Source organism: Zootoca vivipara, chromosome 1 (assembly GCF_965207765.1).
Source record: "Zootoca vivipara chromosome 1, rZooViv2.hap1.1, whole genome shotgun sequence".
In the NCBI taxonomy this organism is placed as follows: Eukaryota; Metazoa; Chordata; class Lepidosauria; order Squamata; family Lacertidae; genus Zootoca; species Zootoca vivipara.
In genome coordinates, this window is record NC_142582.1 from 92,839,457 (window position 1) to 93,127,814 (window position 288,358).

Consider the following 288,358-nt stretch of genomic DNA (forward strand, 5'->3'; position numbering starts at 1 on the left):
TGGCTCAAGTAAGCGCGTCCAAATTGAATGGGGAATGTAGAACTGGATCTTTCAGTGTACAATAAGCGATCTTGCTTGATGGGCTGATAGGGAACTATAACCGGGCCTCAATCCTAAAAACACCAGTCCCACCCATGAGGCGAGGTGCTGCAACCGCCTCAGGCATAGAGGCAGGCAGGCAGATTCCTCCCTTGTTTCTGGTCTAGATCTTCACTCACCCCTTCACTGGCGGGAGGAAGGATGCCATTTTGTGGTTTGCCAAAATGTCTTGGGTTGGCCCTGCCACTTACAAGCTAGACCAGTGTTTCTCAACCTTTTTTGGGCCACGGCACACTTGTTCTATGAAAAAAAATCCCGCGGCACACCAACTCTGTGCCGCCCTATATTTAGTTTAGTTTGGAGGGGAGACGTAAAGCATGCCACTGAAGAACTGCTGCGCGGTAGCTAGGCGGACCCACCAGGCGCAGAGCCTGCGGAGCGAGCGGGGACACGTTAGATCCCAGACGGGCGCGCAGCTGCCGCCGCCGCCTCCCTCCCAACCGCCCCAGGCAGCCGCCGCCGCTCTGGCCCAGCGAAGGGAAGCCCTGCGCAGCCTTCCCCGCCTGTCTCCTCCTCCCCAGGCGGTGGCGGCGGCGCCCTCTCTGGCCTCCGGCTGGATGCCGACTCTAAATTTTGCCGCGACGAGAAGGGCGATTTGCATTGTCACGTGCCTGGCGGCCGCCAATAATCAACACTGACCCACCGGAAAGGAAGCCGGCCGGGTCACGACGCGGGCGCTCGCCTCGCGTCATGACCCGGCCGGCTTCCTTTCCGGCGGGTCAGCGACGTGACAATGCAAATCGCCCTTCTCGTCGCAGCACACCAGCCAGCGTCTCGCGGCACAGTAGTGTGCCGCGGAACACCGGTTGAGAAACGCTGAGCTAGACAGTTCTCTCAGCTTTAGCTCTGGGTGTTCTGCAAATTACAGTACACTGGGGAGAATAAGCATTGTATAAAGGGTGGTACATTCACGCCAGCCCTGCTTAGGAAAGACCTTCCCCACTAGAAATGAGACTGCTTAGCTTTTTGTTCTGGCAGGTTGTGAATGCTTCTTTTTTGAAACAGTTTGAACTGTACAGAAAATGTAGACCAAAACCCTCATCAAAACTCAGATCACACTTGTCTCCACAGACCGAATCTTGCACTTCCTTGTTTCACCATTATGCAAAAATAATCTCAAAAAGAAACCCTCTGGGTTTTCAGAAGGGATTTGTCACCCATCACCATAAATAACGTGTAGGAATCATATACTGGTATATTCACATGGGATCTGTACTTCAGATTCTCCATTTTTGCTCCAAGGTGGCGCTGTGAATTGTTTGCTCTCCCTTTTTTCCTGGTGTGATCAGTGGGTACAGCTATGATCTGAGTAATTTTCGGGGGGGGGGCACTATAAAAATCCTGAAGTCCCATGTTGGGGCTCCATGATAGCACCCTAAAAGCTTAGTTTCCTAATGGTGTAGATACTGTGACTATACTTTAGGGGGAATTGCCTGTAGGAAGCTACCCAGAGACCTGAACAAGTTTTAAGATACGGTACAGTATTGGTTGCTGCACCATAACAGGTGTTTGCTATATGGGACAATTTTCTGTTGTCTCCTAACCATAGAATCATAGAACTGTCAAGTTGAAAGGGACTACGAGGGTCATCTAGTCTGAGCCCTGCAATGCAGGAATGTTTTTGCCCAATGTGGGGCTCAAACCCACAACCATGAGATTAAGAGTCTCATGCTCTGCCAACTGAGTCAGTACTACTGTAATTTAGGTTTATTATGTTTGGATAACATAGCACATCAAAAGGTGTGTCATGTTATGCATTCATATTTTGTGTATGGGTGATAACCAACATTCATAATCTTGAGTTGGATCCATCCTTTCAATTAACTTGCTCTTTTAGGTGGGATCAAGGTAAACTGAAATTACTATTAGGGAAGCTTCACATTTACAATTATGTACTTTTAATATATAGATTAATACTAACACATATAACAATAATGGCTTGAGTGTTGTTTTTCTGACAAGATATGCCAGGAAATGAATAGCTGCAGTACAGTAATTCCATATTGATCGAGACTTTTTACAGTGCTTTATGTATTCTTTTTTTTGTAGACAAATGAGAATTTGCATCCACCGTAACATGAGAATCAACCTTTAGTCCCTTTAGTTAAGAACATGTTAAATGAGTCTTCAGGTTTCTAAACTCTACAGCTACTGAACCTAAGGAGAACCCATCAAGTTGAGTTTATATGAGTTAAGAATACACATTACCTGGCCTGTATTTCATCTCTATTCCCCTGTTATTTCTAATTTTATTTGAAGTTTTAAAATCTGTTCTGTCTTAACATATTCTGAGTGAAAGACAGGCAACTCTTATTTATTCCCACCATCAAACTGATAAATAGCTGAGCCACAGATGTAAGGGCAATAGGACCACACTCTCCTGGCCTAAGAGAAAGCAGGAAATTCCAGTTGATATATATTGCTTATAAAACATTCTAAATGCCTGAAGGTTGAAAATTCAAAGCCATTTATAACTTGAGTAATGAAAACAAGAGGTGAGATCCAAAGTTGCATGAGCAAACATCTGCTTATGTAGCTGGGTTTCTCTTTGCTCTCCGAAATCTTTTGAAGGTTGCAGGAGCCTGCAGAGCAGGTTTTTTGTTTCGTTTGCTTTTGTTTTGAGCAGGGAAGAAAGGCAAGTCCTGTTGTGCTAGCAGGTGTATGTTGTGCAGGACTGGATATAACCCAATCTCTTAAAAACTAAATTAGTATATGAGAAAATAAAGTCTTGCAGCTGTAGCATTCTACAGGCACCTTGTGTTATTTAAAACCTCCATTCAGTCACAGAACACAGTATGTTGAAGGATTTTATTCATGGATAGTTGATGAATATAATAGATCTGACAAGGCACACCTGTGGATTACCGCTATAGCCAAAGGAAGATTGCTTATTTTCAAATAAGCACATTTCAAACAATAAATCTAACAACTTGGTGTTACTTTCATTTTCCTTCTCTTTATAAAATTCCTATGTTTGCATTGTGATCAAAAATCATAAAGTGTTTGTAAGCAATCACCCTTTAATCTTGTTCCCATCTTTATAATTTGTCTGAAGGAATAGATTTTCTTCTGCAGTTTTTTTTTTAAATGTAAAATAGTGTGCAATTCTGAAGGATCATTGAATTGTATCGGATTTAAGTAAACTAGATTAACTTGCACTCAATACTTATAGAAATGCTGGCATATAGCAGGGGTCAGGAGCATTTGAACACTGATTTTTACAGAGAGTATTTTTCTGCATCTTGGAAGCCAACACTGCACAGTTAAAAATGGTTGTCGAAGTTCATTGATAATCAGTGCAACAGAATTGTTTACTAACAGCAAAGACAATCCAGCATAAAAGATCATCATATTCATTGCTTTTGAGCCCTCAGTTCTGTATTGTGCTGCTTACATCAAAATTCACTTTCATAATGTTACTTGATCCTTGTGTATGGTTAAAATAAAACTTTCAAAATATAATCTGAAGTAATAAAGGTACACATGTGCTAAGAATTTTCCTAAAACCATTAGTGTTCCCACATAATTTGTAGGGACAAAGTACTACTCAAATCTGGACTTTGACATGCATGTTGGAGACAAAAGGTCCAGTTGGCATAATTGGTATGAAAAGCCTTCCACTATAAGCTGTGCAACAAAAATTATGCATTTCAAACATTCACTGAAAAACAATAAAAGCACAAGGAAGAAATTTGAGTCATTTAAGTGTAATGCAAATCAAAACAGTCTACATAAACAAAGCTGGTGGCAGGGGGTGGGCAGCAGAGAGGCAATAAACTTTTTCCAGTTAAGAAATAGCTTGCTATGAAATAGTTTCATTCAGGTACCCAGTTACTATGTTTTCAGAACTGCAAGTTACTCTCTTGGCAGGCATCCCACATCTGTGGACAAATTCATAACATTTGACACACTTGCAAAATGAAGCTCCAAAGCCTTAAGTCTGAAAACAAAACCATTGGCCTTGCATTATTATGAAGAGTGGCAGACATCTATATTTAAACAAAACCAAGGACAGAAGAAAACAGTTTGTTAACCAGACAAACTGAATAGAGAATACAAATACTACCAAGTCAGATTTTTGTTGTCATAGTTCATAAAATAGTAGAAGATTATAGTAACATGGGAAGAAATAATTTATAACCAGAAAGCAAAGTGAAGTGTGAGGAAAAGGCCATTTCAAGGTTCCATTCCAAGCTGCACTGCAGCCACGTTCCTTTGTTCTGATGCAGAAGGAATGTTCACATTGATGGAACAAACTGAGGGGGGTTTGGAGATGTACCTCACACGCACCAGCAGGATTGCTCAGGAGAGGGTAAAACAAGCTATATTCCTTAAATATTAGGACAACAAGGAATGGGCCTTGATCCATCAGTGAAGAAATCGAATGCTCATTTTTTGCTCTACATCCACCTTCTCCAAAACCTGCAAAACAGTAGAATTGTTAACCATTTGCTACAGGAATCAAATTCTATCACAACATTTAGACTTTAGTCTTATTTAGGAAGGCATTCTAGTCAGCTTTCATACTGCATGTCCTCTTGTGCTGCAGAACTAATTTTTGTAGATCTTGACCTAGAGGTCATCAGTAATACATTTTATGGGAAATGTACTTGGCAACACTTGCATTTGGAGTTTATTTAATTGCATTTATGGAATTCAAGATGATCGCTAGGCAGTCTTAGCTTAATTTCAAGAACGGCTCCTGTATCATGTACCCACAGACCATGCCTTGGAACAGCATGCAATACTGTCACACACGAAAAAAACTAACTACCGTGTTTCTCCTAAAATAAGACACGTCTTATATTTATTTTTCCTCCAAAAAAACACACCATGACTTATTTTCGGTGGATGTCTTATTTTTTTCGAGCAGGAGCGGGGTGTACAGTTTTGCTAAGCAACGGTAGAGATATCGCAAGGAGTTTGCTGCCTTAATTAGTTAGCTAGCGTATGCATAGTCAATAAGGCACTCAGGAGGCCAGGCATTTCTATTTGAATCACAATGTGCAGAGTCGAAGAAAAAAAGGGCTATCAGAAAGAGCCAAGCACTTATAATTTCTTATAGTTCGGAATATGCAGAGTCAAAAATTAATCCTCAAGAAAAAAGACAGTCCGAAAGGCAATCCAAGCGCCAAGCCTCGATACTTTCTTACGATCCCGAATGTGCAGAGTTATAAAGTTATAAGAAAGTGGTAACAAAGAATCATCCGGTTATACTTTCCTCAGTTCCTCGGTCCTTCTTGCGCTCTCCATCAGTTTTCTTCTCTCTCTCTCTTTCCCCCCCCCACCCCCTTTGCTCTTCGTTAATTCCCTCTGGAGCTCAAACCGCTGGCAACGCCCGGATTTCAGGCTTCCTTGCCGGGTGGAGGGAGAGCTGCTCTCGGCGTCCATGGTACCGCTCCTCCAACTTCAAACGTCGGTTTCCCGGGAACCGTCCGACACCACAGCTCTTTCCCTCAGAGTTTGGGGAAACCCCCCCCCCAGAAACTTTTTAGGAGGTCAGCAAGCCTCTAGACCTCCTTTCCCCACCTCTGCAAGTGTGCGCCCCGTAGAGCTCTCGGAGCAAGAGGCGGCTGCACGGGAGCCGCTTCGGGGAGCACAGCGCAGCGCGAAGAGCCTACCGTAGTGAGAGGCAGCTGCGGCTGCAGGTGAAGCCCGGGATCTGCGTGGGCGACTGGGGGCGAACGCCCTGAGCGCTGCGGCGGTGGCGAAGAGGCGCCCGATCAGCCCGCTTCTCAGCTGATCGGGCGCCTCTTCGCTACCGCCGCAGCGCTCAGGGCGCTCGTCCCCAGTCGCCCACGCAGATCCCGGGCTTCACCTGCAGCCGCAGCTGCCTCTCACCAGGCTCTTCGCGCTGCACTGTGCTCCCCGAAGTGGCAGCGCGAAGAGCCTGGTGAGAGGCAGCTGCGGCTGCAGGTGAAGCCCGGGATCTGCGTGGGCGACGGGACGAGCGCCCTGTGCGCTGCGGCGGTAGCGAAGAGGCGCCCGATCAGCTGAGAAGCGGGCTGATCGGGCGCCTCTTCTCCACCGCCGCAGCGCTCAGGGCATTCGCCCCCAGTCGCCCACGCAGATCCCGGGCTTCACCTGCAGCCGCAGCTGCCTCTCACTAGGCTCTTCACGCTGCGCTGCGCTCCTCGAAGCGGCTCCCACCCCCGGCTTATTTTCGGGGGATGTCTTATATTTATTCTAGTAATTAAAAGCCTGACATGGCTTATTTTTTAGGACCGTCTTATTTTAGGAGAAACACGGTAATGTTAGAAAAACTAACATGTCTAACAAGAATCATTTAAGCAAATAAGATAAATTGCAATTGCTATGAAGCTGAAGAGCACACCTCTGCCAATTTATGTTCAGATATGGGAAATAGCAAAATAACTGAAGAAATTGTGCACATAAGCCTCCTATTTATTTGATTGCACATCTGATTCGGAAATCCTAGCACTTAATCAGGGTTGCCATAATAAACATTGTTTCCTGACCTTAACAAACTCTGCAAAGGAGATTGCACTGTCACCATCTTGATCAGCCTCCTGGATTGTTCTGTCAGCAATGCTGCCCAACTGTTCATCCGAGATGTTTACGCCAACCATCATCCGCAAAACCTGCGGTATGCAGAAACCCCAAAAGAATGTAATGTTAGTGTTTGTTTAACAAAGAATATACTGTGTGCTAAGGCGGCACCAGACAAGTAAGGCTATTATTTTCAGTCAACCAAGTGAAGTTCCAGGACCAGCCTGATCAGGCAGCTGGTTTTAAATATCACAAAACAGCAGCAATTTTTTAATTATTATATTATTGCTCCCAAGGAGAGGTGCTTGGGAGATTTCCTGCTTCAGATGCCAAAATACCTTAGCTGTCCTTGGCTGCTAGGTACTATACACCTTGACTTGTGGCACAGACCACCATTTACTGCACTGCCTCAAATAAAATATATTGAGGCACTTTAAGGAAGCTCTAGAAGTAGGGAGGATCAGTCCAGGTTCATACAACTCTCATCTCAAGAATTATCTCATACCAGCAAGTTAACAATTTTCAGAAAGTTATCCGCTTTTTTCTCTGAGCCACTCTTTTAGAGTAAAAATTTGCTCACACCACACCAATTTTTTATTGATAAGAAATACACTGGAAAGCAAAAAGAAACAACCCCTAGCAGTGCTTGGTTTATAACATAGAACACAACTATTTATATAATATGGTTATGGGACATCCAGAAAGTATAAAGCAATACAGTAAGCCATTGTTACACAAACCAAGTATGGTTTGAAATACTCAAATAATGCCCACCTTGCTCCTCAGTTTGTCAAATAAAAAAGCCACACTACGAGCTTAGCTTTATGTGTAAACCAGTATTTGTGGGCTAGTTCTCTCTAGAACAACCAGAAGAGCTTCATGATAAGCCCTAAGAGTTTTTTTGTAACTATGGCATACCATGGTGTGCAAACCTTTAAGTACCTTCCTCCAGTGCTACAAGATACTTCACAGGTTATTTCTGGGCTGTTCTGGGTTTCAGCATTTGTAGCAGTGTTTGGAGTTCACAGAATACCTTTCCTCACCACCAAGAGCACAGCTTTATAGGATTGGGGCTGGCTGCTGGTTTTGAACCAGAGTATATTTTTCATTGTTATAGCTAGTGGCAAGGATAGTTTAACTTCATGACATACATTGGGTGAGGAATGTTTGGCCTGTGTGCCAATTTGAGCCACCAAGCTGTTTTTCCAAAACCACACCCATTTGCCCATGAGCTGACATCACTACTGAACAGGGTTTGCAGACAAGAGGAGATTAAAGATTTGAGCAATATCTGTGTGAGTGTGGGGATTTAAAATGGAGGGAAGAGATTCTCAAGTCTTTTCTTTCTTCTGCTGCTACTATAGTTATATTTATATAATGCCTATGTATTATAATAATTTAGTATTATCATTCAACCAGACCTAACCTTAAAGGCTAAATAAGACAGTCATCCGAAAAATTTGCATTAATTTATGGGCTGCAAAAGCTAAACCTACCTGAAGCAGCTCCTCTCGAGAAATCTTGTCATCTTTATCTAGATCATATAGCCGAAAAGCAACTAGAGGAAATAAATAAATTCAAGGTTATTTATTTATATACTGGGTAGTTTAAAAAATCAAAACACTTAACATAATATCCTCTTCTACATAGCTCATTCCATAGAGCATGAGACCCTTCATCTCAGGGTCATGGGTTTGAGCTCTACACTGGGAAAAAGATTTCTGCACTGCAGGGGATTGGACTCTATGACCCTCACAGTACCTTACAACTCTACAATTCTATGAAGAACAAAAACCAAAAACCAATAACCCCTTCCCATAAACACATTAAAAAGCCACAGATTGTTGAATCAGTCATGTTGCTTAGGAACTGCCATAAATGGCAGAATGCCGATTAAAAATACAAAAGAAATGAAAAAGTAAAACTGTCACATTTTGATAGGGAATTTCTGGATAAGGGGAAAAAAATGATACACAGGGGAATCCCTGCTTACACAAGGGTTCTGCTCTGGGACACATGCAAGTATGTTCCAGCCTGCTCCACCCCCTTTGGGTGCCAAAAAAGGCATGTGTGTGTCAGCAGTCGCACGCATGCAGATCATGTGCAAATGGGGAGGTGCCTGTACTGAAAATATTGGGTTTTTTTCCTTTCTTTCCCACTGCTGCCATATATCAAACCACTGTGGACCCAGAGCAATGTGTACGCCCATGCTACAAACACTCTTCCCTTATCCTTCATTGTCATTGACTATTGGCAACCCCAAAGATGCCCACCAATCAGTTAAAGCTTGACTGTTCCTTGAGGTGATCATTTTTAAGAAAAGAAGAGTAACTGTGCTACATCTGACCAAAGGCCTATCTTAGGAGTATAGAGCATAGCTGCCAAGTCTCCCGTTTACCCCAGGAAACCCCCCCGTTTTAAAAACCGTTTCCCGCTGTCATCCCGAATGGCGAAATTGTTGGGTTTTTAGTGTCTACATGTGATTCTGCAGCTGCTCACATTGAGCAATTAAGAGTTGGCTTACAGCCAAGAAAAGTAGGTCAAGACAAACTCTCTCTAATCTGCCTGGAGATAGCCTTAATAACAACCTGGTGATTAGTTGAGGGGCCAATAAAGGCAGGCACAATCATGACTCTCTGTGTGGGTTGATAGAAGGTTGGAGAAGGTTGTATAGAGAGACTAGTGAGAGGAAAGGATTTGTACTGTTTATTGTTTTTACAAAGATTCAAGTTTGTATATAGTCTGGAGACTGCTGTAAATAAAGTTGTATATAGTGGCAGGGAGTTCCTGTGGGTAAATGCCAGGATCTGTCCAGGTCTTCTTAGGCCCCTATGCCTGGGCAGGACGTCTGGAACACCTTCAGCATACACCCGGGAATCATGGACTCATAACTGGGCTTTATGAGCACCAAATCAGCAGTGAACAGCAGAAGCATTTGTAGAGGTTTCAAAACATTCCTCATTTATTTCTATTAACTACTGCATATTTACAGATCTGGCTTTGTGAGTGTTACAGCCTCTCACTTAGCCATCTTGTCTACAGAAGATATTAAACTGCACACAGCACACAGCAGAGAGCAGAGTCAGGAATGAAAAACAACAAAGTAACAATTCCTAACTGTTCCCTCCCAACAGCAGATATCACCAGATTTTCAGAATGGGAGGGGTGAAAATGCTCACAACCTCCCCCTTTTCATTCTGACCATTATGAAAATCTAGCACAAAAGCAATTTCTTTACATATATACCAAGTTGTTCCTTATTAACAGCTTTAGTCAAAGCATCAGCAGGTATTTCTTTCCCTGGCATATATGAGACTTTTACAACTCCTTTCTGAATGCATTCTCTGGCACGGTGCAATTTGATTAGCAAATGTTTTGTTCTTTGCTTGCACCCTTCTGAATGGATTAGTTCTATGCAGGCTTTGTTGTCCTGATAAACTTGAACTGGACAACAAATTTTTACTCTCATATCCTCACATAGTTGCAACAACCACTCTACATTCATGAGGGAAAAATTTAAAGCGTTGAGTTCTGCTTCACATGAACTCATGCTTATTGTTGCCTGTTTCTTACAAGACCAATCAAATAGGCACTGATTGTACAAATAACACACACCTGAGGTGCTCTTGCCATCAGTTGTATCACTACCAAAACTGGCATCGGCATAGATCTCAAGACCTCCAGATTTTTGGCTAGTAAGCTTCAACCTGTAATGCATAGTGCCTTTTAAATACCTAACTATGCGTTTCAGTGCCTTCCAGTCTTGCACTGTAGGTTGATTTACATATCTGCTGAGCAAATTTACGCTAACAGCAATGTCTGGTCTTGTGCACCTTGCTATAAAACTAAGTTTACCCAAAACACTTCTGAACAATGTAGTGTCAGGAAAAACATTAGCATTAGTATCATGTTGGTACCCTGTGACCATGGGGGTGTCTACAGAATTGGCATCTGTCAGATTTAATTTTTCAATCACATCATTGATCTTACGTGATTGATGCAGCAAAACATCACCTTGCTTATTTCTCTCTACTTCCAGTGAGAGATAATTGCTGACTTCCCCTAGGTCTTTCATATCAAAATGCTTTTGCAGTTTTGCAAGAGTGGTTTTGTAAATATTTGCATCCTTCCAGAAAAACAAAATATCATCCACAAAACAAATGCAGTACAATTTGTGCTGGTTAGATTCTTTAACAAAAACACAAGAATCAGCCTTTCCTTGCTGGAAACCTAAGGAAAACAGCACTTCTGTCAGCTTAGTGTGCCAGCATCGAGCACTTTGTTTTAGACCATACAGGGATTTTTTTAATTTACACACCATTCCCTTTTTTATCTGCACTCCGTCTGGCGGTGACATGTAAATACTCTCATTGAGAATTCCGTACAAAAACGCAGTATTTACGTCGTGATGAGATATGGTCATGCCCTCTTCTGCAGCAATTTTCATCAACAGCCTAACTGTCTCAAATTTGACTGTCGGTGAATATGTCTCATGATAGTCCTGATCAGGAACTTGAGAAAAACCACGTGCAACTAATCTGGCTTTATATCTGACCACTTTACCAGTCTGATCAGTCTTGGTTTTGTAAATCCACCTGCTGTCTACAAGTTTCATGCCTGGTTCTACTGGAACCAATTCCCACGTGTCATTTTGCTTTAGGGAATTCAATTCAGCTTTCATGGCATTAAGCCAAGGTTCGGCATCTTTTTCAGGTAAATTTTGAACCTCTTTGTAGTTAGTTGGTTCAAAAACTGAGTTTGGATTGCTAGTGGCAGCCATATCTGAAATAGCAGCTTTAGCAAATTCTTTAGAAAATCGTTTAGGTGCTTGTCCCTTGGTAGTTCTCTCAGATCTACGCAATACTCTGGGATCCTCTGGGTCTGGTTCCTCCTCCTTGGGAGAATGGTGACCTGTATCTGGCAAAGATTCTACCTCTAGATCAGTGTCAGACCCATCTGATTTCTTAAAAGAGGTCTTTTCATTCTGATCATCTGTATCAGTGTCAGAATCTGTGCTACCATCAGCATCAATTACAGGTTTTGCCTCTTTGTTAATTGGTTTCACCACCTCATCATCTGAAATGGGATGACATTGAAAAATGCCAACTTTGTCCCATTTTGGATTACAATCCATGCTTCTGGTCAGCCTAATTGTGTTTGTGTCTGTCATCAGCACACGATAGGAACCTTTTTCATAACCTAGAAAAATGCCATGTTGACCAGATTTGCTCAGTTTGTCACCTTGCAGAGTGTGCACCCAAACTTCAGAACCGAAAATTTTTAAATGTTTTACAAACGGTTTCCTTTTGAACAGCATTTCGTATGGGGTGCAATCAATGGCTGATTGATATCTGCGGTTGTAAATATAGGTGAAACACGATAGAGCTTCAGCCCAAAAGGGGTTGGGTAGGCCTGAATCATGCAACAGAGTTTTAATTCCTTGTTGCAAGGTCTGGTTTACTCTTTCACATAAACCATTCTGCCATGGAGATCTGGGCGTGGCAGTCATGTGCTCTATGCCCTGTTCTGCAGTAAAGTTTTCAAACTGTTCTGAACAAAATTCTCCACCCCTGTCAGTGAAAAGACAACGTACATGCTCATCGTGAACATTCCTGAGCCATGCACAAAATTTTTGAAACTTAGAGAAGGCTTCAGACTTCTTTTGTAACATATAGACCCAAACATATCTAGAATAGGCATCTATCAGAACCAAAAAATAACATGAGTTTCCTCTAGAGAGCGCTAGAGGTCCAACCAAGTCTGCATGCACAATCTCATAAGGTTTCTTAACCTCCCTCCCAGATTTTGTACCTTTGGGAGCTTGCTTAATTTTGTTCTCTGCACATGAGACACATTTCATATGATAAGGACACTTTTGAACTTTCATGCCCTCAACCATATTTTGCATTTTACCTACTGCCTGGAAATGCAAATGACCAAACAAACGATGATAATCATGAATACAATGGTTATGCAATTTCTCATTCTTATCTACTGATATATTACAGCACGCCTTTTCAGTTTCTTTAGTTGCTCCAGCAGCTGTACCTGTAACAAAAGGCAATACATATAAACCATCAACACACTTAGCATAAAGAATGAGTTTGTTGTCTCGAAGAATTTCACACCGAGAGTTTGCAAACACCACTTTAAATCCTTGAGCGTCTAGCTGAGAAACACTCAAGAGATTATCCTGCAAATGAGGAGCATACATAACATTTTTAACTGTTGCATTAAGGCTCTGCAAAGAAACCGTTCCCTGAGCCAAACTTTTAATAGTCGTTCCATCCGCTTGATGAATTGCTCCTCCCTGTTTCTCAAGATGAAGAAAGAGATTTTTATCATTGGCCACGTGCCTTGTGGCTCCTGAGTCGACAACAAAAACAGAACGTGTGAGTTGATTAGAACTGCGTGAAATCAAAGCCTTTGATGCAGCTGGCCCTTGGGGTTTTCGGCCTCCTCCCCCTTTGCCTTTGAAGTTGCCCTTCTTCTTTGAAGAGTTTTTACACTGATTTTTAAAATGGCCGACCTCTCCGCAAGAAAAACAGCGGCGCATTTTAAGAGCTTTTGCAACACTTTCACTTTCCCCTGTTGAAGGCTTGTAGGCATTTCCAACAGCCTTGTCCCTGCTTTCTCTAGCAGTCTGTCTGCGATCCCACTCATTCAAGAGCACGCTAGACACATAATCTTCTGTTAGACGGTCATTGGGCAAAGACGACAATTGAGCAGCTACAGCATCATAAGATTCATCCAAACTGTTTATGATAAGCATTGCAAAAACAGCTTCTGAAATATTTAAGTCTCGCTGGACAAGATCCTGTCTGAGACGTTTTAATTGGGCTAGATGGCTGGGCAAATCACCATCTTTCTGCAATTCCAGCCTACACAGCTTTTTAAAGAAAAGCACACTGGATCCTGCATTTTGTCTTAGATGCATATCTCGAAGTTTATTCCAAACAGCCCGTGCAGTCTGCTGGTTCTCCAAGTTGACCAACAACTGGTCCTGGACACTCAGAATAATTGTCCCCCTGGCTCTCATGTCTGCCTCATGCCACGCTGGCCATCCATCATCATCCTCATTAGGGGGGTCATCTTCTATAATATGGTAAAGCTTTTCCCTTTGTAAAAGTGCTTTCATTTTGACCTGCCATGTAGGATAGGTCTCTGGTGTAAGGAGAGGAAAAGATAGAGACATCTGGCCAGAATGTGCAGAAGCCATGCCTGTGTTTAGTTAACAGCAAGACACTTCCCTTCATGCACCCCAAATACTCTTGACTCTCTCAGCAACTTCTCTCCCCACTCAGCACAATTAACAGGCAAACTGGAAAAGCGTCTCTGCTGTCTTCCTGGCAGCCAGCAACATACCTTTCTGTAAATCAAACAGCAGCTTGAAAAACAGCTTCAGCTCACAGCTCAACTCCGATGTGCAGCATCAGATGGAAATGGATCAGAAACATCCAATTATCCAACCATCAATAGCCATCTGCAACCACCAGTCTGCTACCAGCAACCATCCGCCTGCTACCATATGTGGGTAAATGCCAGGATCTGTCCAGGTCTTCTTAGGCCCCTATGCCTGGGCAGGACGTCTGGAACACCTTCAGCATACACCCGGGAATCATGGACTCATAACTGGGCTTTATGAGCACCAAATCAGCAGTGAACAGCAGAAGCATTTGTAGAGGTTTCAAAACATTCCTCATTTATTTCTATTAACTACTGCATATTTACAGATCTGGCTTTGTGAGTGTTACAGCCTCTCACTTAGCCATCTTGTCTACAGAAGATATTAAACTGCACACAGCACACAGCAGAGAGCAGAGTCAGGAATGAAAAACAACAAAGTAACAATTCCTAACTGTTCCCTCCCAACAGCAGATATCACCAGATTTTCAGAATGGGAGGGGTGAAAATGCTCACAGTTCCTGCGTCCATTCTACTTGCCAACGCTTTGCAGCCAAGAAGCTTCCTGTGTATCTGTGCATACTCTACTGTGTCCAACTGGTTTTAGTTCACAATTTACATCAGGTTCAGCCTTGCTGGCCTTCAACAGAAATATCCCTGGATTTCTTCCGGTGCCGCTCTGCCCATGTCTGGGCACCGGAAATCGGGCAGCGCCGGCACCAGAAGTTGCTTCTACACATGTCTGGGCATGCGTAGAAGCGACTTCCGGTGCCGGCGCTGCTGATCCCGTATTTTTCCAACCGGGACTTGGCAGCTATGGTATAGAGGGAACATAAAAAGCATAATGGACTCATCTCACTTCAAAGTGTTGGTGCTGACCTTTAAATCCCTAAACGGCCTCAGTCCTGTATACCTGAAGGAGCGTCTCCACCCCCATCATTCTGCTCAGACACTGAGGTCCAGTGCCGAGGGCCTTCTGGCGGTTCCCTCGCTGCGAGAAGCCAAGTTACAGGGAACCAGGCAGAGGGCCTTCTCGGTAGTGGCACCCGCCCTGTGGAACGCCCTCCCACCAGATGTCAAAGAGAAAAACAACTACCAGACTTTTAGGAGATATCTGAAGGCAGCCCTGTTTAGGGAAGCTTTTAATGTTTAATACAGTGGTACCTCGGTTTACAAACACAATTGGTTCCAGAAGTCTGTACTTAACCTGAAGTGTACTTAACCTGAAGCGAACTTTTCCATTGAAAGTAATGGAAAGTGGATTAATCCGTTCCAGACAGTCTGTGGAGTACTTAAACTGAAGCGTACTTAACCCGAGTTATGAGTGTAATTGGTTCCGGAAGTCTGTACTTAACCTGAAGCGAACTTTCCCATTTAAAGTAATGGAAAGTGGATTAATCCGTTCCAGACAGGTCCGTGGAGTACTTAAACTGAAAATACTCAAACCGAGCGTACTTAAACCGAGGTATGACTGTAGATCATTGTATTTTAATGTCTTGTTGGAAGCCGCCCAGAGTGGCTGGGGAAACCCAGCCAGATGGGTGGGGTAAAAAATTTATTATTATTATTATTATTATTATTATTACTGGAGAAGACATTTTCAGGTTCACACTAAATGCCCAAGAAAGGAAATTTTGCTGCCCAAAAAGAGTTATGCTTAAAATCTTGGGTTTTTCTTTTTCTTTGACCAGTTACTGATACATAAAGGTAAAGGTGCTCCTGACCATTAGGTCCAGTCGCAGACGACTCTGGGGCTGCACGCTCATCTTGCTGTATAGGCCAAGGGAGCTGGCATTTGTCCGCAGACAGCTTCCGTATCATGTGGCCAGCATGACTAAGCCACTTCTGGTGAACCAGAGCAGTGCACAGAAACACCATTTACCTTCCCACCAGAGCGATACCTATTTACTGTATCTACATGCACTTTTTGGTGTGCTTTCAAACTGCTAGGTTGGCATGAGCGGTGACTGATCAACGGGAGCTCACCCCGTCACAGGGATTCGAACTACCAACCTTCCGATCGGCAAGCCCTAGGGCCAGGCATCCCCAAACTCGGCCCTCCAGATGTTTTGGGACTACAACTCCGATCATCCCTGACCACTGGTCCTGTTAGCTAGGGATGATGGGAGTTGTAGTCCCAAAACATCTGGAGGGCCGAGTTTGGGGATGCCTGCCCTAGGCTCTGTGGTTTAGACCACAGCGCCACCCACGTCCCATTACTGATACATGCTAGCACATTAAACAGATTTCTTTTTCCTATCAGGCAGTAATTTATAGAATGCTTATATAGAATGTCCTATATTTACCAGGAGTCACAGAAAGTCAGCCTGCTTCTACAGTTTTACCAATAATTTTTGTTGAGTATCTTATGTAAATCTAAGAATATTATAAAGTAAAATGTGGGGTCATAGAAGATATAAATATGATAATGATTAATTTAAAGTAGTACCATCAATGTGCACAGCATTTTACAAATACCTGTACAATTATTTCAGTACCATGTTCTTGGGCTTGGTTATAGGCTTTGTTACATTAGGACAGAAATAACTGGTTGTGCCCAACACTGTAGCATCACTCACACAACAGACTTTCAGGCACGCAATGGAATTTCCTGTTCCTCTCCTGTCCCTGTGCACCCTCAAAAACAGTTTGGGGGGGTATTGAGGAACCATCCAAAGTAGATTTTGGGAGTGTGCAGAAGGAGGAAAGAAAATGGAAATTCCGCTGGATGGCTGGGCTACAACTCCCATCAGCCACAGCCAGTAAAAGTGACAAAAATCCACTTTCACTTGAATAACTTTCTACTCTTACTTCCATAAGATTTGTATCCAGATTTAAACTAAGTTAAAAAGAAGAGGGACAGATTCCAAGCTGCAGGATTACAAAGAATAATACAAAGCAGTACAATTAGCCTGAATAGATGTCCAATTAAAAATGTCTTACAGTACAACTTGTTGCTCCGACTATTAAGTGGTTCTGGCCCATTCTGGTCTTTGCTTTTCTCATTATCCTCAATGGGTCGGAAGTGTGCCAAAGTCCTCATGAATCCACGAAAATTCACCTGGTCTTCTCTATACAAGAGAAGATACACACATTTTGCAAATCCATCAAGCAATATACTTCAAACAAGAATATCCAAACAAATTTACCAGAGTTTGGAGAATGCAGTTTCATATTTTGCTGTTATTTTTCTATAATTGTTCCATGTACACTGTTCTGTTCTCTCTTCTCAGCTGTTATTTTATTTTGCTGTTTAACTGAACATTATTGAACTACCATCTCAAAACTGTAACTTAAACTATAAAAATTAGTCAACCTTCAACAATTACCAACCATCCCAGATCCTTAGATTAGCAGGGGAGGTGCTTCTTACTATTTTTGCTGGCCGTTGTTGGCAGCTGTACATTGACATGGGATAGAATTCTCTCTGTTGTGGCTCCTCAACTGAGAAGATCTCTCCTCCTGGAGGCATGGATGGGCCCTACTACAGTATTGGGCTTCTGGCACCAGGTACTCACTCACCTGTTCACACAGTCATTTGGAGATATGCCGCTATTCAAAGTCTCAGTGCAATTTGCTGCTCCAAACTTAACTGTTTTTTCTTTCTGAAAAATTGGCTGTTGTTGTACCCTTGGGGCTCTGAGCTCCTTTGCTGAGCATCAGCTGAAATATGTTCTCCCTACCTCTTGTTGATATAGGGGAGAAAGGTTGGTGGAACTTCTTTGTTACTGAGCAGAGGTTTGTTACTGAGCTTGCCTCCACCCAACCAGCAGGGGGAAGGAGCCTGGCAATTACAACTGGCCAAAAATTTCAGACCCCTGGTTAGAGCATCAACTGAAAGGTAGTCAAGGTTTTACTTCTCAGCTAGTGAAGGGAATTTGGGAAGTGAAGTACAGATTTTTGGTGCCATTTGATAAATGTGGCAGAATATAAATGGAAGTAAAGTGTGTAACAAATACCCAATATTAATAAAGCTTTACTTTGAATAGTTAGTAACTGATGCTCCAGTCCCCAATATTGTATCTGAAGTCCAGGAGATTGTTTTATGGTATCAAGAATAGAATATAAGAATCCACATCTTAAATTAGTCCTAGGAGCACTTCACACCAAGCAACTTATTAAGAAGAAACACTGTGCAACTTACCCTTCTGGAAAAAAGGCATTGATAATCCGGTCCCCCAGTGGGTTGATGGCAAGTTCTGGAATGCGTTGGAAATCTTCACGGCTACAATTTCAATGAAATCTACATCAATCCTTTAATAGAGTAAGATCTCTGTAAACCAATGTTTAACATTCATTTTTTTATAATAGGGCTGATTGAAATTTATGGTTCATATATCACACAACAGCTATGAGGGGTTATTAAAGTTGTTTTTTAAAGTAAAGATCCAGTATGTTAAGCTCATTAATTGGCATTAATTGATCATGAAAATAGTAAACCTCAGATGAAGAAAATGAGTTTTGGGCTGCATACTTTTGTATTTTCAGTTCATAACAGCTATCACTAATAGTAAAATCCCAATTGTGTAATATTAATGTACAGCTATATAGATTTTTTTTAAAGGAAAAGGACCCCTGGACAGTTAAGTCCAGTCAAAGGCAACTATTGGGTGTGGCGCTCATCTCGCTTCAGGCTGAGGAAACTGTCCCATTTGTTCACAGACAGCTTTCCAGGTCATGTGGCCAGCATGACTAAACCATTTCTGGTGCAACAGAACACTGTGATGGAAGCAAAAGCACACAGAAACATTGTTTACCTTCCCGTCGCAGCGGTACATATTTATCTACTTGCACTAGCGTGCTTTCGAAATGCTAGGTTGGCAGAAGCTGGAACAGAACAACTGAATGATACTTTGCACATAATTTGCAACTGTCTTCAGCTTTGTTTGCTCTCCCTCCTCCATAGCTGTCAAGTTTTCCCTTTTCTCCCGAGGAAACCTATTCAGCATAAGGGAATTTACCTTTAAAAAAGGGAGAACTTGACAGCTATGCCCCCCTAAGAGCCAGTGTGGTGTAGTGGTTAAGAGCGGTAGACTCGTAATCTGGGGGACCGGGTTCACGTCTCCGCTCCTCCACATGCAGCTGCTTGGGCTAGTCATACTTCTTTTAAGTCTCTCAGCTCCACCCACCTCACAGGGTGTTTGTTGTGGGGGAGGAGGGGAAAGGAGACTGTTAGCCCCTTTGAGACTCCTTCGGGTAGTGATAAAGCAGGATATCAAATCCAAACTCTTCTCCTCCCAATAAGAAATGACCATAAGCCCTCACACAAACCAGCTTCACCTGTATCTTTCCACTTAGAGGTGAGCTAATTACCGGTATGCAAAGCCTAGAGCAGGCATCCCCAAAATTCGGCCCTCCAGATGTTTTGGACTACAATTCCCATCATCCCTGACCACTGGTCCTGTTAGCTAGGGATCATGGGAGTTGTAGGCCAAAACATCTGGAGGGCCGCAGTTTGGGGATGCCTGGCCTAGAGGGACACCCCACAACTAGACAATCAAAGAGGCAAAGTAAACAAATAACTGGTAAGCTCATTTTTTTCCCTTCACCAGTAAAAAAAAAAAGAGGGGGGGAGTTTTTTTCCCTGGTGGTGTTTATGTTGTTGGTTCTCCCTAAATAGCTTTCCTCCATATTAAAAAGGGTGTTGTTTTTTAATTTAAAGGAAACTTTTTTTTTTGCTTGCTTGCCTTCTCTTACTTCCCTTTGATTAAAATGGAGAGATTGGAAGGATGAGGGCTTTTGGGGAGAATGGAAGGGAGAAGATTTAGCTGGCTGTCTTATGCTGAACTGGGAAATTGGGTACTGTATGAGAATGATGGGGAGGGTGCTTTTCAGTAAGTAGTGAAAGCAAATGTGTGTCTATTCACAAGCAAGCCCTACTGGATTCAATGGGGCTTACTCCAAGGAAAGTAGAAGTTACTTTAGTTGAACTCAGTGGGACTTATGCATGCAGAGATTCAACTTAGACCTTTGAGTGGGGAAGCAGATGCCATGGGGAGGTACGGAGGGACCCTCTGCTGCTGCAGGGAAGCACAGCACACCCTCCACTGCTGCAAGGAGGTATGGTGATGTCTTTTGCCCCTGCGGGGACGCCCAGTAAGGCTCTCCGCCACCACAGATATATATATCAAGATATCATGGTATTTAGCTGATGATATTACCATGATGTTGAAAACCAGCTATCACCCAGCCCTACTCACCACCGCTGAGTGGATTTGAACCACCAACCTTCCAATTGACAAGCCCAAGAGGCTCAGTAGTTTAGACCAGTTTTCCCAATTTTGGGGTCTCCAGCTGTTTTTAGACTACAGTTCCCATCATCTCTAGCAAGCAAGACCAGTGGTCAGGGATTATGGGAATTGTAGTCCAAAAACAGCTGGAGTCCCAAGGTTGGGAAACACTGGTTTAGACCACAGCATCACCCACATCCTTGTACACTACAGCTATATATACGGTAACTATCCTGAAAGAAGGCTGCCACTCAGTACTGTGTTATGTATATCAAAATGTGTATCAGTTTAATTCCTGAGGCAGGTAACCAGGGCAAGCAATAGTTAACTTATTTTGTTTCGGTAATTTATCTCACCAGCTTAACCTTGGCTGTTGAATGTCAGTCAGAAGAGGAACATTTTACAGCTGTTCTGAAAGTACTCAGGCTTACTCTGATATCTAGGTGAAGGTTCATCTCCTCTCAAGGACGTGGGAAGCAGCGAGCAAGAATGACTTTCTATGTATCTTTGTTTGGATTTGGCAAATAGATGACACTGTCAAAGCATTGCTCTTAGTTAATCTTAACTGTCATGATGATATAAAAGTGTATGGTTTATTTACGATCACCCTTCTCCCAAGTTTACATCACAAGTTTATCTAGCAACGAAGAACACAGCCTATGCACTACTATGGGACTTGCTTCTCAGTCAACATGCACTGGATACTCTATCCTACTTATGATTTCTCAGTACTGTATCTACAGTATGCAACAATAAAATAAATATATCCATTTGTACTTCCTTGCTGGATATATTCAGCATCTAATAGGAGTTTAAACTACTTAGATTCATTATTTAGCCATGATAGTGTTCTTTAGGCAATCATATTCATAGTTGTTGTTTAGTCGTTTAGGCATGTCCGACTCTTCGTGACCCCATGGACCAGAGCACGCCAGGCACTTCTGTCTTCCACTGCCTCCCGCTGCTTGGTCAGACTAATGTTGGTAGCTTCGAGAACACTGTCCAACCATCTCATCCTCTGTCGTCCCCTTCTCCTTGTGCCCTCAATCTTTCCCAACTTCAGGGTCTTTTCCAGGGAGTCTTCTCTTCTCATGAGGTAGCCAAAGTATTGGAGCCTCAGCTTCACGATCTGTCCTTCCAGTGAGCACTCAGGGCTGATTTCCTTCAGAATGCATAGGTTTGATCTTCTTGCAGTCCATGGGACTCTCAAAAGTCTCCTCCAGCACCATAATTCAAAAGCCTCAATTCTTCGGCGATCAGCCTTCTTTATTGTCCAGCTCTCACTTCCATACATCACTACTGGGAAAACCATAGCTTTAACTATACGGACCTTTGTTGGCAAGGTGATGTCTCTGCTTTTTAAGATGCTGTCTAGGTTTGTCATTGCTTTTCTCCCAAGAAGCAGGCGTCTTTTAATTTCGTGACTGCTGTCAGCATCTGCAGTGATCATGGAACCCAAGAAAGGAAAATCTCTCACTGCCTCCATTTCTTCCCCTTCTATTTGCCAGGAGGTGATGGGATCAGTGACCATGATCTTAGTTTTGTTGATGTTGAGCTTCATAGTACCTGGACAGTATATTCATAGTATATATTCATAGTACCTGGACAGTATTTATTGTTTGGAAGTATTATATATATATTATTTTGCTTGAGTCAACCTACTTGATGTGATGCCCTTCATATTTACCCTTTGATTCACTATGATCTGCCCATGGTACACTTTTGTACTCCATGGTTCAAAAACTATAATCAAGGGTTGCTGAAATAGTGGGTTGAATTAACAGCAATAAATTTCCTATATTTACCACTTTGTCCCAAAGCTTGCAGTGTAGAAAGAGAGATCACTAGAATCCCCATTTGAGAATGCCAACACCACGAATGGCCTCTTGAATGTGGCAAAAGCCTCTTAGGTATTTTTTGCCCATAAAACTCAAAGGAGAAACCCCTCAACAACACAATATATGCAGAATCTGGTGTGTTCATCCTACAGTAGGCTTGAATCAATCTGACTCCAGCTACAGCCTTGATTTCATGGAATACTAACCTCTTAAGCATCATCTTCCATGTACATCTAGGCACTGTCAAATGGCTCTTTCACCTTATATTTCAATAAAATAAATTCTATTTCCCAGCTCACATAAGAATTGTTCTTTCTTTATTCAGCCATAGTTGCCAGTTCCAATTTGCAACAGGGAATTATTAGCTAAGGAAAATAACTCTTCCAAAGCAGATGCATTGTCCCTTGGGAAGAATGGAGTAGCCAGTCCACTGTCTACACCACTGTTCATTCAGGAGTGACCCAGTGGGCAAATTCAATGCTAATGGCTCTCGAGGCCTTTCTAAAATCTGTAAAGTCTTGTTTACAGACAGCCTCAGAGGATAGTAAAAAGCAATGGGGCAGAGAGTATCATCTCTGCTTCTGCCCCAGAACACCACTATGCATTAGCATATCCCCCAAATTGTTTCCACCTATACATAAGTTAGAGAATATACAAATTCACTATGCCAGTGGCTCCCAATTAGTGGTTTGCAGACCTCACCTCAGGGGACCATGTATCCCACCCAAGGGGTCCACTGCACTATTTACATAACAGAAACTACCATAGGGATATGAAAATATTCAAAAGCATGGAGTCCATGGCTTAGCTTTAAAAAAAAACATGTTTCTGCAGTACAGTATTTAGCTAACTGGGAACTTCTGTACTTCAGAAAATTTAAGCCTTTGAGGCTGGGTTTTTTGTTTAGTTTTTAAAAGAATCAAGTAAGGTGATTCTGTCTGCAGTTGATAATTAGAGCCAAGCAGGTCTAATGACTTTGAGCCAAACCAGATGTGACCCAGGAAATCTGAATAAGATTTTTCACTTCTCTCTCATATTAAAGGCAACTGTGCGTGCAAAATAATTTGGATAGGGACTGGGGTGCTGGGGGAAGTGTTGTTATTAAATAATAATAATTTTAGCTTCTGTCATTTTCTTGTTTTAAACACCACTCAACTTTAAACTGTTATTTGCCCAGAAGGAGGGAAACAGCAATTTCCAATGAAACATTTAAACTGGAGTGGGGGGAAAGTTAACTTGCCCCCCACCCCAAGTAATCCACCTCCCCTTGGGTTCAAACAGATATATGTGACAGATATATGAAAAGCAGCAAATCTCCTGTTACATGTAGGTGTCAGACTCTCCAGTGTTCTAAAACGTATCCTCCCTGTTTGTAAAGATTCAGCTTCTGAAATCTGAATGCAAGGCATCAGCTTCTAATTTCTATATTTTATGGCTTAGCTTAAGGTTAAACATTAACCAACTGTAACTATTGCATTTAAAATCTATTACTGTTATTGCTACCATCCATTTTGCTTATGAAGGGGACGTTATCCAAGTAAGAACACTAACTGGAAAACACTACACACATCATAAAAGTAAATGAATACTGAAAAGCAAGCTGTGCTTTTCTTTTTTTAGCAAAACCCACTTCACCTGGCTTAGACTGGAACTTACAGGAAATGTTTTCTTCGTTGTTCACATGCCATAGAAACATTATCCAACAGGATCTACCCATGAATTAATGTATTTTTGAAGCCTACTTGCATGCTTTCATTGTGCTTATTCTGAATCTTAGAAATCCAAACATCTTCTACTCAGTAAGCCGCTCTGCCAAACCATATACTTTACACATATTGCAGCATATTTATAGAGTGGGGCATGCCTTCAACTACCCTTCCACTTTCTGTAATGTCTGAACAGAGAGAATGTACCACAGAACTAGCTCGTGTCTATACTACTGCTTCATTTTTATTTCAGTTTGACTCTTCAATCTTACTTTACAGTACCATCAATACTAGATCAAAGATTTCATCATAAGAGAAAGTGACAAAAAGTTTATGAAGTAATGAGTTATCTTGCCTTGCTCAGTTGACATTAAAGTATACAGTTAATACTGTTATCAGCATTGCAATCTATTTACAAAGGGATTTTTTTAAAATACTAAAAGTTATTGTTTCTAGACTTTTCTGTACAGTACTTCCATCTTCAACAGCAAACTACGTAAGTTGCTCCCAAGATTGTACCTACTTCCAAATCCTCCTCACTTCATAATCCTCTCGTTTAGGGCAAGAGATTAATTAACTCCAATTACAGGAGCCATATATTTTGTTGGATTTAAGGGAGGATTTGTCAGCATGCTGGCGTGAGAACTGGGTCTGGTCAGTGCCTAATGTGTAATTGCCCGAGAAGCACATATACACTGCCTTTGTTTCCATGATAGCAGAAAGACAGGATATAAATGTAAGAAATAGTGGGTTTCAGTTTAAAAAGAACACTTTGATTTGACATTAATATCTACATCAATATGGTAGGGGTATTAGAATGGCTTTTTAGCCATTTGAAGCATCCATAAGTTTGAGAAATAGCAGTCTGCCCTGAAATCAGTCAGGGATTCAAAGCCACACTGTAATTTGAACTTTTCTTCCTACAACCACTCCCTAAATAAGCCAACACACTAGAAAATTTGCACATCTATACTTAACATGAATTTTTGATCTTTTCTCTTGCTTAAACTGTTTTGGCTCAAAATATAGGGAAGACAACTTGGCAGGAGGTAACATAAATTATCTACCCTGTATTCTGAGCTAAAACGGTTTAAGTAAAACTCAAGAGTACTGTAGCACCTTAAATATTAGAAGACTTATTATTAAGGCATGATGAAGTGGGCTTTTGTCCATAAACACTTGTACTGTTAAGCCTTTATGGTACCACGATTCCTTCTTGTTTTTATATGCTGTGTAGGCCAGATATGTGTTTCTTACAATTTTGGAAAATGATTGATGGAGGGTGGGGAAAGGAATAAATGTTCCTTCATATGGAAGAGGGGGATTATTGGTTTATTTCTGTTCTTATTTTCATCATGTATTTTGTTTTTTATATTGTAATTTTATGTTGTGAACCGCCCAGAGATCTACGGGTATAGGGTGGTATACAAATCTACGGGTATAGGGTGGTATACAAATTTTAACCACAATAACTGCTTTGCTGTTCTCAATTCTGCTCCTCAGCACCTTTTAAATGGTGCCACCTTGAAAGCTTTGCTGAAATGCAGGGAAATGTTTAAGGAAGTGCTATACTTCTACTGTGAACTTTTATATATGCAGCTCATTGCTCATCTTCACTAATATTACCCAATTATGTATATGATGACAATTATGACACGGCTTGGTGTTCTAAATTTGACTATGTGTTACTGGCCCCACTCTTTTGTTCCTTAAACCACAGCTTCAGCCATGCATTTTGGAGGACGGGGGTTGAAGATGGGACCCTTGTACAAAGGCTCCTCACACAATTTAGAACCCAGGGTTTGGGATTGCAAAGGGGAATGTCTATGTACGTAGTAGATCTTCCTCCCAACATATACAGGGCAGGGGGCTGAACTGGCAGGTAATGCAACAGTGAGAGCTGGGCCAGTAAGTGCAGTCCCATTGTCCCTCACATGATTGCAACTGCATGAAGCATAAAACCTGAACAGCGATTATGGGTTGTACCTAATACACTCAAACAATAGGAATTCTCTGGTTCCTCCTTCCCCCACTGCATCCCAATGTGTGTCCCAAATAGCCTTCTGGGGATCAGAGGACACTCAGGAAATGCATGGAATGGGGGGAAGAGGGCTGCAGCTGGAGGGGGTAAATCAACGGAAACTGGGCAGAGGCAGTGAGCAAGTCAATATACAGTAAGGCACTAAGCAAAAGCAGCAAGTCAGTACAACAAAGTTTGCTAAAGAATACCTACCTAAGAGTGCCATTCTCTCCTTTGTCTAGGCTGGTAAACCGACTGTAGAGACGAGTAATCTGACTGTGGGAAACTGAAGCAAAAGTAAATTAATACTTACAATTGAACAGCAACATTTTAAAATCAATTAATCCACACTACTCAATCCAGAGTAAGAGTAATTTCATTACATTTTAGTGGTCAGAACATTTGATTTTGCTGGATGTTTACATTTTAAAATGACCTCCATTCAGAATTTAAGTCCTATTACCCCTCTATTGCTAAAATATTTCACTCCTTTATTAGTAAAGCCAGAGCTTTTTTTTCAGCTTGAACTCGCTGCAATTTAGTTCTGGCACCTCTCAGGTGGGTGCCATTGCCATTCTAAGACAACGAGGGAGCCATTCATGGTGAGTTTCCGACACCTCGTTCTAGCAAAATAGCACTAGGTAACACATTTCACTAAACAGATATGTCTTAATAGGTATGACATAGGTAAGTTTCTTATAGTCTTGCAAGGAAGTCCACAAAACATTTCCAAGGTTGTCTGCCTATTGATGTCTAGTGGCCTATAGCTAACGAATACAGCAGGCTTGCCGGTGAGGAACTGATTTATTTTCCTCTCCCATCAGACCACCACATTTTCTTGTTAGTTGTAGATGAAAGTGCTTCACCTTTTCTGTGACCTGCACAGAAACCATGTGGACAATCTGTCCTTCCTTCACCAGGTCACCAGGATAGATTCCATACACTAGTTTGTAACCAATTCCTTGTCACCTATGGCAACCAGGCAAAGGCCAACTACAAGGCTGAAGTACTAACTAGTCCACTGACTTGGCTAAGAGGGAAGCCTGTTCTTAGTCTCACTTTAAATTCAAACAAAATAAAAAATAATCCTTCAGTAGCACCTTAAAGACCAACTAAATTTTTATAATGGTATGAGCTTTCGTGTGCATGCACACTTCATCAGATAAGTTCTAGAGCCCCAGGCTACCTCAGCCTCTGGATAATCTACTTTCCTTTCCAGCTGAAAGTAGTTTAAAGTTTAAACCACTCAGCTGCCAACCCTGCAAAAAACTCCATTAAAGCAATTCCAAATGGTTTTAAAGCATGCTAAACTGATGAAGGAACAACCTTGTTAATCCCATAGAACACGAATCAACTTGATCACTTTAAAAAAAGCTGTTCCCCAGGGCTCTTATAAAAGAATAAAAACACAGTATTCTAAACAATTTTCTGATCTATCATACTGGTTTCAGTGACTAGCTTTACCTAGCAAACAAAATTGTAGATGCCAGGTTTCAATGAAAATATGGCACATCTCCTCCCTACCAATAACCTTTTAAGTTGCCAAGGTAGAGCTCCCTGGCTACAAAGCTCTCCCTGAAATACGGTAGCTATTTTTAATTTTGATGAGTAAATTTGCAGGGTCCATTTGCATTATTCCCCAGCAAACTATAACTTTAAAACAAGAGTGTGTCTGAAACTTTAAGCAGCTAAGGTTGCAAGACTAGATTTGTCTTTATCTCTTTATATTAACTAAGGAAACATCTGAAAAAGTGTTATGAAATGCAAACATTCCAGGCAGAAAGTTTAAAAAATTTTCAGACACCTGCAATTATTGATACACATAATCTGGATATTGTTCTTGTCTGACTAACAATCACCACCATGTAATTTACATTTCAAAGTCCAAGTGCAGTGGCCCATTTGCCAAATAGCTGAAAGAACCATTTTAATATTACACATGATGTTCATAGTTTTGTCATACATGTTTTTTGTAATTATATGCAAAGCCACATATTTTTATTTTGAGTAGTTTGCAATAAGACTCTTCTTTATAAGTTAACTGACACAGGGCTTTGTGACACACAGTATGTACCGGTATGCCACATTTAATTAAATGTTTGACAACAAGTTGGGGTTTCTGACACTGAGATTGCAAAAACTCTTATTACAAAAACTGATGGTGTAATTAATATGAGTGGGCTCTAACTGGTGGCCTTGCACTCAGGCTTTTGATTCAGTGAACATCTCTGTTAATGGAAGAGGAAGGAATCTCAAAGTGGGCTTTCTCAGACAGTCACCCAATTTTCTACCCTTTTCAAAAGGGTCCCCAAACTATGGAACCAATTTTTGAGGACACTGGGGGCTGCAGCAAACAACGAGCTTTCTTCCATTACAGCAAAGGCATTCAATTGATCAAATACCTATCCATGAGCACAAAGGTACCAACTGGATTGACCCCATGAATTTGACAATTATGATAAACAGCTACTTGATCTGTTTCATAACTAAGCATTGAGACAGTAGTGGGATTATTAACTGAAAAATGTACTTCACCAAAAAAAACACCATTTTTTTGCATAAATTATATGCAATGAGATTGCCATCTCTAATTTCTCTTTCCAAAGCAATAGCTGTGCTAGTCTCTTGCAATGAAGACTGTTGTGGTACCTTAAGGACTTGTAGCATAAGCTTCCATGGACTTTTCCATTAGATGCTGTATCTGCTAAAGTAGACTGTAGTTCATACAATTGCTTGTGCATAATGAATTTGTTAGCAATGTTTTTTTGTAATGAATCTTGCTTACATTGAAAAATAGAATCACTGAATGAAGCAGAAGATAGAAACTCATATACACACTAAAGTTTCTGATTTATAATGTATTTATGTGTAGCCTTGCCAAGACCATAACTCATCTGCAATCTTCATGAAGTGTGATCTCAACTACAGCAAGGGCCTAATCTCAGAAAAATAATAATGTTATTGTTCACATATTAAATTCAGCCAATGCCAAAAGCTTGACTTTGAAAAGCACACAATTAACATAATACACTTTGATGTAGTCTCTGCAGTCATGTATCTCAACAAGTACATGAAAAATGTCCCATCTGTAGCTGGCATTAGGAACTGCAGGTGTTAAGGATGAATGACTCCCAAACAGCACCTCACATAACTGCCCTTTCATTAACATAAGCATATGATAGACATAAGCCAGGCGTCTGCAAGGTTATCCGGCCATGGGCCGGATTGTTCCCATGACGTTGTCTGTGGGCCAGACAGACGCAGCAAGATGCCAGAAATGGCGCCTGCGCATGTCTGCAGCACTGGAAATCGCTTCTACGGCTGCACATCTGCCGGAAATTGTGCCTGCGCAGAAGCAATTTTCGGCATCCGGGCATGCGCAGACACAATTTCCGGCAGTAATCCACAGATAGAATCACAGAGTTGGAAGAGACCACAAGAGCCATCCAGTCCAACCCCCTGCCAAACAGGAAACAGATCACCTGGCACTACCAGGAATTGCATGTTGGAAATTTAGAGAATGGAATGTCCTGACTGAATTTCTGTACTTTCACGTTTCCTATTTTCTCAAGCGAACTAACTACATGCTATGTACTAGGAATCAAATATCTGTAGATGGATATATTGACATTTGCTACTAGTCAAAACAGTAGATGGGATTCTCTAATACAAAACTGGGGTAGGAAAAGTACTAATTAGGCATCTTTAACCCAGGTGGAGCTGTGGTTAAACCACTGAGCCTAGGGCTTGCTGATCAGAAGGTCGGCGGTTCGAATCCCTGTGATGGGGTGAGCTCCCATTGTTCGGTCCCAGCTCCTGCCAACCTAGCAGTTCGAAAGCACGTCAAAGTGCAAGTAAATAAATACAGTGGGAAGGTAAACGGCGTTTCCATGTGCTGCTCTGGTTTGCCAGAAGCGGCTTTGTCATGCTGGCCACATGACCTGGAAGCTATACGCCGGCTCCCTCGGCCAATAATGCGAGATGAGCGTGCAACCCCAGAGTCGGTCACGACTGGACCTAATGGTCAGGGGTCCCTTTACCTTTACCTAGCCTGTAGCTATAACCAGGGATTCCCAAACTATGGCCCAGGGGCCGGATACGGCCCGAAGGGGTCATTTATCTGCCCCATGGCAACCCCCGCCTCCCGCTGCCACTACCCACTCTTACCGGCGCGGCTACCCACTTCCGGGCTGCAGGAGCACCGGAAATAGCTTGCGTACATGCGCACACACTAATTTCGGCACACTTCCGGGTTGGAGGAGGCCCATGTGCATGCGCACAAGCTATTTCCAGTGTTCCTGCGATCTGGAAGTGCGCCAGAAATAACGTGCACTTGTGTATGGCCGCGCGCTCCAGCCCGCCGTGCGATTGGCACTGCAGGCACCAGCCCAAAGTGCGGTTAAGTTTGGTGACCCCTGCTATAACCCTATAGCACATTTGTTTTCTATTGTATTTTTGCCCACTAGATAACGTTTTGTTTGGCTATGGGAGATGTAATTACTACTCATGGAGCCATCAAGAGGCCTTAGGCAAGTTTCTATCTGAGCCTCAGAAAACTAGCTGTAAAATGAGAATTCCAACGATAACATGTGGGTGTTCATCTTTGTAATAAGATAAAGGCTGTACTGTAATATGTTTTACACCAAAAGTGCCCTAAATAAAGTTGTGTTAAAGACTATCAGAACTGCTTACACAATTGCTTCAGGGTGTCTCATGGAAAGGAATTTGTAAATGAAATAAAAAATGTTAACTAGTCCTTTGAATGCTCCAGTGCATGTCAAGAGGAAATGCATTATCAATCTATACATAAATAATGTGTCACCAATGTGCATGGCACTTAGATTCACAGAACTGCAGGAGGGGCACCTTCAACACTTTGAAAAAAATCTAGAATGCAGCAAGCAACACTTTTGATACAGGTTGGAGCATTCACAATCACAACACAAAAAGGCTTAATTTAAGCTAGCACTTGTTCTGAATCCTTACCTTAGGAACAAGTGTAGCACTTGTAATTAAGAGGGCCTGTGTAGAATTATTTTCCCTTATCTACTCTACCATATTCAGCCACAACTCACATGGAAAGAGCTCCTAAAAAGGGCTTTATACTCACCATAATTATATGGGGCTAATTAAGCAGAACAATAATTTTAAAAATCACTAAGGCAGGATAAAAATGCTCATCCAACCCACTGTCAGGTTGAGCATTTGACTTTAAAACAGCACATAGCAAACTGATGTTGCAACCATTTCGAAAGTTCAGATGTTGCCGATTCATCAAGAGGAGGGCAACCCACAGTAGTAAAGACGTCAAAAAAAAAAACCTCTCTTCTCTTACAGAAGGCTACCACACACACAAGGTATCAGATACTTCCGTCGGAATAGTATCGACGCCTACGTGCCAAGTTTATCCGGTCGGTAACTATAGGCTGCGCCTCACGCAGCATACCTTGTACCAGAACAGTGAAGAATTTGGCAGCCAGGCAACTTGAAGAAGACGACACGCCTTTCGGAACATGACCTCTCTCGTCACGCGGCAAAAGAAGATGACCAGAGGCAACAGAATGTGGGGCTCCTGTGCTTTTAAGAGGTGCGCAGGAGGAGGAATGTCAGCAGGTGCCACTTCCCACGCCCGAGTCCTGTGACAGGATAAGCGGCACCTGCCGAAGTTCCTTTCCTTTCCCACACAGCTCCCAGGCTGCGGGAAACCCCGACTCGGGCCAATCCACAGGCTCCTCAGGCCAATCCACTTGTCACCCAATGCCGCCGAAAAGGCTCCCAGGGATATCGGCGGGGAATGGCGGCTGACAAGTAACGACGCCTCTCCCTCAGCCCGGACACCTTCGGCCCTGGAAGGTGAAAAACCGCAGGTGGCTCGCCCGCCCGCCCGGCGTTACGAGACCGTGAATGGTTTTCAGCCGCAGAAAGCAAGGCCAGCCCAGCGCCCCCGCCGGTCTCCAGCTACTTCTCTCGGTACTCACAGCCTGTCTCCTTCTTGATCTCCTCTATCTCCTCGTCCCGAAGCAGCGTGGAAGCCCGGGAACCCATCGCGGCAGGCAGCCTCACGACCGTCGGACAACTGCCTCGACGAAGCACCAGAGAGACTGCTCTTGGCCTAAGGCCGGCGGTCCTCCGTGTGGCGAGTCGGCCAGCCAATCAGCCGCGCAGACGCTGCGCCAGCGACCGAGATTGCGAGTGACACAGAAGGGCGAGAGCGCCGCCCCTTCTCTTATCGCCGCCGTGCTCTCCTCCCCCGTACCGCCCTCGGCAGTTCGAGGGGGACCACGATAGCCCCGCCTTCCCCGCGGCACGCCTGCGCAGAGCGACCCTCCGACCTTCTCGGTTGCCCTGATCGGTCTGATTCTGACGTCACCGCGGGCGGTTTCTAATCGTTCACTGGGGGAAAAAATAGTAACTCCAGTCCACAACGGCGGTTATATCTACCTTGTATTTGATGAACTTGGCATAGGCATTTAAAAAAATATTACACCATTCTATGCTGGTTAGCCTAAAGTGTTGAAAGGTAGCGCGTTCCCGGCCCCCAAAAATTATTGTTTACTTTCCAGTCTGGCGAGGCGCAAAGGGCTGTGGGAATTGTAGTTTGTGGCGCTTACGTCCTCCTAGTGGTTGCGCAGGTCTCCCGGTCTTCGTGCTAGTCATGCATTCATTCCTATGTGAAGTCCAGGAAGTCCTCGTGAGTGGAGGAGCTGTGAAATAATTTTACCTTGCTGGTTTTCAAAATGGCCTCAGAACTTGCGAGAGGAAACTGACCCTCAGCTGTTGTGTATTTTTATTTTAATTTATTTTATTATTCATTAAATTCGTATACCTCCCTATACCCATAGATCTCAGGGCGGTTCCCAACAATGTATAGCTTAAGCTCTTAACTTTTTCCTCTGTTAACAGTGTTTTATTTCAGGGAAATGTACAAGAGTTCTCAGACAAAACGTAATAAACAGTGGCTATTCTAATCTTGGGAGTGTTGATAGTCAACAACGACCATTGCCAAAATTGTTAATCTTCTGACTGAAGGGGCAATCCTTTCACATCAGTTCTTCTATGAGGTGCACCTACTTTTTATAGGATCAAAGGCAGAGGAAGCAACCTGCTACACCATGGCTCACTTCTAAGGCAGCTTTTTGTAAATAAGACCACAAAAAGCTCCTCGGCTGCAAGAGTATTTAAAAGCTTGCTGGAAGCCTGCAGAGGGGAAAAGGGAGAATTCTGGTTATCTTGCAAACTGTCTGCTATGTTTGTGTGGTGGATGCAGAGTAGCGAGTTCCTATAATCTTGCAGTTTTCTTGGTTTCTATGTTGGGTGTGGTGCGACAGAGCGCTTCATGGCTTCTCTGCCAGCCTGATCACTTGCATTTGGCTGCCAAGGCTGTGGTCCTATCCCCACTTGTTTGGGAATAAGTTCCTATTTAACTCTATAGGGTTTACTGTTGAATAGACATATAGGATTGCAATCTTATCAATATGTAGAAAGCAATTCTTATTGAATTTAGTAGGCCTCATTTTTGAGTAAATCTGCTTGGGATTGTTCTGAAGTTGTGCTGAATACGGCCAAGAATCTCACATACATCTTAATGCCTTGGTATTTATATTGTTGGATTATTTTATCTTTCATGCTGTTTTATTGTAGCTTGCCCTGGAAGGGTGGGCTAAAAGCACATTTTAGTAAACATATTTATATTGAATTCATCAGAAAAACCTAGATCGGCATGGCTCACTCTTCCACCTTAATTCTAGTTACAGGTAGGTAGCCGTGTTGGTCTGGCGTAGTCAAAACAAAATAAAAAATTAGTTTCTTCCAGTAGCACCTTAGAGACCAACTAAGTTTGTCATTGGTATGAGCTAAGCTCATACCAATGACAAACTTAGTTGGTCTCTAAGGTGCTACCGGTACTGGAAGGGGAAAAATTATTTTGTTTCTTCCACCTTAATTTCTTTAAACCTGCAGTTTTCTAGATTTTGGACAAGCTAATGTGTCTTCCTCCCACTTCCTTTTCATACCTTATTGTGATAAAGTTTCAAGAACTGTGACACTCAAGAGCTGGTTTATAATCCTTGTGGCACTCGTTTGTCTTAAATTTATTTTTAGAATTAAAATCTAATATAGATGTCATTTTATCCCTTGGTGCTATGCGTATTGATAAAATAAATTGAGTGGAAATGAGTGCCTAAACCATATTTCAAGTTCAGCAAAATGTAAATTTAAGGAGCTGTAAAAACTATGTATGCATTTTATATGTAAGCAGCATGTCAGTAATTTCCTCAGTTTGCTTGTATCTTCCTCCCTTTGAATTCTTCCTTCAAATTCTATAATAGACCAATTGCTGGTATCAAAGTGGCAGAGATTTGCCAGACCCCAAAATGGAAAACAGTGTCTCTGTATTCAGAAGTAGGGTGTGTCATTACTTACAAAACAGGTTTTAATGGAATAACAAACTTTTCAGATACATTCTTCAAAGTCACAAATTCCTTGCAGGCCTACCTGGGGGCTTGAGTGACTGATAATGCTTCTCTGTGTTTTTGCCTTAGGTTGCAAAAAATAAGCAAAACTTTAATTACATATGCACAAAACTGTAGTGGTAGTGGTGGGAACTGATCTCAGGATAATAAAAAGTGATGTGATAAGCATTTGATTCTTTTAAATGGGCAGACTTGCTAGTTCCCACACATTAAAACGCTGCAGCTGTGCATAAATACCTCTTTCCATTTTAACAATAGGCTGTAGTTTTGTTTGGCAAAAGCAGGGGTCAGCAAGGTTTACCTCGCCTGGGCCGGTTCACTCCAGCGGAGATCCCTCCGTGAGCTGGATCGCTTGTGCCCGCGATTTCCAGCGTCTACGCATGTGCAGACGTGATTTCCGGCGCCACGGAAGTGAGTTGCTGTGCAGGTTTAGCACAGCGGGCAAGGACTCGCCAAGTGGGCGGCTCAGTTCGGGGGCGGCTCGCGAGCCAGTTAAATGACCCCGTGGGCCGCTTGTGGCCCATGGGCCTTAGGTTGCTGAGCCCTGGGCAAACATTTTCAAATAGTTTCTCCCTTTAAAATTATATTTAATGGTGGCTTCAAGCTGTATGTAGGATAAATCTTAACATGTTTTACTCTCCAATATCAAGGGATGACACATAGGATTGGCCAGTGCCAAGGTGAAGTGTATTAAATACTGTAACAGCATTTACATGAAATCACCTTAATCCACCTTTAGAGCAGGTGTATTAAGGATACAAATTTGCTCTATTTTAGTTTGCTCAAATTGTTTCCATAGCCCACTAAAGGTGCTAGCTGATTGCAGTTTCCAGTATGTAGAATTGCATGCTGAACTGTTACTACTACAAATTGCAAATATCCAAAACAGCTGGATTTTATGACTAGCAGAACTAACCATGTCTACTTATAAGTAGGTCCTATTAACAACGTCAGTGGGGTCTACTTCCAAGTAAGTGGGTTTAGGATTGCAGCCTTAATGTTTTCTTTCTGATCACACTGGAATAGTCTTGAATTGTTTGACTTTTCCTGCAACATTAGCCACTTGTTTGACAAGCCTTTTTACATTTAATTTTTACTGTGCAACCTGTGCTCTGCAATGTCACTTTGCAGGAAATTTCTCAGCCTGGATTTTTATGATACCCTGTTCCGTGGGAAACCTATTACTGTATTTTTCTGTGTATAACACTCCCCCATGTATAAGACTTGTTTTTGGGGACTCAAAATTAAGAAAATGGGGGAGATTGCCCCTGTGTATAAGACTATAAACCCTTTTTATATGTGTATAAACCCTTTTTAACATTATTTTTTTAGTAAAAAACATATTCTAGTTTTATACACGGAAAAGTATGGTAATTGAAATATTTTTCTTGCTGCAGTTCTTGCTTCCCTTACAGTTTATCTTTAGTGTCCCTGTTAACTGTAGAATAATTTTTATAATAGTACTAATGATAACTTAACAGAAAGCTTTTCTGTTTAATTTCTTATTTAGACTGAGCACCAGATTCCTTGAAGGATAAAAAACATAATGGATCCTAGCAGCGATTACCACTTCCTTCATGACATCCTGAGGAAAACTGTGAAAATCACACTGAAATGTGGCACATTCCAAGGGGTGCTGCAACATGTGGATTCCAGCCGAAGCATCTTTCTGAACAGAGGTTCTACATTTGTTTTGAACTAAATAATTTCTATTGAAAACTGTTTTTTTCAAATATTATTAGGGGAGATCCTTGAATTTTCTAGAAGCAGTGCATTAGAAGTGTATGTTGGTCACTCTAATGGTTATCAAATGATTCATTATAAAGCCTCTGAATAGCTGTCACACAATGAGTTATTATACACAAAATTTACAAAAATCTTTAGCATCGGTATATCCCTGTTTCTCAGAACTTTTAAAAACTGATCATTTTCCTTACATCAGACTATGGGCATCTCTCCACTCTTCATCCTGACATTTCCAAAATTTAGATCTGGCCCGCAGGCCTCCAGTTGGTCATCCCTTTTCAACATAGCCATCTGTTGATGTTAGTGTTTGGGTGTAATAGTCAAAATAAATTTCTGCATTGAATATCCTTGGAATGCTTACCTACACAATTTGAAATGTTAAAAGCAAAAGGGTTACAAGGGGTGCTGAATATAATTGCTTCTGTGTTCCAGGACTGCATGAAATACTAGCCCATGCAGCTCTTGCTGTTCTTCCTTAGGTTATCTAGGTGATGGTTATCTAAGGTATGTGGATGTTTGATGTTACATGCATATGGAAAAATCCAAATAAAAGAACAAGTATATTGGTAATATTTCACTGATGGTAGTTCCCTATAAAAAGGTAAAGGACCTCAGATGGTTAAGTCCAGTCAAAGACGACTGGGGTACGGCGCTCATCTCGCTTCAGGCTGGGGGAGCTGGCGTTTGTCCACAGTCAGCTTTCCGGGTCATGTGGCCAGCATGACTAAACCGCTTCTGCCGCAACGGAACACTGATGAGTGCCAGAGTGCACAGAAATGCTGTTTACCTTCCCGTTGCAGCAGTACCTATATATCTACTTGCACTAGTGTGTTTTCAAACTGCTAGGTTGGCAGAAGCTGGGACATGAGCAGATTCAAACCGCCGACCTTCCAATCAGCAAGCTCAAGATGCTCAGTGGTTTAGATCACAGCACCACCCACGTCCCACAGTTACCCTATATGATCATGTAAAATGCAGCATAATCCTTTTATAATTTACTCAGAGGTAAGCCCCATTGAGGTAATTTGACATATGACCAAATAAGGGTGCATGGGATCACAGCCTAATTTCATAAATAGCCCAAATTCCAAGTATCTCTAGAACCAGGGAAGCTACTGGATTACTCAGTGCTTGAGGTGTGTTCCTGGCAGACAGACTAGCAGAACAGCATTCCTCTCTTCTGCCTTCAGTGGTATTTGCTGTCATTTCCTATTACTGCAAATATTTGATCCTGGATGAGGAGGTAGGTTGGATTCTTAGTTGCTGGTACCCAAGCACCATGGTTTAGGGGATTTAGCTTCCTAAATCAACACCCATCTGGAAATGTCAGATAGAAAGCTGTGTTGTTTTTCTGCAACAGGCTAACACAGAGATCAGTTATAGAAGACATTGGAAACTTCTCAGTGAAAAGCATTCCTGACAACCTAAGTTTAATAATGGTGCCTTTCTAGTACTCTAGTTGCACCAATCAGCAAAAAAATGTTTTTAGCAGAAGATTATCAACATTCCATAACTGCAAATAATTCCATTGTCTTCCCTGGACCCAGATGGCACTGTTGTCTAACCACTGAGCTTCTTGGGCTTGCCGATCAGTGCAAATAGATAAATAGGTACTGCTGCAGTGGGAAGGTAAACGGCGTTTCCATGCGCTCTGGTTTCTGTCACGGTGTTCCCTTGCACCAGAAGCGGTTTAGTCCTGCTGGCCACATGACCCGGAAAGCTGTCTGTGGACAAAGGCCGGCTCACCACTGAAATGCTTTTGGCAGTAGCTACCCACTTTTCTCAAAACCTGTTTTCTAGCATGGCACATGAATCTATTATGTGGCATCTCAAGGAGATTGATTAGATTCCCAGAGTTGTTTACTTAATGCTAAATATACAGTGTAATAACAAGATTTCATTTACTGTACTGAAAATTCCTTCGCAGCTGTCTGCAAGCTAGGCTTTTTAAAGTTGCCCTACTAAATTCATTGGAAGAACACTGGAATGCAAATGCTTTTAAGATTTATTTACTTGGATGAAATGCAGGTGTTTGTTCAACTTTTATCACATGCAAGAGAATTTCAACAGTGTTGGCATATAAGGCATCAAACATATCCATATTTTATACAACCAAAAAAGGCTAATCTCAGCTGTGCTGTATAAATTTCTCAATAGCTGGCATCCTTTGATGAATTCCAAAGTAATACCTTAAGCAACTGATAGGGTAGAATCATCTCTCACAGTTACATGTGCAGACATCTGCTGCATTTTCTGTACCAGTTAGAGCAGAACATTATGTTTTTTGGCATGAATTTGTTCATTTGTTTAACAAAATCTATATACCACCTGATTGTAAGAAAACCTAAGTGGTTTCTAGCATTTTATTATGCTAAAAAGGATAAATATAAGAATTTGATTCTTCACATAGCAGTCTGGATTGCTCATATTCACTTTTTCAAGGACCAAACAACTTTTTATTTTCTAGATTTCTATCCTGCCTCGTTCCTGAACTTACAAAACAGCTAAAACTAGTAAAAAGGAAAAAGAAATAAAAAGGAAATAAAACAAAAATATAGATTAGCCAAGAAGATTAAGTTGAACAGGACAGAAAGAACCAAAATAATAACTAAACTAAATGCCATTAAAATAGGATAGGCCTTGCCAGGTGCCTAAAAGATAGTAAGATGATTGGCAAACATTATTTAGGAGGGAGTTCCATAATTTAGGAGGCACCACAGAAAAGGCTGTTTTCTGGTTGTCGCCCACAAACCTTAGACAGTGAAGACGGTCTAAGAACAGCTTCCAAAGAAGGCCTTGTCCTGACAAAAATGTAGGTTGCTCTGGAAGAATCACTTAATCACATTCTTGTGTATTGAAATAAGTATGAAGACTCTGGCTCATTTGGTGTGTAGGTTGCAATCTTAAGCCCTGAAGCTGCAAGCACCTACATAGGGTGTTAGGCCACACTGATTTCATTGATGATAATAATTTTATTATTTATATGCTGCCCATCTGACTGGGTTGCCCCAACCATTCTGGGTGGCTCCCAAGTAAGTTTTGAAAACGCAATAAAACATGAAACATTAAAAAACTTCCCTATACAGGGCTGCCTTCAGATGTCTTCTAAAAGTCAGATAGTTGTTTACTTCCTTGACATCTGACGGGAGGGTATTCCACAGGGCAGGCGCCGCCTGGTTCCCTGTAACTTCACTTCTCATAGTGAGGGAACCTGGAGACCTGAGGTTCTGCTCCCTTGGTTTAGTTCCTTCAGTTGTTTTTAATGTGTCTTTATTTTATTATGATTTATGTGGAATACATTTTAATTCATACTCTTCTCTGAGATCCTTTGGAATGAAGGGCAGGCTAAAAATAATATAAATATACATACAGTACTTGGCTTTTAAACTGCACCATTTTAAACAGGACAGTAAAGAATTATCGTAAAGCAGATTAGCTCAGTATAGTGCTACAAAGCACTTTAAGAAAATAGGATTGATGCACAAAATTTTAAAAATCCTCAATGTACTGTATATTAGCTATACTAAAAGTATGGTGCCGATCTAATTATGAAGAAGCAAACTGTACAGTGAGCAAACTGTTCAAAAGTTACAAGAAAGCTTGACAGTTGAATGATTTTCACAGAATTCCACTCTGTTTTGTTCGCCAGTGATGTTGTTTTATATCTCATGATTCTTAATAATAGTTATAATCATCATTATTTATTATTTATACCCTGTCCATCCGGCTGGGTTTCCCCAGCCACTCTGGGTGGCTCCCAACAGATTTAAAAACAGAATGAAACATCAAATATTAAAAACTTTCCTAAATCCTTTTGGCTTTGGTTAAAGGGCATGACACTTACCTTGCTGTATTTTGTTTACTTCAGTTAAGAACTTGGAAAGTGGCAGATATGTACCAGGAGTAAAGATGTTCTTTGGCCATGAAATTGTCGATGGTGAGAATATATATTTAGTTATACTCAGAAATTCTTTGTTGGGTTTAATGCCAGGGCCGTCTTAAGCGGGTCAGGTGCCGTGGTGCACAGATCGCTCCGGCGCCCCCGCCCCTTCCCGCGACTGGTGGGCGGGCGCAATGTGCAGCGTGGTTTCCGCGCGGCTTCGTCGCGCAGCGCCCCCCTGCTGACCCGGCGCCCCACGCCACCCAGCCTACCCCTAGAGCCGGCCCTGTTTAATGCCATCAGAGTTCTTTTCATCCCACCCCTTTTCAAATGAGGTTCCGTACTCAATGATGCCTATTCATGAGCGTAGCCAGGATTTTTGTTGGGGGGGGGGAGGGCAGGACTTTTGTGGGGAGGGCAAAACCAATGTGATTGGTCAGTTAGTTAAGTATTTCTATTGTTTTACTTGATCTGCCCCCCCCCGACTATGCTCATGTGCCTACATCCAGTTCAGTGAAACTGATAAATATATGTGCAATTTTTATTACAGTGAGTAATACCACAGGATTCATAAAATGCTCTGGAAAAGCTGTAATAAAGTTCTGTTGGTCACATTTCGACACATTACACAAGTTAATTCCAACATTATGATCTGAAGCTTTGATGGCAGTACATAGTGGAATGATTTAAGCATCAAATAATGGATATTTCATGTTTGCGATCACTGTAATTAGAATCATCACCATCAGTATATTTGTATGTCTCTTTGCTATGGTAGAACCATGTTCATAGTGGCTGACAGCAGCTCATAACACACAGAATAAAATATAACAACATTTCAAGATAATGCATTAACACTTAGAAAACACAACACAGTTTAAACAAAGAGCCACAGTACTATTAATAGGACAAACAAACGTATCATGTTAATAAACACTGAAACAATGCCTAACATTAAAATACAAAGCATCCAAACAGCAGCAAAAACAATACCCCCAGCAGGCAGTGGGGAAAACAAGTGGAAAAACGCTTCCTTGTTGGTTCCAGCAGACACTCCTCTGTAGCAATGAATTGGCGGCTGCTAAGGTATTAAGTTGTAAATTAGGAAATAGCTTGCTCAGAGCTTGCCTGTTCCAAACTGCTCTCAAACCTCTCTCCTTGGAGTAAGCCCCCTTGAACAGAATGGGATTTACTTTTGGGTAAACTGGATTATACAGTAAGTCTTCTGTTTGCAATATGGTTATAATAATAATGACTTGCCCTACACAGTTATTGATAGAATTATTACAGCCAAAGCTCAGTGAAAGCATTTAGTAAAAGCTCTGAAAACTAAATGGAGGAAGGGTTGACATGAAAGCATTTGAATGTCATATTGTAAACCTGTAGAACAGACATTTTCAGAAGCTTTTGCCCTGCTCTCTTTGAAATGTATACCAATTTAAGCCTTACCTCAAAGCCTCTGTTTTAAAAGGACACTTTTATTCCTGTTACCCTTGCAACCTTGCCCGCCCTTGCCTGCTGCTGAATGTCTCACCTTTTGTCATGGGAATGATTCTGCTCTATTTAATAATGGCTGCACTCAGCCTGCCTTACCAGGTTGTTTTGGCCCTCTTAGCATAGGCTAAGTCTAGGAATTTCCATGTTTGGCACAGTTTAGTCAAACCTTCATTAATTCTAAATTTTGCTAATACTACCAAAATCTAAAATGTATGCATGGAAGTTGTAATTACCATTTAGGGACATACTAGAAATCCTTCATAAAATTTTCAAACTTGCCCCTTCATTGGTAAGATTAAAACCAAATTTGGAGTATGGGAGGAAAACTTATGTAGCGTTGTATTAAACGAATGGGCTGCCCAGCAGAGTCTTAGGGGCTGCATATTCTGCAGCCTTTCTCAATTCAGTGAGCCCTGTTTCCTTTCTCTCCCACTGGCCCCTTCCCTGTTTTGTTCTCAAATCCTTGTGCACTTCCCATTCTACCTTCTCAAGGACCTTGTTTTCAGATCCTGAATAGGCAGCCTGTTGTGGAGAGCATAATAGTAGTGTAATACTAGCTGCTTTTGTCAATAGAGCCAAAGTGGTTTTTGGAGAGATTCTGTAGAATAGGCGAGTGTAACTTCTATTTCCTATTTCCATGACATGTTTGCATTTAATTTAACCCTCTTAGGAGTCATGCTATCCATACTGTCCTGTAGAATGAGTGCCTCTTTTCCAGCACATTCCTATCCTGGTAGCTTCCTTTCTTCTTGGGAGTCATGATTGCATTCTTCATTTGCCAGTAGAGTTTTTGGCCTATCTTCAGCTTTCTAGGTATTGTGTAGTTCCTCATTGAATGCAAAATCTGTAATTGGAGCTGTATATTCATGTTTTAGTGGAATTAATTGATGACTCGGAACAACATGCTGCAGAAGGAAAGACAGCTCCTACCAGGTACATATAAAGAGTTTTATCATCAAGGATCACTGGTGAACTTGGATATTAGGATAAGTTAGGTGGAAAATCTTATATGTATACTGATTCAGTAAACGAAAGCAGTTCAGAAGCCTACTACGTGCAAGATGGCTGTACAGTAATCCATTGTCCCATAACCTTTTACAGGATAGCCAGTGAACTTTGCACATTGCCTCTGTAGTTCATAATTTAAAATAACCTCTGTTTCTGAGTCCAGCTTCTCATTATTACCCTTCCTCCACAACTGAAATAACAACACTATTTTGTAGGGTTTTTTTTGGGGGGGGGTGAGGAGTGGCATGGTCCTATGTCATCGAAACAAAATAAAAAAAATTCTTCCAGCAGCACCTTAGAGACCAACTAAGTTTGTCATAGGTATGAGCTTTCGTGTGCATGCACACTTCTTCAGATACACTCTGCTGCTGGAAGGAATTTTTATATTTTGTTTCGACTACGTCAGACCAACACGGCTACCTACCTGTAACTGGTCCTATGTCATGTAATTTTTTTTAAAAAAAACTTGAGCTAAATTTCAGGGAATCTCCATTCAGAGGTATCGGTAAACAAACATTACTTCCGGAAACCACTACAAGCAAGCATTTCCAGTTGGATTGAGATCTTATCTCTAATTCTGCTTGCTTGCATTCTGCCATTTTTCTGCTGAGGATCTTCCCTTCCTTGCTTCTAGGGTAACCCAGAGTAGCCTCTCCTGACCTGAAGCCTATGGGTGTAGGCAGTTGCCCCCCATCAAGTAATTAAATAAAAATTCTTAACTAAAAGTAGACTTTGACAGATTTTTCTGAGCATTTTTCAAAAGAAAGTAATTTAAAATGACTGTTGTTGAGACATTTCATTCCAAATTTTGCTAGACAGCACCAGATAGAGGATGATGACATGTGGGTGCATTGCCCCCACTAACATAAATCCTGGTTATGCCCATGCTGAAGCCCCATTGCCTAAATTAAATTAACCAAGAGCTTTATCAGTTGTCAGTTCTTTTGCAAGATGTGAATGTTTGCATAGGAAGTCCTTGCTGCATGTAGAATAAAATGCCAAGAGTTTTTATGTTTACATTAGTTAAAATGTAAGACGTATTCTATCCATGATTTTACCGTAATTGATCATGACAATTGATCAGGGCACCCTTAATAATGTGTTGCACAGGGAAGCTCCATCTACCCAAGTGTATGCAGCGGACAATGGAGAACCACGGAAGCAGAACACACAGAATCCTGATTCTCTTTCTCAGGACACTCATCAGCTCAACCTGGGTAACTTCAGGTACAACTTTTCAGGTAGCTACCAGAAATTCAGCCTAATATCCAAGCAGCAAGTCACATATCCCATAATTTTTATGCCATCAACTTGGGGCTCTATTTGTTTGTTTGTTTGTTTACATGCTACCCATACTTCATCATAGGGTTCCATGGCAGATTACAGCAGTAAAAACAAGTAGGGTCCTTTGTTGTTGTTTAGTCGTGTTCGACTCTTCGTGACCCCATGGACCATAGCACGCCAGGCACTCCTGTCTTGCACTGCCTCCTGCAATTTGGTCAAACTCATGTTGGTAGCTTCGAGAACACTGTCCAACCATCTTATCCTCTGCCATCCCCTTCTCCTTGTGCCCTCAGTCTTTCCCAACATCAGGGTCTTTTCCAGGGAGTCTTCTCATGAGGTGGCCAAGTATTGGAGCCTCACGATCTGTCCTACCAGTGAGCACTCAGGGCTGATTTCCTTAAGAATTGATAGGTTTGATCTTCTTGCAGTCCATGGGACTCTCAAGAGTCTCCTCCAGCACTAAAACATAAAATATTAAAAGCCCAGGGTAAAGAGGTGTGTCTTCAACCTTCTCTGAAAGTTGTACAATGAAGGTGCCATATGCAGCTCTGTGGGTAGGAAGTTCCATAGCTTAGGGGCTGCCACAGAAAGTGATCTCTTCCAGGCATACCTCTACCCGTCTGCTTGCCCAGGCACTTTTTCAACCATTACTATAGCCTAAGCCACGTGGAAGGTTAATCAGCCCTTGAGTGTATTCAGCAAGCAATTCAGCCCAGAAATCCAGTTCAATACTGTAGTTTATTTATAGCTGTAGATAAGATAATGGGCAAAATGGAGTATTTGTGGTTAGTGCTGTAATTGCTTGGGTGGAAGAGAATTCCTAGGACTCTAGATTCAACTGGAAATTATATGGAATGTAAAAATAATATGGTCGCTGTAATACAGAAAGCCGAGCTTTTATTTCCTAGCCTTCAAATGCTAGGAAACTGTATCACTTTATATCGTTCTGTTCATGTCATTGAGCAGTAAGAAAAAAGGCCTTTTAATTACAGTTGTGTCTTGACAAAAGAGAATCCAGAAACAACCTGCTTTCTAAGAGATTTATGTGTAACTTGCTGTTAACAAGCATTATAACCAGATGTTTTGAAGAAAGGGTTGCTGGGTTAATCAGTTTCTTTATTTTATCTGTTTTCTAAGTATTGTTTCATGGCTCATCACAGCTTACCTTTTTTGTAAAGGACAAAGCATAGTGTATTTTTGAATACATATTTTACAAACATATACTGTGGGCATAGGCAAGAGAAAATGTTTAGTATGGTATCTTTTTAACTGCAGATCAAGACAAAGGGGAGGACATAGACTATGTTGTTGTTGATCAATTTCAGAAGCAATTTGGTTCTGCAGTGAGTATAATACTGTTACTTTTACTTAAGGGTGCTTGTTTTGTTTTAGGGGTTGTGGGGGTTGTCGTCTGTCGCTGTTGGACACAATGGATATAAAATCCTGGAAAGGAGAATTCACATTTGAGCACACTTTGTAAAAGGTCATGTTGATATTTAGGCCATGGGCCTACTGCACTGCATAATATTATCATCAGCCTATATCTACTACATTGCATAGATATTTTTTTTAAAAAAACCCAGTGTATTTTGATAAGTAACAATGATACAATCAGTGCATCACAGTACACAAAAACAAAGGAAAAGCAGAAATAACAAAAAGAAACAACTGAATTTAATCTTTCAACATACATTGCACAGATATAAATAGGGTTAATAGTCAGTCCCTTGTTCTGGGAAATTGTAGTTTGCCCAAGGATTTCTAATGCAATACCCAACTACTTTCCCCAAGGTTCATTGAAAATTCTGACCAATCACTAAGTGGTATAAATCTAATATAAATCTAAATGTTTAGAATGCATCATTTGTTAAATTTGTTTCAAATTTTTCCACTAAATGATACAGCAGTCAGCAACAGTAAAATCCAAAATAATAATCAAATCAGAAAAGAGGTATGTAAAACATAAATCAGTTAGAACAACAGCCGGTTGAACAAATTGCAGTATTTACAGTGATTAGCTCAGTTTGTTAGAACATGGTGCTGATAATGCCAAGGTTGCAGGTTCAATCCCCATAAAGGGCAGCTGCATATTCATGCATTTCAAGGGATTGGACTAGATGATTCTCAAGGTCACTTCCAACTCTGATTCTTTGAGAAAGTCAGACTGTGCTTGAATAAAAGCATCTTTGCCTGTCTGGCCAGAAGAAGGTCATCCAAGAAGGGGCTCGGAGATTCTTCTCTGACAAGGAGTTTCAGAATTTCTCTCCTTTCTTGATCTCCTACATGCTTCAGATGTTGAGAGGAAAAAGGGGAGCCCCTCCTGAGAATCTTGAAACACAGGCCGGCTCATATGATGGAATGCAGTATTTCTGATAATCAGACACAAAGTTGTGTTGGACTTTGTATGTTATAACCAACACTGAATTAATGCCTGGAAGTTTCACCAATAGCCATTGAAATTATTGCAACAGGTTTCCTGTAACTTGTCCTGGTCAATAGTATGGCTACAGTGTTTTGATATATGCCTTGAATGACCCATGCTGGTTGGCACTTAGAATGTGAGGTGCTTGAATATTTCAGTATAAGCTGTTGGAAAATCTGGCCTTAAATCAAAAGTACAACTGTTAATCACTTGTTCAGGCTTGTTGTTGTTGGCAGCTCTTGTGTGTGTGGTGTCAAAAATCTAAAATTTTATTACCAATTCTAAATTGAGTTTAATAATTTTTAGTGGATTACTTTAATTGTATAATTTGCCCATAGATGAAAGAACAGTATCTTAACATGTCACCTTGGGGTAACCACAGTACAAAGGGTATATTGTTACAAGAGAAAATAATCTAGTAAACACCATCTAGGTGGGAAACTTTTGTTAGGCTATACAATGTCTTATACCTAAAACTTCGTATTTAATGGTACTGTCTGAATAAACGCTAGTAATGCTCAAGGAATGGAAACCCTGGGTTATTTTTATCTTTACATTACCCTTTGCTGATTATCCCTTGTTTCTCACTACCTCTGATGTATGCTGGGTGTGAATTTTATGTTTGTCACAAATGAGGCATCATGTTTTCTTACCTGTCTTCTTCACTCTCCTTTACCTAGTAGTTTCTCCCCTTCTCACTAGATGGTGCACATCAAAAAGCAAAATGTTTGTAGTGTAGCAGCAGAGGGTGTCAATTTGTGTCGCCATGGAAAACTCTCTTGGCTGCAGGTAAGAAGGAATATTTTATAAGCACTTAACATTGCTATTTGGAACCCTTTGGCCAAAACTTTTGATTTTGTGTTTCTTTGATTTTTGTGTTAAGAGGAACAAAGAATATGCTACATCTGGGGTCTTCAGTATAATCCCCCTTTTTCTTTATTGAGTTGCTATGCTGCCCACAAATATATTACTGAGGCCCTCTAGAGTCCTTTGGCACCTTCTAAGGCTAAGCAATTCAGAAGAACAAACCCTCTAAGTAGATTTGCTTCCCCTACCGCTTGAAGGCAGGAATGCATTCTGGAAGGAAGTATTTAGGCTTTCTTTCCTTGAAGTGTCAGTTATGTTCTTGCTTTCACTCAGAGCAGATCTTATGTCTTCTATTTGTCTTCTCTGTGTCTCAAGTGTGTGTGTGTGTGTGTGTGTGTGTGTGTGTGTGTGTGTATGTGTGAGATATATATATATATATATATATATATATATATATATATATATATATATATATATATATATATTCTGTTAGGACACTTAAGATTTGTATTTTGAAAATATTTTGTTGCTAATATTTAAGTAAAACAGGTACGCATAATTTTTGTTTTCTGTCCTGTATATTTATTATAGATTGCAACAAAGAGCAAGGTTTTCTTGTTTGACGTTTTCCTTCTGGGAACTCGAGTGTTCAATAACGGACTCCAAATGATACTGGAAGATCAGAATATTTTGAAAGTAAGTATTTGTCTAGCACAGGGAATCAGAACCTATGCAAGGGCGTACCCACCACGGGGCAAGTTAGGGCAGCTGCCCTACTCTAGAAGCAGGGCTGGTGGGCAGAGGCGGAGCACAGCCCGGCGGAGCGCGAGTTCACCATTCCCGCCGCACCGCACCCTCCCTCCAGCTCCCCGGCGCGCCCTCAGGCAAGGCCAAGTGCGGCGGGGAACCAGGGAGTGCGGCGCGGTGGGCGGGAACGCTGAACTCGCGCTCCGCTGGGCTGGGCTCCGCCTCCGCCCACCAGCCCTGCTTCTAGGGAGGGGCACAGCTCGGCGGAGCACGAGTTCGCCATTCCCGCCCGCCGCACTGCGCCCTCCCTCCAGCTCCCCGCCGCGCCCTCTGGCAAGGCCAAGTGCGGCGGGGAACCAGAGAGCGAAGCGCGGTGGGCGGGAACGCTGAACTCGCGCTCCGCTGGGCTGGGCTCCGCCTCCGCCCACCAGCCCTGCTTCTAGGGAGGGGCACAGCCCGGCGGAGCGCGAGTTCGCCGTTCCCGCCCACTTTGTGGCCCTTTCCCTTCCGTGCCTTGGCCCCTCCCCTTGCCCCCCCCTAGTTTTGATCCTGGGTACGCCCATGAACCTATGTAGAGAAAATGTGAAATAACGTAAACATGGCAGCATCAAATTGCATTTATTTATATATTACTTTTATCTCACCAATTACTACAGTATCTCTTCTTTATTTTCATTAGGTTATTCATGACTGCCGGTGGCTTTCAGATTGTCTTTCTCACCAGTATGGAGTTATGCTCTCCAATGTCTTTGATACACAGGTAGCTTGTTAGTTACTTGTTCTCTAACTAGATTTTTCAACACACTTCCCAGTGCTGCGTATTTATTGTTTTTATTACTTGTTTTTACATTTTATATCTCTCCTTTCCTCCAAGGAGCTAAAGTTGGCATATGTGCTTCTTCTCTCCCTCTCCCTCCCCTCCATTTTATTCTCCTCTGAGATGCAAATTGTTATATGATACTGAGTTTTTAATTACATTTTATTGTTTTATGGTGTAAATTCTCATCTTTTCAAAAACAAGTAAGTATAGCTGCGATCCTAACCCCACTCACCTAGGACTAGGCCCCATTAAATTCAGTAGGACTTATTTCTGAGTAGACATGGTAAAGAAATAAGTGGTTGGGACAGAAGAGCCCTGGGTTCAATTCCCCGCTCCTCCACATGCAGCTGCTGGGTGACCTTGGGCTAGTTACACTTCTCTGAAGTCTCTTAGCCTCACTCACCTCACAGAGTGTTTGTTGTGGGGGAGGAAGGGAAAGGAGATTGTTAGCCGCTTTGAGACTCCTTAGGGTAGTGATAAAGCGGGATATCAAATCCGAACTCCTCCTCCTCCTCCTTCATCTTCATAAAGAAATATTTTACTTCAAGGATCTGTGTCTACAATTTCATGTGTACAATATTTCACAGAATCCAGAAGAAAACTGAATTTGATAGATATCTGAAGTCTGCTTGATTAATTATATACTGCTATATCATAAGAAATATCAAAGCGGTTTACAATAATACATATATGTAATAAAAACATGTAAAAAAATCAGCAATCAGTTAGCTACAGTATTATAGAAAGATGCTTTCTTAGTTGCCTGCATAAGCCTGACAGCAAAGAAAAGTTTTCTGCAGGCATTTAAAGGTTGAAACAAAAGACCCCTGCTGAATCTTCATTGGCACAGCATTTCACACGACTGGGCCAATGACATTAAAGGCTCAGGTTCTTTTTCCTGCCAGATGAACCTCGCCAACAACCCCCCTGGAGAAAGCCTCAGTGACCAATCTTGAATATATGGGTTTAGGCAGTCGATGTTCTGTAGAGTTACCGTAGTATGCTGTTAGCCAGTAAAGTGTGGGCATGAAATACTGATCCCTCTGCTTCCTTTCATAGGTTGCTGATGTCTTGCAGTTCTCAGGGGAAACAGGTGGCTTCCTTCCTCACCGTATCAGCTCTCTACAAGATTGCTTAATGCGATATTTGGGGATGCCCTACAGATGCATCTCTTTCATGGAACAAAGGCAGCGTGTGATTGAGGTAAGTGGGATGGAGCCAATTTTCCTTTTCTGGAAAATCTGTTCCGGTGTAGCCGGAATATATGTTATTAGCTATGGTTATCGTCCTTTAGAAGCTACTTTAATTGCAGCTATGCAAACCTTGTCAAAGAGAGGCTATACTCCGTATTTGTTCATTAGTTTGGTTGCCGGCACAGGACAAGGTACTGCAAACAGTAGAGTAGTAGAGTCATAAAATCGTAGAGTTGGAAGGGTCTCTCAGGGTCATCTAGTCCAACCCTCTACAGTGCAGGAATCTCAACTAAAGAATACAGTGGTACCTCTACTTACGAATAACTCTACTTACGAATGTTTCTACTTATGAATGGAGCTCCGTCCGCCATCTTGGATGCAGTTTAGATTGGATTTTTTCTACTTACAAATTTTTAGATAGGGTTGCTTCGACTTACGAATTTTTTCTCCCAATGCATTCCTATGGGATTCGACTTACAATTTTTTTCTACTTACAAATGTGCGTTCGGAATGCATTAAATTCGTAAGTAGAGGTACCACTGTACCTGACAAATGGCCATCCAACCTCTGCTTTAAAACCTCCAAGGAAGGAGAGTTCACTTTCAGAGGGAGTCCATTCCACTGTCAGACAGCTCTTAATGTCAGAAAGTTATTGATGTTTACTTGGAGTCTCCTTTCTTGTAACTTCATAGAATCACTGGGTCCAGGGGGTATTCACTGGTGAGTTCTTAAAATAATGCAAATGTGAAATTGTTGTTCTTATAAAAAGAAAAAGTAACTTGCCCCCAGTATCAGTACTACCATAGAGGCCTGGAAAATGGCCAACGGTACATCTGCTATTAAAAAGGAATCTGGGAAATTACATGCCAGATAGTTTAACATCTTTTCCAAGTAAATTGGTGGAAGCCATTCCTAAAGAAAAGGTAACAACTGCACAAGACTCTTGCTTAAGTAGAATTAACACAGTTTCTGCAAAGATAAATCTTTCTGCTCAGCAAACTTAAAAGCCATGGATTAAGAGTTCTCTTATGGACCCACTAGCTCAGGCGTCAGCAAACTTCTTCAGCAGGTGGCTGGTCCACTATCCCTCAGACCTTGTGGGGGGCCAGACTACATTTTGAAAAAAAAACAAATGAACAAATTCCTATGCCCCACAAATAACCCAGAGATGCAACCCACATTCTACTCATATAAAAGCACCAGGCAGGCCCCACAAATAACCCAGATGCATTTTAAATAAAAGGACACATTCTACTCATGTAAAAACACACTGATTCCCGGACCATCCATGGGCCGGATTTAGAAGGTCATTGGGCCTTAGTTGCCTACTCATGCACTAGCTGGTTAAAGGACAGGAAGCAGAGAATACAAATACCGGTAAATTTATTGTTCTCATAATGGAGAGATGTGAGAAGTGGGGTTCCCAAGGGTCGGTATTGTGACCTCTGCATGCTATCCAACTAAGTCATGCTTGGAGTAGTCAGTGGGTTTAAGCAACTTAAGATCCCTTTGTTTTTAGGAGGGATAAAAGCCCATTTTTCTACATAGGGCAGGAGATGGTTCTGAAAACACTTGGAATGCAAAGGAAGGGACATGTTATCAAGGAGTCCAGAAGCAAGTACTTCTCTATAAACATGTTCTTGGGAGGAAAGGGGGTACAGGGCAAGCCTAGGGAAATCTCAGGGGTGGAAGGAAGATGGTCTGAGAAGGGACTATTATAGAAAGACAGGTAAAGGATAGAACAGGTAAAGGATAGAAGCAACAGAGAAACAAGAAACCAAAGTTTAACATCTGGAATATCTGGAATACTGTGTCCAGTTCTGGGCACCACAGTTCAAGAAGGATACTGACAAGCTGGAACGTGTCCAGAGGAGGACAACCAAAATGATCAAAGGCCTGGAAACAATGGCTTATGAGGAACGGCTTAGGGAGCTGGGTATGTTTAGCCTGGAGAAGAGAAGGTTAAGGGGTGATATGATAGCCATGTTCAAATATATAAAAGGATGTCATATAGAAGAGGGTGAAAGGTTATTTTCTGCTACTCCAGAGAAGCAGACACGGAGCAATGGATTCAAGCTACAAGAAAGAAGATTCCACCTAAACATTAGGAAGAACTTTCTGACAGTAAGAGCTGTTTGACAGTGGAATTTGGTGCCAAGGAGTGTGGTAGAGTCTCCTTCTTTGGAAGGTCTTTAAGCAGAGGCTTGACAGCCATCTGTCAGGAATGCTTTGATGGCATTTCCTGCTTGGCAGGGGGTTGGACTGGATGGCCCTTGTGGTCTCTTCCAACCCTATGATTCTATGATTCAAAGTTCACAGATGGCTAATAGAGGCTTGGTATGAAAGAGGCAAGATTCTATCAGGTGCAGAATACTAGGTACCAGTATTTGTGTGTTCTTACCTGGGAATTCGTCTTACTGAATTCATTAGGGATTACATCTGAGTAAACTTGCATAGTCTTTTTTTAAAAATCTGATATTGCTAATATGAATCATGTTTGTTTAGTGTGGTTATAATACTTAGCATTTATATAGTATATATGTCCAATCTGCAATGGGTAATTATGTAAAGTATTCTCATACAGGAGATGGAGGGTTGCAGCTGAGAGTAAACCTAAAGTCAGGTGGCGAGTTCATAGGAGAGGCAAAATTCAACCCAGTGCTTCCTGATGCACAGCCAAAGTCCATTTTGGGAGCCTAATCCGGCCCCTGCAGCAGTTTATCTCCTGGGGTAAAATCCTAAAAAAAGTTCAACAACACTGGTCGGCCCCTCATACATGTTCATCAAATCCGGCCCTCTTTGAAAAAAGTTTGGGCACCCCTGAGAAAGTCTAAGCCAATAAGCTACACCAGCAATTGCATTTCAAACTCCAGTTTGGGAAGTGTTAGTATCATTATTTTTCATTTTACATTTGGGGTATGTAGGAAAACCCTGAGATATGGTTTGTGAGACCCCTTCCACCTGCATTGCTGAAAGTGTTAGCTCTGGAGGCAGCATACCTCCTCCCTCTCCGCATGTTGCTACTCGATGAAATCATGTCTGACTTAACAACTTTGGTGGATGGATATCTAAATGCCTTTCGGGAAGGATCTGCAGATCCATTGGGGAGCACAGAGGTAAGTGAAACTTCAATAACTTTCAATTTCCTTCTTGCTGCCAGTCTCGTTTTTAGACTTCAGAGCTGCGCATTACTGAGCTTTGATGTTTGTTTGTTTGTTTGTTTGAATCCTGTTCTGCTTTTATTTTCCAGGAGATTCCAAAGCAATTCACATTATAAATCACAAAAATTAATTGGAATTAATTGTTTGTAACACCATCATAACTAAATGCAACAGGAACCAGCACTAGTCAGGGAAAGCCTGAGTGAAGAGTGTTTAGTTCAGGGGTCGGCAAAGTTTTTGTGGCTTGGGCCAGTTCATGGTCCCACAGACACCACGGTGGGCCGGAGTGTGTGTGCGCGCAAGTACACATGCGCAAACACTATTTCCGGCACAGAGGAGGCATGCGCAGCTTCCCATTGGCTGCAGGAGCTTCCTGCAGCCAATGGGAAGCCAGCCAGTGTCGCGGAAAGCGGTCCCCACTCTGCTCTGCGCTGGTGCATGGGAGCAGGCGGCAGGAGTCCCCGAGCAGGCGGCGGGGGTCCATGAGCCGGTTAAACGACCCCCATGGGCTGCTTGTAGCCCATGGGCCTTAGGTTGCCGACCCCTGGTTTAGTTGATGCTAGTGAAACCACCCATCATTGGTGTCTGTCTAGCCTCAGTGGGAAGAGCAATCCAAACCCAGTCCAATAACCTCAGCATTGTCTACACCGGGGGTGGCCAACTCTCAGGAGACTGTGATCTACTTTCAGAATTAAAAACTGGCAGTGATCAAAAAGATCGCTATGGATGAAAATAGCAGCACAGAGAAAGCTCCGTCTTCCCTTCCAGAGACCAAACAGCAATTGGGGGGGGGGGGGGACAGGGCAGGAGTCAGTTTTAGCAACGCTAAGGAAAGGGAGCCCAGAGATCGACCACGATCTACCAAAACCTCGTGGGGATCTACCAGTAGATCGCAATCGATATGAACAAATTCCTATGCCCCACAAATCACCCAGAGATGCATTTTAAATAAAAGGACACATTCTACTCATGTAAAAACGCACCAATTCCCGGACCATCTGCGGGCCGGATTGAGAAGGCGATTGGGCCACATCCGGCCCACGGGTCTTAGGTTGCCTACTCATGGTCTACACTGACTGGCAGTGGCTTTCCAGGCTTTCAAGCAGGAATCTTTTCCAGCCTTACCTGGAGATGCCAGGAATTGAAGATGTGGCTTTTTGCATGCAAAGCGAATGCTCTTATCAGCCAGGCACACCTCTTTCAATTGCGTTTGATTGTATTCTATCTCCTGCCAGTCCTCTTCATATGGAAAATGGGTATTTAAAGGGCTTACCTGAGGAATGTGACCACAAAGAGCTAAAAATAAGAGTGAAATGCTAACGCACACACACATCCAAGAGTGTTAGGGTTAGGAGGATGCAGTGTTTGTGTCAGCCGAGAGGCGCATCATTGGCGATGGTAGGGATTTATCACAGCAGAGGCATCAGTAAGTGCCTGCCAGTGTTAGGTAGCAGATAGCCATTTAAATGGGTTGCTTCAGGGTGGGGATTTCAGGCCCCTCATTGGCATGGATCTAACACAGCCGGAGTAGAATACTGCACCTCCTCACCTTTTGCCTTGGCCAGCATGAACTGGGGTTTCAGGTGTGCCAGTGGATCTGCTGCCCCCTAGCCAGAGTTTGGATTGCTCCACCTTTCTTTTTCACCCTCTGTTTTGTTTTGTGTGCAAAAAATAAGCAGGAGATGGTTTGGTATTAACAAAACATCTGTCTAAATTGCTAATCCGGACATGGTTACAGTAAATAATTAGTTCATGCATGGGGGGGGGGAGGATAAATTTTAATTGTTGCTTTTCTTTCTTCATTTACCATTTCCCTCACTTAAGAGTTATTAGACAGAATGCTCCAAATGGCTTTTTATTTAGTGAGTGCTCGTCAGCCATAGTATATTGTATTGAGCCTTTCAGTGTTTTAGCTCTATCTGTAGATTTAACTATTCTTGAAAGAAACAGTAATAAAAAGTATACTGTACTACAGTTCTGATCTACATGCATGTGACTTTTAATTAGATCTCTTGTATGGAGCTACCACAAGAGCTTAGACAACTGGCAGATTTTTATAAGGAGCGAAGAAAAAGGGCAATGCAGAACTTCCAGCTGAATGAGGAAGGTCTCCTCGTCAGAAAGCAAACGGAAACTATGGGAAGAAAGGTAGCAAAGGCGAAAGAAAACCAGAGCGATAGTACTGGCTTAATTCTTTCTAGTAGGGCAGTATCCCCTAAAACTGCCAGTCCTGTCCATCTCTTGGGTCAAGATGATCAGGACAATTCTGAAAAAGAAGACTGGCAGGCACATCATTGTAATAATCAATGGGCAACAGTTGGTGCGAGTAATGTTGAATCTGAAGTAGAAGCAAGACGCCCTGTTTGCTGTAAAGCAGTATTGGGAGCATCTGAGGTGAAAGGGAGAAACCCGTCTCCAGTGTTCAAACCACAAAGAAAGGTAGATTTGACTTTAGAAGAGGAAATAAAGGAATTGTTGACAGAATGCAAGAATGAAGACAACAAATCTGCTGTTTCTGCCCTTCCACCTCCAAAAGCAAACAATTCTAGGATCCCATTTCAAGATGTAAAGCAATCTAGCCAAACCCCGTCTAATCCTGCCATGAGTAGAAATCCCTTTTCTCAAACAACTCGTGATTACTGTCTCTAGGTTCCCACAAGACAGAAGAATGGGGGGAAGTGATTTGGTGGTTCACTTTGTCTTGCCTTCAGATTTCAATTGTCAGCTGCCAGCCCCAAGCCCTGGAGGCAAGGAGCAGAAATTGTTTCCTTTTCACATTCTTTATTGGCAACCAACCATATTGGAAGACTTCCACTAATGGAGCAAATTCTGGAGGTGGCTGGACACAATACCCTTCATGTTGTATGGGAGTTTCCTACTCCTATAAACACAATCGATGTTGCTGGTGTTAATTCTACCACTGTAGTCTTGAGTCCAGTATTTTTTTCCAGATTATTCCAAAGAACCATTGATTTTCATTATATTTGAATGTTCCAGTTATCCAACTAAACCTGAAGTTAATGTATGTGCTTCCTGTATTGTTAACTTCATGACAAAGGGGGAAGGAGTCCCCAACCCTAGAAACACAAATTATCTGCAGAATCATTAGCTGTTCCCCACTGCTCCCCAATACAGCATTTGCAGCAATATCTTTGGAACAGGTTTTCCATTCTGGATCGCAAAATTCTCCCTAGAGCAATATAGGTTATTTATTGCGCCAAGTACCCATAGCTCAATCCTAACCATGTTTACTCCGAAGTGCAATTATCAGTTGGACATGTGATGCAGTACTGAATAACTCTGTTTTATGTTTCAAAAGGTAGACTTCCTTTTTGTGAGGAAAACAATTACATGGTAAAAGGCCTTTAGTTGAGCAGCATTACAGCGGCAGAACTGTAAGGACAGGATCCTAAGCATGCTTATTTGAAAATAAGTATGAGTTGTTCATTTTCAAAATAGAAGGGCAAAGTTGTATATTCTTTGTTAGAATTTGAACAGATGTTTCTTAAAATGCAAGTGTGTACGTTTCAGATATAAACCTAATATGCTGGGTTTTTTTGGTAGATGGTTTTTCCAAGAAAACGCTTCACAAGGCAGTTGGAATGTTTTTCTCTAAAATAAAAGTCATGATTCTTCTTTGTGGTCTTTTTGCATTCACGTATATAGATCCTGTACCTGCACAGAACATCATCTTTTAGAGCTTCAAAATGGAATCCAGCAGTCATCCTTCAAACAGGTGGCCCCTGCACTGTATACAGGCCTTGAGGAATAGGCAAACAACTTACCACCACCCCATTCACTTTCATGCACTGCAGAATTAATGTTTCTGAGCTTTTGGGAGTTTCCTCAACATTTTTTATTCTAATTTGCTGGACGTACCTGTTAAGTTATATATACTAAGTTTTTTTCCCTCGCCCGATGGATTTGGACACTGCAGCCTAGATTCCCCTTTTAGCTGCCTGAAAATACAATTCCTCAGATATAAGTAGAATAACAACTTAAAAGGAGCCCTACTGCATCAGACCAATTTAGTCTACCATCTATTTAGTCTACCATCCTATTTTTCCACATACTTACTGGTCTATTTCTCCACTGTTGCGAGCAAAAGGCTTCTTCCATTCACAGGTGGCTGGTGTCTACTAGACTTGGTGGGGCGATTAAGAAGTCAAAGGTGCATGGCCAAGTTCTCCCCCCTCCATTATATTGTGGACACTTTAGGAATTGCTGTTCTATAGATAGCACCTATGGTAAATTGAAAAAATAGCCTAGTTTTAAGAAGGGTTTCCTGCTCTCCCACTTATGGGAGGGAAAGTTCTGTGGTCTCCACCTGTTCCAAATAAACACTGGACACTTGAACACTGCAATTGTATTAATACCTGGCACCTGAGTGTCTTATTATGGCTCAGACTAGATTACTCGGAACTAAGCCCCACTGAATTCCATGTGGATCACTCCCTGGGAAGTAGGAACAGGATTGCAGCCTGGTTAGTCTTAAAAGGTGTCACACAGGACTGTTAACAAGGAAAGAAAAGGATTCCACAACTTTCCAGACCTGAGAAAAGATTATGGCCCTGGCTCACAGTGTATTCATTTCTAAATCTTTCCCCCGAGAATGCTGAATAAAGTGCAGATATATTACATGGACTAGTCACTAGGACGTGCGTTAAAATCGCCACTCAGCCATAAAACTTATTGTAACCTTTGACCAGTCTCTCAATCTAACCGGCTATTCTTTGGTACTTGGTATTCAGAAGTAGCTTATACCGGTAGTCATCACAACTAGGCATAGCCAGATCCATGGATGATGAGGTTAATCTGCCCTTTCAAGTTGGTGTCTGTCTTGTGGTAAGAGTTCCAGTTGTAAATATGGACCATGAAAAAACTTATCTAAAATGCATCCTTAGGTTTTAGAGATATAAGTCGGAACGTCCTGGCCAGATATATATACATTAACACATACAGTGTTACATAGAATTTATATCCTTTTTCCAAGACAAAAAACAAAAACATTGCAAGAACAAAATATACAGCACCATTTTCGTTGAAAGGCAGTTACAAAAATAGCTCAATATTTTCCACAGTGACAAACCTTTTAATGCTTAAGTGGTAAGACAAGAAATGTGCGGGGTGGGGTGGGGAGGTGAACTGAAAGAGAAATTGATACCAGGTACAGTACTATCAAATTAATGCACGGGGCCTTTGATTAAAGGGATCCAGTTCTCCATCTTATTTCATTCACTGTAAGAGATTTATTTGCCGTCTTTCAGGCTTTAATAAAAAACAGCCGTGGCAAAAGCATGCTGCAGAAACCGCGTGGAGACGAATTGCGAACAGGGATAATTGGATTACTGGCTTTGAAAATACTCCTTTCAATCAAAAGGCTCTCAGTTGATCGCAGGCCTACCAAGGTCTGCACAGCCCCACCCCTAAACACAGGAGCAAGGTTAGCCTAACGCTACGTCACTTCCAAGGAGCTCCCGTTGGAATCTTACCCTCGCGAACCTTTAGCTGGAGTCTCGCGCGAGAATTGCTAACTCACGCCAGTATCTTCGGCCGAAAGCGTTCGGCAATTTCCGTCACCGCCAGACTCAACCAATCGAACGATGAACAAATCGATGCTACAGGGGTCCTTGTGGGTTCTATGTGGGGGGAAGAGCACGGGATGTGGGCTCGGGGACAGTGTGGCGGTTGCGGCGAAGCACGCCGCCGAGTATTTCTAGGTGGGGGCTCCGAGGGCCAGCTAGGGGTGCCGAGTTCGATTGTTCTGGCCTGGCCATGGCGCCTCTCCTCCCCCCCGCCATGGCTCCCCGTGTCCCTGCTCCTCTCCTCTCAGTGAGCGAAAGTGGCCGCCGCCGCCGTCCCAGCGCCCGCAGCCGCCGCCTCCTCAGCAGCAATAGCGCGGCCGCCATCTTGGCGAGGCAGAAGCCGAGAGGCACCGCGGCAGGGCACAGGCAGCGCCAGCGCAGCGCGGGGCGAGAGGCCGGCGCGAGAGAGCGGGGCGGGCAACTCGCAAGCCACCCCCGGCCCAAGCCGGGCCACGCACCAGGTAAGACGCCGTGGCTCCCGGGCCGAGGCAGGTGGCAGCGCCAGAGGGACCCGCTAGGCCAGGTTCCGGCTTCCCCCCCGAACCCAACCCCTCCTTCCCGCTCCCTCCGCAGCGGTCCCGGCAGCCGGGCCTTCTCTTAAAGCGACAGGCCCTGCCGCTCCTCTGGGGCGGAGGGAGGGAGGGAGAGCAAGCACACGCGCGCCCCCCACTGCGGAGGGGGCGGGACCCCGGCAACCTCCCCTCGCCCGCGAAACGCTCGCACGGAATGAAGGAAGTCGCCCTTGGCGGGGCCTGTGCCACCCTTCGGCAGCGTGCGGCGCCGGGGTGAGGGTGTGTCGGTCGCACCCAGCCCACGTGCGCACCCCGCGCTTTGCATGAAGACGGCGGACGAGGAAACGGGAGCTCAGCGTATGGGCTTGACAGCCCCGCCTTAAGCAGCGTCCCGGTTTAGCCTATAGGATTGCCAACCGCACTGCTTTCCATGCGGTCTGTAAACCATTGGAATGCGCGGTTCAACTCTTTATTCGGTTTTATTTTGGTGTGGTTTGTGGGGTTCAGGATTGTGCTTCCAGATTCCAAGACCCCAGCATACTTGAGCGTCAAGCGTAAAACAGAAATAAAAGTGCATTATCAGTTTCGCAATTTTAATCTGAAAATTACTGTTCGCATGGATTATGTAGAATGCGTGCTTAGAAGCTGTAAATGACTTACTGGTCACATGGTGTGATTTGGTAGTTTGATCTGGGATGCATATCTGTAGTGCATCCTGATCACACTCCAAAATGTTTGGCTGCTGGGCTGTCCTTGGTAACTGGAAATTAAAGGCTGGCAATCATGGAGGGCTGTTGGTTACTATTGTGCTGTACCATGTTAACTGGAAGGTCTGGCTAGCTTGTAGCATAACATGATGACTATCACTTCCTTTGCCCCCTGGTTGCAAGCACACTACTGTATTATCTTTCACAAGTCAGTATGCCTGTGCTCCATACAGACTACTAATATGAGTGAGTGTTTCTGTTATTTAAAAAACTTCAGTACACATCTTAATCTTGACTTCTATGCCATCTCCTGCAAGGTTTATTGGGTAGAAGTAGTGTTTTGACAGAGGAGAGGTAAATACCAGTACTGTACAAACCTTGGTTGTTGAATGGATCCGTTTTTGAACGTTTCGGCTCCCAAACGCCAAAAACCTGGAAGTAAATGCTCCAGTTTTCTATTGTCTTTTGGAAGACAAACGTCCGACGTGACTTCTGCTTGAGTGCACGTCTCAATCAGAAGTTGTGCCTCGGTTGCTGAACATTTCAGAAGCTGAACAGGCTTCCGGAACCAATAACATTCGACAACCAAGGTTTGACTGTACTTATTAGTGTACTAAGGACTTTGATGGTCTACTTGTAATTAGACCATCACAGTGTATCATTTCCAAATTTTGGATATACGGTAAATTGGTTCCTCTACTGAGCAGCTAAATTGGTTCCTCTACTGCAGGGCAAGCTAATCTGCAGCTCTTTAGATGTTGTTGAACTGCAACTCCCATCATCCTCGGCCATCATGGCCAATGGTCAAGGATATCTGGAGGGCCATTCATAAGTTAGCCACCTCTGCTCTGCTGTATCAAAACCAACATGGGTCTGCTTTGATCGGAGCTTGATTGTTTTTCTTCATGCTTTTTAGTGCTTCGGGATTAGAAATGTTATGTTGTTAACATCTTAATTATAGAAGCCAAAAGCAGTCGTTCAACTAGAGTATCTTGTATTGCTACTTGAAAAATTAGAATGAGAAAGAACGTGGCATAGGTTAAAACTTAACGCTGCTAAACATTTACATAGTACTTCAGGTTTGCAAAGTATACATTTTCCTTCAAAACAGTTCTGTAGTTCAGTGTTTCCCAAACTTGGGTCTCCAGCTGCTTTTGGACTACGATTCCCATCATCCTTGACCATTGGTCTTGCTGGCTAGGGATGATGGGAGTTGTAGTCCAAAAACAGCTGGAGACCCAAGTTTGGGAAACACTGCTGTAGTTGGTTGCTAGTACATATTACCATTTCACAGATGAGTAATGGAAATGTATGACCAGATCCTACCTATCTTTTAACTGAAAGTAAACCCCACCAAGTTTAATGAAGTCAACGCCAAAGTAAGTGTTCATAGCAGTATAACCTCAGTATAGTTTTATCCATTCACATAGTCTTTGAAAAAGGCGGAACTTGAACCTCCTTCCCAAATCCAAATCAATAGATTTCCTAGCAATTATTTTCTACTCTGTTGTTTGGCAACCATGAATATGTTGTTCTTTGACTTTAGATAGCCACAGATTCCAATCAAAATGAAACTCAACTTTAAAAGATTTTAGTTTTTCTGTTTACTTTTTCTTTAAATTTTGCATCAGTTTCAGTAAAGTACATAAGAATATTAAATTAGGATTTATTTATTTCCATAATCTGGTGGTAAAAATGCTTTCGCTTTAGTGGAACCCAGCACAGTGAACCTAAGACAATTCTGTTCCAATTAAGCACAGAAGCAACTGACCCAGCGAAGCAAAACCACAAATGTCATGTACTGGCTGCGAAGCGACCTATGCACTAGTTTTGTATAAGGGTCAATGGTCTGTGTGACAGAGATGTGTATATCGCTAGTGTGTCACCCCTTGGCTGTGTTTTCTACCACACAACAGCAAAGTTTACTACATACAATGGTACTTACAACAAACACTTGTAGATTTGTTACAAAGCAGCTCTTCCCTCAGAATTAAAGTAGTTTTTCACCTATAAAAATGTGTTAAGCTGCTGAAAGATCATCCATTATCAGTTTGCTCATTTCTTTCTGTGGTAGGTAGGTTTTTACCTATGTTAAGTATATTCTTGTCCGGACTCCTATGTTGATTTCAATCTTCGTTGTTATATAGTAATTCTTTAACTATTCTTGAATAAGGCTTTTCTACAAACTTACTAAGTTAATAATGCCTTTATTGGGCTAGAGCCTGAACACTTTTTCAAGAACATGTTGTCCATTTGAGATTACTGAACCTGTGACATACAGGCGTTTTAGTATTGCAGATCTCTCCAAAAGTACTAGATTCCAAATAGTGTTTTTGGAGAAGTCTTGTACATACAAATATCTGATTAGAAGCTTGTGCAGATTTTAGATGTGGCATAATCCACAACCCAGAACTGATGGTTATATGGGTTTGTGAGGGATCACGTGCTCTGTTGTTTTCTCTTCATCTGCCATTATGTGAGAATGCAATAAAAGTCACAGTTTGACTAACAGCAGAATCCAATGGTACTGCTATGTCAATGCCACTGACGTTAATGTAGTAGTAGCTTAATGCAGTTGGGTATCCCTTATACTCCTACGGTAGCAGCAAAGTAAACAGCAAAATTATGCCACTTTAAAGAAGAACATAACAACACTGACGGGCTCCCCCACAGCATCCCTGGCAACACTGCTTACACCCACAAATCACAGTGTCATGTGTTAATGATATCTGCACACTGCACAGTAGCCAGCATTGGCAGAAACCAACCCATTTACTGTGGTGGTGGTGGTGGACACACATCTCTGCTGCCACCCTGCCTCACACACCAATCTGGCAGTCACAAAGACATACCCTTAGTATGCCCTTAGTACCGTAGTAGTTCACACTCCCATCCTGCAGCCAGCATAGTTCAGCAGTTGTCACCAGTACCTATGCACTCCAGGGCTTCCTGAAGTTTGTGTACTCTTATATCACAAGCATGGGCAGCCTACAAATAGTCACACTTTCATCAGGCAAGGACATAGGGGGACACAGGAAATGTTGCCTGGGCTTTTGGCCCTTTATTTGAAGGGTGCCATTCTGGCTTTATTTAGTGGGCCAGGATTTGTTAGATCTCCCTTCCAATTTTATAGGTGCATTTTGAGTTTTTTGGTTCTTATTTTTTTTAATGTAAGTTGCCTTGGGTCACTGTGAAGTTTAAAAAAATAATAGTAAGTATGGACGTTGCAAGTTGCGACACCCAAGCATATATTTAGCTCATTTGGAAGACACTATTTGATGTATTCACTCAACTTCTACACCTGCCCTGAAGTTTGACAATCCTAGGATGGTTACATACAAATGACTATAAAATCATTGCATATAAGATATAAACAATCAGCTGAAAGTTAATGAAAACATTAATATATAGCCAGCAATCACAACATAACCTCTGAATCTTAGCTCACCCAAACCCAAATCTTTGGGTTTCCCAGGAGAAGAATTCAACGCCCAGTAGGCTATGATAAATGGAATGATACCAAGAGGGAGCAGCTAGCCAGTGGACAAACAGGCAAGCACGGTAGCAGCAACAAACTCCTGGGGAGCAACCTTATGAGCTCCCTGGTAGGCCAGTGGGAAAGATCATAAAAATGGGAAATAAGGGATTGCATTTCAACTCCTAGCCTAGGGATTTATTAAACTCACCACAAGGCAAAACACACATTTTGCCTACCTAGCTAAGGAGCCAGTAGTCTTGGAAGCAAAAAAAGGTAGAGATAGCACGCTGCCACATTTCACACTCAGTAGAGCAGCTCCCTAAATCAAACATGAACTGGAGAAAAACCTAGGATGGAACCTTTGTCATCCGACAGCCCTGGCAGATATGAACTAGGACTAGGGAGGATTTATTTAAAGCTTTTGCTCTGCAGGCCAAGTTGTTTTGCATACATGAGGTCCCAGGTTTGAACCCGTACACAGACTCCCTGTGGGAGGAACCTGTCAACACAGGCACACCTGAGATTGTGTGGGATTCACACTGTCTGTGTTGGGTGCCTTTGGTAGCCAAGCCAGAAATTGTGGCTTCTATGTTCCTGTCTATTCTGACTTGGCTGTTGTGTGGCCAAGGAAGCCCCCATTCCTACGAAAAAAGAGTGATGGGAAGCCTGCCAATCTACGCAATGCACAGCTGAGGTGTTCCAGAGCAGAAAAGGCAAGTCCTACATGGGTAAGAGGTTACAGGTATATTGACTACACAGCTGTTAACCAGCACCACTTTTCCTTCTGTTGTGGGATCTCACCATTAAAGCTGTTGAAATTATCAACAAATGTGGAGGCGCTTTCTTTGCTTGCCCTTATAGGAACAGCAGAGACAAAGTGCTAAAGTGAGTTTTAAAAGCAAGCTGAATAGAGTTGCCAACCACCTATTCTAGCACTGAATAGCGGAATAACACCTGCACCTATCACTGTATCTCCATGCTAAGTTTGGTTGCACATAATTTGTCTGTCAAACAAAAGTGAACTTATAGGAGCCCTGCTAGATGAAAAGGTGGCAACCCCATGTAAGAACAACTGGATGTGCAAATATTTGCTGCTGGTTGCTCTGCAAGATTTGCTTATTGTCTGTTCTGTATGGGAGTGGACAGGATACAGAACAATAATCCGCAGTTGCATAATAGTACCTTTTCCTAAGTGCTCATTATAGGTAGATAAGCTAGCTATTGAGAGAGAGAACCATCATTTAGTTGCTCTCTTTCCTGCTGGGGTGCCCCTAATTAGTTTTATTTTTTTATTTTTTATATAAATGGGTTATAAGAGCCTTCCGAGACCCAGAGCCCTCCAGATGTTGCTGGACTGCAACTCTCACTATCCCTGGCCTGAGCATTGCCCATAGTGTCTGGATCTGGTGGACGTTTTTAATATAGTTTAATATTGCATAGTGTGTTCCTGCAGAAGGGTTGATATTTGAAATGTGCTGGGCTCAAAACACTATCTCTATTAAAAAGAATTTATTACACTACTCCAGGGGTCCCCAAACTAATAAGACCCGGGGACCGACTGTGGCCCAATTGCCTTCTAAATCCAGCCCACGGACGGTCCGGGAATCAGCATGTTTTTACATGAGTAGAATGTGTCCTTTTATTTAAGATGCATCTTTGAGTTATTTGTGGGGCATAGGAATTCGTTCATATTTTTTAAACCAAAATATAGTCCGGTCCCCCCACATGGTCTGAGGGACAGTGGACCGGCCCCCTGCTGAAAAAGTTTGCTGACCCCTGCACTACTCTATTCAGAGTATATATTTGGAGAGTACAGAAATATAATAAAATAATACAAAAGCAGTTTTAAAATATAAAAATCAACATGAATTTTAAAATGGCAGAAATGAAATAGACCCAATTTGGGAAGGCTTGGGAGAAAAGTAAAGTTTCTCACAAATGTTGAGAACATAGCAGTGTTGATTGAGGATTGCTTCCCTTCTAAGAATACTAACTAGAGAACTGGTGACACAATATTAAAACCATGTGCTGGAGTCACAGCATGGTTTACCACAGGGCCATGTGGCACCATCAACAGGTCTTCATCCACAGATCTAAGTGACTGGAGTGGAATGGAGGGGAAGAAACATCTTCCCAGCTACTGTTTATCAGGCTCTCTTGGTTCCCCTGATATCTCCATTAGAAGAGTCAGCTATTAGGGAAAGATAATGTCAGTCATACAGTATTCACCCTTTGCAAGGAGTTGTGGTGGAACTTGTTATTGTGCAGGTCATGTGCCAGAGCACAGATTCTGGAAAGGAAAAAAAGGAATCATGAATGTTTAGTTAGAAGTAGTTCGAGCAGAGCGCCTCTAGTTCACCAGCAAAGTGAACTTTTGCATTTCCTTGTCTGGTAAGCGCCTGCTTACTTGCATTTGGGAATTCCTAGCTGATAGATCTCCTTTCTGCACAGCAAATCCTTACCTCGCAGCTCCTAAGTATAATACAGTGGTACCTTGCTTCTCAGGGACCCAGGTGGTGCTGTGGGTTAAACCACAGAATCTAGGGCTTGCTGATCAGAAGGTCGGCCGTTCGAATCCCTGCAACGGGGTGAGCTCCTGTTGCTCGGTCCCAGCTACTGCCCACCTAGCAGTTCGAAAGCACATCAAAGTGCAAGTAGATAAATAGGGACCGCTCCGGTGGGAAGGTAAACGGTGTTTCCATTCCCAGGTGCATTCTCTGGTTCGCCAGAAGCGGCTTTGTCATGCTGGCCACATGACCCAGAAGCTGTCTGCGGACAAACGCGGGCTCCCTCGGCCTATAGAGCGAGATGAGCGCCGCAACCCCAGAGTCGGACACGACTGGACCTGATGGTCAGGGGCCCCTTTACCTTTACCTTGGTTCTCAAACTTAATCTGTTCCGGGAGTCCGTTCAACTCCTGAAACCATTTGAAAAACAAGGCGCAGCAGGAGCTTCCTGCACTCAAGTGGAAAATGCGTCGGATGTTTGGCTTCCGAAAAACATTCACAAACCAGAACACTTACTTCCAGGTTTGCGGTGTTTGGGAGCCGATTTGTTTGACAACTAAACCTTTCGGGAACCAAGGTACCACCGTACACTAAACCTTTCCAGTCATTATAGGGTTTTGAGCTGGTGGACACAGACCAGAACCAGGCACTCTTGGAGGAAACTGATTTTCTAGATCCATTTCAGTCAGGGTTTAGGCCCAGTTTTGGCACAGAAACTGTTTTGGTCACCTTGTGTGACGACCTCTGTCAAAAGAAAGACGGAAAATATTTTCCTGTTAATTCTCCTTGACCTCTCAGTGGCTTTTGATACAATCAACCATGGTATCCTTGTGGAGTGACTCTTGTGTTTGGGGCGGGGGGGTTGGCACCACTTTGCAGTGGTTCCAGTCCTACTTTGGTGGTCGTTTCCAGAGGGTGATGTTTGGGGAGTGCTCTGCAGCTCCATGGAGCCTTCAATGTGGGGTTCCACAGGGTTGATTTTCTCCCTCTATAATGTTTAATGTCTATATGAAACTGCTGAGTGGGTTCACCCAGAGTTTTGGAATACACTGTTGGCAATATGCAGATGAAACACAGCTCTGTTTCTCCTTTACATCTGCATGTGTGGCATTGGATGTGCTGGGTTGTTATCTTCTCTCAAGAATGGACGGGATGAGAGCAAAAAACTGAAGCTCAATCCAGGTACAACTGAGGCACTCTTAGTGGGCGATTCCCTAGACTGGATGGATGAGAGGTTGCTTGCTCCTGATTGGGTTACACTCCCTCTGAAGGAGCAGGTACGTAGCTTGGGGGTCCTCCTGGATTCTTTGCTGTTGCTTGAGGCTCAGGTGGCCTCAATGGCACGGAGTGCCTTCATCAGCTTTGGCTAATGGCCCAGCTGCTCCCCTATCTGAACAGAGATACCGTAGCCTAACAACTTCTGTCGTCTATGCTCTGGTAACCTTTAGGTAAAATAAAAACTGTTCAGTTTTATTTGGATAATGCAGATGCATATTGTTTTTATGTAAACCACTTAGAGACTTTTATTACATTAAACTGCAGAAAGAGTTAATTAATAAATAATAAAGTAATATTGAAACTTGTGTTTACTTTTGCGATTATATATTCTGTGAGTGGTGAAGTCAGCAGTATGCAATTTCTGAACGTCAGTGTTAATGTCATAAATAAGTTGTGACATCTGTATTGTGTTATCTGCTGGCAAATGCAAGAAGAACTAGCATAAGTCCTGTTAAATAAATAAATATCACGAGAACTGTTGAGAGATGTGAGCTTGTATGCTGCATTATGCAACAGTTATAGTGGCTTACCATGGTCTTGGAACACTAGATGTTGGTGTATAGCAAGCCAATTCACATTTTCCTACATTATTCCTGTATCACTTGTGCTATTGTGTATCCCTGTCAATGAACTACTTATATAAAGAGTTCTTATATCACGTCAGATAGATGTTTTTTTCAAGTCAGTGGAACACTTTCCTCGTTGACTTGTTTGCGATGGACCCCTCTGTGGGATTCTCCGGCATTGTTCTAGAGTGTTAGTTCACACAATGTGTTGGCTTGGTCTCTTTGGCCTCACAGTTGCCTCATATGAACTGAGTTTATAAACTAGAATACGCCTATCTCTTTCCTGCAGCTGTACATTGCAGGGGAAGATCAACAGGGTTGTTACTGATCTTCTCCTTGACAGACCCTTCCAAGAAGCCTCTGGGTTCCCAAAGATGCTATTAGAAAACCACCAATATTCCTCAGTTTCAGGCCAGGTCTTTCTCATCTCTTTGCCAGGGGGCTAGATGCAAGGCCAAATAAACAATTTATTTTTTGCAACCTGAATTATAATCCCTGCTGATAAAATTTGATAAGACTTAAGTGAAACCATTTGAGCATTTTTTATCACATGATGTTTAATTTTGTTCTGTTACCTAGTTGGACAGTCATGGGAACAAACTTTGAAAAAGTAATTCCCCAAATGAAATATACCACAATGACTATTGGTATAGAATTTAAATAGGACATGAGCATCCTGATCTTCCAGAGCAACCTGATTGACAGGCATTACAGGTCAACCCAATATAAGCCGCAATTAAAAAAAAATCCCCGTCTCTTCCCCACAAAAAGAAATAGGATCCTGTGAATTTATTACTTTATATATATATATTGTAAACCACCCTGTCATTCTTGGATGAAGGGCAGTATAGAAATTTAATTCACAACAACAACAACAACAACAACATTTTTTAAAAGCAAGAACTTCAAATAGATGTGATGATGCTAAATAGTTACATTCTGTTTTGGAACAGCTGTGCGTTAGGAGGCAACTTTGCATGAGGAGAGGCTTGTTCTATGGCCTCAGAGCTGGGTGCAAGAGAGGATGGCAACTGCACAGAGCTGGCAACGCCCCTCTATTTGCGATATCTGGAGAAAGCTCTGCGGTTGGATCATTTTTTACGTCAGACTTCCGCTATCTTCAACAGGAATGTATCCAGGTATTAAAGTTTTACCTTACTTCGAATTGGGAACACATAGAAAAGAGGCATGTTATTGTTTTCATCTTAAGTGTGTGGGATGCTTTGAACCCTGGCTTGAATTCTGACTTTATTTTATGGAAAGGAGCTTTCCTCCCTCTGCATCCCCCAATTCTCCCTCCCCCCCAAAAAAATCAGTTCCTAAGGGACTCTTGGGAATAGTGTGGGGTATAATGAAGGGGGTCAAACAGCAGCTGCAGATTTTAATCAGCAAAACTGGGTGGGGATTAACATTCCTCATCCGGTTTGGCCCTTAAACTGTAGTAGAGAATGACAGTAGGTGGGTTTTTTAAAAATACATGCCACCAAATTTATAATTAGTTTTCACATATGAGTAGTTTATGTAGAATTTCTGAAAATTTTGAAGCAAAAGGTTTCCTTTTGGGAGGAAAAGGAAATATTGTGCAAAACTGAGACATGCTTAACTTCCTTATAAAACCTGAACTTCCTATAATACTTTAAGAGCATGAAATGTATCATGTTTAATTTAGTTAGAATTTAAAATTGTACTCTTTTTTCATATGTGAAATTATAAATGGCTTAAAATATATCCAGTGTTGGGGATGGAGCAAAATGAGCATTTGCTGAGATGGAGCATGGTTGTTTATTTATACATCACTTGTCCTTTTTGCTGCGATAACTATTATTTTAAACTTTATTGTAGTGATGAAAGTGAAGATGGATTGGATGACAATCCTCTGCTTCCTCAGCCTGGGGGTCCCTTGATACAAGTTAAAGAAGAACCTACAAGCTCCTTGCTTGGGGAGTCATCTGGAGCAGGAAGTTCTGGAATGTTAAACACACATTCACTCAACGGAGTGTTGCAATCTGGTAAATGTGCTTTACAATTAATTTAAGTTTGCATTGGGTGAGTAACCTAGCCTTTGACAGTAGACGTGTGTTTGGGGAAAGGACCAATATGCTTGCCAAATGCAGAATTTAACTATCCACTTTCAAATGAATGAAGGCTAGTAGCCTTTGTTATCACTGCATATGTATTTTTTTTGTACTTAAGGCAGGGATAAATGCTTTCTCCAGCTAAATCTGTTGACTCATGTGAATAATACCATTTTTTAATCTTACTGTGTTGTTTCAACAGAGCCAAAAGCAGAAAAAGGGAATCTATACAACTTTTCCAAATTGAAGAAAAGCAGAAAGTGGCTAAAGGTGGGAGTTTTATTATTCTGAAATCCAAATGTGTTTACATTGATACTTCTGTTGCATTATTTTATGACGTAGTTGCAGAAATAAGAAAGCTTTCTAATAACAGTGCTATCAAAGCACTTCACCATCTGTTAAAACTTCTTGGTTTCATGGAATTGAGAGGAATTAATTTTGTTAATCCTACATTATTTGTGCAGTTGCTTGCTTAGAATTGTAGCAGTATTTACCTGGTCAGTTGCCCTAGAGTGATGACAAAGGCATCAAAAGAATCTGTGAATGAGTTGGGCAGCATAGCTGCCAGGTTTTCCCTTTTCTCGCAAGGAAGCCTATTCAGCATAATGGAATTTCCCTTAAAAAAAGGGAGAACTTGGCAGCTATGTTGGGCAGGGCGGAGATGGGGAATCCTGACATGGGAGTTTCAAAATCTTTTCGCGCACTGAAAGTGTATACTATTTTTTCTTATTATTATAATAAAAGTTTCTTAGGTATTCAAGCAGGTGAGGTAGTGGGAAGATATGTTAGGAAATATTAAGGTCAAAACCGTATACAAACATACACAAATAACCTAGTTACGAACACAATTGTCAATTATATAAACAGGCGTCAGCGGCTGCTGTAACAAGTCATTCAAGAATTTATAAAGACAGTGTAAAATAACATAAATAGCACAACCACGTGTTGCAAAGTATCAAAAAGGACTTAGTCCAACATAAATGCAATGTCCACAGTCATAAGTAATATATCATAGTTCATATAGAGTATCCATATGGAGATAAATCAAAATAGATGTAAATACTTGAGTTCCACAGAATAAGGTGTTCACCAACGTCTAGGTAGGTGGCAACAATGCGTCCGAATGAAGGTCGGGCGTGGCATAGGAATATCCACAGGTGAAGACAAGGTTCCTAGGTTATATATCTTGTTTCGCCACAGTTGGCTTCTTCAGTAAGCTTGTAGCTATGTATCATAAAGGAATATCAAGTCATTCTTTTACCACCCAAAAAACCAGTAATAATCTTCTCCATATAAGTCCATACCTTTCAAGGACGTAAGGTGTAACACCAAATAATGCTCCTATTGTCAGAAAAAGCTCAAGTACATATAAAGGTCTGACTACAGATGATAACAGGTGTAATCAATCAAAGGTAATACTTATAGACCCTTTAAGAGACAGCCTGATAGACAAGACAACGCTCGATGAAGTTAAACAATTATAAACACACACAGGGGGATTACAAAAAACAGTTGTAGTCTATGTCAGCATTTAAACCATTGGGATGTAAAGTATTAAACAGGAAGATGAACTTCATTTCTTGCTCAATAGTCTCTGTTTGGCTAACTCCAGGGGTCCAGAATAGACCCATATCACAAAGAAAGTTAAATCTTGATTAGAGGAGCCCGCATGGACATCTAATGATATATACCACTCGTGAGGAACTCTGTGGAACTCAAGTATTTACATCTATTTTGATTTATCTCCATATGGATACCCTATGTTGTTGTTTAGTCATTTAGTCGTGTCCGACTCTTCGTGACCCCATGGACCATAGCACGCCAGGCACTCCTGTCTTGCACTGCCTCCCGCAGTTTGGTCAAACTCATGTTGGTAGCTTCGAGAACACTGTCCAACCATCTTGTCCTCTGTCGTCCCCTTCTCCTAGTGCCCTCAATCTTTCCCAACATCAGGGTCTTTTCCAAGGATTCTTCTCTTCTCATGAGGTGGCCAAAGTATTGGAGCCTCAGCTTCACGATCTGTCCTTCCAGGGTGCACTCAGGGCTGATTTCCTTAAGAATGGATAGGTTTGATCTTCTTGCAGTCCATGGGACTCTCAAGAGTCTCCTCCAGCACCATAATTCAAAAGCATCAATTCTTCGGCGATCAGCCTTCTTTATGGTCCAGCTCTCACTTCCATACATCACTACTGGGAAAACCATAGCTTTAACTATACGGACCTTTGTCGGCAAGGTGATGTCTCTGCTTTTTAAGATGCTGTCTAGGTTTGTCATTGCTTTTCTCCCAAGAAGCAGGCGTCTTTTAATTTCGTGACTGCTGTCACCATCTGCAGTGATCAAGGAGCCCAAGAAAGTAAAATCTCTCACTGCCTCCATTTCTTCCCCTTCTATTTGCCAGGAGGTGATGGGACCAGTGGCCATGATCTTGGTTTTTTTGATGTTGAGCTTCAGACCATATTTTGCGCTCTCCTCTTTCACCCTCATTAAAAGTTAGTTCATATGAACTATGATATATGAACTCCGACTTATGTCTGTGGACATTGCATTTATTTTGGACTAAGTCCTTTTTGATACTTTGCAACACGTGGTTGTGCTATTTATGTTATTTTACATTGTCTTTATAAATTCTTGAATGACTTGTCGGTTACGCCTATTTACATAATAGGAAATATTAAGGGGCTTAGGATGGTCTGTAGACTGTTACTCATTTTTTTCACAACCTAACAGTCATAAACAGGCAGACATTTTAAAGGAATTATTGTACACTAATCTGGTCATCTTGATTTCTCTTACTGACCTAAAATCCTCTTGATTTTGGCAGAGCATTCTCCTGAGTGATGACTCCAGTGACAGTGAGTCAGCAACTGATGAGGATGGGGAAGAAGAGGATGAATTTACTCTATCTAGGGAAGAACTTCATAATATGCTGCGACTGCACAAGTACAAGAAACTGCACCGAAGTAAATACAGCAAGGATAAAGAGGTAAAATTCTAGAGCATAATTTGTCCTTTGCCAACAATTTTGGAGAGTGGCTTTGCTAACCTGTGCCCTTCAGTACAAAAACCAGGCTTTTCATCCTGTCAGTCTTTGGTTTTAGAGCAGTGAAAAGATTGCTGGCTTGCAAAGACGCGTGGAGTCATTATTTTGCTCATCCCAGCTTCTTAGTGTGACATACAAAAGAGCACAGCTTTCTTTTTCATACTGCGAATTTTCCAGCTCAGCTGTGTTCCTTAAAACATTTCATAAGTAAAATACATATTTATAACAATTGAAGTCTGCTTCAGTTACAGCAGTACCAGTATTACAGCGCAGGTTTGCTCTCCACATATGATCCTTACTATGAGCAACAGCGCCATCTCATAGGACCCAAGAAAAAGAAGTTCAAAGAGGAAAAAAAATTAAAAGGTAGGCATTGTATTGATTTACTTTAAGATTTTATAGGGATAGACTTCCTTTCCTACTGGGCATCTAAACTTTTGTTTTTTCTTTCCGTCATCCTCCCCCAGTGTATTATACTATACTTATTTCGCAGACTTGCATTCACATTCTAGCTAATTATCCAGGTCTATGTAACATCTTGATGCATCTTTGCCAAATTTTTGTCACAGCTCAATTTGACTTCCTCATTGTGTTTATCTTCTTTAATGTTTGTGAATAGAATTTCATCTGAGAGAGGAAAAGTTAATTTTGTTCTCACAAGATATTTCTGTATAAAAATGAAGTGAGGATTGTTCAGCCTCAGTAATTAAGCCTTCACGTGATTTCACTACAGACCTGCAGAGCAGTGAAGAATTAGCAGGTGTTATACATAGGATCAAGAGCAGGTTTCAAAGCAGTCCTCTTGCTATCTGTTATTGGAAGGAATAGCACAAAAAATCATGAATGAATAATAGTGGCCTCAGTTTGTTAACGGGTAGACTAATCATGTGGCCTTCTGTTCTCATGAAGCTAAGTTGAAAAAGGTGAAAAAAAAGAAGAGACGGGATGAAGAACTCTCGTCAGAGGAGTCTCCACGGCGCCATCGCCACCAGACCAAAGTTTTTGCCAAGTTCTCTCATGATACCCCTCCACCAGGGTCCAAGAAAAAGCATTTATCCATTGAACAGTTGAATGCTCGCAGGCGCAAAGTATGGCTGAGCATTGCTAAAAAGGAGCTGCCAAAGGTGAGCTTTGTCAGTAAAAAAGAGTGAAATAAATACATTTGGCTGGCAGAGAGTCTGCAAATGCAGGAATGCAGAATAAGGTGAGGTAGAAGGCCAGGCTAATATTTTATTATTGGTCAATTGCAGGGTTGGCAATATTGGTTTATAGCCGTCTGCTTTTAGGGTGTTTTTACTTTTTATAATTACTTTTCTGGTTTTGATTTAAATAAGCAACCTTTTGCTTACCTAGAAAGAAGCAGTAAACCAATATGAAAAAAGAGTGAAAGAGAGGGACGTATTCAAGTTCATAGGAGCGCATGTAAAATCGAATCTCTTTGATGCGATATAACTATGAGTTGATGTAGAGAAGAAATAATTGTCTGTGTTGTGGACTGGTTTCTGGGAATGGGCTAGAACCTCAGAAATAATGACCTTACATACAGCTGTCTCCTGTTAAGGCTTCAAGGCCAGTGTCACAAGGTAATTGGGTGGAAAAGGTGAACGCCCATGGCCTATGTTCCCATAAAACCTGGATTGGTGGGAGCTCTCGGCAGCCAGCCAAGCCGATGTCAGCGTCTATTTGGGCTTTTGACAGCAACTTGTTCCATTGCCCAGCCTACTGAGATTTCAGTGTAAGGGTTTGTTAATTAGCTGGATAAGTTAGTGTTTGTTGTTTTCTTACCTTCTGAGTTATTTTAATCGTGTGTAATTATTTGGAGTTTTTCTCTCTTGTAGAGTTTTGTTTTAGTAAAGTCTGTGTATGATTTTATGAAATTTGGTCCGGTCTGACTTCCTAAACCCTTTAATTTCGACCACGCTTTTTGGAGCAAGGGCCATCCACCACATATGTAGTTAAAAGAAAGAGAGTAACAAGTGTAGAGTGAAACTTAGTCATTTTACCATAGGAGGAAAAATTGTTTTCAGGAATTAAAGGCAAACGACATACTTCCTTGGTGATATTGATCATAGCTTTTCAAGAGGGGGAATGTTTATTTGTGTTTTATTTAGCTGTAGCATGCCCCATAGCTTGATCATTTTTATGATAGTCAGCTGTCTATATAAGTCACACTTTAATATTGTAATTCAGATATATTTGGAAACAGTAAAATTACTTTTTAGGAATGTGACCAAGCAATGATTTCCTTAACTCTTTCTTCTTTATAGGCATACAAACAAAAAGTTTCTGCCCGAAACCTGTTTTTAAGCAACAGTCGAAAGGTAAGATGCACCATACATTATTTTAATGCTAAGACAAGATGGAAACTTGCTTTATGTGAAACCTTTCAATCTACATTATTCTGTTTGTGTATTATAGGAGTTTATATGCCATCATTCAAATAAATTACCGGGGGCTTACAATACTAAATCAGAAATGCAACTCAAATCATTAGAAACAAAAAACCCCTAAAGACCAAAAGAAGCAGATAAAGCAATTGAAGGAAAGATGTTGGAAAAATTAAAAAGGGGTTGTCTGGCCCCAAAATGCCATCAACGTATGTACTAGGCAAGCCTCCTTGAGAGCATTCCACAGTTTTGTGCCATTACTGAAAAAAACAAAACCCTTTCCCCCGTAACCACCTGTTGCACCTCAGATCACAAGGGAACCCAGAAAAAGACATCTCGATTGTCTGGAGACAGGCAATATTTCTGATATACTGGTTCCAAGCTGTAAAAAAGCTTTATAGGTCAAAGCTAGCACTTTGAATTTGGCCTATAAGCTAACCTGGTGCCAGTGAAGTTGATGAAGCACAGGCATAATATGACTCTGATGCTCAGTCTCAGTTTGCTATCTTGTAGCAGTATTTTGAATTAGCTGCCATTTCCAAGCAGTCTTCAAATTCCATCTTTCCTATCTTTCCCTTGGTAGCTGGCTCACCAATGTATGAGAGAGGTGCGCCGAGCAGCTATCCAAGCCCAAAAGAACTGCAAGGAGACACTACCGAGGGCACGCCGCCTTACGAAGGAGATGCTTCTTTACTGGAAGAAATACGAGAAGGTGGAGAAAGAACACCGCAAAAGAGCAGAGAAGGAGGCACTGGAGCAGCGCAAACTGGATGAGGAGATGAGAGAGGTGAGACTATATCACAGATAGATGAACATTTAGGCAGCAGAACCGAAATATCAACTGCAGTCATTGCAGTGCTCTGTATGTCAAGAGAATGAAACACACAGCAGACTAGTTTTTATTTCTTTTTATGATTGTGATCTAACTGCTTTTGTTTAATTCCCAGCTAAAAAATATGCCATGCTCCTCTTAGTGTTATTTTTAGATTACCTGTGGCTGCCCAGGTGTTCTTGAACTCCATCTCAGCCAAAAGCAACTGGCGGGCGAACCTTTCCTCACCCTTGACCTGGGGGAAATACTTTTAATGTTTCTGGATGCATTGGTGCAGGTCTGAGTGATACTTTTTAAGTGCATCTGATAAGCCAGGTGTCCTTTGGCCTGCATAACACAATTTTCTGTGCTAGGCTGCTGGTACTTATAATACTGGTTTTCCTTTAGTTGAGAAATAAGATCTCTTTACATGCCCTGAAGAGCAATCTTTTCCTGTGTCAAAATGCTAGCCACTAAAGAAAGGCCTGGTTGTGTTTCTCTTCTTCTGAAAATGACTTTTGTTTTTGTCGCTAAGATCTATTTTCTGTTTTAATTTTGTATAATCCAGCCAAGGCCTACTTTACCATACGGTGCCTTTTCATAAGATTTCATCTCAAGGTTAGCAAGAAAGAACAAATGTTTTTGCAGTGGTAGGGTGATTGTCATCACTTTGATATTAAAATGGTACAAGGATATAATTAAGTCTTCAATATGTTTACAGTCATCAAAATTACGTGTATTGTTTTAACTTCTTTTGAGGTTACTTTTGTATACGTCCAGCCGAAGTGAGCACTTTTGTGATTTTCTGTGTCCTTCTGTAACTTATTTTAGGCTAAACGGCAGCAGAGAAAACTTAACTTCCTGATTACACAGACTGAGCTGTATGCCCACTTCATGAGCCGCAAACGTGATATAGGACACGATGGAATCCAGGAGGAAATCTTGAGGAAACTTGAAGACAGTTCTATCCAGAGGCAGATTGATATTGGTGGAGGAGTCGTAGTCAACATTACCCAGGAGGATTATGGTAAGGAGTTGAACTGAACTCTGGCATGATTTAGGTGAATCATGCAAGTCATTGCTGCATTGCAGGCTTTTGGATATGTGTGTGTTTGGCCTATCTATGAAGCCTTGAGATTAATCCATGTGGACTTTTTCGTTTTCCAAATTTGGTGGTATTTTCAGATAGTAACTACTACAAGGCTCAGGCCCTGAAGAATGCCGAAGATGCCTATCGGATTCATCAGGCCCAGGTAAGAACAAAGGAGAAAAGTGCCTGGAACGGGAACGGGGCCCTTAAGCTTGCCTTATATATTACTAGGTTTAGTCTGTGCACCATAAATCTGTTAATTTGGAATTCTGTGTCTATTGAAACTATGACAAAGCTGGCTTCTGCTGATTTTAAAGCATGAGCAAGGGAAAGGGAAATCTTACTACAATGAGTTTGTTAACCCTGATTCTACTCATGTAGAAACTACTGAGGTTGGTCCACTGGTAATGGTGTTCCACTAAGTTTTCATGGGGTTATAACCTCTCCCCCCCCCACTTCTCCTTGTTTAGACACGGTCATTTGATGAAGATGCTAAAGAGAGTCGAGCAGCAGCCCTTCGGGCTGCCAACAGGTCTGGCAGCGGCTTTGGAGAAAGTTACAGCCTTGCCAACCCATCTATCCGGGCAGGAGAGGACATTCCACAGCCTACCATTTTCAATGGTAAACTGAAAGGCTACCAGCTGAAAGGCATGAACTGGCTGGCCAACCTTTATGAGCAGGTATGCTATTGTTACTTGAAGCTAGTTCTTTGAGACGAGTTCCTTCTTGGTATAGCTCCAAGGAAAGGGATGCATTGCAAATAGATGAACTGGGCTCATAGTCTTGTAATTAAAAAATCCTTTATAAGGACAACTCAAGATATAGTATCAGGGATAGCCTGACAGATTATCATATATTATGGAACTTTCAAATGGCATCTGATGTTTAGGGAGGATAGTGGGCTTCAGTAATTTACTGATTTTCTAGCTAGCCTTGGGCATTTTAGTCTGTCTTGCTCAGACTAGATTTGTAAAGTGGCTGTAACTCTTGCAGGGCATCAATGGAATCCTGGCAGACGAAATGGGGTTGGGTAAAACAGTGCAGAGTATTGCCTTGTTAGCACATCTGGCTGAGGTAGGTGGATTCTTTGTCTTTTACAACCCCTGTACTTAATATGTGGTTTAAATGGACCTTAACTTATACATTTCTGCATTGACATTTATTTTCAGTCCATACATCCCCCAAATTGACCTGCTTTGCTATTCTTAAGTGCCTTTCCAGGACTTATATAGCTGCATGTTTTCTGTGTTCCCTGGTATTAGTCAGCCCCCTCCCGATCTATAGCCCTACTGCTCCATTATCTTAACTGAGCTTTGTATATATTTTTCTACATAATTTCCTTATACCCTATATATTTTTTTATACACAATATTTCATATTAATGTTGTTTCGGATATTGCTTCATTCAGTTAAGTTTTCTTTCCTCTTCCAGAGAGAGAACATCTGGGGACCCTTTTTAATTATTTCACCGGCTTCCACCCTAAACAACTGGCATCAGGAGTTTGCCAGATTTGTTCCTAGGTTTAAGGTAACAAGCATTCTTGAAATGATTCCACAAAGTTACTGTATATTCCTGCGTATAAAACTACTTTTTAACCCAGGAAAATCTTCTCAAAAGTCGGGGGTCGTCTTATACGCTGGGTCGTATTTCTTATATGGCAAGTATATCCCAAACAGTATTTTAACTGGAAAAGTTGGGGGTCGTCTTATACGCCCAGTCGTCTTATACGCCGGAATATACGCTGAGACTGAAAATTGAGAGGGTGTAAGAAGCATGTTAGGGACCCAGGTGGCACTGTGGGTTAAACCACAGAGCCTAGGGCTTGCCGATCAGAAGGCTGGCAGTTCGAATCCCTGTGACGGGGTGAACTTCCGTTGCTCGGTCCCAGCTCCTGCCAACCTAGCAGTTTGAAAGCATGTCAAAGTGCAAGTAGATAAATAGGTACCGCTCCGGCGGGAAGGTAAACAGCGTTTCCATGAGCTGCTCTGGTTCGCCAGAAGTGGCTTAGTCATGCTGGCCACATGACCTGGAAGCTGTACGCCGGCTTCCTCGGCCAATCATGCAAGATGAGCGCGCAACCCCAGAGTCGGTCACGACTGGACCTAATGGTCAGGGGTTCCTTTACCTTTACTTTTAAGAAGTATGTCGGCAGGGGGTTGGACTGGATGGCCCTTGTGGTCTCTTCCAACTCTATGATTCTATGATTCATTCTCTCCCCTCTTCTCCCTGGCCTTTTTAGCTGTAATTTCCTAATTGTTTTCTAAATTTCTGGTGAATAACCCTTTTTTGGGTCTTTGTACCCTGAGAAGATTGTCCCATCACTCCAGTGCCTAGCCCACAAGTCCTCCTAGATGTTTTATTGTGTTTTCAATATTCTGTTGGGAGCCGCCCAGAGTGGCTGGGGAAACCCAGCCAGATAGGTGGGGTATAAATAATATAAATAATTTATTATTATTATTATTATTATTATTATTATTATTAGAACTAATCTAAAGCTGTTTCACACTATACATGGCAGTTGGCTTTACCACCATTTTTCGTGGTAAGCATGTAAATGTGGAGGGAAGAGAACATGTCCCTAAGCAAGCTGCAGACAACAGCCAGAGGAGTGCAACTCCTTAGTATGTGTACAATGTCTGTTTGGGGACTGTATGTCTTTACTTCACACTTTACATATGTATCACAAAAAACCCCACAATTTTCAATTGTCACATAAAGTGAAAAGCGCCCTAGGGAAACTACTGTATACATAAAGGTAAAGGGGCCCCTGACCATCAGGTCCAGTCGTGTCCGACTCTGGGGTTGCGGCGCTCATCTCGCTCTATAGGCCGAGGGAGCCGGCGTTTATCCGCAGACAGCTTCTGGGTCATGTGGCCAGCATGACAAAGCTGCTTCTGGCGAACCAGAGCAGCGCACGGAATCGCCGTTTACCTTCCCACCGGAGCGGTCCCTATTTATCTACTTTTACTTTGATGTGCTTTCGAACTGCTAGGTGGGCAGGAGCTGGGACCGAGCAACGGGAGCTTACCCCATTGCAGAGATTTGAACCACCAACCTTCTGATCAGCAAGCCCTGGACTCTGTGGTTTAACACACAGCGCCACCTGGGTCCCATACCGTACACATGCATACTCATACCGTATACATACATACTCATAATTTATTTTATGCTGTTCCTATCTTTATCAGCAGATGGCAGCGTAGCATTAAATGTATTATGTTTGAAAGAGAAATTGATGCTGCCTTCGTGAAAAATAATGCTTTATTGGATTTTTTTTTTTTGAGGGAGGGGTGTTTTGCTTAGGGCAGAAATATGAAATAGTTTCATTTCTCTTCGGGTTTGCTTGACATTTGTGTGTACGTCCTAGGTGCTACCTTACTGGGGAAATCCCCACGACCGAAAAGTGATCAGGAAATTCTGGAGTCAGGTACGTCTTAACTTATTTTTAAAGCCTTTTTGGTTCTTGTTCATTTACAATAGACTGTGAAGATATATCCCCAAAGGACAAATGATAAACTTATCCATTATGCTGTTCCCATTTTCAGTTTTAGTTTAATACAGTATTCATCTTCCCTACAATACCTACCTCTGTATTTCTTCTAAATCGCATATTGTACAGCCTTCCTTCTTCCATGGTCCTTTAAGTCCCAGTTCTCACTATTCCACATTATATATCCTATATGTCTCTTGCCCAACTGCAGCATCTATGCTTACTCTTCCCTTTCCTTGTGTGCTTCTGTTCTGAACTTTTTCCCTTCCCTGCTCCAACTTTTGAGCTCTTCTTATGAAAGAATCTGCTATTACTTTGGCCCTGACTCTTAGAACAATGTAAGTGGAAGTCTGTCAAACCTGCGGCCCTCCAGATGTTTTGGACTACAATTCCCATCTTCCCCAACCACTGGTCCTGCTAGCTAGGGATCATGGGAGTAGTAGGCCAAAACATCTGGAGGGCCGCAGGTTTGACATGCCTGGACTATAGCAAGCAGATTGCTTCCTGAGTGGTAGAACCACATGTCGTGGTGTAAATCATTATGATACAGGACCTTCCAGTTAGGAAATTGGAGGTTTACTTTTAAGGGAGAGTACCAACAGTGCTCTTAATGTAGTGTGTGGATTCTTCCCCCCCCCCCATTAACTCAGGCATTAAATATGGAAAATGTGGGGAATGTAATGTGTGAGTTCCTGAATACAGATATTTTACATTAGTATCACTGACGAGTAAACTCAGTTTATATAACTAAAATATGTTTTCATAATTGCAGAAGACTTTGTATACTCAGGATGCTCCTTTCCATGTCGTGATCACCAGTTATCAGCTTGTAGTCCAAGATGTGAAGTATTTTCAACGGGTTAAGTGGCAATACATGGTGCTAGATGAGGCACAGGCACTGAAAAGTAGCTCTAGGTAAGAAGAAGAAAAAATTAAACTTAAGTCCTTTTGGCCAGTGATAGAAAAGGAAGCACGGGTGTAACAGATTTATACTATCTTAAAATGCTTAATATTGCACTTCTTTTCTTATATATGTTTCCATCTCTGATCAAGCTGCCATGACCTAGTTTGGATATACAATGTTGTGATAGCTTAGAGGGTTATTTTTTTAAAACAACAACAGCAACAATAATCAAGTGGTGTATAAATTTTGATACGTAAATCAAGGTGCCCATACTTTATCATCCCAGATTCAGGAATCTGGGCAGTTTGTGACTGGAAAATTCACTTTTTCAACTGGATGCAATAATGTTTTCCCAAAATCTTTCTTAATGAGTTATTGAATTGAAATTGATCAGTAGCACCCACCTCCTTGAAATTCTTGGGGTTGTGTTAACTTACTTGAATGGAAAGCTGTCCTTTTCCTGTGAGAAACCTGGCAGCGTCCCAAGGCAGTAGTTACATCAGGAATCCATGGTACCTGCAGGACCTTGGAGAGCTCTCAAAATATTGCTGAAGCAGCCATAGAAGACGCTGTCCCTGCAAGCACTACCGTGTTTCTCCGAAAATAAGCCATACCCTGAAAATAAGCCATAGTGATAGGCAGTTTAACCTTGTAGGTTAAACTGTACCATACTTAATTAAAAAAATAAGACATCCCCTGAAAATAAGCCACTGTGTTGTTGTTTTTTGAGGAAAAATAAATATAAGACGGTGTCTTATTTTTGGAGAAACACGGTAGATCCAACTGAAGACTATAAACTTTGACTGAACCTGTAATGAAGTAAGCCTGGCTCCCTTAGAGGAGAAGTTTCTTGCCTCCTTCGGGACTGGAGAGGCAGGCTACAGTGAGAGAGACTTCTCCTCTGAATCTTAGGATAGTAATAGGGCTGTGTCCTCCAGCCAAGAAGGTGCTTGAGGAGGTGGTGATTCTTCCCACAGGGACAAGGCCAGAGCCTAGTTCTCCTATGAGTCCTCTGTAGCACATTGTACAATCCCTGGGTGTTATTATTATTATTATTATATTTATTTCATTAATTCAGTCCCAACCTGCCTTCCAAAGGAGCCCAGGTTGGGAAACACATAGCTAACAAAAAACATATCTAAAGATGGTTAAAAACATTATCTCAGCCAATGATTTCAACGTTGCCAGGGACATTATCTTTTTGCCATTAAATGCCTAGGTAAGCAGGATTGTTTTTAAATTCCTTCTGAAAGTCAGTAATGAGGGAGACAGGGGAAGCATTCCATAAATGGGGAACCACCGAGCCGAGTTGTAGCCTCGCCTGCCTCTCATAAAGTCTGATATGGTTGCATTGGGGAAGGCAATCTGTTAGGTACTTGGGTCCCAAGCCACAAAGTGATTTGTATGCTAGTACTAACACTTCAAATTGTGCCTGGTGGTTCACTGGCAGCCAATGCAGTGCTTTCAGAAGCATCTATGCCTGGTCCCATAGGCTGCCTCGCCAGCCAGCCAGCAGCCACATTCTTTACTAGCTGCAGCTTCTGCACCATCTTCAATGGCAGCACCACTACAGACTGCGGGTCACGACTGAAGCTAGTGGTCAGATGTATTTATGGCTCAGTAACGTTTGACATAGGGACCCAGGTGGCGCTGTGGTTAAACCACTGAGCCTAGGGCTTGCTAATCAGAAGGTCAGCAGTTCGAATCCCTGTGACGGGGTGAGCTCCCGTTGCTTGGTCCCAGCTCCTGCCAACCTAGCAGTTTGAACGCACGTCAAAATGCAAGTAGATAAATAGGAACCGCTACAGCGGGAAGGTAAACGGCGTTTCCATGTGCTGCTCTGGTTTGCCAGAAGCGGCTTTGTCACGCTGGCCACATGACCTGGAAGCTATACGCCGGCTCCCTCGGCCAATAATGTGAGATGAGCGCGCAACCCTAGAGTCGGACACGACTGGACCTAATGGTCAGGGGTCCCTTTACCTTTACCTAACGTTTGACATAATTGTTTATATCACAACATATGGTTTACATTATGTTGCATCTCTAGAATAACTTCAGGAAAGAAATGGAATGTAGGGACTTAACATGATAGGAAAATCATATGTAGTCCTTTCTCTTTCCTAGAAGATACCTTATGCATTCATGTTCTTTCTGAAAATATAAAGTGGTAACTTCCTTTATTGCCACTTTTTATCATAGCTAAATTCTATTAATTAAAATAACATTGGTATTTCAGCGTTCGTTGGAAAATTCTGCTTCAGTTCCAGTGCCGAAATAGACTCTTGCTGACTGGGACACCCATCCAAAACACCATGGCTGAGGTATGCACCACTCCCTCCAGTTCACACTATTCTAGATTAATTTATAAACAAAGATATGCTCATCAGTATCTAAACAAGCAATATATTTGCTTCAGGAGAATACTCCACACAGGCTGAAGTTTAATTTGTTGCTTGGGCTGCAACAGTTCTATTGTTTTCTGTTTAAAAGCTAGCTTCTCCTTTTTGGCAGTGGGAACTTTTCTAATAGAAACCCACATATGTGTGCTCATATCGTTCCCATGTTCCTGGACACGTACCATAACAGTAACCAGGGATCAAATGAATGGAAGTATTATATCCCATTCATTGGACTGAAAAGTGTTAAAGATGCATGATAGACCAATTAATTGGTTTTTCAAAGAATCAATGAATGATTCTGTGTTTTCACAATTTCTTATAGACTTTGAAAATCTGCATAAGCTGACTGACTAGGATAATGAAGTTGCTTAAATTTTGATTGGTGCTGCACAGATTACATATATTGATAGTTTAACTGTTCAGCAGAAACCCCTTGAATAGCTGTGTAAATGGCCCCTGCTTCAGCTTGTGGTACACTCACTGGTCACAGATGGTATTTTTTATCCTTACAGTTCTAGAAGATGCAAAATCTTAGTTGTTACACTGCTGGGTTAGTTGCACATGGCCTGCTCTCTCCCTTCCTTATTCTTCAGGGTCCCAGAAGGGGGCACCCACTATGAATGAGGCAGCAAAGGATGCTATTACTGAAGTGCAAATAGGCACCCAGTCACCCTTTATACATCTACTGAAAATTTACTATGAAGGGTGGGAGAATTGGCAGGAAAGCTTCATTCTGCATTTGAATCACAGTCAGGGCACTTCCTTTACGCATCTGGAAGATGGTTGTTCTTGCTTCTTTATTTACAGCACCCTGTTCTCGTTTCCCAGCAGAGAAGCTTGCTAGTGACCCAGACGTGTGTGACTCTGAGACTCCTTTCATAGAAAACAGAATTATTTTAGTGCAATCTGCGTAGTTGCACTCTTGCTGACCTCTCTTTCTGAAGTTCACTCTGTGCCCATAGCTTTAGCCTAGTGGTTGGGTTTGGAACTAGAAAAGGGAAAGACCTGTTTCACCCTACTATCAGATGTGGAGAGGGGCTTCTCTGTCATAGTTATTGAAAGGTTTCCTTTTAAGTGGCGACAGAGTTACTGGCAAGACTCTATAGTATACTTACTTGGTGGGCTAGCTTCTCGTATTTACTTTTGCTCTTATGTTGCAGCTCTGGGCTTTGCTTCATTTCATTATGCCAACACTGTTTGACTCGCACGAGGAATTCAATGAGTGGTTTTCTAAAGATATCGAAAGCCATGCAGAGAACAAATCGGCCATTGATGAGAGTGAGTATTGTGCAGGAATCTGTCTTTTCTGCATGAGAATTCTGCAGCTTGAGCAGAACTGCCCACAGTGACCAAAATGAATTGTGAACTGTTCCTTAATTGCTTTTTAACTCTACATTCAGATAGACTTAATATGTGTTGCTAAGGATTGTTTTTGTGGAAGCTGAGATAAGACTACAGATGAGTTTTTGGCAAGAGCAGCAGTAGCAGTTTTTCACATAGGGAAGGAGAATACTGCAGTGTCTGAGATTTGGGATAGTGAAATACTTCCTAGGTCAACATAAAGATAAACTTGAGTATTCAATCCTACACGATCTAGTGATGGACACCAAATTGGCTACCTTTTAAAGGGGATTATACACATTTATGGAGGATAAGGTTCTTTGCAACTACTAGTTATGACAACTTCATGTTATTTTCAAAACTTAAATTGTCAGTGCTCATTAGTAGTTTCCAGACATAGACTGCATCACTTCAGTTTTATGAGCTGGTCACTGCTGGCCCAACTGTTAAATTTGGCTAAATTCCAACCAAAATAGTAGAACCTAGTTTTGTCATGAATTCTACTCAATATCGATCCACAGCAGAATTCTAATGTAAATTCATACCTTGGATCCCAAATGCCCTGGAACTCGGATGTTTTGGCTCCCGAATGCCGTAAACCCGTAAGTGATTGTTCCGGTTTGCGAATGTTCTTTTGGAACCCGAACGTCCAACAGGGCTTCTGGTGGCTGCAGGAGCTTCCTGCAGCCAATCAGAAGCCGCAATTTGGTTTTTGAACATTTTGGAAGTCAAACGGACTTCTGGAACAGATTCTGTTTGACTTCCAAGGTACGACTGTATACAGTGGACGCTCGGGTTGCGAATGTGATCCGTCCAGGAGGCACGTTCGCAGCCCGCAGCGTTTGCAACCCGCAGCGCTGTATATGCGCACGCGCAGGTCACGGTTCAGTGCTTCTGAGCATGCGCTGAAACCCAGAAGTAACACGTTCTGGGACTTCCAGGTTCAGCACGGTGCACAACCTGAAAAACTCGCAACCTGAAGCAGCCGTAACCCGAGGTATGACTGTAGTTGGCAGAGTAAAAACTTAAATACATTGCAGGATTCGCCAAAAATAGACCAGAGGCAATTAATATTTCACCCAGCAGAGCTTTACTGCTACTGAAGGCAAATGAGCATAATGGTCACAAATCCAATACATTCAGGATTGGCACTGTTCATAAGAAGCCCAGTTGCAGTAGACTTCACTGAAACTTACAATAACCTATAATAAGTCTAAACCTTAACATTAAGCATGCTTTGTGCAGAACACCACACCAGAAGGAAAGAGATAGAAAAGAGAGAGACCCAGGCTCCTTCTGGCCCATAGTCAGCATGACCTTGACAAAAAGAGATAACATGACCAGTTTAAGCCAGCTGTAGTCAGCTTCTCTGAAGGAATAGCCCAAACATCATGAACCTTTTGCTTGTTTGTTTCACACAGAGAAGCTTCCAGAACCTTCTTGAATGAATTAGAATAGGAAAGATCTCTACACATCAGATCAATACTTTCTGTACTAAGAAATGCAAACTGACAAGTTTTTAATTGTAGGTTGTTGTTTCTTTCTCATCAAATTTCAGATCAGCTTTCTCGCTTGCACATGATCCTGAAGCCTTTCATGTTGAGGAGAATCAAAAAAGATGTGGAAAACGAGCTGTCAGATAAGGTGCCAAACAGAATCAAATTCTGTTTTCCCTCATGTTTGTTGTTGCCATTTTTTAAAGGCTTTAGTTATATCTTGCTTTACAGTTTTCGTGTTCTCCCTTAAATCAGAATTCAAAAGGCCTCTCCCTTTCCAGTAGTTATTGAACTTCTACCAGCACAGTCAAATGGTATTGTCATCTTCTCTCAAAACTTGTACATTCATATAAAATATGACCATAAAAATCCTTAAAGCTGAACAGTCTTTACAAAGCAAAGTCAGTTAATGAACAGATGCTGTATTGTCAGCTTGTGTATCCAAACCATTTTGTCAATTATCAGAATGCACTTATTTGCAGATCCAAGACCTTGGCTGCATCACTTCAGTTTTATAAACTGGTCACTGCTAGCATAGTTATGAGATACGATTTAATGAAAATGAAAGTAGTGAAACCTAGTTTTTTATTGTCGATGTAGTAATTGTATGAGTAGATTTTGATTTTGATTTGCAATGAGCAGCAGTTCAGTGCAACAATCAAATGTTGCAAAATCAGACTTAAAAGTCCAAAGAAGACTTTGCATTATCATACCAAGAGCATCTAGGCTGATGCTCTGTCATGCAGCTACGGTTAACATTTTTCAGTCCACAAAATTATGCCTATTCCATAACATTGACTATTATGCATCATGATATCTCACAAATAACATTTGCTGGCTTAGTTTCCATTCCCCGCCTCTCTGTTTCATTTCCCTACTTCTGGATTTCAGTTTTGAAAGATTAGCTGCCACCTCATCCATGCTGTTCCTTCCCAGGGAAAATTTAGCAAGCCCTATCTCTACACTCTCTGTCTTGTGCACTCTTTAAAAATATTTTTTATCAAGGAAAGCCTTTTAATTTTAATCAGGTTGTGCTGGCTCTGCTATTGGCTTCTCTCAATAACAGTTTAATATGCTTCAATCTCTTTCTCTCTTTCTCTCTAAGATTGAGATCCTTATGTATTGCCAGCAAACCAGCCGGCAAAAACTACTGTACCAGGCTTTGAAGAACAAAATTTCTATTGATGACCTTTTGCAGTCCTCCATGGGTACAACCCAGCAAGCACAGAACACTACCAGTAGCCTCATGAATCTAGTCATGCAGTTTCGGAAGGTGAGATTTGTGAATACTGTCATGCTAATATGGTTGTCTGATGATCACTTCAGCAAAAATGACCAGATACCTACATTACATTCAAGTACAGCACTGAACAAGTTGCAGTCAGTCTTTAGTTGTGGCTGTATGCTGCAGCTAATAGGTCACAGCTGAAGTTCTAGCCATTTCACGCAATACAAATTAATTTGTGCTGAGAAGAGTGAATCCTTTGGAAAGAAAGCAGGATGGGCAACCGAGAACGCAGTTATATTGCCTAGATTTCACATGTGCCTAGCCTAAAATGATTTACTTTTTAAATTACGATGTTCAAACCACTTTTAATCAATGATTTACTTTTTAAATTACAATGTTCAAACCACTTTTAATCAATGATTTACTTTTTAAATTGCTATGTTCAAACCACTTTTAATCAAGTAGTCCTATTAAGGACGTGCTTCGCAATTTGTCCAGGTTTTTTCCAGCTATTAAGGAGAATTAATACACAGGTTTTTCCCTCTGCAGTTTCTGACAACTTAAATTTCCTTTATAGGTCTGCAATCATCCAGAACTCTTTGAACGACAAGAAACTTGGTCTCCATTTCACATTTCAGTAAAGCCATACCAGATTTCAAAGTTTCTCTACCGTCATGGGCAAATCAGGGTGTTTAACCACTCACGGGACAGGTAAGCAATGTTGGCAGACCTGCCAAGAGGGAAGATACAGGTGAACCTGCTATACCGGACCCAGAGCCAGCAGGGGATCCAGATTCTAACCTTTCATTTTTTGTTTCCTTTTTCAAAAGCAAGTCTGAAGACCCTGTAGAACGAGAGATACAAAGCAAAATATGTAGGGACCATTCTAACCAATGGCTTTGTGAAAAATCAGCCACTCACAGCTATGGTTAATGGGATGTAGAGAAATAATAAGTCACAAATGCACCAAGGAAGACTAAAAAATGACTTCAAAACAAACAAGGAAGTCCTTTCTCTGGGCAACAGGGAAGAGGTTTCTTGGTACTTTTTGAAGCCATTTTGGGATCTTCTCTGGTAGAGTGATTGTAGCCTAGAGAAAACAATTGTGAACTCATGGATTTTAGCTGTTGTGAATGAATAGAAGCTTAATCTCTCTCACAGCATTGTTAGGCAAAAACAATGTTCTGAGCTCCATAGAGGAAGGGTAGCATACAAAAGAAACAAAACTTTGAACTGGAGTTAATTAATATATGTTTAAATTGTCCCATTTTTATTCTTCTGTCAATTTATAGGTGGTTGCAGTTTTTACTTTCTCCTTTTGCTCCAGACCACATCCAGCAGTCTCTCTTCCATAGGAGAGGTAGGTTGAAAAATATAAGGGTGAAGTTAGCTCATTTCATTATGTGAAGGAAGGCATTTTATTGGCACTAGGATTAGAATTCTTATTTTAATTGAAGTTCCAAGGAAGGCAGTGCCTTCTAGATGGATTATTCCATTGCTGAACTGTTTTGCACTTCAATGTTCTTAAAAAGAACCTTCTACTCATTCTTCTGATGATTTAATCAAGCACCTACCCATCTGGCCAAATACTGAACCGGATGAAATTTTAGACTTAATCTCCAAACTAAAAACTGGTAAAGCCCCCGGGCCCGATCTGGTCCCAGCGGAGGCCATAAAAATGCCACTGGTCTCATACCAAAAACGTGGAAGGATGCCATCATAGTACCAATCTATAAAAAAGGTTCCCCAGACGATCCGGGGAACTACAGAAATATCAGTCTTTCGTCAATTATTGGGAAAATATATGCACGTTTTCTTTTAACCAGACTTGTTCAATGGTCCGATGAAAACCAGCTGATTGGCCCTGAACAAGCTGGATTTAGACCAAATCATTCAACTACGGACCATGCAATAGTTCTGTATCATTTAGCTCGGAAATATTCATTCCCAACGCGAGGCCAGCTTTGTGCGGCCTTCATAGATCTAAAGGCCGCGTTTGATAGTATACCTAGAAGGTTATTATGGGAAAAACTGGCACGCTGGGGCATAGATGGAAGGCTACTGTGGCTGATGATTCAACTCCATGAAGGGTCGGCTGCCAGGGTGAGGATCACTCCTGCTGGTGACCTTACAAATCCTGTATCTATCAATAGAGGAGTCAGACAGGGGTGTATTTTAGCCCCTTTCCTGTTTAATTTATTTATCAGTGACATGAGGGCACCCTTAGCCGAATCCCAACTAGTCATCCACGCCCCCCGCCTGGCAAATTATAGATGTCCATTGCTGTTATACGCGGATGATGCCGTGATTCTCTCTTTCTCGAGAGTCGGACTTAGGAGGGCCCTTAAAATTTTTGCTTCATATTGTAAATCAAATTTCCTTACTATAAATCAAGCCAAATCAAAGGTTCTAATTTTTTCAAGAAGTCGGAAAACCTATAAGTGGGAACTGGAGGGGAAACCCATTGAACAGGTTCACAAATTTCAATATCTGGGTGTCTACTTCCAGTACAACATGGGCTGGAAGGCACATATCGCATATACCCTAAATAAGGCCAAAGCTCTTTCGTTCGCACTGTTGCGCTTTTTCTTTTCTGACGGAGCTCTTCATGTCCCATCAGCCTTAAAGGTATATAATGCTAAAGTGATCGCGACAATGGCCTATGCTGCCCCGTTATGGGGGGCCTCTGTAAACCTGATGTCCTTGGAGATAGTCCAAAATCAATTTCTGAGACGTCTATTAAAACTGCCCCAGTGTGTGAGCAATTCAGCCATTCGCTTAGAATTAAAAATCCCTTCTCTAGAAAACGCCCTATGGAGGCGTATTTTTTGTTATTGGTTGTCCTTGCGACACAGACTTTCAAAACTCTATCTTATCCAATGTCTCTGGCGAGACAAATTCGCTAGCCCATGGGCAGAGAAGATACATACAAAAATCGTGTCCTATGGACTGTCTCCATCGGACCTATTGAAACTAGATCTCGCCTCGGCCAAAAGAACACTTACGCAAAAACTAGATGAGTTTGATCTCCAACAAAATGTCATAATGGGAAGTGGTACATGCTCACCGCTGAATCTTGGTATACGGCTTACACCGCAGATTCCATCTTATTTGTCATCTTTATCTGTTGCGGCCCACAGATTTGCTTTTACTAAAGCAAGATTTAACGTTTTTCCATCCAACGTTATGGGCAATAGGTTTACTAAAGGACAAATTTCAGCATTATGTGCATGTGATAACAAAACTATAGAATCTCTCCATCATATATTATTCTGTTGTCCCTTGCACACAGACTCCCGGACCAGATTTCTACTTCCCTTAATAACAGAAAGTTTGACTGAGAACTTGGAGTCTCAGTTAACATATCTGCTACAAGACAGCGACCCTAGCAGAACACTGCTAGTAGCAAGATATTTGGTTACAGTTCTCTCATACAAAAGGAAAAATGGTTTACTTCATGATTACTGAAAATCTGTTCTATTACCCGATTTATAGCGGAAACTTGTCGAAACAAACGTACTGTTCCATCTATTTTATCCAAGGAATTATTGCAAATTATATCTGTTTATATGTATTGAATTTTTAAGTCCTTTTTAAACTTTATTTACTCTTGCTTTATTTTATCCTGTCTTGCCCAGTGTTTTTGTACATTGTGTTCCATAAGATTATATTGTGGGCCTTTGGCCGTAATAAAGATTTCATTCATTCAATGTTCTTAATGTTTAATCCAAATTTCCTTTCTGTAGATGAAATCTTTATCACCTTCTCCTCAATAAATGAACAATTGTTCATCTTTGAACTCGCCTTAGAATTATAGAGTTGGAAGGTACCCCCCAAGGGGCTTCTAGTCTGACCCCCTGCAGTCTTCTTAAATCTATTGGTATATACCATCACTGCTTCCCCCATTGTTTCATAAGAGCTTTTCCTTCTATTGGTTTATCTTGCAAATACTTCATTTTTCAGAGCTTAGTTTTTTAAATTCTTCTCATTTAACGAGATTGAGCTTAAACTAGCCTGTTCAGAACTGAACATAGTACAGTGGTACCTTGGAAGTCGAATGGAATCCGTTCCGAAAGTCCGTTTGACTTCCAAAACATTCGGAAACCAAGGCGCAGCTTCTGATTGGCTGCAGGAAGCTCACTTCCGGGTTTGTGGCATTCGGGAGCCAAAACGTTCGACTCACAAGGCGTTCGGGAGCCAAGGTACGACTGTACTTCAAAATAGAACATATTAGCACCCGGTAAAATGGTAGTTTTAATTCTTATTATTAACTACCTTTTGTAGCTCGGTACTAAGAAGATGGAATCTGCATTTTTCAGCACTGTATTGTGTCTATTGTTTCCTGTAGCAGATGCTTATTCTCAGCTGTGTCACTTTTATAGGTGCTGAAGAAGAGAGTTGTTTCTCTTTCCTACGGTTTATTGATGTTTCCCCAGCAGAGATTGCTAACCTCATGCATCAGGGACATCTAGCCAGGTGAGCAATTCTGTTTGAATCTTAAAACAATGACCAGGAGGGAGGGATGTGTGTTTTTATTTAAAAAATCACTTGTATATAAATAGGCTGTAAAAATGGGTTCATGCATCTGTCATTGCAAAATGTTAACAGCTGATAGTTATATATATTCCATGCTGGAATACTGGACAATGACAAAACCTATAATCGGCCGTTAAAAATGGTCATAGTGACGACAACAACAACAGATTCATTGCTGTTGTTATATAAAATGTGTACACTTTGTAGTCTGTTAAGCCAGGGGCCCCCTGGCTGCAAGGGGGGAGGGAACAAACCCGTCTCCAGCCCTAACCAGCTCCACTTCCATGGCCAGAAGAGGGGTGGCGGTGAGCTTCCCTTCCCTGGAAGCAGCCGGGCTGCCTGCATCTGCACCCGCGTCCTCGTAAGGAGCAATATCTGTGAGACACAATAAAATGAGGTATGCCTGTATTTATGTTCTTGTTCGCAGAGGTATGAATAAGAATGTCTACTGTGATTTCTTTCAGATGGTTAGCTCTTTTCCTGTCTCTGAAAGCTGCCTACAGGCTCCACCACTTTCGTTTCTGGAGGGAACCAGAAGAAGATGACCAGCATAAGACTCAGCGTCTGAAGAATAAAGATTTCCTGCTGGATGTCGATTTCCCCCTCTCCTCCCCCAACTTGCACAGCTGCACTTTGCTGCAGGTAAGCAATAATTTCAGCTGTATGCAAGTCAAACTGCTTGAGTTAAATGAAATTGTAAAGAAAGAAAGATGATATCATGGAGTGGAATAATGTGGTCAGGGTTGTATATACTCTGTGCTATTTAGTTACTTAATCAAATTATTTACATCCTACCCAATATTGAAGCTTCTCGGTGTGGAAAAATTAGAACCATTGAAAGCGGTAAGACGCATCAGTGTTAAACCTGCAGCAGCAAATAATAGTATTAAGTATCTAAAAATATTTTTATGCTGGAAAAGCATTTCCAGCCCACCCACACATAACCTGTGTTAACCATTTGGCATTAATGATTACAATAAAATAAGATTCTGCACCAGGCAATCCTTTTGTTCAAATTATTCTATGTACTTAGTGTTTGAATCGTTAAACTACTGACTGGTGCTCCTTTTACAACAAAGATTGGCAATAGTTAGTGGCTGCATTCAGATGCAGTGCTAAACGTGGGATTTAATATTACTATAGTGGACCTCAGACTTTTGTGCTCTTCCCTTCTTTCTCCCCCTCCAATGAGGGACTGCAAGAAGGAGATCTAAAGCTTTTGTTTTATATTAACTGCAGTTTATTGTTCTAACCTAACCCTAAACTATGGTTAGTTGAAGCAAGCTAGCTTCAAAAGTTATGGTTCGAAATGGGCCTGTTTCAACTAACTGTAGTTAAGATGGACCACAGTTTGTCCGAGTTGGAATGACATGACAGTTAATCTTAAGCAGAAACAAAAGCTTATTTCTCCTCATGACTCCACCAAAGACTTGGGGAGAGTGTGAGCCCAAGGTTTAGCATTACATTACAAGGAGGACATTGTGTGACTTGTTTTTCATCTAAATTTAGTGACTAGAGTGAATAATGCATAAAGGAAACTTGAACAGGTTTCCAGTGTACTTCAGGTACTGTTAGCTTGACCAGGATGAGTGAGAGAACCTTTAATTACAAAGAGTTGATCACTGCAGTTTAAAAAAAACTTTTACATATATATTTGCATAGAAGCAAAATAAAAAAATTCCTTCAGTAGCACCTTAAAGACCAACTAAGTTTTTATTTTGGTATGAGCTTTCGTGTGCATGCACACTTTGTCAGATACACTGAAACAGTTGATGCAACTGTTGCTTCCATATGCACCCTGCAGGCATTATGCCTCTGAATACAGGTGGGCAGAGTGCAGTTGTGTTTGTAGCTGGATTGTAGCTTGCAGGACTACAAAAGGTGTCTAGTTAGCTTCTGGACTAGAGGACCGTTGACCTGATTCAGCAGGCTCGTCTTACGTTCCCACACCCACCAGCAATCTCACATATTCCCATGGGCAATCATATGAAAACCAGATTGCATGAGAGCTACAGGTTCTTAGTGTCTGTGTTTTACATGTGTGTATACAGTAATACCTCTGCGAATGTCCGCCTCGTCTAGCATCCATTCCGGCGAACATCCGTAACAAACCTGGAAGTACCGGAATGGGTTACCTCCAGGTTTGCCGCTCACGCATGCGCTTTGCCCTGCATCCTTTTCGGCTAGCACCCGGGGCTCCGGAACGGATCCCAGCCGCAAAACGAGCTATGACCGTATATAGGTAACTTGCAACTTACATGCATTTAACTTGTATGCAATCCACTTTACACACTTAGCAAAAATTAAAAAGGGGGCGGACATGACTTTGCACCATCAAATGCAACTATATGCGATTTTGGCTTTAGGTGCTGTCCCCAGAACATAACCCCAGCGTTAGTTGAGTCTTGCCTGTATACACAAAAAAATATTTCTCCTAGTACTTAGGCTAAGGATTAGAACTTTCAGAACTAAACGCTGAGGACAGGATATGTGAACTGATCTCTTTTCTAGTAGAAATCATTCCTTAGTAGTATTGCATGTTGTAATTCTGCCCAATGTAATTGTTCATTAGTTGTAAAAGCTGAAGAAAAAATTAATCAGTCGTGGTAGTGGCCTCAGAATGTCTTCTCAGGAAAAAAGGTCCATATTTCAAATTAAATATTTGGGAATTGTTCATTTGTATCCTTTATGATATTAGGATACAACTGCTATGAAAAAAACTCTTCAAAAACTTCGCAAAACATTTTTAATTTCATCAATTTTTAGAACCTTGTGTTCACGGGCCACTGTAAAGCAGTAATTGGCTACTCTGATTACATCATCCATCAACGATCAGCTACCTCATGGAAACAGTGTTGTCAAATCACAGAGCTGCCGTCCTTCCTGTCTGTAGTGAGCCCAAGGGTAAGTTGTTTTTTTAAAAAAGTCCTTTCTACCCTCTTCTGAATACGTTTTCCAGTTCTCAGATATTTCCAGAGAGCACTTAGTTTGTGTCTTATTGTATTTGTATTTCGTTAACAGTGATTCTTGTTTTGCTTAACTGTAGGAACTCAAGTCCACTGGAAATACCACATTTGATGAAGGGAATGGGATTACATCTGCCTTGTCTGATGTGTATATGTTGGACATCATGTTTGTATGGCTGATCCATGCAGTCTGTACACTCAAATTTTGTAATGTACAGATTGCACTGGTCAAGCCTAAGCATATAGATTGCAATGCAACACACAGGTGTCTCTTGGAGCAAAATGGGCAGATGCAATCCTTTCCCATCAACAGTAACATTCTTCACAGGGCTTCAGTAGCAATTAAGACCTCTCTCCCCGCCCCGCCCCCAAGGGTGAACCAATGTGTATTGAGCTATAGTAAAGAAAATAAAGTAATGAGCACAGTATTATGTGATAGCTGCTCAACACTGAGGCAGAGATCCTGTCTTAGACCCTGCTAGCCTTTCCTGATCTCGGTCCCCTCTCCCCCCCTACTTTTTGTTTTTAAAGGTAACTTAATTACTGAATTGCTGACCTGTGTTTACATTTCTTAGGCAGTAAGCTACTGAGAAACTCAAACGTATTTAAGAGTCCATAGGAATTTAGCTTATACAGGATTGCAGAGGAAATGACTTGTTGCTGCAGAATTGGCCCTTCAGGATACCAGATTTCTAGTGCTCAGCACTTCATACAAACTCCATAAAATATAAATTATTATTATTTTTTGGGGGGAGGGATCACATCCGAATAAAATGGCGGAGGGGAGCATGTCTTGCATATTCACTTTTCTTTTTATGAGTCAATAAACTTGGAGAGTGTTTGGCTTCTTGCAAGCACTGTTTGTTAACATAATACGAAAGGCCATAATAAACTAGATGTGACTCCACAAATACAGCTAACCATCTGCTACCAGAAAACCCTCCGCACCATGAATGTGTTTGAGGATTGTCTAGCGAGATACCTGCCACCAGTGAAGGCATCTGCTTGACCTTAACTTGCACTCCTCAGCATAATGTCTGCTAATTACTTGAAAGCAAGAGCAGAGCAATAAATACTGCAGTGTATAGTGAAGCAATAATCATATAAAAGCAGGCAAGGAGCATAAAAGCCTTATCACAAAAGCCACCCAAATGTTCCATTCCATTCCTGATCTGTACTTGTTTTTAGTAATAACACATATTTTGTGCATTGTCTGAATAAGATATGGATAGCTTCATGCTGACATATGAGGAATGAAATATACGAACCACCTTACTGAACTCTTCACCACATGCCTTCCAAGGTTAAGCCTATTGAGCATTAATTGTAGCAAAGGTTCTCAAACTGGTCTGCAAACTCCTTTCTGATGGAGGGGGGAGTTTAGGAACTACTGTCAGCAGTTTTTCTACAGCACTGATTACTATCATCAATGGCTGCAAATCTGGGAGTGCAAAATATGATCCTAAATTCTGCCGCAACATAAAATTAGGCTCTGAGTTTTTATATGCTTCCCATCATCTCTTTTATGATTCTTCAATAATACCATGAGAGTTCTCTATACAAAATGACTTATTTTACTATCCTCATGATCCTGGGATATATGTCGTTAGCCTAATTCTGAAATAGTTTTGTGGTAAAGGTAAAGGACCCCGACAGTTAAGTCCAGTCGCAGACGACTCTGGGGTTCTGGTGCTCATCTCGCTTTAGAGGCCGAGGGAGCCGGCTTTTGTCTGCAGACAGTTTTCTGAGTCATGTGGCCAGCATGATTAAGCCGCTTCTGAAACCAGAGCAACGCATGGAAACACTGTTTACCTTCCCGCCAGAGCAGTACCTATTTATCTACTTGCACTTTTTGGCGTGCTTTCGAACTGCTAGGTTGGCAGGAGCTGGGACCGAGCAACGGGAGCTAACCCTATTGCGGGGATTTGAACTGCCGACCTTCTGATCGGCAAGCCCAAGAGGCTCAGTGGTTTAGACCACAGTGCCACCCGCATCCCTAGTTTTGTGTTACATGCACACAAATAAAAGACCTTCCCTTCTAGTATTCTGGCATGGCTGCAAGAAGATCAGAATTATCTGCTAACTAAAGTTCCTTTAACATCTGAACTAGCCAGGATAATAAACCATGGCTTAATCCTGGCTTGTTTGAACAAACCAGAATTTCAAAATAAGAGTCTCCCCGAATTCTGACATAATTAGGAACTCTGGTTAGTTTAAAGTTGGAAACAGATGCTTCTTATCTCCTCCTTGTGTCTGTGTTACAGGAGGTGCCTGTTACCATGTGGGAAAGTTTGTGCAGCCCTATATCAGCCATGATATTTTATGCTTCACTTCTGTTGTATCTAATGGGTAATAAAAAGGAAAATATAAGATGGAAACATTTCCATGTAAAGCAGTGCACATAATTTCCCCCCTCTTTAGTGAATTAGTCAGTCGGAGAAAGATGATCTTGACTCAGTGTATTAAACCTTGCTCTTTTCATTTCCCATCTCTTGTCTGAAGATGGCAGTGTAGTCTTGCATATCGTGCTGGAAAAAGTGCTGAGTGCTTTGCGTTTCCATTGATGCTGTGGCTTTTCATAGCTGGCAACTAGTTAGTTAACTCCCCCAAAATAAGTTACTGTAGTTGCATTCAGTTTCTTTGATAAAAGCTACCTTTTAACTTGCTGCCCCTTTCCACAGTGGCTGAGAAACGTTTGACCCTGCAGACTTGCTGAACTACAATTCCCATCAGTTTTAGCAAGCATGGGCAGTGGCCAAGGTCATAGGAGTTGTAGTTCAGCAACATCTGGGAGGCAACTGTTCCCCACACTTGCTCTACAAGCATGAGTCAATCTGTATGTTTTAACTAAGCAACCCCCCCCCCCAAATCTCTATCCGTGTGCTCCATAAGCCACTTTGGGTGATTTTTCATTGTCTCAGCTATGTTGCATTGTACATATTGCCACACCATTTCCCTTCAAAATTGTATACAATACATGATTCACATGATTTGATGCTTTGTGTGTGTGCCTTAGGCTAGTTTTCACCGTCTCCCACACCCCACATTCTCTGTTTTTATATGTTCTGCTTTTAAAGATATCACAGTTTGATGCTTCTGTTTTTTAATAGAAAGGAGGAGTTGAGATCTAGATGGACAATTTATTTTTATTTCTCCTAAAAGAACAACTGTGATCAATTATTCTTAGTACTGTACCCCAATATCTTTGATAACATGCTTGTAGACATATGAGATAAATGACAGACCTAATAGTGCTCCTTTATCTTTTACTGTTAATAACATTGGCTTAGATCCTAACTGAGACTCAGCTCACAGGAGTATACCATAAACAGAGTTCTGTTAATGCTCCCACCAGTGGAAACTGGTGGTGGTATTTTTGTCAGTCTCCCCACATCCCTTGAAAATCTGTTGCAAAGGGTTGATGAATCCTCCAACCAGCAGATAAGATGGTGCAAGGGACTGCATGTGAAAAGGTAGATGGCAAAAAAATATCTGCCATATATACAAGATATTTTTTTCATTGTCATTGCATTTTGATGAATAATTCTCTAGATGATAGATGTTCCGGAACAGCTACTGTGCAGATACATAACCAGAGCTTGTAACTTATGATTATGGCTTATACAGCTGTCCCTGTCTTTCTCACTGAGTCTAGTATCTACCTTGTTGTTGATTTGGCATTCACTGCTTAGCTGTGAAAATGTATTTGAGAGCACGTACTTGCTGTACAGGATGGCACCATGGACTTGCATTTTAGCCTGTTGAGGAGAGATAACAGAGTACTATAGCTTTTTACAAAAGGCAACCTTGTCTGCTGGAACAGACTCCTTATCTTGAGACTATTCAGCTATTCAGCCATTGAAGAAACAGCTGTTTGGCTAACATTCTACTCCATCCAGATAGCAGCAAAGATTAAAAATGATGGAGATGGTCCAAGATAGCTACTTTGGTATAAAGATTAGATTCCTGTGTTGGCAACACTGTTTGGCTGGGTAATTTATATTGAAGCTGACAGTAGGGAAGGTGGCATGCAAAGGAAGATAAACTGAAGACCTCAGTGTTCTAAATAACGGAAATGGAATTTTGCATTTGGATAGCTCAGAACTGCTTCCAGGCTGATCGTTGAGTTTAAAGAAAGTGCTGCGTTAAAAAAAACCTGACTTTTACAATTCAAGCACACATACTGTGATGCTAATGGACGGGCCTTGTGCAACATGTCTACACTCAGATGCCTTAAAGGTCCAATGCCATTTGCACATCTAGTGTAAAAGAGTAGCCTCACTAGCACTGCTGTTGATTCCCAGAAACACAAGTTCAATCTAGTTTCAAGAAGAGATCATTTCTTCTTTGCAAAAGGAATAGGAAAGAGGATTTTTGAAGGCAGCTGTTTGCTTACGGCTGACACTACCAGATGTATGAAGGCCTTGCAGAGATGCCAGATAGAAGGCACACTTGACACTAAATGAGCATTCCATAATTACCATGTCTCTTGCCAAGTGTCTTTTTTTAAAAAATAATAATTTTTATTAAGTTTTCCAAATAAACAAAAAACAACAAAAATAATAATAATTACATCCCATCTTATATTCACCCATCTCAGTTCATTTTCGTCTGCCACTCCTCAATCGTCGGTATCTCCTGTAATTTCCATTTTGGGGCTAATAAAGTCCTCACCGCAGTTGTAGCATACATAAATAGTCTCTGATCTCCCTTTGCTATTTCCTCTCCCATTAATCCCAATAAAAAAGCTTCAGGTTTTTTGGGAAAGGTGTACTTAAACATCTTTTTCAACTCATTGTATATCATTTCCCAAAATCTTTTTACTTTCTCGCATGTCCACCACATGATAATATTCACCATCTTTATCTTTACACTTCCAGCATGTTTCAAACTCATCCTATACATTTTAGCTAAATTTACTGGCGTTAAGTACCATCTGTACATCATTTTCATTACATTTTCTTTCAAAGCGGTACATGCAGTAAATTTCAATGTTTCATTTCATAATTTCAACCACACATCATATTCATTGTTATACCCAAAATCCCTTGGCCATCTTATCATCACATCTTTTGTCATTTCATCTTTTGTAAACCATTCTAATAAAAAGTTGTACATTTTTGATAACAGTTTCACTCTGCCTTCCAACAATTCTATTTGAAATTTGGACCTTTTATCTTCACACCCTACTTTTTAATCTTTTGACAGTCTCTTGCCAAGTGTCAAGGACCTGAGGAACTGGTCTCGTCTGTTGTGCTATTAAAAATAGACAAATGGAAGGCTGCTGTAGTAAAGAAACTTAGTTGGTCTCGACGTGGGTGGCGCTGTGGGTTTAACGACAGAGCCTAGGGCTTGCTGATTAGAAGGTTGGCAGTTCGTGGGAAGGGGAGAGAAAATTTGAAAGGGAAGTTGCCTCAAACTTTCTTTAATTTAGTAAAAAATATAGATATGAAAGACGCCTGGAGATTTAAGAACGAAATAGAAGAAGAATATACGTATTTCTCAGATTCTAAAAATATGGCAAGTAGATTCGATGCCATCTGGTTGTCAACAGAAATGTTAGGTAGAATACAGGAAATTAAAATACAACCGAGAACACTATCAGATCATAACTCCATTCTCCTACATTTAAGAGCAGAATGGAAGATAGGAATGAGAAGATGGAGACTAAATGAAACATTGTTATATGACGAACAAGTTGTAGAAGGAGCAAAAGAAACACTGAGAGAATTTTTTGAGCGAAACAACAAAGAAGAAACAGATAATAAGATCATATGGGACACTAGTAAAGCGGTGATTAGGGGATATTTTATTAAACAAAATGCAATATTGAAAAATAAAAGAGAGAAGGAGAAGAATAAAATATTGGAAGAACTAGAGAAAAAGGAGAAAGAACTGAATAAACACCCTAACAATGGGAAATTAAAGAAAGAAATTGGCTTACTAAAACCAGAATATAAAATTAAGATAGAACAAGAAATGGAATGGAGACTTAGAGCATGGAGACAGAATAGTTTCGAGTTCGCAAATAAGCCTAGTAAATACCTAGCATGGCAGATAAAGAAGAGGAGAAATGAGAAAATGATAAACAGACTAAGAGAGGGAGAAAAAGTGATAGATAATCCCCAGATGATAATGAAGAGATTTGTAAAATACTATGGGGATTTATATAAGAAAAATGAGGAAAAGAAGGAGGAAATAAATAACTACTTAGAGAAACACCAGTTGAAAATAAACATAGAGGAAAAAGCCAAGGAAATAGAGAGACCAATCACAATACAGGAGATAAAAGAAGTAATGAAAAAAAGTAAAGTAGGGAAATATCCAGGCCCAGACGGGCTCCCTGTTGAATATTATAAGAAATTGGAAAACATACTCCTGAATCCGTTAAAAGATATAATGAATCAAACTTTAGAAAAAATCCCCGAAACATGGAAAGAAGCGTACATCACACTCCTTCCTAAAGGAGAAGCAGATCTAGAATCAATGGCAAATTATAGGCCTATATCCCTATTGAATAACGATTAAAAGATATTCGCAGGAGTAATAGCACAAAGACTGAAGAATATACTTAAAGGCATAATTCACCCAGACCAGGCAGGATTCTTCCCAGGGAGGCAGATATTCAATAACACCAGGAATATAATTGACATACTAGAGTATTTGGAATTTAAAATAGATAAAGAAGCAGCTCTGTTAATGTTAGGCGCGGAAAAGGCGTTTGACAACGTCTCCTGGGGCTTCCTCAAAAAACAACTAAGTGTAATTGGGTTACAAGAAAAGATGCAGAGAGCAATAGAAGCAGTATATCAACAACAAAAAGCGAGACTGATAATAAATGGAGGGGTGACCAATAGTTTTCTGATAGAAAAAGGGACCAGACAAGGATGCCCTCTATCTCCCCTGCTATATATCTTGGTGCTAGAGGTTTTACTAAACAGAATTCGGAATGAGAATAAAATAAAAGGAATAACAGTGGGGAAGAGAGAATATAAAGTCCACGCATTCGCGGATGATATAGTGGTGACGGCGCAAGACCCTAAGGAAAGTATACCAACAGTTATAGAAATTATAAATGAATATGGGAAGGTGGCAGGATTGAAAATAAACTACAAAAAAACAACATTGCTAACAAAAAATATGGATAGAAAAGAAAGGGAAGAACTGAAACAGCGGACAGGTCTGGAGTTAAAAAAGAAAGTTAAATACTTAGGTATTTGGATATCAGCAAGAAGTATAAAACTATACGAAGATAATTATAAAAAAGTATGGAAGGGAATCAAGACAGAAATGGAGCAGTGGAACAAACTACACCTTTCCCTCTGGGGTAGAATTTCTGTCGTTAAAATGAATGTTCTCCCGAAATTGATGTACCTGTTTCAGGCGATACCAATTCTGTGAGGAATAAAGTGTTTTGCTGAGTGGAAAAAAGACTTAACAAAGTTTATATGGAATAATAAAAGACCAAGAATTAAATATCAGCTACTAACAGACAGAAGAGGGGGGGGGGGTTTCCCTTCCCAATTTAGAATTGTACCATGCAGCAGCCGGACTAGTTTGGATCAAAGAGTGGATAACTTTGGAAAAGCCGGAGATCTTAGACCTAGAGGGAGTAGGAAATAGATTTGGTTGGCACTCTTACCTGCTCCATGAAAAAGTCAAAAACCACAAGGGATTCTTAAATCATCTAATAAGAAAATCCTTGTATTTGATTTGGGCAAAATACAAGGGCATTTTGGAACCCAAGATTCCCTTGTGGGCGTCACCAATAAATGCTGTCACAGTTAAGAAACTGAATATGGAAGAAAAAGTTACCACCTACCATGAGATATTGGAAAATGTGCAAAATGAATTGAGATTAAAAAAATATGAAGAGATTAAGGAAAAATTTTCGACTTGGCTGCAATACTTTCAGGTGAATCAGAGGTTCTTAGAGGATAAAAAATTGGGAATTGCAAAGGAAAAGTCTAAATTTGAGAAGGAATTAATAGAAAATGACAAAAAGCTCATTGCTCGAATGTACGATCTGTTACTAGAATGGGAGCTCAAGGAGGAGCAAACTAAACCATCTATGATTAAATGGGCCCAGGACTTGGGACACAATGTCTATATGGAACAATGGGAAAGGCTGTGGCAGAAAGATTTGAAATTTACCGCCTGTTACAATCTGCGGGAGAATATTCTCAAAATGATGTACAGGTGGTACCAAACACCAGACAAAATATCAAGGATGTATAAAAATAAATCACCAAAATGTTGGAGGTGCGAGAAGGAGATAGGGACCCAAATGCACATGTGGTGGAAATGCCCAGAAATAAATAAGTTTTGGAATAATATCTATGAAGAGTTAAAGAAAATGTTGAAGTGTAAGATCATAAAGAAACCAGAACTGTTTTTGTTGAATATAATACCAGAGGACATCAAAGATGCAAGTAGAATATTACTCATGTATGGTATTGTAGCTGCGAGGGTCCTTATCGCTAGAAAATGGAAAAATAAAGATGTACCAAATATAACAGATTGGCAAATCCTAATGAAGGAATATTCACAGCTTGCTAAAACCACTGGGAGAATTAGAGGTCAAACAAAGCAAAAAGTAAAAAAGGAGTGGAGGATCTTTGAAGATTATATAAATTCAACCAAATAGCCAAATCCCGATAGCAGAACAGAATTGAACCATGTCAAAATTTAAAAGGATAAGGAAATGTTGATATGAAACTTAAGTGTGAATTTAAATGGGTGTATATAACTTACACAGGATATGATTGGAAGAACGCTGTTCTTTTTCTTCTTTTTTCTTTTCTTTTTCTTTTTCTTCCTATATAATCCCTGTTTTCGTTTCAATCCTTTTTCTTTTTTCTTTCCTTTTATTTCCTTTACACTTGACATCCCTGTTTTCTTTTTTTCTCTCTCAAATGTGGAATTTTTTATATGTAAAAGGGAGATGTACCAATTTCCTTTCTGTGTTTTTGTAAATCCTTTGTGTTTCTGTAAATTTGTATGGCTTTTAACAATTGAAATAAATAAAAAGTATTTTTTTAAAAAAAGAAGAAGAAGAAGGTTGGCAGTTCGAATCCCCGTGACAGGGTGTTGTTGTTCGGTACCTGTTCCTGCCAATCTAGCAGTTCGAAAGCGTGTCAAAGTGCAAGTAGGTAAATAGGTACCGCTCCGGTGGGAAGGTAAACGGCGTTTCCGTGTGCTGCTCTGGTTCACCAGAAGCAGCTTAGTCATGCTGGCCACATGACCCGGAAGCTGTACGCCGGCTCCCTCGGCCAGTAAAGCAAGATGAGCGCCGCAACCCCAGAGCTGTCCGCAACTAGACCTAATGGTCGGGGGTCCCTTTACCTTTAAGGCGCTACTGGACTGTTTGTTTGTTTGTTTGTTTCGTAGTAAAGTGCAGTTTAATTTCAAAACAGCTAATTCATTTTTTCTGATTCTATTCCATTACTGATTCAGTTCAGATAGTATTTACATAAAGTGTTTTGCTGCATGCTAAATCACTGAAATTCATGCTGACAGATGGTTTTACTCTATAAACAGGCTAGAGCAGGCATAGGCAACCTTGGCTCTCCAGATGTTTTGGAACTACAACTTGCATGATCCCTAGCTAACAGGGCCAGGGATCATGGGAGTTGTAGTTCCAAAGCATCTGGAGAGCCAAGGTTGCCTATGCCTGGGCTAGAGTAACTCAATATCTCAAATACAAAGTCATCTCCCTCTCCTTCATCAAGCCTTGTGTTTCCTTCTCCTTTACTACACTTTGCTTTGCTAGCTAACCTTTCCCTCCTTTTCCTTCTCAAGTCCATTCCTATATCCTTTGAACTTTGATAGATTTGAATCCCTGTGGGCAGGAACCACATAACTTCTGAATTTTGTCTATCTAATTGGGTGCTAAGGTTTCAGAAATGTTAAATTGAAGCAGTAGTTTCCCTAAGAAGTGAAAATATTATCAGGCTCTCTAGGCCGACATCTACCACTGTTACAAGTCATCTTGAAAGATGAGAGGGATCGAGTAGTTTTGTAACCATTTTTGAATCAGTACTATATAGCTAAAGGAACTTCATTTATTACTGATATTTAATCTCAGCCAATGTTTTCACAATTTCCCCTGTATAATTATACCCTTTTAATTCCCAGGTAACAGCTGTGCCACGGGATTTCTACTGCAATGATCGGAGTGCAGAATATGAGCGCAGAGCACTTAAAGACGGAGGAAGCCTTGAAGCAAAGCAATGTGTATTGCACGGAGCACCTGAACTAGCAGCTGGCTGGCTAAAACGGTGCTCTCAGTTCTTTCCGGAATTTCCAGGGGGATTATTAGGGGTCAGACCTCAAAACGGCTGGTCTTTCATCAGGATACCAGGTAGGCAACAGCTCTATAACTGCATAGTTTAATGACAAAGTGGATTATATTACTTTGCTTATCTACATATGCTAGTATGTTCTACCCATTCATTAAATGACAACAAACTGGGAAATAATTCATACTTCCTTTTGAGGAATCTTCCTGCAATAAACTTATAGGAAAGTTGGGTGTGTGAGAGAATGATCAGTGGTTACCTAATTGAGCATATTTGATTGCTTTCTTGTGCTGACATAGGCAGGGGGTGGACTAGATGACCCTCAGGGTCCCTTTCAACTCTGGTTCTGTTATTCTTGTCTCTGCATCATTCTGGATATCTGGACCAAATACGCCAGTCTGCAACTCACTACTGTCTGGCGTTTTCAAACTGAACTTCTTCCTTTACCTTTTTCATCCACTCCCATATATCCCAGCTGTCCCTATTTTTTGGTTCCTGTCCTTGATAAATTGCTGCACCTGTTGCATTTCTGCGTTTTTGTCCTTTAGGGTTGTGCTGTTAATATTACATTAGTGTGAATTGCTGGAGTTCTTCTTGGTGGAGAGTAGTGATGTTAAATTCTCGAGGATAATCTTTTGGAGAATATTCTCCAGAATATTCTAGATTAGTGAGAATATTAGAGAATTTTTCATTTAAAATAGGAGAATATTCATTTTCATGCATTGAAAATGATATAATTAGTTAATATGCATGTTTATTCATGGGTGAACTGTTTTGGTGATTAAAGCACAGGTTGATAATCAAAACTATATGCATACATATAAAAAAGAAGCCATTAACATTAAATATATTATCATTATATGATAATACATTTCAGTATGTCAATCTCTGATAAATGGCACTGCAAAAACCAGTTACCGGCACTAAATAAAAATATAGAAACGTCAACTGTATACACTTATATACACTTAAAGTACCTAGGCCTATACAATTATGTGTAACAGCATGTGATTTAAAGTGTATAAAGCATTAAAGCTACTTTCTGTAAAAAAAAAAAAAAATCACACTGTTTGGCCAAGGGTATAGAATTGCTAAGAATAAGGTCACACCAAAATAGAAAAAAGGGCTATTACATATAGTTGAAATACATACGAATTCAAATGTTCATCAAATTAAATAAAGAGCATTTTAAAATGTGTGTGTGTGTACACATGTTTTCTGTAGCTCACATTTCAGAGCTGCCAATGGTGAATGACACAATGCCCAGTAATCTAACTGGATCAAGAAAATAATTATTCATTACTTGCACTGGCAATATCACAGCTTGACTTATTATTTACTGGATTTTTTAAATGTGGGTTGTAAAACTGGTTCTTACATTAGAATTTACAGTTTGTGGAGAATATTCTCTGGAGATTTTTTTAGCATAGAATATTCTCATTCTCTGGAGAATATTCTGACCTCACATCACTAGTGGGGAGTTTATATTGTCTTCCGTGCACATGCATGGAAATGCACACATGTGAACACTAAAATGCGAATCAGTACACAGCCTGACTTTTATTTATTTATTTTGGTATTTATAGTCTTCCTTTCTATGCCAAAGCCATATTCAAAGCAGCATATAGAATTAGAAAAAAATAGTAACAAAAGCAAGCTAAAATGCAATCCTAAAAACAACAGCAAAAATTCTCTAGAAGCAATTAAAAACACTATGGTTCTAATTACACCCCAGAAAATGCCCACCACATACATACATACATACATACATATATATATATATATACGTGTGTGTGTGTGTGTGTGTGTGTGTGTGTGTGTGTGTGTGTATAACACAAACCCGTGGGATCTTGCCTAAAAGTAAGCATGGAAGGGGCCAGCTGAGCCTTTTTGGGACATCATTTCATTATTTAGGCACCATATCTGAAAAGGTCCTCTTTCTCTCGCCAGTTCTCCCCCCCCCCCACCCAAATGGTACAAAACCAGTGAGGAGACTAATTTACAGTCGTACCTTGGTTGTCGAATGGAATTCGTTCTGGAAGTCCATTCGACTTCCAAAAATGTTCGACAACCAAGACACAGCTTCCAATTGGCTGCAGGAGCTTCCTGCACCCAATCAAAAGCCATGCCAGCCGTTTGAATTCCAAAGAACATTTGCAAACCAGAATACTCACTTCCAGGTTTGCGTTGTTTGGGAGCCACAACGTTCCAGTTGCAAGGCATTCGGGATCCAAGGTACCACTGTACTTTGAACGTTGACCCATCAATTTATTGTCACATGAATTTTTGGCCTCTGATCTTGCAGCCGTCGGCTTCATGCATTTTAATTGCAAGTTTGCCTGTTTTACAACCTTTATCTGAGGTGTCCAAGCAAAAACTTTCCTAACACCCCTATTAATGTGGAATATGTTGAAATATTTATAGTACTTCCAGAGTTATTCACTGGGGAATTTTTTTCCATGGGAATGTAAGAACACCAAGGCCTGTCGCTCTTTTGTCTTTAATTGATGTGAGTTGCTTTGCCAAGACTACCGTGTTTCCCCTTTTTTAAGACGTAGTCAGAAAGTAAGACATGGCAGGGTTTTTTTAGAAGTAGGAGAAATAAGACGTACCCTGAAAGTAAGCCATAGTGCCGCCATTGTCCCCATCGCCAGCAAAGCAGCTACCGGTAGAGGCGTGGGGGGGAGGGAGACGCCTCTTGCCGGAGTTCTGCCCCGCCTGCTCCTGACTCGCGGGGAGAACAAAAGGGAGAGGCGAGGAAAAAAAGACGCCACTTCCTGTTCCTGCCGGGAGCAGCAAACCAGCGAGAGGCGCGGGAGAAAAAGGCGCCTCTTGCCGGAGTTCTGCAGCCTGCTTCTAGCGTGCAGGGAGCCAGAGAGCGAGAGGTGGGGAAAAAAAAAAGACTCCTCTTGCCCGAGCCCTGCCGCCACCGGGACTCAGAGGAAACTTGCCGACAAAGACGACTGAAGGAGCGAGAAGCACTGTCGCGTGCAAGGAGATAAATATAGGAGATAAAAACTGTAAGGAACCCCTGTTGAGAACTTGGCGCTTTTGAAGCTTCTCTCCTTCTTTCCCTCCTCCCGTTTTTTTAAGGTAGCATTGCCCCAAGGATCGCTTTGCTCCTGCTCCTCCTTGCCCAGCTGATTTGTGGCTGAAGGAGGGGTGATTCCTTAAAAATCTGCCGAGGAAACGATCCTTATGGAGGACAGGGAAGTTTTTTTCCCTCTCCCTCCTTGCGTTTATCAAGGCAGCTTTGCCTGAAGGCAGATTTCCTCCTGCTTATCCCTGCCCAGCCACTGGTGTTTGTGGCTGAAGGAGGGGTGATTCCTTAAAAATCTGCCGAGGAAACGATCCTTATGGAGGACAGGGAAGTTTTTTTCCCTCTCCCTCCTTGCGTTTATCAAGGCAGCTTTGCCTGAAGGCAGATTTCCTCCTGCTTATCCCTGCCCAGCCACTGGTGTTTGTGGCTGAAGGAGGGGTGATTCCTTAAAAATCTGCCGAGGAAACGATCCTTATGGAGGACAGAGAAGTTTTTTTCCCTCTCCCTCCTTGCGTTTATCAAGGCAGCTTTGCCTGAAGGCAGATTTCCTCCTGCTTATCCCTGCCCAGCCACTGGTGTTTGTGGCTGAAGGAGGGGTGATTCCTTAAAAATCTGCCGAGGAAACGATCCTTATGGAGGACAGAGAAGTTTTTTTCCCTCTCCCTCCTTGCGTTTATCAAGGCAGCTTTGCCTGAAGGCAGATTTCCTCCTGCTTATCCCTGCCCAGCCACTGGTGTTTGTGGCTGAAGGAGGGGTGATTCCTTAAAAATCTGCCGAGGAAACAGATCTTTATGGAGGAGGACAGGGAAGCTTCTCTCCTCCCCTCCCTCTTCCATTTATTTTAAAAAACAACCAAGGGCTTTTCCATATGACCTGTTTGTTGGCATTCAAACTCAAAGCTTTTAGTCTTTATCATCCAGACTTCATTGAGCAAGCATTCATTCCAACTTGCTTGTGGAGGGTGTTTGCAGGTTTTTCCATTGACAATTTGTTCATCCCACAGTTCTCAGTGGATTTCAAGTTTCCAAACAACACAAAGTTCCAATAAAAACAACAAAGTGGTTTTGTTGCACTAGGACAACTCAGCTCTTTAATCCACTTTAATTGTGCCAAACTTAAAATTGCAATATGCTCTTGAGTCCCCTGTCCTGAGGTGCCAAAATTTAATCTTTTTAGCCATTTCTGGACACCTAAAAGCAGCCATTTAACATTTTTCTCTATCCCCCCATAACCAGCCAGAAACAACCCCCAGACAATATGGCTGCAAAAAGAAGGAGCTATACAGTTGAGTACAAGAAAGGAATTGTGGAGGACTCCCAGGGCAAGAATCTTACAGCTTTCTGCAAGGAGAAGAATTTGGATATCCGAATGGTCCAAAAATGGCGGGCAGAATACGATAACCTCAGTCTACAGGTGGTCATAGGAAATGCTAAGAAGCGTAAGTGTGGTGCAGGTCGGCAACCTTCAGTTCCTGAGCTGGAAGACATGATCAGTGAGTGGATCGCTGAAAGGAGAGCAAAGGCTTTGGTTGTGCGCAGGGCTGATATTCAAGCATTTGCCCTAGCAATGGCATCACAATTTGAAGTATCCCCTGAATTCAAAGCATCACAACACTGGCTGGATGGCTTCCTTCAGCGATATGAACTGTCTCTCAGAAAATCAACAACACTGTTTAGGTTGGAAGATGCTGAAGTTGTTAAGCGAGCACTTGCATTCAAGTCCTTTGTTGATGGCATCGACTTTTCTAAATACCAACTTTGCAACATGATTGCTATGGATGAAACTGCAGTGTTTATGGGCCAAGGAGCCCAAACAACAATTGAACAGAGGGGTGCCTCCTCAATCTACGTTCCCTCCACTGGTCATGAAAGTTCTCGAGTTACCTGTATTTTGGCAATTCGTCTGGATGGAAAGAAAGCCACACCTGTTATCATCGCTAAGGGCAAGAAAGATAAGATTGAACGTGTTTCTGGCATTTATGTTCTGGAATCCGAAAAAGCCTGGTGCACACAAGCAGTTATAAGGAGGTGGCTTGATTTAATGCTGCCACTTGTTACGCGAGGTGGTCAAAGAGGTCTGCTAGTCTGGGATTCAGCCAGCACTCACCGCGCTAAAGACATGAAGAAGTTCCTTGCAGAGAGAAGAATAGATCAAATAATGATTCCTGCAGGAATGACTGCCTATCTGCAGACTCTTGATATTGCAATAAACAAGCCATTCAAAGACCATTTGCGTATGGAAATCAACGACTACATTGAAAATAGAATGACAAGAAATCAGCGTGGAAACTTTGTGAAACCTAACCTGCAAGAGGTCGTGAATTGGGTGAAGAATTCATGGGATAAAATCACTGAAAGTGTTGTTGCCAATGCACTCCGAGCAGGTTACCTGGATAAGAGGTGCTCATTTACTGAGAGCTCTATCGCTCAACATGAAAGATTGGGGCCAATGGTTCTAAAGGAACTGGAATTGCAAGAAATGAAGGATGGAATTCCGGGTTTGGAGTGTTATGATGATGTTCCAGAAGAAGACGACTTAACTATAATTGAATAAATGTTGATTGTTGTATGCTCCAGAAGAAGATGACTTAATTTTAATTGAATAAATGTAGATTGCTGTACCGTACCATACTGATGCAATAAAAATAAGACATCCCACTGAAAGTAAGCCACCCTGTGTTTTTTTGAGGGAAAAAAGTTATAAGACGGTGTCTTAAAAAAGGGGAAACACGGTATAATTGTCTGAAAAACAGAATAAAAATACAGTAAATAATAGATGAGATGAAGCTTGTTTGAGCAAGTGAATTAAACTCAAGGAGCAATTCGATACAAAGTAGGTTTTCAGGCTACAAAGTTACAGTGAACAGCAAAACAGCTGCTACTTCAGTTAACTCTGCCCTCCTCTCTCAGACTGTTGTAGTTGCGATCACTGTGGGAATCTCTGGAGGCCTTTCCTGTTCTTTGAAAGAGAAATGATCTTAGATTAAATGGCAGGAAGTGTCTGAGTCCTTTTTGCATTGATAAAAAGCACCAACTTTGCGGGCTGTTTACTGTGAGTGCTAGCTGGCTCTGCACTGACCCCTTTATGCCCTGCAGCCTTCTAGAGGAGGGAGGCACTTTCTGGAAACTATGATTTGGGCCTACTTACTCTTATTTATTTATTTTCGGGACCCAGGTGGCGCTGTGGTTAAACCACTGAGCCTAGGGCTTGCTGATCAGAAGGTCGGCGGTTCGAATCCCTGTGACGGGGTGAGCTCCCGTTGCTCGGTCCCAGCTCCTGCCAACCTAGCAGTTTGAAAGCACATCAAAATGCAAATAGATAAATAGGAACCGCTACAGCGGGAAGGTAAACGGTGTTTCCATGTGCTGCTCTGGTTTGCCAGAAGCGGCTTTGTCATGCTGGCCACATGACCTGGAAGCTATACGCCGGCTCCCTCGGCCAATAATGCGAGATGAGCGCGCAACCCCAGAGTCTGTCACGACTGGACCTAATGGTCAGGGGCCCCTTTACCTTACTCTTATTTTTACATCAGCAGAGGTGCATTTTCTAATTCACTAGAGGGAACTAAGATTAAGTCAGGCTCCAAAGGTGGCGGGGAGGGGACTCTATAATTGGGGTTCTGTTAAGCTGTCATTTTGATCATACATGTTTCTTCCCCAGACAGTAACATCATAGCATCTTCTCATTCCCCAGCCAAGTCCAGATAAGTCTGATTAAAAGTAATAATTCTTTTAAATGAAAGGAAGCCCATTTGATTTATAACCTGACAGCACAATTTTGTGCCAGAAATAGACCGATTTTCCCATCTAACTCTTATGTGTGTTAGATTTTTATACAATGGTGTTGCATAACTGACAGCAAGGCTGCATCCTCCTGTGCCCCCTTGAACCCCAAATTCTGCTCAGAAGCCCCCCCAGTCATCTGGAGCAGATTGGGGAGGGGAAGCTGCAGGAAAATCACTAAAAACTGCTTCCTTCCACATTCTGAGTGATACCATTCAATACAACTCATTGACCCAAATGTGAAAATCTTATCTTCAGAGTAGGATCGGACCTTGGGTGTTATTTAATAAATGATTGTTTTGTTCTGTTTATTTCTGCTAGAGATGGTAAAGGAGCATAGTGCAGTCAAATATTGTTTATTCATGGTACAGTATTTTTTTCAACATTAGGTGGCAGGATTTATTCAAAGTTCAAAAATAATTTACCAGTAACTAGTGCTGGTGAAATGTGATATTAAATAAAAACACAAGAATTAAAAATACTTGTGTTTTGTTGTTTTTAAACTCCTTTTTTCCTGTTACTTGGTTCCTGATGAACTTGGGTGGGTCACCTGTTGTAAAGTAGTTTAAAAGACTGTTAAGTAACTAATTTATCCATTCTGATTTCATACATTCTATTGGGAAGTGGTAGTGGAACGAGTTTCCTCTTTGTGATTGGTTGATTTCTTGACTACCCTTCACCATAAGATCTCATGGTGGGTTACAATCACCATCTGCCAGCATCATCATTACCTGTTTTAGGTGCCAGGCAAAATAATTCTTATTCGCCGCAGGCCTTTGGATCTCAATTGTAATGCAGGGGCATTTTGCATTAGGGGCTATAGCACTTAGGGAGAAATAAGCCTTTCCCCTGCTGCAACCCCACCCAAAAATAATGCCCCCACATTGTTCTTGGTGTTCTTGTTTTTATTTTGATTATGTAATTTGTGTTTTCATATTGTGATTTTATCCTGTGAACAACCCTGAGGCTGAGTATAGGGCGGTATACAAGTTAGTTAAATAAATAAATATTTCCCCCCTTCCTTTCCTTTAGACAAAGAGAGTCTGATCACAGACAGTGGAAAACTTTATGCCCTTGATGTTTTGTTGACAAGATTGAAATCTCAAGGACACAGAGTCCTTATCTACTCTCAGATGACACGGATGATTGACTTGTTGGAGGTAGGATTCATTTACCCTGCATGAAGGAGAAACTGAAGCTAATGACTAAGGAAATGTAGTTTTTGACATGAATACTATCTTTTTAAGGAAAGGAGAGGCTGCATGGATTGCATGCTTTTGTAAGTGCAGCAGCATGTTGGACCCAGGATATACATTTACACAGAATCGTGCCTACTTTCCCCCACTCTCTTCTCTGTCCCCAAGTTATGTAAGATCTGGCCCATTGCAGTCATGCCATTCTGTGTTGCTGTCCAAGTGAAGTCCTAGATGCTTAGCTGCACCAGCGTAACCCTGTCACTTTCAGACTGACCAAGTGGACCACTTACAGAATCATAGTGCAGTAGAACTATTGGACCAGGCTCTAAATCAATTGCTTGGTTGCTCTTGGTTTTGAATAATTAGTATTGGGTGGTGTATATATATTTTCTATTGTTGTAAAGTCCCTGTCATATGCAATGGTCCAAAGGAAGGAAGAGATGAAGTTACTTATTCTATCTGTTGCCTCAGTAACCAGCACACTCTACCCAGGACCAATTTCATTATTTTCAAGGATTAGTACTTCTAGTGTCATGCTGACAGTGTCAGCTGAGCGGGCTTAATGGGAGGATATTCAAGAGGTTTTAATATAACTATCCCTCTAGGATTAGCAGTATCTTTTTTACTTTTAAAAAAGCTACAAAGATAAAAAAGAGTCTACAACCTGTTTGCAGTCAACTATCTGAAAGACTTTCTTGCAAAAACTCTTGAATCTTCCACTGTAATTATTATGCTGTTAACATCTCAAGTACCATAGTTATCATCAAATATCTATGTTTTATTATTCTAACTGTTTTGGTCTATATTAGCAAGAAGAGCTACCATAATTCATTAAGCCTTAGCTCAATTCTTCCTCCTTAATCCATGCAAACATACTTAACCTATTTGAGGCAGATTCTAATATACAACCCCTTTCCTCAGTGGAAGCCCAGTATGCACTCTGGTGGGAGATGAACTCTACTGAGGTCATAATATCCTTCCAGGAACTAAGCATTGATTGCAGTTCAATATTTTCTTTTTTGATTTCTAAATAGGAACTAGGGGTTTTTATCCTTATTTTTTGTTTGTGGTTGCAACATTTTCTCATGCACTAGGCCTGAAAAGAATATTCTTAATATTTCATATATATTTTTTAATAATTCAAAAAGATAGACTGCAAGAACACTACTCCATGCTCAATGGAGGGACGCAGGTGGCGCTGTGGTCTAAACCACTGAGCCACTTGGGCTTACCGATCAGAAGGTCGGTGGTTCGAATCCCCGCGACGGGGTGAACTCCCGTTGCTTGGTCCCAGCTCCTGCCAACCTAGCAGTTCGAAAGCATGCCAAAAAGTGCAAGTAGATAAATAGGTACCGCTCCGGTGGGAAGGTAATATAAAACACAAAACCTATTCCCTTACTCAGTCTGCTCTTGGCAGGCTATCCTCATTTTTGAAGATATTTTTATGGATGGGGAAAAACAAGAACTACAGTACTGGATACAGTGCAGCAAACAAGCTACAGTTTAGCTAAACAAACATGCTTTGGTTTTATCTTCAAATGAGACCACTGAGTCACCCAACTCCTTTGATCCCAGTGAAAAAAATTAAAAACATTATTCAATTGTATTACACCTTTCCATCAATGAAGTTAAGGTGGTGCACCTGTTTCTCCCCCTTCCTGTTTATTCGTGCAACAATCCCATGAAAGTTGGTTAGTCTGAGAGACTGTGACTAGCTGTAGATCACACAGTGAGCTTGATGGCTGAGTAGAGATATGAACCCTGATATTTGCAGTTAACAATAACAGCATTATGACCTTGAGCTATACCAAGGTTTTCCCCCAGAAACAAGTCTATTGTCAGTTTCATATACACTTCCTGAAAATAAATTCAGCACCAAAAATATTCAACTTTGTGTATTGTATGTTTTGTAAACCAAGAAAATGTGCATATATTCTTCTGAACATAGAAAGATGCAAAGAACTATGTGCTCCAGTGCTCCTTAGTCCCCCTCAGGCTTCTTTCATTGCTTTGCTTATATGTGTGTGTGAGAGAGAGAGGGAGAGGGAGAGAGAGAATAAAGTACATGCATACATTAAAATCAAATTTAATTTAGAGATTAATTCAAGTACAGAAGAATGTGTAAAAGGAGTGAGATGAGCTTGTGCATTAATACAAAAATCTACCGTCGTGGATATAATTTTGAGCACATTGAAGTACAAATAAAACTTAAAGTGGCCTGAAACTGTTTATGGATTTTAGATTATAACAATGGCCATGGAGGTCAGAAATAGTTAAGCAAGTACTTGGTGCGAACAAAGGACTTAACATCGCTTGGTAATTTGCCCAGTAAATGAATATTAACTGAATGGTGAGCAATGAAGTACCTACCCTGTTTCTCATATTTTAAGACATACCCATAAAATAAGCCATAGCAGGATTTTTAAGCATTCAAGGAATATAAGCCATACCCCGAAAATAAGACATAGTGATAGGCGCAGCAGCAATGCTGGCCGCGGCAGGAGAAGGAGGAAAAAAATAAGACATCCCTTGAAAATAAGCCATAGTGTGTTTTTTTGAGGAAAAAATAAATATAAGACATGTCTTATAATATGAGAAACACGGTACATGACACAGGCTTCTTGAGCATCTCAGTCTTTTTTTAATAATCAGGTTTTAATTCAACAGGCTCAGGATTAGTATGTTTTTAGCTGCACTGCATGGTACAAACAGTTTATTTTGCTTTTAAAATTACATTAGTAGCCTTCTGGCATACAGTACTGTATTAGAAGCTCGCACAATATTACATGGCACTATGATGTTCAAAACAACTATAATAGTTTGTTCTGTTGAAAATCTAGATTTAAAATATTGATATTTTGTTCTGGGTTTCTTGTAGGAGTACATGGTTTACAGGAAGCATACATATATGCGGTTAGATGGGTCTTCAAAAATCTCTGAAAGAAGAGATATGGTAGCTGACTTTCAGAACAGGTATGTTTTTCCCTTTGCTTTTTCTGTTGAATTATAGCGATGGGGTTCTGTTAAGTAGTTTCCAAATCACTAGGTACGCAGGCTCCTCCGTCCTCCGATGGAATATGGTTAGTGTTGGGACCCCTCCATTCTCCTGTAGGAATATGCTTATGCTATACATCAGCCACAAGGGGTGATGGAAAGGAAGAGCCAGCTAACCATTGTAAGTGAAACTCCACAGTCAACCCATTGGATCCCAGCTTATGAAAAACTGTATTTACACTGTTGTTCTTCAGCATCTAAACTATGGGTGGGATGCAACTACTGGCTTCTGGCAGCTGAAGCCCAAACCAAGGGCTTCTTGCCCAATGAGTTTTCACCCCTCACTCCCCCAAAATTGGATCATGTGGGGTTGGGAGCACCCCCTAGAACAGCACCCAAGGGGAGGAGAGCATGGATTGTTCCGTCTGGCACTTGCAATGAATTCCTCCCAAGAGGGTCCAAAGAGTCACCCTTAGTATTTCACTTAAACACTAGGGCTGTGTTCTTCATTTCCTTAGTAACACATTTCAAGTGAGTACCAATGGTACCTTTTCCTGACGTTTCCTAACCTTGCAGTTTCTATGGTTTTGCAAGTTTCTTTTACACATTGTAAACAGCCACTTCCGGAAATCTAGTGGAGTCTAATGAAAGTTTGATGCTCGTTTCCATGTTGTTTCAAACAAACAAACAAACAAAATCAATTTGCTACCCCCATTAACTTGGAAAATCATGGGAGTTTTGTGTTGTAATTAAATGTGATGAAATTTGTGGTGGTTTTCTAGCATGGAGTTCTTTCCCATCATTAAAGATTTTGCCAGATCAAAAATCCACAGTTCTACAGTGCAACAAGTCCTGTAGCATAAAAGCAATATTAGAAATCAAGGCAGATACACTAGTATTATACAGTAATAATAAACTGTTGGGTGAAGTGACTCTGTCTTGGATTGCAAAAGTCAAAACCCTCCTGGTAATAGTAATGATTGTCATAAGTAATGTTTATGTAGCAACACAACTGCAATGGTTGCTTTTGTTCTTTCTATCTCTGTAGGAATGATATCTTTGTGTTCCTGTTAAGCACAAGAGCTGGTGGCTTAGGCATTAACCTTACAGCTGCTGATACGGTGAGTAAACAGCTTGCTTTGAAAATGTTTTCTTAACACTATGGGCTATTCCAGGATGGTTTGTACTCAGCAGAAAGGAGGAAGCACTAAAACAGGATATTTGATATGTCAAAAAAGCATAAAGCTTTTATAGTCTGATTAATTAACAGAGCTTGGATATTCCTGGTAGTACAGAATTATTTGATATAATATAAAGTTTCACTACCTTTGCTTTCCTAAATCTGAATACGATGGCTGCTTCTTGCATTGTGTTTTTTCCAGTATGAAGATAATTATAGTGTAGCAAAATAAAATAAAACAACCACATATAATTCATGAAGTGTTATGACTGGCCAATAATCTAAACCTGGAAAAACAAATAATTTGCACCCCATTTCAGATGTGATTTGTGCACATGCTTTTTTCCTGCATGAAGTTGATCTCCATGTTAGTAATAGTAATGTGTAAAGCAGCCTTTAAATAATTATACAGAACTGAACTTGTATCTGGGTTGACCCGCCAAAAATCACTAAGATGTTTATCATTCTGAAGGCAAAGCAGTTTACTATCATTTTAAAGTGCTGTACCAACTTTGGGTGGTGACCATAGAATCAGTTTTGTATTGTAACCTTTTCTCCTCAAAAAAAATGCCCTGACAGGTAATTTTCTACGATAGTGATTGGAATCCAACAGTAGATCAGCAGGCCATGGATCGAGCTCACAGGCTGGGTCAGACCAAGCAGGTCACTGTGTACCGGTTGATTTGCAAAGGCACCATAGAGGAACGCATCTTGCAGAGGGCCAAGGAGAAAAGTGAGGTAAGGGTAACAAAATATGGAATAATGTGGTGTAGAAGGGATAGCAAGGAAATTGAGCTTTGATTGCTGAGAAATCAGACATTAATCTCCGGCAAAGATAATACCACCTAATGGGAAATGATTACCTTTATATGTCTGTAATGAAATGTAGCACTTGGCAGTAATGGGTAAATTGTGCATAGCACCAAAGTTCTTACCACTTTAGGGTGCACAACATACCTTCTTGTGCCATGGAGTGCCTCTTGGGATTAGAATTACAAAATGACGTTGCCATTTTTAAACAACTTTCAAAGTTCAGACTTAAAAATATATATTTTGCCCACATTCAGTCTAATAGATAAAGGGCCCCCACTTTCTCTTGATTGTCTCTGGCATTAAGTAATCTGAGAAGAAAATTTCTGATGCATTCTTTCTTTTCCATAGATTCAAAGGATGGTGATTTCAGGTGGCAATTTCAAACCCGACACCTTGAAACCCAAGGAGGTGGTTAGTCTGCTTCTGGATGATGAAGAACTTGAGAAAAAATGTATGTGCAAGTCCATACTCCTACCTCTGTCATATACTTCACCAGCTCCCACTGTGTACATGTGTTTTTGTTTGCTGATTTATTTGTATCAATAACTGTAAAATGAGGTAGATGAAGAAGCCAAGTGCTTACGTCCCATTGAAATAAGTGCAAACAGAAAGTCATGTCTTGATCGTTTCCCATTTATTTCAGTGGGAACTAAGCACAACTATTTAATCTGGATCCACCCCTACATAGATGCATTCAGTATCATATTATTCAGTATCATATTATAAACGCAGTTTTGAGACATTCAACTCCATTTTTGCTGTAGAGCGCTGTTTTACTTCATTCACACATGCCATGCTATAAAGTTCTCCCAGAGGAGTTTTAAACTACTGTGGGAAATCCCAAGTTTGAAACTTGTTTTCCTCCTTTCTTGAAACTGCATGCCACCTTTGGCATGTATGAAGAAGGAAGGATTTAGTTAAGATTCCTGCACTGCAAGGGGTTGGACTAGATAACCCGCAGGGTCCCTTCCATCTCTATAATTCTGTGATGGAAGAAGAGACAGCACCCACTGGGTGGGTGTGATGTGATATGATGTTGCTGTGGCTGCTAGTACGTGTTCTGATAAAATCAACAAAGAGCCACAGAATACAGCAAGGAACAGTCAAAAAGAGAAGCCAGCATAGGAGCATGATTGTGAGATTCCTAAGCTTTTAGTTTTGTTTTCCTTTCAGTGAAGTTGACAACTGTGAGAGAGACCATTGCAATTTAAGCTTGAAATTAAAACATGGTTTCCCACTGCAAACTGTGTATAAATAGTCTAGGGCCATTTCCAGCAAGGTAGTTCCATTAGCGCAGAGACTTCTGGCTGTGCAGCAGAACTTCCTTTCCCTCTCCTCTGCTTACGCACCCTCCTAATGATGTGTCCAATGAAGGTGAGTGGAAGGGGAAGTTCCATTGTACAATCAGAAATAGTTGTGCTAACGGAACTACTTGGTTGGATACCATTCTTGGATTTGGGTCTGATAGACTTTTTTGAGGGAACGGAGAATGGAACCATAAGAATGGATGAAGTTAACATTGTTGGGACTAAAGGAGGTTAAAGGACCAACAGAGGCCAATTCCAAATGCGTTCAACTAGGCTCTTGTGTTTTGCAAGAATTTTACAGTTCTTCTGGTAAATAATGGTTCCTGACTTTATTTTTTAACTGGTAGTGCGCCAGCGTCAGGAGGAGAAGCGGCAGCAGGAGGAGACAAATCGTGTGAAAGAGCGTAAACGAAAGAGGGAAAAATATGCTGAAAAGGTATTTCAAATAACACTCCTGTTATTTTGTTACATTGTTGCTTTAAATATGTTTTTTTTTAATTACCTTCAGGAGCAGTAAGGCCACCCTGTCCCACCCAGGTTAATTTTAGTGCCTTCCTGATCAAGGAGGTTCAATCTTCCTGGGATAGCAAGTGATGCAAATTCTCCAATGGATGTGTCTCTGGTTTTAAGATTGTTGTTCTTCTGTCTTTTGCTTTGTATTTGCTTTTCCACATATAGGGTTAATTCAGATTTAAAGTGGGAATCTAGTCATTCTAATTTGATTGTAGCTCCCTTCTGAAGAGAATGAAAATTCTCAGTAAATATAATTTTTGCTGTCTGAAATGAATTTTCCTGAAATAATAATACTCAAGAGTACAGCCACCTTTGGATAGCAATGTTTCTAATCTGGCATTGAAAATGTTGCTGTTCTCAAATAGTTTAGTTACTTAAATTTTCATTATTTATACAGTTCTAATATGCACATTTTTGCAAACAGTTGTTCCTAATATAATGCATTTTGTATGTTCTTTTCACTAATATATGCATTTTATGCACACTTCACTAAAACACACATTTTTGTTAATTTTTTTGGTTGGAGAACTGCATTGCAAAGTTCAGTAAAGAGCCTGCTTTTAGCCACTTTTCCATGTTTTCCAGCCCTTTTGATGGTTGTTTCCTTAATTTGATTGCAGAAGAAAAAGGAAGACGAGTTAGACGGGAGAAAAAGGAAAGAAGGCATGAATCTGGTGATCCCGTTTGTTCCATCTGCAGATAATTCCAACCTCTCAGCTGACGGGGATGAGTCATTTGTTAGTGTCGACTCTGCCATGCCCAGCCCTTTCAGCGAGGTAGGAATTTCTTTACCAACACCATTGGGCTGCTTCATATGGGCTTCATCATTATGAGATGATCACAGTGTACACCAGCTGTGGATGGAGATAGCTGTACAACACTTTCCCAATCTTTAGAAACTTCTAGGTTAGCTTTGAATATATGGGCACAGCAGACATCAAATTGTCATTTGCCATTCTGACCATTTATGTGACATCTATTTTAAAGTATCTTGCACTGACTTCTTGTACATTTCCAGGCTCAGTTCAAAGTTCTGGCTTTAATTTTAAATGTCTTGGGACCATGATCCCGTTTGAGCCAACTCAAAGTTTAAGATCCACATCACAGGGCTGCTTCTGAGTGCTCACACTCAATAAGAATAGGTGAATGGCAGATGGAAAGAGGTTCTTCCCGGTGATGGGTCCCATTTGTGATAGGTGAGGGAGGCAGCAACACATTTTGTAGAAGACAAAGTAGGACCCTTTCATTCTCCAAGGCTTCTAGCAGTTGTTATAGTCTTGCATTTTTTAGTTCTATAGCACACTGATTTCAGCATGCAGGCTTAATCCAAAAGCATAGCTTAAAGGGTATACTGTATAACTTATGATAACAGGATGTAATGTGAACTTACAGACTTTTATTTTTATATGATCTAGATTTCCATCAACAGTGAGTTGCACATGGAATCCATCCCACCTGACGAGAGCAGCAATGACATGCTGGTGATTGTGGATGATCCAGCATCTTCAGCGCCTCAGTCAAGAGCTACTAACTCTCCTGCTTCCATCACAGGCTCAGTGTCTGACAACATGAATGGTTAGTATTGTCTTTAAACATGGCGCACAAGGAGCACAATGTGAGCTCTGTATATGGCCGTGCTTCTGAGCACTGCATTTGCTTACGGGCAGGACTGGAGTTTGTCTAGCAAATAATATCTCCTTCAGATTTGTTAGCTCAGGTGAAATCTGATGTGCTTGATCATTCACCGCTTAATTCTTTTGATTCTAAATAAGCTTCATAAGTTGGAGTAAGGACAAAAGTATGAAGTTGGCTCCTGTTTCAAATCTCAACTCGGGTGTAAATTTAATTGGATGGGTTTGGGCAACTCCTGTCTCTTTCAGCCCCATCTGCCTTACAGTTTAGGAGGATGATAATACTGACATATACCCATATCAACAGTGCCGAGCTTTTTTTATTATTGTATTTGAGAGGTTTCTTGCTTAGAGGTACATGTAGTAGAAAAATAAATTTTGAAACACCTTCAACTGCTCTGCCTTCCCTTTTAGTGCTTGACTGCAGGAGGCATTGAAAAGAAAAGTGACCAGAAGGGAAATAGGGATCTCAATCCTTCTCCCTGACTCATTTGGCTGAGTTGGGGTCTTCACCATTGCAGAATGCAGGCAAATTGCAGTTCTCTTAATTCCATTCTGTCCAAGTCTGAATAGTTACAAATGTTTCCTAAAATTACTGGTTTGAAAGGGGGGCTCTATTAATTACCGTATTTACGCGAATCTAATGCTCACCTTTTTTGGCCAAATTACGTTGCGAAAATTAAGGTGCTCATTAGATTCAGTGGCACATTTACATTTGCCAGCAAATACTGTTTTTGGTTTCAAGGTTCTGAAAATTGAGGTGCGCATTAGATTTGATGCCGCATTAGACTCGAGTAAATACGGTAGCTATCAGCAGTGCAAGTGCTAAGTAATGGGTGGAGTTGCTGCAGTTCCACAAAGCTGACTAATGTTACTGGTTTATGGGATCAGGCCATCAGCTTTACAGGTTAGAACTGTGGTTCCCAATTGGTGGTCTATGAACCCCAAGAGGTCTTTGTAACCCACCCAGGGTGTCCATGGCAAAAACTACCATAGAGATATCAAAATTTACAAAGGTAGGGGGTCCACAGTACAGTGGTACCTCGGTTTGCGACCACAATTGGTTCCGAGGAGCTGGTCGCTCCCCAAGTTGGTCGCTCCCCGAGGAATGTTTCTGCGCGTGCGCAAAGCACCGATAGAGCGCTTCTGCTCACATACACGCTGCACAGATTGCTTCTGCGCATCTGAGCACTGCAGAACCCGGATGTAAACACTTCTGGGTCCGTGGTGGTCGGAAACTTTTCCAGTAAAAATATAGAGTTTGGGATATACTCGCCATATAAGAAATATGACCCGGTATATAAGACGACCCCCAACTTTTGAGAAGATTTTCCTGGGTTAAAAAGTAGTCTTATTTGCAGGAATATACAGTATACGGTCACCATTTGTTACACGTCGCTAAATGTTATTTCTTTGTCGGTTTTGTTAAGGAATTTCAATGCAGGATATGCCCATCACAGGACGATGTCAGTCAGGTAGAAGCCGAGGCCGTCCCAAAGGCGCAAATGGTGGGTCAAAAAGCACAGGGAAAGGCCGGAGCCGGAAATCCACAGCCGGAAGTGCAGCTGCCATGGCAGGTGCCAAAGCAGGAGCAGCCGCCGCCTCCGCAGCCGCATATGCAGCATTTGGGTACAACGTGTCTAAAGGTAGGAGGCTGTGTGGGGCATGGAACACCCTTTATGCTTTGACACCAGGCCTTTAGCCGTCCTTAAGGAATCTGTAGGATATCTAAGTCTCCACTTGAATTCCAGAAATAAACAGTAGATTGCAAGAACTCGGGCCAGGAGGAAGATGAATTTCAAGTAAGTCATCAAAAGGTTTTATTTATGTAATGATGAATTCAAAAAGGAATCAATCCCAGTATAATAGTGAGGCAAATAAACATAAATTCCAGTGAAAAAATCCCAGGACAAGGCCCTGTTTTGACAATTCTTCATCAGCAATGTTTTAATGGTCAGAGTGTACCAAGTATGTCAAATAAAAACCTTTTGAAGACTTACTTGAAATTCATCTTCCTCCTGGCCCGAGTTCTTGCAATTTACTGTTTATTTCTGGAATTCACCAAGAACTCCAATTTCTACAGTAATTCCACTTGAAATTCAGGCATGTTGAAGTTCCAGCGCATATGATGGTATAAAAGTTCATTTCTAGTCCATGAAAGATAAGCAGTTAGGTAGAACTGTTGTCGGCTCAAGTCCACATTTTTGCTCCTATCACTATGTTTATTCAGTGGTACCTCTAGTTACGAACTTAATTCGTTCCAGAGGTTCGTTCTTAACCTGAACCTGTTCTTAACTAGAGGCGTGCTTCGGCTAATGGGGCCTCTTGCTGCCACTGCACCCCCGACACACAGTTTCCATTCTCATCTTGGGGCAAAGTTCTCAACTCTTTGTAACTCAAGGTACCACTGTAATTAAAAGGTTCACTCATTTTCTGGGGACTAATTAGCCTAATAAGTCACTTTATCACAATTATCACCAATTATGATTGGTCAGATTAAGCCTTGGTACTAAATACTCGTGCAAAAAATAGAATGTTTTCCTTTTCTTTGACAGCTTTCTTTCCACTGTAATGAATGGGCTCAGATTTTGATACTCACTGCCTTGGGTATCCTTGGGGTAAAAGGGCAAGATACTTTTTTTCTTTTTTCTTTGCTAAAGTTGTCAGTAAATCTCTTGGTTAATATCAATCCTGCAGTTTTCATTCTGTATGCAGTTAAAAAGCTATAGTCTGGGTGTGGCCCATTGAGGAAGAATTTTGCTTTTTGTCGCTAGGTATGTCTTCAGGCAGCCCTCTTCAGACTCCGCTCACCCGACCTGCTGGACTTTCAGACTTTGGACAGTCAAGCGCTACTTCCCCCTTGAGTAAAGGAAACAGCATTTGTGGAACCTCCAAACCCTTAAACCTGACAGGTTCCTTGGCACCAGAAACCTCAATCCGAAAACAAAACAAAGGAGCCCACACTTCAGGTGGGCGATAGTAATTCTGAAACCCTGGAACCTGTGTGTCTCCATATCGGCTTCCTAAACAGCCCACCCATGCCTACCAGCAAAAGGGTTTACAGAGGATGCCTTGTTTCCATCCCACATGTGGGCTTGAGGAGAAGACAACTGCACTACTGGGGCAAGAGGTATTCTGCGTGCACTTCCGTGTGTAGCCCACATTTGTTGTCTTTGCAGATTTGGGATGAGGAGGGACAGAGACTTGGGATGCTTGAGCTTAACTTTTCCATTAGGCTTTTTTCTGGCATCCTACAAATCATGCAGGGAAAGGATCCGGCTTCCACACGAGACTGGCTGCGAGATCTCCTCCCCCTTCATTTGTACCCACACCAGCGCCCTTTCCCCCCCTCGTCTTTCAGGTATCATACGGAATTCAACTCCATTCTTATAAGAAGGAGATCAGCAACTAAACTTGGGGGGGGGGGTGCCCCGCAGATTCAGAGGAGCTTTCTGGCTGGTGCACCCTTTTTAAGGGAGCTGTGGAGAAACATCTTGGTGGTTCTAATGAATGGTGGATGCAATGAAGAAAAGACTCTAGGGGAAAGGAGAGGGGAGTTTTGCACTGTGTCCTAGAAAGGGTCTTTTGTCAGTATCATGCTTCTGAACTACTAGAGTACTGCTTGGTTGGCTAAACGACAATAGGACAGATTAGAGCTTTTGAGAATGATGTTGCTGCCTCTGCCTCACAGAGCAGAAGGAAGTTTCAAATTGCCAATTAGCATTGCAAAACCCAGGCTCAGATACATTTCCTTTCATAGCTCTGGGTTTTCAGTACAATTTCTTGGATTTGGCTTATGTGGGACTCTTCAATGTTTTAGATTATAAAGCCATTTTGTGGGCGATTACAAGAAGAAATTTGAGTAGTGGGGAATTGTCCCTGGTTTTCATCTCATTGTGCCATAGAAGAGTTTTTTTAAAAAACATGTTTTAGGTACCACTGTTGGCCATACCACAAAGGATGTGCATTGGGGAATGCTTCCATTCTCCCGTTCCATACAGCCCCCAGCTAAAACGATGTCTTTCATTCCAAGCCATCCATTCACTGTGTTCCTTTTTCTTAGCAAGGCTCATTTGTCAGCAGTGTCCACACCCAGCAGGTTTGGATTGCTCCACTGTGATGAATCCAGAACTAGCAAAGCTCTGTGAAGCTAGTGAAAGTTGTTAGAGAGCAGCAACGCCATTAAGTGCAACTCTTTGTTGTGGAATTCTATTCTGAATGCACAAGAACCACCTGCTTTTGGCATGATATATATACGTATAAATATATATCTTCTGTCTGCATTGCACTGAGATGAAGGAGGGAGGCAGTTCTTCTGCCTTCACATTTACATTAAATGGGTTTTCTTTCTGGGCATTTTCATCTTTCGAGGGAGAACCAGGTTACGAGGTGAAGATCTTAGCTAAGGCAGCAAAGGATTTTTCAGTCTCATGCACCTTGCCTGGTGTCCCACAGTGTAGAGCAAGTGCTTCCTGTTGACTCTGCCTTTAATTTGCACACCTGAAAATAGCAGAAATAAGTTCAGTTAAATTGTGTTTGTTTATTTTAAAAAAACCAGATTTGGAGGGAATAATTGGGTGGGGAGGGGATATTTAAGTTAAATCATGAAGATTTTACCCCACCCCGCTCAGATTCACATGTGTATATACAGTGTTTAGAGGGAATCAGAAAATGCCAAGCCTTTTTTTCCTCTTTGAATGTGCTGTCTATTTTTATAACTGAACTTGTACATATGTATACAAAGAGACACATCTTTCTTTTACTAACTGGAGAAATGAATCTTAAATAAAATGGAGTGAGATAATTTTATGTAAATTCAGTCTCTGTGGCTTATTATTCCATGATGAAGTTTGGTGAAACAAGGTATGTGCTGAAGTGCTTCATTTTCTAATTATTTTACACCTGCCTATGTCTAAGGAATAACTACATGCAGCAGGATACACAGACTGTGCACAGGGGATTGCAGAAGACTCCTTGCCATTACAGTCTTGGAGCCATCTGACTGATAAATCAGTGGCTAAAATACAAGTGATTTTCATTTCTCACCCTGTCCTTGCATCCAGTATGAGGTTTCCCCCTTTCTGATAGCGCTGCAGTGTCCATCAGGGGTGGGGTGGGGGTACAGATGTTAGCAAATGTCATACTGTTCTGTATGGTGGTGGGAATTTTTGTTACATGAATAGCACTGCACATTGTAGGTGTGGTAGATTAAATACCTCCCCTGCATCCTCTTCTCCCACCTTGCTTAAATACCAAACTGGGCCCACAGTATCATGGTATATTTCCTGCATAATTTGCAAGCCTGGCAGCTGACAGTGATTTGTGAGGAGATCAACATGATCCCATGCTATGAAAAGCAAAAGGATCCATAATGTTTGAACTTTTCTTTCTGTGCTAAGGGAAACAGTAACACACAAGTGTGGTTGTTTTATATTGATTATTGGTAAGTATAAGTTCAGTTGTGTAGTCTCATTTTTATTTTTTAGCAAAATAAGGAGTCATTATTTCATGCACCAAAAATATTGATTAGTTCCCTCTTTGCCAGGTTTGTCATTCCTTTGGTGTGTAGGTTTACCCTGATTCCTTCCTGGTGATTAACTGTCAGTTTGCTGCTTCCCACAAGCTAGACATTTGCTAGATAAAAAGGCTTATCAGAAGATAGTTGGGTCTTTTAAAATACTTTGCACAGAGTTTTGCAGGTGGCACCAAACAGCAGTGCCTGTAAACCTCTTTCGGATGACCCAAAATGCCTTTGCGATGCAGTTGGCCAGAAGTTTCCTACCCCTGATTTACACCAACAAAGAGCGGGGCTAGCAAAGTGCTAAGAAGATCTTTACAAAACATTACACCCTTTCTGTTTTTTCTTCACCACCTTCTCTTCTTATATCAAACTTTCTAAAAACTATTTGTTTTGCCTGTGTGTTTATGTATACTTCTAAAACTCACATAAGCTGTACTGGTCATCATATGAGGCAGAGCTTTTAATACTCTTTTGTGAATCTTGCTTCGCTTTGGATATATTTAAAGTAAAAAGAAACATTTTGAGGAGCTCAGCTTTCTAAAAAAGTTGAGTGCAGCATTTGGGGGGGGATGAATCATGAGAATTAGACATAACAAAAAAAATAAGCTGCATGAATGCTAAAATGATCTGGGGAGAGGGGCAACAGCCGTCAGCCATCATACCTTTTTATCATGGGGGTATGAACGAAGGGAAGCAAACTAGCCCAGAAAGATGAGGCAACTACTGTGCCAAAGGAGTATCTCTAAACTTTTCTGTCAGGATTAGAAATGGGGAAATATTTAGCTATTTCCTGTTTTATAAGATTACTAGCTGACCTGGCCACGCGTTGCTGTGGTTCTTTCCTGTGACACCCCACCACCCTGTCCCAATCCATGACGTATCCTGCCCCTCCTCCCTCCACCCCGGCTCATCCCTGTGTTTCGGTAGGATACCCTTCCCTCTGTTGTCCCTGGGGAGTGTTGGCCCCTCCCCCCTGTATCTCCATACCTTGGCCTCCACCATTCGAAAAGGAACTGTCAGCTTCTAGGTTCTATTTCCCAGCATGCACTTTTGTCTGAGCCTTCTGTTGTCCCTGGGGAGTGTTGGCCCCTCCCCCATGTATCTCCATACCTTGGCCCCCACCCTTGGAGAAGGAACTTTCAGTTTCTGGGTTCCATTTCCCAGTATTTACTTTTGTCTGAGCCCTCTGTTGTCCCCTCCCTCCTGTATCTCCATACATTGGCCCCTGCACATGCATCATGAACATTTCTATATATTTAGATTAAGGATCGGGGGTGATGATGCGCCCTGGGACCCAGAGAACTACAGTACTTTAAAAATCCCGACCGGGGGGGGGGGTCAAATAGCGAAGCCCCACAGCCCCGTAGCAACAGACAGGCCCAGACAGAAGGAGGGGTGGTCATATGGGCCACTTGGTGTGGGCCTCCAAATCCAAAGGGGGCCTCGGTCAGCATATTCACAATCAGTAAAATGAAAAGTAACAAAAGGGTTAAAAACAGGGCCACATTATCTACCTGGCCCGGGCCTCTGTCTGGCCCTGCAAGGGCCTGGCAACAGAAGGCACGTTCTGTAGCACCCGAGTTGTTCAGTTCCATAAAAAACCCAGGAAGTGGCAAGGGGAAGGTAGGGGATTGTAAATGGGGGGGGGGGATTGAGCACTGCAAATATCTGAGGACTTAAACTGGGGAGAGAAAGTGCATGGTTGTTTTTTTAAATAAAAAAAAGACGCAGAGGCTTGCAATCAGTCGTAGTATATAAAGCCCTTACTTAAAATGGCCGCCGGAGCCTTGCATGTGACACAACGGAGCCTTGCATGTGACACAATGATGAACGACTGCCTAATGCTGCCAGGCGTTTATTAATGCAGCCGCCAGGAGAGGCTTTGGGCTTGGGCTTTGGGGGTGGAATGGCTGTTTTGGTGGTTGTTGGACAGTTGCTCCCCCCACCCTCACCCCGCCCATGACCTATTTGGGCTCCTCCTCCCCCCACCCAGGGCTCCATTCGGGATAGTATTTAAAGGGCTCCATTCAGGATAGTATTTAAAGGGCTGTAGAGCTGAGGCCTAGTCTGTAAAATGGAGCTGAGGTCTAGTCTTTAGGCTGTAAAGTAGAGGCAAGGCCTTGGCTTGGGCTAGTATTTAAATGTGACCCGAGGCCTCCACCCTGCCTCCCCATTTCTTGGCCCTGGCCTGACACTGTGGGTTGTCTGGTAATGGCCGCCTTGGTGGTTTCAGTTGCTTGGTTGATGACATCATTATTTTGTGGGTGTGGTGTAGACTCCATGGGGAGGGAGGGGATGTAGGAGGAGGAGCTGAGGGAATAACGCTCATTTCCAAATTATACTCTCTTTGAGGGCGCTGTTTTACTTTGTGGAAGTACTTGTGGAAGTACTTACTTTTCATTTCCAAATTATACTCTCTTTGAGGGCGCTGTTTTACTTTGTGGAAAACCAGGTTTATACCTGCCCAGGTGCGGAATTTGAGGGATTTTCTTTTCCAACAACGCTCGGGGAGTGGCCTGGATCGTTGTGTCAAAATTTCAGGACGATCGGTCAAGCGGTTACGGAGAAAAGTTCAGCCGACACTTTCAAGATTTTTACATTTATATATATATATATATATATATATATATATATATATATATATATATTGTTGATTCCTCAAGTGTAGCTAAAGAACTGTGTTTTCTTCAACATGGACAGTTGCTAACCATAGCTGCCAAGTTTTCCCTTTTCTCGCGAGGAAGCCTATTCGGCATAAGGGAAAATCCCTTTTAAAAAGGGATAACTTGGCAGCTATGTTGCTAACTGGATTGATTTATTCCGATTCTGAGTTTAAATCCCTGCAACATAGCTTTCTTGTTGTTATCTCGGTTTTTGCCCCCCTCCAGTTCTCCATAGGGCTTTAGTATGTGTGTGAATGGCCCATAAGGTAGGATTGCCAGACCTTCTGAATAGACTAGGGAAGCACCCCCACCCACCCTTAGTCAGGAACTCTTTCTGCAAATCTGAGGACATATTAGCTACATATCTGCTTTTAAGTGAGGGGAAGGGGCACATAAATTGCAATTGTGGGAGGTGGGTCAGTCTAGATCAGAAGCTTAGCCCTGAGGGTTGGAGGAATTCTCTTTCCCAGCTCAGATTAGGGGCATCATCTCTGCAATTTGCATGCAGGAGAAGAGCTCAGCTGAAGGGAAGGTTTTTATCAATTGTAAATTGCAGGTGGGTGGGGTCCCAATACAAAGCAGGACCACAGTGGGGCTGTAGGATTAAAGTCACCTGCCCCTACACTTGAGTTGCATTCATAGATGATCATGGACTGACTGGCAAGTCATGGGGCGGGAGAGGAACACACTCAAAGGCACAGATCTATAGTTAGTATAATGTAGTTTCGCCCTGATTCTTCACATGTACATGAAAGCCCCTCATTAGATTTTTCAGCCTCTGCTTCATGCAACTTGAGTTGCATTCATAGATGATCATGGACTGACTGGCAAGTCATGGGGCGGGAGAGGAACACACTCAAAGGCACAGATCTATAGTTAGTATAATGTAGTTTCGCCCTGATTCTTCACATGTACATGAAAGCCCCTCATTAGATTTTTCAGCCTCTGCTTCAGCTCCTTCAGAATCCTAGATCCTTTTCACTTGTTGCTTTCCTAGTAAGCTATTCAAGGGTTTAAAGCTCATTATCTCTCTGCTAAATGCTGAATAAGATCTTTAAGTGGATTTCACTTGAGAGTCTCTTAATCTCTTAGCCTTAACTTCACTTGACACCAGCTGAGCTACCCATGCTGTGTTTAATACTGTCTCTGACTTTTGCTTACTTTCTCATGTGACATATTTCAAGGGATGCCCCCTCCTTGACTTCAGTAACTTCTTCAGTAACAACTGTTGTCCCAAAACCTATACTCCTATTCTCTCCAAAGGATAGCCATGGCTATAGTACTACTTGGAACTTCTCTATTTTTCTGCTTCCGCATCCATAATTATTCCTTTTGTACTTCATTTTACACCATGGATTAGGGTCCTGTGGCCCTTCAGATGTTTTTGGGGTTAGGGTTAGGGTTAGGGTCCCAGCTGGGGCTGTTTGGGGTTGGAGCTGTTGGAGATTCACAAACTGCCCATCCCTGTTTTATTTTCCAGCTCTAACTGCCTATGTTAAAACTGAGAACAGCGGCTGCACGGGTATTTTAGTGGGTGGGGAGACTAAGCACTTTTTGTTGATAGTCATTTTTATGGACATTCCCACAACCTTCCAGAGCAAAGGTTGCAGGAGGCATGGGGGACCATAGTGGGAAGGAGCCAAGCCAAAAAAAATTCTCCCATCCCATTCCACTGATTGGAAATTTACAATGTAAGAGATTGGTACTTAATGTACCTGCGAGAATGAATCATTTCTTAATCTCTCTTGTCTCAGCCTTCTCTTCCTCCTTCCCCCGAAAGCATTATTCAAGGAATGCACCTCGCTAACAAAGCCACAGCTGTTAGAAAGTTATGTGCGTATATGACAAGCCACTTGCTTTGAGCTATTGTGATTAAAATGCTTTTGTAATACGAATGTTATGCTTAGACATTCCAAGATGCTGCAAAGGCTCTTGATAAATAAGAGGCAAACAGGATACTGTGGGCAAATATCCTGCTTCTTTACACTGCGAACAACCTATATTAGATTGCTTATAGCAGCAATGCTCAGAATTTGCCAGTCTCCCTAAGTCAAGGTGGGGGATGGGGACATTTTGTATCACTGCAAATAGAATCAAGATAGCAAAGGGCAGGTTGTCTGGTGCCAATGGCTTTTGATATTGGAAGTACTATCAGTCAAATTTTTCTCAATGGAGAGTGCTGATTCTGTTTGCTCTAGGATGCAAACAAGAAGGATGTTTGCTATACGATGCTATAGTTTGCAAAGAAAGCAAAAAAAAAAAATGCTTGAAAAAGAGGGGCTACCTTGAGCACATTCAACACAAACCCAGAAAGTGAAACCAAACTCAGTGTAATATGCTCAGAGGGTCTCACCCCAGTGAGCAACCTGCAATAGCTCAGTCCATAGAGCATGAAACTCTTAATCTCAGGATTATGGGTTCGAGCCCATGTTTGATAAAAAGATTTCTGCATCGCAGGAGGTTGGACTAGATCACCTTTGTGGTCTTCCATCTCTACAGCTCTATGATATAGTAGTATGAATTCTTCAGCTGAAGTTTCCAAACCATGTTTAGAGGCAGCCCTGTGTATAATGTGTTGCAGTAGTCTAAACTAGAGGTTACCAGAGTATTAGCAACAGAATTTAGGCTATCCCTGTCCAGATAGAGGTGCAGCTGTTTAACTGTTTTTAACTGTATTTTTAACTGTATTTTCCTGCATATAAGACTACTTTTTAACCCAGGAAAATCTTCTCAAAAGTCGGGGGTCGTCTTAAACGCCAGGTCGTATTTCTTATACGGCGAGTATATCCCAAACGCTATATTTTAACTGAAAAATTGGGGGGTCATCTTATACGCCGGAAAATACGGTACTGTTTTTTCTATGTTTTTAGCCTTGAGTTCGGTCAGGGAAAATGTAGGGGTAGAAATGAATGAATGAATATTTAAACTGATACAGCTTTCCTCCTAGAAACTCTGTAATTTCCAGTTCTTTTTATACGGCTGATATCCTTGCACTCAATTTACATTTAGACTGCAAACATTTCTTTTGCTTTAATGCATTTTGTCTGGTGTTTGCTTTCTACAGCAGTGCACGTCACAGACAGTGCCATGTATTTAACAAAACACTGAAAAGCTCTTAGCAACTCCCCAGTCCCAGTGTACCAACAGCTTGATGGCCTCCATGCCTGCGGTGGAGCTTCATGACAAACGTATCTCTGCAGTGCTCTGAAATGCAAGTATGTGTTTGAAGTGTCCAAATAGGACTGTGAAAACCCAGGTTCAACTCTCCACTTAGCCATGAAGCTCACTGCGCAACCGTGGTCTTGTCACTCAGCCACACCTGCTTCACGGAGTTGTAGTGCAGGTAGAAGTGGTTGGGGGGAGAATGAGGCCTACCACCCTGAGCGCCACAGAAAAGCTGTGGGATAGAACTGCAATGAATACAATGTTGAAACATAATCAGGGGTCGGCAAACTCTTTCAGCGAGGGGGCCGGTCCACTGTCCCTCAGACCTTGTGGGGGGCCGGACTATATATTTTTTGGGGGGGGGGGGATGAACAAATTCCTATGCCCCACGAATAACCCAGAGATGTATTTTAAATAAAAGGGCACATTCTACTCATGTAAAAACATGCTGATTTCTGGACCGTCCACAGGCCGGATCTAGAAGGCGATTGGGCCAGATCCGGCCCCCAGGCCTTAGTTTGCCTACCCATGCTCTACATGGTTCCAGAAAGCAGCCATCACCCTTCTGCCATATCTGGCACCTCTGGGGAGAATCTCCCGTCCTTCCATTGCATTTCCTCAAATTGTGCAAATATATTTTAGTATAAGTGCCTTGATGTCCGTTCTATGTGCAATGCTGAGAACTGAAGATTTTTAGCAAAATTTGCATCCTCCCTTTGGTTGTGAGAACCCTGTGAATTCTATGGTTTTCCAGTACATCAGAGCTTTCCAACTGTGTGTCGGCTGCAGTGTGTAGGTGTTATCATGTGGACGCTCCGCATGCTCCTGGGACTAGAAAGGGGTTAGTTTCACCTCCAGTTTGCTAGTAAAACTGAATTACTGTGTCGCAAAATGATGATGCATGTCTAAAAAGTGTGTCACCAACATGAAAAGTTTGGAAAGCTCTGCAGTGCGTTAACCTTAAATGAACCTCCATTGACCTATGTGGATTTTTATAGGTAACAAGGAACTCATGAAACACCTTTGAAACTGTTATAACAACTTTCAGGTCTCACGCAGTTCTGCAGAAGCATAGTGAATTACAGTAGAAATTGGAGTTCTTGGGAAAGTCCAGAAATAAACGATATATTACAAGAACTCAGGCCAAAAGAAGATGGATTTCAAATAAATCTTCACAAGGTTTTATTGATGTGATGCAAAGTTTAAATGGGAATCAATCCCAATGTTGAAGGCAAATAAAGGTAAATTCCAGTAAAAATCAGGACAAGGCCCTGTTTCGACTATTCTTCGTCAGCAAAGATTCACAGCTCAAAGTGTACAGGTCAAAGCATATTTGGTCACTTTGACCTGTGAATCTTTGACCTGTGATTGCCAGAAGTCTTATTGAACACATTTGGCTTTACTACAGAGGACAGGGCTGCATGTCGCTTCCTTACCTTACCCCCCAGAATAATGGTTGTGCAAGAAGAGTGACAAAGTCTGATTCCAGAGGAACTCATCTGACCCCAAGGATAAGTGCCCCTACAGTTGTTAAGGAAGCATCTTTGTGGGAAGATTCCATGCCAATTAAGGTGATTTTCAAGTTTGCATAGATGTGTAGGAAGCCTAGGAGAGTTGAACTTGAGCAGCAAACGCTTGAATTTGGGAGTCTCTGGCAGCCATTCTAACGAAAGAAGATCTCCCTGGGCCAAGTAAGAGCTGGTCAGCAATTGCAATGATTGTTCCCCACATAAAGAGGAGGCGCATTTTGCGCAGTCGCACGCAGCCCCCTGGGATCCCTAAAGGCAGCCCTGGAAGTTTGGAAGCCGGCACTACCTACCTGGCCTGGATACTGGTGTTCTCCGCCCACTCTGTTAGCCGTCCAATCCAGCTCAGGGAGGCGGGCCGGGGGTATTGGCCAGGTAGGAACAGGTAACCTTACCTTGCACACGGTGGAAGGTGTAAATGGGGCAAAAGGGGGGGCATTGACCAAACGCATAGGCCGTCATTGCCCTCCCCCTCCAGCGGCTGCGATCAAGGGGGGCGGGCTATCTGCTTGAACATATGTTATCCAGAGTTAGCCCAACCCCCACACATGCTGGACAACCCTGAAAATTACCCCACCCCCGGCTGGGGGCTGGGAGGGATATACGCCCCCAAAGCCTGTGCCAAGGTCTCCCTACATCTGAATTCTTAATAAAGATGTGGCCAAATTTAATCCCATCAAAACGTTGTCTTGTGTCATTATTCCACTCGGGGGCTGCCGGGGTTTGGGGGGAGACTCCGCCTGACTGCGCAATGAGATCACAGCAGCTTTACAATTTCTCCAGGCATAGCAGGGAAAGCAGGAGTGAGCAATGTTCAAGCATTAGGGGTGAGTTGAAGGTTTACTAGCTGCTGACCCCTATTTGGGCGGGTTCAAAGTCGAGGCTGGGATTTTGGTGAAGGCATCTAATTTTCCTTCTAACCTATTGATGGAAGCTGATAGTGCCATCCTTTCATCGGCTAACTGCAGACAGAATTCCTGCAAAGTCCTCAACTCCACTGATTGTACTATATCACATAGAGATTTAAGATGTGAGTCAGAGGAGGGAGGGAGGCCATCTGGGCTGGGGATTATATCCAACGGCGATTTGCCTCCTGGTGAATAGGTGTTTGAAATCGTTGGAGGATGATGTGGACAGTCTACCTCAGGCATCCCCAAACTGTGGCCCTCCAGATGTTTTGGCCCACTCCCACGATACCTAGCTAGCAGGACCAATGGGCAGGGAAGATGGGAATTGTAGTCCAAAACATCTGGAGGGCCGAAGTTTGGGGATGCCTGGTCTACCTGCTAAGAGGTGTTGAGAGAATTATTTGAAGTCGTTGCAGGATCATGCAGGCAGTCTGACTGCTTGGAGGAAACAGGTGAGGGAGGCATGAGATTGCAGAAAAACTCCTCCAGTGATGAAATAGAAGGCTCTATAATCTTAAGAGGAGAGTTCAGCCCAGTGGGTCCTGCATTACTGGGAAATGGCTTCCATAGAATTCTGACTAGAATGACTGGGAGCTGTCCATCTTGATGTGGACTCTGAAAATCCTTCAAAATCTTTGAAGGATGGGAAAGATTGCTGACAATCTGATGGATCTGAAAATTTATTCTTGGACTTGAGTAATGTTTGATCTCAGATAAGCTGTGTGCAAATGGAAAAGGTTGCTACTTTTCTTGGATAGATTTCTAAAAAAACAATGCTAATTATTTAGTAAGTTTTATTAAAACATAGGGATTATTTTGGAGTTAAAGTTGGTGTTATTGGGGTGTAAGTCAGTGGCATATGTGTACAAATAGACATCCACTGGTGAATCTCAGGTCTCTCTTACCATTTGAGCCCATTTTCTACTACCGGTAGTGGACCTGAGCAGACATAATACTGCATTTATTTCTTAAACAGACAAAGACCACTGTTGATATTGGCTGTTGCTTGTGCAAAGAAGTAAGTTCTCTCCCTGTTGTCTTTACCTTATCAGCCTCTGTGGCGATCAGTTTAAAAATTAGCCAGGCTGTAGAGGGTTAACCCTGTTAGAACCCTAAGAACCCAAGGGGGAGGGCTCTGGGGGATTATAAAAACCCCAACCCTGGAGTCAGTTGTTGTTGTTGTTGTTGAAGGGAGTTGTTGGTTGAAGTCAGTCAGGTTAGAGTTGGTGTGAAGAGAAGAGCTGGTTAATATTGAGGTGGTTATTAAACAGGGAGATAGACAGGATACAGTGTGATGAGAATAGTGATTGATAATATTAGTTATTGTTAGAGGTAATAGGCCGGTAACTGAGATTTAGAGGTATTAGGCCGGTATAGGAAGAATCTGTTATTTGAAACCGTTTAAGCTTGTACCGTAACCATCACGCATAAGAACATTCAAATAAACTATCTTGTTTTGTTTTAAGATATCCTGGTCTGAGGTGTGTGAGTGACTGAATGTATTGTTTGTCGTAGGCACATCACCAATAGACCGTTAAACGTCCGGGGGTGATGTGCAGGTCTGAGTGACCGCGACATAAACTGGCGGCAGAGCGGTGGGATAGATAGAACAATAGATAGATTGATCAATATAAGTGAGGCATACACTGGTGGCAGCATCGTGTTTCGAATCCAACACCCACACGCCTATTTGTTTGAGAGACTGACAATTTTGAGTTTTCTGACAAGAAGTGTCAGGATTTAAGAAAGATTGAAAGTGGAAGAAATTAAGTAAGAGCCTACAATCCAGTGAGAAAGGAAGGGCATACACCTGGAAGGGGAGAGGGTTAATTCTGAGAGAAATTAACTGGCCCTAGGGTGTAGTGCAGGAGTTCCTAATTGCTGAGAGATTGTAGAGGAGACGGACTTACTTTAATTTCAAAACTATTTTGGCTGAGAGGGTTTTATTTGGAGAGGTTGATAAAGTACGCTGGAAAAGGTTAAGAGGGAACCTTAGGCGTGACTTTACACCTAATTTTGGAAAACCCAGCCGGAAGAAATAGTTTTAAAGAGACAATATTTTATTTCAACCAACTTTATTAAACAACCAACATATAATAAAAAAATGCCACTGAAGAAAAGTAAACCAGCTATTAGCGAAACTTCTGTTGAAAGAACTCAGGAGGAAAATGGGTCTTTACAAATTGAAGAGTCTAGAGCGGAAACAGTTAGTGAAACCCCATCTGAGGGAAGGGTTCCTCAAATGTCTGAGGAATTTGAGAAATGGAAATTAGAGAAAGAATATAGTTTGAAACTAGAATTAGAAAAGTTACAAGCTGAGAAGGAATATCAGTTGAAAGAAAAAGAAATAGAACTGAGAGAGAAAGAAATTATGCTAACAATTGAGAGGGAAAGAGAGAGAGAGGAAAGGGAATATCAATTGGAATTGAGAAAATTAGAATTAACAGCGCAGGAGAACCAGAACAACAGTAATAATACACAAACTACTAGTAAGGTAGATTTGAAGCGTTTTCCAGAATATAAAGAAAAAGACAGTGCTGAGGCATTCCTCATTTCCTTTGAAAGGGCATGTGAAGATTTTAACATTAAAGAGGAGGAGAAAATGTCCATCTTGAGAGCTAGAATAAGTGGGGCTCTAACTGATATTTATTCACAAATGCCATTGGAACAGTCCAAAGATTTTAGTTCTTTTAAACAACTTGTTTTTTCGAGGTTTGGGATTACCTCAGAACGTTAAGACAACAGTTTAGGAGTGTCAGTAAATTGCGAGAGGAGACTTTTGCCCAGCTGGGGGCTAAGTTAACAAATTATTTAAACAAATGGTTGGAACAAGAGGGTGCAGATTCTGTGGAGAAAATTACGGAAGTTATTGCCTTAGAGCAGTTTTATGACACCATAAATACACATTTAAAATATCTCATAAAAGAAAAGAGGCCTGCAACAGTATTAGAAGCTGCTAGATTGGGAGATGAGATTAATGAAATAAGAGATCACGCCTATGATGGTCCAAGAAAAAATGAAAAACATTGGGGAGAGTTAAATAAAAATAAAAAACAGACTCCACCAACAAAATTTACCTCACAAGGGGAAAATAAAAACTTCCCCTCAGGCCCCAGTACCTCAACTAAGACATCCACCATATCGGGGGTAGCTGAGGAAAAACGTATGAAATTTGGTGGGGGTGAAAAGCCTGATATCATTTGTTGGAGTTGTGGAAAAAAAGGTCACAGGCAAGCCTTTTGCAGAAATGAGCCAGGAAAACATAAGTTATATAATAGCGGGTCTCCCAAGCAGACATATTGTGTCAGAGCCTTGGAGTCGACCTCTGCTAATGCTGAAGTTGCCACGACGACGCAAAACACGGATAGGCCGCAACCAGGGGAGACAGTACCTTTAGCTAGAGTGATGGAATGTTACCTTATTCAGCGAGATGAGAATTTATTAAATCGAACAGGGGAAGAAATATGGATTGAGGGTAGAAACTTTATAGCTCTGAAGGATTCGTGCTCGCAAGTGACTATATTGCTTTCTGAGCTTGTTCATAAAAAAGCTTATATCCCAGGAAAAACAATCACACTGAAGGGAATCTCTTCAACTCCTGTAACCTTGCCAGTCGCTTCGGTACAGCTAAGATTTAAGAATTGGTCAGGTCAATGGCAAGTGGCTGTGTCACCAGAAATCCCAGCAGCAGCATTAATTGGTTGGGATCTTATAGACCATGTACAGAGTGCACTGGTAATCACTAGAGCACAAGAACAGCAACATTTAGTCAGCACTGACTTATCTGATGAAACAGTTACTGAGGAAAATTCTGAAACAGTTTTAATTCCTTTGGTTTCTAGTCAACCTTCTAAGTTTGCTGAGAGCCAAAAGGCTGATACAAGTTTACAGTCTTGTTTTGAGGCAGCTGCAAATAATAAAGAAATATCCCCTGAGAGCCCTGAACGTTTTGAGGTGAAAAGAGGATTGTTATACAGGGAAGTGCTTTTAAAACCAGAGAGAGGAGGGGATGAGCTTCACCAACAGCTAGTGGTGCCCCAAGAATATAGGGGGAAAATAATGCAGCATGCTCATGGAAGTGTGTTTGGGGGACATATGGGTATAACCCGCACCAAAAAGAGGGTAGCCCAAAATTTTTATTGGCCCGGAATGGGGAGTCAAATTAAACAATTTTGTAAGGCTTGTCATACTTGTCAACTGCAAGGAAGTGGGCAAGATAAAACTAAAGCTAAACTTTGCCCCTTGCCAGTAATATCAACCCCATTTCAGCGGTTAGGGATCGATTTGCTAGGACCCCTCCCAAAAGCCACACGCAAAGGAAATTGTTTTATTTTGACTATTGTGGACTATGCCATAAAAGAAGACCCCCAAGAGATAAAAATACCCTGTTGGGAAAGGGACGCGCACACAAATACAGTAACTGAAGTAAAGATAGATGCACAACTTACACCATCACAACACACTGAAGTACAGCAGATTTTATTTGAATTTAAACATTTATTCAGTAATAAACCCGGAGTAGCCAATGGAGTGTTGCATAGAATTGATACGGGAGATGCTAAGCCCACAGCTGTAAACCCATACCGCATTACAGGCAGTTATGTGGAGAAGGTGACAAAAGAAGTGAAAGAAATGCTGGCAGCTGGAATAATTCGTTCCTCTGAAAGTGCATGGGCAGCTCCAATACTTTTATTGACCAAGACAGATGGGAGTTTACGTTTTTGTTTGGACTTCAGAAATTTAAATTATGTGACCAAGTCTGATGCTTACCCGATGCCACGTTTAGACGATTTAATAGAGACTATTGGTAGATGTAACTATATTTCCAGCTTAGACCTTACCAAAGGATACTATCAAATTAGAATGGACCCCAAAGATAGAGAGAAAACAGCCTTCCGAAGCCCCATAGGCCTTTATGAATTTAATGTAATGCCATTTGGACTAAAAAATGCACCCGCCACTTTCCAAAGGTTGATGGATAAAACATTACAGGGTTTACAAAATATAACTATCGCATATTTGGATGATATTGCAATATATAGTATGACCTGGCAGGAGCATAAAACACATTTAAAATTAGTGTTGCAAAGACTTCAGAAGGCAGGATTAACAATTAAGGCTAGCAAATGCCATATTGGGGGAAGCTCCATCAAATACCTGGGACACATGATTGGTAGTGGACATATTAAACCTTTATCAGTAAAAATTGAAGCAATTATTAATTGGCCTACCCCAACCACAAAGAAAAAAGTCAGAGCATTTTTAGGACTGGTGGGCTACTACAGAAAGTTTATTCCTAATTTCAGCGAGATAGCGGCACCTTTGTCCAGTTTGACTGGAAAGAAATTACCAGATCCAGTTGTTTGGACAGACAGTTGTCAAAAGGCGTTTGACATATTAAAGACAGCGCTAACATCCCAACCTGTGTTAGCCACGCCTGATTATAGCAAGGAATTCACCGTCTACACTGACGCTTCAAACACAGGCATTGGCGCAGTTTTATGCCAACCTGGAGCAGATGGCGAACACCATCCTATTGCGTTTCTTAGCAAGAAATTGTTGCCTAGAGAACATCATCTGTCCACCATAGAACGGGAGTGTTTGGCGATAATTTGGACTCTCCAACGTCTGAAACCGTATCTATTCGGACGACCCTTCGTGCTTTGTACAGACCATTCACCTCTCCAGTGGCTGAGATCCATGAAAACCAACAGCAAATTGATGAGATGGGCGTTACTTCTGCAGGATTTTGACTTCATCGTCAAGCCGGTAAAAGGATCCATGAACATTGTGGCTGATGCATTGTCACGAAAGCCAGAGACTAATACGGACTAATGACTTTTCAAATCGATATTGCATGTCATTTGATCTGTATTCCATTGCATGTTGCATGATAAAGTTTACTGTTTTGATGTGGTTAAAAAAAAAAGGTAAGGAATAGTTAATGTAGATTCCAATGTATGTAGGTATTTTTAAATTGTGTTGTTTGATCAGGAGGTGACTTACATTAGGAAGTTCCCCTCCTGATTCAAACCTAAAAAGGGGGGAGGTATGTGGCGATCAGTTTAAAAATTAGCCAGGCTGTAGAGGGTTAACCCTGTTAGAACCCTAAGAACCCAAGGGGGAGGGCTCTGGGGGATTATAAAAACCCCAACCCTGGAGTCAGTTGTTGTTGTTGTTGAAGGGAGTTGTTGGTTGAAGTCAGTCAGGTTAGAGTTGGTGTGAAGAGAAGAGCTGGTTAATATTGAGGTGGTTATTAAACAGGGAGATAGACAGGATACAGTGTGATGAGAATAGTGATTGATAATATTAGTTATTGTTAGAGGTAATAGGCCGGTAACTGAGATTTAGAGGTATTAGGCCGGTATACCGGTAGGAACAATCTGTTATTTGAAACCGTTTAAGCTTGTACCGTAACCATCACGCATAAGAACATTCAAATAAACTATCTTGTTTTGTTTTAAGATATCCTGGTCTGAGGTGTGTGAGTGACTGAATGTATTGTTTGTCGTAGGCACATCACCAATAGACCGTTAAACGTCCGGGGGTGATGTGCAGGTCTGAGTGACCGCGACAGCCTCTATTTGCCCTTGTTTACCTTTCTTTTCTTGCATAACATGCCATTAATGGTTTATTAAGGAGGAGCCATTCGCTTAATCCAACTCTTCTCAGCTGACAGAATTCTATAAAGCAGTTTCCTGGAGAGCTCTGAACTTGAGCCTTGAAAAGCTGCAATACTCCAAGCTGTAGAAGTGACCTCTCTCTCTCTCCCACACTTTTTGTCTCTAAAAACGAAAGGTAGGTAAGTTTTGCTGTAAATAAAACTTTCCAGGTTAAAGCAGGACTACAAAATGACAAACAAGGAATTTACTCTTACTTGCATGAGTTCTGAGGGGCAACAAAGTATTTGCATGAAAACTCTTGTCACAATTCATATTCTTTTCTGGTGTCACACAGTGCAACATTTGTGCTCCCAGAGATTAATACTGTACTGTAGTTATTTTAAGGGGACTGAATGTGAACTCCCATCGTGCAAGTGGAACCCTGCTCATTCGGCATGGGATAAAACCCTTAATTTATATACAGTATTGGAAAATCAAATGGAGTATTTTTCTTGTTACTATTTTATACATATGTTTTCCACCAAACGATTATTGCATTTCTTAGCGATAAAATACAAGATGTATAAAGAAAATTAAAGTGATCTTCAGGTTTAATGGCACTTTATTTCTTTATCACTTTTAAGCAATGGATTTTATTTTTATTTAAATGTTTATAAAACACCCATTCATCTATAATATCACAAGGTGGTGTATCTCACTTTGGTGCATTATATTATATATTATGGCTTGAAATGCTCCAACAGGTATTAAAAAAACAAGTAACACACTGGAGACAACTTTGGTTTCCTCAGCACCCAATGGAGCCTTGAACTTTCTCCCATAACAATTGCCCACCTCCTCATGTCATCCACTGAGCCCATCCTTGCAAGTGCTTTCTGTGTCAGACACTACGTAGGAGGAGAGGATTTGGTGCGGGGGAGAGACAAAAAAGAAAGGGCTATTTTGGCAGTGGTTTCTCAGTACTGGAATGTCTGCCCCAATACAGCCCATTGTATGTGTAGTCTAAGGTTACCAGATTTTTTTCAATGAATCTGGGGACACTTTTCAACTTCAGTAGGAATGATAGGATTTTGTCAGGGGACTGATTGATAAATCCAGGGATTGCCCCCGGGAAACGTGGACGTCTGTTAACCTTAGTGTAGTCAACTCTCTGTATTATCATAGATGAAGCTGAGGCCAGCATCCCCTCCATGGAACGTGCTTGGCCACCACAATTCAGCAGCAGTTGCAGCCAGAGCTGGCAATGGAAGCCAAATGGGCAGTGAGCAACAGCTTTCTCTTTGCCACCCCATCTATCCTTCCCCTCTTCGACATCCATTCCTCCTCAAACATACAGAGAGCCATGTGTCCCATTCATCCAGAATCCACTCATTTTGCAAATGCACATGCATGCGCTGTCTGTCGAAGGGGGAGTAGAACAGAAATGAATTTCTCAAACAACCCCAGGAACAGTCAAGGGGCTAACACGGAATGAAAACTAGTTTGGCCCCGGCAGGCAAGAAAACATGTCATCCCAATTTCTTGAAGCTGATCAAGCACCGAGCAGGAATTGGCAAGAGTTCCCAACAAACTTGTGTCTTTCATTTCCCCTGGATCCATTTACAGGGGGCAGGTTTTTTTGCTTCCTTCCCACCTCCCCTAAGTACAGTAATGAGTGTCAGGATGGCAGCACTGACCAAACTATGATGCCAGGCAGCATAAAATGAGGCCAAGGGCTGCTATTTTGCATGCTGCACACATGCACCTGAGAAACAACTGTGTCAGGGTGAAAGAGAAAAGGCTTATAGTGCAGGGCAAAGCCAGCACAGTAGCAAGGTGGGTTGTCCCTGGAGAGGGGCTCTCTCAGGAATGAGGAAGAACTATAGGGCAGCGGGAGGACATGTCAGTCTAACAAAAAAATAGTGAAAGGGCTGGGGGAGTTGAAAGCAGCACTATTTTTAAAAACAGAAATAAACCGAGAGAAAGAATGCTTTTTTAGCCTCAATGATGAGCCAAGTCTCTGTTCTGTAAATGATGGACCTTTATGTCCCTCACCTGTGATGGAAGCGATGCATGGGATTCTGCTATGAGATCTACAAAAGGAGTAGGATGTCACAAAATGACACCTCTATTTCTTTGTGATTTCCTGTTGTTGCATAATAGAGGGAACTGTTCTCTTCTCTTTATTCTTAGGCAGGCAATGGAACCAGACGAGAAATACCTTTTCACATACAAAGGATTTTATTTCCAGCCTTATTTGACTTCAGCGGAGCACTTAGATACCCTGGAGGATTTTGAAATAAGAGACAGTGATGTATTATTAGTCACTTATCCAAAGTCAGGTAAGTGTCTATTTTCATAGGAAGAACCATGATTCTTATTCAACCATGATGGATACCCACATAAATCTACATTGCATCTGTATTGTCCTAAAGCAAGTCTAAAACCACATGCAAAATTGAGGTCAATATGGGTAGTATGGAACTTGCCTGGATACATAAAGGTGAACTGGTGCCATTATTGTTTTAAAGATGGAATAATATTTTTTTCCACCAGTGTTTGAGGTTTTGAAAACAACATACGGTAAATACATATCCACAACATTCAATTTTGGTTGCTAGGGGTTTATTGTATTCATCGACTTTCAGGATTTTGTATGTGGTTGTAAAATGGTGTTTGTAAAGTTCTGTTCTTAAAAACCTTTTATCTAGTGACTCTTTATTTCAGCATTTATCTGCCACAGCTTTGCCAATAACATGGAGCCATATCCAATGCAGTTGTGCCCCACATGGAATAACCTCCGCTCCCACCCCAGAACTTCCTTCACTCTTCTCTCCCCTTGTGTCCCCAGTGTTCCCCAAATCTACTTTGAGGGGTTGGCAGGGTGGAGAAGACCCAATAACAGGGAGGGAGAGAGGGGATGTTCTGCATTGTATAGGCATTTAGGGCTTGAGTGACATGAAGAAAGGCTTCTGCAACTTTATTTTGCCTTTTATGTTTGTCTCACTGGCCATTTGCCAACATTCCTGTCTGCCAATCATTTGTGTATCAATTATTCAAAATATTTAACAATATACTGCAGAAATGTCAACATTTTCCCCATTCTGCTAGATGGTAGTCTCGGAATTTCTTCCCAGGTGTCCAAATTTCAGCCAGTGTGGTGTAGTGGTTAAGAGCGATAGACTCGTAATCTGGTGAACTGGGTTCGTGTCTCCGCTCCTCCACATGCAGCTGCTGGGTGACCTTGGGCTAGTCACACTTCTCTGAAGTCTCTCAGCCCCACTCACCTCACAGACTGTTTGTTGTGGGGAGGAAGGGAAAGGAGAATGTTAGCCGCTTTGAGACTCCTTCGGGTAGTGATAAAGTGGGATATCAAATCCAAACTCCTCCTCCTCCTCTTCTTCTCACTGGCCATTTGTCAACATTCCTGTTTCTAGAGTACATTGATAAAAATTTATACTTTGAATCTGCTGAATCAAAGTACTTTGGAGACAGACAACTTTTTTTAATCCCTGGATTATCATAGCTGCCAAGTTATCCCTTTTTTTAAGGGATTTTCTTTTATGCTAAATAGGCTTCCTCGCGAGAAAAGGGAAAACTTGGCAGCTATGCCTGGATTTTGACTCTCATTTGTATAATGTGCTAGGAAGAATCTGGAATAGAGCTTTTGGTAGCTTTCTGAGCAATAAAGGAATTAATTTGCAAATATTGTTCTGTCTTCCCAAATCCTCAAATTCCATGAGGATGCGAACTCTAGATGAACTCATTACTCATCCACAATGGACAGGAAGCCTTGGTCAATCTACCTCATTCACTCATTGCTGCCCCTATTTCAGTGGTGGTCTGTGTGATACCAAAATATGGTACCCCCTACCTCTCACCTTCTATTTTACATCATAGCGGTGGCAACCCATGCAGCCAGGTCCCTAAATCTGCCTCTGCTTGCTGTGTTTCCCATGATTCCCTTCCTCTCCCTCATTTCTTATCTCTAACAGTGTTGCAATTCAGACAGTAAGCTCTGAATAGCTCTTAAATAGGCTTATTCTTTTTTATAGGCACAGTATGGACTGTAAATATTTTGAGCTTGATTTACCATGAAGGTCATCGAAATGGAATGGAGCACGTGAACTTAGTAGACAGGGTTGTGTCTCTGGAGTACAATATCCGCAATGTGGATTACGTCAGTTGTCCATCACCTCGCCTCCTTGCTTCCCATCTACCCTACTATTTAGTACCCAAGGGATTAAGGAACAAAAGAGCAAAAGTAGGTTATGCCACATTTATTATTTGATCAATTAAAACATCTGTAGCCACCTCATGAGAAGAGAAGAATCCTTGGAAAAGACCCCGATGTTGGGAAAGATTGAGGGCACTAGGAGAAGGGGACGACAGAGGACGAGATGGTTGGACAGTGTTCTCGAAGCTACGAACATGAGTTTGACCAAACTGCGGGAGGCAGTGCAGGACAGGAGTGCCTGGCGTGCTCTGGTCCATGGGGTCACGAAGAGTCGGACACGACTAAACGACTAAACAACAACAATTGTCTTATTTAAATTAACATCTCAGTTTCTGTTAATATTTCTCAGTTTCTGAGGGCAGTTCATTCAGCTGCAATTCCATTGTCCATATGAATGAATAATGCTTTGCGCACCCTGAATAATTCCCATGACTCCTACACAGCAAAGATTTTATGCTCCATCATAGTAAAAGTCTTGTTGGAGGGTGCCATCCAACACTCTTAATAAGAATAAGCTCATTCAACACCATAGGATTGCACTGTGTGTGTGACATGCATGTTGGAAAAGAGTGTGAGTCTACCAGGGCTATAAAGCAACTAGGAAGCACCAAGAATGTACAAGAATAGATATCTGAGATCCATCCATTTATTCTTTTATGCATACATACCCCATATTTCACAGCCACAGAAATAACTACAGGAACCAAACAAAATAGACAGTAGAAACAGTAAGATCAGCAATAGAATAGAATTTGTTGTTATTCCTGCAGGTTATTTATGTGGTCCGAAACCCAAAGGACGTCTTGGTTTCCTATTACCATTTCTCCAAAGCTGCAGTCACGTTAGAAGAAGTAGAAGATTTTGGAATTTTCATGGAGAGGTTTTTGGCTGGAAAGGGTAAGGATGATTTGCAACTCTAAAATGAATCACTTTTGTCCCTTCATCTTTATCCTCCTTTGACAACAGATTAAAGAAATTCTCTGTGTGGTAAGGAAAGGTTTCAGAGTGCCACATCTGATGCCATGTCCTAACATATTTTCCACATCCATCCTGACAGACCCTGTCTCCCTAGCTTCTCCTGGGGAGGAAAAAAACCTTAAACATGTAGCGGAATTCAGCAGAGTATAGACCAGAGGCAATATTTCATCCAGCAGAGCTTTTGCTGAAGGCAAATGAGCATAATGGTCATCAAATCCAATATATTCAGGATCAGCACAGTCCATTAAAAATCCAGTTGCAGCACTTACAAAACTTACAAACTTATAACATGGCTAAAACTTAACATTAAGCTTCCTATGTACGGACACTCCACACCTGAAGGAAGAGAGACAGAAAGAGAAAGTAAACCCCAGGCTCCATCTGGCCGATATTTATAGCCAGCATGTCATGGTCCAGTCGGCGGGCGGTTGAAGCCCTGACTGAGGACGTCAGGACCAGAGGCAAGATGGTGGTGTAGAAGCAGGAACAGGTGCAGGGTTTATGGGAATGTTAGGGATGTGGATTAGGATATATTATTAGATAGATCCTATCCAAGCTTGTGTTGGCAAGCTTCCAATATCAGCAGAGTGACATTCCCCTTTTGTGCGCAGCAAAGCATGTGCGTTAGATTCGCTAGAATCTCTATAACAATATTACACTTTATAGTTCAATATTACACTTCCTGGCAAAGGTCCCCTTTGTCCCTCTTAAAAGAAATACACAACACAGTGTTTATAAAATAAGATAGAGTTTACTTACAGTTCCATCCTGAGTTACAGCATAATCTCAGAAAGGCAGGCTTGCTTAGAAAAGTTACAAGTATATATATATCTAGAGACTACTTAGTAAAGTAAGACTCCATTTGGTCTCACTCTTGGCTGCAGGCCTAGAGTGAGAACCATGCTAACTAGAGATTCTCTGGAGATGTGTCCTCATCGAAGGAGGAAGTAGCTAAGAGAGCGAGTGATTGCAGGCTAGGGCTTTTGTCCCACCTAATCTCTTCAGCATATCTGAAGGACTCTCTCCTGCTGTGAGTGCCCACAGGCCCTGTCCCTGCCTCTTTCCACCTGGTCTAGGGCGGGGCCTGGAAGGCCTCATAAAGGACTGCTGCCGCTGCTCTGCTGCTGGTGCTGCCCAGGACTCTCTCCTGCTGTGAGTGCCCACAGGCCCTGTCCCTGCCTCCTTCCACCTGGTTTAGGGCGGGGCCTGGAAGGCCTCATAAAGGACTGCTGCCGCTGCTCTGCTGCTGGTGCTGCCCAGGACTCTCTCCTGCTGTGAGTGCCCACAGGCCCTGTCCCTGCCTCTTTCCACCTGGTCTAGGGCGGGGCCTGGAAGGCCTCATAAAGGACTGCTGCCACTGCTCTGCTGCTGGTGCTGCCCAGGACTCTCTCCTGCTGTGAGTGCCCACAGGCCCTGTCCCTACCTCTCTCCACCTGGTTTAGGGCGGGGCCTGGAAGGCCTCATAAAGGACTGCTGCCGCTGCTCTGCTGCTGGTGCTGCCCAGGACTCTCTCCTGCTGTGAGTGCCCACAGGCCCTGTCCCTGCCTCCTTCCACCTGGTCTAGGGCGGGGCCTGGAAGGCCTCATAAAGGACTGCTGCCGCTGCTCTGCTGCTGGTGCTGCCCAGGACTCTCTCCTGCTGTGAGTGCCCACAGGCCCTGTCCCTGCCTCCTTCCACCTGGTCTAGGGCGGGGCCTGGAAGGCCTCATAAAGGACTGCTGCCGCTGCTCTGCTGCTGGTGCTGCCCAGGACTCTCTCCTGCTGTGAGTGCCCACAGGCCCTGTCCCTGCCTCCTTCCACCTGGTTTAGGGCGGGGCCTGGAAGGCCTCATAAAGGACTGCTGCCGCCGCTCTGCTGCTGGTGCTGCCCAGGGGAACTTGAAACAGCACAGAGTCCTTTTTAAAATGCTTTTTAAAGAATTTTTAATGTTTTTATCTTCTTTGGGGTGGTAGGTGGGAGGGATTTTTAGTTGGGTGTGGGAATCTGTTAAATTTTAGTGTATTTGTAATTTTTATTGTTTTTGGTTTTATTGTTTTATTGTGTTTGGGGTGGTAGGTGGGAGGGATTTTTAGTTGGGGGTGGGAATCTGTTAAATTTTAGTGTATTTGTAATTTTTATTGTTTTTGGTTTTATTGTTTTATTGTCTTTTTTGTGTTCTTCTTTTGTTGAGTTCTTTGCTGTTTTTTACAGAGGTTTTATTTTGTTTTTAAGGGGAGGGGTCAGGGCTGCCCGGGAGGGGGTCCCAGCAAGCAAAATGGCTGGGGCAGATTCCACAGGGGTGTGTGCACTGGAACAACCGATCTCAGTGGTCACGGGTAGGAGGAGGAGTTACGCTAAGACCAGACCATGTCATTACCGAGGAGGCAGACTTAGTCGTTGTCTGAGGACTATCCCTGCCTCCAGGTCTGGTCCTGACCGGACGGATATTGGAATCAGCAAGGGATACCCACATGACCTGAAGGTGCTGCTGTGCAATGCCAGGTCGATGATGAATAAGACCACCGCCATTCACGACCTGATTGTGGATGGAGGATTTGACCTGGCATGTGTGACAGAGACCTGGTTGGAGGAAGCCGATGGGCCCGTTCTTGGCGCTGCTTGCCCACCAGGTTTCTCTTATGCACAGCAACCCAGGCCATCTGGGCGGGGAGGGGGGGTTGCAGTGATTTTTAGGAAGTCATTAGTTTGCACCAGGCGTCCTATTGGGAAGACCCAGTTCTCTGAGTGCATGTTCTGGAAGTTGGGCAATAGAGGCAGTACAGGATTCCTTTTGGTGTACCGACCTCCCCGCTGCACCAAGGATTCCCTGCCCGAGCTGCTTCAGGTCGTGTCGGATGTGCTCCTGGAGACACCTAGCTTGGTTGTCTTAGGGGATTTTAACATCCATGCCGATACGACCTTACAAGGAGCCGCTCGGGACTTCGTGGAAAGCATGGCCACCATGGGGCTGTCCCTGAATAAGTCTGGCCCAACTCATAGCCGCGGACATGCCTTGGACTTGGTGTTTACCTCTATGGATGTTGGTGATCTGACATTAAGTAAAAGCGAAACAAAAGAAGTGCCATGGTCAGATCACTTTCTGGTGCAACTGGACTTCTCCGCAACCCTTTCCCTCTGCAGGGAGGTGGGACCGATTCGGATGGTCCGCCCCCGCTACTTAATGGATCCAATTGGCTTCCAAAGAGTGGTAGGGGATGTTTTATCCCATGTCGATGGCCTTTCAGCTGATTCCCTGGTGGCCCGCTGGAATGCGGAGTTAACCAGCGCTATTGACTGTCTGGCTCCGAAGCGCCCTCTCAGATTGCATGGAGCCCGGACAGCCCCGTGGTTTTCCCCGGCGCTGAGGGCAATGAAACAGTCGTTGAGACGGCTAGAGCGCCGGTGGCGGAAAACTCATTTTGAATCAGACCGGACACGGGCTAGAGCTCAACTTCGAGCCTACCAAGTGGCAATGGCGACGGCGAAGAGGACCTTCTTCACCGTCTCCATCGCATCTGCAGAAAACAGCAGCAGGAGACTCTTCCAGGTGGTTCGCAATTTAGCGGAACCACCTGCTCCATCCGGGCCCAGTACGGGCCACATGATCTCCTGCAATGATTTTGCAAAGTTTTTTGCAGATAAAGTCGCTCAGATTCGGGAAGAGGTAGACTCCACCGTGGGAGCAGGGCCGGGGCGGGGGAGTGCTAGAGTCCTGTCTAGTCAAGTTTTGTGGGATCAATTTCAATCTGTTACCTCCGAGGATGTGGACAGGCTGCTTAGACGAATGAAACCAACCACCTGTCTCCTTGATCCTTGCCCATCCTGGCTTATAAAAGCTAGCCAGGAAGGGCTGGGCGATGGGCTTCGCGGGTTGGTAAATGCTTCTCTCCATGAGGGAGCCTTCCCAGACCCGCTGAAAGAGGCGGTTATTAAACCGCTTCTTAAAAAACCATCTTTAGATCCGGCCAATATGGCCAACTATCGCCCAGTCTCAAATCTTCCATTCTTGGGCAAGGTGATTGAGCGAGTGGTTGCGGAACAACTCCAGGCACGCCTGGAAGAAGCGGACCATTTGGATCCCTTCCAGTCAGGATTCAGGCCTCATCATGGGACTGAAACTGCCTTGGTCGCACTGGTCGATGATCTCCGGCGGGCTAGGGACAAAGGTAAGAGCTGTTTCCTTGTTCTGCTGGATCTCTCAGCGGCTTTTGACACCATCGACCATAACATCCTTCTGGACCGTCTAGAGGGCTTGGGAGCTGGGGGCACTGTCATGCAGTGGTTCCGCTCCTTCCTCCTGGGCCGTGTTCAGAAAGTGGTGGTGGGGGATGAGTGTTCAGACCCCTGGGCGCTCACTTGTGGGGTGCCTCAGGGTTCTGTCCTCTCCCCCATGCTTTTTAACATCTATATGCAGCCACTGGGAGAGATCATCAGGGGGTTTGGGCTGGGTGTCCATCAGTATGCTGATGATACCCAGCTCTACCTCTCTTTTAAATCAGAACCAGTGAAGGCGGTGAAGGTCCTGTGTGAGTGCTTGGAGGCGGTTGGAGGATGGATGGCGGCTAACAGATTGAGATTGAATCCTGACAAGACAGAAGTACTGTTTGTGGGGGACAGGAGGCGAGCGGGTGTGGAGGACTCCCTGGTCCTGAATGGGGTAACTGTGCCCCTGAAAGACCAGGTGCGCAGCCTGGGAGTCATTTTAGACTCACAGCTGTCCATGGAGGCACAGGTCAACTCCGTGTCCAGGGCAGCTGTTTATCAGCTCCATCTGGTACGCAGGCTGAGTCCCTACCTGCCCACTGACTGTCTCTCCAGAGTGGTGCATGCTCTAGTTATCTCTCGCTTGGACTACTGCAATGCGCTCTACGTGGGGCTACCTTTGAAGGTGACCCAGAAACTACAACTAATCCAGAATGCGGCAGCTAGACTGGTGACTGGGAGCGGCCGCCGAGATCACATAACACCGGTCCTAAAAGACCTACATTGGCTCCCAGTACGTTTCCGAGCACAATTCAAAGTGTTGGTGTTGACCTTTAAAGCCCTAAACGGCCTCGGTCCGGTATACCTGAAGGAGCGTCTCCACCCCCATCGTTCTGCCCGGACACTGAGGTCCAGCTCCGAGGGCCTTCTGGCGGTTCCCTCATTACGAGAAGCCAAGTTACAGGGAACCAGGCAGAGGGCCTTCTCGGTAGTGGCACCCACCCTGTGGAATGCCCTCCCACTAGAGGTCAAAGAGAACAATTACCAGACCTTTAGAAGGCATCTCAAGGCAGCCCTGTTTAGGGAAGCTTTTAATGTTTGATGGATTTCTGTATTTTAGAATTTCTGTGTTTTTTTTTGGAAGCCGCCCAGAGTGGCTGGGGGAACCCGGCCAGATGGGCGGGGTATAAATAATAAATTATTATTATTATTATTATTATCTGGAGGAACAGGAACTGACCTGTAGTCAGGTGTCCCTCCAGGTGAGTTCCTGTTAGTGGACACTCTAGGAACTGTTGTGACTTGTCTGCCCCAGTGTTCCATCCCACAAACCCCTTCTCAGGCAATTCACAACATTCATTACATACAAAACAAAACATAAGCAACTTTATTCAACCACCCAAGAGTCCCAGCTTGACACGCAGGTTCTGGAAACTCTGTCTTGGCAGGGGTTTTGTTAGGATGTCTGCTGTCATCTCTGAAGTGCAGCAGTATGACAGTTCGACAAGTCCATCTTGTATCATCTGGCGAACGTAGTGGTACCTGACCCCAATGTGCTTTGAGCGTGCTAGGAACTTCTCATTCTGTGCCAGCTTTAGACAGCTTTGGTTGTCCTCCAGCAGGCTTATAGGTTCCTTTCTCTCCACACCAAAGTCTGTTAGGAGTTGGTCCAGCCAGGAAATCTCTCTGCACGCTTCTGTAGCCGCAACATATTCCGATTCTGTAGACGATAAAGCTATACATTTCTGTTTATAACTGCCCCATGTGATAGCTCCGCCCCCATACATAAAGACATGCCCGCTTGTGGATTTATAATCAGAATTATCACCCGCCCAGTCAGCATCAGTGTACCCAATGAGCTTAGGGTCACTGACAGCTGGTAACTTTAATTTACAATCCATTGTACCCTTAAGATATCGAACCACCCTCTTCACACCAACCCAATCATGCTCAGTGGGACTACTCACTTTCCTGCTGAGAATCCCTACTGCATTGGCTAAATCAGGTCTGCACGTGGTAACTAAATACAAAAGTTTACCAATCGCTGAACGATACTCTGTGTTGTTTGGCAGCAGCTTCGAATCCTCTTGGTTCTTTAAGAAGTCTGTAGCCATCGGGGTGTCGACGGGTTTTGCATCCTGCAATTGCATACTCTCCAACAGTTCAATTATCTTTTGCTTCTGATTGAGTAGAAATGAACCATCCTGTTCTCTTTCCACTTGAATCCCGAGGTAATACTCAACTGGTCCTAATTCCTTCACTTGCACTTCCTTGTTGAGGTGCTGGACTACATTTTTATAATCCCTGTCATTTGACGTTGCGATTAAAAGGTCGTCAACGAAGGCAAGAATATAAGAAAATTGTCCATTACTCTGCTTAGTGTACAAACACTTGTCAGCTTCACCTTGCTTGTACCCAAGTTTCACCAGCATTCCATGCAATTTCAAGTTCCAGGCTCTGGCTGCTTGTTTTAAACCATACAGTCCCTTTTGAAGCTTGCAAACCAAATGTGCCTCATTTGGCTTTATAAAACCTTTAGGCTGCTTCATGTAAATTTCTTCAGAAATTTCCCCATGCAAAAACGCAGTAGCTATATCGATGTGTTTCACCTCCATCCCTTTAGATGCTGCGATGCTTAAAAGTAATCTTACGCTACTGTATCTTACTGTCGGTGCAAAGACTTGGTCATAGTCGTGGCCATATTGCTGTGAAAAACCTTGTGCCACTAGTCTTGCTTTGTAACGTTGCACCTCCCCTTCTGAACCCCTTTTAACCTTGAACACCCATTTGCTCCCAATTGCTTTCTTACCAGCAGGTAATTCTGTGAGTGTCCAGGTCTTGTTCTTGTGCAGTGCGTCAATCTCCTCCTGCGCGGCTTTCCTCCAGAGACTGGCTTCGGTGGCTGGCATCTGCTCTACCTCTTCCCAAGTGGAAGGTTCTGGTGGAGACGCCGACCCTGCAAAGTAGGACAGTCGTAGTGGCGGAACGCCCTTGTTGGTTCTGGATGAGCATCTGACCTCTGGTTGTGCAACCGCATCAGCATCCTCATCCTCCTCCAACGCTGGCATGTCCACGTACAGCTCCTCCTCTTCGTCTCTGGTGCCGCCAGGGGTCTGGACCTCTGCGTCTTCTGGGGTGTCGCCTGTAGGGGGTGTTGTGACACTAGAAGGTATATTAGTTCCTTGTGCTAAAGGAAAACTTATAAACTCTTCATCTGGTGACTCTCTAGAACAGTCAATAACAGTGTTCTTTGTATCAAACTTTCCTAGTTCATCAAAATGAACCACATGGTATGGGTCTGCTCTGCCACTCTTTGGATCTAGAACTCTATATCCCTTTCCTCCAGGAGCATATCCAACCAGGATACCTGCTTTTGCTCTGGAGTCAAGCTTGTGTCTGCGCTCTTTGGGCACGTGGTAATAACAGACACTTCCAAACACACGTATGTGCTGCAGACTTGGGACTCTCCCGTGCCAAAGTTCAAATGGTGTGCGTTCTGCACCCTTTGTAGGCAATCTGTTTTGCAGATAAATCGCCGTATTCGCCGCTTCAGCCCATAGCTTCTGCGACAAGTTGGCCTCTTTTAACATGCACCTTGTCATCTCCATAATAGACCTAAACTTTCTCTCAGCAATGGAGTTCTGTTGAGGCGTGTAAGCAACTGTAGTTACATGTGCTATGCCTTCTTGTGCCATGATGGCCTTCATCTGCCGTGAGCAAAACTCTCCACCATTATCCGAAATTAAGGTGGAAGGAGCTCTCTGGAATTTGTTCTTCACCATGTTTAAGTACAGTTTGAACAATTCCGGTGTCTGACTCTTTTCTTCTAGAAAATATCCAACACAATATCTTGAGAAGTCATCTATAAATATCAGAATGTACTTATTGTTTCCTAGGGAAGGTACATTCAGCGGACCACATAGGTCAGTATGAACAGTGTCCATGACTTTTGTGCTTCTCTTCTCTGTACAACGTGGGAAGGAAGGCTTGACTGCCTTTTCAGTTATGCAAGTTGTACAGTTTGGCATTGGTGTACTGCAATTCTTTACCTGTAGACCTTTTACCAGATTTTCCTTCTGCATTTTCAGGATAACGTTTGTGTCCCTGTGTCCAAGCCTTTTGTGCCAGAGTTCCAGATCTGGTTGATCCTTTTCGCTGGGTTGTGCAACCCTTGCAGAGTCATTCTCTGAAATATCAATCTCATACACATCATTGATTAGTTTGGCTTGAATAAACACTTCACCATCTTTTATCACATTGCATTGTCCATTTTTAAATATAATTTCACAACCTTTCTTGTCCAAGCTAGACACACTTATTAGATTACAGTTCAGCTTTGGTGCATACTTAACATTACTCACTGTAGTATCAAAAGACTCATTGTTCACTTTGAAATTCAAGTTCAAAGATCCTGCACCTATTGACTTTATAACATTTCCATCAGCAATTTCAATCTCAGACTGTTTATTATTGTCTATTTCATTGAAATATTCCCTTTTATAACAGAAGTGGCTGCTTGCTGCACTGTCCAGAAGCCACTTATTGCGCTTTCTTTCACAGCTCTGGAAAGCTACATTTCTTTCTTGCAATATCATTGCATGCCCATGACCCCCCTTCCTTTCGCCTTTGGGTGGAAAGGGGCGGGATTCATTCTTTGTAGATGCTCCATACTTGCGCTCAATATCCTTTAAGATTTGCGCTGCATCATCTCTGCTATTAATTGACGTTAGATGCTTATTGCGAAGTCCACTCAAAATTATGTGTCTGGCCTCGCTGTTCATGCGTTTCCAATTTGCTATCTTGGCTAAATCCTCTGCTGTTGTGCCAGTAGGCATAGGTTTTTCAATGGCATCCAAAACATTCCTTGCATCTAAAAATGCTATCAGGCGTTGTTTCCAAAATACATAATTGTCATCATCTAGAGCCATGAATCCTGGCTTAACTCCACTATCAAAATCTGCAAAAGCCATCTTGGAATCTCAAAATTCTAAAAATTTCTCAAAATTCAAAAATTTGCCAAAAATTCCAAAATAAAAATCTCTAAAAAATATCTCAAAATGCAAAATAATCTTCACTGCCTCTGAGTTCTCAGTGCTGTAAACTCTGAGGGAGGGGAGGGGTAGCTAATCCCCTAGGCACACTGGATAACAATAGACCATGTGCTTACCAGGAAGTTCTAACTGAAAAAATCCTACTCAGTTCAAAATCACAATCCAAAGCAATCCTTCAAAAATACACAAAAATACGCAGTCCTGGGCCGTAATAACCCTTTATGGGAATGTTAGGGATGTGGATTAGGATATATTATTAGATAGATCCTATCCAAGCTTGTGTTAGCAAGCTTCCAATATCAGCAGAGTGACATTCCCCTTTTGTGCGCAGCAAAGCATGTGCGTTAGATTCGCTAGAATCTCTATAACAATATTACACTTTATAGTTCAATATTACACTTCCTGGCAAAGGTCCCCTTTGTCCCTCTTAAAAGAAATACACAACACAGTGTTTATAAAATAAGATAGAGTTTACTTACAGTTCCATCCTGAGTTACAGCATAATCTCAGAAAGGCAGGCTTGCTTAGAAAAGTTACAAGTATATATATATCTAGAGACTACTTAGTAAAGTAAGACTCCATTTGGTCTCACTCTTGGCTGCAGGCCTAGAGTGAGAACCATGCTAACTAGAGATTCTCTGGAGATGTGTCCTCATCTAAGGAGGAAGTAGCTAAGAGAGCGAGTGATTGCAGGCTAGGGCTTTTGTCCCACCTAATCTCTTCAGCATATCTGGAGGAACAGGAACTGACCTGTAGTCAGGTGTCCCTCCAGGTGAGTTCCTGTTAGTGGACACTCTAGGAACTGTTGTGACTTGTCTGCCCCAGTGTTCCATCCCACAGGGTTGAGGGTCCAGCAGCAGGCAGTCGCAGGGTCAAGGAACAAGGCAGAGGCGAAGGTCTGGGAGTCAAGGAGCAAGGCGTCGGCAAGGCAAAGGTCCAAGGGTCAAGGATCAAGGCGTCGGCAAGGCAGAGGTCCAAGGGTCGAGGATCAAGGCGTCGGCAAAGCAAGAGTCCAAGGGTTGAGGATCAAGGCGTCGGCAAGGCAAGGGTCCAAGGAGCAAGAGGCCAGAGGCAACCAGGCAGGGATAGCGTTGCTGTGGCAAAGAGCTGAAGGGAAATGCTGAGCTTTTATCCCTCCTAGCTCCTACCACCAGGTGCAGTGAGGTATCAAGTGGCCTCACCTGAGTGACCACTCCTTGCCTCTCCAGCACAAGCTGAGGTCTTCACCTTTGTGGCCACTCCTTGCTTCTCCAGCACAAGCTAAGGCAGGCCCCAGTCCTGCAAAGCGCTACAGGCCCCAGAGCCTGACTCCTGCCCATAATCCTGACACAGCATGACCTTGCAGAATAGAGATAAGGGAACCAGTTCAAACCAGCCTGTACTCTGAAAACAATCATAAGGCTTCTGCCTGCTTTAGGAAGTTTCCAGAAGCTTCCAGAATCCTCTTATATTAATCAGAACAGGAAAGAATAGAAAAGACCTCAGAACATCAGATCAATACTTTCTGCACTAAGAAATGCAAAGCGCACATCCATCTCAAAGTGTCTCCCAACTGAGACTCCAACTACTCTGTACACCATTTTATGCTACTGCTGACTGGTGTCCATTGAGGCAGAAGGTAGGGAATAGGTCTGGCCAACTCCCAAAGCAAATCAGACTGATTTGTATATTGCCTTCAATGTGCTGAATCACCTACAAATCATTACAGGGTGGCACACCTAATCCTTAATCAAGTGTAGAGATTTGTGTTGAATTGTAACTCAGAAACCCAGACAGGGTCTCCCAAATGTTGCAAGTATTAACTGCCACACCATTTATGGAAAATGCCAGAGTGGGAAGGTAGGGAGCTGGAGGAAGGCTATCACTGATCTCAGCCCACGCCCCACTCTCCCATCACATTGCTTGGAAGCACTGCGGGCAGCCTTAAAAGGCAGAACTCTTCTGCAAATTCTTTCTCCGAGAAAGTGTTTGGTAAGGATGGGTGGTATTAGTTCAGCTTCTGTTTAATGGTTTGTAACCACTGCTGGTTCTTAAATTGATTCCTTTAATTTTTCAAAATGGAGTTTATATGTTTCTACTGCTCCTTTCATAATGTTTTCAAAAAATAATCAGATGTACATTTAATGCCAAATCAACTTCTCTCCAATCAGTACTTGCAAGTTTATGGCTGGACCATGTGGAAGGCTGGTTCTCTCACAGGGATGACTTCAATATTCTGCTTCTTACCTATGAAGAAATGAAGAAGGTAAGTTATCAAAATGCTATCCAATCCAGTCCAATATTAACAACCATCAAAACTCACCTCAAAAGAACTAGTGGCCCATGGACTCAAGAGCAGCTTTTCAGACCCCAGACTGTGAATAATGCACTTTAACCATTTCCCCTGAGGGATTATGGGGCTATAAATAAAATGTCATGGTTCCAAGCAAGAAATGTCATTTCTCAGGCCCTCTGATGCTGAGGAGAGATGTCACAGAACCTACCTTGTTTCTGCAACTGGGGCATTTATTTATTTACTTGTGGACTCAGTTGAAAGAGCTGCCCCAGAATATAATGCTGGCCTCATGGAATAAAAGCAACCTGAAAATATAATATAATGCAATGGCAATTGTTACGAACTAGGCAAATAAAGATGCAGGCTGCTTGTTTTCCCTGCTTGTTATCCTGCCTATTCCGTGAGTTTTAGTCACTAGGCTGTTGTGCCTCTCAATTGTGGATGGCCTGACATCAAAACTATTTCCTATTTCAGGATCTAAGAAGCTGTGTATTGAAATTATGCAACTTCCTGGGAAAGAGACTGACAGAAAAGGAGGTGGATGCTGTTGTGGAACAGGCTACATTTAATAAAATGAAAGCAGATCCCAGGGCAAACTTTGAGTTCATGCCACCGGATATCATGGACCACAGCAAAGGACATTTTCTTCGCAAAGGTAAGTTAATGGTAGAAAAAACTGACTTGGTGTTGCTTGCAGAATCTCCAGCAGATTCACCTGATAATTACACTGAAATGTGATAGATACCAAGTAATGGTGATTTCATTTTTCCAGTCTTCATGAAACTCTTAGTTTCTGTTATTTCTTAACTTTAGAGTTCTTCTATTATGACTTTCCCTGTTGTTGTTTTTCCTTGTTCTAATTATGTACTGTATATTTGAGAGTGGCATAGTTGTCTTTCCAATCTGGAATGTAGAAACTTTTTCACACGGAGGCCCATATTCCAAACTAGAGATGGAATATATCTGGAGTTATGGATATTTATTTGACCACCACAATGCACTTTCTTTCTGTCTGCCTCCTGGCCCAGGCACTATTGGAGACTGGAAGAACACGATGACAGTCGCACAAAATGAAAGGTTTGACAGTGTTTTTAAGGAGAGAATGGAAAAGTTGCCCATCAAGTTCTGCTGGGACATCAACGATGAATTATGAGTCTGCCTTCAGCTTGGAAGGAGGAAATAAAGTGGACTGTATGCATTTAATCCAGACCTATTTGTAAGATTCAGCAAAAAAAACAACTCTCATGTGCCTTAATGGCATCCTAATGTTTGAATATGTGCAATAATATTTTTTTAAACACCACAATACAATTACATTTGTACTGTCCACTTCTTCTGTTTCTACATTCCAGCATGCCCTAATTTCTGACTCCATGTGCAAAAGTTAAGGAATCCCAAACAAACTATTGGGATTTGTAATTGTATTTTAATTTGGCACTGTTATAACTGAAGCTACCATTGGATTATTGTGATTGAAAATTAATAAAAAATTATTGTCAAAAACCCCCAAACTGACTAACTACTGGTGACCCAGATGGCAATGTAAATCATCTGACTCATTCACTTCATCTCTTTATTGTGGGTGGAATTCAACACTCTTCCAATTGTTCCATCATGGCAAAGATTTCAATCTGCCAGATGGCACAATCCCCCCTCACCTTCCTTACCCTCTGCACCATTTTGGGGTTCTCCTGACCCCAAAAGAGTCAATTTTGGGGGTGGGGAATATGCAGAGAGGAAAAGTGGGAAAACTGGACAGTGTATGCTTGATGCCCATAGCAATCTCCTTCAAGGGTCAGATTGTAAAGGGGGAATTTCCAGTGGGATCATGGAGCAGAGAGAAAGGGTTAAAACAAATTTGGGGGGATGGAGGAGTTGAAATGACAACCCCAAGAAGCGTCTGAACCCAGGGAGAAGACCAGTAGTCTAGAGCAGGCACGTGCAACAGGTAGATCGTGATCTACCGGTAGATCACTGGGTGTCTGTGGTAGATCACTGGTAGATCACTGGCTCCCCCCAAAGCAGCTCAACAACTTTGCCTCCCTTTTAAAAAAAGCTCAACATTTTTGCCCTGCACCCCCCAAAATGTGGCTTTCCTCCTCCCTAAAAGAAGCTCAATAACTTTGACCTGAACCCCCAGAAAGGGGGTAGATCACTGCCAGTTTTTAACTGTGTGAGTAGATCGCAGACTCTTGGGAGCTGGCCACCCCTGGTCTAGTAGTGCTTTTCTATGGCACCTGGTGGTGTAGATTTGTTCTAAGGTGGAGAGTGAGCAGCCAATAATGCTCTCTGCTGCTTTAATAATTCTGCACAGCCCTGCTCTATCCTGAGAAGTACAGCTTCCGTACCACACACATAAACCATACGTGAGCACGCTCTGTATGGCACAGTGATAGAAGGCAAGCGACAGCTTTTGTGGAAGATGGGTTTTCCTTAAAAATAGGTGTATAGACAAGCTTTCAGTTAACAAAAACAGTTACTGGTATCACAGATGAAATGCAAAATAAAACCCAGCGTCAGCCAGAACAATAAAAGCCAGCAGAAGGATCATATCAGTAGAGTCATCTTAAATGACTTGCTGGAGGGTTGGAGGAAATAAAAAGTTATTTGCTTGATACCACAAATATACGATGGTGCTACTCAAGCCTCCATAAGGTGCTGCTGGAATTGAAAAGTCCTCCCTGGCCACCTCCAGTGTAACTTCAAGGTGGTAGGAGACTTGAAGAAGGGCCTCTGATAGTGATTGTAGCACGTGGACAGGGTCCTGTAGAAGGTGGCAGTTCTTGGGTTAACCCAGATCTCAAGCCCTTTAGAACTTTAAAGGTAAGCACAATATCAGAAATTGACTGCTTACACCCAGATCTGAGGTACATTTACTGAGAAGTCCCACTAGTTTAAGGGGGATTACTCTCATGTAAGTGAACAGGAGGTGATACATTGCCTTAGGCTACATTCCTATTCACATTTATCTGGGAGTGAGCTCCATTCAAAACATATGTGAATGACTTCTGAGTGGACACAAATAGGATTGCTCTGTTTGTCATTTTAGGAACAGTAGCAAGGAGTGGCTACCACAAGGAGTAGGAAAACAATAATCTGGCTATCTTCTCCACCTGTAAGAATTTTGTGGAGGATGGCATAGCTGCTGCGGTTTATATTCTCTGTTGACTTGCTTCAGCTTGTTGTTCTCTGTCTCCTGGCAAAAACATGAATGAAATGCTACCTCGGTGTTTCCTGGTGTAAAACAGATGTGTGCATCACATGTACCTCTTTTTATGCACGTTACCTCATTTGTATTACCCCATTTGTATTTAAAATGTATACTCTCCGGGCCCAATAGCCACTTAAATTAGCAGCTGCCACTTTGGCGTGTCTCAGAATACCTTTAAATTACGTCTTTCTAAGGGACCATGGAGTGTTAATGCGGTGACTGTTCAGATGGCTACGTCTGTAATTGCTTTAAGATGATGGGAAACCTGACACATGATGGCAATTATCCACTTGTGGGTTGATGACGGGTGCCGACTAATAAATTAAATGGAATGACCATGGACAGACGCACCCTCCATTCCTCATGCCTGTTACCTGTGACAAAATGACAAGGCTTCTTGTTCTCTGGTCGGCGAAGACAAACAGCCCGGTGCCTTGTGCAACAATCGCTTGTGTTTCCTGGGTAAAACAGCATCCTTCTCTTGGGAGCCTCAGGTTCTACTTCTCAGGCTACCCCACCTACACCTCTTGTTGGGTCCAAAAAAGGCCTATACAGTAGTCACATGTAAGAAGGCACTGATCTGCTATTCTCCACCTTCTGAACCCCTGCTGCTTAAATCTACTGCCAAGATAGATAGAATTTGCTGCCAAGGAGTGTGGTGGAGTCTCCTTCTTTGGAGGTCTTTAAGCGGAGGCTTGACAGCCATCTGTCAGGAATGCTTTGATGGTGTTTCCTGCTTGGCAGGGGGTTGGACTGGATGGCCCTTGTGCTCTCTTCCAACACTATGATTCTATGATTCTATAATTCTACTTCCCTTCCTTTTGTTTTGCCTTGACCAATAGCTGTGTGCCTCAGAACAGTTGGGGCCCAAAGACCTGGCTACCTTCTCCACCTGTAATCATTTCTCACAGTTGTGGGGGGGGGGAGAGATGCCATGCGCTTAATCTGAGGGAAAGTGGGCAGCACTTGAGATCATCAGTGGGTCACTTGAGATCATCAGTGAAAGATCACCACTAGCTCAGCCTTCAGCACTCCAGTCATAATTTACCCCAAATACATTTGACAGATATATAGGATGATAAGTGAGCCTTTGAAATTCAGGTTAGAAGAGACCTTTTGTCTGTTGGTTGTTTCAAGGATTGCCCTGCCAGAAACCTCTGTTTGCCACTGAGCTTTCACACAACAAAGAACTAGTCAATTCAGGCAACATTATATATATATATATATATATATATATATATATATATATATATATATGAGAGAGAGAGAGAGAGAGAGCACATATATATAGAGAGAGCGCATATATATATACATAATACACACACACACACACACACACACACACACATATATACAGAATGAACAATAATAGTGAGTCTCTCTGTCTCTCTCTCTCTCTGTCTCTCTCTCTATTGAAACTCACAATTATTGTTCATGCTGTACATTTTAAGGATTACACCTTAAAAAAACATTGCATATGAATAGGCTTCTTCTGCATTTGTGTATGCTCTGATGGCCTTAAAACAGCTTCCAATAGGATTAAGGTGTTTCTTTTCATTCATTTCCTGTGGTGGCTGCTCAGTGCTTTTTCAGAAAAAGCGGCTGGGTCCCCACATTGCTCCGTGGCTTAGTTTATTCTGTGGAGTTACAATGTCTTTTCCGATTTGCACTTGGAGCAGCTTCTAAAAATGTTTTGCCCACAGCAAGCCCGGCTCCCGACAGCCCTGCACAATGGATAATTATAGATAGCTGGTTTATAAATAATATATAGACTTCTTGAGCTGCCCTTAAATCCATGCTGCTTCTGGTGTTTAGTTTGTGGGCAATTACCGCAGCTATATTTAGTCGTCATCACCTGCTATAAACATTTTAATTCTTTTAATCCCCTTAGTCGTGCCATTATTTTGGTTCCTCTGCTTTTTGAATCCCTTGTTTGCACGTTGTCATTGCATTCTGCTTGTGGGAGTTAGGCTTCACTCCAAATAGTGCATGGGGGCCAAGCTAGACATAGCAGCAGCAGGCCTATTACTTAAACTCAGGGCTGCCACACTCAAACAAAGCTGGGGGAAGGGCAAAAAAGGTTGCTTGTGATAGAAGGGGCTCTGTGTCTAAAAGAAGGTGCAGAAAAGGCACGAAGGAGGATGACTGTAGCCAGGAAGTAAATAAAATAGTTGGGAAGCCAGTAGCTAAATCATAAGTGCACACTGTGAAATAAATCTTTGCACCCATTCGTTGGGCACGAAAAGGATGCTATTAAACAAGCAGGGCTTTGGCCTCCGTCACCCCAGTCAGCAAAGTCTCTGCCTCAGTGACATGAAAGAATTCTTGGCAAGCTCCCTGTAAACACCCTGCCTGAGCTTCACTGACCTTTAGCACAATTTTGGCTGCGATTCCCAAGATACCTCCAGTGCCTGTTGGTTAGTGCTGAAGAACCAAAAAGTGTAAACACAAAGTCTGGGAAGGCCGGCAGGCAATTAATATCTGGGACCGAGGAGAGGCAACATAAACACACCTAAAAATGATTTAAAGCTGAAATTTTAAAAGGGGGGGGGGGAGAAACAGTCCTCTTGGAAAGTGTGAAAAGTTCATTCCCAAGCTGCCTTGCCCAAGCTACCCGTCTGTAAAATCACTTAGGTGTCCCTGACACTAGTTAGAAAAGAAAGGACAGGTGTACAGGCATTTTGCAATAGTTGTGAGATAGGGAGGGGGGATCTTGTAGTCCAGGGACATCTGAAGGCCCACAACTATCGATGCCAGGCAGTATGGCTAATGTTCAGGGATGGTGAGGAATTTTTTTATTAGCCTCCTAAGAGGCCCAATAGCCTGTGTTTGTGTTGGTCACAGAGGAAAGGGCTTCTCTTCTACATAAGGCAGTGTGGAAAAACAGTTTGACCAATCTTGTTTTTAAAGTAACTTTCATGCGTTTGTTTATAAGACGATTGCATTTGGCCATTAAAATGCAACAGATGAGGGCCAATAAACTGGGTTAGAACCCTTGGAAGATGGTGGTTCCTATACCTGGAAGCCAGTTGCCTATTCTGGATGGGGTTGCACTCCCTCTGAAGGAACAGGTGCACAGCTTGAGGGTACTCCTGGATACATCTTTGTCTTTGGAGGCCCAGCTAATGAAATGTGACCTCGGTAACTAGAAGTGCCTTTTACCAGCTTCGCCTGGTATGCCAGCTATGTCCATCGCTGGCTCGTGATAACTTGGCCACTGTAGTCTCTGCATTGGTAACCTGAACGCTGGATTTTTGTATGTGAGGCTGTCCAGAAGCTCCTGCTGGTGCAGAATGAAACCAGAGAGCTGGCAGCATGTGACATCTCTGCTAAAACATATGCCCTGGCTGCCCGTATCCTGTCAGGCCAGGTTCAAGGCTCTTGTGTTGATATACAAAGCCCTGACCAACTGGGGTCCAGACCTGAGTCCTTTTAACCCAGCCCACTGAGATCATCCAAGCTGGCCTCAACCAGAAACCAGGCATTTAGTGGCCCCAGTCTTATGCTGTAGACAGTGGCATTGTGTTGTCTGCCAGCGCTTAGAGTGCACATGCATGCACATGCCGGGTGGGGCAGGGCAAAGGGTGAACAGAACCCACCGTGCCAGCCAAGCCCTTGTCACTGGCACCACCAGGTGGGCATGCATGGGTCATGGAGGATTCACTGAGCCCATGCACCAGCCCAGCCCTCTCCACTGGAGCCAAGTGGGGCCGTACTGTGCCATTGGCCCACCCATGCAGGGAGGAGCCTAGCTGGTTGACGTGGCCCTCGGCTGGTTGATTGTGGACCCCCGTTGCTGACGGGCGTCCATTCTGCAAGGGGGCCAAGGACATGGTTACAAAGCCAGGCTGGACTCCGTGACCCAGAGATCCCCAGCAGCAGGCAAGGTGGGGTGCGGATCCCTGCATGGGCGCACCTGATTCATGCCCCCTAAAATTTTTACGCCCAGGGCTATGTCCCCCCTGAGCCCTCTTCACGCTACCCCCATGGCTGTAGAACACTTCCAGCAGAGTTTGGGCAACCATCCTTTCTTTTGACTTTTGGGCATTTCTTGAGGACTCCCCCCCCCCGAGAGGCCTATGCAGTTGTTTAAATATCCCTTGAGTAGCCATTCATTTTAATGAATGCTTTGTATTGCTTTGAAATGTTTTTATGTTGCTGTATATACGGGACATGGGTGGCGCTGTGGTCTAAACCACAGAGCCTAGGGCTTGCCGATCAGAAGGTTGGCGGTTCGAATCCCTGCGACGGGGTGAGCTCCTGTTGTTCGGTCCCAGCTCCTGCCCACCTAGCAGTTCGAAAGCATGTCAAAGTGCAAGTAGATAAATTCCCTGTTTTCCCTATTTTAAGACGTAGTCATAAAATAAGCCATAGCAGGATTTTTAAGCATTCAAGGAATATAAGCCATACCCCGAAAATAAGACATAGTGATAGGCGCAGCAGCAATGCCGGCCGTGGCAGGAGGAGGAGGGAAAAAATAAGACATCCCCTGAAAATAAGCCATAGTGTTGTTGGTTTTTTTGAGGAGAAATAAATATAAGATGATGTCTTATTTTCGGAGAAACACAGCGGGAAGGTAAATGGCGTTTCCGTGTCCTGCTCTGGTTCACCAGAAATGGCTTAGTCATGCTGGCCACATGACTGTGGACTGTCTGTGGACAAACGCCGGCTCCCTCGGCGGCCTATAGAGCAAGATGACTGGACCTAATGGTCAGGGGTACCTTTACCTATGTTGTTGTACACTGCACAAATGGTTTGCAAGGGGGCGGTATATAAATACTTTCATAAAGAAAACAAATACTAATGGCAAAGCTCCTATTTATTTTTATCCACAATGGGATCTGGATTGCACCCTTAAGGCTCCTCCGTTTGTGTGTTTTAGTTTGACTGCAACACCAGCTGATAATGATCCTCTTATCATGTAAAGGAGCCGCCATAGATTTCTCCCACTTATAGTACTTTCGTATAATCCAGGAACACAATTCTCTTCAATAAAATAAAGTTTATCTGTTCAGCTGCTGGCCATCAAGAATTGACAAATTTCAGCTATGAGAATCCAAGTGTTCCATATATGCAAACAAAACCTTCTCTTTTTGCTGTTGATGTATCCAACGCATGGTGAAAATACTTGGCTTGATAGACGTACTGGTATTTAACTGTGAGACTGATGATGTTGTGAGAGTGAAAAGTATTGTGATCATATGGTTGCTTTTGCAGATGAAATGAGCCGTAACTTACTTGAGCACTGCAAAGAAGGCTCATTATAAAAGGCTTAAGGCTTGAAGTCACCACCTCTCAGTTCAAATACACATGCTTATTAATCTAAGAACCCCTAGAGCAAAGAGCTCTTTGGGCTAAAAACTACCTGTGCAGAGTATTCCTCTTGTAACAGGGCATGGTCTGCAGATCGACGTGGTCAAGCGGGCATCTCCTTCACCCCTTGGTATTGAAGCAAAAAAATCTAGCTGCCGTCTTAAGTGCTGATATATTTCCATGGGAGACTTTGTTTCCTGCTCCTCCATCCCCCCCCAAAAAAACCTTGCCATCCTTAGCAAATATCCTTTAGACATTTTTTTGAGCAGGGGATTCTAAAAAAATCAGCTGTGTGTGTTTTCTGACACAGTCCATTTGCTGACCAGTATTCTTTAATTCCACTGTGCTCATGAAAAGCATTGGTTCTCTTTAGACAAGAAAAGATGAAGAAATTGAAGAAAACGGGAAGAAGTGCCATGTCTCTGTGTCCCCAGAAGAAAGTCACAGACTCTTAGTTAACAACATCTCTGTGTTGTGGAGTTCTCCTGACCTTTATTCTAGTTCTCCAGAGTTCAAGGTACTGGCAGTACTTTTTAGGAACTGCAGAGTATAAACACAGCAACCCTTCCCTTGGCAGAGCGGACAAGGAGCAAGTGGAGGAGATGAAAAGGGAGCTGAAGAAAACACAAAACCAGTACGGGACTGGGGTGACAGTTTGTCAATTTTCCTGAGTGTCTTACACTGAATAGCCCTGATTTCTCACAAAATTCTGCTGAAAAGAGACATAGCATTGCCTGGATGCAGCAGGTGGAAAATACTCGGCTGTACATCTGCTTGCAGTGGAGTTGTCCTCAAATCCCTTTAAACCAGCTTTCACCAGCACTTCCCTCTAGGGATGTTTTGGGCTACAATTCCTATCCGCCCCAGCTAGCATAGCAGCTGTTGTTGTTGTTGTTGTTGTTGTTGTCATACCCTGTCCATCTGGCTGGGTTTCCCCAGCCACTCTGGGCGGCTTCCAGCACATATAAAAGCATAATAAAACGTCAAACATTAAAAACTGATGCTGTGTGAACTGTGCTTGTCTGAGGACATGTCACAGGGCCAACCCAGCGATTAGGCCGAGTGAGTTGGTTGCTTCAGATGCAGCTTCAGTGTCAGGGAAGGCAGAAAACACTTAGTAGTTTATTATTCTATTTTTATTACAAGGGACAGGCACTTTGGGGGGGGGGTTCTGTCTTGAGTGCCATAATAACTTGGTCAGCCTTGGGCTCTATGCACCTAGACCTGGGGAGGGCTGCCATTTGCTATTCCACTGCGGCTAGCAAAATGCCCTGAGCTATGGGTGTGTCTCTCTCTGCTGCACACCTGGCTTCTGCAAGGCCTGTGACCTCAGTTGACCGATCCACCCATTTGTATAGTATTTGCAGAGAATTACAACTTGCAGCCCACATCGGCGAGGAGGACAGGAAGCTCTTGTGCAGTTCCAGACGAAGGCTTTTGCACATGGCTGTCGCTGATTTTCATGCTGTTCCTTGCCACTTAACCAATAAGAACAGCGTGGAACAGGGGTAGCCAGGGTTCCAGCCCCCATTAGAGGTGGTGACCATACTGTGCCATGACCTTACATCTCAGGCGTGGGGCAGGTAAGAGCAGGGTTTCAAAGGAACAATTGGGGATTGATTTAAGGTGAGTTGTGTTACTGATCATTCATTTGCTGGAGCAAAGTGTACTCCTTTCAGTTGATGAGTGGTGGGAACACGCCTTGCTCCAGTGGGGGAAGCATTTGCTGTTTAATGAAACCTGTTTCTTAGTCCCAGTGCTTCTCCTTGAACCTCTGGAAATCAGTGTTATAAAGCTTTTTGCAAGCAGCCTTGCACTGCTCTGGTTTTCAGTGGTTTAAAGAGCAACACAAACCTGCTTGCAAAAAGGCGTTTGAAAAAGAGGGACTTCAAAGCACAGCACCACCTGTTGCCATAGTGATGTCAGGTTCTTGATAGCTGGGCAGCCCTGCCTCCTGTCAAATTTTGCCCCAAAGGGGTGGGGAGATAAAGATCTGGCCCAACACACTCAGGCCTGGTGACACTCAAAAAATCTGCTCCATTCATTGCTTCCAGTTCACCCTATCTGCTCCACTTGCTATATCTTGCTGTTTTTTCTGCCTTTGCATGGCTCAGACTCATATCTGTAGCACCATGCCCCTCTTCTTATTTAGCAGTATTTTGAATCCACACCTATGTATAATCTCTGTTTCTATCACAGCAATAAAAATGCAAACTGCCTGGCAACATGGATTTGCATAGTAAAAATGCAACAATAATATATTAAATAACCAATGATTTGAAGTCCTTCTAGCTGCCCCTCTCTACCCCTTGGTAGACCTGGCCCTTTTCCTGTACTGGAAACTAGGTCAAAAAGAGCTATTGGGTTTGTAGGATGCATTGTTGTTTAGTCGTTTAGTCGTGTCTGACTCTTCGTGACCCCATGGACCACTGCACGCCAGGCACTCCTGTCTTGCACTGCCTCCCACAGTTTGGTCAAACTCATGTTCGTAGCTTCGAGAACCCTGTCCAACCATCTCGTCCTCTGTCGTCCCCTTCTCCTTGTGCCCTCCATCTTTCCCAACATCAGGGTCTTTTCCAGGGAGTCTTCTCTTCTCATGAGGTGGCCAAATTATTGGAGCCTCAGCTTCAGGATCTGTCCTTCCAGTGAGCACTCAGGGCTGATTTCCTTCAGAATGGAGAGGTTTGATCTGGGATGCATAACACAGCGTTAATATGGGAGAGGCCATGGAGCAAATGGTTTTGTCAGCATGACTCTACAGGTTGAGGTGGACTGCCATGGCAACCGACTGAACTATTCTCACTCCCCTCCCACATCCCTTAAACACTTGGGGGTAACTGAACCAAAACCAGTATCTGTCTTCCAACTGGCAAGATTAGAAGTTAATTTGAGTGAAATGCCAACTATAAATCCAGCTGCAAAACAACACCCTACCAGTGCGAGCCAGCATAGTTAAGTGAGAGGCTGGGAGGAGATTTAAGAAGAACCTGTTGTGTAGTCAGTAGCATTAACTGTTTGACAGATCCAGTTATCTGCTCCTCTTCCAGGCATATACTACTTATGGGGGAAGTCCTCTGTAATTCTTGTAATAAGTCTGCAAAAAAACATACGTGAACATCCTGGTAAGATACAGAGAACTATTACAGAAGGGCAACAGTGACTGAAGCTTGATATTTTAAAATGGAGGACTAGAGCTCATCAGTTCCTTCTTTCAAGTACCTATTTCATAGGTGCAGAGCGCTGGTTAAAACTCAGAGCAGAGTGCCTTTCCATTTGTAGGTTTTGAGTTTGTGCTGTCCCGGTATGTGGGAAAATCTAGACAGATCTTTCCTTTTTCAAATGGGAGACTTCTGGCAGAAACAGCTTCTTCTGCTCGCTTCCACTGCACGTCAGTTGTTGAAAAACAAACCAACCTATGTCTGCTGAAACTGGAATACAGTAATTGGAGTTGGAAAGAATCCTGTTACAGCAGGAGTCCTAGGCTTTAAACATTCCCAATAAATAAGTCTCCTTTTATTTCCATCACTTCCCTGGGCTATTTATATCCTCACCCAACTGGATTATGGTTCAAAAGTATTTCCTGTTATCCCAGCTTCATCAACTTTACTGCAATATTGGTCTTACTGTTTCAGAGCCTTGGTGGCTCTAGTAAATACTTATTATCTTGTTGCTTTGTGGCAGCCTTCTGTAATTGGGAAGAAAATGGTCTTTAGCTCTCCTTGGACTTCTTCTCTGCTCTTGACACTTGGATCTTAAGTGTTTACACCAGGGGTAGGCAACCTAAGGCCCATGGGCCACAAGCAGCCCACAGGGGTCGTTTAACCGGCCCACGAGCCACCCCTGAACCAAGCCACCCGCTTGGCGAGTCCCCATGCGCTGCACTAAACCGGGACAGTGCAGCACGGGGACTCGCTTCTGCGGTGCCAGAAATCGCGTCTGCACATGCTCAGACGCCGAAAATTGTGTCTGCACAGGCACCAGAAATCGTGGCCATGCGTGCTCATGTTCGCGTGCGATCCGGCCCAGGGAGGGATCTCCGCTGGAGTGAACTGGACCAGGCAAGGTAAACCTTGCCGACCCCTGGTTTACACCATCCTCTTCCATATCAACTGTTAGCATTGGCCATACATTTCGCTCTCTCCTCAGGTGAACAACTCAAAAAGCAGGTGAACCCTTCGTATGGGTAGGACATTTGAGGCTGACTGACAGTTGTCTGGGGAGAATGCATTTGACTGCAACCTCTCGTTCTGCATTTCTGTGGGCATAAAGCTAAAGGTGTCTTCTTAGAGTTGCAACTCAGCAATCTTACCAACTTGTAATTGAGTCTGTGACCCATCATATTCGTTAGGATCTCTCCAGATCCTAACAGTTTTGTTTCTTTTTTTTTGGCAGGTGGGTTCTGCAACATGTTATTGAGATAATAATAATAATAATAATAATAATAATAATAATAATAATAATAATGCAGTAGTAGTGGATTTATACCGGACTGTCTGCACATCAATTTATTAATTTAGTGATGCTTCCTAAATAGTACCTTATTTTTGCTTTCTGGAGGAACACTTGCTGGAGCATTGTGGTATGAAAAGTTACAGGATTTCAGCAGTAAGCTATGGGGCATTATGTCCCCCCCTGAAACCTTTGCACACACATACACAGTATTGAGCAGAAATCATGAGCATAAATAACATTGAATGCACAACAAAAAGGGCCTCTGGAGGGTCCCTTAGTTACCACCTTCTCAGTAGTATAAGAAACTGCAGTAATTTATTGAGAAACCCTCCCTTTTGCAAAGGGAGTCTTTAGTAGCAAAAACATACAAACACAGAAAGACAAATTCAAAAATAAAGGCATAAATATGATCTCATAGTTGTGACTGAGCAGATATTTCCAATACTTTATTTGTGCCAGAATGAAACCCAAAGAAACTTGTAGTGTGTTGAAACATTGCAACACATCTAGTTTTGTGTCACCAGCTCTCCCCCACCCCCCGTTTTACACACTTAAAAATGGTCATAAATCCAAAGGGCAGTCTACAGCCACCTAAATTACTCCCTTGCAGCAGAGAAAAAGATTAAATGACAGAATTTGGCTCAAGCTTGTCCTGGACTGTATGCATATATCTCAGTACGAGGCAAGAGAATGCATTGCATGCTTCAGACTACAGGTGGGCAAAACCATTTTTTGAAAGCTTCCCCTGGTATGATACTCGTAAATCAGGGAAAGAATCTGAAGCCCAGACTACACCCTGCTGTGCTAATTTTCTACTTCCTGGAAGGGTTTTTGTTTTTGTTTGAATGTCAGGGCACTGAAAAATTAGTTCCACTTCTTGCATGGCTGTTATTCCACTTTGGAAACCAACCACCACTGCATATATATATATATATATATATATATATATATATATATATATGCTGTTACAAAATAACAAGAGAAACTATTTGTATATTTAATACACGTAACAATGTCTTAACCACAGTTCATGGTTATGTTTTATAATAGTATTTGTTTTTAAATGCATATTTTGTGCTCTATGCTGACATTTGCAATATATTGAAAATTAGCTAAAATAATTTTTAATAGCCCAGTCGAAACAATCTTTCAGTGCATCTCCTGCCTGTGCTAAGAGACAAATATGTTTTTCACACTGCTATAGAAGGCAGAGAGAGCAACGGGAGTCACTGTAGGGCAATGGGGGCCAGGGGGTTGAGGCATGCTGAATCATTTAATATTGTTGTAGACTTAAAGGTAAAGGTAAAGGGACCCCTGACCATTAGGTCCAGTCGTGACCGACTCTGGGGTTGCGTGCTCATCTCGCATTATTGGCCGAGGGAGCCGGCGTATAGCTTCCAGGTCATGTGGCCAGCATGACAAAGCCGCTTCTGGCGAACTGGACCACCACATGGAAATGCCCTTTACCTTCCCGCTGTAGCGGTTCCTATTTATCTACTTGCATTTTGACGTGCTTTCGAACTGCTAGGTTGGCAGGAGCTGGGACCAAGCAACGGGAGCTCACCCCGTCACAGGGATTCGAACCGCCGACCTTCTGACCAGCAAGCCCTAGGCTCAGTGGTTTAACCACAGCGCCACCTGGGTCCCAGGTGGATAAACATAGATACTGTACAGTATTGATAAATTCTAGGGTTGTGATTATTTGGGGGGGGGGGATGGGAGAAATCTAAGGTGCAAAGGAATTATTGGGTAGCCTGTCCAAGCTAGGGCTATTAAGGGAATATTAGAGAGCCATTGAGGGTCCATTGAGGGTCGTTAACAAGACAAGGGCCCTAGGTGTGACTGGGGATTTGGAAGGTTACTCTAGGGGAGGGGGACTTCTGCTGCCTCTGGAACCGTGCATGCTGTAAGATCTGGATGACCTCCATGCAGACTTACGGTGTAAATATTTCTTAAAGCACCACACTCTCCGCCGTGTCTTCTATTCTCCAAAGGGACTCAGCCCCTGTGTGTGTGCCTGTGGCATTATTATTATTATTATTTTATTCTGCCCTATCCGGAGGCCTCAGGGCAGTTCCCAGAACAAAATCAGAATATAAAACCACAAAACATATAACCAAAATAAAGACAACCCCCCCCCCAATCCCCACATTTTAAAAGGGCATAGGATCAACCAAAGGCCTGGTTAAAAAGGAACATTTTTGCCTTGTGCCTAAAGGTGTGAAGGCTCCAGGCAAGAGCATTCCACAGATGGGGAGCCACTACAGAGAAGGCCCATTCTCGTGTTGCCACCCTCCGGACCTCCCCATGTGCTCTTGCCCCTGCTTGGTGGAGAGAGTGGCGGGTACCGGGCTTTTGAAACAATATTAATGGATCCTACTTCGGAAGGCAGACACACTCCATTGTTATTTCTCTAATTACTCTACAAGTTTGTTTGTCTCCAGCTCTGACACAAATAAAGAACTGGAAAAATCTGTTTACAGATTGTTGCATTGGCTAACTAGTTTGCCAGTACTGTATTTTCCAAGTCCTGGAGAAGACTTAGACAGTAAATCCCAGAATGTGCTCCTACTTATTTATTTATTTATTTTATTAGGTTTATATACTGCCCTTCATCAAAAGATCTACACATCTTGTGACTATATTTTGCCCTGTAATTCTTCTTGTGCTTTTCCTCACTCTCACCCAAATGTTATCAAGAGGCATGTTTAATTACCTCTTGATGAGATGAGCAGCAATTAGTATGTCAGGAGAGAGAGAGAGAGAGAGAGAGAGAGAGAGTGAGAGAGAGAGAGAGAGGTCATTCCATTAGACAGTCCTGAAGTTTATTTCATTATCTGTTTTGGCAGGCATTTGCAACCCTGGAATGATCTTGGTAATTATTCTGTTACGGGCTGATTTTAAGAGAATGGTTTATGTTGTAATAAACATATGTTGTAAAGAAAGCGGTTAATGTGAGTGCTGCTATATATGCAATGCACAGGCAAAGCTGCCTTGAGGACCCACTTTTGAGTTAACCCTAGAAAGATCAAATAAGCAGTTGCGTTTCAGCATCTGTGTCTCCTGCTTCTGTCACTCGTGGGAGAACAGATTTCTTCCTCTTAGCCCAAGCAGTGAATGCACGGCAAGGCAGCCTCGCCGGTTCTTTCATAACTGTTTCTTGGAAGTAGAAAGGCAGGCAGCTCCCTTGTTTCCTCCCTTTGGCCTTTGTTGGCATCCTTGCAGGGAGAGAATTGTGCTTCTGCACTTCAGATGCAGCTCTTGCCCTTGGAGGCATTTTTCTACCATTCCAACAACAGCTCGAGAAGAGAACCCTCCAGAACTTAATCTGGGCAGAGGCTCACAAGACTCTGCCCAGAGTATTTGTGTAATGTGGTTATTCTGCTGCTTAAAAAACAAACAAACCACGTTGTTAAGAGAAGATGGAGATTTGTGCACTCAAGGTTAGGAATGCACAGCCTCCAACGCCCACCAAGCCCCTCTTCCAAAGGTCTTTTTCTCCGCGGGATCACATCACTTGGGAGATGCTGTGCAAATGCCGGAGGGCCAGTGTGAACACCCAGGTCCTCCTGATCTGGATTCTGGAGTGGGAAGCAAGAGCCACCCCTGCTGCCACTCTGAACATGAACTTTGGAAACACTCTGAAAGCAGCAAGCTATTCTGCACCTCCAGAGATGCTCAGGGGCTCATTGTGACAACAGAGGAGACCACATGTCCCTCTCCGAGCACCTGAGCTGGGCAGCAACAATCACCACCAGAAAACAAAAATGTGCTTGTTTGCCAATGGTGAGCATGTTTTGGATGACCTCTGTCACTACCGTGGAGCTCCATAACTGCTCTGGGTTTGTTTGTTTTTTTAAGGGGTTGCTTGAGCAAAATGCCCACAGTGGGGGTCTTTTTTGAGGGGCTCCCCTCTTCACTGCTGCCCATTCATTTGCCCTCTCCCTCTGAGACCCGTCCAAACAGCTGCCCAGAGGAAAAGGTGAAGCCAAGTGGAAGATGCTGTGCTTCCACCTCCTCTTCTCAATGACAGCATGTTCAGAGAGGGCAAGTGGACAGGTGACAGCAACAAAGTAGATCATCCAGCAGCAGAGGTGGGATGTTCTGAGGCTTGGCCATGGGCCCCTGCAGAGGGCCGTGGGCCTAATAGTGAGGGCTCCTGTGTTTCCATGCTATACAACAGGGACACACTCCACATCTAGAAGTGTTTTGACTAGGAGTGGGGAAACTATAGATGTCGATAGGCTACAGTTCCCCCCTCAGCAGTGCTGGCAGGGGCTGATGGGAAATGAGGATACACCATCTAGAGGGCCACATCTTTTCCGTCCCTGGCTTAAAATTGTTTTTGTGTGTCTATCTAGTGTCCCCGCCCCACAACTCAATTTCAGTATGAGGTCGGTGCATGAGTTTTCAGCACCAGCAATGTGATGGGTAGTAGGTGCTTATGCTACTTGGGCAGCCAGAGTCCAAACTCTAAAAAATATTTTCATAGGCACTCTTGCAGTGTGATAGTGGGGGGACAAAACTGCAGTTCAGGGCCAAGCACAGCGCTTTTGTTCCCCAGGATATTCAAATTTCTTCACTGAAATATGCAGAGAGGAATACTCCCATGGCAGAAGGCTTCCAGCTTCATCTACTGAACATTAATTGTGGCCAAACAAAATTGGGCATTAGCCAGTATGAGCTGCTGCCTCTCAGATAAAAAGGCCTTCTGGTTCCGAGCAAGTTTCATCCCTGCCAAGGCACCAGAAGCAGGAACTGAACGCTTCTAGAATGCAGAGGGAGACTCAGTCTAGCACCTGCTTTCATTCAAGAAAACCGCTAAGGTGTGGGGCTTCGGCAGTTACCACTACTGTCTGAACTGGGTAGAGACGAAGGTTGCTCAGTAGCATTGCACTTTTATGGCGCCTCCGCTGCTCTCAAGTGCAGAAAAGAAGTTTCCAAATGACAAGTCACGTCTGCCTTATGGGAGAGACATTCATCTGCCAGTGGTGGGGGTGAAAAATGATAAACCCTCTGCCCTTGGTGTTGCATTATTTCCACATGGAGAGGTTGCAGAGGCATCATGCACATCCTGGCCTTTGCAAGTTTTAGAAATGGAATGATGCAAGACCCTCAGGGGTGGGAGACCTGTGGGCCACATCAACCCATACATCATGCATCCCATTATGTAGTGCTTATGACGGATGCGCTGCAGGAAAAATGCTGACCGAGCAAATCATTTCAGATGACCCAAGTAAACTGGCTGTTGGTTAAGGAACAGCAGTTTTGCTGATGGCTAGTGACCCAGGCCTCTCCATATCCCTTTTGCAAGAAATCCCATGGCAAAGACCAACAAATCCATGGTAAGACCAACAAAGTTTCCCTTCTCTAATTGATGTAACTATAATGTCGGTTTGGTTTATGTCTGGGCACAAGAGGCACACACAGTTCCTCCTTATGTACACAAACAGCAGCGAGAAGTCAAGTATTGGGCTCTTCTCTTGGAACACATCGTCCCAAGCTGTGTTAACAAAAGAGCAAGAGCAGCAGTGTCTCTCACATAATGTCACCGAAACAGGGAACTACAGCCAGCTTAGCTTAATTTGTCCAATCATCAGGGCTGGGGAGCCAGTGGTCCTCACCTGTTGCTGGACTCCAGCTTCCCTGATCATTAGGGCTGATGAGAGTCAGGAGTCCAACAGCATCTGAATGGCTCACAGATCCCCCACCAGTGCTCTAGAGCAGGCATCCCCAAACTTCGGCCCTCCAGATGTTTTGGACTACAATTCCCATCATCCCTGGCCACTTAGCTAGGGATCATGGGAGTTGTAGGCCAAAACATCTGGAGGGCCACAGTTTGGGGCTGCCTGCTCTAGAGCAGTGTTTCTCAACCTTTTTTGGGCCACGGCACACTTGTTCCGTGAAAAAAATCACGAGGCACACCACCATTAAAAAAGTTTAAAAATTTAACTCTGTGCCGCCCTATATTATAATTATGACTGTAAGAAACACTTGCCAAATACTGCTTTTCAGCGGGCTAGTGGTGTGTATTGGCGGCCGCCAGGCTCGTTTGCACTGAGCTTTGGGAAAGAGGAGGAGAAATATTGCTTTCCGGCGGGTCAGCGCTGTGTATTGGCGGCCACCAGGCACGTGACAATGCAAATCGCCTTTCTCGTCGCTGCACGTCGCGGCACACCAGCCAGCATCTCGCGGCACACTAGTGTGCCGCGGAACAGCGGTTGAGAAACGCTGCTCTAGAGTCTATTCAGCACAGGCCTTTTATGTTCATGCCTAATGAATCCAGAGACATCAATGTTTTGTGCTTTTACAAAGCTTAGATACTGGGGGAGAGGGGGAAAGAGCTGTTTGATGAATCAGAATGTAGTGAAAATTGGATATAAATGACAGAGTTTTTGGTGCTTACACCTTGCAGTCACATAAGCAGAAAGGAGACAACTGTAGTATTTACAGGAGGAAGACAGTAATATTGTACACCAGGTGGCACATAGCTGAACTATTTTCAGAATGCTGCCTCAATGGAGCGAGCTTGTGGCTGCCAACTAAAATTGGAAACTCTTGTACCTAAAATGGTTCTGAAACCAGAAGGCATGACCCCATCATACAAACTAGCAGCATTCCCTGCCCTGCAGGGCATTTACTAGGAGACAAGAAAACAACTTGGACACTTTCCCTTCAAGAAATATATATATTCATTACAATAAATACATCTGCAAGTTATATATAAAAAAGTAGTGCATTAACTGTTCACTTAAGACAAGTCGAAAGCAAATTTGGCCCCATCTGAGCCTACAGAAGGTGATACAAGTTCATATTGCACTCAACCCCAGGCGTACTAGTGAAGGTCAAGCCACTATAGCAGAGGCTGGAGAAAGAGGCCGACTCCTTTGACCTAGAAGACACTCTGTGCCACACACTTGTGGCTCTTCTGCCAGTTTGTGAGGTAGAGCAAAGCTCACAGCATTTCAACACTGTTGCCAAGTCCCTGTTTAGGGTGATTTGGGGCGGGGTGTGTGTGTGGGTGTGCTTCAGAAACACCTTAAAGAAAAGCACATTGTAGCTTCTGCCCCTTCCCTCTGACGATGAAAAAGAACACTGTTTGACTTCCTCGACCCCTGTTTGCAAATCTACTCAGAAGTAAGCCTCAGCAAATGCAATAGGACTTGCTCCCAGATTAGCATGCATAGGATTGGAGCCTTCAAGAGCATTTTTCAGACAGCTTCTCGCCCTGCAACAATGGAGGCTCTCTCCAGTTTCCACTGCTAGTCCAATGGCAAGAAGTTCCCCTCCCCTCTTAAAACTACTTCACCCATTGGCTTTATTAATCTGACTTTTAGTTGCATTAAAAAGTGTGTCTGTTGTGTTTGCTCCTATCCTTGGTCAAAAAGGTATACTTCAGCCCCTCTGGAGGGCAGAGTCACGTTCATTCTTCCACTGAAGACTCCTCAGGTTGGTATATGTAGGGCAGGATGGAGATCAGAGCCTCCACAATTGAGAACAAGTGCTCATCTTCTACCTGAGGGCAAAAGTAGCGCATGAAGTCTGCCAACCGCAGCAGGTACTCTATATTGTGGCCAGCACAGCCGCTGGAAACGATTATTTGAGCTGCAATGTCCTCTTCAGATGCTGGACCAAGGTAGGAGGGATTCTGCGGGGTTGCAATGTAAACCAGGGCTAGGATAGGCTCATCAGTCTCTTTATCCTGGGGATGGAACTTCACCAGCTTGGTGTCGTAGCCTCCAAGCACGGCTTCCCGCATATTTAAATATTTGAGCGAAGCAGCAATTTGATCACCACGGAGTTCATAGGCAACACCCCATGTGCAACCCTGCAATGAAATTTTTTTGACAAGGATTACTTTCTGTGACAGAGGCAGAAACAGAATCATATGCATTATTATATCCTGGAAGCTGATGAAACTCCAGTTTTTTACGTAAACCTGTTAACTAGGTCACACAAGGCTCCTAAAAGCACTGGTTAGGGATGGATAAATGTCTCTTCAAAAGAAAGCACCATTATCCTCGTTGCGACAACTCCCTTTGTGACATGAAAGGAGAGCACAGATATATTTTCTGATCACCTTGTCCATCACTTTTACATTTTTATTCTGAAAACTCATGCAGAAGCAAGCTCATTGTTCTCAGAAAGGCTACAGATTGGTCCAAAATGCATCTGTTTTGCTCCTCTATTACGTCTCAGTCTTACACTTTCAGTGGGTCTATGGCAGGCATCCCCAAACTTTGGCCCTCCAGATGTTTTGGACTACAATTCCCATCTTCCCCGACCACTGGTCCTGTTAGCTAGGGATCATGGGAGTTGTATGCCAAAACATCTGGAGGGCCGCAGTTTGGGGATGCCTGGTCTATGGCCATATATTAAACGATAGACTTAAATTTGATTTCCACACAAATACATTTTTGACCATTTTCTGCTCATTTTACTACTAGTACATGTCTTGATAACACAAAGAAATACTAAGACTTGCTCACAGAGAAGTCTCCACACTCCTTACCACCTGAAGCAATTTTGCATTTGCTCATCTCCTGTCCAGCTATACATAACATAAAGCTTGCTGCCAAGTCCAATCTCATTTTAAAGGACTTTGAGGCAGGCTGGAGGAGTCAGAGACCACTAAATTATATAAAAAAAAACATTGGCTATTCCTTCCACTCCAGCCTATCCACCGAGTGATTAATCCAATCGGCTTTTACAGAGGCTCCAGGAAGGACATGGCACCATTGACTCAACCACATACCAAATATTTTTCAGCAACTATTTCTCTTGTAGGATGTCTCAAATATTATCTCAGCTTTCTCTCATCACCTGAAGATAAGTCCATGTTCATGGTCCCTTACTATATACACAGCACCCCACTATCCCAACTGCCTGATGTTTATTGAGACCTTTTGGGCATCCTCTTAAAGCCATAGAAACAACAAATGCTACATGTCTAGCTGCTGCACTATGACGAACCTTCCCTTCCCCCTCTGTGAAGGAACCAAAGGGGAGGTGCTGAACTCTTTTAGAACTGTTCTGGATTATGCCCAGAAGAACCCAGATTGAGCCTTGCTTTACAGGTGTGTTGAATGAACTGGATAAAGATGTAGGCATAAATAACTTACCTCATAATCCTCTTGGAGGGTGACCACTCTGCCAGGCTAAACAGGAGAGGAAAGGAAGGGAGGGGAAAGTCAGAGTTAACATACAATATCAGATATCCTCCCAGAAAGTGCAAGCGAAGCACTGCCCCACCCAAGGATGCTCCACAAGGAGACCCGCATAGCGCCAGCACTGCAGGCCAACCACACAGGAGGCACAAGCTGCTCTCCAGCCACCACACGGGCAATGCCAAGCCAAGGGCAAAAGGGGCAGTGCGGATCTGCAACCCCTCTTCAAACCAGCCCCCTCAGCAGCAAATGCTGCTTATAAGCTACCCATCCCTTCCAAACCTGGACCACCATCCGGGTCACCACCCACGGGCATTCTTCCCGAGAGAGACCCAGGATAGAGAGGCGCCCATCCAACACTCCCACCCCTGTCTCGGGGGAGACCCAGGATAGAGGCCCCCATCCATCACCCCCGCCCCGATCTCTCTCTCCCCAGCAAGGGGGCGCCCCCTCTCACCATCTTCTCGCTGCCTCGGTGGAAGGTGTCTCCTTGCCAGAAGCGGCGGGTGTAGCCGCGGATGAAGCCCACTTTGCGCGACGTGAACTCGAAGTCGGGTCTCCACACCAGCGAGCCGTAGCCGAAGACCCACAGCGGGGATTTGGGCGGCCCGCCTTCCGCGGCGGCCAGGTCTTCCTCCTGCTGCGGCCGCCCAAGGGGACGCTCCCCTCCGCTGGGAGGAGGAGGAGGAGGATGCTGCGGGTGCAGCGCCAGCGGATCCCGTTTCATGGCCCCGCGTGAGGAACCCGGGAAGCAGCCTGGGACCTGGAAGCGGCAGCGCTGGACCTGCGCTCCAGGGAAGGAGGCTGCCCGGGACAGAAGGTGGCAAATGCTTGGCACGGTGGCTGGCTGGCGGCGAGAAGGCAAAAGCAAAGCGGCCGCTTCCGAGATTAACTGTGTGCCTCCTGCATCTCCAGCCCCTTTAAATACCAGCTCGCCGGGCAAGCCCCACCCAGCTGTCATGGAATTCTGGCTGCTCGCGCCGTCCACTCTCCAATCAGCGCCTCCGGAGACACGGTAGCCGCGCGTTGTCCCGCCTCTCTGGAATCTGGATTGCTCAGAGGGAGCTGTCGGTCACGGGCGTAGCGCGCGCGCTGATTGGGTTCCCTCCCCCGCCGCCTGCTGCATCAAGCCGGGATGATGCAACTCGGCTGGAAGCTTTCGAGCAAAGGAGGCAGGTGATTGCATCAGGCGGTCCTTTCGGCCGGGCTGCGGGCGGAGCCAGGCGGGGGGGGGGGCGGCGGAGGATCTGGGTCAGTGGGGAGAAACCTGCTTTGGCGGGTGGCCTTAACGGTTTGCAACTCTGTGCTTCGGCTGCCGAGGGCATTTACAGGCAGTAGTTTGCCCCCAGTTTATGCGCTGCACGTGATATAGAATACAGTACATGCCGATCGGCAGGAACCCCCCCCCCGGCGGGAGGGTACCATGAAATCATATTGGCACCTCTAGAGGATGTGCGGAGTGGGGACTGGATCGTACACCACTAGTTGTTTTAAATATCGAAATAGAAACGAGCAATACAGGATACAAAGAGAAAGACTGAGGCACCCTTTCCTCCATCTCTGGCATATTGTCCGGGCTGCAGTAGATGAGCTTCCCAATTCTATCATCCCATAGTAGTCTATGGTAGATTACTATGGTAAAAGCAGCTGTTGTCAATAAGTAGTAAAGGGGTCTGCTCCTTGTGATGGTTTCGGCAGGGGGCGGGGCGAAACAAGGCGTTATTTAGGCTTGCCATACCTCAGAAAAATTCCTGACGTCCTGGCTTTTTGTTTTAAAAATGGTGGTGGTGGTGGGGATTTTGCCAAATTGGCAAATGTCAGGGGGAAACCTGGATGTATGGCAACGCAATGGAAAAAGCAGCGGAAACAGCTCAAAAAGCTTAAAATCCCCTCCAAAACACAACAATTTGGGTTTGTTCCCAAAAAAAGCTCATCCAATTTGGGGTGTTGGGAATTCTACTGTTTGAAATATGCCAACCCTATGTTACTTCAGCCGGGTCAAAGACACATCTCATGCTCATTTACGTACACACACACAGGCTGGGGTGCTCAATGGTGCCCCTCTGGAGGCTTCACCTGGGGCAAAAAAAACCAGGCTACCCCCCCCCCCCCGGGTAGCTACAGCTCTGGTTACACTACAGGCATCTTCATAAACCCTCCTTCTCATAAGACGGTCTATATTCTCCAGCTAACAAGGAACTCATATGCAGGAGAAGCATGGGCACCTTAGAGGTTGTTTGGCTTAAGCGCAAGAGGCTGGAGCAGGATGGGTGTTGGTTTGGCATGTCAGGCAGTTGCTAAGGCCCCAGAGTCCACTTGGAGGGCCCACTGGCTTGGATGCTGAGGTGGCAAAACCACCACTGCAGGTGGTAGAGGGTGCCCTGTGATGTTTGACATTCACTCTGGATGAGAAGGATTGGGCTACTAGCCATGATGGCTATGTAAGTTGTACCTCCACCTTTGGAGGCAGAACATCCCTGGATGTCAGTTCCTGGGAAGCATGAGTGGGGAAAGTGCTGTTGCACTCAGGTCCTGCTTTGAGACTTCCCATAGACCTCTGTGAGAGCAGGACGCTGGACTTGGTGGGTCTTTGGCCTGATCTTATGTTATTAGGACAGTGAAGAGGTGTTTGCAGGAGCAACTGTCACTTCCACCCAGTCTCTCTCTCTCTCCTTGTGGGCAGCACAGAGGGGAGCATTAGTCCTGCTGAGAAGAAGAATAGGGAGCTCACCAAAGGTATTTCGCTGAGGGCTTCTCATAACCTAGAACCAGGCCTGTGTCTCGTGTCACCATCTGCTCTCTACTGGTATTCTGTGTCATCATCAGTTGCCAAACTGTTGCTTGAGGCCAGCAGAACAGTCAGTGGTGCCACCGGTAGTAGCAACTGCTGTGGGGGGGTATCTGTGCTGAGATCTGGTCCTCATGGCTTCCTGGGGGTTGTGCCACCTCAGCAGACAGTGGTAAGATGGAACTATTTGCCAGTGCTATTTTTCTAGAAGAAGAGGTGCTGGAACTCACCACAAACGCCTCCTTTGTTCTCTTGCAATGCCACCCACCTGAGAGGTGCCGGAACTGAGTTCTGGCGAGTTCTGGCTGCGAAAAGCCACTAGCTATTAGCTAGGATTTAGGGGTGGGGTGCAGAAAATGCATGGGGATAATACAAAACGATTGCAAGAACCTGACCCTGCTTTTAGTCACTTGACCAAAATGAATGGATAAAATTGTTTGCTCACCAGTTTCCACAAGGGTTGCCGGATGCATGGATAACAATGCAGTGGATGTGAGATTAAGTGAGTGGGCCAGGCACAGGATGTGGTTACAATTTGTCCTCAAAATGGTGTCAAGGTGTTAGCCATCTCAATGGCAATGTGCAGCTCAGTGCTTGAATTATTGGGCATGGGGAGATAGGCGGCTCTTAAATACATCAATAAGCCCTACTGCCTGACTCCTCCCATCCATTTTAATGAAACCATAGTTTCCCTGTTGCCTTCAGAAACTGTGGTTAAGGAGACTGTCACAAAAGAAAAGTAGGCTGGCCCTCCTCTGCCCTGCCTGTAATTCAAACATTGGCTCAGCATCAAGAGTAAAGATTGGTCTGAGAAATCTATAATGGCCTTTAAAGATAGTGGCCTGGAGATAATAATCAAGACAAGAGAAAGGTCTGCATTATGAGTGCCCATATATCTAATGATGAGGCATGAAGCACCCAGTAACCTAAATAGACTCAAGAGTTCCTGTGGGTTCAAAGGCAATAAGGAGTGACATGTTGGGTGTGGTCCCAAATTCTCCAATTTAGGCAGGCAGAGGAAGAAAGATACGAAGAGTCAGAGGCTGAACTGCTCACTGACTAGACTTTCCTAACCCTACTAGGTCAAATATTTAAGTGGTGCATCTCAAGCACCTTGCCTATATTATGAGTGTTAACCTCTGTAGCAGCCCTCGGACAAGGTACAGGGATGACTGGGCCCATTCTTGTTGCACCATAGGGAGAATTTGCAATAGCTTTTCAAGGTTTATGTACTTTGTTTTAAAATGTGCCTTCAGAATCATTTGGATTTTTTTTTAATGCTTCTATTTCAGGGGCGTAGCCAGGATCAAAACTAGGGGGGGGCAAGCCATGGTCGTTCAAGGGCAGGGCCAAGGCACAGAAGGGGAGGGGGCACAAAGTGGGCGGGGCTAAAGGGCCAACGGGCCTGATGACATCGTGGCGGTGGCAGCAGCGGCCACCTTGTGCTTCTGGGGCTGGTAGCGTTGGCGGCTACCCTGCTTGGCTGGAGAGGACGGGAGGGTCGGGCAGGCGAGAGGGGGTGGCAGGGCAGGCGAGGGCGAGGCAAGACACGGCCGCAGCCACGACGGCTCCGAGGCGTTGCTGCATATCAGCATAATATTTCAACCATGGTTCAAGCCCCACCTTAGGAAAAAATCCTGCATTGCAGGTGGTTGGACTAGATGACCCTTGTGGTCCCTTCCGACTACAATTCTATGATTCTATTGATATATTACCATAGCATATGCATCATTCTGCTTTCTTGAATTGTCCTACTCCTAGGCATAGCATCCAACTCCTAGAGGCCTAGGTGCCCCCCCCCAATTACTGGTAAATACCGTATTTGAAAGAGTCATCCCCCCATGTTGATGGGCTTTCTATGTGGGGCTTATGTGATGCTGGAACTCTGCAGCAAGAGGACAGGAGGGTCGGGCAGGCGAGAGGGGGTGGAAGGGCGAGCGAGGGCGGGGCAAGGCATGGCCGCAGCCACGACGGCTCCGAGGCGTTGCTGCATATCAGCATAATATTTCAACCATGGTTCAAGCCCCACCTTAGGAAAAAAAATCCTGCATTGCAGCGGGTTGGACTAGATGACCCTTGTGGTCCCTTCCGACTACAATTCTACGATTCTATTGATATATTACCATACCATATGCATCGTTCTGCTTTCTTGAATTGCCCTACTCCTAGGCATAGCAGCCAACTCCTAGAGGCCTAGGTGCCTCTCTCCCCCCCCCCAATTACTGGTAAATACCGTATTTGAAAGAGTCATCCCCCCATGTTGATGGGCTTTCTATGTGGGGCTTATCTGCCCCCCCCGTATTTTATTAAAGATGGAAGAGGGAGGGAAGGAAGGAAGAAATAGAGAGAGGGATAACTCATATTTGTGGGTGCCTCTGGGTGACGCTGGGATGCTGGAACTCTGCATGTACAGGAGCCTTGTAAGCAGCTTTCTCTCTGCTTGATTTACAGCAGGCACATCCAACAGGTAGATTGTGATCTACCAGTAGATCACTGGATGTCTGTGGTAGATCACTGGTAGGTCACTGGCACCCCTAAAAAAAGCTCACCCAAAATTTTCCTCCTCCCTCAAAAAAGTTGAACTATGACCTGAAGCCCTAAACAAAAATGGACCTCCCTCCCTCCTAAAAGAAGCTCAACAAGTTTGACCTAAACCCCAAAAAACAGGGCTTCCCTTCCTTTAAAAAAACCTCAACAGCTTTGACCTGAACCCCCCAAAAGGGGGTAGATCACCCCCAGTTTTAAACTCTGAGTAGATCAGAGTCTCTTGGGAGGTGGCCACCCCTGATTTACAGTATACAGATGCAGGAGGAGGGGCAGACTGGAACACCAATGCTTTTTATAAACATCACTGTGTCTGTCAAAGCTACAGCCCCCCCCTTTCTTATTCACTTCTTTTTAGCCTTGCAGAGCCACCTTAGTCAAATTGAATCCCCTGAGTCTGCACCCTCATTAAATCGCCAATAGATCTCTTAGTGCTCCTGAATGCTCATTAACAGCTCCCACTTAAGAACAATAGGGTGAAATGGTCAGCTATCGAATCTTGCCTGGGGATATATGCTCCATTGTCTTAACTGCTTAACTACTGGTAGCCACTTTGCTTTATTTATTTGATGTGTTTTTGTTACTGCTGTGTCCCCCCCCCCCCAGCAAGCGGAGACTTAGCTGCTCTTGCTAAAGCAAAGCCCTTTCCACTTCAGTTTTTGGAGGGGAAAAGTGCTGGTTATGGTCTGTAAAATACATTAATTTTTTTGCTTCTAGGGGGGGGGCAGCTGCCCCCTCCTGCCCCCCTGCCTACACCCATGTTCTATTTGCTTTTTGAAAGTGACACTGAATTAAAATGTTCACATGAACACTTAGTCCAGCGCTTATTTAACTTAAAAGTTATGGCTTCAGAACCTACATTTCCGTTTCTGAGGGGACAGCATGTTGCAAATGCTGAAATGCTAATGCCTGCATTCAAAGCCCTGCCCGGCCATGTATCTTTCTGGGTGGCATGACATAAATTCTCCCTCAGTTTCATTTACTTCACAGGGGTCGGTGTGAAGATAAAAGTGCAACTTGTATATGAAAAAGCCCTGTAGAAAGATCTGTGACAATGAAAGTTGAGTGGGAAAACTTTGAGACCCACTGTCCCTCATTACCGCTTCCTAGTTTGGAATTCAGCTTGTCAACTGCTCAGGGAGCAAAATGTCCCAAACTTTTATATCATTGGATGAAGACAAATCCATGCTGGCTCAAGTACTTGGGATTCTGGTATGCAGAGTCAGCAACAGACACGGTGCTTTGCAAGACCTGCATCCCAGTCAGGCTAGATTAGAATTTTGCTGTGAGAAACTGTTCCTCGCCAGGCTATAGTGGAGGGGTGGAATTACTGGCTCATATTTAGTAAACAAATTATCCCTCCAGGGTGAACATTCATTGTGTTAGTCTCAGGTGACTGAGGCATATGCACAGGTATGGATTAGGCTTCTTTCTGACAACGGTGAATCACAGCCAAGCAAGAAGGCCATTTACAGAGCTGGGGTGAGGCATTGGAATGGACTGTAACAAAAGCAATTATCTTCGCTTCAGCTGCAGACATCATACATCTAGAAGCAAGCTGAGGATGTTCCTGTGATGAAGATTGCTGGACAGTGACTAGCCAAGGAACATATATAGATAAACCAGAGTCATGGAAAGATTGTACTGTTCAGAGAACACTGACAGCGAGGTAACAACTGGCAGTGCAATGCAAACTCAGCTCAGTTTGGCCTGTCTTGCGTCAGCTTTCTGCTTGACGTTTATTCTTTCTAGTTAACTATCAAGACTTGGTGGAAACTTGGTGGAAAACCACTTCCTTCCATAGGATTCCGGTTTGTGCAGTTTCTTAGGCAACTGCATGAACCTATGGCGTTGGAGTGAACCCATGTATAATAAATCAAACTAACTGTTTTTTTTAAAATAACAGCAATGTTTTTCATATAAGCAGATTATATTTACATAGGATAGATTCAAGCTGCTATTTTATCAAATCTTCCATATGTCTCAGAAAGGGTTACGTTTTAAGGACTGGGTAGAAACTTGCAGCAATCGCATGGCTGCTTAGATGGAATTTCTCCCTCTGCTTTTCCTTGTTATGCAAATATAACAAACAAACAAACAACAAAGTCAGCTCACATTAACAATAAAAATAATCTATCACTGCTTACTTAAAAGACACACATATATGTAAGCATTTTATATGTCCAAATAGATATCCAGATTTATGATTATGATTATGATCATGATTCCTGCATTGCAGCGGGTTGGACTAGATGACCCTTGGGATCCCTTCCAACTCTACAATTCTATGATTCAATGATTTTTAATGATGCATACGCCTGCTTCTTGGGAGAAAAGCAATGACAAACCTAGACAGCATCTTAAAAAGCAGAAACATCACCTTGCCAACAAAGGTCCGTATAGTTAAAGCTATGGTTTTCCCAGTAGTGATGTATGGAAGTGAGAGCTGGACCATAAAGAAGGCTGATTGCCGAAGAATTGGTGCTTTTGAATTATGGTGCTGGAGGAGACTCTTGAGAGTCCCATGGACTGCAAGGAAATCAAACCTATCCATTCTGAAGGAAATCAGCCCTGAGTGCTTACTGGAAGGACAGATCCTGAAGCAGAGGCTCCAATACTTTGGCCACTTCATGAGAAGAGAAGACTCCTTGGAAAAGCCCCTGATGTTGGGAAAGATTGAGGCCACAAGGAGAAGGGGACGACAGAGGACGAGATGGTTGGACAGTGTTCTCGAAGCCACCAACATGAGTCTGACCAAATTGTAGGAGGCAGTGGAAGACAGGAGTGCCTGGCATGCAGTGGTCCATGGGGTCATGAAGAGTTGGACACATCTAAACGACTAAACAACAACAACAAACTACTGCACTGGGGAGATTAGTTGCCCTAGACTAGGACCAATTATTCAGGGTGGGGATAGGGAGAAATGGCACCTTCCTCCAAAGGTAAGCTCATGATTCAGGAAACATGTAGAGAAATGGGTCGTGTCCTTTCAACCTCAAATTTATCTCAGTAAACATATGGAGATCTTGCAGGTAATCAACTGCGGTACAGAGGAATAAAGGTGTTATACAGTATTTACTCATGCTGGAAGCCTTTCCCCCTCCTTGGAATTTTATTAGTCCCAAACTATATTTAAACCCCAGAGCTTCAATCGTCGTGTAGCTCACAAGCTCCAACAGGAACCTCCCTCCCACTTTTGCCCCTTAGCTATCTCAAGGATCACATCTGTTATTCACCGGCCATGGACCAAAGGAAGGGGTGAGAGGTTTCTGCTGCCTGGCTGGTATAGAATTTATTTATTCTTTTTTATATATATAAATATTTTTTATTGATTTTGTAACAAATAGAAAAAGAACAAAATACAAAAAAAATACAAAAATACAAACAGCTTAAAGAAAAGAAGACAAAATTAAAGAGCAAAAACCAAGAAAAAACAGAAAAACAATTCTTTAACATTTAATCCAATATATATCTTACCCTGCCGACTTCCTCCATCCCCCCCTCCACGTTTCTATTCCTGTCTATTACAACACTCTCTACTTCTTAATCTATTTCTTCTTCTAATATAGCTATAATAAATGTTTTCAATAATTATTTTACATTTAAGACTTATTTCCTTCTCACAAACGCTTAATGCTTCTTCAGCATCTTTGAGTATCCACTTCCCTTATTGTCCATTTTTAATCTTATATTTCTCTAGATAAATCTTAAATTTCTTCCAGTCTTCTTCCACCGTCTCTTCTCCCCGATCTCGGACTCTCATAGTCAGTTCAGACAGTTCCATAAATTCTATCAGCTTCATCTGCCAGTCATCCACCGTAGGTAGATCTTCAGATTTCCAATTCCTTGCTAATACAATTCTAGCTGCTGCTGTGGCATACAGGAAAAAAGTAATATCCTTCTTTGGCAATTCTTTCCTTGTAATTACTAGAATTTATTTATTCTATACCACTTGTTATGTTTTTATATTTTGCTGGAAGAGTGGCTGGGGAAACCCAGCCAGATGGGCAGGGTATAAATAGAACAACAACAACAACAACAACAACCTCATACAGAAAATAAATCTTAACAACTTTAACAAATGACACTTCCCAGGATTCTTTGGGGGAAACCGTGACTGTTAAAGTGATATAAAAGTGCTTTAAATGTTTGGTGCAGATGTGACCTGAAAGTCTCTTGATTCATGAATTAATATGTTGTCAGCTTTGCCTCTGAAGGTTACAAACTAGGTTCCTTGTTTTGTGACCTTTTCTACTCCAGTTTCACTATTTGTTTCTTTTAATGAGCCAGACTATATTTAATGAGCTCAGCTATCTTCTGACAGCACTAAGATGAGCCAGCTTCTCTCAGCAATGCCATGTTATCCAAACCCGACAGGCTAGCATCTTTGACACATTAGTTCCTGTGAAGGGAAATGCCCATTTCTTTTGTAGAGCATTGAAGGTAAGCACCAACCAGTCTGTTCTTGTGATGTTTGATGGACCTGAGTCATTCATCTGAAACGCAAGATAAGGTTTCGGAATGAATCATAAATAAAACTGAAGCCATGTGCAGAAAGCTTGTCCATAAGCTTAAGAAAACAAACAGCACAATTTCTTCTTTCTAGTTTGTGAATCGAAACTCTTTATAGTGAGCTTAAATTCACTACTCAGAATAAGTACCTTGGTTCTCAGACTTAATCTTTTCCAGAAGTCCGTTCCAAAACCAAAGCATTCCAAAACCAAGGTGCGCTTTCCCATAGAAAGTAATGCAAAACGGATTAATCTGTTCCAGACTTTTAAAAACAACCCCTAAAAACAACAGCAATTTAACATGAATTTTACTATCTAATGAGACCATTGATACATAAAATGAAAGCAATAATCAATGTACTATACAGTACTATAAAATAAATAAGACAGTATTGTAGATGATAAAAATTAAAATTAAATTTTTTTCTTACCTGCACTGATGATAGTCATTGTTTGGATGGGGGGCTGAACTGGGTTCCACACAGTCACAAAAACAAATTAACCAAAAAAGCCTCAAAAACAAAAACGCAAAATAAATTGCAAAAACAAAAGCACCAAACGTAATCCATTCTAGAAGTCTGTTTGATTTCCAAAATGTTTGAAAACCAAGCCGCAGCTTCTGATTGGTGCAGGCGCCCTGGAAACAATAGCCGACAGCTGCATCGGACATTCGGCTTCTGAAAAATGTTTGAAAACTGGAACACTTACTTCCCGGTTTTTGGCATTTGGAAACCAAGGCGTTTAAGTACCAAGGCGTTTGAGAACCGAGGTACCACTGTATAGCCATGATCACAGGCATGGCTGGCTTGGCATTGCAGCCTCTGTGCACTCCTTGGTTCACCCTAGAGGTCGGCAAGGCTTACCTTGCCTGGGCCAGTTCACTGTCGCAGAACCCCCTCCGTGGGCTGGATCGCGGGCGTGCGTCAGCACACGCACCCGTGATTTCCGGTGCTGCAAAAGCGAATCCCGGCGTCTTGCTGGGCTAATTAAGTGCAGCGCGCAGGGACTTGCTGAGCAGGCTGCTCGGTTCAGGGGCGGCTTGTGGGCCGGTAAAGCGACCCCCCATGGGCTGCTTGTGGCCCATGGGCCTTAGGTTGCCGACCCCTGGTTTACCCATTCTTCAGTAAATCATCATCATCATCATCATCATCATCATCATCCAGTATTGCATTTGCCATTCCCCTTGCCCTAGCAATCCTTTTTGGTTGTGGAACTGCAATGGACCTTCCACACTATCGTAATTGTTATACGAAAAGTTTGATGTTGGCTTTTACAGCCCAGTAGCTCCCATCAAGGGATTCCCCTAAGAATGGATGCAGACAGCAACCTGTCAAAGCAAGGCAGATCTTTATTTTCCTGTTGCAACAGAGTCTCCGCCCCGCCCCACCGCTTGGAAGGAGGTGAGGAGGACCCACAACAAAGGTGTGTCTCCAGGTATTGCTGTGAAACGCTTCCTGCCTGAAACCCCAGAGAGCCACAGCCAATCGGTACAGTATGAGAAAAAAGAGGACGATGAAGGAAATAAACTTGAACAGTAATGATGTGTGGATCATAAAACAAAACACTGAACGCACAATACAGATACTGTTATAAAAGGTACGTCTGGAAGTACCCAGAACCACAGTATAAATTGGAATGATTTTGTTTTCTGCTTGGCATGGCCTCCCCTCCAAAGGACAGCATAATAAAGTACATATGTAATTCTGGGGCCAGGGGATGCCAAGTAGCTTTGATCGGGGCATACCCTCCAACACTTCTCCGATGAAAACAGGGACATCCCATTCTATACAGTAATGGTAATTTTACTATTGATAACCTACACATCTTATTGGGTTGCCCCAGCCGCTCTAGGCAGCTTCCAACATATATAAAAACATAAAAAAACATTAAACATTAAAAATCTTCCCTATACAAGATTGCCTTCAGACGGCTGGGTGGGTTGGATAACTCCATACCTTCCAACATTTCTCCAATGAAAATAGGGACATCCTAAGCAGTGGCAGAGCATATGCCCACGCTGCCCAGGGCAGGCACGCTCCCACAGGGCGCGGAGGGTGCCCTCCCAGGCACGGGATAGCCACTTGGGTGCATGGAGTAGCGCACTCACCCTGCAGCCAGGGGCGGAGTGAGCTGCACACGAGGGTGGAGCAAGTTGCCGATGGCGGGCATTCGGTGCGCCACCCGACCACGACTCCCAAGCCTCCCCCAGATGTCAAAACAAAGGGGGAAGGGGTGAATGCCATTGGCAAAGCGGTGCAGCTCCCCCCTTCCCCCAGTAGGCTTGGGAGTCGCAGGTGGGCAGCACGCCAAATGTCACCCCCCTCAGAGAAGACACCCGGGGCGGCCTGCCCCCACTGCATCCCCCTTCCTCCATTGATCCTAAGGAAAAGTGGGACATTCTGGGATCAAATGAGAAACCAGGACAACTTCTCTAAATTAGGGGCACCCCTGGAAAAGAGGGATACTTGGAGGGTGGGTCAGGGGCAGCATTTTTTTGTTCAGAAGCAGAGGTGTCTAACCCATAGAGGGTAGTGGCGTGGGGCACCAGGGTGCCAAGGTCTGGAGGGTGCTAGGGAAAAGGCGGAGGCTGGACACGGTGCCTCCCGGCATCAACTTGCCGCTCTCGCCTGACTCCGCCATCCTGCACCAAAGCAGCGTTGCGCCCGGAGCCTCCGTCTGCCATGGCCACCACAGCATGAAGTTGCCAGCTGAGCTGGGAGGCATCACGTCCAGCCTCTGCCTCTTCCCCGCCGGAGAAGCCGCCCTCCAGCCCCTGCCCGCCTCCTCCAGCCCCACTGGCAGCGCTGTCCCACCTTTAAAAAGGTGGACAACTCTTGGAAATGGGAGGGAGCTTTGCACCACAGCGCCGGATGGTGCTTATGATGGCCCTGTTCAGAAGGGGCTGGAGGCTAGCAAATTTAGTTCCAAAGCACATTGACTTGCTTCTACATGAGCTGAGACCAGGGAGAGGGCTTGTGTCCTGGTTTCTGTATGGGAGGCAGCAAGTGAGGAGAATAAGCAGAGGACTCTAAATGTTGTCGTTCATATTCTGAGGAAAGGAGGAGGAGGCTTGAACAAGCTCTTCGTGGGCAGCCTATACATCAGCTCTGCAATCCACCGTGAGTTTCCAGATTGCTTTGTAACATGTAGAAACAGGTATTACGTGGATCCTTTCCAACTCAAAAGAGGCCTAATTGGAAAGTGAGACACAGATGTCGGATGCACCTCTGGCTGGCGCTTTGGTCCGCTTTCCATGTACTGTAGTATTGGAGGTCCCTGCGGGGAGTGGTTTTGCAGAGGCAACAGTTCTGCAAGTGCACGTGTGAGCTGATCCTCATTCAATGGCGTGGCCATATTCTCAGTTGCTCTTCGTATCAGAGATATGGGCTAGAGAGCTCCTTGCCTGCATCTTCTCTTGCATGGGAGAAAGCAGTTGCGGTGGATAAAATGGAATGATTGTAGACTATCATGCCTTCAAATGGAAACCAGCCAGCTTTAACCCCTGGGCTGCCAGTTGCCTGTCCTTACATATGCCTTCGCGTGTCTTCAGATGTTACCAGGCCACAACATTTTGTCTAGACTGCTTGCTGACACATGCCTGTTAGTAATTTTTGGCATGTGGTCAGAAAGTTAAATTAAGAACAAACTAATTTTAAAAAAACTTCCCTGTCTGGTCACCTGAAGCCACAGGCAAGTGGGTGAGTGGCTTTTTACAAGCCTGCCTAACATGATATTACACTGCCCTGAAATAAATGCTTAGAAGCATTGTATTTTGCAGAGAGTGTCTAAGCAACTCCTGCCAGCTCTAGGCAGCATTACCAATGGTCAGAGATGATGGGAGTTGTAGTCCAACCCAGTGGCGGAGCTTCATGCTCTGGCACTGGGGTGGTGGTGGAGAGCAGGTGGGGGCGGGACTGGCATGCATCTTGGGGGCATGGCACACCACCTGCGAGGGCGTGGCACCCAGCACGGGCGGGGGCAGCCGCGATGGCACCCCACCGGGATCGTGTTGCCGGGGGCGGTGCTCTTCCTCTGCACTCCTCTTCCTCCGCCAGTGGTCCAACCTCACCTGGAGGACACTACATTGTTGTTTAGTCATTTAATCATGTCCGACTCTTTGTGACCCCATGGACCAGAGCACGCCAGGCATGACTCCTGTCTTCCACTGCCTCCTGCAGTTTGATCAGACTCATGTTGGTGGCTTTGAGAACACTGTCCAACCATCTTGTCCTCTGCCGTCCCCTTCTCCTAGTGCCCTCAATCTTTCCCAACATGAGTCTTTTCCAGGGAGTCTTCTCTTCTCATGAGGTGGCCAAAGTATTGGAGCCTCAGCTTCACGACCTGTCCTTCCAGTGAGCACTCAGGGAGAGGAGGGTGAAAATCTCTCCTTACCCATAATATTCAGAGAGTGACCTTGGACCACTCACTATCCTCCCAGATTAATATTCACAGCATCATTGTGAGAAACAACCTAACTCCTCCCACACTGTCAGTGTCTCCAGTTTGCAGGAGGGATTCAAGTGTATCCCGGAAATGTAGGTTTGTGCAATTAAAGTGGGCTAAAGTGCTCTGTCGCCCTAGCACAACAAACCCACTTTTAAAACGAAGAAATAAATGGATTTTTTTGTGGTTTGGAAAGTGACAAGCAAATCTCCTGAAAGGTGTGGGATAAACAAATGATTTATAGGAAGATGTATAAATACAGTGCAAGTACATCGAAATGAATGCTCATTGTCATATGACACACCCCAACCTCAGTAAACAAATCAGACAAATGTTCAATAGACATGGCGTAAGCTTTGTGCAAGCCAATAAGCACGAATGCTCAATAAACAGGACTTCAGGCAGAGCCCTATGCTTCTTGGAGGATGAGAATACTAACCAGCTAACAGCAGCACAAACATGGTCAGCATTGGCACCTATCTGAAAGATTTTTATGTGCCATGAAAATAAGCCCTTGCTGCATTTTGGACTGTCTGGGGAGCATGGCCTCGGAGGCAGCGCCCTGGCTTCCCAATTTTCTGTGCTTCCCCAAATGAATAAAACCCAGGAAGAGGATTCCTAATTGCATGATGAACGAGCAGAGCTTGTTCCTTTTCTTTCCAGATGGTTGGATTGAGCTAATGGAGCAACAAGATCACCCTGGACATCTCGTTCCCAGGACTGAGCCTTTGCATCGTGCTTCATGGATTGGCAGGGGTGTTCCCAGCATCTGGCAAGGTTGGGCAGTAGCCCATGGATGTCTGAAGGGCCACCAAGACAAGTTCTGGTTTTAGTCCCCGGATTGGATCTCTCCCCCTTCTGCTGTCTGAGCAGGTTTCTTGTGAAAGCATCACAAACAATGCCGTTTTACCGGGAGAGGAATAAAAAGCTTGGAGACAGCATTTCACTGTCTTCAGGCTGAGCTTCCTATCCTATGTGGGGGTTTGCTTCACTTCAGTTCTTGCTTTATCACTGATCCTCGGTGGGAAAGGTTAATTAAGGACTGAGAGAATTCGCAAAAGGTAGGGCAAAGCGGAGGAGCAGGTCTCTTCTTACCCAGGGGCAAATCCTTGACTGCCTCTTGCCCACAGAAACCTGAAACTGGTCTTGGAGACCGGAGATCCTATTTCAGCACCAGAGGTTTCTGCATATGTTGGCCCCCTGCACAGCTGCCCAGACACCAGGGATGATTGCAGGAGCAACAAGGGTCACACAGTCTGTTGGTACCAGAGTGTCCTGGAATAAAGGAAATGGCCTTTTCAAATATTATTGCCGCCTGAACTTTGGGTTGTGTACTAAAGTGTATGAGAGGGAGCATGATGAAATCTAGATGTGTCCACCTGGGTGTTTTGTACAGGGCAAGAGCACCTCCTAAAACCTGTATTAGGGTGTGGCACTTTAGAGTGAGTGACTCCAAAGAAACTGAGCTCTGCAATCAACTCCCCGGGAAAAATGATAGCGGACGTAACCAGTGTGCCAAGTGTGACTAAGCATTTGCTTGTTCTATCTTTCCTGAGATATGCATTCAGGATGGGAAGGTAGCCTATCTAGGAGATGGAAAACTCTGGTCCTAAATCTTCAGGGCCTTGCTAAGGCTAAGGAGTAAACCCTACACAAAATGGTAGTGGAGTCCCTAAGACGGTTGGACTCCTGCAGCCAAGCTAGTGCAAAAGTATTGCTCTTGCTCTCCTTTGGACCACATCAGCAAGGCTGAGAGGGGAATCTTGTTATCCGGGCAGCCCAGGACCTCCATAAGTACTGCCCAGGCTTGCTTCCCAGGGAGGAGAAGCTAATAGAAGAGCCTGCTGGATGCTGCCCATCTAGTCCAGCATCCTGTTCTCACGGTGGCCAACCATGGGATGAGCATGGGAAGCATGCAAGCAGGACCCGAACTTGACAGCACTCTTTCCTCCTGTGGTTTTTAGCAACTGGCATTCAGTAGCACACAGCTCTGAAAGTGGAGGTATTCAGACTAATATGTGGCTAACACATGCAAGGCAAGGTGCCTCCCCACCTCCACCCTTAATATTGAGATGCAGAGCAGTACAGTCTGCATGCAAGGCTCGGCTATCAAAGTTCTGCTCTTCAAATGGAGGTTGGGGGCAGATTTGGCCCCATACTCCCCTCATGCATTGGCTGTGATGTGAAAGTCCCCACTTCTTCTCCATGCTGCTAAACTCTTTACCTGCTGATTTCTGCACCTCTGTTTAAGGCCAGGAGGAGGCCAGGCTGCTTTTGTTGTTGTTTTCCTGGACAGCTGGCAACTCCACCACCAGACTCACATGTTGGAAGATGTTGGCTAAAGGAGCTGTACAACTCATAATGGAATATGAGAGTCACAACATGAGCGAAGAATAGTCATGGCATTATATAACCATTCTTCTGGAATGTGTTTTCCAAGCGTAGTATGATTGTGCTCCTCACTGGGTGTAGGTGACACAGCGGTGTCAGGATTGCATCATGCTGCAGGCCCTGGCAGTTTTAGGACCCAAAAGTACCCTGCTCCGAATCCAGCTAAGCCAACCTTCTGCTCCTCAGGAGCTGCTTCAATCCGATATACAGTACACTCAGTTTTTCCAAGACTCCACCTCCCCACAGGGTGATAATGGATGTTCCCTCTTCCTCAGCTGCTGTAGCAGGCTGTTTTGAAACCAGTTCCAGCCTTCAGTTACTCATAGCTTACTGTTAAGTAAATAACCTTTCTTCTCACTTCCTGATCTTTGTGGCAAAGCCATTCTTTTGCTTTGATAATTCTTTTCCCTCAGTACAACTGTTTCACACCATGCATTTAAGACACACACCCCCACAATAATCTCAGCAACTGTAATTTATCCTTCGCAGAGCTACAATTCCCAACACCCTTAGCAAACTACACTTCACAGGATTATTCTTTGGGCACAGGGGAAAATGTGCTTTATAAATGCTTCAGACGTATGGTGTGTATTCCGCCTTAAGAGGGAAGGAGAGGCTGGCTGTGTAGATATTACCGGCTAAAAATGCGCTGAGTTTTTTTTCTTGCTACATTTCAAGTTTGATTGGCCCATCGCTGTACCCCTCAGCATGGGTTGAGGTGTACTGAAATCACCTGCTATATGTCCATTTCATCACCCAATGGAATTGCCTGGTTGGTTTCCCTGCCCTTGTCTTCCACCACCCCCTATAATCCCCCGCTATAATCTGGACAGAATGCAAGGTTGGGATTCAGTGTAAGTTGAATAAGCATACCATTCTCAAGTTGGCCTGAAGCTGGCTTGAAGGAAACTACCGTACATCAAAACACAGTCTTTTTCCAGAAACCGTGAGATGGCTCTGGATCCTGGGCAAGTTTGTGTGTACATGAATTCAAAAACAAACAGCAGGAGCGGATTGGAGCCAGAGTAAATGGCAGTGTGTACACAGCCAGAGAGTGAGCGAAATAAGCAAGATGTGTCGCATTGTCAATGTTAGTTGTGCACTGGGTCTCTCCAGGTGGAGAGCAGTTATCTGCTCTCTCTTCTGGGTACCTTTTCTGAGGACATCTCAGCACTCCTAATGGGAAACCCAGCCACAAATAGTCATTCTTGATGTCACCTTGTCATTTGTCAGTGGTATTGATGTTTAGTAATGTTGTAGCCTTCCCTCTTAGAAGTGCATTATGTAACTGCAGAGAGAGAAGGCTTTCTCAGGACTGACACCCTGGCTTTGTTATATTTCCCCTAAAGAGGTATAACCTTTACAATCTTTTTGGCACCAGGTTAAGACATCATTATTTACCCAGCCATTTTAATTCCCCAGGGTGCTTTGTAATTTTTGACCTGTTCTCGTTTACTATGGCTACAAACATTTGTGTTTTATTGTACTGTACAGCAGTATTTCAAATTAATTTATTGCTTGTCTGGTTGAACACAGTCCTGGAAATTGGTTTTGATGAAGGTGGTATAGAAATGTTTTAAATAAATAAATAGCAGCTACGGTAGTGTCTGTTAGATCACTAATCCCCCCCCCCAAAAAAACCCACAGTGAGGAAGGCTACTGTTGTCTTAAAATGCAGATAGGCAGTGGACACTGAGAGAGAGAGTGCCCTATCTAAAAGCCACTCTGGACTTACATGGCTGTGGTAAAATGTTAACCAGGGACTTTGTGGCCCACAGCTCATTCTCTTAAGCAGCTCCCAATTACAATTACTTCAAGCACTTATGAACCACTTAAACATTACCACTATGACCACTGCATCATCAAGGTCTTCGGGTATCATCAGATCTAAGTGTCATCTAATTTTCACTAGCAAAGCAATTTGCTACCAGAAATGTGTGATATACCGGTAAGTTTCAGCTCCCCAAAGGCAGTACATAGCTATTACATCATCGTGGAAAGTGAAGATTGTCTAGGGCCTGTTTCTGTGGGGGTGAATGTATGTGATGTTAGGGTTTTAACAGTAAAGGAACTGAGTTGCTCATGTAGAGAAAGAGGAGTCAGTTTGTGAGCGTGACATAGATTATTACGCATAATTATTATGTAATGTTCATCGCAGGGTGCATACCTGGAGAGAAAGGGAAGCGTATCCCCTGAGGGGGAATATCATCTTTTTATGAGTCAGGGTTCACCTCAGAAACAGTCCCAGTGACATAAATAGTAAGGTGATAATTTCAGGTGAAAGAGTCATTGAGATGGTCCTTGTGGCCAACGGAAGCATCTCTGGCTTGGTTCCAACTAGTTGGCTTCGCTTGCTTTGGGAAATAACCTCCTCACATGTTAAATAAAAACCACATCCCAGAATCAGACTGATGCATCAGCCAGTTCCTCTGATGGATGCTGTGACCTTGGAAGTGAAGCATAAGTGGTGACTTAGAGACAACATGGCTTCCCAAGAAGACTGCCAAGGGAGGAATATTGGGACAGTCACAAGTTTTGTAAAGCTGCCAGGCATCTGTTGGACAGAAGTAAACTCTTGCATGTGGCTTTTCAAGCAAGCTAGAGGCTTGTCATTTGGTCTCCCTGTCTCCAGCATCTGGCCCCATTCTACCCATTGTTCTGCGAGCTTCAAAAGCACAGTAATATTTGCAATTTGCTTGCAAGAGAGTGCCTGAGAGCCACATGACCCGCATTGTGCCTTCAGTTTTCAAGGGTAGGTTTGGTCTCTGTTTGTTCTAGTTCACACTAGACTTGAACATGTCCATTTTAAATTTATATCACTTTCTCCATCGTGAGGTGCCAGTGCTGCCCTATCTAAGCAGACTCATGCCTTGGCACTTTTCATAGAGATGGGTCGAACACACGGCAAGATGGATTAAATAGCCCTTCTCATTCCAGCTCTCTTATCAATGGAAAGTGGATAAGACCTCTGATATCTACCTAAAATTACCAAGCAACATTTTAATTTGTTGCAGATTACCAGAGATTAAGTGTCAATTATCCTTGACACAGCATTCTTTTGTGAGAACTGGAGCTGCGTAGTAGATGTGTTACTCATAACTCATCTCAAGAGAATCATCAGAGTTCTTCCTACGATCATATTATCATAAGAACACAATAATGGTCCTGAATGGGGTAGCTGTGCCCCTGAAGGACCAGGTGTGCAGCCTGGGAGTCATATTGGACTCGCAGTTGTCCATGGAGGCTCAGGTCAATTCTGTGTCCAGGGCACCTGTTTACCAGCTCCATCTGGTACGCAGGCTGAGACCCTACCTACCTGTGGACTGTCTTGCCAGAGTGGTGCATGCTCTAGTTATCACTAGTTATCACCTTCTGGCGGTTCCCTCGCTGCGAGAAGCCAGCTTACAGGGAACCAGGCAGAGGGCCTTCTCGGTAGTGGCACCCGCCCTGTGGAACGGCCTCCCACCAGATGTCAAAGAGAAAAACAACTACCAGACTTTTAGATGACATCTGAAGGCATCCCTGTTTAGGGAAGCTTTTAATGTTTAACAGACAATTGTATTTTAATATTTTGTTGGAAGCTGCCCAGAGTGGCTGGGGAAACCCAGCCAGATGGGTGGGGTATAAATATTATTATTATTATTATTATTATTATTATTATTATTAAGAGCCTACTTGATCAGACCAATGGCTCTTCTTGTCCGCATTCTGTTCTCACAGTGGCCAACCACATGCCTGTGGGAAATCCACAAACAGGACCCAGGCAGGAAAGTGTTCTCCCTTCCTGTGGTTTCTAGCAACTGGTATTTCTAGCAACTGGTATTCCAGTTGTGGAGGCATAGCCATCCAAGCTAGTAGCCATTGATAGCCTTGCCCTCCATGAAATTTGTCTAATCCTCTTTAAATCAATCCAAGTTGGCGGCCCTCACCTCCTCCTGTTGAAGCGAGTTCCATAGTTTAACTATGTACTGTGTGAGGAAGTACTTTATTTTCTCTGCCCTGGATCTTTCTGAATCACTCTGTGATTACAGCATTAGCCTCCATTTATTTTTATTTATTAAATTTTTATCCTGCCCTTCCAAAGGAGCTCAGGGCAGTGTGCAGATGTTCTCTCCTAATTCTGGCCTCGCAAGGTAGGTTAAGTTGAAGGAAGATGATTATTATTTTCAGTAGTAGTACCATCATCATTTATTTAGCTGAAATATATATGCATGTGTGTTTGTAGACACATTTATGTGTCTTCCAACTCTACAATTCTATGGTTGTAAGTCTGGGCATACATTGATATGGGGTCGTTAGTACTATCGCAGAATATCAGAGAGAGGAAAAGATTGGGCAATTGTTTCATAATTGGAGCACTGAAGTCACAAATTGAGCATGTAATTGCCATACTATGTAATGATGTAAAGGTTAAGTTACTGGAATGTGCCAAGAAGGAAATGAAAGTACCCAAGTGGCACGGTGCTAGTAAGTCATAATGTATATTTCAAAAATGGCTGCAGTGATGACATGAGTGTTGCCCTTTTTTGCACTGCAGAGACTTAGTAGCCATAGAACTTGGGGGTTCCTTCTATCAGAGACTTGGATATGGTCATTTAATATGGCCCAGTCAGCTTTCTGCTTAACATTTCTCCTTGTTTCTTCTGATATTTTTTTTAAAAAATCTGAAATTTAAAATTAAATTCTGATTTAATTTTTTTTAAAAGGTGGGGTGTTAAATATTTTCTGTCTGGGTGCCATCCTTAAAAAATAAAATAAAAAATAATCTGGGTGTCTTCTTTACAACCCATCCAGACCTCTGCGTTTATATTTGTAATTAGAGATTCTGTAGTGGAAGGAACAGCTGAAGTTGCAAAACCAGTCTCTTTGTGAAGTTAATGACCTTAGCCACATCTGCTAAGTATCTTTTTACATGACTAAAGAGTTGGTCAAGTACAGGTGTGTGGCATAGGAATGACTGGCTAGTGCTGCTTCCAGAAGTAGGGAGCAAGCCATTCCCCCTCACCTAGCTAGAGGCCATGTCAAAGCAGGTGTAGGAGAACAGCCTGCTATGCTCTCCCCTGGATATGGGAAATGCAGAGGCTTGCCTTGTTCTCTGCTGAAACCACAGCCATCATGACCTTGCGAAGCCCCCTAGGAATCTCATGGGGGAGCAGAATCTGTTGGGTTGCTAATGCATCTTACATCTTATGCGCTGTGTGTGTGTGTGTGTGTAAATAAAACCATATATCACAAAGACACCACAGTCTCTGGTAACCTCCGTACCAAGGAAACCAAGCGCAAGGTATGTGCCAGCACCCCTTGAGTTTCTCACTGCACTGAGAGTGAGGTGTGCTGTGCACAACAACATTGAGCATATTCAATAGGAAGAGAAGCAGTACCATTCAGCTGGAAGCAAAGGCAACAGTGCTGATAAACGTCAGAGGATGTTGCCTTTGAGCAAGCTTGAGCAAGCCTATGGAATGCATCGCCACAGGATATTTCTGGGTGAAGTAGCTTAGCAGGATTAAATAGATGTGTATATGCATCGGAACAACTAGATCAAACCATTTCAAAGAGGACTGGCTGTCTTGCTTCTGGGCATGCACCAATTTCCTGATAAATAATTTTCTCTCTTCAGTTTGTATTTCTGGATTTGGGCAGAAGATGCATTGCGACTGTTTTAGAATAAAGGCATCACTTTGTCTGCAGACAAGCACTTCTCTCTTCCAGCCTTGTTTTGTGTGTTTTGTGAGAGTCCCTCTCACAAGCACCTGTGCCCTTAATTATACACTTCTTTGCAATTATATGCTACTTCCAGCGAAAAAAGAGTTAATTATAGTAACCCAGATAGTAATAACTTCCCACGCTAAAGCAGTTATTAAATTACTTTGATGACAGTGTGCTACTACCCAGTGAATTGACACCATTACAACAATAAAGCTTTAAACCTTTCTTAAATAAAACCGAGTGAGAGATAACAACTGTAAGGGTGATGCCCAGGGTTGTTTTCTTGCTCAAAGCTTCCTGCGCAGCAGCTCCAGAATGAAACCTTCTGCACCAAACACTCCTGATCTCAGATTCAGAGCACCTGAAGGAGCGTCTCCACCCCCATCGTTCTGCCCGGACACTGAGGTCCAGTGCCGAGGGCTTTCTGGCGGTTCCCAGCAGACATTGAGAGTAGGAGAACAGAAAGCTCAGAGGCAGAAAGCACAGAGCAGCCGACGTAGAGATGACGTATAATAGGAGAGATGGAGGGGGTGGGGCTTTACTCAGAGCAACACCATTACTGCAAGAGAGGCACTTTTCAAAGCCTCTCTCTGTGAATATTGAATAAAAGACTTGGTAAGAACTCTTCTTCTTTATCTAATTATTGACTGCGCACCATGGGAGGGAACCGATTCCCTCTGTCTGATAACATTGCTAGCAATGCAGCCACGTGGGGCTGTGGTGGGCAATGCAGAGGTGAGTAGTGCCCGTTAGAAGATGCATGTGTTGAGCCTGAGCTAAGCAGGTTTTATGGCTCAGTGTGGGTTCATTGCACTTCTGGCTTCAAGTATGATGTCCTGCTTCTTCTGCTAATGTGCTCTTTCGTGTTTGTTATGGGTCCCTGAAGAAGTGTTGGTCACACTTGTACCAGTCACAGGCATGGCACGCCATCTCCACCACCTCTCCTGGCCTTGTTAGTTTGTACACTGAAATAGTGGCATTGCTGCTCCCACCGGCTCCAGCACACCCCCACCACTGGTGTCTGAAGCCGAGTACACATAAACATTAGCCACCATCTGTAGGTATCTTGCAGTTCCTTGAGAAATATTGCTGTTTTCCCTCAAACCATTTCCCATCCTATTTGAAAACATAAGCTGCCCTTAAGCTGGGGGTAATCAGATAATTGTGTGTACGGCAGCATAAAATGTGACTTGAACCGCAGCAGAGGGAAATGACCTTGCAGCATTTTAAGCTACAAATGTGCACATGCCCTTTGTTTTTCTCCCATAACAGTAAGTCTACAAATGCTGTGCGTGTTCAAGGCGGCTTGCTGCGATTCCACAGGTGTACTTGGAGCGCCCTCTATTGATTCACGTTTGCAGAGTAAATTGATTTCATTGTGCGCAGATTCTCCAGCCTCAAGTGCTGCTGTTGTCATCGTTGCTTGTTGTTCCTTGGCTTTGTAATTCAGAATTCAAATCAACAGGAAGTTCAAAACCGGCCTGCATCTCCTCTATACTTATGCGGACTGGATTGGCACAAGCAGGTTTATTTGATAAATGAAGTAAATAGAATACAAACAGAAGGAAGCCGGCAGTAGCCTTTGAAGTACTTTCCTAGGGCCAAGCTAGATTTGACGTGGGAGTTCCATGATTTAGGATCTCCCACCAGTTTTTTTAAAGAATTAATAGCAGCCTTGGAGGCATTGAGGATTGGCAACAGCACACTGAATCCAAAGAATCTAAAGAAATAGGATGTGCCACAACTGGGGAGGCTGTTACATGGCATTTTGTAGTGGTTAAAAAGGTAAAGGGACCCCTGACCATTAGGTCCAGTCGTGACCGACTCTGGGGTTGCGGCGCTCATCTCGCGTTATTGGCCGAGGGAGCCGGCGCACAGCTTCTGGGTCATGTGGCCAGCATGACAAAGCCGCTTCTGGCGAACCAGAGTAGCACACGGAAACGCCGTTTACCTTCCTGCCGGAGCGGTACCTATTTATCTACTTGCACTTTGACGTGCTTTCGAACTGCTAGGTTGGCAGGAGCAGGGACCAAGCAATGGGAGTTCACCCCATTGCAGGGATTCAAACTGTCGGCCTTCTGATGGCAAGCCCTAGGCTCTGTGGTTTAACCCACAGTGCCACCCGCTGTCCCTCTTTTGTAGTGGTAGATATGGATAAAAGGGCAATTGTCGTGGGTGCACTAGTTGTATTTGTCAACTTGCACAAGAGGATGTATGTTGCTGTAGTTATGTGCTGAACTTAGGTCAATAGGGAGACCTGGGTGCAAATCACTGCTTGGACATGAAGTTCACTGAGTTACCCTGAGCCAGTCGCTGCCTCTCAGTGTGCTTGTTTCATAGAATTGTTATGCGGGAGGAAATGGTATAATCCAGTGAAGACAGGCTTGAGTTCCCATGGAGAAAGGCTTGGGGAAGAAATGTCTTTAATGATTTTTAAGAACAGTTTACTGCTAAGTTGCCAATGAATTCTGCACTATGTAATGTACACAGGAAAGATAACAATACAAAAGCACTAATGAGATTATTGTGCTTCGCTGGTGCAGGAAAGAAGCGGGGAGTTGATAAAACGTTATTTAATAAAATGATTATCAAGAATTGTGGATGTTATACATATTCAAATCTGATTTTCAGAAACTATTTTTAAAGGGTGTTATGGCCCCAGCAAAAAAGGTGTACAACGGCCTACTATGTCTCTCAAAAGTTTAGCATGCCATCAGTCATAAATAAAAGTAAACAGTTTAACCCACTTTTGTTTATGATTGCCACACATTCTGGCAATGGAATGGTTAACTGAAGGAGCTCCACTCTCTTCTGTCAGGACCACCGGTTACAGAGATATTTATTATGGTATTTTTGTTTAACAAGAAAGGGGGCGGGAGAGTGGGAAGTTGGTTAATACTTGAGAAAAACAGTTGGCAAGGATATAATCAGGCAGGAAACAGGAAATGATGTCACTCAGTAACAAACAGGAAGCAATGATTATAATACAATGAGATCTCCTTGCTTTGGGTTGAAGCTTAAGGGGGGAGGGGAATTCCCTACCAAGGTGCAGTTTTGGTTCCAACTATTTCAGCTTCAGTGTTTTATTTTCTGGGAAGTTCTGGGGAAAACATAGAAAAATGCTTAGTTAGCATAATTTGTTAGAAATTCACCTATAAACCTATACTATTAGATTTTCATACCAACATACTGCAAAATTCCATACAGTACTAAGTCCCTATTATGGACAGGGAAATGGGGATATTAACTGAGAAGTTTTCTTTTCCCCAAAACCTTTTATTGATTATTTTTGTTACATACCAGGAGACACCAAAAAAACAGGTAAGCAACAGAAGGAGTAATAAAGAGTTGCAGAATCAAAAAATAACAGCAAACCAGAGGTTTTCAAGAGCGAAGAATGATGAACGCTTTTGCCATTATAAATGTGTTAAATTGTAACCCAATACCTATGCGTATCTAAGAGTAAATCCTTCAGACACCCCCAAACTTCGGCCCTTCAGATGTTTTGGACTACAATTCCCATCATCCCTGACCACTGGTCCTCTTAGCTAGGGATCATGGGAGTTGTAGGCCAAAAACATCTGGAGGGCCACAGTTTGGGGATGCCTGATCTATACTATAGGATTGCACTGTTAGTCTTTAAAGCCACAATACTCTGCTGTTTGTGCACAAATTATGAATGGACACTTATTGGAGTGTGAATTGTAGTGGAAAGTGGAATGCTGCCTTTGTTAGCCTTATTTTGAAAATTATACTTAAAATAATAAGGATGCAAATGAATGGTAGGCTTGAGAAAATACCATAGATATGAGCTAAAATCTGTGAGGCAGATTTTTCCCCAGCTCCAAATACAGAGAGCTGGTGTTACTGATGCACATCAGAAGTCAAGTCTGGTAGAAGACTGATCCTTAAATTAAATCTGAAGCAAAATTTCTGCCCTAGCACAACAGGTCCATTAAACATAGCTGCCAAGTTTTCCCTTTTCTCGCGAGGAAGCCTATTCAGCATAAGGGGAAATCCCTTTAAAAAAGGGATAACTTGGCAGCTATGCCATAAAAACAAAAAACAAACCCCAGACTTTATGTGGTTTGAAAATGCAATGAAAAGTGTGGGATGAGTGAATGAGTAATGGGAAGATGTGTAAATACCCTGCAAACAAATCAGGATGAATGCAAGTTGAATGCTCATTGTCACAGAACACAACCGCCTTCCCCCAACAAATCAGAACAAATGTTCAGAAAAGACCAGACATAGTAGCTTTGTGCAAATAACTTAGGCTGAATGCTGAATAAACAGGTTGTCTGGAGGAGCCTATAGTTCCTTTCCTCTTTGGAGGAAATGTTTCCTCCTCTGTCTGGAGACTCGGTGGGTGTGCTGTGTAATCTGGGATTTTATACCCTCAGCAGGCCTATCTGGCACTCAGCTCCCTGAGGAAGGGGAATCTTTTTTGAGAGAGGCAGATGCTTTTAGAGGCAAATTGTGGCTTTGGGATTCCTGACTGATCAAACCTCCAGGACAGGGCTTGCTAGTGTAACTTGATTTGCGCCTAGCATTTGGAGGCATTACTAGTTTTGAAAGCTGGCCCTTCTAAGTATTTTGCCAATTACCAATGACAAAAGGGGGCAAGATAGGAATTATCTGTTGGCAGTGATTCTTAACAGTCACCACTTACCTAAATGAACACTTAATAGCAGCGTACAACATGTAGGTATTGATGTGGACGTCAGTTGTGCTCGTATTGATGTGGAAGTGTTATCATGCAAAAGATGGGTGGGTGTACAACAATACCCTCCTGGGCAGGGCTGCCTATCGATGGGGTAAAATGAGCAGTACTAACTTGAAGGGGCTGGTTTTATTGATCAGTTCAAAGGGATGTTTTGTGTGTGGTGTACACAATTGCCTTAGGCAGAAGCAGAAACAGACAGGTGTTTTAGGAAACAAATCCTGACCCACACCCTGTGGCTTTTTCGCTGTAAGAGCAAAGACCAAAACAAAAGGCACCAGTTTGCAAGTGAAGCTGGGGAAATGAGCAACATTGTTGGGAAGGTTGGGATGGAGTGATGAAGGCGTGAGTTCCTCTTGGAATGGACATGCATAGCAATACAGTTCCACACACTAGAATAATAGAACTGTAGAGCTGGAAGGGACCACAGGTGTCACCTAGTCCAGCCCCTTGTAATGTGGGAATGCCCAAGATGGGGCTCAAACCCACAACCCTGAGTCTCATGCCATACTGACTGAGCTATCCCATATGTCATCTGATGTCATCATGCTGGGATTGACAGTTGGGTTGTCCTGCTCATCGACCATCTGTGTCACCCTGCAGAGGTGGGGCCAAATAAGGATCTGGCCTGCAAAGCCAAAATGGTTCCTTACCTCTGGTCCAGAAGACCTGTTTATTGAACATTCATTTTGATTTATTTGAGGGGAGGTTGTATAATGTTGCATCAAACGCAAAGAAATCAATAGTCATAACTAAAGAGTATAGATTTCGGTGGATCTACTCTAGGTACAATTTGATCAGATACAACCATAATAAAATTAAGAGCTCTCAGGACGAATATATTTTACAGTGGTACCTCTACTTACGAATAACTCTACTAACGAATGTTTCTACTTACGAATGGAGCTCTGTCTGCCATCTTGGATGCTGTTTAGATCGGATTTTTTCTACTTACGTATTTTTAGATAGGTTTGCTTCTACTTACAAAATTTTTCTCCCAATGCATTCCTATGGGATTCGACTTACAATTTTTTCCGACTTACTGATGTGCGTTTGGAACGCATTAAATTCGTAAGTAGAGGTACCACTGTATTTGCATCAGTGTTTTCCGCTCAGACTCTCTAGAAAGGCTGCATATGAAACAACAGACTGCAGTGATGAAAACAGAGTTTGGCAAAGAGCTATAGAATCATACACTTATTCAGAGCTAGGGTTTGGATTAGGAGCAAAATGTACAGTCTTCTCTCTGATGTACAACAAATATATATTGACCAACCAAGGTGGACATAAGAAGACAATGCAGAGACACAATGGCGTCAGCCATGCCAAGCAGAAATTTAGTTCACTACACAACTGGTCAGGTTGCCTCTCTCACACACAGAGCTTCCAACAATCAGTTTCCCCCCTATATGAGCAAAACTGTGAGCAAAGTTACTACCATATATATACATATTTTAATTTATGACCTCAGCTACGCAAAATAAGTTGGTGGAGTCATTACTAGCACTGAATGGCTTCACAGTAGACCAGGCATGGCCAAACTTGGCCCTCCAGCTGTTTTGGACTACAACTCCCACCACCCCTAGCTAACAAGACCAGTGGTCTGGGATGATGGGAGTTGTAGTCCCAAAACAGCTGAAGGGCCAAGTTTGGCCATGCCTGCAGTAGACTATGCCATTGTACAATGCACACACAATCCTACTTCCTTTCAGTTATGGCCATATATCACTTACCTGAACTTCAACTCATGACCAAATAATCCTGCAATTCAATTTCTGTGGATTATTTAAAAGAAATAAAGAAAGCCTTGAGCTGTCCCTTCAGTTTTAGCTAAGAATTACCCCATGTGAATGCTTTACTGTACTAGCAACATTTGGAGGTTTGGGAGAAAAGTCAGGGATGTCTCACCCTGCAGTTGGCTGTGTACAGGTTCTCTCATATGGTTCACTTTAAAGCAATAATACTTTACATTCTTTTTCTTTAATCTCCTTAGGAGTTCATGCTTGGTTGGTAGTGGTATACAGTATATAGTTTGCTTGTTTTTAGAGCTCTTGTTTGTTTCGCAGAATACAGATTCACATATAAATCCTTTTCATCTGGGTTCAATGGACATAGTTCTCAGCCCTGTCCTTCCTTGATATGATTTTGTGTTTTGTCTTGAGACTCAAAATCCAGATTTGGGTCTCAGTCCTGTTTGCTAAGCTGTGGAGAAAGCTCCCTGACTATTTTGTTGTTTAGCTGTTTTTTGTTTGAAGCAGGACTCTCTCTTTCTCTGTATGTAATCCGTGCGTTCAATTAAGAGAAGCATCTGTTGGGTTTATTTCACATTGCCAAGGAAGGGCTGCAAATCAGGAGCATCTGCTCTGCTTTTTGTCAATGGCTTGTTTTTCATAATTTGCTCTGCAGGGTGAGTGTTTGGGGATGGGAGGGATCTTTTCATTTCTCCCATCTTTATTATTGTTTGCCTCAAATGGTAGTCAAGGAGACTGATTAGTAAAATCAGCTGAAAATCCCAAGCAAAGAATTAAAGAGGCAAACAGAGTTTTTAAAAAGGTAAACAAAACTGTGTGTCATTAAAAAGTAATGGCAAAATAAGGACTGCTCATTAATGACTTGTTTAATGATGTGTTATGAATTATAGGCAGGAGTCACATAATGAACCCCATCAGAGGACAACCCTAACCTCAATCCTTCCACCCTTGCAACAGGACTCCCCCCTCTCTGGTGGGGTGTGTGTGTGTCAGGAGAACTCCAGAGCAACACACAGGGGGAGGATCCCTCCATTTGGCCAGCTGATATGCTTACACAGACGGAATGTTAATAGTGTGACATTGAACTCCACCGCCTGGGTTTGCAATTTCAAGTTGTTTTTTGGGGGGAAATGGTTGTTTTAGAAGAGACAATATGCACAGCAACCCACATACCATAACAAAATACTTGGATTTAAACTCATTTCATTCCATTGGCTTCATGGGCTTCAATCCAAGTACTGTACAGTACTGCACCTCAGGTAGATAATGCTTAACATTTGTCTTACTTTAAGGGCCGTAATAACTGTAGTAAACCTATCGCTAACTAGCCGACATCCTGAGATTTTTATGAGTAACAGGTTAGCAGTGCCTTTGCCACTCATGATGTGCATGAAGACTGTCCTAAACTTCATGCTGTATTTTTTACTACTACTGAGAAACACCCAGAGATGTAAAATCAGCAGCAGCAGCAGCATTAAACCCCTGGGCACTTCCCCCTGCCATTTCTGCCAAGGCATGATTATCAAGTCCTATGAGCAGTAGAGGCAGCCCTGTTATGGGAGGTGCAGAGTGCTGCTTGGTTGACATTGACCCATGACAGGGCCTTCTCGTGGCAGTTCTCATTTAGGGTTGCCAGACTCAATAGAGGACAGGACTTTTGTGCCTTTAATTGCCCTGCTCTCTTTTGAGTCTGGAAACCTTAAAGAGAAACCAGCAGACCCTTTGCTTGGAAATTAAACTAAGGGTCTGCTGGTTTCTCTTTAAGGTTTCCAGACTCGAGAGAGAGCAGGGCAATTAAAGGCACATAGGTCCTGTCCTCTATTGAGTCTGGCAACCCTATTCCCATTTGGGGAATGCCCTCTCTGCTGAGGCACATCCATCTACCACATTAACTTTCAGAAGGAATTTTAAAACAATCCTTGTTTACCCAGGCACCCGATGGGTGAAGAATACTTTTCTTAGTAATCTTGATATTATTAGCTGTGGAAGTATGTTACTGTTTTACAGGTTTTTAGATGTTTTGAAGATGTTTCCACTGTATTGTTTTTATCAATTATGTTGCACTGCCCTGCCCTCTTTTGGGAGGAAAGATAAACATTTAATAATTAAATAATTAATATCGGGGAAGCAGAAATCTGGAAGCATACCCGGATCTGTAATAAACAATGCTGTGAAAATATCCTGAAATCCTGAAAATAATTCAATTGGTTATGTGTCTTATATGCAGTTTCTAATTTCTGTTTTCTCACACATATTTTATATTTACTTTGCATCCTGTTTAAAGCATTTTGGAATAGACAGCTGCTCTGAAACATCCTGAACTCTGTTAGAACAGAGAAAGGTAAGAAGCCAGCAAAGGAACTTTGTCGCTCGTTAATAGAATATAAAGTTGAGAAGTGAGTTTATTTATGTCCTGAATCCTTTTCCAGAATGAACAACAGATGTAATTTCTATTGTTGTGTAAGATCTAATATAGACCAGGGTTTTGTCCTTATTCTAAGGACTATATAAAAAGCTTGGCTTTATTACAGTTCTAGATTAAAAATGTAAGAATTTTTACATCAAAGAAGCTTATCACCTAAAAAAAAATGCACTGAATTCATTCACCAGAAACTTTGTGAACTTTGCACATGTTATGTAATGCCAAGCAACAAATTTATATTACTACAGGACCTGTTAGAACTCTTAGCCTCTATGACAAAGATTTCCTGTAAACACTAGAAGATCATGAAACTCAAGTCATAAAATGAGAAACCACACCAAACTTTGCAGTAGCAGGAAAGTATTTTCATTATTTGAAAAAAAATAAAATTCAAACTTTGTCATCACATAAAAACATAACATGATAAGTAATAAACATATTTACACTTCTGTTTTTGATTATAAATATACATTATATACAAAATAATGTTACAAAATGTAGAAAGTTCAGTGCTTCTGATTTTCTTTTTAAATTATTGAAATACTATGTTTTAAAATAACTACAAACAGACACTAGTATAAACCATATTATTGATTTCTGAAGGTCATTTTCATAACGGTCTTGAATGGTCAGACCAAAAGGTCAGTAGTGAACATTCTGAGCAAAATCTTGCTTGCACAATTCAAGGCTGGAGGTGAACAAAACTGATGCTGGGATTTACAAGGTCAGGAACATTGCTCTTCCACCACAGAAAACACAATCCCAACTTCCTTGAATGAAAATTTGCTTCCTCTCTCTGCTTCCGCCATATTCCCTTTCCCACAGTACATGTTTATCACTACAAACATCACAGCACTTCCTATCTGAAATGTCTATTATTATTGCTGTAAATGTATAAGAGTCTGTGTGCACTGAGTTTTCCAGTTCAGAACTGCTCCTTTGGACTAAAAAACGTAAGGTTACTCCTTTCCTTGTAGCAGTGTGAAGGAATGAAGAAGCAGGACAAACCAATAAATTTACGATTTCACCCACATATATCCCCCAATAAGTCCCCCTTGTAGCTTAGCCTTTCTTAGCCCAACAGAGCTGTAGATAGTGGTGGTTGTTCCGCAGCAAGGAATAAAACTTCAGGGCTCATAAACACTTCCCTGCTTGTAAAAAAAAACCCCACAAGCTTAGACTTGGAGGTTATTTGCAATTGAGGTGGTGGCACCAGACTCAGATATCCAACACAAAATTCCAAATCCTACCTAATGCATATGAAGAAGAAACACACTTCTATTCATGGTGACTAGTAGTGCAAAGGGCATGAAAACAGCTGATTGATTTTAAACGCACTTGTAAGGCTTTCAGCGAGCACTGGGATTAAGGTTCCTCATACTGAGGTGGCGGCAGAATTCTCCTCTGCTGTTTAAGTCCATGGATGTTTCTGTCATTCAGAAATAGGAGCAAATCCCAATTTAATGCTCAGTTCACCAAAGCATCATCCTAGGAGATGAAATACCAGCTCATTATCCATCTCCCCTTACATTGTCTGGAATACATGGAAGGGGGAAAGGGATGTAAAATAGAGAAGCAACAGGAGGTACTGGTAGTAAGTAACTTCTTGCCAACACTGTTTGGGTACTACAGGGGAAAAAAGGCAGTTATGTCTTGATTTGGGCTCTCTAGATTCTTAAACACGCTTCAGGCACTTTTCAAATCCAGAAAAAAATGGTGAGCTCATTTATTCTGTATCCATTATATGCATAGAAAAACATGTTTCTTCATTCATTCTTCTCACAGTATTGCTGGTTTATTCTGTGATGGCAGAGTGCCTTTTGCACCATCGGGCACCTTCCAAGATTGAAGTTTTGGAAAGTCACACAACTGTCCATGAGCAACTGGCAGCAAAGTAATTTCAAAGGCTAGTAAAAGACACCATCACTGCCTCTCCCCTCCCTGTAGTCAATCACATTCCTCCTATCAGACTTCAAAATAAGGGAATGGGGAGGGCAAAAGGTCTATTGCATCTTTAAATTCACAGTCTGTCCAGTTCACCCACTTCTATCCTCTCCTCCTCCTGAGAGCAGCAAATTGCATATAATTAAAAAAAATCCAAGTCCAATCCAATTGTGAATTGTAAACAATTAGCAGGAATGTCCACCTTGTGGCATCTCCAACACTGAGGTGCAAACAGAGCAACCTTCATTCTTATACCTGTTTATAAACAAAGGGGGGGGAGAGATATTAGAAACAGGCAGTGCTATTCAAAATACAGATTAAAGATGCAATCCAAATTCCCCAGCAGTAGCGGCAGAGCTTTGTGGAGCAGTGGGGCCACCAGATGGGAGCAGGATAATTGGCCTGATGCTGTCAAGTGAGGGCAAGGGAATTTCCCCTTCCTGTTGCAGCCCTTTGCTCCACATCCCATGCCTTTTTGAAACAGGTTTTCAGGAGGTGTGGGGTGCTAGAGTGGGTAGTGGGAAGGGAGAATGCAGAATTCTGGTTTCAGAAGTAAGAGCTCTAAGCCAATGTCTTTACTCTGGGAATCAGACCTTAAAAACAGAACAAAAAACCCCCCCTGAAGATCTAACCCATTAATTTCTCTATTTTCTTAAGTATTGTTTGCAGGAATGATATGGAGCAACACTAGAAATAGTTCCATTACTGCCCACTACTTGCCAGATGTAAGCCAATGATGCCTGAAAGTCTAAAACTTCATTGCTATCTTTTCAGGTTTTTATTATAAGAAATGAGACCTGAGCTCTATAAATTAATGAATATTGGTTACAAATATAGCTTGGGAGCCAGATAGCTGAAGGATCGCCCCTCTCTGCATAAACCTGCTTGTCAGTTGTGGTCGCCTTCCAGAGCTCTGCTCTATGTTCTGCAGCCAAGGCAGGGCCTTTTCAGCGATGGCACTCCGATTGTGGAACTGCCACCCAAGGGAGAATACACTGGCCCCTTCTTTATTGTCAGGTAGGTGGTTAAGACATTTTTCCTCTTTTAATAGGTGTTCTCAGTTTAATTTTTGTTTTGAATGTTATTTTTGTTTGTATTGATATTTATTGTTGTAAACTGCTTTCAGGGTTCTTTTTGGAGCTAAAAGCAATACTGTATAGAAATGTTTAAGTAATTAAAACAGCGGACGCTGTAACACTCCAACAGTTTGACTTTAGCCCCAATGGCACACTCTTCTGCTGTCTCTCGAGACAGGCAAATGGCAACAAAAATTAAAATCTATGTAGGCAACATACATACCTCTGTGGCTATAACACACTCATTTCGCTCTTCTGCTATCACAAAGACAGACTGGTACATGGAATCCCTTGGGGAGCATATAGCCGATATTCTACATTCTGGCTTTTCACTGTTGAAAACATTTAAAACAAACCATGATAAAATTTCTAAGCAAAATTTTCTCGTTTCATGTGTTAAAACTGAGGAAAGGATCTTTTACAGTAGCTGAGGCCATGAATGACAGCAAATATTTAAAAATTCAGTTTCCAACCAATGACAACCTCAGTCTTCTATGACCAAATAACTATGACCAGGCTGAAACTTGCATATGGGGAGTAGCCTGGTTTCAAGTAGCATTCATTGTGTTTTATTGGACAAAGTAAATCAGCTTGACTTAATAGGTGCAGTAGATGCACAAAATTTTAAATATTTTATGCAAAGGCTGTAAGTCTGCATTAAAATATAGAATTTGGAACTACTTGGCTGCACTTTCTTTTTGTCTCTCTTTCTTCATTTCCTCACATTCACAAGACCAATTAAATTAGGTGAGCAGTTCAAGCATAAAGGATCTGGGTAGAGGTATTTTTGTGAAGTAAACAACTTTGACAGGAACAACCGCATGCAGCCCTGCCTCACATGTCATGATAAGACACAGTTTGTCTTAAACCATGGTTGAATTGTGAGTGTGCCTCTGCTGTGTGGGCCTTCGGTGTGGCTTCTCCCTACTTGCCCCACATAGCTCAAAAAACAAGCCATAGAATCACATCATTCAAACCCAGACCATGAATTGTTTGCTTTAAACCGATGATGAGCGATAAGCCAAAAATAAACTTAAGAACAAACATTAGTTGCTTTCTAGCCCTCAGATAATGGTTTCTTGGAATCTGTTACAACATAGCCCTACCACCTATCTAGCTACAGGATTGGCAAAGAATCAGTGGACTGCAACCTGGCCATAAGATGGGTGGGGCCAAGGCATTTACCATAATGTTATTTTATTTAAGTTTTAAGGTAAGGAAGGTAAACTACTTCCAAAACTTGATAGACTATCAACTCTCCTCTGTTGCTGTGAGCAAAGTGTACTCTGCATGAAATTTAAAATGTCAAAGCTATCCACTTTCCATGCTTTTCAGAATCTAACACATTTATGAGTTACTCTCTATTCTTGTTCTTTGCACAACATAGGCTTCCTTGTTCACAAGTGAGAAATTAGATTTCTTTAGAAGGTGTTCATACCTGCATAACCAGAAGGGTGATTTCTCTCCTATACATTTTTCGCTTTTATGATATTTATCTTCCTGAGCCCCTCTACTCGTCAGTTCCTTCATCAGGTTATAATCCAATGTGTGATTCTTAAGTTTGTAGTTTGATTTCTCCAGCACACAGTCTACTTCAAGGTCTTTGTTTTTATTGGTGTTTTTAAGCTGAGACGCTGGGATGAGATTTTCCTTCTGGAAGTCAGACAGGTTGTTCATGGCTTCTGAATTCTGTTCTGGCTGTCTCTGCATCTGCCGGATAACTATAGCTATCATGCAGCACAAAATGAGAAGAGCCACTAGCCCAACTCCCATGGATATGGCCACCCAAGGAACCTGTTTAGGAGGCTCTGGAATTGAATGCACTGGAAATTCACAATGGCTGCCCATGAAGCCAGAAAGGCAGTGACAAGCAAAAGTAGTAGGATAAAGCCCAACATAGCACGTTCCCCCATTCTGGCAGGGCTCAGAGGCACACTCATCTCTAGTTCTGGTTTCACAGTTTTTGCCAGTGTAGCCTGGCAAGCAAGTACATGTATAATCATGTGTAGCCACAAGGTCATGACAAGATCCTCCATTGGTGCATGGATTTCTGGAACACTTGCTGATGTTTATCTCACATTTCTGACCGGAGAAACCAGGACGACAACGACACACGTGTTGCTGGCCCAAAACAAAGCATTGCCCACCTGTAGAGAAGAGCGCAGTAAAAAAAAGAAAAGAAAAGCTTGATTAGGAATGTATTTTTATTACTATTATTTAGCGACTGCTGTGTGTTGCACTGAACATAGAAGCAAAGACCCAGACTACCCAGGCCCTAGAATATACAGGGTGAGTCCTTTAAAAGAGGGCCCGTGGATACAGAGTACACATGTTCCATCATCAAGAACGAAGTAGGAGGACATAAGCAAAAAGCAGGCATCACAGAATGTGTGTCATGCCCAGGGAAGAGAGATCAATTGGGAAATACTGACTTGATGCACAAGGAGACCTTTCTAGACACAGAGCAGCAATACAGAAGGTGCAGAAATGAGGGAATGTAGATGACAAGAAGAGGTCCAGCTAAGATTGCAGAAAAGCAAGAAGAAAAGATACAGTACAGAACTAAGATTTAGAAAACAAAAAATGGGTGTCAGATGGTCCGCCAGTCACTTCCAAAATCCCCTGATACGGGAAAATTGCAGAGGGTCTTGGAGGCACTTATGGATTTTTCTGTCAGTTGTAGCAATTATAATGCACTACGCTAGATGTTGTATTATTTTGAATTCTATTTTTACAGGCACACTGTTCCACCTGAATAACATTTGTGGACCACTAGTGGTCTACAGACCTATTTGGGAGCCCCTATACTATAGTCTTATGAAGTGATCAGGTATATAAACAAACAGCATTGCAAGCTGCTCCTCCACCCTGTGAGTTAAAGAGCAACTTAGGAAGAGTTATTTTGAGCTGGGGGGAAAGAATCACTGGAGGGAAAGGGTTAAGGAGACTCCTTTCCCCTCCACTCGGCCCAAGCTGATCCTTTCTTTAAAAATGTGGAGAAAAAATATGCAACTCCGTGTAACATGCAATATAAACCTCACAAATAAGTAGAAAATATACCGTACAAAGTATACCTTATAATAGGAGAAGGAAACTGATAGATCAAGGGAGGAACACAGAATCAGATTAAAGTTTCATTATTGTCTGTCCCCAAAGGTGAAACTCTGGTGAAAGGACTTACCATTAGAACAGGGGTTGTTGGTACACCTGTCTTCTTTCTTTTCACAGTTGGATCCTGTAAAGCCCATAGGACAGATACAAGCATAGCTGGTTCCTCCTTCTCTTTCTAGGCATGTGCCACCATTAAAACATGGAGAATCAACACAAGTCAAGGCACTGTGCTCACAATTAACACCATCGTATCCTGGGGGACATGTGCATTCGTAGTATTTCCCTAAATCCTGTGGGGAAAAATTAAGGAATACTGTATATAAAATTTAGCTCCTTCAAACTAGTTGCTTTGAGTTACATTTCCTGTCCATTTTTCAAAGGGACATAAACTTTCAGAGATGTGAAAGCAGATGCACCCAAAACAAATTAAAATGGAATCTGATTGGGTCTCCAAGGAAGTAGTAACTTGGGGACCAAGCAGGGCTAAAACACAACCAAAGGGTCTTACAGATGAAAAAGTAAATGTACACTATAAATTAAGTGATACTACTACTAAGAGACTTGAGTTCATACCAACAATGTACTTAACTATTGATGGTTACTAAAAAGAGCAGAGGGAAGAAGACTTATTAATCTGCTATGGACTGTACATACTCAGACACTACCAAAGTGAAGTAAGACATGCTGAAAATACTACTTGCATTATAACTGTGTAGCTAAAAGAAGGTACATGAAGCAGATAGATGTGTTCTATATAGCACTGAATGCCAGGACTATGCAGGGGGATCAGCAATATTTTTGCTTTTGTATGTGTGAAAGCCCTATGTGAGCTTCAGGGTCCCTCTATGCCATAGCCGGGGATGCCACCATATCTGCACCAGCGCTACCCCTCCCCTTTCTTTTGCCAATGCCACAGTGCCTTCTAACTTCTCCTTCCCCAGTGGCCAGGAAGAGTCTCCAAGATGGTAGCCACCAACTATCTACCTTGAAATCATCATCAGAGGCCCTCAAAATAGCAAGAGGCTGCTAGGAGGAAGGGCCTTCTCAGGAACAGCATCCTGGTTCTGGAATGTTCTCCCTAGAGAGGCTCACTTGGAGCCTATTCTGTATTCCCTTCAGTGTCAGGCAAAGGCTATTTTAAAATTCTCCCAGGCTTTTTAGGTACTTAATAGATTTTGATATTTTTGCTTTAAATTTTAAAGATCTGCCTGTGGTTGGTTTTCTTGATTTATTTCTGCTGTAATGTGTTGTTTTTATTTTTTGTACTGTATTTTAACAATGTACACCCTCCTTCCCCAGACCTTTGGTTAACGGAGGGCACAGAAATACTGTAACCAGTCAATCAGTCCCTCCTCTTTACCTGTCATACAGGGGTATAGTGAATATACAGTAAGTATATTCATGCATACTACCCTGAACTCGTTGGTGGAAGGACAGGATATAAATATGGAAAGCTGCTTTTTCTCTTTTCACAAATAAATTTCCAACATATAATTAGTTCTTACTGTGCAACTGCCTCCATTCTTGCAGGGGTTACTGTCACATTCGCTGATATTCCGTTCACAGTCAACGCCAGTAAAACCCTCTTTGCAGGAACATGTATAACTTCCCTGGCCAGTGTTCATGCAGGTGGCCCCATTCTTGCAGGGTCTGTGATGGGTGCAGTAGTTCAGATCTGCAAGGACAGAAACATGACAATGAGAAAGTTACGTTTTAACAAAGAACAAAAAAAGATGAGGCACTAGAAGTAGCAGAACAGAGACTTTGACCAAAACACCTTCAATTTATTGTTCAATAGAATCAATGGAAATTTGTGTCCCCAGCCTGGAGGACCTTTAGGAACACCTAAAGTAAACTTATCCTGGGGGTGCATAAGCTCAGTACTTTTCCCACAATGTAGTTCTCATTGCCACAATGAGTAACGCTTAAAACCTTTCCATGTGCAATAAGACAAAGAACAAAGATGGTGGCCCTCACTTTTGTTCATAACCTGGTATATCAAAAGGACATGAAAGGAAATGAACTTATGAGCTTGCTATGAGCTGTTAGTATCATGAATATAACCAAGGTAAGATGGCATACTTTACTTAATGATAGATGATCAATCAGCATTTCAACTGCTAGGCCAATTAAAATACCCTTAAACCAGGCTTCCTCAACCTCGGCCCTCCAGATATTTTGAGACTACAATTCCCATCATCCCTGGCCACTGGTCCTGCTAGCTAGGGATCATGGGAGTTGTAGGCCAAAAACATCTGGAGGGCCGAGTTTGAGGAAGCCTGCCTTAAACAGATAGGCCAAGAAAAGGCCATATCCTGCAATAACTATATATGCATCCTTAGGGCTATAAGAATGATTTTGCTTTGAATCTGGGTGGGCTGATAAGCCATTAACTGTAGTACTGCGTTTGGAGCCAATACTTGTCTTTGTAGGTGCCTAAAGCTATTAGCAATAAAGGGATTTAAATGTGCATTTATCAAGTTGAAAAAGATACTAGTAAGTTTATACACTTCCAACATTCTCATTAGAATAGGCTTTCTCTAGACAAAGTTTCTTCTACAAGGTTCAGAAATGTTTCTTAGGATGTTCAATCATACATAGGTGGTATAACTACCCTGAAATATATTGACTATGCATGTGGTTAATAAATTAAATAATTGCATGTCTGCATATTCCCCATAAGGATTCCATTGTAGCAAAAACAACTTGTAACCCCAGTTTAAAGTACAGATATGACTTTGGAGAACCACAGTTATTCAACTGAGATTACATCAGGGATCATGGAACCATGTCAAGTGCATGTTCAGGCCTGTCCCTTGAAACAGAATCTGGAGATTTTCCCCAATTTCCATTTATTTTAAATTCTGCATTTGTCATATAAGAATATCCCCACGAGTAAATATAAGGAAGAGCCAGATTCTGTTTGCTTGTGATACTGTATGTTTAGAAAACTGCCTCAGTTAAGTACTGTATATGATAGATCACTAAATATACAGTTTTTATAAGGGGTAAGAGGCAAGACTAAATCTGTAGTGTATATAGTTAAAAGAAAAATATGTGTGAATACTTTTGAATGTTCCGGTAAACATATACCACTTTTACAGAAAGAGAAGAATTTAAGAGAAATTTTGACATTTGGCCACAATCACCCAAGATAATCAGATTCAAAGTCTATTAGTTAGACTTCTTGCAGTAACCTAAAATGTTAAATTTCTCCTTAAGAAATTTATCAGCAAGAAAAAAACACATTAAAATTAATGCATTTTTGTTATAACTACATCAACTAACCTTGATCACAAAAAAGGCCTCCCCAGCCTTCATCGCAAATGCACTTTCCTGGTTTTGTACAAGTTCCATGGCGACAACCCACATGAGGGATGCATTCATTACAGTAACGGCCTTTCCAGCCACTACGACAGCTGAAAAGAAACAATTGAAATGTCTGAAGTACCGTAACTGTTATAATACTTTGAGCTTACTTGATTGAAGTCAAAGGGAATTTTATCAGTGATGACCACTGAAATGAGTAAAGTGAGAAGGGAGAGAAGTGGGACTCATATACTGTTAATCACATTGAGATCTAATACAGCAACTACTTACATGCATTCTCCTGGCTTTCTGCAAAATCCACTTTTCTCTGAACACCCATCTAGACAGATAGCTGTTTCATTGAAAAAAAGAAAAAAAGTTTAAGTTAATACTTTCAAAAATGCATTTCAAAGTATTTATTATTGTATTTGTATCCTTCAACAAGCTCAAGACATCAGCCTAGTTTGCACATCACAGTAAATATTAGTTAACTGTTTATACTGTAAACACACTGATCAGGGCTGCTGATCTGGCAACAAGCCACGATCCCGGGCTTAGCATTATGCTTGAATCGGGGATTGTGGCTTATTTCATGCCCCCAAACTAATGACCATGGTTTCAGCGAAACAAATCCTGATCCATGGTTGAATATAATGCTAAGCTAGGGTCATATTTTGTTTCCTTTTGCACGCTGGCAGGGAGGACCAAAAGAGTCCAGATTGTCCAGTAAACCATTAACTCCGGTTTATTATGATGTGCAAACATGGTCAACATGTTTTCTCATTGTGGCAATCCTGAAAAGCAGTGACTGAACCAGAGGTAGGTGAGGCAGAGAGTGAATGGCCCACAATTGCTTACAGTTTTATTTTGCACTAAAAACAAATTTTCAATTTCTGTTCCAAATATTTTCATATGCCATGCTCAAAATTATGTAAATCAATGGGAAATGGGAAAATGTACAATTTTATGTATAAAGCAAGTGTAATTTACATGCATTATTGTGAATCCAACATTTGATTTGCTTTTCAAAGGCAGAGAACTAGAAAAAAAACATGTTCCTAAAGAAATTTCCTTTAGGCCAGGAGTTTTGTTTGTTTGTTTTGTCAACGACTTGTTCCCCAAGACCAATGAAAACAAGAAGTGGTTGGATTTTTAAAATTCCTACAGCTGCACTGCCATCAGTTTTGATGATAGCTGTGATGTATACATACAACTTTAGCATTAATAAAACTCTAAACTTAGATGTGTCTGAACCCATAGTTAAAATGCCAGTATGAAATTCACTAAGAAGCTGCCCTGGCAATTGGAAGTGTTTTGAAATGTAAAATTAGAGACTTGAAAATACCTTTTACAGTTCTTGTTATCTAGAACATTAAGCCAAGATACTGGGGACACTTGATGCAGTCACCATCTAAAGCTGGCTGACTGAAAGTAGTTGCAAAGCGGGGAGTGGAAATGGTGCGATGGCCCCAGGAGCAGGTGCAATAAGAAAAAGAACCATTTATGAGGGAGCTACATTGCCCCCTGATTCTTTAGTACCAAGGGAATGGGGGTGGAGACAACTGTGGTTCCCATTCATTTCCATTATTGCACATACACTACCTCACCCAGACAAATGAATGGAGTGGCATTTTTGCTCTACTGACTTGCTTAAGAGTTGGAGGTCTGCAATCAAAATGGGCACACCTGCAGCCATCGTAACGGAATATAATTTTGAGAACCACTTCTATGGAGCCTAGGAAATTGCCAAAGGCCTTCTTAATGTAAGAAATGGCCCCAGAGAGTAAATAATGTGAATTGGTAAAAACCAATGCCTGGCTGCAGCCTTATAGAAACTTTCAAATCACATTTGTGTGTATTAATTAGAAGCTGGTTCCAAAGACAAATCAATTGCATCACAGAACTGATATCCAGTAGTGCAGCTCGGTCATTTGAAGACTGAATTTAGGCGAACCATTTAATCTGTAAACTGTATGCATACACTTCTAGGGATGGAGTGAAGAAACTGTTCTCCGATATATGGCAGTGAGTGTTTTTGTAAAAAACACTATTTTCATGCTTTAAGAAGGAACTTATTCGGCCCGTTGCAGATAAAGACTTTTCGCTGGCGCCCGTTTCCTCATATTATAACTGTCCATGTTATAACTATGAGGCACTCATAACAGGGTTAGGAGGCCAGTGAGACTTACAGGTGAAACTCGGAAAATTAGAATATCGTCGAAAAGTGCATTTATTTCAGTAATGCAACTTAAAAGGTGAAACCAATATATGAGATAGATGCATGACATGCAAAGCAAGGTATGCCAAGCCTTTATTTGTTCTAATTGTAATTATTTGTCGTTAAGCAGGTGAATTATAAATGGAATGTAATTAATGAAATGTAATAGCAATGTTTATTTTTGTATTATGGTAACTTTGTTTTATTACCGTGGAATTTCCAAAAGAAAGCATTTGTGAAAATTAAAATAAAAAATAAGTTGCATTACTGAAATAAATGCACTTTTCGACGATATTGTAATTTTCCGAGTTTCACCTGTATAGGGACATTTCTCGTTCTCAGTTGGAACTGGAAGGGAACAGCAACGCATTCGCATGCTGTCCTGCCTATGAGTTTACCGTAAACAAAACCCCGTCTTCCTCCCTCTCTCTGCCTCGACCCTCACAGGTTCCTTTTCCAAATCCCCTCAGCCGCCCTCTCGCCCGACCCTTTCAACCTCTCTGCCGACCTCAAGGGCTCGCGCACGCGCAGTGTCCCCCCCCCAGGGTTGCTTTGCTTTCTTTGCCTCCCTCGCAGCTGTTGGCGCCCGCGACCGGCAGGGGGAGCTGTCGCGCCTTTCCCTGCCCTCGAGGCGCAGTTTGCGCGCCCGCTCGTTTCCCCTGCCAACTGTTCCCTTGGGGTGGGGTGGGAGGTCTAGGGCGGGAAGGGCGGCCTCGCTCACGTTGGGTGCAGTAGTCCCCCGTCCAGCGGGGCAGGCAGGCTACCCCGCCGTCGGCTTTGCAGACGTAGTGTCCGAAGAGGTCGTCGCGGTCCTTGCAGAGGCGGGAGCAGTTGTCGCCGTAGTAGTGCTCGTTGCACACCACGCGGTAGGAGAAGTTCAGGCGGGCCCACTCGTGGCTCTGCTGGTCCTGCAGCCACGCCTCGCCCACGGCCAGCGAGCGCCGGATCGCCATCTGGCTGATGAGCCACTTCCGGGCGGGGGGCTTGGATCCTGCTGCGGCGGGAAGGACACAAGCAGAGCTAGGTTAGGGCTGGAGCCTGGAGGGAGCCTCGAAGCTGCTCGCGTCTTAACAGGATACTCTCCCCGAGCCCCGTCTCCCTTTCTAGCCACATCCAAGGCCCCTGTGCCTACCAGGTCTTTCCCTTGCGCCAGACTCAACTGCGGAATCTGGAATGCGTGGAGAAATGCCCCTGACGAAGAAACACCACTCACTCACCACTCAAATGGGGAAATAAACAGGCAGGTGATAAGGTTTTGGATTGCAGGCAGAAGCACATCTCTTTGAAATATAATAAAAAGCTTTCCACTGACAGTCACCACCCAGGAGTCACCACTATCTCACACCATCCTCTAGCTTCAGTCCATCTGCTACACTTTAACCTTCTTTGCATGCCACTGCTGCATCCCTCTCTCAAATCCCAAAGGACCAATTGCACTCTTGTTTTACAGAACCCATCCCATAGTGTGGTGGTGCACCCTCACAGGTTAGTTGCCACTTTCCCCCCAGCGCATGGCAGGGCATTCGTTTAACAGCTGCATAATAAGCAGAAATCCAACACTAAAAGATTTTCCACCTGGCATTCTCCCTGTGGAGACATGCTACACCTGCTGAAGTTCTGCCTTGCAATACAGTTGTTTCAGGCACAGAGGCTCTGCTGGAAGCAGGTGGTAACTCTGCTCACTGTTCATCCCTTATGTTAAAGCACACTGGCCACTTAACTGCTCATCTCCTCTGATGTGCCTTAGTTATTCACAACAAGGAAGAATTCCCACACAGCGTCCTTCTGGCCCATGCTAACATGCACAGTGTTACCACACACTATGCCCTTATTAAAACATTCTCACATTACACACCAGCTTGTGCTTCCTCTCCAGTGTCACCGTAATTAGCGATGGCGTCTAGCATCAATCTTCTAGCCCCAACATACAAGCCCAGACTCTGTGCAATAGATTTCATCAGCTGGTGCCCTCATTTTTTTTTATGTAGCAATGCTCATTGCAACATGCTCAATATAATTAAAAACAGTGAAGGATTTTATTTTAGGCGGCGGGATTGATTGTAAGAAATCCTAATGCCAAATAAAGAGAATCAACCTGGCCCTCAAAAGGCATTTGTGACAATGTGTTACCACTGAAATTAAACTGAGGAAGAAAATTGCATTATTCAGCCCAAGTAGTGTGCCAAATAATGTTGATTAAAATATTAATAAGCCAGGAGTATGCAGACACATTTGGGGCTCAAGCACTTGGCTGCAGTAATTAGGAGGTCAGGGTTCACATGATACCAATGTAAAAGCACTGTTCTCTTTTGCCTTTAGTATCCATTATTGTTAGCTGTGGTCCTGAGAAGCTTTACAGAAAGCCTTTCAAAGTAAGAGTTCTTGTGCTGTTGAAATATCCTTTTCCTCTATGTCAGAAAAACATCCCAAAGCCATTATTCCTTTTCCAAAGGGCGGAATTTGAAAAAGGTGTAAAATACAGGAAAAGGCAGTCAGGACTTTTTGGCAGCCTTGCCGTTTTCTCACCAAAGAGCTCCTTTCTTTCCCACGCCAAAAATAAACGGGAGGAAACGCAATTGTGTGGAGATTAAGTAGGGGGACAAAATCAAAGCAAAACCCATCAAGATGTTGGGAACAGCTCTGCCTTGCAAATTAAAGCAAGCATCGAAAATATATTCTGAACTTACATGCAATAAGTAAAAACTATTACTTTATGTAGCTTAGGTGGAAGCTATTTAATAACTGTGCTGGCAGACTTAGCTATTTTGTGTTGTTTTTTTAAGCTAGCTTCTGCATAAAGCTGCAAGTTTCGAAAAGCTGTCGCCCCCTAGTGAGTAGGAAAGGAACGGCCATATTCACCTGCTGGATGGTAACCTTCGGGAGCGTGCCAGGCTTCAATGATCAATGAGAAAGTTCCCTGTGAATGGAAAGGAGGAGTGAGAGGAAGGCACAGAACCTAAGACAAGCGGGGAGTTCTAGTGATAAGTGATCGGAAAGGGACTGTCGGCCTCAGAGATTTAAAACAATCGGGTGAAACCAGAAAACCTCTACCTGGCGGTAGATATACATTTCAATTAATCTAATTGCAGATAGCATTACTTTGTCTGAGTCGATGAAATGGAGCTTCCTCCGGAGGACTGCTTTCATCTCCTGGGAAAAGGCGCCTCTCGCCTCTGACCAGGGTGCAGGAGGAAGAAATGTCCTCTCTCTGCCTCCCCAAGACGACCCTTCCCACCCCAGCTTCGTGGAAAGCAACTTTCCCCCAGCTTCAAAATGTGCACATTTCACTCGTCTTGAGCAACTCGCCATTCTATTTTGACATGCACTTGCAACGCCCGCAATTAGACCGCAGCTTTCTACATGGCACCGAGTTATGGAAACAAAACGTCGAGCGCAGGGTTTGTTTATATAGCCTGCAGCTGAACCATGGCGGCCTCTGCTTTTTTATTATTATTATTATTTCAACTTCCTCGCTCAACCCCCGCCCCGCTTTCCCAAGGCTGTTGAAGGTGAGCTCTCACCGGCCACGTGAAGTTGAAAGGTAACTTGATGGGGCTGCCGAAGCCCTCGGTCTCCCGGATGGCGAAGGAGTTGATCCCCAGCACCGGGGTCACGATGCTGCCGAAGGTGCAGTCGCCCGGCGAGATCACAGCCTGGTAATGCATCAGACACACGCGGAAGAAGGTCCTGCAGCCGGACCCGCACGACTCTCCGCTCGCCAGCGCGCCTTGGCCGTTGGCAAAGTGCCGCAGCTCCAGCTGGAAGACGCCCGAGCCGGAGACCTTCTGCGCAAAGGGGACACACACACAACAGCAGAGCTTATACCCGAGCTTATTCCCTTTGGGGCCAATACTTTCCAGAAAGAAAAAGAAAAAAGTCCCCATGCATATATATATATACTGTACTGTATATATATTTTCCCCCGACGGCTGTGCCAACATCATTACCTGCAGCGTCACCGCGACAGCCAATGTCAAGCCCACGAGGCGCAAGGCTGCCATGCTCCCGCTACGATTTGCTTAATTCCTCCCGGGCTGAGCTTTCAAGGCTAGCTTGTATTCCTCAGGTGGTCCAAAGATGCGCTGCTGCTGTTGCTGCCTGGCTCTCCCAAGTCAGATCAGTGTGCACCTCGAGGCTTGCCTTCCAGTACTCCCCAAGACGAAGAGGAAGGTATAATCCAGTGGGGCTGCTTTTTAAACCATCGGCGTGGTCGGAGGGTTAAATCCCTTCGTTTATAAAAACTCCCAAGCCCAGAGGAGAGAGGCGGAGGGGCGTGTGAGAGTGGCGCGGCAGCAGCTCGTTCCTTTCCCCGACCTTAGCTGCTGCTGCTGCGCTCGCTCCGTGAGTGGAAAACTGGCTTCCCTTCGCGCTGTTTATATAGTTGCCTCCTGGCCTCGCAAGCTCATTATGTAAACTGTCCGTCAGGCTCGGGAGATCCCTCCCCCTTATCTTTCTGGAAGAAGGAACCCAATGTGGTGGAGAGCCCGCAGATCCAGAATTAATACCCTGCTGCTGCTGCTGCGCCACACTGACCACCAAAGAACCGAGCTGATTATGAAGAAGCCCCAGCATCTGTTGAGAGATTTAGTGCGCTCGCCACGGAGAGGGAGCCCTCGCAAAGGAGGTGCCAGGAGAAGGAGGAGGCAGGCAACCGGGGAAAGATTCTGCCTTGTGAAAAGAGTACCCTTCTTATTCAGGCTCGAAAGGACGAGGCACTGCATGCTTCCTAAAGGAAGGCGAATGGAGTCCAAAGCGCTTGGGGACTTGTGGCTTTCCAGATGTTTTGCCGGACTTCGACACCTATCAGCCCCAGCCAGCATGGCCAATGGTTATAGGTGAGGGGAGGTGGGGTCCAACAACTTCGGGGCGCACATATTCCCCATCCTATGCACTCTTGTTTGCCCATATAGTGTTACCTGCCCAGGTGAGAGCAGGTAAGAAACCAGAACTGACGCTAGTTCTTGAGAAATCGTAAGGCCAACCTTGCTGCGGATTTCCACACCCCTCCAAACATCTTCCTCCGGGCTGTTTGGCAAATCACTTCGATTCACAGGGCTCTGAGGCCGGCGCACCTTTTTGCCCTAACCCTGTGGCTATTTCTACCTGCAGCCCCGACGCGTAAGAGCGGAGAGGGGGCAGGACGACGTATTAACCCTTGCGCTGTCTCCGGACGGAGTTAGGCGAATTAAAGTGGCTTTGCTCTAAAGTTGGTACAGTATATTCTTCCATGCTCGTTCTGCGGCTCCCAAAGCCAAAGCCCTACCATTTGCGCCCCCCAAACCCCACAAACTGACTCTCCTTGGACCGAGGGAAGCTGCTCTCATCCCTCAGGTGAGGACCTGTGGAAGCAGTCATTTTCATCAACAGAATCGTAACCGTATAGAGCTCGGTTTCCGTGACATCGAGGAACGCGCATTGGGTACCAACCCTGTCCCAAGGGCAACAGCCCCCGTGGTGTGAATGGAGAGCCTGCCAGCCTGCCTTCTTGCCCGCCTTCCTCCCTCCTTGGAGCGGTGCGCCGGCTCAGATTGTATCCTGGCTGCAGGCTGGTGTGTGCCAATAAACCCCTTGGCTTGATTGCAATGTGTGCTTATTGTTGGGTCGCGTGTCCCTCATTAAAGCCAAGCACAGAGAAGGCCTTTCATGTGGCTTTTATTTCAGCTTGTTAAAAAGGAAGGGAGGGGAGGGGAAAGGGAGGGGGGAGAAGATAAACCTTCAGCTGTATGATAATGAGGTCTTGCCACCTTTATGCCAGCCCCTGTCCGCGCTTCTCTTCACCTGTAAAACAAAATAAATAAATAAGTAAAATAACCTGTTGTTGCGTTGTTTTGGAAAACAGTGGGTGTTTCCCAGGCAGCCCTTAGGGAATACTCTTGTTTTATTTTGAGGCGAGAAAGCATAAACATAGGTGTGGGTTTCTGCCTGAACCAGACAGGATCGCCCCATACACTTGCTTTCAAAAGAGCAACTTTTGTGTGTTTGTGTGCGGCATGAGAAACGCCTGCCTTACAAAGCCGAGGAGGACCCAAAGCAAAATGTTGATTTAGGATATGATGTACTAACAGGGGTGGGTGGGTTTTTTTGTTTTTTGTTTTTAAAGTGTGCCTGCCAGATGGCTCCTGGGGGAAGGGGAGGGGGAATCACTTGTTTCGAAATGGATGTAAACTTCTGCTGATCTTGCTTGACTCTAGAAAGTTTCTCTCTCTCCCCCCCCCCTTTTTATAAAGCCCTGCCCATGAACTGCTGAGCGTCTGTCGATTTAATATGAAAACCCAACGCTGCAACGAGAAAAAGCCACGATTCCCTATACGAGTGTGGCTTCTCTCGGGATCTCCTCCAGGGTTTGGCTCGAGGATTTTGGGGTCCCTTGCACGGATCCATACACGCGCGCATAGTGTCCCCTTTCTCTTTTGATCCATCCTCGAGAAGACATATTGACAGGGTTTTCTTGGGAAAACTCACCTGGGTCCTTTCCACTTACCGTCTACTGCTCTCGCGCTCTTTCCAACGGAGTGTAACCTACAGGCTGATCATGCTTTGGTGTAGCAGAGCAAAGTTTTTCCGGAGAAGACCCCACGCTCAGAGCGTTTTCCTTTCCTACTTGTTTGCGAAAGCGCCCCATGCCTCTGCCAGGGGGAACAGGTGCCCAAGACATCATCCCCTTCGATGCCCACCGGCTGGTCTCGGGGATGGGGGTATCGCTCCCAAGTCAGGATCGCAGGGCGATGGGTGCTCTTTCCCTCCTTCTCCCCTGAGCAGCCAGGGTCCCCTCCTCACCCGCGAGCGCGTCAACTGTCAACCCACCAAATCTGCTCGGGCGCTAAATAAAAACACGAGGCCAGATAACATCAGTGCTTGGTAAATGGTAATGAGCGCCTAACCCCGGGGGAACAGAAGGGCGGTGGGGCTCTTTAATGCGCGGCTGAAAGGCTAGCTGGGTACTGCGGGCCCGAGCAGATGTTCGTATGTGTGTGTTTTGATTTGGGGACTTGTGCTGGAGGTTTATGAGGCTAACCAGAGCCACCCCACGCCTGGCCACTTGGCCCAGGCGCCATCTGGCACAAGCGCGCACGAGCCGGGCACCGCATTGGGGCTGCATGATCCACAGGCGGCATCTACCATATGGACGCGCTCTATTCTTCTCCTCCTTCCCCAGCCAATGTAGGTTAAAGCCAGAACAAGCGGGTCTCTCTTTCTCCTCCTCCTCCTCCTCTTTCACAGCTCTGCCAAACCTCAGGGCAATCCTCTCTCTCTCTCTCTGGGCGAGCACCTTCTCAGATAGAGTTTCACGTCGAATCGGCGCGCTCTGGGCATCAGCTTCCCTCCGCGGTCAAAATATTATGATGTGGACGGCCAAGGGTCCAGCCCCTGTGAAACCGAGCCTCTTTCTTCTTCTCAGCCCGGAGTTGGCATCTCTCCTTATTCGCTGCTCTCCTTCTTCCCTCGACCACAGAATGACTCCTGACCTGGCACACGTCGCCCAACAGCATCCCTCCGCTTTCGGATGGTGCACAAAACAGATGTGAAATCTTCTCGAAAGTCAAGGGTATTATTGTGCCGTTGTGATTGTAGCTATTAAAGAGGCGGTGGTAAAATAATAAATGCGAAAGGGGCCATCTGCTTTGTGTTGACCAAAAATTTAGATAAAAAGTTGCAGTGAGGAGCAGAAGGGCAGCTGGATCGAAAAGTTTGCAGAGGGCAGGTTCGAAGAACGACCGTCGTTTAAAATTAATGGTATACTTCACTTTCATATTATCCGCCATATGGGAGCCCACAAGATAGCACCTGTATGGGGCCTCCCTTCTTTGTTTGTTTCGCTGCCATAATCCAAGACCAAACTCTTGTTCTCCACATCAAATCATCCAGGATAATCATATATATCTTCCTGATTCTGCAATCACAATCAGTAAAGGAGTCGAGAGCTACGATGGCCACCCAGTTAAATGTATCTCAATAGACTGATCATATGACTTTTAATCACTTGATTAGTCAATTAAATATGCATACATTTGCATTCCAATAAAATAATGGTTTTGAAGGGGGGAAGCATTATTTTGAATTATGCATATGGTTGAGTCACAGCAAGCACTACCTTATAAGAGGCATGTGCCTGTAGTTTTTGCCAGTACAAAAAAATAAAAATCTTTTAAATAAATAATTATTTAAGTCCCTTATATATGTGGGACTTAAACAACTAATACTTTTTTCAAAATAAAAAAAATTCCTTCAGTAGCAATTCCTGAAGGAATTTTTTTATTTTGCTTCGACTCAGACCAGCACGGCTACCTACCTGTAACTTTTTTTTTTATTAAAAAAGTGAAGTCTCTTGGTTTTAAGTATTGTCAGTAAAATCTATTTAAAGGTAAGTTTTCATTGTTGAAGCCAGTCATTATGGAGCAGACACAAGATAAATATGTGAAGTGTTTCACATTTCTTTCTTTTTTCCAATTTCATACCTTGAATTCTTGCCACAACATCCATATAACCTGAAGGGAATTGTTTGCAAACTATTAGTGAACAATGCGATTGGCTTCAGTGAGCATCTCCTGTAATTGTTGATACTTCCAGCATTAAATACTGGGAGCATTCCAATTAGTTAGTTATATCCTGATCCCTAAATGTAATTACATGGAAGACAAGTCCTATTAAAAGAAGGAGGACTTATCTGCAAGTCAATGGGCTGCTAAGTGTTTGTATTTTATTCACACAACATCCTTCAGCATCTCCCTTAAGGGCCTAATAGTCCATTTAGACTGCAGTCCTGCTCACTTGAATATCAGTGACACAAGTCTTGAGCCACTCTTATGTTCCATTAAAATCAATGGGATTTCAGTTACTCATGATTATAGACTTTTTCTGGGCTAGGGCCTTTGGCTTCAATTGAATTGAATTCACCCAGCTGTGCAGGATTGCAGCCCAAGAGGTTCAAAGCTATGTAAATCTCAGAAGCTGCCTTATACTGAGACTATTGATCAGAAGGCCAGACTCTTGACTAGCAGCAGACCTCCAAGCCATCATGCTAAGGTTCCTTTGTGATGTGAAGGGAGGAAATGACCATCGGAATCTGCCATTGAGCCAACATAGTACACTCTGATCCTACCGTATGTGTACTTTCTCATGAGTCCCACTGAGATTTGCTTCTGGGGAGGTATGTATAGAACTGCTGCTGCAGATGTCACCCTCCAGAATTTGTGGGATGCAGAGAGATGTACCTAGGGCCCCTTGCACCCTTGGCAAGGAGCTGAATTGGTTTCCACCACTGCCTCCAAAAACACCACTTTACCACACACCTTTGTGCCATGGTGCAAGGATGGGAAGCTTCTCCTGCATTTCACCTCCTGCAGTAGTGGTGGGGTGTCTCAACTCTGGTTGGAGAATAACTCCCATCCTCCCTGACAATTGGCCATGCTGGCTGGGGCTGGTGGGAGTTGAAGTCTGACAACACCTGGAGGGCTCCTCACCCCCTTGGGCACACTGCAGTGCAACCCTTAAGAAAGTTGACTAATAAGCAAATCCCAATTAGTTACAGGAGACTAAGGCTATGTATTCCTTAGCAGCTTGAAATGCAGCATAGCTATTTCCTCCCACTGGTGTTTTAAGTGCCTTTTAATGTTAGTGTATGTAGATTTATGCACGCAGAGGAAAAGGACAAGAAAGGGTTAATTTAGGTGTGCTTTCCCTACACCAGAAGCTGCACCTTTTGAGAGTATAAATACTCTTGCATTTATAGCCTTGGGTAGAACCTAATCCAGGGGTCGGCAAGGTTTTCAGGCCGTGGGCTGGATCATTCCCACGGACAATCGTCCGTGGGCCAGACATGCACAGCGCAATGCCAGAAATCGTGTCTGCGCATGTCTGCAGTGCCGGAAATCACTTCTGTGCATGCCTGGAAGCCGAAAATTGCGACTGCATGGAAGCAGTCTATGCACGCGCAGATACCATTTCCGGCACCACTCAGCAAGTCCCTGCGCTGCGCTGCGCTGCGCCGGTTTAGCACAGCGTGAGGGGGACTTGCTGAACAGGCAGCTCGGTGAGCGGGCAACTCGTGGGCCAGTTAAACTGCCTCCGGCCGGAGGTTACCAACCTCTGACCTAATCTGTGTTGGAACGCTGCAAGGATGTTGCATGAAATACCTTTTTATTACTTTTGCTGTAAACTGTTGGGACAGACTGAGGTAGGATTACTTTATGCTACAACTATATGTAAGTGTTGAGGAGCTGCATTATCCTCTGGACTACCTGTCAGTAAAGGAACACCAAACTGGTGTTTTTCTTTAACAACCCCATTCTAGGTTTTTCCATTTGACCAATGCGTTGGCACAATCCGCGTTGGACAGGCTTTCTGCACATGCATGTTGATGTTCACAGCAGAGAGGAGCCTGAGATGTCTTTACCCAATGCTCATTACCTGATTTGTTTCCTTATGTTGAGCTCCATCTGCACACATGCAAAAGCTGCCTGAAATGTACATGCCCCAACATAACCAGGGTCTTGCTTTTGTAATTGGATAGGTGGCTGGTTTGATGGAAAGCCCATCAGACAGTAATATTTCTCAAGAAGCTGCAGGATACCTATGGATTGTGTGGCTAATATCACGCGGACTCGGTTTCAAACACCAGCAGTGGGAGTGCACTGGAGCCACAGCAAATGGTAACATCTACACAGCCTGTTAAACTTGTTTGAGACTGTAGTCTTAGGGCTCATCCACACTTCCCTTTTGTCCTGCTGCTTTCCCCCACAGAAAACCGCTCTTTAGCGCTCCATTGGAGCAAACAGCTATTTGAGTTTTCTCTGGATTGGCGTTTGCTCTGATTTAGTGCTAAATAACATGTTCTCCCTGGGAAAGGAGCACAGCAGGGGAGGGGAAACTGCTTGGACCCGTGCTTTCTAGGCACAGGACAAGCGGGAATGTGGATGAGCCCAATGGAGCAGTGTGTTGAAATGGAAAAGTTGAAATTAGCTTAACCTCACATGTTGGATTTCAACCTGTGCTTACGTAGCACACATTTTAAAAAAAAATCTATTGTTGTACGGCCCCCAGAGCAGTTGTTGCAAATTTTACTGGGTGGATTCCCTGTGCTCCCACTGCACTTTGTGGTGAGCAAGCTGGTTGTCAAAATCTACACAATTTAGTGTTTTACATTGAAGATGAAATGGAGACTGACGCTACGCTGGTGCTGGGTTACATTAATTTAAAAGGTTCAGCCACAGTCCAGACTCCAGAAAGCTTGGACTCACTTCCTTGTGAGAATCGGATGCTGGACTAGATGGGCCTAGAAGAGTCTGATGCAGCGGAGCTGTTCTTACATTTGGGCATGACCCACCTCATAGAACAGACTACGTACCAGGCCATGTCACTAGCAGCTTTTGAAATACTTCAGAGTTGTCCTATGGCAAGGGAAGTAGCTAGAAACACAAGCTGTGCTATCTTCTATAGTTTGGAGTAATAGGAAGAAGTCGTAGCGAAATCATATCAAGTGTTAATCTAACAACTGATCATAAAACAACTGATCATAAAACCCAGCAAGAATGGATTGTGGAAGAAGGAGGCTCGAGAGTTTCAGTCTGTAACAAGATGATGTAATAATATAAATCAGGCCACAAAAGGAGGCAGTTCTAGGCGTATCCTGTTGGCATTTGGAGTTAAAACGCTGATGGAAGCGGAACTGAATACTGAATCGCATCAGGAGGAGCACACTTTACCCTGGATGTAATCACACCGAGACTCTGGGTTTTGAAAAATAAGAAATGTTTATTGCAGGAAATACATACTTGATAGGAAGGATCCTAGTTCTATCTAGAGGAAAATGCAACAAACTATGCTTGTTCTTGGATGGAGTGAGATCCAAAATAGTCATCTCCTTTCATGAGGGGGGCATGGAAAAGGACTGGGCTTGCATTTTTGTGCTTTTGAAGTGCTAGGTAGGCAAGTGATGGGACAGAGCAACGGGAGCTCACCCCTTCGCAAGGATTCGAACCGCCAACCTTTCAATCGGCAAGCCCAAGAGGTTCAGAGGTTTAGACCACAGCGCCACCCGCTACCCTCTATGTGGAGGAAAGAAGACAATCTCAAGAGTGTAGGTCTAGCCTGAAGGAAGTTCAGCACAGGTTAAATGTGTAGGAATACCACAAAAGGACAGTCTAGGAAGCTTTGAGGTTCCTCTACTCTTTTCCATGCAGACACATCAGCTTTAGTGCCGACTGAGTTGCATCCCAGCATTTCTACCTTATCCTTTTCTAGTGGGGCAGGAAAATAGTAACAGCCAATACATCCCACCTAAGAAAAATAGCCTGCTTCTATAAGGGGTGGTGGGGGTGGACACCTGGGAATGCCAATCTGTGGCAGGAAGAAAGAATCAGTGGGCCTGTTAGTCCCTTTGTTGATCACAGCTAGTCCAAGCCAATTACTTGGATCAGTGCAGAAGCATAAAAATAGTGTCCTGCAGCACTAGCTCTGCCACAACTTTAGTTGAGATACTTTCTGATCTACATTCTCTTTTGCTGCCATTACTGGTTGGGGAAGCAGCCACCTGAACGTCCCTTTATCCTTTGCTGCTGTGTAATGATAGGTCGGGGCTAATCCATTATGGGCTGTTTGTTCAGAGAGGAAGAGGACTTTCATTTAACTTTCATTTCTGCAGCACACAAGCGATGCGTACAGAAGACACCTAGTTCAATCCCTAGCTTCTCCATTTATTGGAGGTGGGCTGAATAAGATGCCTGTCTGAGAGCTGGGGGAGCAGCTGCCAATCGGGGTAGAAACTACCTTTGATGGATCAGTTGCCTGACTTGGTAAAAATTTGCAGCAGCACCAGCAAAACTCCAGGTGCAGTCAAAAGTTGTGGACTGCCTGCAACTATTTTTGCTGCTCTGTTGAAGAGAGCGAATTTCCCAAACGCAGCCCTGTTAAATCAAAATGATGTGGCTTATAGATTTACATGCATGTGCCATAATCAGCACTACCATTTGAGGCACATTTATTAAATGGGCACTACAGTAATGTGAGAACGGTCATTTCATCTAAATTTTAGAGCTCCCATTGAGAACAGAAGTTTCTCAAAGCATAACCTTATCCTGACAACAGAGTGTGAACAGGTCTTCCTTTTTTTTATATAATATTCTTTATTAAAGTTTTCCTCGTTTTCTTTTGGAGGGGGGCAGCCAATGCTGTGCTCTCCAAATGATTTGGACCACTGTGCCCATCAGCTGCAGCCACCATTGCCAATGGCTGGGGACGATGGGAGTTGTCTCTGCCTAGCCCTGCTTTAGCAAAGGCTTCCTAACAGTGGAATACGTTTGTCAGGGGAACAGACTGCCTCAGGATATGGCAGGCTCTCCTTTGCTGGAGGTATTTAAGCAGAGACCGGATTGCCATCTGCCACAGCTGCTGGTTTCATCATGCATCACAGATCCTCACTAAGCAAGGGGTTAGACTACATGCCCTCCAGAGACCCTCCCAACCCGGTAATTCTATTATTCTAAGGGTACAGCACACAACAGCCTTGTGGGGGAGTTGCAATAGAAAACAAGGCTTCTTCTTGTAAGTTACATCTGCTGCCTTCACCTGCTCTGGCTTACTTTCTCAGCACCCATTTTCTGCAGTTCTTCAGTGGAGCAAGCTGAATGGCAGAAAACTGTGCAGGTAGTCGAGATTTCTGAATACAGAAAATGGTTCTCCGGCATTAAGAAATTCTCCTAGTGCAGCCTTCCCCCAACCTGGTGCCTTGCAGATGTTTTTGACAACAAATCTCATCAAGCCCTGCCAGCACGTGTAGTCAGAAATATCTGCTGGGCACCAGGTTGGGAAAGTCTGCATAGTGAGTTAGTTAAGTGTATTCAGCTCAGGACAAAAATGAATTCAAGCTGGGATGAAGGGGGGGGGCGTTTACAACCAGAGTGCTGCTCTCATGAATGAAGATCTCCCATGAATGGGAAAGCTGGACTAAAGGATAGCCTCTGCCAATGACTCACTGGGTGGCCTTGGGCAAATCACTTTTTCAGTCATTCAGTCATAGAGGAATAATGGAAATCATGGGTGGGTGTGGGTAGGTGCAACAGACACATCTGTAAATCAATCTCCATCAACAGGGTACTCTCCAGATGTTTGGGGCAACAACCCAATCATCCCTGATCATTTGTCAAGCAGGCTAGGGCTAATGGGAGTTGCAGCTTGAGGAAGGCTGCTGTAAAGCAATTCTTGAGCTCCATGGAGGAAAGGAGGGATAAATGATATAACTGTAATTAATTAAATAAATTTGGATACAGCACCAAAGACCCCATTAAATAAAGAAGACTTGAACCGCATTATTAACATACACACTCTCTTCACCTATCCTTTCTCACTCTCCAACACATTTATTCCATTTATATCCCAACTTTTCCTCCAAAGAGCTCAAGGTGCCATGCATGGGTCTCCTCCTTCACAACAACCCTGTGAGGTAGGTTAGGCTGAGAGACAGTGACTGGCTGAAGGCTACCTGGTGAGCTTCACGGTGGAGCAGGAATTTGGACCCTGGTCACGCAAGTAGTAGACTGACACTCTCACCCCTGCACCACACAGGTAGTCAACCTTGTTTCTTTGCTGCCTTTCCCTGTTCAAAGCATTGCACCTCCCCTGCAAGTCTTCAGTCTCATTTTGCGGATCAGGTATCCTTTATGGCCGATCCCGTCCGCTTAAAAATCGCCTTTCTGTTTAAAAGAACTGCGTCTTTGATTCCGCGATGTTAAGTCATAAAGGAACTGAAAAAGAAACCACACACACACACACGCCTGCTGGTTTTGTTTTCTGCCGCCTCGAAACTGTCCCCCGCTCAGGAGCCTTGCCCACCCCCCTCTCCCGCCCCCTTCTCTCTGGAGAGAGGAGCGCCGAGGGGTGTTAATGTGGTCGATTGGGGAGACAAGCGTTTGGAAATGTTTCCTGCTTCGCACAGAAGGAGGGGAGATTTGCAAACTGTTGCTGCCACATGGCTCCATTCTCATTGTAATGAGGCCGGCGCGTGCCTCATCTGCTCCAGGGGAGCTGCCACGAGCCAGCCAAGCACGCCACGTGCCAACTGGGACAACGAGGCCCGCGCCAGCTCAGCCCGGCAGCCTCCAGACACCCGGAGCAGGAGCAGGAGCAGGAGCAGCAACAGCAAGGCCCGGCAGGAGCGCACAAAGGACACCTGCTGCAGCCGCGGCCGGCAGCTGCAAGCGGGCCCGGCAGGCGCTCTCTCTCTCACCCACACCCACATACACGGCACAGGACTGCCTTGGAACTTGGGAAAGGAGCCCGCGCCGCTGAGCCCGGACTGGCGCGCCTCGAGGGTCGCCTCCTCGGTCGCCGCTTCCTTCGCGCACTGGAGCCCGGGATCGGGCAGCGTGGGACGCCAGGGCGAAGGAGGGGCTGGAGGTGGGCGCAGCCCCCTAAGAAGAGGGCGCCCCAGACCTCGCCTTTTCTCGCGGCTCTTGTTGTCTGGGTTGTCTTACTTGGGCGCGCACGCGCGGCCGTTGTAGAAAGACAAGGGGCTTCTGTAGGTTGGGTTGCCCATGTGATAAGACAGGCATACAGGGCAGGGTGCCCACTTGAATAATACATTGGGGTGGGGGGCTAGTAAGCCCCGCCCCTCATAATCGATCACATGACACGGCGCACTATTTGAATGGCAATGCCCATGAAATTTGGTGCGGGGGGGGGGAGGCACTCAAATGTTTTCTGGTATAATAGCTATCTTGCTGCCGGATCGAACCGCATTTGATTTCAGGGATTTCCACATGTCAATATAATATTAGAAGCTGCTTTCGTTCCTTTTTAAAAAGCGGCTGCATTACAACATGCTGGGCGTTTCGCAGACTTCGTTTGTGGTTTGGCCGGTAAGTCGCTCCAAGGGGGTTGGGCGAGTTTTTTTGCCCAGAGCACATGAATCCCTGGTTTGGCGGGCAGTTGTGCAATTCTGTGTAGGATCTATAAAGCGAATGCCCGTTCTTTCCAGGAGTCCTTTTTAAAAATAGACCTGCCAGCAGCGTGTGTGTACTGGAAACCGTTTCCAGCCAATTGCATATCATCATCGTCACTAGTCCGCATGGAATTAACCCCACCACATGGAGAGCAGAGGTGGTGGGACTTTAACCCGCTGCATCCCAAGCTTCAAATCAACTTTATAGGGAAGACCTCAATCCCCAACGAATTTCCTACCAGGTAAATCTTATTGGCCTTATGGAAACCACATGTTTCCTTGCACGTTGCGTCTCCGTGTGCTAGGCGCTGCACACACAAAAATGGAAATGGCACAGCGCATGCCCAGAGAATTTGCCACCTACGCGGCATTGCCATTAACACACACACCCCCAAACAGAATTCAGAGCGGCAAATGGCCATAAGTGAACCAGCTAGCGATGTCCTGCTGGTGGGGGCGAGTGCTTGGGCTGGGCTCAATTACAACCCGGGTACGTCCATCTCCTCTTGTTATTCAGAGTTTAGCTCATAAAACGAGGCCTTTTGGAAATGGTATAACGATTACGATTGACTCCTGGGTTCCAAATCGATGGCTTCTTTTCCATACAAATGCATGTTTGTTTCTTGAAGTTCTCCATCTGTTTGGTAGCGAACACCTGCCATTCAGTAAATCGATTTTCCAATTTAATGTAACAGCTTCGCAGGACCCCCCCTTCCTCCTTTCTTTCCTTCCTTCGGGGCCAGATGCCACAGCAGCGCCAGCTCTTCTCCTCTCCAAGCTAGCTCGGGGCCCACCTACCAGTCGCCTCCCCACAAGCAGAACCCGGAGACGCTTCAATCTGCCCGTTTGCACCCAGCAGAGCATGGAGAGAAAAATGGTTACCCGCGAACGTAGCTGACCTCGACTCCTTTCTTTCTAGAGTCTGATGGCTGCTCTTTTTTTGAGCATTGCCCAGGGTTCTTTAGATCCCGACCCATTTTTTTTTGGTAAAATTATTCATCAAGTGTATTTTAATTAATTTAATTAATAAACTATTCACTGTATTTTTTAAAAAAGAGATGCCAGGATCCATCACAGGGAAGGAAAAGGCACCTTGTACATGCACAAAAATTACTTTTGTTTAAAAAAAGTAGTCGTAGTGGGTGGGGGGTGGGACTTGGTATATTTCAGAAAAATAAAAAATATTCCAGGGCTGAATATTTAATATTTAAAAGCCTCAACAAACTACAGTTCCCAGAATTCTTGGGGGAGCCATGACAGTTTAAAGTGGTATGATATACTGTTTTAAATGTATAGTGCAGATGAGGCCCTAACTCGAACCCAAATTACCTTCCCTTTGGTGAGCTAAAAAAAAGGGGGGTCACGGTGCATGGGGAATACTATCCCTTTGCAGAGCAATGTGCGCATTCATGAAAGCGTCTTTCCTGGAACTTGTTTTTAAGCACTGAGAAACAGGTCCATCAGGGCAACAACATTCTGATACATGGGGTGCTCACAGGCAACTGAGGTGAGGCATGAAAGACTAAGGGTAATGGGGTGGCCAGGGAGGAAAACCAACAGCTACTAGAGAGCAGTTTACTGGGCGTGCAGGCCCAGGGATTACGTCGTCTGGATATTCTGGCTGGATTCCCATCTGCAAAATGAGTAGCAAACCATCTCTTCTTTATTACTGCACAGGGTTGTTGAAAGGGCAACGCATTCAAACTATTTCATAAGAACGGTAGATGAACAAGCTGCAGCAAAATGTGAATCAATTGGAGTCCCCCTTTTATAATCTCAGCACTACTAATGCCCCTAATACCTGTGATTACAGAGAGACTTGCAGATCGATCCCCATTAAGTTCCAAGTTTCTTCTTTCTAAGTGTGCACAGGATTGTAGCCTAGTTTGGGGCTTATCTGACCGAGAAGGATTTCCGAAGGCGAATGCCTACCTAACTGCTGCATACACCGTTTCTGAAGCCTAATGGTTGTTAGCAGTACCCTAATCACTCCCATTTTACACATGGGGGAAAGTGAGACGGAAAGAGCAGCTTGACTAAGACTCCCCAGTAGAGATACAAATTGTATCGCAGATCAAAATCCAGTCCTCTCTCTGCACTGGGGAGTCCAGACACTGCAGTCCGAAGCATATTGTCTTGGAGTGGAGGCAAATCCCATTGAAATCAACGAGACTCCCTTTCTGCTGAAGCTCACTGAGAACCGAGCTGAAAATCCCACGGATGTCAAGGGGATTTCGTCGGGTATGTTTGGAACCGCAGCCATCGAGACAAGGAGGCAACGGAGACTGTCCTGTGGGTCAGTGGTTTGTCCTTTGAAAGTTGCTTGAAAGTTCTGATCTGGATCGGGGTGAAAAAACGGACAGGCGACGCTTGTTGGTGCACAGGGAAAGTAATGGAGAACTGTGTGCTTGAAACTGACGGGCAGCCCTATCGAGATCCGGGACGGGGAACCAGCTGCCATCCCGGTGTTGATGGACTCCAACTCCCATCAGCCCGAGCTGGTATGGCCAAGAGCCAGGGATGATGGGAGTTGTAGTCGAACATTTCCGGATTGCACCAACGCTTGGGCGACCCATCCTGTAAGGCTGGATTCTGACCTCATCCCGCACGAAATGCACACTTGTTGACTTATTCCTTATTGAATTTATATCCCGCCCTTCCTCCCCAAGGAGCCCAGACCTAACCATTCGCCATCGGGAAGGAAACTGCTTGGGCACCACCAGCGCTCCTTGTTCTTTTTGCACCCCGACCTCTGGACTAGATCAAAGACGGACATCTGGCTGGGAGGATTGTGGTACAGGCCTGGCCCTCGCTTTCTCCCGGATGTGGTGCAGCCTTCTCCGAACCTGGCTGTAGAAAGGCCGGCCTTTCCTCCGAAGGGGCTCCTGCTGGACGCAGACAGGGCCTTGTGCACGTTCCCTGCTCCAGAGAAGCAACAAGGCCGCCTTTCTTGGCGTCGGGTTATGTCCTCGACAAAACCTCCCGGTTATCTGTTATTATTCCTCGTGAAACCTGCCGCTCTTGTTCCTGCCTCTCTCCCAAGAGCACAGCGCTTTATCTGACAGTTATACTACGGTAAGCGCAGGAGCAAAAGACAAGGGCGTAGCCAGGATCAAAACTAGGGGGGGGCAAGCCATGATCATTCAGGGGCGGGGCCACAAAGTGGGAACGTGGGCGGGGCTACAGGGCCAGCTGGCCTGGCGACATCGTGGTGGCGGCAGCGGCGGCAGCGGCCACCTTGTGCTTCTGGGGCTGGCAACGGCGGCGGCTACCCTGCTTGGCTGGAGAGGACGGGAGGGTCGGGCAGGCAAGAGGGGGTGACAGGGTGGGCGAGGGCAAGGCAAGGCACGGCCGCAGTCACGACGGCTCCGAGGCGTTGCTGCATATCAGCATAATATTTCAACCATGTTGTGGGTTCAAGCCCCACCTTAGGAAAAAATTCCTGCATTGCAGGGGGTTGGACTAGATGACCCTTGTGGTCCCTTCCGACTACAATTCTATGATTCTATTGATATATTGCCATAGCATATGCATCATTCTGCTTTCTTGAATTGTCCTACTCCTAGGCATAGCAGCCAAATCCTAGAGGCCTAGGTGCCTCACCCCCCCCCCCAATTACTGGTAAATACCGTATTTGAAAGAGTCACCCCCCCATTTTGATGGGCTTTCTATGTGGGGCTTATCTGCCCCCCCCAGTATTTTATTAAGGATGGAAGAGGGAGGGAAGGAAGGAATAATAGAGAGAGGGATACCTCATATTTGTGGGTGCCTCTGGGTGATGCTGTGAAGCTGGAACTCTGCAGCAAGAGGATGGGAGGGTCGGGCAGGGGAGAGGGGGTGGCAGGGCAGGCGAGGGCGAGGCAAGACAGGGCCGCAGTCTCGATGGCTCCGAGGCGTTGCTGCATATCAGCATAATATTTCAACCATGTTGTGGGTTCAAGCCCCACATTGGGGAAAAATTCCTGCATTGCAGGGGGTTGGACTAGATGACCCTTGTGGTCCCTTCCGACTACAATTCCATGATTCTATTGATATATTACCATAGCATATGCATGATTCTGCTTTCTTGAATTGTCCTAGGCATAGCAGCCAACTCCTAGAGGCCTAGGTGCCTCCCCCCCCCAAAAGAAATTACTGGTAAATACTGTATTTTAAAGAGTCCTCCCCCCCCATGTTGATGGGCTTTCTATGTGGGGCTTATCTGCCCCCCCCCAGTATTTTATTGAGGATGGAAGAGGGAGGAAAGGAAGGAAGAAATAGAGAGAGGGATAACTCACATTTGTGGGTGCCTCTGGGTGACGCTGTGATGCTAGAACTCTGCAGCAAGAGGAAGATACCGGTACACCTGTACAGGAGCCTTGTAAGCAGCTTTCTCTCTGCTTGATTTACAGCAGGCACGTCCAACAGGTAGATTGTGATCTACCAGTAGATCACTGGATGTCTGTGGTAGATCACTGCTAGATCACTGGCACCCCTAAAAAAAGCTCACCCAAATTTTTCCTCCTCCCTAAAAAAAGCTGAACTATGACCTGAAGCCCTAAACAAAAATGGGCCTCCCTCCCTCCTAAAAGAAGCTCAACAAGTTTGACCTAAACCCCCCAAAACAGGGCTTCCCTTCCTTAAAAAAACTCAACAGCTTTGACCTGAACCCCCCAAAAGGGGGTAGATCACTCCCAGTTTTTACCTCTGTGAGTAGATCAGAGTCTCTTGGGAGGTGGTCACCCCTGATTTACAGTATACAGATGCAGGAGGAGGGGCAGACTGGAACACCAATGCTTTTTATAAACATCACTGTGTCTATCAAAGCTACAGCCCCCCCCTTCTTATTCACTTCCTTTTAGCCTTGCAGGGCCACCTTAGTCAAATTGAATCCTCTGCACCCTCATTAAATCGCCAATAGAACTGTTAATGCGATCCCTGAATGCCCATTAACAACTCCCACTGAATAACAATAGGGTGAATAGGGTGGACCTTGCCTGAAGGGATATTCTGCTCCATTGTCTTAACTGCTTAAGTACTGGTAGCCACTTTGCTTTATTTATTTGATGTGTTTTTGTTACAGCTGTGTTCCCGCCCCCAGCAAGTGGAGAGCTGCTCTTGCTAAAGCAAAGCCCTTTCCACTTCAGTTTTTGGAGGGGCAAAGTATTGGTTATGGTCTGTAAAATACAATAATTTTTTGCTTCTAGGGGGGGCAGCTGCCCCCTCCTGCCCCCCCCTGTCTACACCCATGGCAAAAGAGGGGGCGAGGTGTTGGAAGATCACGGGGAAAGGAGAGACGGCTGCTGCTGGATCGCGCCTAACGCAGCCCTGCCCCTCGCGCCGGGTCCTGCTCCCGCAGCACCGGGAGTTGAGCCAGGCGAGAAGATGATCCCCTCCGACGGCTCCTGGCTGGTCCTGCCAAGAACGAACCCCGAGCCAAAACGCCCGTTTGTTTTCTCGTTTCCTTCCTTTCAGATTCTTGGGGCTGATTGGCTGCAGGACTGCAAAAAAGAGCCCTTCGGTTCGGTCATTCTGTTTGGCTTTCTCATTGTCCGCGCGGGTCCCCATGTCAGTCACCAAATCAATGAATTGTAGAGTGGGAAGGGACCACCAGGGTCATCTAGTCCAACCCCCTGGAATGGTGGAATCTTATGCCCGATGTGGGGCTCGAACCCATGACTCTTTAGGTTAAGCCCTAAACTGCCTCGGCCCAGTATACCAGAAGGAGCGTCTCCACCCCCATTGTTAAGCCCAGACACTGAGGTCCAGCGCTGAGGGCCTTCTGGCGGTTCCCTCACTGCGAGAAGCGAAGTTGCAGGGAACCTGGCAGAGGGCCTTCTCGGTAGTGGCACCCTCCCATCAGATGTCAAGGAAATAAACAACTATCTGACTTAGAAGACATCTGAAGGCAGCCCTGTTTAGGGAAGTTTTTAATGTTTGACGGACTATTGTATTTTAATATTTTGTTGAAAGCCGCCCAGAGTGGCTGGGGAAATCCAGCCGATGGGCAGCGTAATAATAATAATAATAATAATAATAATAATAATAATAAATTATTATTATTATTATCATCATGGTGTAGTGCCTGAGTCTGCCAGCTTTCTGTGGCCACTGCTCCTGATTGTTCTGGCTGGGGCTGACAGAAGTAGTAGTCCAAAACATCTGGAGAGCACCAGGGTTGATGGCTTCTGCACTGTTTGCCTGCAGCATCTGGTAACCAGAGAGGTATGCAACCTCTGAACATGAACATTTCATTTCTAGCTATCTGTTGTATGAAGAGATAGCTCCTACTGTTCGTCTGAGAACCTGCTGCCTTTTGATGACTGACTAATATTTCTCGACAGCACCATCACATTGCTGGGTGTGGCAATGCATGCTTTTTATTGCACCCCATTTTATGGCTAGCCATCACCACCCACGGCAATCACAGAGGCAGCAGCTGCAGGGCCAACAAGACTTATTTAATGCCGAAATTTAGAGGGCAGATTTATGGTTGACACAAGCAGGTGCAGCTGTGCTAAAGTCAATGAAGTAACTTTTGCTGATGCAGTTAGGATCTCAGGTGGGTCTGGTATTTGCCTGTGTAGTTGCTTCTGAAGGTCTTTGTGTACTGTATTTCTTTGTGGCTGTGCTGGTTGAAACCCTTGGAAATGCTGCTAGATAGAACCTGGGCCTAGAGAAAAACTGGCTTGACCTTCTGACCTTCTGGTCATTGTCAGCAGCTCTGCTCCTGGATCTGATGTCAGGGGCGAGGTGGAAGGTGCTTCTGTGAAAAATTGTTCATTATCAAGGGCAAGATGGCCAGAACTTAAATAAGTGTGTTATAACAGCTGTAACTTGAAGTGCTTGGACTTGAGCTTGCTTTTCCCTCCTCACTTCCATTCCTTTCCCCTCACATGCCATGTCTTTTTAGATTGTGAGCCTGCAGACATGGATCACGCCAGAACCAATGCTTGTAAGCCCTTTTGGCTAGAGAAATGCCATAAATGCATCAATTATATACACACACACACACACACACAAGAAGGGTGAGAGAAAAAGAGAGAGGGAATTATTCTTGTTCCATACATTTATAACATTAACTCCACAGAGTTGTAGAATGCTCTCCCTAGGACGGTCCGACTGACACCTTCATTATACACCTTTAGGTGCCAGGCAAAAACGTTCCTTTCAGGGTGCCAACTTGAATTCAAGGGGCCCAGGTAAGCCTCACACTGCATAACCAATCACAAATATTTGGGGAGGACCGATGGGACCTCGGCCCCTAGGAGTTGGCTCCTATGGTTCCTCTTCAACCAGGCCTTTGATTGATTGACACCTGATGCCCTTTTAAATGTGTTGTGGCAGGGGAGATTATGGGTTTGTTTCTGTTCTTATTTTTATTATGTATTTTGTGTTTTTCATATTGTAATTTTATGTTGTCAACCACCCTGAGCTCTGTGGATGAAGGGCAGCAATACTACTACTAGTAGTACTACAGTACTACTACTACTACTAATAATAGTTGATAGCATGATTTATTTATTTATAAACAACGGCCTGCTCTATTTTACTGATACAATATTATTACTTTAGTTGCCAAAGCTATTGTGATCATTCATGCAGTTCCTCATTTACCAGGGAATTTGTATGTACTGTACACCCATATTATATATCCATGCCATCAATGCAGGAGGACAGCATTCAGTTGGGAGAGAGCAGGAAAATCTTTGCATGGAAAACTTCCCTTGTTGAGCAGCATCTATTTAGTTGTACTGTATATAAGTAACCCCCCAGGCTGTTGCATTGGTGGGTGTATTAGGACGTAATTGTTCACATGACTGGGCATAACACCATAGCTGCCAAGTTTTCCCTTTTCTTGTGAGGAAGCCTATTCAGCATAAGGGAAAATCCCTTTAAAAAAGGGATAACTTGGCAGCTATGATAACACAGGTTTGAGGTAAGCCATAGTCACCTGAGCATAACTCACTGGAACATGTAAAGTACATATTAAGAAAGAAAGTGTCTCTTTCAGTAGGCACACACTTGCCTACTGCTATTCTCTCTGTTGCTTCAGAAATAAACTGCTGGACAAAACCCAGGGACTAGCATGGTCAAATTTTACACTTGTAGTACTTCTTGGTTTAGATGAACCAATGGCAGTAGTGGAAACTCACTCAATGGTACTTTTTATTTTTTTTAAGGACAAAGTCACTTGGAAGTAGGACAAACAATGGAAATGTCACCCAGCATTGGAGGAGGCCCTTGGTTTGCTATTGTCTGATAATCTTGAGTGTGGGGAAGAATGGTGAGGCCTGCTCCATTCCGGTTTCCTGGAGTTTTCCTGGTTCGAGAGTTTTTATTATAGAATTGGGAAGCCTGAGAAGGTAGCTCAGGGACTGGCAAAAAGTGAATAGCAATTTATTAGGTACCACAAGCTCCAATGGTTAGCTTGCCATCTGACACTGGATTACTATTTATTATTCATCCTCAATCATTAATTATAAATCATGGAGCCTATATGCCACTCTATACATTCACATTTGCTATGCATTCACAAAGACATTATGTAACGTTTTGAAAGCATGGATTTTCCTAGTATCTCAAGGATAGGTGCATTGGACCCCTCTAATGTCACAAAGGTGTAAATTAGCACTGTCCAATCTGCTAAGATACCGTAACTGGAGAATGAAGAGCTGCAATAGAAAACACTGCTATTGGGACCCACCTTGAGCCCCATAGTAAATCCAACAGTTCTTCTTCAGTGTTACCACCCTGGTTACCAGCTGCTGATTTTACTTACCTATTGCCATGGACTTACTGCCTGATTTTGGAAAAGGAATTGTTCTTACAAGTTTGTTTAAGGCAGCGTTTCTCAACCGCTGTTCCGCGGCACACTAGTGTGCCGCAAGACGCTGGCTGGTGTGCCGCGACGTGCCGCGACGAGAAGGGCGATTTGCATTGTCACGTGCCTGGCGGCCGCCAATACACAGCCCTGTCCCGCCGGAAAGCAATATTTCTCCTCCTCTTTCCCAAAGCTCAGTGCAAACGAGCCTGGCGGCCGCCAATACACAACGCTAACCCGCCGGACGGCTTGTGAAGCCTTATTACAGGAGATTACAACCAACACAGCAATTGGCAAGTGTTTCTTACAGTCATAATTATAGTCAATATAGGGCGGCACAGAGTTAAATTTTTAAACTTTTTAAATGGTGGTGTGCCTTGTGATTTTTTTCACGGAACAAGTGTGCCGTGGCCCCAAAAAGGTTGAGAAACACTGGTTTAAGGTAATGTGCTTGATATCCTGCTCAACAATAAAACCTAGTAAGAGAATAACAAAACAGCAGAAAGGGGTTGTGTTTCAGTGTTAAAACAGCATCAAAACCAAGTTTGCTGCACAAATGAAAAAAAGATTTTATCTGAAGCTGAAGAGAAAACTTTGCAGCAAGGGAGAGAGCTACAGACATGGGCTGCCACAACTGAATTATGGGCTCATATACATTAGGGGTGGGCGGATCAGGATATACTAATATATGTCTAAGTGATTAGCAGTAGATCAACAAGGTTTTCTGTCTACCAAATGTTTTAAAGTAGTGACCCCCTCCCCAAAAAAATAGGCTGCTGAAACCAAGAAATCTGGGATGATGGGACAACTAGAAATGGATTTTATTGCATGGAAGGACTATGAGGTCTCGTGAGATACACTCAGATGCATCCTGTTCCTTAATTCGAAGTGCAAGTCTGCACCTCTCTCTAAAGCACCATTTTGCAGTTGGTTTCTGTTGGTGGACCTGGGGATTCTAAGGGAGGGGGGCGACAAAGTTGATTCTGCAATCTTGAAGTCCACCTGATCTAACATATTTGAAACCAGTGGGAATATCATTGCTTTCTCCAAAGAATTACAGTTATGTGAGGGTGATCAGGCACCATTTCATTTTGGTCATAGAGGAATTATATCCCTTTCCTGCCATTCCTCCAAGGAGCTCAGAACATCTTCCTACCACCCTAGTTCCCAGACTTCCTTGTCTAGGAGCCATGGCAGACATGCAGTTGTGAACCAGGATTAAATGCATAGCTCTGGATTGCTCCCATATTGGCACTTGACGTGGTATCAATATATCCTCTATTTGTGGAATGCATTATCACACCTATCCATTGCAGCATTAATTATCTTTAAACATGTGATCTGGAGTTCTTAAAGCTGCATCTCTCTGCTGCCTCTGGGCCATTTTTTACCCAATTACAAGCCTTTGTGTAAGTAAACAAGGATCTGGTTTCCTCCTGGTAGTTCTAGAGCTAAATATTGCCTCTGCTCTGCAGGAAGAAGATGGTCAGTTGTGGGTGCTTTGCTCTAGCGTGGTGCAGGGAGTATAAATATAGCTGCATCTTCCCGACACTGGGTGACAGGAAGATGCAGAGAGATTTAAAAATACCTGCTTTGACACTAGCCTAGTTTTGTGCTCAGCAAGAAGCAGAAAGTTGGCCTACATCCCGTTTGCAATCACATTCTGCCATCACCTCCCTCTCCCTTCCCCCAAATTAACAAGAAATTGTAGGACATTTTCCAGAGTCAAAGGCAGGAAGTGAAGTGTATAAATAAAATAAAGTCACTAACCGAAAGGTGCTACTGCAGCTCCCATCTTATTCTGCTTTTTGCCTTTATTTACTTTTTGCTCAGATTTTTTCTCAACTCTGTTTTTTCCTATTACTTTCCTGGATCTTGCCCAGTGGCCGCTGTTATCTTCCCACCTTTTCTTCTCTGTTTTACTAACCTTTCAAATGTTACTTTCACCTTCTTTTCCTGAATTGCTGCTTCCTTCCGATGCTTCTCTTTTCCTTTCTGCTCATCTTCGTGATGCGTTCCCCTCTTGTGCAGTGTGTTTCCGTTGAATGGGATTCTATTATGGCAGAGCCTGCACAAGCATAAGAAAAAGATGCACATCTTGTTTTTTCCTCATGTCCCCAATACTAAGAAGAATTTCTTGTGGCTGTGAAAAGGGAGGTTATGGTACTTTCTCCTAGGCCTTGATTTAGTTTAACACCTAAGGTTAGAATATGTTTGCTTAAATGACCACCAATAGCTTTTGATGGCTGGTGGCTGCTACCGTGTTTCTCCAAAAATAAGACACAGTCTTATATTTATTTTTCCTCAAAAAAACACACGGTGGCTTATTTTCAGGAGATGTCTTTTATTATTATTAAGTATGGTACAGTTTAACCTACAAGGTTAAACTACCTATCACTATGGCTTATTTTTGGGGTATGGCTTATTTTAGGGGGTATGGCTTATTTTTGGAGTTGGCATATTTTTGCGGTATGGCTTATTTTAGGAGAAACACGGTAGTTATTAGTCACACTCTACCAGCTTGAAGCTCACTGGGCGACCTGAGGCTAATCACGGTCTCTCTCAGCCTGACCTACCTCATAGGGTTGTCATGGGATTAAATGAGAAGTGGGAGAACTGTGTACACCGTCTTGAACTTTTTGGAGGGAAAAGTGGGATATAAATGCAATACAGTAAATAATTTTTTTAAAAAAAAAGTTCTGTGGTGCATGCTCTTAAATGTCATATAAAAATGTGTGATGCGTATATTTTGTGTTACGTGTTTTTGCAATGTTGTCATCAGTAATAAAGAAGAGTAGTATTTTCCTATAGGAAAAGCATGGAGACACACGTCTCTTTTGTTGCTTATACCAGTGATGGGAAACTGACTGGCTACAGGTTCCTACTGCTTCTACTTGCCTAAAAACAGACAGGTGCGGTATTGCCAAGTGTGAAGGTATATGTATTGTGCACATAGTTCTTTCCTCTGTGGGGTTGACATCCAAGGTGGAAAACCATCTGGTGTTGAGGTTCTGGCTATTCAGAAAGATTACTCACAAACAGTGCTTTTTTCCCCCTATAAAAAGAGGTGCAGGAACTCCCACGTGATGCCCCACAGCCTCCGACACAAAGCCATGAGCAGCATGCAGCCCGAAGTCTCCAACGTGCAACTCTGGGCGCCGTGCTGGTATACTGCACAGCTGCCGGTATGCTAAAAAGAGGTGCTGAAAGGCACCAAAGAGGTGGAGGAACTCAGTTCCAGTGCATTCCGGCTGAAAAAAAAAAGGCCCGCTTGCAAGGGTAAATCTCGGCACATACTTAAGAATGGCAAAACGGAGAGCTCTTAAGAATGCAACTGTGTCATTTCAAGGTTACTCATTAAATAGACTTCCTCTTTAGCTGCTTACAGATGTGGGAAGTGCTGGAATTTTAGTCTACGTGAAATATGGGATATTTGGCAGCAATAAAGGTCTCTCTCTCTCTTTTTGCACGACAAATAACAAGTAAGGGAAAACAAGGGGTGTGAATTAGATGGTGCTCAGTCTCTTTCCCCTTTGAGCTAAAGGAAAGTGTAAGGGTATTTCCTGAGAAGGAAGAATACCGTGCTGAAAAATGTCCTCCTTAAAAGAAAAAATAGTAGATTCAAAACTCCCTAAAAGTTGCAGATTTCCAGCTTTGAAAGGGTTTGTTACTGGCAAAAGGGACATGCAGATTACAGCCTTTCGCGCACGTATGTTGGTTGACACAGGGATGCAGTGGGCCTGTTTGCACAGTGCAAACTTAGAATGGAACTGCATGCTACGCCAATGAACATGTGCTCCAGCTGTGTGCTTGCTGAATAAGGCGGAGGGGCATTTGCAGGGGAGAATCGTCATCTAGTCTTTTTTCCATGGGTGACTTCTGAGAGCCGAGATGAGCCCAGCTGTGATAAAAATGGTCCGGGGAGGTCAGTAGGGGAAAGCATTGGTTGGGGGTTCAAATCACTATTTCTCCCATGCAAATGTTCCTGGGCCTCCATATTCGTGATATTTGGCAAACAAAGGGTTGGGAGCTTGTGGAATGAGTTCTGCCCAATATAATGGTCCTGGTGAACTTACAGGCGTGGGGTTCTTTTTGAGATATGCAAATTCAGCAATGGTTTGTTTGTTTGTTTGTTTGTTTAATTCAACAGAATTTATATACTGCTTGATTGCAAGAAAACCTCTAAGTGATTTTTCAGAAATATATAATAAAACATTTGAATTCTCGGTTAAAAAAAGAGGAACAAATATTGAAAAACATTATTAAAATCAATGGTGGCTAAAAAGAGAGAAAATACATGCAATTTTTCATGTTTGACTAGGCTTGCCAAAACAGGTGTCGAGGGTTCTAGGTCATTGAACCTGCCTCCAGAGGACCTGTTTATTTTTAAATACTGTAGTTTTTTATTGAAGATTTTCTGATTTGTTAGCATTCATTCTGATTTGTTGATGGGGTAGTTATATGACAATGAGCATACATCCTGCATTCATCGTGATTTGCTTGCCAGCGTGTTCATCTCATTAGTCATTCGTTTATTCCACACTTTTCAATTCGTTCCCCTGTCATTTTCCAAACCGCAAATGTCCGCTTCTTTTTAAAAAGAGGATTTGTTGTGCGAGGGCGACAGGCCCTTTAATCCACTTTAACAGCACAGACGTAACATTTCAGTATGCTCTCGAATCCCTCCTGCAAAATCGTGACAGTCTGGATGCGTCCTGTGACACAAACCTTCGTGACATCCAGGGATACCCCTCACTTTTTTTACAGGTTTTCATAGCCTCCGCATTCTGATGGATGTGGCACAAGAACAATCTGTGGCTCGTGAAAAGCAGCACTCCTATGAACTGCTCAAAAGCACAGTGGGCATAACCCAGCGGCAGGAAATTCCCATAATTAGAGGACCTGCTGATCTCACTTTCTGTGGAAAGGCCGGGGCAACTTGGTGACCAATTGCATCATGTCAAAGTATATGTTGCCCAAACCAAACATGGTATAAATTAGTCGACACTCATTTGTTTCATGAAGAGCATTGTTCCTCTTTTATTCAATGACCTTTTTGTTCTTTTACATCCTGGACCAATCAAATGTCATGGTTGTAGCTGAGCCCTGAGTGCAGACAATAGCTTATTCCGTCTATTCTGTTTGGGGGGCTGCAGGAATGGTCAGCCACTTTGTCATGTGGTGACTGGAGGCTGTTTAAAGCAGCCTTTCCCACCATTTAGAAAGAAGCCGAATCCTGGGAGGAAAACCCTGTCATAATAATAATCTAGATCCCATTGAAGTTTTTTCAGCTTTATGATTTGGGTGGGGTTGGAATGCAGAGCACTCGCTGGCTTTTTCGCTGCTGAAGCGGAGAACTAGAGAGTCAGTACTGGGGCCTTCATTTGCAGACTCTGAAAAACCTAAGTGCATCTTATTGTAAGGTTTGTAGAACTAGGAGCTTTGCTGTGCTTGCTGTATGTCAATAAAACTTCCCTGATTATGATATGGGAGTTGCAGGGAACCAGAATGGATTATAGGAGAGATGTGTGGCTGGGTTTGTGAGGGGTAGCAACGAAATTGGTTGCTTTGAGTATAAATGCAATTCTTCTGTTTGCAATAACACAAACAGTGCAATATATCTGGACTGGCAAATTTGGTGGTTGATTAAACCGTCTCTTGTCCTAGGATGTCAGGGGTGGACATGGGGAGAGAAAGCTTACGGTAGGATGGGAACATTGGTACCAGCCTTCAGACAATTATGTTTCTTTCCTTTGTTAAAGAACAGAGACGTAGCCAGAAGCTGGTTATTGAAATGTGTTTGTTTATTGTGATGCACAACTATTAAGTAGTCACACGCCTAGGACCTGCAACAAAATGTTGCAAAAGGGACTTCTGGGCATTTCTTTTGAGTTTCCATCCCGTCCCGCCCCCTTTTAATGGGCATAAATGTTTTCCCTCCTCCATATTGAAACTCACATTTTGGAATCTATTTCTGCACTGATGTCTGACTCCCACACTAGTTTCAAACCACCCATAGTGCTTGTGGATGCCTCAGCCAGGATTTTGCATATGTCAGAAAATTTATCCTTTAGATTTGGGGCCAGACTGCAGAACCAAATTTTAGAACCAAGTAAGGGGCCTTGTCGCAAATATATAGACACCCACCCAATAAATATATGCATAATTTCACATATACATGCACATGGAAATACAATACTGTATGCTTGGTGGTTAGCTGCTATGGAGAGATGGGTAAATACATAAACAAGCTATTTTCAGACATAGAATCATAAAACTGTAGAGTTGGAAGGGACCCTGAGGATCATCTAGTCTAACCCCCTCCAATTCAGGAATATGCAGCTGTCCTATGGAGATCGAACCTGCAACCTTGGCATTATCAGCACCACTCTCTAGCCAGTTGAGCTAATTGGTAAACATGCTGTGCATTTTTTTATTTAAAAAAACTAGGCTTAAATATGGTACTTATTCTTGCAGAAGCTGAGTCTTTGGAAGCTGGCAGACACCATTCACAACATGGATTTTATCTGACATCTTGTGGGACGGATGTCAGACTGTTTCCCTCCTTCTTGGCACTCCATCTTTTTCTCAGAGCCCAATCCCTTGTGTGACATCACCCGCTTTTCCTCCTCGGCCTTAGGCACAGTGTTTCTGGAGCTTGTTGCTTCCTGAACCAGAATTCCTAACTCAGGATAGTGATGTTGGGGAGGAGGAGGAGAAGGTGACGGAGGGAGAAACACATAGTTTTGTTTTGTGCGGAAACGTTAAATGAGAAAGGCAGCCGTGGAAAGTCCTTGCATAGCAACCAGCAGCACCAAGGTTATGGTAATTAATTTCAAATCTGTTTAGAAAAGGTCCCTTTCATGTTGGCCTGATGCTTTAAGTGGCTCAAGAAGTATGGAAAAACAGGAAATCAAGCAGCCTCATTAGGAATTGACTCTGCTCAGTAATTAGGAAAACAAGGAAAAGCAGGTGGTGAGGGAACTGAAGTCGACCACAGAGCTTTGGGTGGAAATTCTTGTTAGAGGAGGAGGGGCAAAAGCAGAAAGAATATTTCACCCATGATCGCAAGACCCAGGACTGGGTGGACTCATTACATGCTTAGCAATCAAATAGCTGCCTTTGGAGACTGATAGATGTTGCCAGTGTGGGATTTAATTAATAACAAGGCCGTCTTTCAAAAGGCATCTTTGTTCTGCAGAATCCAGGTTCCCCCTTAGTCCAAATCACGTTAAAACAAATTAGCAAGCAATGGTGGATCCAGAAGAGAGGACACCAGTCATTGATATCCATTACGTTGAATTAGCCGAAAACTGAATTGGGTTGCTAATGTGAGGCTGGGTTGTATACCAGGGTGACCTGAGATGAAGGAAAGGATGAAAAGGCAGTCATTGGGTAGGAGATGGAATCTTGGCAGGGGCAGTTCGCCAAGTGAGAGAAAAGCTGCATTTGTTGAAGCCTTCAATCCCAGACAGCTATATGAAAAGGACTAGATCTTCTGTACACCTTTAAAGCTCATCTTGGAATAATCCATATTCAGAGGAGGCATTTAAAAAGGGCTCCAGTTGGCATTTGTGTGGCTGTCAGAAACACTTTTGCTTGTATTTTGTGAAATATGCATGGTTACAGCTGCACCTTCTGGAGTTTACGTCTCCATGTGAATTTTCAGCTGAGTCTAGCCAGTTAAGGCAGAATGCTTGGATCTAAGCCTCTTTAATCTCTCGCTAATGAATACCTCACTGGTCAGAACATTAAAAACTGGTCCAAATTCAGGTGGTGCCCAAGGTCTGGCATTTGGTTGTGCAAGGATTGCCAACGTTTCAGACGGCCTCTGTAACTGTGCCTTTAACATGATCCGCAGCAACGAGCTAGCGATCCTGCTCTATGTTGGGAATTGCTGCACCTGTGAATTCTTTTATGTCAAGTTGTAGTTCAAAGCACAGCTACAGGGGTCAGACGAATCGCTGGCAACCTTAGGCCTTGCATCTGTGAGGGATTTTGAAACGGGTACACTACCTTCCTGACATGCTGCTGCTGTCCCTATCAATTGTTCCCATGGCAAGAAAAGTTTCACCCAATAAATTCCTGTGGGTCAGGGTGCTCGAAGGGCCATGATAAACCAACAAGCCAAAGCAAATGAAGTACTGACCTAAATAAACTATTGACCTGAAATTAATAATAATAATATAATATTTCACATAACATTTTACAAAATAAATAAATCACAGCATAAATAATACTGAAATCATCAAATGCCTTCTCAGTAAAAGGGAAAAACAACAACAGCAACCCTTTAATGAGAAAAGTTATCTGTTCACGGATATCCCCTGGGTAGATAAAAAGACGAAAACTGTTGTATATTTTTTTGCTGGGAATTCTTTTGCGCATCACCAGCAATAACAAATAACATCTGATCATAAAGCGTGACAATTTACATGCTGTGTATTGTCACGTATCCTCTCAGGATACAGTGGCTTTCAGTCAACAAATTTTGATTCGTTGTGCCGGGGTGGGATGGCGAACTTGCAGGACATGAAAGTATAATTTAGGATATTTCACAGACTGCTTTAGGTTGCAATACACGGCTTCACATTTGTAACGATTTCACCTGATGATGTCAATGGGATTGCGCTCGAGTTCATGGCAAACCTTCATGTTTATTCCAGGACAGGCTCTAGTCCAGATTTTAGGCGGCCCTCGACAAAGTGGTGGGTTCTCTCTGGTGGGGTGACCTGGCAGTGGCAGCAGACAAAAACAGCACTCTGGGGAATGCCATGCAGCCCCCCCATGAGCTATAGCCAAGAACAAACTGGAATGCAAAGAGCATTGCATGAAGGTTTGACCGTGGTTAGCTGAGAAATGTCTGCTGTGCAATTCCTTACATTGGGGGACAGGGACCCTCCAGATCTCCAGATGTTGTTTGGCCTCTCATCAGCTCCATCTAGGGTTGCCAGACTCAATAGAGGACAGGATTTCTGTGCCTTTAATTGCCCTGCTCTCTTTTGAGTCTGGAAACCTTAGAGAGAAACCAGCAGACCCTTTGTTTAATTTCCAAGCAAAGGGTCTGCTGGTTTCTCTTTAAGGTTTCCAGACTCGAAAGAGAACAGGGCAATTAAAGGCACAGGAGTCCTGTCCTCTATTGAGTCTGGCAACCCTAGCTCCATCTGGCATGGCTAATGGCCACATCCCCCAGTCTTCTTGTGCCAGGCCTCCTCTTCAACATTGTGAAAGCTCTCAGAGGGCCTTCCCCATAGGCTGGAATTCCGCTTTCCCCAAAGCTCTGACTGGATACTGCTGGTTTTGCTGTTGCCCCTCCTGATGTTACTGATGGCGTAATGGGGGTCCTCTTGAAACACAAACAGTCTGGGAAAAGAGATCTGTAAAACATGTTGAGGTTAGATGCAAAACACCCCTGTTTCCAAGCCCAACCACTTCGAAGCTTGTATATTTCTTCATGTTCCTGAAACCAGAAGCGACCTGGAGTAAACTGAAAGGATCCTTCTGCTGGGCTGGGCTGTGCACGCCCCCCACATTTTAAAAAGTAAATCTACTACATGAAACATTGTTGGTCTCTCTCTCCCCCCCCCTTCTTCTTTCAATTTCAGGAAGTTCCTTAATGCCCTTTGCTTGATTTTGTTTTCCTTGTTATCAGGACAACTAATATTTTTTCCTGTTAGGGGAGAAAAAGATTTTCCCAAGCAGATTAAAGATCCCCCCTCCCTTCAAGTGTATGAATGGTGACATGGTTCACTTTTACTGCTCTGTTTATTTTTTAAGAATCGAGAAGGGGAGGGGGGAAATCCACCTTGATTTATCGTAACAAGATGTCCATCCTGGTGCGAGATGTGAGCTGAATTGAAAGGTCTCTGCTTGTTTTCGACTCAGTTGCGGCTTCTTATCTGGTAGAATTCTATGGGTGAGTGGGGAAAAGGAGGAAGAGCAAGTGATAAATTTTTCCTACAGCATGTATTGATGGCTTCAGGGGGTAAAATGGGAACAATGCAGGTTGTGATGTGAAAATCTCCCTGTTAAGTTGTGATAATCAGACAATGGTCTCCTTGGAATAAAAGCTGAACTAAACGGTTACTCAAGGGCATAATGCATCTGAGTCTCAAATGTCTCTGTACTAGTGTCCTGGTTATACACATAATCAATTATAAATGAAAATAATTATGATCTTGCAGATTCAACAAAATGAATTGGAATCAGGCCACTCAAGTCTTACCATGAAAAAAAGAAAAGAAATGTTGACTAGCATAGAAATAAAACCATAGAATTAATAATAATAATAATAATAATAATAATAAATTTTAAATCTTTGTTGGAAGCTGCCTAGAGTGGCTGGGGAAACCCAGCCAGATGGGCGGGGTACAATTAAATCATCATCATCATCATCATCATCATCATCATCATCATTTGTATACCGCCCTATACCCAGAGGTCATAGGGCGGTTACAACATAAAATCACCATATAAAAACACAAAATCATAATAAAACAAAAACAACTCAACGAAACTTCCCCTCCCCAACACATTTTGAAAGGGCATTGGGTGTTATTTAGTCCAACTTCCTAATACACATCCAGAGCACTTGTCTTGTATCTGGGAGTATTTTTTAAAAACTGAACTTTGATGGGATATTATTGAGAATCAGAGTGATGTACTTTAGTGTGTTGGGCTACGGCTGGGTGGGTGGTGAGTCATGAAACTATTGCCATCTCTCAGCCTAACCTACCTGACAGGGTTGTTATGAGGAGAAAATGGGAGAAGGAAGAACTGTGTGTGTTGCCTTGCGCTCCGTGGAGAAAAAAGTGTGATATACATATTATAATCTAAGCCCTACATGCCATCCCATGAGACAGTCAACCTACCTGGTCTCCACATTTCGGTCCAGTTCCTTGGACTGAAGCCGATGGAGGAAGGGCAGGATTTAAATGTAACATAAACATGTAATCATTCAGCAAAGAGCAGAATAGATGGCACCACTGTGGCAGTGAGATTTCCATGTTCCTCATTATTTGTGGGTAGTACAACAAATGGACTGGGTGATAGGAAGCAAGACAGACAGAAATGAGTTTTCATTTTGATCACCTCTTTCCTTCTCAGTAGCCATGGCACAATACAGTGGTACCTTGGTTCTCAAATGCCTTGGTACTCAAACAACTTGGAACCCAAACACTGCAAACCTGGAAGTAATTGTTCCTGTTTGCGAACTTTTTTTGGAAGCTGAACATGCTCCATTTTGAGTGTTACACTTCCGTTTTGAGTGTTAACGCTTCTGTATTGAGTGCCACACTTCTGTTTTGAGTGTTACGCTGAGGTCTGTCTGTTTTTGCTATTTATTTTGCGTTTTTGTTTTTGCTGCTTTTTTGTTTTGTTTTTGTGACTGTGTGGAACCCAGTTCAGCTACTGATTGATTGATTGTGTGACTGCAGTCCATTATTTATTGCATTCATTTTATGGATCAATGGTCTCGTTAGATAGTAACATTCATGTTAAATTGCTGTATTAGGGGTTGTTTTTAAAAAGTCTGGAACAGATTAATCTGTTTTGCATCACTTTCCATGGGGAAGCACGCCTTGGTTTTGGAACGCTTTGGTTTTGGAACGGACTTCCGGAACGTACTAAGTTTGAGAACTAAGGTACCACTGTATGGCCCTTTTAACCTGACATTCAAGTCCTGCTCTCCAATCCAATGCAAAAGAAAAGCATGAGGATTATGTACAGAAATCTACAAAAAATAAAATGCAGTTTCCTTTCTCCCCCATATTACTTTGATCTTCTGACGCAGCACCGAGTCTTGTTCTATAATAGTTTCCAATATCAAGTCTTGCACTGTAAAGCTGAGAATTTAAAGGTTTTGAAAAGCTCCTGAAATTGTAACTGATGATTCAATCAAAACAGGCTTCATTCCAAGAATCTGGATTGAACTGTGGAGAACAGGTTGGTTGAGTGGCTCATGTGATGAAGTCTGAGGCTTGGAGCTCAAACACCCAAGAAGCATATGCTGTAACTGAGGCCACATCCACACTTAACCTTTGGCCCTGGGCTTTCCAAGCACAGGCCTGTGTTTTAAAGCTCTGTGTCCGAGGTTTTCATCCCGGAGTTTTCACTGCAAAAACATTGCAAAAAGCTGCGAAAAGCTGAATCACAGCAAAGGGCAATTTGGGTTTTCTGAGGATTGCTGGTTGCAGTAAAGAGTGGGGTTTTGCAAGGAAAGCTCCAGAACAAAAAAAAGGAGCACTCAGGCATGGTGGTTGAATAAGTGAACTGTGTCTGGAAAGCATGGAGGAAAACTAAGTATGGATAAGTTCTGAAAAACTTTAATAAAAATATGCCTGCCCACACCTTAAGATCCTCTCCAGAGGTCTGGATGCCTCTGCCAAGTGAAGAAAGGTGGGAGGCTGTTCAATAGTGGCATCTTGGCCAGGGAGCAATTTTCCCTGTGAGCTGTCCCTCGTGCCCTTTTTATTGCATTTAAAGCCTGGGCTGCAAATTATTTTGTGCTGCCTCTATGCTTTTTGTTTTCTATTGATATTGTTGGCTTTTTCATTATGGTTGTATACTATGTGAATTGTAGGTGGGTTCCCATGAGGCAAGACACAGTGATAACAGCAAGAACCTTTAGAACTAACAGAATTGGACAACAGGGGCAAAGCAACTGCTTATATACGTTTCTCAAGGCCTGGGCCACTCCCACTCCCAACGTGATTGGCTGTCTAAACTTCCAAGCTGCAAATCATGACTCAGAATTTAAGGGCCAATGGCAGAGGCCCAAATCCTGAAATGTTCTGTGATTGGATATCATGTATCAAATCAGAACACAGGGGCTCAGAATCCTTAGTCCAGACTCAAGCTCAGGCAAACACAGACCACTGAATACATAACACTATGTTCTTACTTTTTGTTGTAAGCCACCCAGGAATTGTTTATTGACGGGCAATAAGAGTCACAGCCCATTCCGCCAGTTAAACGTTCACCCTAAACTGGAGGTCAAGCTTCTCTGTTCTCTCTGCTGCTGTGGCCTTTCCCAGTCAAACACTTACCACTCTGTTTTATGCCTTTGAGGGAAACTCCATGTGGGCAAGTCCTCCTAAGATCCCTGTCTACATTTAGTTCTCCCTATTGCATGTAAAGAAAAGTAACTGAGATGCAAGATCTTCCTTTCCCGCACTTCCTTCTAATTCCACACATTTGCACAATAGTCAGTGTTTCCTTTTGCCACCTTGTTGCTTTGTAAGGATTCCAGGGAAAACACCAGAGAAAGAAAAACATTTGAAGCTTCTTTATCTCAGATGCTCACTCCAAACCGAAAACAAAACTCAATCACTTCAACCTCGCCATCCACTTCCTCCACCCCAGCTCCTTTTTGTGCCTTTAATTACAACCCCCTATATGCAGCTCGTGGGACCCAGGTGGCACTGTGGGTTAAACCACTGAGCCCAGGGCTTGCTGATCAGAAGGTCGGCGGTTCAAATCCCTGTGACGGGGTGAGCTCCCGTTGCTTGGTCCCAGCTCCTGCCAACCTAGCAGTTCGAAAGCACGTCAAAAAATGCAAGTAGATAAATAGGAACCGCTACAGCGGGAAGGTAAACGACGTTTCCATGTGGTGCTCTGGTTTGCCAGAAGCGGCTTTGTCATGCTGGCCACATGACCTGGAAGCTATATGCCGGCTCCCTTGGCCAATAATGCGAGATGAGCGCGCAACCCCAGAGTCGGTCACGACTGGACCTAATGGTCAGGGGTCCCTTTACCTTTACCTATATGCAGCTCACCTACTCTGACGCCACACACCTTTTAATCTGTGGATAAGGAAGGTGTTTTGTTTTTATCCAGAGGACCACATTCCCTTCTGGGCAACCTCCCAGGGGCCACATACCAGTGGTGGGTGGGAGCAGGGGCAAAAGTGGGTGGAGCAACAGAGGTAAATAGTAGGCTAGTTTTCTGCACACACTTACACCCCTCTCTGTCTCCCATCCAGGCAAGCAAGAAGCATGATCAGAGTTCAAGGACACATTCAACCAATCAAAAGGACTCGTGAAGCATGTGAAACAGAGCCAGTGAGGAGAAGTGCCAAGGCTCAGACGGCTGCATTCAGCCCCTGGGCCTGAGGGTTCCCAGCCTTGCTTTAACTTTTTCCCCAATATGAATTAATGAACTAAGCCAGTGGTTCCCAATGTGTGGCCTGCAAGCCCCAGGGGTAACAAAACTACCACAGAGATATCAATTTTTTCAAAAGTTGTGGGTCCATGCCTTGTCTTTTGCAAAACAGGGGCTCCATCAAACTTAGCTAATTGGGGAGCACTGAGCTAAGAAATAAAAATGGCAGGAACGGGTTTTTTTTTGCTTAATATTCCATAAGAGTCAGTTGGGGCAAACCATTAATATTTTCATGATTATTAATGACTGAGGACCAACTATTTTGAGGTTTAAAAAGCTTCGTCATGAGAGTGCAGAAGCAAAGTACACTCAGTCCATAGACAGAACCCAAGCATGGGGGAACAATTTGCTGGGCCCTGGAGCTAAAGTCTGTTGCCATGAGGAACAATAGTGAGCTTGTGCTTGAGCATGTGTATGCAACCTTATTTCCCTGTATCTAAGTATTTATATGGAGGATCTAGATCTTGTACAGTTTTCTGGAGCCACTTAAAAGGACTGTAGAAGAGACTTCCTGAATAATCGGCTGCTGGTTGAAACCCTCTCATCTGAGGGTGCAAGAGAAAGCATGAGCAGAAAACTCCAGGCCTTATAGTTGGCAAGAAAAAGACATGGTTGCCTTCTTCCTATGCCCCCTTCATGCATTACTTGCCTGAAGGGGCATCACACAATTACTGGGTCACAGTGCCATGCTCCTGGCCCCACCCCAGCATTAAGCTCTGCTCCTAGGTGTCCATGTGTACTCCGCAATTTGAAGAGGAGCTCCTTCTGCATAGGTTTCCATGCCACTGGGACACCCATGGTTTAAAGGTGCCATGTTTCAGTAAGTCATAGTTAAGATGAACCACAGTGCATCTGGTTTGGGGCAATGGTAAACTGTGGTTACTTAACAATGGAAGTGAAAGCATCTGTTCTCCTTCTAGAAGCACACAGTAAGAGCTATCCAATATGCCATGATTTATAATTTAGCCCCATAAAACGAATACAATCAAATATTAAAATCTATTTCTAAATGGAAGGGCAGGAATTTGTGCAAGTGGCTGCCAGGCTGCATGTGAAGCGCACAATATTCTACCTCTGTGGTTATAAAATTGCAGTCCTACCCAGCAATGTACTCTCTCCACAAGAGACAGGATTGTTTCAGATTCCCTTCTTCCCACAATGCCTTTCAGCCAGGCTTATGGGGTTAAAGAAAAGCCATGATCTATCACTCTTCCCAATGCTTCACACTTGTGCCAAGCAGTCCTCTTCCCCTTCCCTGGGCCATACTTTGGGAATCCTGGTCTGAGCACGTGACAATTGAAGGGCCGTGTCTGGTGCTAAAAATCCAGAGTTGAACATGAGGCAGGATCCAAGTACAACAAACGATCCCACTTGTCTGCTCACCAATCAGTTGAGAGGAAATGAACGGAGTTGCCCTGCCCCACTGACACTGTGGATGAAGCTGCATGGAGATGTTTTTCTTGGCACCAGCTCTCGGATTTAAGAGATTTGCACGTGCCACCTGCTCGGCTCCCTCTTAAGTCTTCTGCCAGCGAACGGAGCACACATTTCCTCTCCTTCTGAAGCAAAGTCTGAATCAGTGGGTCTTCTGGGACAGCTTGGTTTGACGTTTCTTCTTTTTACAAAGAGAAAGAGATTCACGCCAATCCAAATTTCTTTCCCGTCCTATGGGGTTGCTGGGAAGCACACGGTGTAGAAGGAGCTCTTGCTTTTGTCTGAATGTAAACTCAGTGTCTTTGTTATCGTATGCATAGGAGGCAATCTCCGCTTTCAGGACCGAGGGCCAAAAGAGCAAACTAAAAGGCAAGAGTCAGTGTAGGATATCCTAGAAAACGAAAGCAGCTTAACCCCCCCCCTTTTAAATTACCTGTATATCCCATCTTTCTTCCGCAGAACCCACGCATTCTTTGGGGCGGCCACATCTAAACCTGATTAGCTTTAGGAACATCACTGCATCATGTTCCTTCAGACCATGCACTGAAATCAAATTGTAATGAATCCTGCAGTGATTTGGATTATATGAAGAAGATGGTTCTACATATTCTGTGTCGAAGAATAAATCCCACCCATTTAGCACCTGAGAAAAACAATATGGGATTTCCCATTGTGAACAACTCATACCACTTCATGTCTCTTCAAGTTTCTCAGGCTATTTATTTTTCCCAGTAGTTGCATTATTCCTTGAAATCACAAGGCAACTTATTCATTTTTGACAGGGTAGTACTGTACGATGAAAATCATAAACAAAGGTCACAAATTACATTTTTCTCCGCGTTGGGTTTTGGCATGTTACCTTGTGCATATTCTGCTCATGACTCCCCCAGTGGGCAGAGTGTCTGGGACTCTGTTTTTCTCTCCCTCAACTGAAATTGCTCCTCTCCTACCATCCATTATGCCCTGGCCCTCCTCACAAGATGAAAAACTCGAACTCCTGGCTCTAGTTCTGCCAAAGGCTTTAATGCTCAGATCAGATTGGTACATAAGGCAAACTATGGGTTACAAGGTTCAGACGAAAGATACACGGCTAAGCGCAAGCTAAGACATTGATCGAACAATTGACATCCTGTCCATTTTCTTTTTGAAAAGCGGGACAGCACAACTATTGGGGCATAGCTGCCAAGTCTCCCGTTTTCCCTGGGAAATCCCTGTTTTTCCAGCTGTTCCTAGCTGAAAAAACGGATTTTTTTGTTTCCCCCCGGTTTATTCTGGCGTGGCGGCCATTTTGGAACTGGGCGGAGCATGCTCAGAAGCAACTTTTGATGCTGCTCTGCCCAGTTCCAAAATGGCTGCAGTGCGACTTCTGGCGCGACGGCCATTTTGGAACTGGGCAAAGCAGCATCAAAAGTCACTTCTGAGCACGCTCCGCCCAGTTCCAAAATGGTGGCAGCGCTACCTCCGTCCTGCTATTTCTGGCCCGGTCCCTTAATTCTCTGACAGCAACTTGGCAGGTATGTATTGGGGTGACAAGCGGTTGGGGGCCTGGGCAAACAGGTCCTCCTTCGAGTGGGTTGTCTGTGGGTTTGTTCTTGCTGGTATCTCCATGGAGACAGAGATGGAGATAAAGCCAGGTCGGCATCAGGGGGTGAGTCTTTACTGACAGGAGGAAGCGAAGGAGGTAGCTCCTCAGCAGAAGGGATTGAGCTAGGGGTGTCCAGTGTCAGAGGTGAGACATTATTTCAACAGCTCACTTGTCTCTCCTCAGGGTCAAAATCTCCACACACACCCCTCCAGCTCTCCAAGCCCTTCCTCAGCATCAGACAGTTATTGGGGTCCACTAGGGCCTCCACCAAGATCCTTCTGCTCCAACTCTCTGAGTGCTTCTCACCCTTTCACAGGGTCTGGTCACCTCCTCCATGACACCTCTGCGGGACACACTACTTTCATCCCCAATTTTGGGCATGCAAAATTGTACCTGCACACGCCTAACTTAAAAAAAATTAAATCCCAGGAACTTCACAAGAGCAAACGTTGTCATCTTTCAAAACAGGCAAAATGGATGCCAAGTTCAAGGCCCTCTGGTTTTTAACATAAGATTTGTCAGTAATTTCAACATACAGTATATTTTATGTAAACCACTTAGAGGTTTTGATGGTGAAGTGGTATGCAAACTCAATTAAATAGATCATAGAGGATTCAGGAAGATTATTTGCATTGTGCTGTTAGTTTTGTGTGACTGGAATTGTGGTGAGTATCTTTGGGAAGCTGCTGCAGCTCTGCTTAGAAGTCAGTACGAGAGGTTAAGCAGACAGTAAAGTGGGGGAGGGGCTTTGTTTTTAAAATACATTCTCTCTCTCTCTCTCTCTCTCTCTCTCTCTCTCTCTCTCTCACACACACACACACACACACACACACACACACACACACACACACTTAACAAATCTTGCTTTGCCAAATATCCCACCCATAAGACAAACAGCAGCCTGGCATTTTCAAATCAGATTGGGCATGTTCTTTAACAAATGATTCACTCATTTAACATCCAGGGGAACTCTTTGCAGGTGAGGCAAAAAAACAATTACCAGTTTAGGCACATAAAGTCCCTAGTTCACTTCTGGGAAATGAGGATATATATGAATGTGGATCAGGGCAGAACAACACAATATTTGGAGTCTTTAATCTTCTTAACAGTGGCAAAAGTTTTTCTCTTGTAGTCTGGCTTTACCAATTTCTGATTGGGTTTTATGTGCTACAATTCAAATGAAAAAACAAACAAACCATCAAATACTTCCCCAGTAAACTGATCACATTGTAGTGTGATGTTATGGTTACTGTGCTGAGTTAGGACCAGGCACACCAGGGCCGGCTCTAAGGCAAGCCCGGGTGGCGCAGTGCTCCAGGGCACCGGGCCGCCAGGGGGGTGCTGCACGGCTGCGCCCGCCTGCCCATAGCTGCCAAGTTTTCCCTTTTCTCGCGAGGAAGCCTATTCAGCATAAGGGAAAATCCCTTTAAAAAAGGGATAACTTGGCAGCTATGCGCCTGCCGTGGTGAAAACGGGGCGGGGGGGGGGCGCCGGAGCGATCATCGCACCACAGCGCCCGGGTGCCTGACATGCTTAAGACGGCCCTGAGGCACACCTAGGTTCAAAACCCCTACACAGCCATGAAGCTCATTTACCATCCTGTTTGAGGTTCTGCGGAGGGCTGGCTGCACAAGATAGAAGTCAGTAGATTTGTTCCTGGAACTGAGTTTGGAACCTCTTACATCTGTAGTCAATAAATTCATGAGCTGATTTAACCCAAATACTAGTTGTCATGTCTCATTATTCATTGAATCTGGGATGGAAGTCCATATGGCAGGGGTACACCTGGGCAAGCAAGTCGGTAGATTTGTTCCTGGAGCTGAGTTTGGATCAATGAGATTTAGCAAACGTGACTTCCGCTTCCCAGAGGTCACCCCTCGAGTGGCTACCACAAAAATGGTGGCGCTAGCAAGAATACGAGACATTTAGGTTTTAGATTTGTCTTGTCAAACCTCCAGGGAATGACGCTCCTTCTCCCTGGGAAAATGACATTAATGATGATAGAGTGTTGTTAAACATGCAGGGAAAGAAGATTAACAGGGTCCCTTTCTCTTATTTGCAACAACTAGTGTTTACAGTACAAAATAGCCCATTGTCACAGAGTTCCTCCTCAGAATAGATCCCTCCAGAGTCGGGATGGACGAATCTGTCTCTTAAGTTCCTCATTTTTCCAATCTTAAATTCAGTTCTCCACACCCCTCATGAAAATTCACCAGCATTTTAGTGTGACTTTCTCCTAATAAACAGATTTTTGTATGCTGTTTTGCCTAATACCATATATAGATTTTTGCTAGCTATCCCCTAATTTAATGCATTTTTGTCTGCTGTTTTCACCAATGTATGCATTTTAAGGCACATTTGCACCTTCATATGCAAAATATGCATTTTGCACATATTGATAGGTTGGAGAACTGCACTGCAAAAATTGGAAATTTGAACTTTGAAAGATAGCTGTCTTTCAGTTGCTAAGTGTGAATTACACAGTTTCTCATTAAAATACAGACAAAATCAGTGGCGTAGTAATAGGGGGGGCAGGGGGCGTGCCGCCCCGGGCAGCAGGCTGGGCGAGGGGCAGCAGGCTGGGCAGGGCTGACCACCTCCGGTGGCCGCCGCTGCCACGCGACGCAGCCGCCGCCATGGAGGAGAAGCCCCAATGCAACTGAGGCTGCCTCACTCAGTGGCTTGCTTGCGGGGTTTGCTGTGTCGCCGTACAACATGCCTCCTGTGCGCACATGTGTTGCGCCGTGTGCGTTGCATTACATGATGCATGCGTTGTGCATCATGACGTGCAATGCATGTGCGCGACAGACACCCTGCCCCCCGGTGTTGCCTTCGGGTTTGCCGTCCCGGGCAGCCAGGCGGCTAGCTACGCCGCTGGACAAAATTACATTTCTCCTCTGTCCCTACAAGTCCTAGGTCAGCTCCAAGTAGTGGGGGGCTCCTGATCAAGACACACACCATGCACCCCCTTCCTTGGTGAGTCTACCTTCTTCCTGCAGCAGCCAGGTCCCTGCTGTAGGGGCCTCTTGCCAATGCCCAACCATGCCAACCCTGAATGCTGGCTCGCAATGTGATTCAAATTTCAAAAAAATGAAAAATGCCTTGAACTCGCTCTCATGTTCCTGTTTGCATCTTTCCAGATTTTGAATGCATGCGTGGACTTATGAAGCTTCCTTCCACCAAGCCAGAACACTGGTGTATCGATCCTTGTGTCATCTGCTCTGATCAGTAGCAGCAGCAGTTCTCCAAGGTCTAAGCCTGGGAAGGTCATCTCCAGACCTAACACCTGAGTTCCTTTTAACTGGTGTGCCAAGGATGGGACCGAGGCCCTTTCTGCATGCAAAGCAGGAGCTCGGCCATGGAGCTATTAGAATATTGTGATGAGAACATCCAAAATCCCATTAAGAAAAAAGTGTATTTAATAAATGCCAAAGTGCAACCAGTATCAGCCTAATATACATGCCAGTCATCATTTATTATACGATATGGAGGCTGGCAACACTAATTGACATAAAGGTAAAGGGACCCCCTGATTGTTAGGTCTAGTTGCAGACGACTCTGGGGTTGCGTCACTCATCTTGCTTTACAGACCGAGGGAGCCGGCGTACAGCTTCCGGGTCATGTGGCCAGCATGACTAAGCCACTTCTGGCAAACCAGATCAGCACAAGGAAACACCGTTTACCTTCCCGCCGGAGCAGTACCTATTTATCTACTTGCACTTTGACATGCTTTCAAACTGCTAGGTTGGCAGGAGCTGGGACCGAGCAACGGGAGCTCACCCCGTCGCAGGGATTCAAACCACCCACCTTCTGATCGGCAAGCCCTAGGCTCTGTGGTTCAGACCACAGCACAGATTAGAACAAAGCACATTTTGTAAGAAAGATTTTTCTTCCCAGCACCATTTGCTGGGGAAAACAAATATGCGAAGAAGACAACACCTGGGCAGAAAACCCAGAAGGCCTTGCTGTGCTCCTGTTGCATGCTCTCTCATCCCTGGCAGAGGCCAGGGCAGCTTAGCCACAGGAGATAGGAGGTGAGATAACACCTTTGTCTTGCTCCCCCTTCCGCAGCATGCAAATGTGCCAGATCCCAAGGCCTCTGTCCATATACAGCCAATCCCTTTTTGCAAAATACTCCCCTGGCATCCCTCCTTGTTGGCAGGCTGGCTCCTGCAGCTGCCATGAAAAACCCAGGCCCGGTGGATAAAAGAATGGGGAATAATCATTTAAACAACAACAACAGCAAGCCTGTCATATGTGGGCTGTTTTGAAAGGGTGGCGTTGCTGCTCTCCCAGGCAACAGCAGGACTGCAAGGCAACTCAAGCAAAGCAGGTGACCTGGTCTGGGCAGAAGCTCTGCCAGTGTGTGCCGAGATCATGATGCTGTTTACAATAAAGCAGGGAGGGGGGACCTATAAAAGGAAAGGGGGGAGGAAAGGAGCAGCTGAAATCTCCATGGAGACATTTAACCTGCTGCAATGGATGCCTTTGGGGGATTGGCACTGACCAGGCCCTTAGGAAGAAGCCCTGGCACAAGATCCACAAGAGTCTCATTATTACCCACATGGCTCACACTGAGAAATAAATTTGAGGCTGCCTCTTGTTTGGCACAAGAAACAAACGGGGGACTGGCATAATATTAAGATTGGATCACTGCTTACAAAGAATCGAGATGCTCACAAAATGCAGGGTGATATAAAAGCCAGGGGACATAGCAGACCCTGCTTATGAGGTAATGGAGAGAGGATCTGAAGCCTTTGGGGTTTTTGTTTTTCTCTCTTGCTGGGAGGAATTATTATATGAAAATGATTCATCTAGGAAAAAAGGAAACAAAATAGCTAACACACCTAATTACTGCTGCTAATTTATACAACAACTTCAGTTTGCGTGACCACCTGAATATAGTTTGCAAATTGCTGCTGGTGCAGAACGCAATTGTCTGGTACCTGTTGAGGCCGGGAGTTTGGAACAGGTTACACTGATATTGAAACAGTTGCTTTGGCTGCCTGTGCATTTTTACACCCAAATTAAAGTGCAGGCAGTAACCCCCAGGGTCCAAAATGGCTCCCTGTCACCTGCCCCTCCCAACATCCTATTTGGTCCAATGGACTTGAGAGTTACAGCATCAACTGGGCAAAGGGTGTTGAAAGTTTTCATGATGGCAGGGGGAGGGATTCAGTTCTGGACAGAGAGATCCAGTATGACTCCTCTCAAAAGCCACAGGCCCGCAACCTTACATAGTTTTACTAGCAAGGATTCTGCAATAATTATTGCTGTTGTTTTTAATTATTATTATTTACTGAAGAGCTATTTTGCAATCCAGTTTTAATGCTTATGTAAGCCGCCTACTTTTACCTTGAAATGCAGCCTAGAAATGTTAAAACCAATCTTTTTAAAAAATAAATAAACAACAATTCCACCCTAAGATGGGCCTGACTAATAATTAATTGCCTCAGACTCTCAATGAGTACATGACTGAGAGGGACAGAATTGAAGCTGTTGTTGTTGTTTAGTCGTTTAGTCGTGTCCGACTCTTCGTGACCCCATGGACCATAGCACGCCAGGCACTCCTGTCTTCCACTGCCTCCCGCAGTTTGGTCAAACTCATGTTCGTAGCTTCAAGAACACTGTCCAACCATCTCGTCCTCTGTCGTCCCCTTCTCCTTGTGCCCTCAATCTTTCCCAACATCAGGGTCTTTTCCAAGGATTCTTCTCTTCTCATGAGGTGGCCAAAGTATTGGAGCCTCAGCTTCACGATCTGTCCTTCCAGTGAGCACTCAGGGCTGATTTCCTTAAGAATGGATAGGTTTGATCTTCTTGCAGTCCACGGGACTCTCAAGAGTCTCCTCCAGCACCATAATTCAAAAGCATCAATTCTTCGGCGATCAGCCTTCTTTATGGTCCAGCTCTCACTTCCATACATCACTACTGGGAAAACCATAGCTTTAACTATGCGGACCTTTGTTGGCAAGGTGATGTCTCTGCTTTTTAAGATGCTGTCTAGGTTTGTCATTGCTTTTCTCCCAAGAAGCAGGCGTCTTTTAATTTCGTGACTGCTGTCACCATCTGCAGTGATCAAGGAGCCCAAGAAAGTAAAATCTCTTACTGCCTCCATTTCTTCCCCTTCTATTTGCCAGGAGGTGATGGGACCAGTGGCCATGATCTTGGTTTTTTTGATGTTGAGCTTCAGACCATATTTTGCGCTCTCCTCTTTCACCCTCATTAAAAAGTTCTTTAATTCCTCCTCACTTTCTGCCATCAAGGTTGTGTCATCTGCATATCTGAGGTTGTTGATATTTCTTCCGGCAATCTTAATTCCTGCTTGGGATTCATCTAGTCCAGCCTTTCGCATGATGAATTCTGCATATAAGTTAAATAAGCAGGGAGACAATATACAACCATGTCGTACTCCTTTCCCAATTTTGAACCAATCAGTTGTTCCATATCCAGTTCTAACTGTAGCTTCTTGTCCCACATAGAGATTTCTCAAGAGACAGATGAGGTGATCAGGCACTCCCATTTCTAGGGATTTGCATATGCATGCTTACAACTTGGCGACTTCATCTTCAAATAATGACTTACCTATCTGAATGAGCAATTACTGATACAGTGGTACCTTGGGTTAAGAATTTGATTTGTTCTGGAGGTCCGTTCTTAACCTGAGGTACCACTTTAGCTAATGGGGCCTCCCACTGCCGCCATCGCACAATTTCTGTTCTCACCCTGAAGCAAAGTTCTTAACCAGAGGTACTATTTCTGGGTTAGTGGAGTCTGTAACCTGAAGCGTCCGTAACCCGAGGTACCACTGTATAATCTTGGTAACACTACCCAAAGTTATGTTTTTCAATTAGGGGGAAAAAACAGTCTCGTGACGTGTTAAACATCCAACATATTTAACTATGGCACAGGCTTTTGTGGAGCAGAAGCCTCTGGATCAAATGCTTGAAGTGGTAACACACAAAAAACCTGGCTTTGATGGCCTTAAGATGCCAAAATACCATTTTTTATTTTTGCTGCAACAAACTAACAGTTTGTTCCCTTGGAAGGTGTTGCCATGGAATGTGAAAACACATTCAGCTGCTGGTTATAAGGGATGTTCACTTGTTACCGGTCATGGAGTATGAGGTGGGTGCTCACACTGTGCCTAGTCTGACCCCTAGAAGAGAAAGCAGCTTCAATGGAAAAGAGCAGCAACAGCACCACAAGCACCACAATGAAGATAATAAAGACACTATAGCTTTCAGCTTACTTGGCTTGTTTACATAATTAATTTTCAGGGCAATAGTCTACCTGCTGCAATCAATTTCAGGATGTTTCAGCCGCAGCACATCCTTGTTGACTATCTCGAGGCGTTCACAAGCCAATTCCTTATGGAACCATTAATTTTATTGCAGGAACTTTAGAATCAAACAAGCACTTTAAACCACAGCCTGCCCGTATCCTTCATGGCTGCCTGACAAGGTTGAGCTTGAGAAAGCGAGAGAGATGAAGTCCAAAATCAAACCTGAGTTCTGAATGGATCTCAAATCCACTAAGTTAGAAGTGTTTGGGAAACCATGTGGAGTGGATTTCCAAATATGACTGCAACGTCCTCTGGGTTCCTCACAGGGGCATGTTCCTGGGTGGTCACTAAGGTCAATCCCTCAGCTACCTGCTTCCATCATGCATACCATTCATCCGCCCTGAATGGAGAGGGACATCATGGAATTACAAAAGCCACCCTGGCTTCTGATTGGATCCTAGACTGTCTCATTTTTCAGCCTGGCACAGAAGAAGAAGAAGAAGAAGAAGAAGAAGAAGAAGAAGAAGAAGAAGAAGAAGAAGAAGAAGAAGAAGAAGTTTGGATTTGGTATCCCGCTTTATCACTACCTGAAGGAGTCTCAAAGTGGCTAACATTCTCCTTTCCCTTCCTCCCCCATAACAAACACTCTGTGAGGTGAGTGAGGCTGAGAGACTTCAGAGAAGTGTGACTAGCCCAAGGTCACCCAGCAGCTGCATGTGGAGGAGTGGAGACACAAACCCGGTTCAGCAGATTACGAGTCTACCACTCTTAATCACTACACCACACTGGCTCTCTGGTGCGAGTCCCTCAGCTGGATCCTGCGAGAGCCTGGGACCAAAAAAAGAGTGTCCTGATTTTGATTGGTGGGATGTTGAAAGCAGATGCTCTATCACTGCACTACAGCAGGGATCAGCAAGGTTTATCTTGTGCAGACGAGAATTTCGGCATCTACGTCTGCAAAGACGCGATTTTCGGCACCGCGGAAGCGAGCCCCTGCGCTGCGCTGGTTTAGTACAGTGCGCTAGCAGGCAGCTCGGTGCAGGGGCGGCTCATGGCCGGTAAAACAACCTCCGAAGGCCGCTTCTGGCCCATGGGCCTTAGGTTGCTGACCCCTGCACTACAACCTCTCCCACCCCCCACCCCCAAGTGCATTAAATAGTGAAACTATCCCTACAGATCAGGCTTCCTGACACTGGACTACAGTAACCCTGCTAAAGAAGCTGTTGTGCTGCTGCACATTTTGCTCTTCTCTGACAAACTCTGCATCACATGCACATGGAAATCACCGAATCCACCTAGAGTAAACAAAGGAAAAGAGGAAGTGACTTATTGTAAAGTTATGTGAACTTATAAGTATATTTTGAAAGACAAGGAGTGCTATGAGGATTTAGGACTGCCAGGGGTTGAAAGGAAGGCATGGCCAAGAGAAGTCCCTTTGGCCGTTTTTGTCAACTGGCAAACTCTTCTGATGTTTCAGTTGTATGCTGCAGAACCTCACTGTCTAGTCAGGAACCTCCCTGGTGGAAAATATTGAGGAGCAGCAATTCTTTTGTGGGCTGCCTAAACTCGAGTAGCTTATTGTGTGGTTAGTTTGAACCTGTTAGCATCTCTTTATAGTTAATAACTCATCAAGTTGCCATGTGTTAAGCAGTGTGTACAGCAGTTAAGGCTGAACAAAGGAACAGTATCGCAACACAAAGCGCACAAGATAACAAATCGCAATAAGATGAAATGAAGTGAAATACTCTTGACGCCCATATGATCAAGAACATTTATAGCATAAATCAAAAAATTAAAAAACCAGATGCATTTCAACCAAGAGGTCTTCACTGGTCATCTCATGCATGACAGTGTACATAATGTGCCACTTGGCATATACACAGGTAATGAATGCGAAACTATACCCAGCAATCAGGCTAAGTTATTAAAATAGCTGCATAAGTCAGAAGTGAGCAAAAATGAATAATTAAGAATAATATAAATTTGATGGAAAAATAGAAATGTATTTATGACAAAGGACTTCTGCTGGGGAAGTGGGGCATCTGGAGAAGGAAAACTCTGACCCTAAACCTTCCCTGCCTTGCAGTATATCTTCAGGAGAGGAAAAAGCTAAGGAGCAAACCCTACCCAACTCCAGAGCAGAGTCCCTAAGACAGTTGGATGGTGCCTTCTATGCCTCCTTCCAGCAACTCCTGCAGCCAAGCTGGTGCCAAATGTATTGCTCCACTTTCCTTTGGTCCACGATGTTGTCTGGGCAGCTCAAGACCTCCATACACACTGCCCAGGCTTGCACCCCAGGAGGTAACTTTGGTGTTGCTAACACAGTGGTTTGACTTCAACCCCGGAGGTGCACTCCATTGTCTCTCGAGACAGACGGATGCCAACAACAACAAAGAGGAAGGGAACCTGTGTATGTGTCCTGCTTTACAGAAGGGAGTCCTCTATTTTGAAGGGCTGTCATGGGACAGTTTTCTCCTCTAGGGATGGTTTAGAGATAAGGAACCATAAAGGGGGACAGCAGGAGAGTTGAAGTTGCCCACCAACAGGTAGCAGAAACTGGTCAGCAGAATGAGCGGGCACACATGTCACCCAATGTCTTCCCCACTATGGGGAGATGCATTGCAATTTAAATGACAGCAATTATTTCTAAATGTTTGTCTATACATATACATTGCCATGTGCAAATTTTATGCAGATTGTCCTCTGTTTCCCTTCCTTCTTGGTGATGCATATCCTCTTTTCTGGCAATGCTTAACGGTCACCCTAGGCTCACCAGATGTTGTTCCCATCAGCTCTTGCCAGCTTGGCCAATAGTCAGAGGCGATAGGAAGCCTGGAATAGCCACATCTGGCAGGATGTGGTCTACCCATCCCTGCCCTAGATCATGGTCAAAGTGACAAAATACCAGTGCTCTGAATTTCTACTTAAGCAAGCTCTCAACTTGGGAGGAATGGATTTTCAGCACATAGATTATATTATTAACCAGATCAAAAGAAACAGTGGCCTAGGAACTGTCTGATCGTTATCTGAAGCTCTGTGCTGGTCCAGGATATTTTGCACCCTGCAGAAAAAGCTCAGGGGATACAATATGGCTAGCCGAGTTATTTTGGCGCCAGAGGCAGAAGAGTGCAGAAGTACGTCTCTTTGGGAGTAAAAGAATTAGAATAATAAATCAAATAACTAAGAATATTTGCTGTCATGACACCCCAAACCAGCTGCCTAATGATATGGCTGACCCATGGACATTTTGGAAATTTAGGGTGCGCACATTCCTAGGAGCAAGATCCATTGAACACAGTGGAACTTACTTCTGAGTAAACATGCATAGGACTGCACTATTTGCATAGGTTAGAGTATACTGAAATATGAATGAATGTATGAATGAATAATCTAAATAGGTAACTCAGTGCTCATGCATTGCCAACTCACTTTAATTAAAGATTAGGGCTGAGTGCACACCATATATTTACAGCACACACCTCCGCACCACCAAAACCTGAGAACCATAGATTACTCCCTATAGAACTATAACTCCCAGCACCCTTAAAAAACTGCAGTTCCCAGGATTCTTTGGGGAAGAAAGTGTGCTTTAAATGTCTGGTGTGTATTCAGTTCTTGAAAGAGCACAATTAGGTTATATTTGTGTAAGCAAAAATCTATAGCTCCTTCTCTCATGAACAGGAAGCCCCTATCGCTCAGGGCTCCACAAATCTTTCTGCTTTCCAAACTTCCTTCCCGCTTTGTGACCACAAGTCTGCTGCCTAGAAGAAGAATGCTGGTAACCACCTCTCTACAAGCTTTAACAATACGAAAACCACACTCGCTTCTCAAGAAGTGACTGATACGTTTGAGCTGAGTTTTTATGTTTGATGGTGAATGAAGTCATGTTTTAATATGGCATCATTCAACCCTAGCAAGATGAAAGCAGCCTGAGTGTGTGCTATAAATATTGACATCTAGCTGATGGCATGTGTTGTAAGAGATTATAATACTTTATCTTAAGTATGATTCTGCCTATAGCAGGTCTCTAAACTTTGAAAAACCATCCCCTTCCCTTTAGCCTAGGCCCTAGGAGGAAAGGAAGTAAAGTTGCCATCTGTGATACTTTAGACTTAATTTCTGTGATGATATTGTAAGATTGGGTCACAAAGAATACTTATTGGAACATGGTGTCTTCATTATTGCTCCTTTCTCATCACCTGGTTTTCTAGAGGGCATACCTTACAATATTACTCAGATGAAAATAGGGACATTTCTCACTCTCCGCCATCCATTTTTTATCCCCCTCTGCAGAGGATTTCCTATCAGAAGAAGGGCAAGTGCCACAACCATGACACCAATAGGACTCAGCGCGCGCACACACTCCACTCCTTAATTCTGATTTTATTTTATTCTTTGGTATATTTACAAAAAACACCATACACCAATAAATAAATTTTAGAAAGGGGCAAGATAGATGCATGCAGATGCACATAGCATTTTAAAAAACATCTAGTGGTGTAGTGGTTAAGAGGGGTAGACTCGTAATCTGGGGAACCGGGTTCGCGTCTCCGCTCCACCGCATGCAGCTGCTGGGTGACCTTGGGCTAGTCACACTTCTCTGAAGTCTCTCTGCCCCACTCACCTCACAGAGTGTTTGTTGTGGGGGAGGAAGGGAAAAGAGATTGTTAGCTGCTTTGAAACTCCTTAGGGTAGTGATAAAGCGGGATATCAAATCCAAACTCCTCCTTCTCCTCCTCCTCCTCCTCCTCCTCCTCCTCCTCCTCCTCCTCCTCCTCTTCTTCTTCTTCTTCTTCTTCTTCTTCTTCTTCTTCTTCTTCTTCTTCTTCTTCTTCCGCTCTGCTCCAGTCCCCCTTTTTTTCCACCGAGGATGACCCTGCCCTCTGCCTGCCCCTCAGAGCTAGTGTGTTGCCTAAGCAGTGCCAGCCTCTCCTTCTCCTGGCTTGCTCCCCAGCAGCTGCTATGAGCAGCCCAAAGGAGGCAGCCGAAAGCAGTGGCCATGGAGAGACAACGGGATGCTCTCTTACTGCCACCACGGGACAAGTGCCAGTTCATCCTCCTCCCCAAGCTTGGTAGTGGCAGCACTTGTGGGAGAAATGGTAAAAAGGTAAAGGACCCCTGACAGTTAAGTCCAGTCGCGAACGACTCTGGGGTTGCAGCGCTCATCTCGCTTTACAGGCCGAGGGAGCCGGTGTTTGTCCACAGACAGCTTTTCCAGGTCGTGTAGCCAGCATGACTAAGCCGCTTCTGGGGAAACCAGAGCAGCGCACGGAACCCCGTTTACCTTCCTGCCGGAGCGGTACCTATTTGTCTACTTGCACTGTGATGTGCTTTCGAACTGCTAGATTGGCAGGAGCTGGGACCGAGCAACAGGAGCTCACCCCGCCGTGGGGATTTGAACTGCCGACCTTCTGATTGGCAAGCCCTAGGCTCTGTGGTTTAGACCACAGCGCCACCCGCGTCCCGGTGGGAGAAATAGGGACATTCAAATCAGAAGCCAGGATGGCTTTCGTAATTCCGGAACTGTCCCTGGAAAATCGGGACACTTGGAGGGTAGGAGAGGGCATTGCATGCCTGGACTTTGCTGCTGGGATCAGCTAGAAAGAGCCATTCTAGGGCAGGAAAAAGAGGGTGGTGAAAAAAGCGCAACCAAAGCTGGGAGTGAGATTTTCCTCATCTTATCTGCATACATGCAACAGAAGGAGCAGAAGGTGAAATGTTGCAGGAAGGGATCTGTCCTGTAGATCTAAACGATTAATTATGCTAAGATTTGCTGTTCATTTATGTCATAAGATCTACTTCTGAAAGCTAGTGTGCTGCAAACTGAATGTTTTCATGACATAATACTAGACCAGACATTTCATTTATATAAACTATAGCCAGGATTGACTCACATTTGCGGTTTTATGACAGTACTACTTACGAATAAATATTTGTTTGGCTGGAGGAGCATTTGGAGAAGAATCAGGTCCTGTGTGCCAAGAAGGAATACAGGTCTTCAGATGATTTCCCAGAAACAAAGTGCATAGTCACACAAGTTTGGGGGAAAACACGCTTTGGCTTCTGGTCATTCCCAGGGTGTTTCCCTTTGATCAATTCACCACCTCAATAGAGTAAAGGTCGCACAGGAGGAAGTGACAACCTTGAGTGGGCATCTGTGTATATTGAAGGAGAAGGAGTAGGAAGCTTGCGTCTAGGTACCAAGGGACCACAGATGCTGGAAGCTGCTTCCTTATTCTGAGAGCAACAACCTGCATTCCTGAACTAGTGGCTACAATTTCCGTTGGAAACAAGGCATGGACTGAGTGAAGCATAAGGACATATATCAGGGATCCTGTCAGAAACCAATAAAGAAAAGGAACATGCCACCTGGAAGTTCTCTCCCAGAATGCTTCCTAGGTGTTTTCTCTTTGTTGTTGTTGTTTAGTCGTTTAGTCGTGTCCGACTCTTCATGACCCCATGGACCATAGCACGCCAGGCACTCCTGTCTTCCACTGCCTCCCGCAGTTTGGTCAAACTCATGTTGGTAGCTTCGAGAACACTGGCCAACCATCTCGTCCTCTGTCGTCCCCTTCTCCTAGTGCCCTCAATCTTTCCCAACATCAGGGTCTTTCCCAAGGATTCTTCTCTTCTCATGAGGTGGCCAAAGTATTGGAGCCTCAGCTTCACGATCAGTCCTTCCAGTGAGCACTCAGGGCTGATTTCCTTAAGAATGGATAGGTTTGATCTTCTTGCAGTCCATGGGACTCTCAAGAGTCTCCTCCAGCACCATAATTCAAAAGCATCAATTCTTTGGCGATCAGCCTTCTTGATGGTCCAGCTCTCACTTCCATACATCACTACTGGGAAAACCATAGCTTTAACTATACGGACCTTTGTAGGCAAGGTGATGTCTCTGCTTTTTAAGATGCTGTCTAGGCTTGTCATTGCTTTTCTCCCAAGAAGCAGGCGTCTTTTAATTTCGTGACTGCTGTCACCATCTGCAGTGATCAAGGAGCCCAAGAAAGTAAAATCTCTCACTGCCTCCATTTCTTCCCCTTCTATTTGCCAGGAGGTGATGGGACCAGTGGCCATGATCTTGCTTTTTTTGATGTTGAGCTTCAGACCATATTTTGCGCTCTCCTCTTTCACCCTCATTAAAAGGTTCTTTAATTCCTCCTCACTTTCTGCCATCAAGGTTGTGTCATCTGCATATCTGTGGTTGTTGATATTTTCTCTTTAGCCCTCTATAATAAGCTTACCAGACATCCCTGTTTCCCAGGGACAGTTCCCGGATTTACAAATCAGTCCCCTGACAAAATCCATCTATTTACTAGGAAGTTGAAAAGTGTCCCGGATTCACTGGAAAAAAAATCTGGTAACCTTAACCTATAATTCCAATGGAGATGACACTGGGAAAACTTATAAATGGAGACGTGGATAACATCTATGCAAAAATATAATAGAGCAGATTCTGCATTATTGGACTGTTTGCTATTCCCATTGGCATTTTGGTAGGATTGTTGGGTGTCCAAGGAAAGCAAAATGAATGACATGTAACAATGGTAAAATAATAATAATAATCCAGAAAAATAACCAGGTTAGTCTGTTGGAGTACAAATACAGTGGTACCTCGGGTTAAGTACTTACTGTAATTGGTTCCGGGGTGCCATTCACACCCTGAAAAGTACTTAATCTGAGTGTCTCTTCCGCGCATGCGCGAACTGTACAAATTGCTTCTGCGCATGTGCGTGCTGTGGAACCCAGAAGTAAACACTTCTGGGGCTGCGGAGTACTTAAACTGAAAGTACTCAAACAGGAGCGTTCTCAAACCGAGGTATGACTGTAACTAAGAACCACATGGCACCTTAAAGATGAATAAATTCACCTACAAAAGCTCATGCCACAATACATGCTAGTCTTTAAGATGCCACAAGACTCTTTGTTGTTCATTGCTATAAAAAGTCTCTCTTCCTTCCTTCCTAGGGCACGACAGGGATATTTTTGGTCATTGCTTCCTTTTCTACTCTTTCCCACTCTTTGAATTTTGGACTTTTCTTATGTAGCTTTTCTCCCCTTTTCACCCAGGGTTATTTCATCATGCTGTGTAAAGTGGGAGTGGGGAGTATTGCATGAAGTCAGAGTGAAGCAGGGGAGCAAAAGAGACGGCAGGTTGCACAACAGCAATGTCAGTGGCATGGAAGTGAGAAGCGGGAGACACTGACAGGGGGAAAGTGGATGTTTAAAATAAAGGGGGAGATCCTTTACCCAATGTATTTCACTTCTAGTACCCTGTGTTGCCTTCAGCCTGAAGTTCCAGATTCAGTGTAGTCATTTAAACAGGTATATTATTATCAATCAAACGCCTATATATGTACACTAGTGGCCAAAATTGTAGAAACCTTTTGGGAAAAGTGTATTTCCGAGGTTTGATGGCTCATAACACCTGATTGGAGATCACACTCACTGACTACATTCAAATGAAGGAAAGCTATTGCATATCAACCTAAGCAAGTTGTGCTTCCTTTTTCTGGTTATTTGGCTATAACTTTTGATAGAATACAGATAATTGAACAGCCTTTGTTGCATTACATTCTTCATTAATTTATCTTTCCATTGATATATACTTTTATGGTACTCCAAAAAAGTGGTGTTGTGAGCCATCAAACCTCAGAAATACACTTTCCCCAAAAGGTTTCCACAATTTTGACCACTAGTGTGTACACACACACGGCTACTAGTGTGTACACACACACACACACACACACACACACACACACACACACACACACACACAGTTTGATCCTTCAAATTTGAATAAAACCAAAGAACTGCACAAGCACCTGGCATGAGCCATATATTTCTTTTGATACCTCTGCTTTGCACAAAACTGAACAGGCAAATATGCAATTGCCTGGCTGTGTGTTTTTACACGCTTCTTGGTTGAAGAAATTATTCTAAAAAGCAAGGTCTGCATGCATACCCTGCCAGTACTTAAATGGCATAATAAAATCACCAGATTAGAAGGCAGGGGCAAACACAAAAGGGAACACCTACTGGTATGAATGGGAAAGGTGGAAGTTGCTCCTCATATACAAATTCAGATATATGGGGCTGTGGACTACTCTAATTCAAATAGGGGGAAAGTGGATTAACAGCTCAAATAATGCTCAAATGTGGGCAACCCCATACTTAACCAAGAGTAGATGATAGCTGTTTTAAATGCTTGATTACATTTACGTCCCAGCTGAAATGCAACATACTGGAAATATTCCTAACAACTGTTTTCATTCTTTATGATCTAATGCCACCAGATGTTGCATATGGAATCTTTTGTCATGGAAATTCCATGGCAAGACGACACAGTCACATGCAGAGAGGAACACAGAGAACAGACGAAAGAGAGCAGTTCAAGCTCATTGTCCAAAGTTTCCTAATTCAGTTTTTAAAAACCAGCTTAGTTTTTGTGACCTTTGGAGGTGAATAAATTCACTGCTGGGTAGGATTATTGCTTAATTTCAAAATGTTTCCATTCCTATAATGGACAACACATAACCTAAGTGGCAGAAATGTATAGGTAAATTCATTATGGGACAACAACACGAAAAATTGTGAGAAAGTTGAAGTTACAAAAATGAATGCAGTTGTTAGGTCGGATAGAAGAAAATGATGAACATTAACACCTATCATATGAAAGTGTTTCCTGTAAAGTAGCATTACACGACTTAATAGGGATAAAAAAGTCAACAAGGCAAATAAATTTTGGGAATGACAACTTTTTTCATAAAGACTTTATTGGAATCATAGGATAAATATAAGGAAATGTATCAATCAATGGCATCTGAGTAAAATGATTATTTTGCCCACCAAAGCTTCTTGCAAACTTTAATATATAAAGAGAATACAAAAATTGAATTATTATGAACATTGTGTAGATAAGAAATGATAACCACCATTGGCCATATTCAAGGTTACTTAAAAACATTTATTTTAATGCGTGAAATAACACCATTAAAGTACCCTTAACTCCTAACTCTGGCATTTTGTCTTTCTAACAGTTAAAGGAGCCCACCCATTTGCCCTTTGGCACAGTCACCTTTTTGAGTCCACTGCCCCCTTGACCAACGACATTCTTTCTGTGACACCCCTGTGGGGCTCAGGAGCCCAGTTATGTCAGCAGTTCCCTCAGCCTCCCCCCATCTCCTCTCCCCTCTACTTGGGAGTCCTCTGGGCTGCTGCCAGCCAAGGCACACTGGTTGAAAACCACTGCACTCAGTGTACTCAACCCACTTTTGCAATTTTGGTACTTGGAAAATCCATATAGATAAGGAAATTTTTACCTTGGTTAGGTTTGCAACTGATCAAAGATCATTGAGTTATGCCAGGAGTTTAATCTCATTGTAGTTAGACTGCGGCTGCTACACAGTACATAGATTGCATTGGTTAGCTGAATGGCTGTGATATGCAAGAGAGGAAATAGATTACTTTTTAAAATGTTCTTTGATTGGTCAGTTCCAGTTAAACGAAAGCGAAGTTCCACATTCACTTTCAGTTTCCGGCTTTATGGTTGTGACATCCAGTAAAATGAAGAGATGTAAAGAAACAGTGGGGAAGAAATGAATTAAAAATGAAAGTGAACACTTGCTGAATTTATGTAATAGACATATGGTTAGAACAGAAACTCAGTGCCATTCTTCAAGGCTGGGTATTACATTTCCTTATTTGAATTTGCTGTGTCATCGTAGAAAAAGAAGAGGGTATTTTTCACCAAGGAATCTTGACAAAGCATGGGGTTTTTGAAACTTGGGTCCGTGGGCATATAATCCCAGGGAAGAGATCTCCAAGCTTTACAGATAGCTCAAGGAAAGAGCAAAAAATCAGGAGGTCCCTATATTGAAACTTGCCTCTACTGTGAACTCACTATTTGACATTAGGCAACCCACTCTCTCTGTCTCAGTTTCCCCTTCTGCGCTATGGGAGACAGAAATACTAACTTATCTTACAGGGGTGTTATAAGAATTGCAACAACATTATATATGTGAGACTCTTTGAACATTCAGAAGTGCTATCAAGATGTAAAATATGATTAGAGCTGTGCCAAAAATTTATTTTTCAGTCTTTCAGTGGGTGGGAGGGAAATGTAATGCTCCTGAAGTTCTCATCTCCTGAAATTTCTCTGAGGTTTTCGGCAAGGTGTTGCTGCGTACCTTTTTTAAAACCTTACAATGTGGCCAAGATTATTCGGGTTTTCTTTTTGCTTATTAAATTTTAATTCAGTCAAGCTCCATGTCACTCGTGGTGGCACGAGGCAGTATCTCCCCAGCCACACTTCCTGAAATGCCTCAGGAGCAACACCACATCATGCCCCATTGTGTATCTCCCAAGCCATTTCCAGGCGTGTGGCTGGTGGGAAGCAATGTGACGCTTTCTCCACAACTTCCTGCTCGCCACACTTCCTGGCGAGACCCCGTAAAGTAAGAGGCAACAGCTTCCCTAAAGGCTTTGGAGAAATTTCTTCCTCCTCAAGAAAGCAGCAGAAAATTGGACCCACAGGGAAGGTGGGATATTTCCAGGAGGCACTTTTCAAGGTGGTCATCCTATGGTAGATCAGTGGCCCGTCCTGTGAGGGCTGTTGGAACGGCGGCATTCTCTAATGATTAAATCTGGATCAAAATTTCCCTTCCCCTAGATGCTAGGCCGTAGCATGAGCCCCTTGGAATGGATCTCGCCCAATTCTGAAAAAAACAGTGGCATACAGATTTAATATAGTATGTGGGCTAAACAAATTAAAAATTTGTGTGCCCGTTGTAACAATGAGAGTAACAGTAATAATAGCCGCATTATAGGAATGGGATCTGACTCTAAATAAAAAAGAACAAAAGTATACCAAAATATGGGAAACACTGATAAGCACATCAGAACACAAGAAGAAACCTGCTGGATCAAACCCAAAGCATCCTGTTCTCACAGTTGCCAACCAGGTGCCTTTGGGAAGTCCGCAAGCAGGACTGCGTAATGGAAAGATTGTCCCACCGGCTAAAATAGGCAGCTGGTACAGCAAGGTGGGAGATTTCCTATCATTAGGGATGCCCTTCCTATCTTTCATGGGAAAAAGGATCAACAAAAGCCCATGCAACAAAACTCCACCGTTATACATTAAACCCGAATACAGACGCATAAAAATGTGACGAAAGATATTTGGAGACATGAGCACCAGCAAGTAAAATCCAACACACGTTAACGTTAGCGTGTAATGTGGATTGAAACTGTGTGATTGAAATGCTGTTGCCATATTTCTAAAGCAAGCAAGCAAATAAAACGTTGGATGCGAAATTGACAGATCAGAGTGTAAATAAGTTATTGAGAAAGGTGGAGTGATGGTACGTTTGTTGTTTGGGGCATATAATTCATTCATTTTCTTCTGCGACCAAGTTTGGTAAAAAAGGTTTCTCAGGTTTCTGAAGTATCACAAAACACTGCAAAATTTGTTTGACCAGAGATAATAGGAAGACAGTGAAAAATAATCTGCAAACTCCCTTTGCCACAGAGTGATAGGAAGTTCCAAGGTAGTGTAAAATGATCCATTTCTTAGTGACAAGAAGATATTACGAGGAGAAAAGTGGTGCTTTTGTAATAACTGTTTATTATTAACAGGTATGCAAAGCAGGTGCAAAGGAAGTTCCCAGATAGCATCAGTTTAGCCAGCCAGAAATATCTTTGAAACTTTTCTTTTAGCTTCTCTGAAGCTGTTAACAAAGCCCCATTGTTCAGAATCAACTAGTAGCTCATTGAAGAACCCAGAAAGACAAAGCTATCTTGTTGCACATATTAAAACAATTTTAAAAGAATAGAATTTTCCATTCTTCTCCTGAGCATAGCTTTCATATTCCGTTTGATCAATCTGAATCTCTTTTTTTTGCCACTGTTCCCTTGTCCTGCACCATTTACCCTGGATTTTTTTTTGCTGTTGTCTTTGCTCGTCATACTGTGCATAAAATTAATCAGTACAGCTTTCAGGACTTCCTGGATGGCTACAAAATTGTGAAGACCGATGAGTTCATTGTTTAAATTAAGGGGTTTTCCCCCTCCCTCCCCTATATAGAAACACCACTGCTTTCCCATATGGCCTTGGCAAGCCTGCTCCCCGCTTTTCGTCCAAATTAAATTCCCCTAATTGAATTTGTGTCCATTTTATCAGCTGCCGCCTTGCAATATTTTGTGCACCTCCCCCCCGGGGGCTCGAACCACGCTTAGTAAGTAAAGAGCTGCTTCCACCCCGGTCTCTCATTCATCACAGTGACAACAACGCACAGCATCAAGGGACAAAAGGAAGGGGGGGCAGCAAATACCTCTCCCTTCCAAAGCATCTCTCTGCCATCTCCAGGCATCCTAATGAGTGAGCTAGGAAGGCCGCTCTGTGCTGACCCATGTGAAAGGAAGCATTCTGCTTTGGGGTTAAAAATAACCAAATAAATCCCCCCGGGGTCCCAAGTGATGGGACTAGCTGAGTGCAGACGCCTTGAAATCAGTCAGGATAGCCAATCTGGTTTCAGATTCCATATGCTGAGGGATTAGCATCCTCTGGCCAGGACTCAAGGGATGAGGCAGTCAGCTCTGGACAGCAGGCTATAGACTGGAGGCGAAGCCGTAGGGGAAAGAGGGCTTGTCTGCATCTGGTAGCAGAGCGTGACGCGTGCGTCTTCTGCCTTTGTCCTCTGGAAGGATTTACAATTGTTGCATCTCCAGCCCTGACATTCTGGGGCATCATCACTGCATCGGAGTCTGCAGCTGCCGGAGTTTGTGCTCCGGACAGGAGAGCAGCAGGTGTTGCATCCCCCCCCCCGCCTGCCAATTCCACTATAGGGAAATGCAAGCAGTTTTCACAAGCTCATTTACAAGGGGAGCATATCAAGAGTATCTTGGAAATATTCATCCTTCAGAAGATTTCTATGTTGTTCGGTGGGATTTAATTTCTTAGCTGTCGAATTTGGATCTATAAAACTCTCCTCCTTCCCCACCAAATCAGGAAACGGGGCTGTCATTGGGCGGGGTATAAAATTGTTGTTGTTGTTGTTGTTATTTTGGAAGGGATCGTGAAGGTCATCTAGTCCAACCCCTTACAATGATGCAGGAATATGCAGCTGTCCCATACAGGGATTGAACTTGCAACCTTGGCATTATCAGTACCATGCTCTAACCAACTGAGCTATGAGGTGTTTTGCTGCTTTTATTTTTCTACATTATCCGCTTTCTGTTTATTTGGAAAATAAATGCTGCTCCTGTGCTTTGTAACTTTAATCATGTTTCTTTCTTTTTGTTTATTTTCTATACTTCTGATTTTACATTAATAAAAAACCTTTATTAATAAAATAAAATAAAAATTCATCTTTTTCTTGAATGTGAGTTGAGGGGAAGACTTTGTTTTGTTAACAGCACTGCAAGCTAGCACTGGCCTCTCAGATGCTTCTGAAGCAAAAGCTGGAAGAAGTGAAACCTAAAGTTGGGGGGGGGGGGCAATCAGACTGGAAGGTGCAGAGATGTGGTTTGGAGTTATTTGCTGCTCAAACATTTGCTCAGAACAAGCAAGATACAAATCTTGAGGCAATAGCTGCATACACATCACTGGCTTTAAAAGCAGCTGGGGTTGTTCTATTTCTCAATTTGGATTGAAACTGCTTTGGTGGGGAAATGCATTTAAACACAGTATTTCGTAAGAAACAAAAGGATATATCTGGATTTGGTTAACATTGAGTGTACATTACTTCCCAAGCAAACAGTGGGAACACACTGGATGCAGAGTAAATGGGAGTGTGTTCATAGTCATCGTGGGTTGTTTTTGTTTTTCTTTACCATTCCCCTACCTCATTATAGCTGTCATTGCTATAATAATAATAATAATAATAATAATAATAATAATAATAATAATAATAATAATAATATATTTGTACCCCGCCCATCAGCTGGGTTTCCCCAGCCACTCTGGGCAGCTTCCAA

At 43.3% G+C, this 288,358-nt stretch overlaps 7 protein-coding genes and 2 long non-coding RNA genes across 22 annotated transcripts; 5 read left to right on the top strand and 4 right to left on the bottom strand.

Moving 5' to 3' along the window:
* Positions 1-2,892: 2,892 nt before the first annotated feature.
* On the bottom strand, positions 2,893-31,990 carry CHP1 (calcineurin like EF-hand protein 1). The gene is made up of 7 exons (XM_035111620.3): positions 31,786-31,990; positions 26,021-26,093; positions 18,158-18,238; positions 16,957-17,084; positions 8,106-8,167; positions 6,579-6,701; positions 2,893-4,521 (listed from the first exon to the last, which is right to left on the bottom strand). Exons 1-7 carry the CDS (start codon positions 31,850-31,852, stop codon positions 4,468-4,470), a joined length of 588 nt encoding a protein of 195 aa, XP_034967511.1. The 5' UTR covers positions 31,853-31,990; the 3' UTR covers positions 2,893-4,467.
* On the top strand, positions 15,171-15,551 carry LOC148687667 (uncharacterized). The gene is made up of 2 exons (XR_015950259.1): positions 15,171-15,292; positions 15,426-15,551. It is a non-coding gene; the product is annotated as an uncharacterized LOC148687667 (long non-coding RNA).
* Positions 31,332-56,478, top strand: EXD1 (exonuclease 3'-5' domain containing 1). 10 transcript variants are annotated; one of them, XM_088670655.1, is made up of 13 exons: positions 32,155-32,498; positions 33,512-33,561; positions 35,789-35,957; positions 39,893-39,961; positions 42,277-42,334; positions 43,520-43,650; positions 44,969-45,036; positions 46,818-46,904; positions 47,514-47,618; positions 48,349-48,429; positions 49,549-49,692; positions 52,607-52,798; positions 54,851-56,478. In XM_088670655.1, exons 3-13 carry the CDS (start codon positions 35,825-35,827, stop codon positions 55,490-55,492), a joined length of 1,710 nt encoding a protein of 569 aa, XP_088526781.1. In that variant the 5' UTR covers positions 32,155-32,498; positions 33,512-33,561; positions 35,789-35,824; the 3' UTR covers positions 55,493-56,478. The 10 variants fall into 10 exon arrangements, with proteins under 10 accessions (XP_088526823.1, XP_088526808.1, XP_060129472.2 ...); XM_088670664.1 differs by having other exon boundaries at positions 32,159-32,327; XM_060273489.2 differs by having other exon boundaries at positions 32,122-33,561.
* LOC148687668 (uncharacterized) lies at positions 47,482-59,081 on the bottom strand. Of its 2 annotated transcripts, XR_015950257.1 has the most exons (3): positions 58,887-59,081; positions 58,336-58,482; positions 56,921-57,085 (listed from the first exon to the last, which is right to left on the bottom strand). It is a non-coding gene; the product is annotated as an uncharacterized LOC148687668 (long non-coding RNA). The 2 variants fall into 2 exon arrangements; XR_015950258.1 differs by lacking the exons at positions 56,921-57,085; positions 58,887-59,081 and adding an exon at positions 47,482-47,650 and having other exon boundaries at positions 58,336-58,473.
* Positions 58,477-126,812, top strand: INO80 (INO80 complex ATPase subunit). 2 transcript variants are annotated; one of them, XM_035111512.3, is made up of 36 exons: positions 58,477-58,889; positions 68,430-68,615; positions 69,319-69,485; positions 69,754-69,821; positions 72,373-72,534; positions 72,837-72,957; positions 73,501-73,715; positions 74,859-74,912; positions 75,562-75,765; positions 76,621-76,816; positions 76,975-77,042; positions 77,350-77,559; positions 77,873-77,953; positions 78,312-78,407; positions 80,248-80,307; positions 81,143-81,285; positions 83,511-83,595; positions 84,834-84,951; positions 86,573-86,658; positions 87,616-87,783; positions 88,316-88,449; positions 89,031-89,098; positions 92,121-92,214; positions 92,739-92,916; positions 95,041-95,178; positions 105,378-105,603; positions 113,396-113,523; positions 116,438-116,532; positions 117,602-117,674; positions 118,313-118,471; positions 118,895-118,997; positions 120,201-120,289; positions 120,987-121,142; positions 121,782-121,941; positions 123,428-123,643; positions 124,772-126,812. In XM_035111512.3, the coding sequence occupies exons 2-36, from the start codon at positions 68,473-68,475 to the stop codon at positions 124,975-124,977; spliced, it is 4,668 nt and encodes a 1,555-aa protein (XP_034967403.1). In that variant the 5' UTR covers positions 58,477-58,889; positions 68,430-68,472; the 3' UTR covers positions 124,978-126,812. The 2 variants fall into 2 exon arrangements, with proteins under 2 accessions (XP_034967403.1, XP_034967410.1); XM_035111519.3 differs by having other exon boundaries at positions 72,843-72,957.
* An 8,838-nt stretch (positions 126,813-135,650) lies between these two features.
* LOC148687669 (uncharacterized) lies at positions 135,651-142,240 on the top strand. The gene is given in 2 exon segments (XM_088670649.1): positions 135,651-138,509; positions 138,512-142,240. Coding segments are annotated over 2 exon segments (3,729 nt in total). The 5' UTR covers positions 135,651-137,884; the 3' UTR covers positions 141,616-142,240.
* Positions 142,241-142,443: 203 nt separating this feature from the next.
* LOC118075411 (amine sulfotransferase-like) lies at positions 142,444-160,607 on the top strand. 2 transcript variants are annotated; one of them, XM_060273470.2, is made up of 7 exons: positions 142,444-142,578; positions 144,576-144,724; positions 146,438-146,646; positions 147,390-147,516; positions 158,980-159,074; positions 159,579-159,759; positions 160,133-160,607. In XM_060273470.2, exons 2-7 carry the CDS (start codon positions 144,583-144,585, stop codon positions 160,255-160,257), a joined length of 879 nt encoding a protein of 292 aa, XP_060129453.1. In that variant the 5' UTR covers positions 142,444-142,578; positions 144,576-144,582; the 3' UTR covers positions 160,258-160,607. The 2 variants fall into 2 exon arrangements, with proteins under 2 accessions (XP_060129453.1, XP_088526845.1); XM_088670719.1 differs by having other exon boundaries at positions 142,452-142,582.
* An 18,147-nt stretch (positions 160,608-178,754) lies between these two features.
* CHAC1 (ChaC glutathione specific gamma-glutamylcyclotransferase 1) lies at positions 178,755-182,145 on the bottom strand. The gene is made up of 3 exons (XM_035111488.3): positions 181,705-182,145; positions 181,203-181,238; positions 178,755-179,908 (listed from the first exon to the last, which is right to left on the bottom strand). Exons 1-3 carry the CDS (start codon positions 181,972-181,974, stop codon positions 179,504-179,506), a joined length of 711 nt encoding a protein of 236 aa, XP_034967379.1. The 5' UTR covers positions 181,975-182,145; the 3' UTR covers positions 178,755-179,503.
* A 30,727-nt stretch (positions 182,146-212,872) lies between these two features.
* DLL4 (delta like canonical Notch ligand 4) lies at positions 212,873-229,757 on the bottom strand. 2 transcript variants are annotated; one of them, XM_035111475.3, is made up of 11 exons: positions 228,135-229,757; positions 227,709-227,972; positions 227,047-227,104; positions 224,909-225,178; positions 222,261-222,321; positions 221,949-222,079; positions 220,166-220,335; positions 218,731-218,950; positions 216,988-217,696; positions 215,773-215,881; positions 212,873-214,728 (listed from the first exon to the last, which is right to left on the bottom strand). In XM_035111475.3, exons 1-11 carry the CDS (start codon positions 228,186-228,188, stop codon positions 214,723-214,725), a joined length of 2,052 nt encoding a protein of 683 aa, XP_034967366.1. In that variant the 5' UTR covers positions 228,189-229,757; the 3' UTR covers positions 212,873-214,722. The 2 variants fall into 2 exon arrangements, with proteins under 2 accessions (XP_034967366.1, XP_034967360.1); XM_035111469.3 differs by having other exon boundaries at positions 224,909-225,181.
* Positions 229,758-288,358: the final 58,601 nt, after the last annotated feature.

What these genes read in the sequence shown, in the direction of transcription:
- CHP1 (XM_035111620.3), bottom strand. Translation starts at nt 31,852, where the DNA reads ATGGGTTCCCGGGCTTCCACGCTGCTTCGGGACGAGGAGATAGAGGAG. An exon ending in GGAGAGAATGGCACTCTTAG is followed by an intron (nt 18,239 to 26,020) that starts GTAGGTATTCTT and finishes TTGAAATTGTAG; the next exon opens with CCGTGAAGATTTCCAACGCA. An exon ending in CCTTTGCAGAGTTTGTTAAG is followed by an intron (nt 4,522 to 6,578) that starts GTCAGGAAACAA and finishes ACTGTTTTGCAG; the next exon opens with GTTTTGGAGAAGGTGGATGT.
- EXD1 (XM_060273489.2), top strand. Translation starts at nt 35,825, where the DNA reads ATGGATCCTAGCAGCGATTACCACTTCCTTCATGACATCCTGAGGAAA. An exon ending in TGGCCATGAAATTGTCGATG is followed by an intron (nt 39,962 to 42,276) that starts GTGAGAATATAT and finishes TTCATGTTTTAG; the next exon opens with TGGAATTAATTGATGACTCG. An exon ending in AAAGGCAGCGTGTGATTGAG is followed by an intron (nt 49,693 to 52,606) that starts GTAAGTGGGATG and finishes TGGGGTATGTAG; the next exon opens with GAAAACCCTGAGATATGGTT.
- INO80 (XM_035111512.3), top strand. Translation starts at nt 68,473, where the DNA reads ATGGCCTCAGAGCTGGGTGCAAGAGAGGATGGCAACTGCACAGAGCTG. An exon ending in TCAGGAAATTCTGGAGTCAG is followed by an intron (nt 80,308 to 81,142) that starts GTACGTCTTAAC and finishes TCATAATTGCAG; the next exon opens with AAGACTTTGTATACTCAGGA. An exon ending in GGATGATTGACTTGTTGGAG is followed by an intron (nt 113,524 to 116,437) that starts GTAGGATTCATT and finishes GGTTTCTTGTAG; the next exon opens with GAGTACATGGTTTACAGGAA.
- LOC118075411 (XM_060273470.2), top strand. Translation starts at nt 144,583, where the DNA reads ATGGAACCAGACGAGAAATACCTTTTCACATACAAAGGATTTTATTTC. An exon ending in AGTCACTTATCCAAAGTCAG is followed by an intron (nt 144,725 to 146,437) that starts GTAAGTGTCTAT and finishes TCTTTTTTATAG; the next exon opens with GCACAGTATGGACTGTAAAT. An exon ending in GAGGTTTTTGGCTGGAAAGG is followed by an intron (nt 147,517 to 158,979) that starts GTAAGGATGATT and finishes CTCTCCAATCAG; the next exon opens with TACTTGCAAGTTTATGGCTG.
- CHAC1 (XM_035111488.3), bottom strand. Translation starts at nt 181,974, where the DNA reads ATGAAACGGGATCCGCTGGCGCTGCACCCGCAGCATCCTCCTCCTCCT. An exon ending in ACCGAGGCAGCGAGAAGATG is followed by an intron (nt 181,239 to 181,704) that starts GTGAGAGGGGGC and finishes TCTCCTGTTTAG; the next exon opens with CCTGGCAGAGTGGTCACCCT. An exon ending in CCCTCCAAGAGGATTATGAG is followed by an intron (nt 179,909 to 181,202) that starts GTAAGTTATTTA and finishes ATTTCATTGCAG; the next exon opens with GGTTGCACATGGGGTGTTGC.
- DLL4 (XM_035111469.3), bottom strand. Translation starts at nt 228,188, where the DNA reads ATGGCAGCCTTGCGCCTCGTGGGCTTGACATTGGCTGTCGCGGTGACG. An exon ending in CTGTCGCGGTGACGCTGCAG is followed by an intron (nt 227,973 to 228,134) that starts GTAATGATGTTG and finishes CCCTTTGCGCAG; the next exon opens with AAGGTCTCCGGCTCGGGCGT. An exon ending in CTTTCAACTTCACGTGGCCG is followed by an intron (nt 227,105 to 227,708) that starts GTGAGAGCTCAC and finishes TTCCATTCACAG; the next exon opens with GGAACTTTCTCATTGATCAT.